General features: G+C 44.7%; 4 protein-coding genes and 1 long non-coding RNA gene across 16 annotated transcripts; 3 read left to right on the top strand and 2 right to left on the bottom strand.

Annotated features, from left to right (window-relative positions):
- Window positions 1–22,195: 22,195 nt before the first annotated feature.
- Window positions 22,196–58,033, bottom strand: ACAD10 (acyl-CoA dehydrogenase family member 10). Its single transcript, XM_004753246.3, is given in 15 exon segments — window positions 22,196–22,679; window positions 22,682–22,792; window positions 26,969–27,142; window positions 28,511–28,631; window positions 28,633–28,663; window positions 29,643–29,793; window positions 35,157–35,338; window positions 37,542–37,610; window positions 39,503–39,644; window positions 41,061–41,220; window positions 42,332–42,490; window positions 45,862–46,056; window positions 48,457–48,605; window positions 52,974–53,173; window positions 57,944–58,033. Coding segments are annotated over 14 exon segments (1,887 nt in total). The 5' UTR covers window positions 53,161–53,173; window positions 57,944–58,033; the 3' UTR covers window positions 22,196–22,623.
- An 8-nt stretch (window positions 58,034–58,041) lies between these two features.
- Window positions 58,042–85,254, top strand: LOC101672981 (BRCA1 associated protein). Of its 5 annotated transcripts, none has more exons than XM_045073547.1 (13): window positions 58,043–58,294; window positions 60,243–60,404; window positions 61,102–61,300; window positions 61,898–61,954; window positions 62,616–62,805; window positions 68,344–68,457; window positions 70,128–70,276; window positions 74,777–74,852; window positions 75,513–75,651; window positions 76,032–76,141; window positions 77,042–77,131; window positions 82,421–82,524; window positions 84,743–85,254. In XM_045073547.1, exons 1-13 carry the CDS (start codon window positions 58,213–58,215, stop codon window positions 85,104–85,106), a joined length of 1,836 nt encoding a protein of 611 aa, XP_044929482.1. In that variant the 5' UTR covers window positions 58,043–58,212; the 3' UTR covers window positions 85,107–85,254. The 5 variants fall into 5 exon arrangements, with proteins under 5 accessions (XP_044929486.1, XP_044929482.1, XP_004753305.1 ...); XM_045073549.1 differs by lacking the exon at window positions 58,043–58,294 and adding an exon at window positions 58,428–58,805; XM_045073550.1 differs by lacking the exon at window positions 58,043–58,294 and adding an exon at window positions 59,465–59,678.
- Window positions 85,255–116,915: 31,661 nt separating this feature from the next.
- ATXN2 (ataxin 2) lies at window positions 116,916–232,470 on the top strand. Of its 7 annotated transcripts, none has more exons than XM_045073555.1 (25): window positions 116,916–117,464; window positions 153,295–153,328; window positions 154,456–154,515; window positions 155,055–155,126; window positions 155,880–156,030; window positions 182,645–182,769; window positions 185,079–185,170; window positions 186,076–186,273; window positions 187,742–187,920; window positions 189,760–189,969; window positions 192,432–192,614; window positions 194,434–194,631; window positions 194,995–195,102; window positions 195,356–195,426; window positions 203,917–204,221; window positions 205,716–205,779; window positions 206,357–206,509; window positions 206,893–206,953; window positions 218,176–218,360; window positions 218,674–218,806; window positions 222,398–222,451; window positions 227,753–227,898; window positions 228,579–228,806; window positions 231,055–231,223; window positions 232,080–232,470. In XM_045073555.1, the coding sequence occupies exons 1-25, from the start codon at window positions 117,238–117,240 to the stop codon at window positions 232,106–232,108; spliced, it is 3,435 nt and encodes a 1,144-aa protein (XP_044929490.1). In that variant the 5' UTR covers window positions 116,916–117,237; the 3' UTR covers window positions 232,109–232,470. The 7 variants fall into 7 exon arrangements, with proteins under 7 accessions (XP_044929490.1, XP_044929489.1, XP_044929495.1 ...); XM_045073554.1 differs by having other exon boundaries at window positions 206,893–206,959; XM_045073560.1 differs by lacking the exon at window positions 189,760–189,969 and having other exon boundaries at window positions 206,893–206,959.
- An 814-nt stretch (window positions 232,471–233,284) lies between these two features.
- On the bottom strand, window positions 233,285–271,441 carry SH2B3 (SH2B adaptor protein 3). 2 transcript variants are annotated; one of them, XM_045073561.1, is made up of 8 exons: window positions 271,037–271,441; window positions 259,936–260,730; window positions 237,715–237,816; window positions 237,542–237,633; window positions 237,361–237,458; window positions 237,044–237,258; window positions 236,777–236,948; window positions 233,285–236,612 (listed from the first exon to the last, which is right to left on the bottom strand). In XM_045073561.1, the coding sequence occupies exons 2-8, from the start codon at window positions 260,701–260,703 to the stop codon at window positions 236,317–236,319; spliced, it is 1,743 nt and encodes a 580-aa protein (XP_044929496.1). In that variant the 5' UTR covers window positions 260,704–260,730; window positions 271,037–271,441; the 3' UTR covers window positions 233,285–236,316. The 2 variants fall into 2 exon arrangements, with proteins under 2 accessions (XP_044929496.1, XP_044929497.1); XM_045073562.1 differs by having other exon boundaries at window positions 237,361–237,455; window positions 271,037–271,440.
- Window positions 237,815–249,750, top strand: LOC123390140. Its single transcript, XR_006604761.1, has 2 exons — window positions 237,815–241,927; window positions 243,371–249,750. It is a non-coding gene; the product is annotated as an uncharacterized LOC123390140 (long non-coding RNA).
- Window positions 271,442–278,099: the final 6,658 nt, after the last annotated feature.

The raw sequence follows: 278,099 nt of genomic DNA, 5'->3' as shown, positions 1-278,099 counted from the left end.
GTGTCCTTCCTCTGCTACAAACTGTACCTTGCTCATTTTTGCATTGAGTTGTTGTTGGTTTCTTTAAAATTGATTTGTAGGTGCTTTACATATATCAATGCAATTAACATTTGGTCATTTCATGTATGGTGCACATATTTTCTGCCAATCATCACTGATCTTTTCACTTAGTTGATGCCTTTTCTGGTTTTGTTTTTGTCTTAAGGGTTTGGGGTTTTTTGTTGGTGGTGACTGTGGTGTTGTTTTGGGAGGGGGGTGCCCAGAGTTTTCTTTTCTCTAATTTATTTATATATTTAAGTAATCTCCACACCCATCACGGGGCTGGAACCCATGACACAAGATCGAAAGTCATGTGGTCTTCTGATTGAGCCAGCTAGGCACCCCTGTCCAGTGTTTCATGTAGCTGGCTTTTATGCTATGCCTAGAAAGCCTCTTCCACTCAGATTATTTTTTTTTCTGCCTTATATATATATATATATTTTTTTTTTTAAGATTTTATTTATTTATTTGACAGACAGAGATCACAAGTAGGCAGAAAGAGAGGAGGAAGCAGGCTCCCTGCTGAGCAGAGAGCCCTATTCAAGGCTCTATCCCAGGACCTGAGCCTAAGGCAGAGGCCTTAAGCCACAGAGCCACCCATGCACCCCAACTGCTTTATATTTTTTTAAAGTTTTATTATTTATTTGAGAGGGAGAGCAAGAGAACACAAGCTGGCAGAGGGGCAGAGGGAGAGGGAAAAGCAGGCTCTCTGCTGAGCAGGAAGCCTGACGTGGGGCTAGATGCCAGGACCCTGGGATCATGGCCTGGGCCGAAACGTCCTAACCAACTGAGCCACCCAGGTGCACCTCAGATTATTTTTTAAATGTCTCCTGGGGTTCCTGGGTGGCTCAGTCATTAAGCATCTGCCTTCGGCTCAAGTCATGATCCCAGAATCCTGGGATCGAGCCCCACATCAATCCCCACTTGGGCTTCCTGCTCTGCGGAAAGCGTGCTGCTCCCTCTTACACTCTCCCTGCTTGTGTTCCTTCTCTCGCTGTCTCTCTCTGTCAAATAAACAAAATCTTTAAAAATAAATAGGGATGCCTGGGTGGCTCAGTTGGTTAAGCCGCTGCCTTCAGCTCAGGTCATGATCCTGGGGTCCTGGGATCAAATCCCGTATCGGGCTCCTTGCTTGGCAGGGAGCCTGCTTCCTCCTCTCTCTCTCTCTGCCTGCCTCTCTGCCTGCTTGTGTGTATTCTCTCTCTCTGACAAATAAATAAAATCTTTAAAAAATAAAATAAAATAAAAATAAATAAATAAATGTCTCCTCTATTTTTTCTGTTATTTTTCAACTTTATGGAGATGGACTTGATATATAACACTATGTAAAGTTCACAGTTGGCTCCCCTTACGTATTGCAAAATGATGGCTGCCATTGCATTATCTGATTCCTCCATCATGTTACATAATCACCATTTCTCCTTGTGTGTGGTAAGAACATTTCAGATGTACTCTCTTAGCAACTTTCAGGTATATAAATATAAAATGTAGTACTGTAATCACCGTGCTGGACCAGTTCCCCAGAACATACTAATTTCACAAATAGAAGGTTGTACGCTTTGACCAACATCACCTAGCCCCAGGTAACATCGTTCTGTGAGTCTGGCTTTTTTAGATTCCAAATATAATAGAGATCATACAGCCTTTATCTTTCTATCTGACTTACTTCACTTAGCATAACACCCTTCATCCACATTGCTGGAAACGGTAGGGTTTCTTTCCTTCTCACAGCAAATCGTATTCCATTCTATGTATATGAATTTTCTTTATCCATTCATCGGTTGCTGGACGCTTGGGTTGTTTCTGTATCTCAGCTATTGAGAATAAAGCTACACTGAATATGGAAGTGTAGCAATCTCTTCAAAATCCTCTTTTCATTTCCTTTGGATATATATTCGGAAGTAGGATTCCTGGACCATATGGGAGTTCTTTCAAGAACTAGCTTACTTTTTTCCTTCCTTCCTCTCCCTTTCTTTCTCTTTCTCTTTCTTTTTTTCTTTTTTCCTTCCTTCCTTCCCTTCTTTCTTTCTTTTGATTTATTTATATATTTTAGAGAGAGAGGACCCTGGGATCATGACCTAAGCCAAAGGCATAGGTCATGATAACCGACTGAGCCACCCAGGCATCCCTGTAATATCATTTTTATCATTTCTCTTAACCAAGATATTTAAGCCTTGAAGTGACAAGTTTGCATGGGTGCTTTGAGGGATCCTCTGGAGACGACATAAAAAATTGGTTATATGGGACCCCTGGGTGGCTCAGTTGGTTAAGCCACTGCCTTCAGCTCAGGTCATGATCCCAGTGTCTTGGGATTGAGTCCCACATCTGGCTCCTTGCTCAGCGGGAGCCTGCTTCTCCATCTGCCTCTGCCTGCCACTCTGTCTGCCTGTGCTCACTCTGACAAATAAATAAATAAAATCTTAAAAAAAAAAAAATTGGTTGGAGAGAGGAGACAAGCCAGTGGCAGAGAGCTGACACGAGAGATGACAAGGGCCTCGTTAAAAGCAATGGGAATGGCTGCAGGAGGGAACAGGTAGAGGTAGAATTAATGGGTTGCCACTGTGAGATCAAAGTGTGGGAGAGGTGAAGGATGGTGCTGACGTTTCCACCCTGTGCTGTTCACCAAGAAGGGGAAGCCATAAATTTAGTTGCGGGGAAAGGGAGAAATTCGTTAGCTTACAGACATCCATATATGTTGACAGAGTGGAAAGTGACATGCTTGGGTCCCTGCCAGTGTGCATGGTTCTGGGTCTCGCTATAGCATATATATTGGTTCACAGATTTATTTAGTTTAGTTTGTTCATCTGTGCCGCTCACCAGCTCCCGTCAGCAGCTTTCCTGCCCCTGGTCTCATGTGCATCCTACCGTCTCTGCTTAAAGAAATCTTACCTATCAAGATTCTGGCCAGGGGCGCCTGGGTGGCTCAGTGGGTTAAAGCCTCTGCCTTTGGCTCAGGTCATGATCCCAGGGTCCTGGGATTGAGTCCTGCATCCGGCTCTCTGCTCAGCAGGGGGCCTGCTTCCCCCTGTCTCTCTACCTGCCTCTCTGCCTACTTGTGATGTAATAAATAAATAAATAAAATCTTAAAAAAAAAAATTCTGGCCAAATGCTATCCTCTGGGGAAGTCTTCCATAACAACAGCAGACTTCATCAGCTTCCTTCACACAATCTTCAATTCCAAGTCATCCAACCACTGCAGACCAGTTGACTGAAACCCTAATATACTTGCTGCTCCGTGCAGCTCAGTGTGACTAGAACATTAACTAGAATGTCACTCTCCCCCTAGGTTTCTCCTTGACAGCATGTGTTGGTCTTTTCTTTCTTTCTTTCAATTCATTTTCTTGCTCTAAAGTCTTTGTTCTGATTTAAAAAAAAATTTTTTTTTCTCATTTTCTCTGGATCCATCTTTCTCTCTTGCTCTCCATTCCCCTTTGTCTGTGAACTCCTTACCAGGAACTGAGCTGACAAAAGCAAAGAATCTTTAAAGGGCAGAAGAGTGAGGCAAGGAGAGGAAGGAAGGAAGCACAGTGACATTTCTTTTTAGCATGATGAGGCAGGGAAAGATGTGGACTCTTGGACCTGAATTAGTGTTGTCCTTCCGCTGAACTGAGATCGCTAGGAGAAGCAGCAGGTTGAGGAAAGCTCCCTTCACTTGCTCTGAGAAGACAGACACCCTCTGAACTTTGCAACACTCTGAAGTATTTCCTGTTAGAGCCCAATTGTATGTTTTCACGTTGAAAATAATCTAGTTCCATTCATTCTCTAAAACAGGTGGTAACTAAAGTGTCCTTTGGAGTCACTGGAGGGTGAGATTTTAGATATTTGGTTAGGGAGTGTCCATCCATTCTGGGACACTGACTCTATCTAAGGGAAGGTTCCCCCCCCCCCCCCACCAAACAATAGATGTGAGGTGGGCAATTCAAAGCAACATTTATTTATTTATTTATTTAGAGACAGAGCAGGGGAGAAGGAGGAGAGGCAGAGGGAGAGAAAGAATCCCAAGCAGACTCCCTGTTGAACGCGGAGCCCAACATGGGGATTGATCCTGCAACCCTGAGATTGTAACCTGGGCTGCAATCAAGAGTCAGAGGTTCATCCGACTGAGCCACCCAGGCGCCCCCAAAGCAACATTTAAACAGGAAGATATTCTGCCTCAAAAGCAGGAGGAAATGTGGTACAGCCCTGGGCCCCGGCTGCTATCCTTATCTGCATATACACAGAAACCTGTGACACGTGTGGTTTTTTTTTTTTTTTAAGATTGTATATATTTATTTGACAGACAGAGATCACAAGTAGGCAGAGAGGCAGGCAGAGAGAGAGAGAGGAGGAAGCAGGCTCGCTGCTGAGCAGAGAGCCTGAGGCGGGGCTCGATCCCAGGACCCTAGGATCATGACCTGAGCCGAAGGCAGAGGCTTTAACCTACCGAGCCCCCCAGGCAACCCCTGTGACACGTTTCATGCTAGCTCACTACCCCACGCATGCAGCCAGGTGCACAGAGCAGATCCCATCTGCTCCGTGCCCGCTGTCCTTGAAAGGTGGTGAGGAGGTAGTCCCAAGATTACCAGCTTTGACAGTAGAATCAATGGGAAAAATAGGTATACTTTCTTTATGGCAGGACATGCTACCCTTGACTCAATGGGGCTTCCTTTACTTCTTCCTCCTTTTCCAGGTGAGGCAGTCAGCACCTCTCAGGAAGCCCCACAGAGACCATAAAAATCCATGCCTCAGAGTGGAAAGAACTCTGCAGTCTCTGAATCTAGGTTCAAATTCATTGACCTTACACAAGTCTCTTTGAACCTCAGTCTCCTCACCTCCAAAATGGGCAGAGAAAAAGTAGTGACCAATTATTGTAAGGGTTCAAATAATATATAGATGGTTCTTGCACCTCGTGTACACTAAATACCCAGTAACTGTTATTCTAGTCACGTGGGGCAGCCTCACTCCCAGGGTGGGGGTCGACCCCGGAGCCCCCGCAAGCCTAAATCTCAGCTGAAGCACAGCCTGCTCTTTAACCCCCTGGGGAGCCCCCTTGGGACTCCGGCCACATACCAGCACGCATGCGCACTGCGTGCACTGCGGGCTTCTTACAAGCCATGCCTCATCTCATCTAATCCCCAGACAGTCCTAGAGGGGAAGTGCTGTTCTCCCCATTTCTCAGATGAGGAAACCAACTCAACCAGATGAAATATGGCTTCCCAACATTGGCCTGCTAGTCTGTCATGGAGGCAGGTTCAAACCCAGGGCCATTTGAATCCAGATCCGTAGCTGACAAAGATCCTCTCGGTCACCAAACTCCGCTCAGCTTCTCTAGGCTTTCTTCTTGAGTAGCCCTCAAACTAGGCCTGTTAAAAACTGCAGACTCTCAGCACAATAGATTTATGAATCTAGCCTCCACCCCCACATTACCACATCAAAAAAGATTTGAGCAAATAGCAGCGAAGTTTCTCACAACTCAAAGCTGCATCTCTACAGTGACCTCAGCCCAGGAAAGTGCTGCCTAAGACAATTCAAGACTGCCCAAAAGAAGGTATTCTGTTCCAGCCAACACTCCAAGGAAGGGCACTTGTCTCCCAGTCTCGGGTAGGCTCCGAGCCCAGCTTCAATAAGCGAGTGCCAGTCTGCAAACCCAGGTGGGTTTCACATGGACCAGCCCCCCACTTCCCGCTTTCTGTAGATCAGCAGGGAATTCCCTGTACAACCCTCTTCCCCCCTCCTTCCCTTGAAAATGCTCATTCTAAAAAATAGAGGTTGGGAGGGCCTGGGTGGCTCAGTGGGTTAAACTGCTGCCTTCGGCTCAGGTCATGATCTCAGGGTCCTGGGATCGAGTCCCGCATCGGGCTCTCTGCTCAGCAGGGAGCCTGCTTCCTCCTCTCTCTCTGCCTGCCTCTCTGCCTACTTGTGATCTATTTCTCTCTCTCTCAAATAAATAAATCCTTTAAAAAAATTAAAACTTGAAAAAATGGAGGTTGAGGGCAGTTTTTATGCTGCACCCTCTTCCCTATTGCAATAATACATTATTGATTAATGTCTCTCCTTCCCACTGTCATTAGCATCTGCCTTTCTCTTTGACAGCCCTTTGCCCTGTGTTACCTATCTAGTGCTGATATGATAACAGAATTCCCAGAAGCTGTTCCTCTACTCAGCCATCTTGGTTAGAACAAACAGCTCCGGGAGTCCTTGCCCAACAGATTGCCGATTTGGACCCCTGGTTGCTGGAGTCCGAGACGCCTCCATCCGTGTGCTCTGATGCTCGCACACATTAGCGAGGTTGACGGAGGGTACAAGTCTGTAGCCGTGTTCCAACATGGAGGACAGTATAAATACCAACTCTTATGTCTCAGAGATGTTCAAGCACTGTTTCAAACCTGGGCTGGCACAGGGTTTCACAATGACCCAGAGAGGCAAGCTGCAGCACGGCCTGGCCCGCCCACGTTACCCCTGGGGAGCTCTGCAGCCCTGGGTGCTGACAGGCAATGGGCATCTCCAGGCGGCCAGTGGAGACTTGGCGGGGGTGGGGAGCATGTGGTGGAGCATACGGAGCCTATGCTCTGAGATCATTTCCAGCTGCTGTCTTGGGGATGCCCCAGCCAGGCGAGGTGTCTGGGATTCAGTCTTTCTTCCAGCCTCTATAGGGTTGTTATGGAATTGTCTGATAGTATCTGAAATCAGGGCTTGCTGCAGGGAGAATGAGGAGCTGAGAAAACAGGAGGGGCTGAATGCCCCCCACCCCCACCCCAGAGTCCTTAGTCCTGATGGAACCCTGTGAATGTTTGACTGTCACAGGATCACTGGGGAGGGTTCAGCCCTGCAGAAATCCAGCCCCTAATGCTGGTCAGGAGAGGAATGGAGGAATGTGCGTTCAGTTACTTTGGGATAGAATATTGCTGTGACAAGGGAAAAATCTTTAGCATGTTGTGATCACATGCTGTTCCCTTTCCCCCGGCTAAAAAGAGGACAGGTCTAGCCACGTAAAGATGGTAGCAAGATGATTAATGTTTCACAAATAAAACTGGTCAGGCACAATCATTACCACACCAAGTTTGCTCACTTCCAAGTGTGCACCTGCAGCCACAACACACTTGCGTTCTAGAGAAGCACAATGCTGACATCATCATCCCATTTTTACCACATTTGGCTCATCAGAAACGGTAACTGTTGGAGGTGGGAAAGACCAGGTTAGGACCAGGTTAGATTCCTATGTCCTCTGGATCCTTTGCGCTCTATCTTCTTAAGGCCCTGCCCCCACTTCCTTTTCTCTCTCCCCCCCCCAACCTCTCTCTCTCTCTCTTTTTTTTTTTTTAACTTTCGCAGGTGATTCTTTTAGAGCCCTCTGCAGTGTTAGGGACCTTTAAGCCAGCTGTAATCCTCCTTTATTCCTTCTTCATTCGGTGAAGTTTGGAGAACAGAAAGATCTTGTCAAAACTCAAGTCATATCACACCACTTTCGAAATTCACCACTTTGTTATGCTTATTATTTTCTTAAGGTTTTACTTATTTATTTGACAGAGAGAGAGCGCACGTGCACACAAGCAGGGGGAGCAGCAGAGGGAGAGGGAGAAACAGGTTTCCCATGGAGCAGGGAACCCAACGTGGGGCTCGATCCTGGGACCCTGGGATCATGACCTGAGCCGAAGGCAGATGCTTAACCGATGACGCCACCCAAGTGCCCCTGTTGCCTTTAGAATCAGCACCAACTCCTGACCAAGGCCGCTGAGGCCCGGCATGACCTGGCATCTCTAGTCTCTGCTTTTCACCCCAACGTACTGAGTTGCTTACCAGGGCACCCTTGCCTGTTCTTGTCATGCACCAGTGGCTCAAAGGCATCTTCTGGAAAGAGTCCCCTAAGCTCCCAAGCGCCCAACCCTCCACCTGCCCAGCAGTGCCTGCCACATCTCCCACCATTGTCTGGGGATACTCTTCACCATCCTCTGGTGAGATATGAGATCCCGTTTTGTTTACCTGAACATTCTCCAGTGCCTAGACCGTGCCAGGACCACTTGACATTGAGAAGTAGGATTTTTAACAGAACTAGAATCGTTGAGGGAGGGGCTGCTGGAGGTTGCATCCCAGAGACTTCTGTGACTTATCGTTCTTGGCACAGCATTCAAGGGCCCAGAGCTTTTGCAGCCAAGGATCTGAGCGAGCAAGCGGTGAGGCTGTTCCCCAGCACAGTTTCTATTTTTATCCCTGCAGCTACCATTCTTAACAGGCAAGATTAGCCCCAGAGGCCATGAGAGCCAGTGGAGGGCCACCTGATGTGGCAGGCCACCACCCCAGGCACTTCCTTATTTTTAAAAGCCCGCCTACTCCTCCCTCCTGTGGCCAGAGGCAAGAACCGGGGCTGTACTCTGACCCTGCCAGAGTTTGCAGAAGACTTTGCCAGGGCGGCTGGTGTTGAAATAGACATTCATTTGGGGGCCCGAATCGAACTTGATCTTTCCAGAGCAGCCAGCAGTATAGCTGGGGAGGGCTTGCGTCCCCACACTGCTGGGGTGCGAATCTCTTGTGAGCCCTTTCCCAAGGCACCCAAGCCTCTCCTGTTCGCTGATGGCACAGCCCTGGCTGTGGCTGGTGGCCATTATCCTGGGTAAAGCTCTGCCCTTGAGGAGGGCGAGTCTGCAACACAGCAGATTTGAGCAGTCCCTGCCCATCTGGGCCAAGCCGGGAAGGGCAGCTAGCTTTTGGCCACATCCTCACAAATTATGAGATCAGCAGACTGGGTCCCTATAGCCAGTGGCTTCTCTTTGCGTGCCACCCAGGCCCATGGGTCACCTATTTCTCAAAGAACTCAGACCTCAAACAGTGAGCATTTCTGCCTTCCCCAGAGAGGGGAATATTGCTCTCTGAATTGTGATGCTGTATGGTCTACCATATCTTCTCCCCCCAAAAATGACTATGAAGCAGATAGAAGGGTGTGGAAGTCGTAGGGGCCCTCACACACAGCGAGCATGGTCCTATGGTAACACTTACGTAAGTGTCAGTGAGGCGCTGATTCAGGATGTACCAGGGCTCACAGCATCCGCACCCCCCACACGTATAGGCCAGTGCACTTTGTAAGATCCTCTGTAAACCCAAGGATCAGGAAGGAGCAGAGGCACTGAGACTGAGGGGCTCTAGTATGAACCTTTATTCTCAGTTCCTTTTGAGAACGTTCACTAAGTCTCTCTGGTGTGTTTTCTTACTCCTTTGTGTCCCCAAACGCCGTTTCCAAAATAATATCTTAATTAGCATTCTGGGCTATGGACCTTCCAATGAAGAACATCAGAAACCAGTGGCTTCATGATTTGGGCTCATTTCATTTTCCCAGGAGCATTCTGGCCCTGGGTCCTTAGGCTGTGGCCAGTCGTGGCTGTCCCTCTGCTGGCTGGGGAGGGCCCAAAGGAGTAGGAAGTCTGCGGGTTTGGGAGTAAGCACAGGGCTCCTAATCTGGGGCCACACTGCCACAGCCTTTACAGCCCACAGCCAGGAAGGAAGGGGCACAGCTTTGGAGATTGGAGACCGCTTTCCAGGCTCTGTACACAACCCATTCAGCTCTCGGCGCACCCCCTTCCTCCTTGCCCGAAACAGCAAACTCACAGAAACGCCTTCTGTGGGGACATAAGAAGGTTGAGCTGGCAATGACCATTCCAGGATAGAGAAGCCGGGCAGGGTGCAGAGCACATCACTTACCACTTGGGGCACTGCAGGCCCGGTGCGGACATTCCAGCTGCCGCCATCCTCCAGCTCTGTCTTGGCCACTGCTGCCCGGCGCATCTAGTCAAGGCTGCTGGCAAAATGCAGGCAGGGGCCCAGGCAAAGAACAGAGCCGAGAGGTAGTTGCTGCTCAGCCCTGTTGCTCTGAAGGCCTGGAAGACACAAGGTGGGAAGGAAGGAAGCCCTGGGTGAGCCCTGAGCCCCGAGGGCCCCAGGAACAGGTGCCTGACTCAGAGTGGCTCAAAACAGCTCTCTTCCTGGGGATGTACCCTGACAGCTGTGTGATAACGAAGGTTCTGGAAGACTTCAGGTGAGACCATACCTGCTGTCCACTCTGCTAAGTGAGTTCTGCCACCAGGGGATCTCTAGGTTAAGTTTTGGGAAGGAGGCATGACTGAATGGTTAAGAGGCCATGCGCTGGTGTATTAAGGACCTAGAATTCCTAAAACTCCAAGATCAGATAGGCTGAGTGACCTTAAACAAGTCACTTCACTTTTCTGGGCCCCTGTTTCCTCATACTTACAATGGGGTAGGACTGGGGACCCCTTATAGGGTTGATTCGAGGAGGAAACAGAAAATCACATCGTGGTAATCGGGCAACAACAGGCAGCTGCTGGAGTTTACAGGAGGTCGGGCAGCTGAAGGCAAAGGACCTTCGAACGAGCCAGCAATCCACAGTCTGTGCTCGCCGGATTAACACCATTGGTCGTCTGGGAGGCCACGGATGGGGCCACAGTTTTCATCATGTCAATATCTAAAGCTGCAGCCTGCAAGGACTAGGAGGAGACCTGGGTAGAAGGGCACACCCGAGAGCAGACTACTTGGAAGAATCATCAGTTTCACGAGGAGGAGTGGAAACAGCAGCTCAGAACAGAGACCCGAGGTCCGGCTGGACCACAAGCTCCGTAAGCAGCCCCTGTCTGGTGCGTGGGCTGTGCCCGGCAGCTAGTGAGACGGCGTGGAGGACTCGGTGGTGACTGCAAGGGTGACCCAGGACGTTGTGTGAGCAAGTACCGGGCCAAGGACAGACTCAGGAATGTGGGAACAGGGACATCTTCCCAGATGGCGGGGACCATCACCAGCACACACAGCACAGAACGGGGAGTGGCTTGTACTCCACTCAGGGTCACAGCCAGTCCTGTTTCCCAACGTAACAAGGGACCAAGGCCAGCCAGGACTCTGGGGAATCAAGCTGCAAGGATCTGCCCTGGGTCAGGCATTCGAGGGGGGGCCCCTGCAAGCCTCCCCTGTATCTGGCATTCGAGTGCCCATGAACCGGGACGTTGAGATTCTCAGCTGAGAGGTGGTGGCTACCCTGTGAAGAGTTGGAGAAGACAGGGGTCACTGTAGGCATCGTGCCTGCCCACGGGGGATACTCAGACAGAGCCGCTTAAGGAATCATGTCACACTTGAAAAATCAATCTCTTTTGTTTAGTTCTTTTTCTAACTCAGTTTGCCTGATACCCGCACCCCACTGGGCAGAGCTAAGGCCTGGCAACTGTGTGGCCCCCTGGCCCCGCTGCCTTAGAGACAGAAGTTCACCAGGCCAACAGACAGAACGTTCAGAACGCTTTTATCGTCCCCTTTTCATTTTGAAAAGCTGCCCAAATACATCCACGCAGAAGTAAAGCAAAGTTATTAATGTCGAGGAGCCAAGCTCTTTCTCCACGGTTAGCTGCATGGGGAAGGAAGTGTCAGTGTGTGTAGAAGCCCAGGCTGGATTCCCTCGCTTCGACCTCACAACCTATCATCCTTGGGGGCCTTCGGCCTTCCGTCTCGTTTCCTGCCACGTCCACACGGTGGGTAGCTTTCTGCACCAGCAGCCGGGACTGATCCATCTCCATGGCCACTGGGCGATGGATGTCTGCCAGGAGTTTCCCGAAGGCCCCACGGGACCTCACCTCTGGACACAGGAGACACAGCCAGAGGGGCGACGCTGGTGCCCTGCAGAGGGGGTGGGTGGGAGCACACATGGGAGGAGACAGGACAGGGAAGGGAGAAAAGCAGGAGCCTGTCAGCCCTGTAGCCACAGGCAATTTCCAGGGAGAAGAGCCAGACTTGCAGAAGGCAGTAACATGCTCTGCAGGAGCTAATCACCATGGTGACTGCACAAATTACTTCCAGGAATCCCTTTCCTCCCACAGTTCAGCCCCCTCTGGGCAGGGCTGGCTGCCCAACAGAGAGCTGAGCTGGCCACTGGCCCAGAGCTTCTGGAAATGAGGCAGTGACTGTGGGGTCCTCCCAGGCTGGCCCAGCTTCGCATCCTCTGGACGCCAGGGAGCCAGGTTGGAGAAAGGTGCCAGAGCCCCCTAGTGGGCAATGGTTATTGCAGTGGGGATTCTAAGCCTGAAACTCATTAGAGAAGGCTATAAGGGATTCTTTTATTTTTTCCATTTTTTAAAAACTAAAATATACAAAGAATGTATCTCATGGCAGAAAAGGTACACATTTTCACATTTAAAAAAGGGAGAACTTAGGGGTGCCTGGCTGGTTCATTTGGAAGAGCCTGTGACTCTTGATCTTGGGGAGGTGAGTTTGAGCCCCACAGGTGGATAAATATCACTTAAATGAATAAATAAATAAAAACTTTTGTTGTTGTTGTTTTTAAGGAAGATACGGACTCCTGCGTGTCTCCATATGTTGAGTGTCCGACTCTTGGTTTCAGCTCAGGTCATGATCTCAGGGTTGCGATTTGCGAGTCACCTAGAGATTCTCTCTTCTTCTGCCTCTGCTCCTACTCCCCCCTCCCAAATAAATAAATAAATCTAAAAAAAGAAAGAGTATATGGCGAACATCTATGTTAAGGAATAGATTTCTCCAGGGCGCCTAGGTGGTTCAGTTATTAGGTGTCTGCCTTTGGCTCAGATCGAGCCACGCATCGGGCTCCCTGCTGGGTGAGAAGCATACTTCTCCCTCTCCCGCTCCCTGTGCCTGTATTTCTGCTCTTGCTGTGTCTCTCTCTGTCAAATAAATAAAATCTTTAAAAAAAAAAAGTAATTTAAAAAAAATAGATTTCTCCAGCATCATTTTGGAATTTCACTGTAGCTCACACCTGGATTTATCTGACCAGGCTCCTTATAGGTTATCCTCACAAGTTGTTCCCAGCATTTTGGTGTTAAAATCAGTGTTGCAGTGAACCCCTAGGATCAAACCTTTTGTCAGCTCCTATTTACTCCCGTCCTACCAAGTTCCATGAGTGGAACTGCCACTTCGATGCTGTGTACCTTCTGAAGACTTTTGACCGTGATGGTCAAACAGCTCCCCAGGAGGGCTGGTCTGAGCTTCAGCACAGGATGGGGCTATCCTACCGTATCTGAACCCTTAAACAGGAGCACTTTCTTTTTGTTTTTTAATTTTATTAAGTTTCTAATTTTACTTACAGTGTAGTTAGCATACAGTGTTATGCTAGTTTCAGGTGTATTATATAGTGATTCAACACTTCCGTACATTACTCAGTGCTCATCATGATGTGTGTACTTTTTTTTTTTAAGTGGGCTCCATGTTTGCTTATTTATTTATTTATTTATTTAAGATTTTATTTATTTATTTGACAGAGAGAGATCACAAGTAGGCAGAGAGGCAAGCAGAGAGAGAGAGGGGAGGAAGCAGGCTCCCCGCCGAGCAGAGAGCCCGATGCGGGACTGGATCCCAGGACCCTGAGATCATGACCTGAGCCGAAGGCAGCGGCTTAACCCATTGAGCCACCCAAGCGCCCTATATATTTATTTATTTTTAAAGATTTTATTTATTTATTTGACAGAGAGAGAGATCACAAGTAGGCAGAGAGGCTGGCAGAGGCAGAGGGGGAAACAGGCTCTCCGATGAGCAGAGAGCCCGATGCAGAGCTCGATCCCAGGACCCTGAGACCATGACCCGAGCTGAAGGCAGAGGCCCAACCCACTGAGCCACCCAGGTGCCCCTGGGCTCCATGTTTTATGTGGAATTTGAACTCACGACCTCGAGGTTGAGAGTCTCATGCTCTACTGGCTGAGCCAACCAGATACCCCTTGAAATTGTACTCTTTTTTTTTTAAGATTTTATTTTTTGGGGGTGCCTCTGTGGCTCATTCACTGGGTGTCTGCCTTTGGCTCGGGTCATGATCCCAGCATCCTGGTATTGAGCCCCACATCGGGCTCCCTGCTTGGTGGGGAGCCTGCTTCTCCCTCTCCCGCTTCCCCTGCAAGTATTCACTCTCTCACTGTCTTTCTCTCTGTCAAATAAATAAATAAAATATTAAAAAGAAAATATTTTATTTTTTTATTTATTTGACAGAGAGAGGGAGATCACAAGTGGGCAGAGAGGCAGGCGGAGAGAGAAGGAAGCAGGCTCCCCACTGAGCAGAGAGCCTGATGCGGGGCTCGATCTCAGGACCCTGAGATCATGACCTGAGCTGAAGGCAGAGGATTAACCCACTGAGCCACTCAGGCACCCTGAAAGTGTACTCTTTAATCCCCATCACCTTGTTCACCCATCTGCCTAGTTGCCCCTCTGGTAACCATCAGTGTGTTCTCTACGTTTTAGAGTCTGTTTCCTGGTTTGCTTCTCTCTTTTTTTTTTTTTCCCTCTTTGGTCATTTGTTTTGTTTCTCAAATTCCACGTATGAGTGAAATCATATATTTGTCTTTCCCTGAATTATTTCACTCTAGCTCCATCCATGTCATTGCAAATGGCAAAATTTCATTTTTTTTTCTTTTATTTATTTTCAGCATAACAGTATTCATTATTTTTGCACCACACACAGTGCTCCTCTCTAATAATTTCATTCTTTTTTAGTGGCTGGATTATATTCCATTTTATATATATATATATCACATCATCTTTTTCCTTTCATCTCTCGATGTATATTTGGGTTGCTTCCATATCTTGGCTATTGTAAATAGTGCTGCAATAAACATAGGGGTGCGTGTATCCTTTAGAACACTAAGTTTTTGTATTCTTTGAGTAAATACCAGTAATGTGATTACTAGATCATAGGGTAGTTATATATATTTTTAAAGATTTTATTTATTTATTTGACAGAGATCACAAGTAGGCAGAGAGGCGGGCGTGCGGGGAGTGGGGGAAGCAGGGTCCCTGCTGAGCAGAGAGCCCGATGTGGGGCTCGATCCCAGAACCCTGAGATCATGACCTGAGCTGATGGCAGAGGCTTTAACCCGCTGAGCCACCCAGGTGCCCCTGGTAGTTCTATTTTTAACTTTTTGAAGAACCTCCATGCTGTTTTCCAGAGTGACTGCACCAGTTTGCATCCCCACCAACAGTGTAAGGGGGTTCCCTTTTCTCTGCATCCTCACCAGCACCTGCTGTTTCTTATGTTGTTGACTTTAGCCTTTCTGACAGGTATAAGGTTGTATCTCATTGTGCTTTTGATTTGCATTTCCCTGGTGCTGAGTGATGTTGAGGATGTTGAGCATCTTCGTGTGTCCGTTGGCCATCTGGATGTCTTCTTTGGAGAAACATCAGTTCATGTCTTCTGCCCATTTTTAATTGGATTATTTGTGAGTTTTTGGGTGTTGAATTGTGAGAAGCACTTTCTTTTAAAAGGAATAAGAACTAGTCAGTCTCAGTTCAAACGGGTGTGAATCGTAGAAGCTTTTCTCAGTAATCCAAACACACAGGACCACCTTTGTTCTATCTGTAGAGAGGTACTGTGAGACATTGTTTGGTCTCAAGGGTTGGCTTCATTTTTGTGAAATCGACACTACTGATTTGAATTACCGCTCCCAGGGATAGCTCTCTTTTGCACGGGCTTCCAAAGTTTGAGGGGATCAAGGAATAAAGTTTTCTGAGGACATGTTGGGGTACTGGGGTAGGATAGGGCTAGACACAAGAACCCCAGGGACAAAAGCCACCAATGTGGGCTCTCTCTGCTATCTGATGTTTAAAAATGAGCTAGTAGCAGAAGTGGTCCTCAGCAGCCCCATGACCTTTTGGACCTTGGAACTTTGCCCCCTTCTGCCATAGAGGCTGGCCTTTTCCTTCTGATCACCTTGACAGAGGGAGACTCATTCTGTTCTGAATTTCACAAAAGTAATAGATGCAAAGCAAAGACAGGGACACAGCTTCCTGGCAAGAACATCATCTTGCTTCACCTGCTAAGTGCTCTCAGAAAATGATTAGGATTTGAGGTCCAAAAGCAAAACAGACGGGTGGCTCCGGGTCAGATCTGGCATAAGGAGAAGCGCTCAGTGCGCATTCCCGAGCACTGGGACCCTCTGTGACGACCCAGTCTGCTGTATGTCTTGGTGGATCCTGCTGGGCTCCAGTCTGCTCTGGGTGATCTCGAAGCCTTGGTCAGGTCAGCTTGCCCACCTGTTCAAACAGGACTTCACCAGGGCCCCTGAAACACCCGGAAGATTTCCACCGAGCAGTCTATCTACCTGTTTCCCTTGGATGTGTTTATCCCTTGCAACAGTTCAGGTCACTGGCTGGCAATATTCCTGCCCTTTCCTCAGCCTCTAACTGGGACATGATTGATGGAGAAGGGAGGGCTGGAAGGAGCCTATTGAAAACGGAAAATAAATCACTGATTTGCAGTGTTAAATGAATGACTCTACCTTGAACTGAAACTCCTTGGTGGGATGCGACTCTAACAGTATAGTGATCCTTTGGAAACACTGAAAATAAAAATAAAAATGCTGTCAGTGGAGAGAAAGAGCCCCAGTGGGAGGGGCTCCAAGCCTGGAGGTTGGCTGAGTACTGCGATCTAGAAGAGAAAGTTTACAGTGCACGTCCTACCTACTGCTTCTGTCTTGTGTGCCCGCCTCATCTCACAGATTCTTGTCTTATCTTCCATGTTCAAAAGAGGAAAAAAAAAGTATAAAAATACCTGTCTGAAATTTGCCTTGAGGCCTACCAAATGTCATCATATTCTTGGAGGTTTTGTGTGCTGAGCTTGAGCAAGGGCTGCCCAGAGCCACACACAGAAGTGAGCTGCTCCTGGGATCCTAACCTGGACCTTCCTCACAGCCTGGATGGTTTCCGTCCCCGAGTATCCATGGGAAAGTGACTGCTGCCAGGGCTCGGGGCCTGTAGGTCTGTTTTTCCCCTAAACACACCAAGGTGGCAGCGAGGATCCGGGATGGAGAGGAAAAGAGAGAGCCAGACCCTCTCATCTGCCGCCGGAGCCACCAGCCCTCTTCTCGGATGCAGTCTGGCCCAGGAAAGCCGCAGCCAGCAAGCAGAGCGAGCTCAGGGAGACCTCACATCATCAGACTAGAAATGAGAGCTATTGGTTTTTGTCCCAGTGAGGAATGAATCCAACATCATAAGAGCAATTTAAAAAAAAAAAAAAATCAGCACATAGAGTTGAAAATATAATTTAGAGACAAGAGGCTGACAACTGCTATGTTATCACTATCACAGCAGGTTCTGTTGTTCCCACAGGTGCTGTCAACGTCATGGGCACAGGCTTCAGAATCAGGCCAACCCTGCACTCTCCGTTCCCTACATGGGGGGCAGGGGGCTAGTACCATAGGCAAGTGACTCAAGTCACTTCTCGGTCCTGATTTCCTCCTCTGTCCAATGAGAGTGATAATTCGTACCTTCTGCGGAGGTGAGGTCCACACAGCCCTTAGAGTGAAAGCATGATGAAGGGCGGGATGATCACAGGCCCCTGTGATGTTGCACACCTTGATCTATGCGGAGGGAGAAGCCCCTGACATCTCTGCCTTTCCAGTGGAGAGGCCGGGGGGCACACCAAAGACAGTGGGGGAGTGACGGGGTGGGGGGATTCCCGGCGCCTCACATGTGTGATGCCTCTGTTGACCCATGTGATCTGGTGACCATGTCAGCAAAGAGCTGGCCAGGCTCCCTGCCCAGCAGAGCTCAGAGGGGCCCCGCAGGGGTCTGGCCTGATGAGGAGGAGCCCCTGGGGCTGGGTCCTAGCAAAAGGGGAGCCAGCCTTTCCCTCTGGGGACAGAATCAGCCAGTGGACCTTTTGCTCCATATTCCCTGAATCTGGAACGGAACAGTTAAAGAACTAAAAAGGCGAGAAGGCGTTACAGTGACTCCCATGTCCATATTCAAAATTTCAAATCCCTGGAAGTGTGAGCCAGTGCTCCTTCCAAGTCATATTCTCCTCTGGCACCTTCATGAAGGTTATTCCGGAAGCCCAGCCATAAACCTCCTTTGATAGGGGCGCCTGGGTGGCTCAGAGGGTTAAGCCTCTACCTTCGGCTCAGGTCATGATCCCAGGGTCCTGGGATCAAGCCCCGCATCGGGCTCTCTGCTCGGCAAGGAGCCTGCTTCCTCCTCTCTCTCTGCCTGTCTCTCTGCCTACTTGTGATCTCTGTCTGTCAAATAAATAAATAAAATCTTAAAAAAAAAAAACTCCTTTGATGAAAGAAAACTGACTGGAACTGGGGAGTCGAAGACTCTAGAAGCAAGCCAGGCCCAAGCATTGCATGGCTCCCATCTTTTCTGGAAGACTCCCATCCTGAGTGGCTTTCTTGCTCTGCCTCCAACCAGCTGCTGGAAGCCATCCTCCCTTATGAGAAGTTTGAGTTCAGATCAGTGTTCCTGCACCCCATGAAGCCAGAGGGAAGCCCGCGACGCCGGAGGGGGACTGGCCTTCTTGTGGAAGACTAGAATATCCTTGCACGCTCAGGAAAATTGTAAAGGAGGAAACTCGGGAGCACACAGATGCCCAGGAGTTCACACCAATGTACGCACTCAACATCGGTCAGTCCTGCTCCATATTGTTTTCTCAGGATCCGTCTCCAAGGGTAGGAAAAGCTTCCAAAGTCTTTCGGCCTTGGCTTTCTCCTAGCCCAGGAAAAATAAGTCTGGGAACTACAGTGGATTTTGGCCTATGGAAAATCGTGAAAGGGATTGGAAGGAGGAAAGTAGACAGCCAGAAATGAAGTGTGTGCCAAAAATAATGATGTGAGTCAGCATCATTGGGCTGGAGAGAAAGCCTGCAGATTTGTGGGTGGGGTGACCACGAGGAGGCCTGGGGTGTGGGGTCCTAGCTGCGATGGTGGCTGTCCGTTCACTCCGTGCAGGCTCCATATCCAGACACCACACATACCCGCCCCTCCACTGTTGTTAGCTTTCCTAGGGTTATAATGAATCTTCCAGAACATGCTCTGAGAACACAGGACACTGAAGGATCTATTAGTGTGCCTGGTAGGAAGCAGGCCCAGTACCTGTGCCTGCGGCCTCCGCGGCTCTTATATGGTGCATAAGCAGACCCCCGAACCAGCTTCCTTGATGAGGGGCAGCTATGTTCCTTAGACAAGGAACCCCAGATTTCTAAATAGAGCTCCCGGCTAGGTAACTAGGAAGTCTAGTGTGAGGGGCAGGAACTCTGGCTTCAGTTAGATTACCTACTTTAGCACTACTCCTGCCAGGCGAGGTATTTGATCATTTTCTTCATCTGTGCAACAGGACATGGCAACCCGCCCATCAGTCAGGAATCAGTCAGGGCTACCGAGTTGTAGCAGTAGACACCAAATGTCACTAACTAAAGGGAAAAAAGGAACTGAATGGAAAGGTTCTTAGGAGCTCAGGTTACAGAAGGAGGCTCCGAAACAGACATCCTAGAGGATCACAGGGGACGAGGCGCTCAGCAGTCCTGCTGGGGAATGAGTGAGTGTGCCAGTGTTTCTTCTCAAAAATGCTGTTCAGTCTCCCAATTCCAGAGAGTCTGGCTGGCCTCACTTGGCTCATGTGCCCATTTCTTGGCCAGGGAGGGCTGGGCTGTCACCCTGAGAATGTGGCCACTGTGTCCAAAGGGGAAAAGGAGTGCCCCCAGATGAAACTAGGTGCTGCCATTGAGAAAGGGAACTGACCACTAGGCAGCTGAAACCCAAGCAGGGTCTAGAACGCTCACCGGACTGGGCTGCTGTAAGGGTACATGAGATGACACAGGGAATATAAAGTGTCCGGCCCAGAAGCCACAGGCTGCACTAAATGTTAGTGAAATATAATTGCCATCACTTCTTCTCATGGGGAGGGGACCAGCTGGCCTGACTTTTGCATTGATACTGGGCCTGTTCTGATGATGTACTTCCAAAATCAGTACATGCACTGGTCTCACTGTTGGTATTGAACTCATTAGCTCAGAGTGCAAGGAGCAAAAGGGAAGATTAACTGGAACAAATAGAGGAGGCTGGAGGCATATAGTAAGAAGCAAAGGAGTTCTAAATAGGCAGACTAAGGAAATGGATCTAACCATGTCCTTGTTATGTCTGGGGGACCCACAGAATTTGAACCTAGGAGCTCTGGACAGGAATCCAGACGCTAGTATTCCTAGCTGTGTCCCTGGACTAATCTGTTTCCTACCTTTAAATCAAGGTTAACACTGTGTACCTCACAGGATTTGTGAAATGCACAAAGGGCCAAAAGCATCCTCCTATTTTGGGGAATAAAGACACTTGGGAGGAATGCCATGAGCTACACTTTCACCTCTTTACCCACAAATCTTACCATCATGTTCCCATGCAGGTATAACTGGAAGTGGAATGATCCCTAATCTAGGTTTTGCCTCCGCATTCCTTTTAGAGTCCGGATGTGTTTGATGAATGTTTTCTTTCCAATATTTCCATGCCCTTGACGGGCTTACATCACATGCACGAGGATGAAGTGTGCTAGTGGGAAGCAGTGGAGGGAAGAGCAGTTCATGCATTAATGATGGGGGCATAAGTTAGTGAGCAGCTTCTTGATCAAAACTCGGTAATATTTGGGTGCCTGGCTGGCTCAGTGCGTGGAGCATTGTGACCCTTGATCTCAGGGTTGTGAGTTCGAGCCCCATGTTGAATTTAGGGATTACTTAAAATTTTTTAAATCTTTAAAACAACTTGGCAGTGTTTCTTAAAACACTAAATGGTCTCATTCTTGGACCAGTGTTGTTTTTTTTTTTTTAAAGATTTTATTTATTTATTTGACAGACAGAGATCACAAGTAGGCAGAGAGGCAGGCGGGGGTGGGGGGAGCGGGGGGCAGCAGGCTCCCTGCTGAGCAAAGAACCCGACGCGGGGCTCGATCCCAGAACCCTGGGATCATGGCCGGAGCTGAAGGCAGAGACTTTAGCCCACGGAACCACCCAGGTGCCCCTGGACCAGTATTTTCACTTCAAAGAATTTATCCTGTTGAAGAAACAGTAAATATACATAGAAGTGTGTAAGAGCGTTCCATGCACCTTGCTTGCAAAAGAGCCAAACCACCTTCTTCTTCTTCTCCTCTTTTTTTTTTTTTTAAGTAGGCTCCATACCCAGCATGGTGCCCAACTCAGGGCTTGAACTCATGACCCTGGGATCAAGACCTGGGCTGAGATCATGGGTGAGACACTTAACCGAAGGAGCCACTCAGCCACCCCAAATCACCTTCTTATCCTGGAGGACTCCCTCACTATATACAGTTTAATGGGATCAAGACAGAGTCTCCCACTGCAGAAGGTGACGGGGGCCAGACATGCTTTCCTTCTCCCTGCTTCAGGGCAATGAAGGCATGGCCTTGGGACCTACTCCCCGGATTTCCTGCCCTCTGAAAATCCCCATCTCAAACTCCAGAGTCCTGAGGAAGCTTAACGAAGAGACCTCCCCACCGGCAGCTCTTGTGACAACCTTGGCACGCTCTGTGGCCTGCCTTCCCTTGACTTCTAAAGCTGGGTCTCAGCTTCCCTGTCCATGTCAGCAGCTAGCTAGTGTCCTTTGCTGCTTAAGTGATCCAGAAATGACCCAGCCTGCCAAATGAGACCCTCACCGCGTCCCTCAGCCAAGGGGAGGGTAGACGAATTACGTACACCCGGACTACGAACACCTTGGACGGTCCACCTCCAGGCGCTGATGTGTCATTAAATTAAATAAGCAAATGGGACATTTGAGTGTATACAACAATCCCATACAACACAGGAATATGTTAGTTTGTGATAGAGAAAAGCAGCTGGGAGCCTTATACACCAAACTGTTGACAGTGATTATCTCAGACAGCAGAGAGTTTTAGAGAAGTATTTCTATGTCATGAACTCTTTTTTACTCTTCATATTTGAGCTTTGGTTATTTCGGTTTGTAACCAGAAAAAAAGTGATAATGCCATTTTCTTAAAAGCTAGATGATGGTTGGGGCACCTGGATGGCTCAGCGGGTTAAAGCCTCTGCCTTAGGCTCAGGTCATGAGTCTAGAGTCCTGGGATCGAGCCCCGCATCGGGCTCTCTGCTTAGCAGGGAGCCTGTTCCTCCCCCTCCCCTGCCTGCCTCTCTGCCTACTTGTTATCTGTCTGTCAAATAAATAAATAAAATCTTAAAAAAAAAAAAAAGTAGATGATGGCTGCATCATGGGCAAAATGTGTGCTCCTGAAGACTTCAAATAACTTAAAAACAAGCACAAGCTAAGACTCCTCCCGACAGAGAAGAGCAGGAAATTTCCATCATCAGCTAAAGGGGTATCCTTGTCTGTCAACAGTTTGCAGCAGACTCCAGCGCTCTGGCTTTGATGTTATGGGTTCTTCAAAGAAAGACTTAATAAACTCTTAATGAACGCATTTTATTTCACACGGCTTCACATTTATATCATACAAATATGCATAAAATAAGGAGCCCAGGAAGTGAGAGCTGAGTCATCTTGAGCTGGCTCTCCCCGATGACGATGCAAAGCCAAGATGAATTCACCTCGGCCCTCCTCTCTCTTCCCTGCTTCCAAGGGGAACAGACGTGTCCGGTCAGTGAGCTGAGGTCCTGCCCTGTTGACATCTTACTGGCTCACAACACGCTGCTCTCCGTCCAGCAGTGCCGGTGGTGGGGAGGCCGTGGCTCTGACTCCGCAGGGTGCCGTGATCACTGAGGCAGGTCCCTGAGAGGTGCGGAAAGACCCTCTGGACAGAGAACCAGAGCATCCTTTGAGGCCTGAGCTGGGGAGGAGTCTGTGAGCTGCTCGAGCGGGTCGGGGGGGTTGCTCAACAGAGGCCATGACCGGCCCGAGTGCGGCAGGACCTCAGTAGTGGTTTTGTGGTGGCATCTCTTTGAAAACCCGGAACCCTTCCTTGACTGCAAAATCCCAGGCCAGGTTAGACACATACTCAGTCAGCTTTTCATTTTGTTCGGCGGCTGCCAAGCCTGCTTGCCCTAAGCAGAAGCAAAGAAAAACAGTGATTACTCCCAAACGACCCTCCATAATAATGCTGTTAGCATCTCCTAGCATTTGCTGAGCATCTGCCACGTTCCAGACACGGTGCTAAGTGCTCTGCGTGTATGATTATAGCTCACTGAATTCCCAAAGCAACTGGTGATTTTATTCCCCACTTTATGGACAAGGATCTGGGTCTCAGAGAGAAGGCGTGCCCACGCTTACGTCAGTGGGTGGGAGCCAGGAGTCAGGCTCGGCGGGACTGCTCCCTGCTCCTCTGATCTAAAGAAAATAAATGAAATCAGGAAGATCCCCAATATTTCTGCTGTTGCCGCTGAGCTTAGATTTTCTGTCATCCCCACCCTCACTGCCCTGGGTTTTCCTGAAGTAAATCTATGAATACTTCATTGATGTCTAATAACAAAGACTTAAAAACACAGAATACCATCATCACGCTTAAAAAAGTTAGCTGTGCCTCCTTGATGTCATCAACTGTCCAGACGGTCCAGTGAGAATTCAAATTTCACTGACTATCCTGTTAATTTTTTATAGAGATCTAAAGATTCAAATGTTATAATGGCTGAGTGTCTTTTAAATCCCCTCCCCCGCCCCTTAAGAGATTTTATTTATTTATTTTACAGAGAGAGAGAGAGCGTGAGGGTGTGCCAGAAAGGAGGGAAGGAGGAGCAGAGGGGCAGGGACAGGGAGCGAGAGAATCTGAGGCAGACGCCTCACTGAGCGTGGAGCCCGGTGTGGTACTTGGTACTCGATCTTATGACCCTGAGATCAACCTGAGCTGAAACCAAGAGTTGGTGCTCAACCGACTGAGCCACCCAGGTGCCCCTTAAGTCCCTTGTGATCTTCAGGTTCCATTTTTATCCTTTCTATTTCCCCCTGACATTCATTTGTTGAGGAATTTGCGAAGTGTCCAGAATCTGGAGTTGGTGAACGGCTGTGCCCGGCGGGTCCCGTTTAACTTGCTCCTCGGAACCCTCTGTTTCCTGCGAGTTGGCAATTAGCCAACTATTAGTCGGATCCAGGTCTGACTTTCTGGGAGAAGCACCAGCCAGTACACAATGTCTGGCCGTCTCTCTCTTCCTGATGTTAGCCCCGTTGATGCTTATTTTCCAGATCCATTCATGTATTAGGGGTAGAAAATTGGTGATCTGTTAATTCTGCCATTCTGTCTGGGATGCTTTCCTAGAGAGAAACTTCCCCTCCTCAGTTACTTGGTTAGCCTGACCTAGAACTTGTACACGACAGGCAGGATAAATCCTTGATTTTCCCCCCTTTCTTTATCCATTTTTAGAATCACGGATTGCTTCCCTGGTGTCCTCCAAAGCCATCAATGAGATTTTGACTCTGTTTTAGCGTTGCTCTCTACTCTTGGATATAAATACACTTGATGAGTTCCCATCCATTTCAGCTTTGTCCTTGCTGGCACTCAATGTCACCTGTCGTTAGCCAGTGGGGGCCTATTCAGGCTGACTCCTGAGTGCTGTAGAGATGACCCCAGTTGTCCTCAATAGCTCCCTAGCTTATTGGTACAACAGGTGCTCCAGGTTCACTTGTAGACATCCTGCCCTCAACCTGAACACAACCACTTTTCTAAGAAGTCCCAGTTCTTTCTGGTGGGAATGGAATTTAGAGATTATGACATAGGGAAAACTGGGAGTACATAGTGCTACTGGGACTTTTCTAGAACTTTCTGGGACTTTCTAGGACTTTCTGGCAGGGTCTATGTGCTTTCTTTCTGCCTGTCTTCTGTTCCACAGAGGAAGCAAACTATAATCTGCCTAGAATTCTAGCTTCTTAACTAATTTAGGAGAGAGATGATTTCATTTGCTATCCTGTGAGATTTAGAATTAAAACAAATAAGATTGTGCTACATACTCTCATATACATGTGAACATTCTATAGGTGATATGTTCATGTATATATACATATCCGGTTCAACCGTCAACACTTAACTTTTCTTCCGAGGAGCTCAGATGCACAAGATATAATGCATAACTAACTCCCAGCTAGTTCAATAAAGCATTTCCCCATGTATGTAGACGCACCATGTAAGAAAACACAATCTTTTTTTCTCCTTCAGAAGTCATCTTACTGGACAATTTGGCAACATCTACAAAATTTTAAAATGCACATACTTTTAGGAATTCCAATTCTGGGGATTTATCCTTTAGGTATATTCACAAATGTCTGAAAAAGGATGTTCACCATCCATCATTTGTGATTGCAAAAATGTGCAAACCATCCAAGAATACGTTAAATGAATCACACTACATCCATACAATGGAATGTTCTAGAGAAATCCGAAAGAATGATGTATATCTGAACATACTCATGTGGAAAGGTCCCTCTCAATATTGTTGTTGTTGTTTTTTTAAGATTTTATTTATTCATTTGAAACAGACAGAGATCACAAGTAGGCAGAGAGGCAGGCAGAGAGACAGAGAGAGGAGGAAGCAGGCTCCCCGCCAAGCAGAGAGCCCGATGTAGGGCTCGATCCCAGGACCCTGGGATCATGACCTGAGCTGAAGGCAGAGGTTTTAACCCACTGAGCCACCCAGGTGCCCCCCTCTCAATATTGTTAAGTGCAAAAAACAAGCAGGGAATATATCTTACATTGTTGTGAAGTATATCTATGATAATCATATATATCCTATACATATACACATCATATCTTATATATGTACATACACAAATATTTCATAGGAACTGTTAAGCATAAAAATTTTTTTTTAATTTTTTTTTAAGATTTTTTAAATTTATTTATTTGACAGAGAGATAGAGTACAAGCAGGCAGAGAAGCAGGCAGAGAGAGAGGAGGGGAAGCAGGCTCCCCGATGAGCAGAGAGCCTGATGTGGGGCTCGATCCCAGGATTCTGGGATCATGACCTGAGCCGAAGGCAGAGGCTTTAACCCACTGAGCCACCCAGGTACCCCAGCATAAAAAAATTTTTAAAATCAAGGTACTAAAAATGCATGTAGGCTAGTCACATTTTTATAAAACTTAGAGGAGGGAAGCCTGGGTGGCTCAGTTGGTTAACCATTAGCCTTCGGCTCAGGTCATGATCCCAGGATCCTGAGATTGAGCCCCACATCAGGTTCCTTGCTCTGTGGGGAGTCTGTTTCTCCCTCTCCCTCTGCCACTCTCCCTGCTTGTGTACTCACTCTCTGTGTCAAGTAAACAAACAAATAAATAAATAAAATCTTTTAAAAACTTAGAAGACAGAGACACAAAAATAATTGGGGTCGGGCGTGGGTCTGGGTGGCTCAGATGGTTGGGCATCTGCCTTCAGGTGGGTCCTGATTTCCAGGTCCTGGGATTGAGCCCCGCCTCGGGCTCTGGGCTCAGCAGGGAGTCTGCTTCTTCCTCTCCTCCTGCCTCTCCCCCTGCTGCTGCTTGCTCACTCTCTCTCTCACTCTGTCTCAAGTAAATAAATAAAATCTTTAAAAAAATTGGGGGGCCCATTTATCTTTGAGAAATGATACTGAGAAGAAAGGAAAATAATTTTATATTCTTTTTTTTTTTAAGATTTTATTTATTTATTTGACAGAGAGAGAGAGATCACAAGTAGGCAGAGAGGCAGGCAGAGAAAGAGAGACGGAAGCAAAATGCGGGGCTTTATTCCAGTTCCCTGAGATCATGACCTGAGCCGAAGGCAGAAGCCCAACCTACTGAGCAACCCAAGCACCCTAATTTTGTATTCTTTATGATTTAATTCTTGCCATGTAGGTTTTTACTTTATTTTTTGTATGTTAATAATTTTTAAAAGTTTGGGGCACATGGGTGGTTCAGTTGGTTGAGCGTCCGACTCGTGATTTAGGTTCAGGTCATGATCTCAGGTGACGAGATTGAGCCCCCAGTCGGGCTCTGCTTGAGATTCTCTCTCTGCCTCTGCCCCTCCCTCCATGTGCACATGGTTGCTCTCACTCTCTCTCATAAATAATTAACTCTTAAAAAATAATTTTCAAAAGTTTAAATATTTTAAAGAATATACACATGCCATTAATGACAGATGGAGGAATTAACCGAATCTTATAGAATTCTGGCAAATTGGTCCTTCTGAAGCCTCTGTGGCCACAGTGGTGGCAGTGGTGGTGGGGGGGGCCTTCCTCCGGGGAGAAGCTGCGTGGCTGTCACTCAGACCCTAAGGCAGCATTACCTGGGAGCGAGCGCTTGTGGACTCCTTGCAGGATTATGGCCATTCGGAAAAAAGACAAAGCCATGTAGAAGTTCCAGTTCTCAGGGGGAGGGATCTCCGAGTGACGGCAGTACATTCTGAGATACTCCTCTGCCGTAGGGATTCCCAGCTGAGTGAGATCACAGTCACGCAAACCTGGGGCAACAGACAGAGCCATCTCTGTGCGGGCAGTCAGTGACCGCCCACTCCCCTGTGGCTGCAGGGATCTCAATTATGAAAATCACTTTCTCCCTTGGCAATGAGCTTCATAGCTAGTTCACAGCCTCAGCTCTGTATTTCAGCAGCTCTTCTGCCCTCACGATGCTGGGATCCCAGCACGAAGCTATTCACAAATCGGCCCTCAAAAGTTTCAGACTAAATTGGCAGTAAAGGTGGGGTGCCTGGGTGGCTCAGTCGGTTAAGCATCTGACTCTTGATCTCAGCTCAAGTCTTGATCTCAGGGCTGCGAGTTCAAGACCCACACTGGGCTACATGAGTGGGGGTGGAGCCTACTTTAAAAAAAAAAAAAAAGGTCCTGCCAAATTATGAAAAAAAAATTAACAACAAATAATGTTTTTTACTGACTTGCTTCATTTGTAATCTTTGCATGGCTTAGAAGCATGTAGCACATTTTGTTCCTAGGATTTTGTCCAGGAGTATACTTTATAATATAGGCAAGGTTATTCCTACAAAGATGTTCACTGCTTTTTGGTGAGGGCTCGGGGGAGGTAATAGAAAGAAATCAGAAATAAATTAAATATCTAAATAGGAATCAAACATCTTGATTAAGTTAATTCTATTCAATAAAATCCTATTCCATGATGCTGTAGAAGAAATACTTAATGGCATGAAAACATGTCCAAAACATGTTATTAAGTAAAAAAAAAAGCCAGGCCATAAAGTCGTTGAATCACATTTTCATTTAAACAAACGTATGGGGGCACCTGGGTGGCTCAGTGGGTTAAAGCCTCTGCCTTCAGCTCAGATCATGATCCCAGGGTCCTGGGATCGAGCCCCGCCCACATCGGGCTGTCCACTCCGCAGAGAGCCTGCTTCCTCCTCTCTCTCTCTCTCTCTCTCTCTGCCTACTCCTGATCTCTGTCTGTCAAATAAATAAAATCTTTAAAAAATAAAAAAATAAACAAACGTATGTATGCATGCAGAAAGATGAAAATGTTGACAATGGTCAGATCTGGGCCTATCCACGACTTTAACTTTTTCTTTCGTTGTCTGTTGGCTGCAACGTTTTAAAATAAATTTGTATTTTTAATTTAGAAAATTAAATAGAAATTAGTTGTGTAAAAACACAAGAGGGGTCTATGCACATACCCTTCTCACTTAAAATACACCCTATACCCATCTCCCCCTGCGGACAGAAATGCATTCCAAGTGCACTTTCCACCCAAACCACCAGCACCTCAATTTCCCTCACCCAGGCCATCAGCCATCACCGCTACTTTTGTGCCTCAGGTGCTTTGAGAATGGAGCTGCCTCTTCCCTCCTCCCGCCAACCCCAGTTCCTACCTCGCAGCAGGGGGCCGGGAAAACTGGACGGCAGGTAGTGAGCGAGGCAGCTGAAGGCCACGTCCGCAAGGGGGTCGCCTAAGGTAGAGAGCTCCCAGTCAAGGACAGCAAGCACCTCGGCCCTTCTCTGGGTGGAACAGCAGGTTGTCCAGCCTGAAGAAGGAATGTGGAGAGACAGCTCTAAGGAAACTGAGCACTGGGGTGTGTTCTGTGCCGAGGGTCTTCTATTTGGCCCTCCCGACCCGCTCAGCCCCTCGGTGCCCCTGTCCGCGAGCTCCCCTGCCCTCTGGCTCAGGTGGACCTAGCCAGTGAGGACACCAGCAGGAGACAGGACGGGGGGCAGGTGGCTGAGGGGCTCGGTATCCCTCTCCCAGAGCCCAGTTTGGGTCAGGTAACCCTCTCCACATGGCGATCCTCTCTGGGTTCTGGTAATTCCTCCTTCCCTGTGAAGGGTTCAAACACGTCTGGAGTTCTTGGACACGCCTTCCACAAAAGGAAGAGTCTAATTCTTTGCCGCTTGAAGCCTTTGGCTTCTAACAAATAGAACCGGCAAGTGAGACTACGCGAATGCAGAGCCTCAGAAAAGGGGATCAGCTTCCAAGCAGCCCGGCCTCTCTTGGAACACACACCTTTGCAGCCCCGAGCACCCCCAGGGTTGAAGGAGAAGCTTCGATGCTGGAGCAACCATGCGGGGACCACAAGCAGACAAGAGAGGCCCAGGGAGCCCAGCTGTTCAGTCTTCTCTGCCCCAGTGCCAGGCATGTGAGCGGCCCCCAGCCTGACCGCCACCCCAGCTGAAACAGACTTCGGATTCGTGAGCCAAACTACGGCTGTCTGTCTGCAGCCATGTGGTTTGGGAGATCTGTATGTAGTCGTAGTAACTGAAGCACGCGTGTGCACTTTCAAACCTGGGGGCAGTTAGGACAGCCCACCATCATTACCAATTATCTGGCCCCAAATGTCACGGGGTCAAGGTGGAGAAACCCCACCTTAGAAGGCCACCGACAGGGAGATCTTTTGTAAAGGGAATCACCCTCCACTGCACATCAGGCTCAGGCCAGCTGCTTCATTTCCCCTTCAAGTGTCCCGCCCACCATTTGTCACATCTAGACACTGGCTGCTCCTCACAGACCTGAAGTTCCCATGCACCACTGTCGTCTTCTGTTGCTTGGGAAGATGGCGGGGTAGCCACTGGATGAGCCTCTCCATCACCTGGATGGTGCCGGGTTCTGAGGCTCGATACTGCTTAATCCAGGTTTGCATCTGCTGTGGAATATAGTCCTCTGAGGGAAAGAGAATTCGAACATGGTAGGCCACTCTAACATCCTATCCTGCAAAGGTTCCAGAAAGTAACCAAAACACTGAAAGCGCTGGTAGTGCTCTCCTGATGACCGAGGCATTTCTCACAGGACGCTCCTGCCACCGTGGCTGGATCAGTGGGACGCAGGTGTTGCTCCCAGCCACAAGGCCTGTGAGCCTGATCCCTGGCCTCTCAGACATCCTACCAGCTTCCTAACAGCCTTCAAGAAATCCCTTTTTGGCTAAACAACAGTGGTTGGCTAAGCGCAGGGACTGGGGCCCGACTCCCTGGGCGTGATTCCCAGCTCTGCCATTCTCTGTCTTTGTGATCTCAGACACATCACTTGACCTCTCTGTACCTCAGTTTCTCTTCATCAGAGAGATGCTCCTTAGAGTTGCTGGGAGGATGAAGTATATAAAGCCCCTGGAAATGTTTCTGGCATGAAGTAAGTTCTACATGAGGATTTGCTATCATTACTCAGCTGTTTGCTAAGAAACCCAAGAGATTCTACCATTGAGGAACTTGTGAGTTCTGTCTGGGACTGGACCCTGGAAGGAATTCTGCAGTCAACTCGGCTCACAGTCAAGGTCTTCAATGGATGTAACTGCACCATCCTTCCTTGGTGGTTCTGTATGAATGTACGGACACTTCCATAGGACTATTTTTGTGAAGGCTAACCAAATTCCTTCCTAACGGGCCAAATACTGAGCTGCACAGAAGGCCACTCAATTTGTCCTGATTTATTGTCAACGGACAATTATTAATTGTCCCTATTAATATAATTAATAAAAGTGTCAGGACCCTGGCTCTAAGCCAAGCCCTCATTTATCAGCTGAGAGAAAAATGGTCCGCAGAGGCTGACGGGTTTGAAGACAAGGAAAGAAAGATCAGGTTCTTTCTGTGGAGTCCACTGCACAGCTGGACCATCTAGACACTTGCCCTTTGCAAGATCTTGCTGGACCATGGGAAGTGGAGATCAAAGTCCATAGGAATTTAATCCAAAACAAATCAAGCCTTTAGAATTATATAATTTACAGAAGACAGAAGTAAATAAAACCATAAGGAAATAATCACGATAAATATATAACACACTGACTTGGTCTGTTAAAAATTTCATTGAAAAAAAGAGATGGGAGGGACTGTTCTAGATTCTTTGATCAGATCCCAATTGAGGGGGGGGGAACTCAGTTTATAAAAGATTTAAGGGGAGGGGCGCCTGGATGGCTCAGTCGGTTAAGAATCCACCTCTTAATTATGGCTCAGGTCATGATCTCAGGATCCTGCAATCAAGCCCCACATCTGGCTCCACGCTCAGTGCAGACTCTGCTTGAGATTCTCTCTCTCTGTCTGCCCCCACCTTCTCTCTCTCTAAAATAAAAAAATCATTTTTAAAAAGATATAAGGGGGTAATTGATGAAATGTATCTGAATATGGAGTGGGTTTTAAATATTCAGGGAAAGTTATAAATTTTCTTTAATGTGAGAGTAGTACTGGGGATGGTCCTTATTTTTAGGAAATGCATACTGAAGTATTTAGGAGTCAAGTGCTAGGGTCTCTACAGCTTTGTTAAATATATATAATTATATACAGAGAGAGACAGAAACAGAAGGAGAGGGAGAGGGAAAGAGAGGCGAATATGGCAAAAGTTAACCCCTGTTAAAATTAGTAGTGGGAATATGTCGTTATATAATGTACATAGTACAATAGTACATATGTACTATTCACATTTCTGTAAATTTGTAAATTATAATCATAAGTTAAATACAAAGACCATAGGAACTGAGTTAGGCGCCTGGGTGGCTCAGGTGATTAAGTGTCTGACTCTTGGTTTTGACTCAGGTCATGATCTCAGGGCTGTGGGATCGAGCCTTGCCTCAAGATCCATGCTCAGGAGAGTCTGCTTAAGGATTCTCTCTCTCTGCAACGCCCCCCCCCAACTCACACACAACTATGCACACTCTCTCTCTGTTTCTGTCTAAATAAATCTTTAAAAAAGAAACACACACACAGGACCTGAGCCTTTGTGAAAGGAACCTTTCAGGAAAATCTCCTATACTGGGACGCCCGGGTGGCTCGGTCGGTTGAGCATTCGACTTTTGATTTAGGCCCAAGTCATGATCTCAGGGTTGTGAGATCAAGCCTCACAATGGACTGCTTAGTGCAGAGTCTGCTTATCCCTCTCCCTCTGATTCTCCCTCTGCTCTCTCTCCCTCTCTCTCTTTCTCAAATAAATAAATAAAATATTTTTTTTTTTTTAAAAGGAAAATCTCCTATACGGTTTTGGGAGCTCCCACCCCAAACACACCAACCAACGCTGCACACATTCTCTTCTCCTGGGAAACAGATGCAGCTGCCCCTGTCTCTGGCTCTGTTGGCCACTGGCCGCTATCAACCCTGCCAAGGCACTGAAACATTTTTCCTCAAGCAGACTGCCCCTCTGGGATAAGAAAAGAGGATTATGTGCTCTTTGTAGGTCACTGGTGATGGAAAGGTTCTTTGTGGTAACTGGACTGTATCTAAAGGATCTTTGTCAAAAGTGCCACCTTTTTTTTTTTTTTTTAAGATTTTATTTATTTATTTGTCAGAGATAGAGAGCATGAGCAAGCGGTGGTGGGGTGGGGGGTAATGCAGGCTCCCCACTGAACAAGGAGCCCGATTCGGAACTCGGTCCCTGGAGCCCAGGATCATGACCTGAGCCGAAGGCAGCGGCTTAACGGACTGAGCCACCCAGGAATCCCATCAAAAGTTCCTCTTAATTAGAAATCATGTTTGTGTGCAATCTCCCTCTCTCTTATTATTTTAACAAACGTTGGGCGCCTGGGTGGCTCAGTGGGTTAAGCTGCTGCCTTCAGCTCAGGTCATGATCTCAGAGTCCTGGGATCGAGTCCCGCATCGGGCTCTCTGCTCAGCAGAGAGTCTGCTTCCCTCTCTCTCTATCTGCCTGCCTCTCCATCTACTTGTGATTTCTCTCTGTCAAATAAATAAATAAAATCTTTAAAAAACAAAAAAACAAAAAAACAAACGTAAATGTGTGTGCTCTTGAATAGATAATACATACATGGCTTGGAATAAAGTGACAGAAGGGCACATGGTACTCTTTCTCGCACCCTCTGCCAGCCACTCCGCTCTTTTTCCCAAAGGCAACCCACGTGATGAGTTTCATGGAGATAATCACTTGCGCAAGCAACTATTTAAATATATTTGAATATGTAAATTTATTCAAATATGCCACCCTGTGCACAAATGGTGGTGTCTATTTATAGCCGATGCCCTGCCCAGCAGCTGGATTCCTGACATCACCAGAGAAATTGCAGGTTTCTTGAAAAGGGAGAGCTGATGCGTCCGAAGCATGATGAAGCCGCTTTATGCTATTAAGCTCAAAACACAGCTCATGGCCCAGGATGCCGGCCCTTGGCTCATGTGAAATCACATCAGATTTCTGCTCTGCCTCTTTGTGCTAAGAGGTCAGTGAAAAGAGCATCAAAACAGTCTCCTTTAAAAGTAAAAGGCAAAGGATCCACTCAGCACAGAAGCTGCTGTCTGTCCAGGGCAGGACGTCACACTGCCCATCACTGCACCTGCCTGAGGCTTTACCTTCATTCAAAGCACAGGGACAGCTACCACCTGTGAGGGAGGGAGTGCAGGACATTTTGTTTGTTTGTTCTTTAACCCAACTTTTACTACCTTACTATAGAGAAAACTCTAACAAAGTAAGGAGACTTGTCCAAGGTCCCTGACAAATTAGCATCCAGCTTCTGCTCCAATGGTCTTTCCATCTTGAAACATGGATCAATATGGACAACATGTGTTGTCTTTGCCTACTGGCCATTTTATTGGGGATGACGGCTGCCAGATCAAATATAGGATACCCAGTTAAATGTGAATTTCATATAAACAACAAATACATTTTTATTTCCAAATGAGGTGGAGGGAACTCACACTGAGTTGGTATCCCTAGTCAACAGGTTAGAATATGGGGGAGATGGGGGCACCTGGGTGGCTCAGTGGGTTAAGCCTCTGCCTTCGGCTCAGGTCGTGATCAGTCCTGGGATCGAGCGCCCGCATTGGGCTCTCTGCTCCGCGGGGAGCCTGCTTCCCCCACCCCTGCTTATTTGTGATCTCTCTCTCTCTCTCTCAAATAAATAAATAAAATCTTAAAAAAAAAAAAGAATATGGGGTGAATGGATCTGGCTGTCCTTGGAAGGGATGGGGAGTACCCCCCTCAATTTGGGCTGGGAAGTCAGCAAGCTTTCTCTTTTGTAGAAAAGTGTTTCAAACTGATCACTTGTGGGGACTCAGCTCATGTGCCTGTGGAGAGGTGGAACTTTAGGTGACTTGGCAGAAAGGGCAGGAGGTTGATGTATGCGGGAGATGTACATGGGAGACTACAGCTTCTGATGTGGTCCTATCGAAAACACATTTTGGCTAAAAGCAGAGAATGAAAATACAGCTTAGCTGGAAGGTTCTTTTTGACTAGAGCCAAGCATACATATTGATCAAGAGTCAGATACTCTTGAATTTTCCAGGGAAGAAAAAGTGAAATTCTTTGGCTCGTGCTAAAGTTGGTGCATGGAGACAGTGGTGATGGTGGTTTTAAAATTATGTGTGTTTGTCAAATATATAGAATGTTACACTTCAATACACCTGACTTCAAAAAAGAAAAAAAAAAAAAAAAGAAGAAAACTGACAATAACAGTGAGGACGAGGAACAACTGGAACTCTCAGACAGTAAAAGACAAGCAGAAACACACTCTACCAAGAAAATGCCTTGGCATAATGGTATTTTAAAAGTCTAACCCTGTTGAAAAGAGTATTTAGGGGAAAGAGTATAAAACAGTAGAAAGTATCTTTTTTAAAAAAGACTTTTATTTTTATTTATTTATTTGACAGAGAGAGAGAGAGAGAACAAGTGGGCAGAGGGGAAGGGAGAAGCAGGCTCCCCGAGGAGCAGAGACCCCGATGCAGGACTCGATCCCAGGACCCTGAGATCATGACCTGAGCCGAAGGCAGAGGCTTAACCTCCTGAGCCACCCAAGTGCCCCAGAAGAAATATCTTAAGTACTCTTGGCCAGTACCAGAAAAAATAAAGATTGAAATGGTCCAGCAAGATCAAAGTTGCACGGGAGAGAGATTCTATAGGCCAGGAAGGGACATAATGAGGCTAACGTATTAGGTAAATGACACCTCCATTAAAATGAAACTGGATGTCCACGGAGGGGGCGAAGGAGCCCCCCTCACAGTTAGCAAACACCAGATGTGTGAACACCCTGACATCTTGCAAATCCTGAGGGTAAAGGCACCAATGAGGAACCCGTCAGCACAAAAGACAAATGGCGGCCTGCTCACCGTGTTTCCCGTAGTCTTCTAGGCCGGCAGCCTTGAGGTCCACACTGTGAATTTTGCACAAGACTCTGTTTATGGCAGTGTATATGGCCCGCCTCTGGCTGGGGTCCAAGCCTGGCAGAGAGGGGTCTCTGTAGATGAGGCCTGGGCAGTACTCCATCAGATAGAAGGGCATGCCGATGACCCTGGGAGGGACACAGGTGGGGAGTTTCAGCCCAGCTTCAGGCTGTTAGGGCATTGCTCTTTTCTTTTTTTTTTAAGATTTTATTTATTTATTTGATAGATCACAAGTAGGCAGAGAGGCAAGCAGAGAGAGAAGGAAGCAGGCTCCCCGCTGAGCAGAGAGCCCGATGCGGGGCTCGATACCAGGACCCTGAGACCATGACCTGAGCCGAAGGCAGAGGCTTAACCCACGGAGCCACCCAGGCGCCCCTCTTTTTTTTTTTTTTTAAAGACTTTTATTTTAGAAAGTACGTGTGCATGAGAGAGAAGGGGGAGGGGCAGAGGGAGAGAAAGAACCCTCAAGCAGGCTCCCCACTGAATGTGGAGCCCAATGTGGGGCTCGATCCCACGCCCCTGAGATCATGACCTGAGCTGACAAAAGCCAGCCGCTTAATGGACTGAGCCATCCAGGCGTGCAGCACTGTTCTTTCTGTTTGCGCTAAGTGCTGGGGAACGAGTTCAGACCCAGAGTGCTGGACACTTCCTTTCCTTCGTACATAAGCACAGAGGGTTGGAAGTACCCCATCCCCAAACCACCACACATACAGCCCCGTCTATACGTTTTTGCCAGCATGTCTCTCTTGTGTTTGGTCTACTCATGCAAGCGACAGGAATGAAGTGTGATAATGGAGGAAAGCGCCATGTTGAGGCGGGTACTTTGGAGCCACACAGAACCAGGTCTGAATCCTGCCTCTGCCTTTTCCTAGCCGTGTGATTGTGAGAGATTTACTGACCCCCTCTGGGCTTTGTTGTTTTAATCTGGAAAACTTCAAAGGGTTGTTATAAGAATTAGGGGAGCAAATATACAAGGATTGCCTGGTTCCAATGAGGCTTCAATAACTATTCCATCTCATTGATGTTATTTCTGTCATTCTCTGCTGGTGTGAGTGGCACATACACTCCCCTGTGGTATTAAGGTGATATACCAAACTCTCATTAAACCATTTTTTAGTCATTATTAGAAATCAGTTTACAATTCTAAAAAGTTGTTTTGAAAAGGCTACCATTAAAACTGTTTATCCTGGGGCACCTGGGTGGCTCAATGGGTTAAGGCCTCTGTCTTCAGCTCAGGTCATGATCCTGGGGGTCCTGGGATCCAGCCCCGCATTGGGCTCTCTGCTCAGCGGGGAGCCTGCTTCTCCCTCTCTCTCTTCCTGCCTCTCTGCCTACCTGTGATCTCTGTCTGTCAAATAAATAAATAAAATCTTAAAAAAAAAAACAAAACTGTTTATCCTGTCTTAACCATGGGCTAGATATTAAATTTATTATTAAATTATTGTTAATTATCTTAAGTATAATAACACTGCTGTGGTTATGAAAGAAAATGTCTTTATTTTTAGGCGGTTTACGCTGTATGCAAAGCACTTCAAAAAATTCAGCCAATTGGGGCACCTGGGTGGCTCCATGGGTTAAGCCTCTGCCTTCAGCTCAGGTCATGGTCTCAGGGTCCTGGGATCGAGCCTCACATCAGGCTCTCTGCTCAGCGAGGAGCCTGCCTGCCCCCATCTGCCTCTCTGCCTACTTGTGATCTCTGTCAAATAAATAAACAAAATCTTTTTTAAAAAGATTCAGCCAAAAATAACTGATATAAAGTGAGAGAGAAAAGTTATTTATTTATAAAATGTGTAAAGTTATAAAATTATTAGATTGTATAATTATTGCTATTAAAGTTATTCACATAAAATACATCTATATACATACATCTATAAATATAAAAAGCAAATATGGCAAAATGTTAACAATGTTTTAATCTAGATGAAGGACTCTTTATACTATTTTTTTTCTTCTTTCAACTTTTCCGTATGTTTCAAAATTTTCTTAGATAAAAAGTTGGGACAAAAAGAGATAGATTCAAAAACCTTATTACAAAGCAGTTTAGAAGGACCATAATAAAAAAATTAGTAAAAATAAGCAATATGAAAGTAGATGGATATAAATTTTTAAATGATAAAGAATGTTTTCTACCAATTTTCACAAAAGCAGGCATTTCTTTCAGGACAACTTAAGGACCTGTGAACCTCCAGGGGAGGTTGCTATAAAGTCTCTTTTCTCTCCCACCCCAAATGTATTTGTCTTCACTCTAACAAACTGGTATTTGAGTTACTATATGGGCTTTTCTCTTCTGTAGTTTGAATATGTAATAAAAGAAATAAATCAGAACATTACCCTGAATCTTCACAGCGGTCAAGAACTTTGGGAACAGGCACTCCAGCATTGGCAAGTGCTTTCATTATCCTGCTGGAACAAAGAGAAATGAGTAGCAGTGCTGGCTCAATTGAGATTTTCTTGAAACTATTTTTCTGAATTAAAATCAGTACATCCAGGGGCGCCTGGGTGGCTCAGTGGGTTAAGGCCGCTGCCTTCGGCTCGGGTCATGATCTCAGGGTCCTGGGATCGAGTCCCACATCGGGCTCTCTGCTCAGCAGGGGGCCTGCTTCCCTTCCTCTCTCTGTGATCTCTTCCCTTCCTCTCACCTACTGTGATCTCTCTCTGTCAAATAAATAAAAAAATCTTTAAAAAAAAAAAAATAAATAAAAAAATAAAATAAAATAAAATCAGTACATCCAGAAATTAAAGCAGAATTCTAAAAAATATTCAATTGACCCCAAGATAGTCAAGAAGAACAAAAAACATGGGAAAAACAAGAAACAAATAGCAAAAATTATGGAACTAATTCAAACATCGATAGTTACATTACATTTATTAGACTAAACATTTGAGACAGAGATTGTATTACTGCCTAGAAAGGAAAGACTTAACGATATGCTGTCCACAGGAGACATTCTTTTCTTTTTTTTTTTTTCCTTCTTTCCTTTTTTTAAGATTTCATTTATTTGACAGAGAGAGAGAGAGCACAAGCAGGAGGAGTGGCAGGCAGAGGGAGAGGGAGAAGCAGGCTCCCCACAGAGCAGGGGACGCCCCATATGGGACTCAATCCCAGGACTCTGGGACCATGACCTGAGCCAAAGGCAATGGCCAAACCAACTGAGCCACCCAAGCGTCCCATTCTTTTTTTTTTTTTTTTTTTTTTTAAGATTTTATTTTTTTAATTTGAGAAAGCGTGCCTAAGAGAGAACAGGGAAAGGGGCAGAGGGAGAGAGAGAGAGAGAGAGAATCCCAAGCAGACTCCATACTGAACGTGGAGCCTGACTTGAAGCTCAATCTCATGACCCTGAGATCATGACCTGAGCTGAAATCAAAAGTCAGATGCTTAACTGACCGAGTCACCCTAGGCACCCCCAAGGAGGAAATTTTTAAATGTTTTAAACAGAAAAATAATTACTCGGTCTTATCACCAGTATTTGGCATTTTTAAGTGTTTTAAATAGAAAAATAATTACTCGGTCTTGTCACTAGTATTTGGCATTTTTAAGTGTTTTAAATAGAAAAATAATTACTCGTTCTTGTCACCAGTATTTGGCTCCTGCTTTTGCCTGCCTGGTGTCCTTTCCCTGCTTCATGTTCTGATATTAATATCTAGGGTTTCCTTTGGGAAACAGCTCTCTGTAGCTACTGTCAGTCCACAGAGTTTGGATGGGACTGACCCAGTGCTTGTTTCCAGGGATGGGCACAAGAGCCAGATTCGGCGAACCTGAACAATGCAGCCTCCTGACCCCAGATGATGGTTCACCATCTCCAGGAACTGAAAAGTCCCAAGGACAGAGAGTAAACAGTACGAACAAGAAGGGGCCAAGAGACATCACATTTCCTTTCCTACTCTGCAGCTCTCCTTCTGCAGAGCATCGAGGGCTGAAAGGAAGAAGGGAGCAGAACAGGAGAAAGGCTTCAGGAGAATAAGCCCCCAACCAACGGATCCCATCCAGAATTTTCTAGTTTGGAACTAGGTTTTTCAACCTACTATGTTTAATATTTCCGATTTCAGGAACACTCTTTTTCACCCAGAGGTTCCCCCCCCCCAAAAGTCTGGTTTTCTAGAGGTGTAGGTCTAGAAAAGCAAAAACACACTTCGGGATAAAATTAGGTGACATGTTCTTATTGGAAATAATTTTGGAAATTCACACTTGCACATGAAATGTGTCAGGGCTTTCTGATGGGGCGCTGGCTTGTTAGTTCGGGGCTGAGCTGCGGAGGCTGGGGGGTGAGGACACCCCGGCTCTGAGAAGTTACCTGAACTCCCTCTCTACTGCATGGGTGGATGGAACGAGTGTCCCCAGGGGTTTCCTTTTCAGAACCAGCTGGTGGTTACCGAGCCTGACATAGTAGGTTGGACTGGACTGCCCATGATCAAACCGAAGGAGTTCCAATGGACCTGCAAGTTTGAAAACCAAGAAAATGAAAGCGGTTCTGGAGGACAGAGCTGGGCATTCCTGCTTTCTAATGAATACCACATTTGGGGTGTGCAGAACATTCTGATTTGGGCTACACCTCCTCCTTGGGCACCAGAAATGACTGAGGGCCAGGGGTACCTGCCCCCCTGCCCCAGCTCAGGTCCACTACCATGTGGCAAAGGCCACTCCGTTCCTACCACCGTCCTTCTCACTTTGTACAGGTGTCCGATTTTGTCCCTCTGGCCCACTCCCGTTCTGCGAAGAAAAGCTTTTTTGATTCTGTTTATCAGCCACCAGCACAATCGTGACAGCCAATCAGGCGAAATGGGATGCTTTAAGCCTGAGGATGAGCCATGCCCTTGTGTGTCCCTCAGCCCATACCCGGCCAAACCATGCCTGACACTGCCATGACGGCTGAAAGCAGCTTCTGCAGAGGCCAACAGCTGAGCCAAAGTGCTTTCACGGGACGCGCTCTCCCACCCCAGTGGGCTGAACTCTGGGGCTCCCTCCCAGGAACATCCTGATGAACCCTCAGCTTCATCGTAAGACCGAACTCCGGACATAGACTCGTCTCACATGATCAGAAGAGGAGGCAATGGGAGTTTGCCTGAGTTCGTGGGTCTGCTCCGAAAGGGCCCCTTAGTAGTACAAGAGACCCTAAGCACAATCCAATTCCTGGAGAACAGAACTGTGAAGCACAACACAAAATGTCTTTTTCAAGGACTGAATGTATGGAAGCAAGGCTTTATTACCATGTGGGAATGTCTTCCTTCCCTGGGTGGCTCAGCCTTCAGCTCGGGTCATGATCGCAGGGTTCTGGGATCGACCCCTGCATCAGGCTCCCTGCTCTGTGGGAAGCCGGCTTCTCCCTCTCCCACTCTCCCTGCTTGTGTTCCCCCCTTGCTGTGTCTCTCTCCATAAAATAAATAAAATCTTAAAAAAAAAAAAAAAGAGCCCCTGAGGCAGCTAGCTGTCTCCCCCCACCCTCCCCACCCCCCCAGCCCAGACTGAAATTCAAAGAATAAAAGAAGGACCTTGTCCCATTGTCAACTCAGGGAACTTCTTAAGTCACCTTCACAAAACAGGCTGTTGCCTCAGAACAATTAGACACACTCCAGTGCTCCTGGGCACATACCACTGGCTCCAGGTCCCAGGGGACCCCCGTAAACCTCCCCCCAAACATACACACACTCAGGTGGAAGAGGGGGCACATGACCTTTTGGGGTTAATGCTTTTTCCCAAGCAAGACTGAAAACTGCTTTCGGCTCCACTGAGCCCAATAGCTGTTTACCTCATCACACCGCCTGTCTCCAGCATATTCCACAGGGATTTCAAAGGGAGAGCCAGACTGAAAGCTGAGCCTTAACAGAGTCAGCAAAATACAAACACGGAAATACCTGTGCTCTGGGTCCCCAGTAGGTCTTTGAGGTACTTCTCCAAGGACTCTCGTGGAATTTCCACTGTTTCTCTCACAGGGCCAGTATTTGGAATAACCATTCTCATCGTAAAGCCTAAAAGGGTTTCTAATTCCTTTATGGCAGTTTCTGGGTCATTAACCTGGTTTCAAAGAGAATACTGAACATGTATCACCAGTCAATCCTCACCTGGCCTCCTGCCTGTTCTCCAAAAGGGTAGTTTTGTGGGTTTTTTTTTTTTTAAAGATTTTATTTATTTGAGATAGAGACAATGTGAGTGAGAGAGAGAGAGAGCATGAGCAGTGGGGGGAAGGGGCAGAGGAAGAGGGAGAAGCAGATTTCCTCCTGAACAGGGAGGCTGATGTGGAGCTTGACCCCAGGACCCTGGGCATCCTAGGACACGAACACAGGTGCTTAGCGGACTAAGGCAACCAGGTGCCCTAAAAGGGTAGTTCTTTAGAGGGAAATAGCCAAGAAGTCAGGTCTTTGGGCAAGGGCCTTGAAGGCCAGGATAGTCAGCTAACGAGGAAGCTGTAGAATGAGCTTCCTCTTCCCATTTAATTCCTAACCACATTAATCATTCTTCTCCACTGGAAAGAGTGCCAGTGAAGAGTCCGTGATGCTCCCTCACACCAGGTGGCCAGCATACAGCAGCATCCAGCACCCAGAACCCAGACGTCACAAGCCAGTCAGAGACCTCCTCTTGTGGCTTCTCACCCTTCACAGCCATCACCTGGGCGGTCCGTGTGCCCTAACCCAGAACAGCATTACTAGGATAGCCTAACTGCCATCCCAAATGTCCTAAGCCTGCCAGCCACGTCCTTGTGTAATTCCTTTTTTTCCCCCTAAGATTTTCTTATTTTTTTGAGAGAGAGAGAGAGAGCATGCAAGGGGAGAGGGTCAGAGGGAGAAGTGGACTCCCCACTGAGCAGGGAGCCCAATACGTGGCTCGATCCTGGGACTCCGGGTTTATGACCTGAGCTGAAGGCAGTCACTTAACCAAATGAGCCACTCGGGTGCCCTTCCTTGTATAATTCTTTCCTCAAACTGACTTTCTGGTAAGTGTTTGTTCTCCCTCCCTTTGGAAATGTGAGTGGCTCGTCACATAGATTTCCTAATTAATAAGAAAAATAAGACTACAGCAGCATGGGGGGAAACCACTAAACACAACTATGATTGTGAACAGTCTGCACAGATATGCTGAGGCTAGTGCCTGTTGCACAGCCGGGGTTCCAAAAAATGGTGACCGTTACCTGAATGGTGCGAATGCCAAGGCTGGCAGCAGCTTTTAGATTTGGTCCAAGATCGTCAAGAAAAATGGACTCCGACGGCTGCAGGCCGAGCCGCTCCAAGCACAGCTTGTAGATCCTGGGGTCTGGCTTACAGATCCCTTCTAGGCAGGATTCCACGACCTGAGCAAGGGACAGGAGTGAGAGGTGAGTGTCTCTAAAAGGCGGTGCTCCCACATGCGTCCTGCTATAGTTTTTGAAGAGAAATAATACAAGGACAGTTGAGATTTGTTGTAACAAGTAACTTAGGAGTTTTATGATGTAAAATGATGTTGCTTTTTAAAGTTGGACATGGAAATCCTGGATTGCTACCTGGGAGCAAGCTTGGAAAACCAGAGTTCTGCTTCAGACACAGTGACCTTTGGCAAACAGTGAGGCCATGATGGGCCTCTGTGTCCTCATCAGTAACACGGGGATGTGAACAGCTATCTTACCTACAGTAGCAATCGTTGAGAACTTTATTTTTTTTTTATTATATTTTTTAAAGATTTCATTTGTTTATTTGACAGGGAGAGAGAGAGAGAGTACAAGCAGGGGGAGCAGCAGGGAAAGGGAAAAACAGGCTCCCCGCTGAGCAGAGAGTCAGACATGGAGCTCGATCCCAGGCCCCTGGGATCATGACCTGAGCCCGAAGGCAGAGGTTTTAACCCATTGAGCCACCCAGGCGCCCCTGATATGTGGGTTTTTACAATAAAAAACAATGTAAAAGCTTTTTAAAGATTTTTTTTTTTTTTTTAATTTATCAGAGAGAGAGAGGGGGAGAGAGCAAGCACAGGCAGACAGAATGGCAGGCAGAGGCAGAGGGAGAAGCAGGCTCCCCGCCGAGCAAGGAGCCCGATGTGGGACTCGATCCCAGGACGCTGGGATCATGACCCGAGCCGAAGGCAGCTGCCTAACCAACTGAGCCACCCAGGCGTCCCAAAAGCTTTTTAAATTAAAAAAAAAAAAATAGATGAAAAAAAATTCTTAAAGCCAAGACAGATTCCTACAATACTGAAGAGTTCAGTCTCTAATGCTGTTAGACATTTCAGGATTGCTTACACTATCTTTATTCCAAGAAATATGTGTGTGTGTGTGTGTGTGTGTGTGTGTGCGTGTGCCCATGGACGTGTGTGTGTGTGTGTGTGTATGTATGTATTTAGAGCCTTAGAGAACAAAAATCTAAATCGTTGCCCTTGAGGAAATATTTTTAAAACTCCAGGTCTCTTGCTGATCTAAAATATGAAAACCCACCAGAAAAGCTGCTGGAAAGCACATGCCAGAAAGCCTGTGAAGTCTAAATAAACAAGTCCATTTTTTTTTCAAGAAGCTCAATAGGTCTTTTAAATTGTAGCTTCCCTTGGAGGGCTCAGTGTGAACCTGACCAGCTTCAGTTGTCCAGAGGACGATATCATTCCTATAGCTGCCCTGGATGGAAGGAACCTCTGAAAATAACTGCCATGAGCCCGGACCATGCAGGGAGCTTTGCATGCATTATTCTGTGGGGGGCACACAGCTACCCTACAACTAGAAATTGCTATTCCTGAATTACAGATGAGAAAACTGAGGTTCAGGAGAGCAAGTTTGCAAGCTGCAGAAACAGGACGGAACCTGGCCGAGGTTCGGAGCGCTCACAGGGGAGGGAGCTTGGAAGAGGTCTGTATGTGTACTGCAGGGAAATTAACCATCTAAGCAGGTGGGGAGCCAGGCATGATGTCCAGGGAGGTGAGGACTTCATGTCTGATGGGCTTTCTACAAGAAGGAAGGGGGGTGTGGCAGGTGAAAACAGTATGGGCTGCGAAGCTAATTTCCAACCTTCGTGCTCTGAATTTCTGCCTGTCCATTCGACTAGATTTCATGTTCTGAACTAGCACTATCTGATAGAGCCTCCTGCAGTGATGGAAAGGCTGTCTGCACTGTCCGATATAGCAGCCACTAGCCACATGTGGTGAGTGAGCCCTTGAAATGCAGCAACTGGGTGCTCCAGCAGGCAAAGATCGTCCGTCACATGCGACACGGTATCCCTTCGTGCCTCGCCAACACCCTGCACAGAGTAACGGCTCAATGAGAATTTATTCTCTAACTGAAGTTTAAGCAGGTCATCTAAAAATAATTCGTTATCTATCCTAGGATAGTACTCTATTTTCTCTTGGGGAAATGGGGAATCCTTTATAGGTACAGTAACCTCCTAGCCCAGAAGACCATCTCTGCACTCAGTATGTCCTCAGTGTAGTTTGACAGTTTAGCACTGGGCTAGCCAATACAGTATTTGATTATTTACATTTTTTTAAAGATTTTATTTATTTATTTATTTATTTGACAAAGATCACAAGCAGGCAGAGAGGGGGAAGCAGGCTCCCTGCTGAGCAGAGAGCCCAATGCCAGGCTAGATCCCAGGACCCTGAGATCATGACCTGAGCCGAAGGCAGAGGCTTTAACCCACTGAGCCACCCAGGCGCCCTGATTATTAACATTTAAACTAATAAAAAATGAAATAAAATTCAGTTCTTCAGTGATGCTAGCCACATTTCAAGTGTTTAATAGCCATGTGTGGTAGTAGCAACCATATTGGACATTTCCATTACTGCAGTAAGTTTTGTTAGCACTAGTCTCAGGATTAATGCCACAGAAATAGAGAGCAACATCGCTGGTCCTTTTTTTTTTTTTTTTTTTTTTTTTTTTGAGGGGGAGGGCAAAGGGAGAAGGAAAGAAAGAATCATCTTAAGCAGGGGCTTGAGCTCACAACCCTGAGATCATAACTCTGAGACCATGACCTGAGCCAAAATCAAGTGTCAGACGCTTAGTCAACTGAGCCACCCAGGTGCTCCTTTTTCTTCTTTATTTAAAAAAAATATTTATTGCGATGCCTGGGTGGCTCAGTTGGTTAAGCAGCTGCCTTTGGCTCAGGTCATGATTCCAGTGTCCTGGGATCGAGTCCCACATCGGACTCCTTGCTCGGCAGGGAGCCTGCTTCTCCCTCTGCCTCTGCCTGCCATTCTGTATGCCTGTGCTCGCTCTCTCTCCCTCTCTCTCTCTCTGACAAATAAATAAAATCTTTTAAAAAAAATTTATTTATTTAAGTAATCTCTAGACCTAACACAGGGGCTCAAACTCATGACCCTGGGATCAATATTCACACACCCTCCCAACTGAGACAGTCAGGCACCCCAACAGGACTGGTCTTTAAAAAGGTCAGCAGGCCCTTTAAGACGTGAGGCCCAATGGAAGTTTGTGTGTTATATGACGAATAAGGTTCAAATTCAGAATGTGAAAGAGTCTCTAAAGCTGAGGTTTCAACCATTTGTCAAATCCCATAAATACTGGACTTTGCTGAGAGCTCAGTGACCTTTTAAATGTCCTCTTTTCGTCCTGTTATGTCTAAACCTAGTTTAGTCAAGTTAGTCTGGATAAGAAAACCCATTCACTCAAGATCAGCTAAAAGGCAGCACTTAATGATGACTCCTGAAGCAAGGACAGAGTCTCTGTTTTGATAGTTTGGGTCACTTCAAGCTTACCACATCAAACTGTTTCCGGTCCAGGGGCAAAAAGCTTTTCCCATTGGGAAGATAAAAATTATTGCTCAAGACTGCAGTCCGAAGGCCTTTTGCCCGAATTTGAGTTATGGCCTCAGTCATCACTGGGAACTGCTTTGCCACTTGGTCACTGGTCAGCAGAGAGAAAAAGGAGTCCACGGGTACAGAGGTCTTCACCTAAAAGCGGGGAAGGGAGAGGAGAACTGATAATAATTAAGAGTAGGAGGAAGAGCTTATCACCAACAGAGAAAAATATTGTTGCCTAGGGAATTCTCCTTTGGCTGTTGTGCAGAACCTTGCATACAAGGTTGTAAAAACTGACTTTCCATGCCAATGGTAGAGACTGGAGCCATCTATACCAATATTCCTGATAAGTGAATTCTCTATTTTACTCATGGATTGGCAATCTTCAGAAGTAACAACTGCAAAAGTATATGAGGCAGATCTGATTTAATCCTTAATGATCCAGAAGACATGTAATGATTTTCTTTTTTTTATATAATTTATTTATTTGATAGAGAGAAAGAGAGATCACAAGTAGGCAGAAAGGCAGGTAGTGGGAGAGGGGGAAGCAGGCTCCCCGCTGAGCAGAGAGTCCGATGCGGGACCCGTTCCCAGGACCCTGAGATCATGACCTAAGCCGGAGGCATATGTTTATTGCCTGAGCCACCCAGGAGCCCCTGATTCAAAGTTTTTTGTTTGTTTGTTTGTTTGTTTTTAAGATTTTTTATTTATTTATTTTGAGAGAGAGACAGTGAGAGAGAGCATGAGCGAGGAGAAGGTCAGAGGGAGAAGCAGACTCCCCATGGAGCTGGGAGCCCGATGTGGGACTCGATCCCGGGACTCCGGGATCATGACCTGAGCCAAAGGCAGTTGTCCAACCAACTAAGCCATCCAGGCATCCCTGATTCAAAGTTTTTAATATGTTCACAAGGTTGTGTGACCATCACCACAATCAATCTTAGAACATTTTCATCACTCTGAAAAGAAACCCCACATACACTGGCAATCATTCCCCATTCCACTTCCCATACCCCAATACTCTCAGCCCTAGAAAATTAGTAATTTACTTTCTTTTCCTATAGACTTCCCTATTCTGGGCATTTCATATAAACGGAATCATACAATATGCGGTCTTTTTTGATCAGCTTCTTTCTTTCGTTTAGCACGATGTTTTACATACATATTTGAAATTGTGGTAAAATATACCTAACACAACATTTACTATTTTAGCCACTTTAAGTGTCTAGCTGGGTGGCGTTAAGTACATTCATTATTGTGCAACCAATACAACCACTGATCCACAGAACTTTATTTACTATAATTTAAATCATTTTAGTAGGATTACTGTGAAGTCCACACTTGAGTTAATGTAAATAAAGAACTTAGAACCAGGGGCACCTGGGTGGCTCAGTCAGTGAAGTGGGTGCCTTCAGTTCAGGTCATGATCCTGGGGTCCTGGGATCGAGCCCCATGTCAGGCTCTTTGCCTGGCAGGGAGCCTGCTTCTCCCTCTCTTTCCCACTAATGCTTGCTCTCACTATCTCTGTCTCTCTCACTCAAATAAATTTTTAAAATCTTAAAAAAAAAAAAAAAAAAGAACTTAGAACAATGCCTAGTACAGAGAAAAGGGTCAATATTATTACTGCTTTTTAAAATTTTTTTAAAACTTTTTTTTTTTTTTAAGATTTAATTTATGTATTTGAGAGAGAAGAGAGACAACATGAGTAGGAAGGGCAGAGGCAGAAGGAGAGGGAGAATCTCGAGCAGACCCCATGTTGAGCACAGAGCCTGATGCAGGGCTCAATCCCAGGACCTGATCACCAGATCACAACCTGAGCCGAAACCAAGAGCTGGACAATTAACGGACTGTGGCACCCAGGCACCCCTTATTATTGCTTTAATTAAGCTTTCCAATCAAAGCTGTTATGCAGACAGCTCCTTTTACAGATGAACAAGAATTGATAGAGCTCAGTAAGGAATACTTTTACTTATTCATATCTATAGCTACAGTTGAGTTCCTGGGAATGGAAGAAATACATTAAAAACTTTTACTATAGGGGCACCTTGGTGGCTCAGTGGGTTAAGCCTCTGCCTTCAGCTCAGGTCATGATCTCAGGGTCCTGGGATCGAGCCCTACATCAGGCTCTCTGCTCAGCAAGGAGCCTGCTTCCCGCCCCCCCTGTCTGCCTCTCTGCCTACTTGTGATCTCTGTCTGTCAAATAAATAAATAAAATCTTAAAAAAAAAAACTTTTACTATAAATGGGGGATGGGTGTTAAGGAGGGCACTTGTGATGAACACTGGGTGTTGTATCCAAGTGATGTATCAACTACTCCTGAGACTAATATTACACTGTATGTTAACTAACTAAAATTTAAATAAAATTTTGAAAAAAATCAACCAAACAAAATAAATAAAAACTTGAAATATTGAAAAAAAAAACAAAGAAATGAAAAACTTAAAATAGATTATTAGGTTTTACCTCTTTATCTGCAGTTTAATCAATTTACCAGGTGAGTGGGGTGTCCCCTATCTGGCAAAAATAATATATAAATTCAAGTGTTTTTATCACTCACAATTTCAGAGCAAAGTCTCCCAAATTCTTGCAAGAAATCCTCTGTTGTTATCTCTCCCCTCATAAGTTTCATCCAGGGCCCATTCTCGCCACCTGAGATCCAGGCCTTCCGTATAGTTCCAGGAGGGATATCATTTTGTAGTTCCCATTCTATAGGAAGTAAAAGATGCAGTAAGTGAAGCACGTGGACCCATGGCCCGGCTTTGGGAAGCCTGGGGGAATTAGCATCCCCGACCCGAGGCACTGCCATGGTGCCAGGCGGATTCTGCTGGGAGTCTGAAGAAATTCAGGAAATGCAAAATCTCAGTGGGAGGCCTCCAAGGCGACAGTGATACTGAGTGAGGAGACACCGCTGCTAAGTGTCAGGTCTTTACCGGCTGCTTGACGGGACTCGACACTGCATTATGTCTTTTCTTCCCAGGTCTCTCATTAGCCGGCTCATTCACACGGGCTTGGCAGGTAGTAAGGGAATAACATGCATAATAAGCCGGACGCTGCCGGCACTCGTGAACAAGCCTGTCATTTTGTAAACTGTAGTAATCCCGTATGGCAGTGGGGCTGGTGGTACACGGAAATGTTTGCTTGGGGGATGCCGTCTTTGTGGACTAAAGAAGGAAATTTATTATTTTTTTTAAAGCGTTTATTTATTTATTTGACAGAGAGCCCAAGTAGGCAGAGAGGCAGGCAGAGAGTGAGAGGGAAGCAGGCTCCCCGCTGAGCAGAGAGCGGGTGCAGGGCTCGATCCCAGGACCCTGAGATCATGACCTGAGCCAAAGGCAAAGGCTTTAACCCACTGAGCCACCCAGGAGCCCCCAAGGAAGAAAATTTCTATCCACAAGATGCTCACACAGTGAACAGATCAGCATTTGTCTACACTGGGGACCTTTAGACAGGGGCTGCTTTTTCTTGTACAAGGTTGTTTTTTCTTTCTAAAATATAGCTTCTACGGGGCAAAAATACATGAAGCGGGGCGCCTAGGTGGCTCAGTTGATTAAGCAACTGCCTTTGGCACAAGTCATGATCCTGGAGTCCCGGGATCGAATCCCGCATCGGGTTCCCTGCTCAGTGGGGAGCCTGCTTCTCCCTCTACTCCCTGCCCCGGCCATCTCTCACTATCTCTGTCTCTCTCTCCAACAAATTAAAAAACAACAACAACAAAAAAAAAACCCTTAAAAAATATATAAAACTATTGTAATTATTTCTAAGACATAATATGCTTTACACATTTTTTTTTTTGTTTGGATAAAATAAGGCTTGTGCACTGAAAATATCTCACCATAGAAAGTATAAAATAAGAAAGTAAAATGATAATCTCATTCTTCAGAAATAATCAGTGTTACTGATCTGATCTATCCTTCGAGAACTGCAAGACTTTTTTTGAGAGAGAGCATGTAAGCAGGAGAGTGGGGAGGGGCTAAGGGGGAAAGGGAAAAAGAATCTTTTTTTTTTTTTTAAAGATTTTTATTTATTTATTTGGCAGACAGAGGTCACAAGTAGGCAGAGAGGCCGGCAGAGAGAGAGGAGGAGCAGGGCTCCTTGCTGAGCAGAGAGCCCCATGTGGGGCTCCATCCCAGAACCCTGGGATCATGACCTGAGCCGAAAGCAGAGGCTTTAATCCACTCAGCCTCCCAGGGGCCCTGGGAGAAAGAATCTTAAGCTGACTCGACCCTGAGCCTAAGAGTGGCTCAGTCCTACCACTGTGAGATCATGACCTAAGCCAAAACCAAGAGTCGATGCTTAACTGACTGAGCCTCCAAGGTGCCCCGAGAATAGCAAGGCGTTTAAAGCTCAATCCAAACAATCCTACTTGTTTAATCTGAGAACTAAAGTGTGTCACATTTTTTATGGTCTGAGAATTGGCAAGTACATAAGGGAGCTGGCACTCTCATATACTGTCGATGGGAGTGGGAACAAGCACAACCTCTATGGAAAGCAAAATTTTAAATGTATATCCAATGCAGTAATCCTACTTTCTAGGAATCTCTCCCACAGATAGATCTATAAAAGTCAGCAAAGGATATGTACAAGGCTGTGCAGAATTACTTGTAATAAAAAGAATCAGAGGGCGCCTAGGTGGCTCAGCTGGTTAAGCCTTTGGCTCAGGTCATGATGCTGGAGTCTCTCGGGATCAAGTCTTGGGATCAAGTCCCGAGTCTTCCTCTGCCCCTCCCCATACTTGTTTTCTCTCTCTCTCAAATAAAGAAATAAAATCTTTTTTTTAAAGATTTTTTTAAAAAAATTATTTGACAGGCAGACATCACAAGTAGGCAGAGAGGCAGGCAGAGAGAGAGGAGGAAGCAGGCTCCCTGATAAGCAGAGAGCCCAATGTGGGGCTTGATCTCAGGACCCTGAGATCATGACCTGGGCCAAAGGCAGAGGCTTAACCCTCTGAGCCACCCAGGCAACCCAAGAAATAAAATCTTAAGGGGGGGAAAAAAAGAGAGAAAGAACCAGAAACTTAAATGTATATTAATAAATGGCTTGTTAAATCACCTATGGTACATTCATATAACGGACTACCTCACAGATGTATAAACTAAAGCAAGGGTTTGCAAACTTCCAGTTTGAAGCAAGGATGGCCTGGGAACCAACTCTGTGTCCCATCTGTTTTTGTGAGTAAGGTTTTATTAGAATACAACCACACCCATTCATTTACTACTGTCACTGTTTTCTTGCCACAACAGCAAAACAGAACAGTTGTGGTATGGCTTGCAAAGCCTACTTAGCCCTTTATAGAAAAACCTTGCTAACCAAAACACACCTTGGTAGAGGTTACACTGACATGCTAGCCAGGGACATTCTACCCAGGGAGGAGGTCAGAGAAGGCTTCCCAGAAGCGAAGTCTTAAAATCAATACTAATAATCACCACAAGATGTAGTGAGTGTGCAAGACTCCAGGCACTGAGCCAGTAATACACTGCTTCACTTACCATCAAAAGTACCGGGAGGATTTGAACAGGTAGACAGGACGGGGAAGGGCAGCTGCCAGCAGAGGGGAGAGAACTTGCAAAGACACAAGAGTGTAAATGTGTTTGGCAAGTTTAAAGAACAAGTCAGTCCATCGCAGCTGAAATGTGGGCGATGCTGCAACACAAGGACAGGAGGGCTAATCTGCAAGAGGCCTTCGGATACCAAGTGAAAGCTTCTGGACTTCATCTAAGGGGCAAAGCACAGGCACTCAAGGATTTGAAGCAAGGAAGGGAGGGGATAAGATCTATATTTCAGAAAGGTAATTCTGGGGGCTGTGTGGAAGGTGGCACAAAACCCAGAGTGCTGCAGGTGGGGGGCGGGCAGAGACTGACAGCTTAGGAGGCTCACGTGATGGTGCAGGTGGGGGAAGATAGGGAGCTAACCCTGGGCCGAGGCACACGGAGAGGACAGAAGCGAATAGGTTCTCCAGATACTCCGGAGAAAGTTAAGAAAACTTTCAGTTCTGTCCAATGATCTTGGTCAAAAGGAGACTCGGCTGCCGGTCAAGGAGGCAGGTTTGTGGCGCGGGGAGTAGGATGGCTGTTGGGAAGGTGGGAACTGCCCGGTCGTAAATGCCAGTGGAATATGAGCAGAGGAATAGAGAAGCTGAGGGCCCAGCTGCCGCTGGAGGTCAAAAACTGCTGAGTCCGCTTGCTTATTAGCTGGGTCATGTGAGAAGGGAAACCTTCCTGAAATGAAGCCAGGCGGCCAGAAGGGGGAGTCCTCACGCCCTTCCGAGTCCTGTCAGTTACAGAACCCAAAAGAACAATCTTCAAAAGGAAAGGATCATCACTTCCCGGCCTCAGCAGGAGAAAGATGTGTGCTTAACTCACTACCCCAGCACCTCCGCTGATGAGAAATCATTGTCGCCCTGAACTCCTGCCTTTCTCCAGTGGACTTTTGTTCAAAACAAGCCCTCCCAGTTTCCTCCTCTTTCTCCACAAAATAATGTTCCTCTCCTTTGTGGGACTAGCCTGTGGTGTTGGCCATAGCTTGCTTGTCCCAAACTGCAATTCTCTTGCTATTCCCAAACAAACTCATTCTCTTTTTAAGATTTTATTTATTTGACAGAGACAGAGATCACAAGTAGGCAGAGAGGCAGGCAGAGAGAGAGAGGGGGAAGCAGGCTCCCTGCTGAGCAGAGCTGGATCCCAGGACCCTGGGATGATGACCTGAGCTGAAGGCAAAGGCTTTAACCCACTGAGCCACCTAGGCACCCCCAAACTCATTTTTGCTGGCAAAATAACTGCTTCATGTTTAAGGTCAATAGGAAATATTTACTCAGGGGCATGTAAAACCTGTACTTGGGTTCGCTTAGCATGGAAAACTGCCCAAGCAGCCACCACAGTAGGTCAGTTCTTCTGCCTTTTTTCCTTCCTGCTGGCTGGAATGAGAACGTGATGGCAGGAGGTGAAGCAGCGAAGACAGGCCATGAGGTGACATGGAAATGAAGAGCTGCCCAAACGTTCCTCTCAGCCTCCCCTTACACGCTTCATTCCCCCTGCGCCGACCCTAGTTTCCAAAAGTGAAACAGAATGAAGAGCTCACCTGCCGCCACTCTCCCTGGAGAAGGAATGAGAACTCCACTCATGTCAAAAATCACCGCTCTGTAGGTGCCACCTCCAGAATGTGTCCATCGCCTGGCTCGCTGAAGCCTCCTCTGGTTGTGTTTCGGGAAGGTTGCCCTCCAAGCCCACTGGAGATGTGAGGACCGGAAGAGCTGCCTCATGTACATGTTGAGGCCAAGGCTGCACGAGAAGAAGACACAGGGCACAGCTTGCTTTCTCTGCCTCCAATCCTGACCTCCATCCGGGGGCTTAGGCGTGCCAACTGGACATCTCCACTGATCTCCCGGAAACACTTCAAACAACCACTAGAATTGAGCCCTCCCAGACTACTCTGTTTTCTAGGCTCCTTAGCCCGGGAAAAGGTTCCACCATTCAGCTAGCTGCTCAAGCTACAAAACTGGGATTTGCCCCTGACTTCTCTCAGTCCCCCACTTGGCCACCTCAATTCCATGTGCTCTATGCTGTTGTCTTCCTTCTGAAAATCGCCATCTACCTCTCTCCACTTCCTATCCACAGATGGTCTTGCCTACAGAACGTTGCAACATGTTAGCCTCTTATTGGGTTCCCTTGCTTCTTCTCAAACTCTTCGTTCTTTCTCCACTCTTCAAGCAGAGTTGAGTGTGCCTTCAAAATTGCAAATTTGGCCACATCTTATTCCCATTTAGAACTTTCTTTTTTTTTTTTTTTAAGATTTTATTTATTTACTTATTTGACAGACAGAGATCACAAGTAGGCAGAGAGGCAGGCAGAGAGAGAGGGGGAAGCAGGCTCCCTGTTGAGCAGAAAGCCTGATGTGGGGCTCGATCCCAGGGCCCTGGGATCATGACCTGAGCTGAAGGCAAAGGCTTTAGCCCACTGAGCCACCCAAGTGCCCCCCATTTAGAACTTTCAATGTTTCCCCACTGCCCTCAAGATAAACTCTCGGTTTCTTAACCTGCCCCAAGAGGCCCTTTAAGATCTGTCCCCCTCCTTGGCAGCAACTCTCCCTCTTTTTTTCACTTTAATCTGGATGATGTGGACATGCAAATCTACATGCAGCTTCTTCAAACACATGATGTTCTCCTCCAGCTACCATGCCTTTTCTTGTGCTGTTTCCTTGCCCCGGACTTCTCCCTTCTACCTGTTACCTGGCTAATTCCGAAGTGTCCTTTAGGTTGTAGTTTACCTGTCACTTCCTTCATGAAACCCCCTCTGGCTACCAGAAAAGACCGATGAGAAGCCTTTCCTGTATACTCCCAGAATGCCTGGTACTGACCTCCTCCTAGTACTGACGGTGCCTCCCATCACATCAACAGGCTCCTAACTGTTCCCCATTTGTCTCTTTTCTAAACACACTTTCAAAAGGTAAAAAAAAAAAAAAAAAAAAAAAAAAAGCCTATACACACACAACACACACACACGTATATAGACACATATCTATATATGGGGGTAGAGATAAACCAAATGTGGCAGGATTTTTAGTCAATCTCGGTGAAGGGCATATGATTGAGAGTATATAAGAGATCATTCATTGTATGTTCTTTCAACTTTTCTCTATGTCTGAAATAAAAAGCTGGGGTGAAAAAAAAATGATGAAAGCAAATTCCATTTGCAGTCAGTTCCACATGAAAATCTTTGCTTTTCTATAGCTTCAAAGCTTACTAAAAATCAGGTTTGAACAAAATACTATGGGAAGACAGCCTGTAAGTTTACAGGAGTCACTTCCGTGAGGCCATCAGTGTTCAATAAAACATAGAAAACTCTAAGGAAAGGGTTCTCAAGCAGTAAATCTTCAAGATGATACTATGTTTTTCATGTAATTGGAAATTTGCAGAATGGGGGGGGGGTTTAGGTTTTGAAATGAAAAACTCAAAGGTTGATTTGCATGTTCAGTTTTACTTAGGTTCCCATGCCACGGCCAGAGTTTATGATGAAAGGAGTTTATTTATAGGCTCATAAAAGCGTCAAAAACTTTGTGTCAGGGCTTAATGGCGACGAAAGGCGTCTCTGGGGCCTGAAGGGCTGACTTGCATCTCCACGGAGGGTACTAATGGGTGAGTGGGCAATGCTCCCATGACCAGCCTGGTTATTCCTTCCAACTAGAGATGACGGTTCTGTTCTAGCCACTTCCCAGCACTCTCTTCAGAGAGGCCAAAACCCTGATCTCTCCCACCTCCAGGCTTTGGTACCTGCTGCGCACTGACCGTGACGGCTTTCCCTGCTTCATCTGCATATACATTTCCACTCGTTTTTATAACACAGCCTCAGCTTTATCTCCTCTGCAGAGGCTTTTTAAAATTAATTATTATTTTTAAAGATTTTATTTATTTGTTTGACACAGAGAGAGATCACAAGTAGGCAGAGAGGCAGGCAGAGAGAGAAGGGGAAGCAGGTTCCCCGCTGAGCAGAGAGCCCGATGCGGGGCTTGATCCCAGGACACTGAGATCATGACTTGAGCTGAAGGCAGAGGCTTAACCCACTGAGCCACCCAGGCGCCCCTAAAATTTATTATTTTTTTAAGTAGGCTCCACACCCAGCGTGGGGCTCAAACTCAAAGAGTCTCATGTTCTGCTGACTGAACCAGCCAGGCACCCTGAGGATTTTTCTTCCCAGGCAGCCTCTAGTACTACTTTTTTTTTTCTCCCCTTAAACTCCTATTGTTTCTTCTCCATACCTTCACTAGAGCATTTACTCCACGACACAGTAACTGTTTGCATGCTCATCTGCTCCTATCGTTGTAAGCTCCTTAAATCAAGGCCCATCTTGTTTTTTTCATCTTTGTATATATTTCATTTTTGTATATACCCATCCCCCTGGGGCCCAGCACTGTATCTAGACACACAGCAGGTGTTCAGTATAAATGAGCTGGAAGGATGAATTACACTGGATGAATGAGAAATGAGGGAAGGCAGCGGGACAGGTTTAGTTGTTGATCGCCACAAAGACCGGTAACAAGCCCAACTTGCCCGTCACTAGTCAACTATTCTCTGGAACTAGCGTCTTCCTTCTGTACCATTCTGACTTTCAGAATGAGATTAGTATGATAATGTAGCCTTACTACTTAACTCATGCTTTTATAAATATGCACACGTGTGTTGTCACATATTAAGAAGATATTTCAGTAAAGAGGTTGAATGTGGCTCTGGAATCAGACTGCCTGGGTTTGAATTCTAGCTTTGCCACTTACTGTGAGATCCTCAGCAAGTTTCCCCAAGATTCAGGTTCCTTCTCCCTCTCTAAATGGGAATTATTATACACCAGTCTCATAAAGTTGTTACTATTACATGAGATAAAGTATGTAAAGCACGTAAGTTAGTAGCTGGCACTCTATTAAATGTTAGTACTACTCGGGCTCCTGGTGGCTTAGCTGGTTTAGCATTTGATTCTTGGTTTCAGCTCAGGTCATGAGTTCAAGGTTGTGAAATCAAGCCCTGCGTGGGGCTCTGCTGCTGGTCATGGAGACTGCTTAAGATTCTATCTCTCTGTAAGACTCTTAATCTCACAAAACAGTGGGTTGGGGGGCGGGAGGGAGAGGGTGGTTGGGTTATGGACATTGGGGAAGGTATGTGCTATGGTGAGTGTTGTGAAGTGTGTAAACCTGGCGATTCACAGACCTGTACCCCTGGAGCAAATAATACATTATGTGTTAATAAAAAATAAAAAATTTTTTAAAAAATTAAAAAAAAAACACACTAAAAGAAAAAGATTGTCTCTCGCTCTCCCTCTTCTTCTCCCCACCCCCTTCCCTAAAGAAAAGAAAAGAAAAATGTTATCTATTACTGTGGTATACTCTAAAAGGTTCATGAGGTCTTGCACGTTATACTCACATACTATGTGACTATGGCATATGAATTTTCACAGCCATTCTCAACAAGGTGTGATTTTGGTCCCAAGGGGTCAATTGACAATGTCGCGGTCCATTTTTGGTTGTCACCATTTGGGGGGGTGCTACTGGTATCTAGTGGGCCAGACCAGGGAGGCCATTAAATATCCTATAAAGTATAGAACACACACCCCAAAGAATTATTGGGACCCAAAATGTTAATAGTGCAAAGATTGAGAAACCCTGATCTAAACAGTGTGTATTGATTGAAACCTATTTCGTAAGATGCAGTCACACATAGCATGGGTTAATGTTATATGTACATGTAGTCCATGGACCCACACGTGTCCAGGATGTGCTGTGACACATCTTAGAAATCCTTATAGCGTATGCTTGGAATAGCATCCTGTCTATGTCCGACGTTTAGGTATTGATTGTGGCTTCCAGTATCTATATGCTGAAGGCAGTCTGACATACCGGAAAGAAAGCTGAATTTAAGAAAAAGCGATACATGTAGAGCCACAGGCTCTATTTCATGCGCATGACTGTGTATTATCCAATTTTATGTCAAAACCTAGCTCAAGGTCATCCAACCGATCAAGGTCGACTCCATTTGAGCAGGAACTGTGTGCTTATCACGAAAATGGGACCACCCCAGCAGTGCTTAGGTTCTCAGTAAACATTTGTGTTATGGGGCGGGGAGCAAGACCCAGATCTTACTCCCAACACCGTGCGCTAAATCAGCCCACCGCCCTATCTCGTCAGAAACTCCGCAATCGAGTCCCTATTCCTCAAGGGCCTTCAGAGAGGCGGAGACCCCTCTCTGCACGTCTCTGAGCTTTGGTGTACCTATATGTAAAGTGTGGCTAACACAAAGCAACCCCTCCAGCGCTACAGCGAGGGGTCCGACACAACAAAAGGGCAAGAGCTCGCCACAGGTCACGGTTCCTCCCACAATTCGGGGACCTCGCGGACCCGGGGACCCCTCACCGTCGGGAGGCAGCCTGAGGGTAAGACCTCTCAAAGAGGTAAACTCGAGCCTGAGCGCAAACCGACGAATCCGCCTAACGATGCACCCAGCTCCTCAACCTTCTTAAGCCTCCTCCTCCCAAACCTCCTCAAGACCGGGTCGGGGAACGCAGACTCACCTCCGCGCCGTTACGCCAATCACGTGGCGGCCACCCTAGCCAATCAGAGCGAGCGCTGCTCCGCGCACGCGGGTCGGCGACGGCGGCCGGGAGGCGGAAGTGAGGGTTGTTGGGGCTCGGAGGGTAGCGCGCGGAACTGCTGCTACTGAGGCAGTGGCGGCGGCGCTGAGGCGGTGGCAGCGCTGCCGACCCTGGGCCGCTCGGCCTCTCAGCTCGCCTCCCAGCGTCGCCTGAGCCCGCCGGGGCCCGTGCCGGCCAGCGCCTGCCCTATGAGTGTGTCACTGGTTGTCATCCGACTGGAGCTTGCGGAACACTCGCCCGTCCCCGCCGGCTTCGGCTTCAGCGCCGCCGGTGAGTCCCGCGGCCTCGGCAGCCTTCCGTCTAGCCCCGCTCCTGGGCCCGAGAGGCTCGCCCTTCCAGAGTACCGGCCCGGGGAAAGGCGGCGGCGAGGGCCTTTGTGTCAGGAAGAAGCCCGGAGGTAGTTGAGATCCGTCTCATTCCATCCATCCAAAATAGGCCTCTCGGATGTCATCTCTGGGAAGCCCTCCCGGTCCCTCCCTCCCGGTGCCTTCCCACGGGCACTCTGTTTATACCTGGCGCGTCGCCCTCTCCACCCAGGGTTGGAGTCGAGTTGTGTAAGTCGCTCTCCTCCAGGCTTCGTGAAGGCAGCAGCTGGATCCCAGAGATGGTGACGGTTCGTGGTTTAATGAAATCGTTCCTCTTTGGGAGAATTTCTGTTTAGGCGCCCTGCAACTCCAGTAGTGACTGTAACTAAAGTGCGTACACTTGCTGTGTCGCAGCACTGGACCGAACACCTTGTGTGCATTGTCGTCTTTCATGATCTTCACACCAGCCCTGTTAGGTAAATGTACGTGCTTTTTACAGATTGAGAAACCGAAGCCCAGTGATTAAATGACTTGCCCATAATTGTGTGTAAGGGACGAAACTGGGCTTCTAACTCAGAGCCGGACTTGAGAGTCTGAGCTGTTCGTTACCAGCCCCGCAGCCCCCTTCCTGGGGAATGCAGCTGTGACTGTGTTCCTTGGACCTTAAGCAATTTCCTAACAATAACATTTATTCAAGAAGTAATTACCCAATGCTCACTCTCTGCTAGGACTTTAGTTGTTTGCAGAATCACACATGGTCCCTGCTTTAATGGCACCACCAGCTCAAATGAGGTAGACAGATGAATTAAATAATTACAGAATGAATGTGGAATTACATCCATGAAAAGCTGTGAAGGAAAAAAAAAAAAGTTTGGAAAGCTATCACAAGAGGATCTTTTTGGTTTGTGAGGTAGCCTGGGGCAGGTAGAGAGGGTGTCCTTAGAAACTCCCCCTGAGTGTGTGAATTTTGGAGCTGCAAATTAAAAATTGAAAATGTCTTAAAAAATTTTTTTTAATTTTATTTATTTGACAGAGATTACAGGCAGGCAGAGAGAGAGAGGAGGAAGCAGGCTCCCTGCTGAGCAGAGAGCACGATGCTATCCCAGGACCCTGGGATCATGACCTGAGCCGAAGGCAGAGGCTTTAACCGACTGAGCCACCCAGGTGCCCCTAAAAATTGAATATGACTTTAATGGGTTACAAGCATCTTTCAAGTACAAGTGATCCCTAAGTTGTGAAAGTCAGCTAAATTGACATTAGGCACGTATACACTTCTACACAGGCCAGTCGTTGATTCACTGATTCAGCAAAACTTCAAAGACCTTCCAGGGTGTGCTACGTGCTGTGGTGTAAGTGCTGGGGATAATACAGTGGTGGGCAAAACAGGCCTGGTTCCTGCTCTCTTGGAACTTATAGTAAGAGTATTTCAATCAAGTCTCCAAATTCCTTTTCCATTTTTACATGATCACAGATTTTCATGGTATGATTCATGGCTTGAGACTAATCCAGGGTTTTTAAGAAGACTGCTGCCAAAGGTTTTTCACATTTTTATTTAGGGATTTAAGACCTTCATTTGGTGCTCAACACAGTTTCACTTTACTAGAGATTACTTAAAATGTTGGTTCATTGTTGACATTACTGCTGAACCTTGAACCTTCTTTAAAGCTCTTATTTTCATTGATTTGCTTTAAAGTGCATGATTTCACGAAAACAACCCCGCATTTCTGAATTTATTGCACTGGGTGTTTATTACTGGGTACTGAGGAGCCCCAGAGGTGAGTGAGAGATGCAAAAGCCCCTTATTATCTTGGAGGAGGGCAGCAGAGGGAAAAGGGAAGCTTATTGATGGATACATTGAAAGTGTAGAAGAGCTTGTTTTATTATCAGATATTAATCATTCATGTGTTCCTTAGCCGGGGAAATGTCTGATGAGGAGATCAAAAAGAAGACACTAGCTTCAGCCGTAGCCTCTTTAGAAGGGAAGTCACCAGGGGAGAAAGCAGCAATCATACATCAGCATCTTGGCCGTCGAGAAATGACAGATATGATCATTGAGACCATGAAGTCCAATCCAGGTATGCTTTCTAAAACCCCAGACTTGTGTAACATAAGTCCCTGGTTGCCTGTCTTATACATGTTATTCCATGAATCCATGATTTTGACCTCTAGTGTACTTTTATCTTTCACTACCTGTGTGCCTTACATCAGATTGTGAGGCCACATTTCAGCATCTCCAGACATTTCTCCTAAATTAATACTAACTAGGTGGGTTGACAGCTTTATTCAGTGAGGAGAGCTTCTTGCCAACTAGGTTAGTGGCAGATAACCACTGAATCCAGATAAGCATGTTGTGTCTCTCCCCTCATCCTGTACACACACTGCCAGCTCACTCCAATCCAGAGACTGGCTGTGTACTGTATCTCCAGCGTGGAAGTGAACAGAGCAGGTAGATGTGTTTTTCCAAATTAATAGCCCTGAATATCCCATTTAGGAGCACATGATGGAAGACATCTGTTTTTATTATGATACTGCTAAATGTAAGAGCCACCCTTACGTTTCTGCGGGTATTAGTGAAATTTTTATGGGGCAAAGAGTGCTTTCAAGTTTAGATGCTCCTAAAAACTTGGCTGCTCTGTAAATATAGTTCTTAATGCAATACATTACAATTTCTCTGTTGAAGTATATTTTTCTGACTCAGAATTTTAACCTAATGAGAATCCTTCCACATATTTCCTATCAGTTTGTAATCTGCTAATTTTTGATTTATGAAAGATGAGCTGAATGCCACAGTGGAAGAAAGGAAGTCTTCAGAAGCATCTCCCACTGTACAGAGAAGTAAAAATCCAAGTGTAGAATGCATAAATGCTGCTCCCGATTCTCCATCCAAACAGCTTCCAGACCAGATTTCGTTCTTTAGTGGAAACCCATCAGTTGAAATAGTTCATGGTATTATGCATCTATACAAGACAAAGTAAGAAAAACCCTTTTCCTCTTGAATTGGTCTGGTGGGGTTTTTTTGGTTTGTTTTTTTGGGGTTTGGTTTTTTTTTTTTTTTTTGTTTTTTTTGGGGGGGTCTCAGGACAGTGAAGAATGTCTTGCCCTGCAGAGCAGTGGATATTTTAAGGTTCAGACAGAGAGTACCTTTCATATAATGTGTGTTAGAGAATTCTTAGATGTTTTACATTTGGTTAATCTTATAGATTGGGTCAAAGCTTCTTAGAAAAGAAACATGGGGATACACTTGAAAAAATATTCCCTGAGAAGGTAGGCATGCCAGATGACTGGAAAATTAAAAGGAAGGAAGATAAAAAGGATAAAAACATTAGAAATGATTCATAATATCATTGCAGTCTCATATCCCCTCATATGTTTCCTAAGAAGCTGTTAAGTCAGTTAATGGACTACATTTTCATTGTCTCTTTTACCCTTTTTTGTGGTCCACACAAAACTTAAAAGAAGCCAAAGGAAAAAAAGTGTTTGGCTGGGTAATCTATAAGCTGGGTCATCAGCCCCTTGGATAATTGGTAGCTGATCTCTTTAAAACCTGTCCTCCTAACATATTTGCTAGGTCCCCACTGGGAAACAGTGAATACTCAGGTCACCTTATGGGATCACACCTGTTGAAGTAAGTTTGCAGCATTTCAAAAGCAAATTGCATTGTGGGAGGTTTTTTCTATTTCCTATTCCAGCTATTCCAACCCAGCTACACTTTCTGTAATCTTCAGCGTCACATCTTCATGGTTCTGGATGCTCTTATATTTAGAACACTCCTGTTCTAGACCGCTTGAGAGAAGTACATAATTAGAGGTGCCCATGAACTTGTAGATTGATCTGTACTCTAGGTGTCTCTGCCTTTGTGGGAGTTTTCTTTAACTTCCAGAATAGTGATTTTAAAACTTAAGGAAAAAACATAGAGTTGTGCTTCTGAGTTACCAAATGAGAGATTTTTATTGAAAAGCTAATGAGAATAAAACACAAATTGCAGATTTATATTTGTAATAAGCTTTTAACTGAAGGTTAAGAATTTCAGTAAAGTTTCAGTGGTGGGTGTGATCCAGGCCACTGCACAGCTTGCGTTAAGCTCTGTTGTGGACAGTGTTGAAGGTATTCTACATTTACCCAGGTCGTGTGTGTTTTCAGGTATTGTAGCACTCTGTTTAAATCAATCTGTGAAGTATAAGGTTTATTTTTTTTCTATTTTCTTGGGCATAAAAGTTGTCTGATTAGTGTTGTCTGAACTAACCATACCTCATCCATTCAAGACAGTCTCATTGTTGTCTTATTAGTAAGATGACCTCCTTAAAAGAAGATGTGAGACGCAGTGCCATGCTGTGTATTCTCACAGTCCCTGCTACAATGACCAGTCATGACCTTATGAAGTTTGTCGCCCCCTTTAATGAAGTCATTGAACAAATGAAAATCATCAGAGATTCTACTCCAAATCAGTATATGGTGCTGATAAAGTTTAGTGCACAGGTAAAAGTTAAGATATTAAAAATCTCTTTGTCACAGAAACTGTGTTTTTGAAACTGTGTGATGCTATCTGTGCGTGATTTATATTTTGCTTTTAAGATTCTTGATATACCTATTCTTCTAGGGTATTGTTATTCTAGAAACCTTTCTAAATTCAGTAGCAGACACTCAATGCTAATTCGTACCCATAATGTTTTTATAAAGCAGATTGGGTATGAAATCTAGGGTTGTATGTGTTTGGTTATCCAGCAGTAAATACGCCAGTAGAGTAGTAGTCCCCAAACTTTTTGAAATTGATGCTATATTATTATCTGCCCTTATAACACTGTGCCCTGCTTCTTTCATTCTCTTTTTATTTTATTTTTATTTATTTTTTTTTTTAGAAATTTTTTTTTTTTTTTATTTGACAGAGAGAGATCACAAGTAGGCAGAGAGGCAGGCAGAGAGAGAGGAGGAAGCAGGCTCCCCGCTGAGCAGAGAGCCTGATGTGGGGCTCGATCCCAGGACCCTGGGATCATGACCTGAGCCGAAGGCAGAGGCTTTAACCCACTGAGCCACCCAGGCGCCCCTCATTCTCTTTTTAAAAGATATTCTCTGGCACATTTTAGAAAATAAAATGTTTTATACTTTTAATTTTGGTGATGAGGGATTTGGGGATATTCCTTGAAGTATTAAAGATGCTTTAAGAGTTCTGATTGGAAATCACTGCAACAGAGACACAGAAACAGTGAAAGGATGGTGATATTTTCAGTTTTGAAAAGTACTTGCGCGTGATTATAGATATTTTTGATGTAAGAAGATTTTGACATTGGCTTCATTTCACTCTTCACATTAAGCAACATTTTCCGTGTGCCTCAGTTCTAAAGATGTTAGGAAGACAGTCTCTTGGTTTTACTTATTCATTCTTTTTTTTTTTTAAAGATTTTATTTATTTATCAGAGAGAGAGGGGGAGAGAGCGAGCACAGGCAGACAGAATGGCAGGCAGAGGCAGAGGGAGAAGCAGGCTCCCTGCTGAGCAAGGAGCCCGATGTGGGACTCGATCCCAGGACGCTGGGATCATGACGTGAGCCGAAGGCAGCTGCTTAACCAACTGAGCCACCCAGGCGTCCCGGTTTTACTTATTCATTCTTAATAGTACATGTATTTCTGTATGAATTTAAGAGTGAGGTAAGCTTTAGCTGTTACCCCGGTTGTTAAAGAGACATCCTATCTGTAGGTTTTGGTTTGTTGTTGTTGCTGTTGTTGTTTTAATGACCTGTTTTATTTGTTCATTCATTAGGTTTTGAAATGCACCTTTGTCAAAAGTTACTTCTTTCTTATCTCCTTGGTAAACAGCCTTCCTGAATTTGGCCCAGATAAACAGTTCTTGCTTGCAGATTGGCAAAGAGTTGGTCTGCCTTTAGATTGTTTGCCACTGCCTCTGACCGGTTACCAAGATTTGTGGGTGAAAGGGAGTCCATGACACGAGGTCCATTTGTCATCTCCTTCCTCCGTGCAGAAATCCAGAGTTGACCGCAGTAGCAGCCATTCATTGGCCATGGGGAGGAAATTAAGAGAAGCGAGAATTGGATTATGTTTATGCCTATTCCACGGGGCACAGAAAGAGAACCCTTAGTGTAGCGCTCTATGTATGAGAGGGGACACAATTGGTATCTTTAACCTTTACAAAATATCCCCCCACCATTGAGGTGAGACGTTTAAAATAGGTTTGAACTTTCCTGCACACAGACTTAGACTTCACAAGTTGACAGTGAGAATGGAAAAGCACTTCAGCAGCTGTGTTCACTGACTGTCAAGAGACCTTCCAAGGTCATTGAGGAACTTTGCAAACAGTGGGCAAGTGGTATCTTTTAAATATGGTAGCACATGTAATAACAAGGATGATGATGATAATTTGCAGTCTTACTGCTTGTGCTATACCACTCTCTGCTAAGTGCTTAATGTGCATTATCTCATGTAGTCCTCACTACAGCCCTTTGAAGTAAGTAAGTACTGTTATTATCCTTGTTTTACAAATGAGGAAACTGACTGCGGAGAGGTTAGTGATTTGCCCTCAGTGACTGAGCTGGGATTTGAACCCTCACTTTTAATCCTAGAGCATACTCTTCTTTTACTAGGAGTGGTTAAAAGTGTGGGGAGGGGGAGATAATCACTTGGCAAGAGATTGTGTAATGCCAGTATTTTAGTTATAGCTTCTACTTGACAGGACAGTCAGCAAATGACACAGGAAAAGTCATTGAAACAGATCAGGGATAATGAATCATTGAATGTTACATCAAAAACTAATGATGTATTATAAGTTCGCTAATTGAATTTAAAAAAAAGATTGGGGGGGACACCTGGGTAGCTCAGTCGGTTAAGCCACTGCCTTCGGTTCAGATCATGATCCCAGGGTTCTGGGATCAAGTCCCGCATCTGGCTCCTTGTCCAGCAGGGATCCTGCGTCTCTCTGCCTCTGCCTGCCGCTCTGCCTGCTTGTGCTCTATGACAAATAAATAAATAAAATCTTCAAAAAAAAAAAATGGGGAAAAAGGTTTAAAAGCGTATTAGACTTTTTAAGTAGTCTAAAGTCTGCTAAACCCACAAACTGTAGCAAGGACCACCCTTTATAGTGTGCAGGTAATGCTGTGGAAATTTTCTGTTACTATTAATGGATTTTTCCGCAGTCTCTTCACCTCTGTCTTTTGACCAAGTGCATGTTGTACGAGCTTATGGATGTTAGAGGCTATGAAACATTGTACTAGCTCTTCCCCATGGGGTTAGAACCCTTGACCTACGTGAGTTGTCTTATTTATTGCTAATGCTACATCTCAGGGCCTGAGCTTATCCTATCAGCGATTTTCTAAGATCTAAAAATACCCTCCTAGTATAAGACTTTAAGTTGTTAAATTAATACTGGGCCCTAATGAAAAAAATTGGCTCAAATAGGTACCAGCTGTTGAGCACTTATTAGATGCCAGGCCTATTAAATGCTTTTCATGCATTGGCTCCTTGAGTCCTCTCAACAATGCCGTGAGGTAGGTGTTGTTACTTTCATCTTTATAGTTGAGGAAACAAGCATGGATAAGTCACTTGACCAAAGCCACACAGCTAATAAGTGTCTGAGTTAAATTTCAGAACCACGCAGCCTGACTCCATAGCCTAGGCAACTGACTATATTCTTTTTCGTTTCTTTTTTTCAGCAGAGAATTTTTATTGAAAGTAATCCCTTCTCTGTATCTCTTAAAAGCTCTGGAATTTCTGTTGGCCTCGGCTTTATGCTATAGTGTTCTAATGTGATAAGCTTACACAGTTGTACTGTGATGCTTAGGAAACTTAGTCTTTGGGTAAGGAATTTATAATTCATCAGGACACAGGAAGGCAGGAGGGGGTTCAGTTTTGTAGTTCTTGGGGACAAAAAAAGAGAACTTCTCAGTAGAGTGTGCAGGCTCACTTTCACTCGCGTGCTTAAGACAGCCCAGCAGACCTCTCTTTTGAGAAGTAAAAACATGATCTTAACACTGTAGTTGATCACTGTGACAGTAAAGGAACACGGATCATAATGGATTTTTTTTTTTCTGAGTTTATCCTGTGAAGAGGACAATTAGAACAAGACTCCGGGGGATAAAAAAACCACAACCAAAAACAAAACCAAAAGCAGGGTTTCTTAAAATGTTGGGCTCTGTACAATGCAAGCATTTTTAAATAAAAGAGCTGTTTCTTCTGTGTTTTTTGCAGTTAGCTTCAGGCTTTTGTTTTGTGCATTTCAGTGGTGGGTTGAAGTAGGAACCATGCGTATTTTGTTCTCTCCTCTGGTCCTAGCACATAGCACAGTGCCTGGCAGATGCTGGGTGCCCAGTAAATACTCAGACAAGCTACATTTCCAATACGAGATTTTAAACAAAGAGATCCATGTGTTCAAAAAATACATTTCTTTGTCATGGATAAACAACTCCCCCAAGAAAAGAGCCATTTATCTGGTAGTGAGTAGATTTTGACATCTGCTCAGTATCACAGACTTTGTCCCTTCCTCCAAGGAAGTGTGCTTGCTTAGCAAGCATTTACAGAGCCGGAGGTCTGGGGAGGGGTCTGCCTCTCCTCACTGGCACAGGTGTAGCCCGCTCCCGGTGGCCTTATTTCTGGGTAGTCACTTCCCTTGGTATGCAAACCTACTTGCTCACCGTACTGCTTACTCATCCAAAGCATTTCAAGAAAAAGACGTTGCTCTTGGAGAATGGGGGAAGCCAATTTAGGTTGCCTCATCTTAATATTAAAGACATTTATTAACTGCACTCCTCATATTTTGGAGCTAAAATGCACTGTAACCAAGACCGGTTGTTTCCTGAAAGGGAGGCTCCCTGCCCCACCCTCCAAAACGAAACAAAACTGTGTCCAGAATTGATTATCTTTCCTCAGCTGCTTAGCTCATCTGGTCATATTTAAAAAATATAAATAAATCAAGAATCCACACTTGAATTACATCATTGAAGTAAAATTAAAAGCTACAGAAAAGCTCACAAACTTTTGCCGTAAGGTTCAGAATCCCCTGAGGGTAGACAGGCAAGACTTTTTGCATGGTGCAGAGGTGAAACTCTTGCTAGAGGTTGACAGTGTGGCATTTCCTTTGGCAGAACACCCTTCTTCCCCCCAGGCAGCTTGTCTGCGTCGGTAGGGCCAAAGCACACGACTTGTTATGTTTGGGTTAATGCCCATGTGGGATTGAAACCTAGACAAACCTTGGCCTCCCACCTGCCTCTCAGAATTGCTGAGTTTAAAAACTGGCATCATGTCTTTGTTCCTTTCTACTAAGGCTATTCTAGAAGTTTGGGTTTACTTGTGCTCGTATTCACAGATGCACAGGTGCCTTTAGAGCTTTATCTGCAGGGGCCTGTTTCCCCTGACTATTTTCCACTCCAAGTATTTTAAAGGCTGGTTCATCTTGGGCCTCTTGATCTTGGCCAAGGGTTTTGCTTTTGATATTATGTACTAGGTTGTTTAAAACCTCCTTATTTGTGATGTATTATTATTATTATTTGGTTTATTGAAGAAAAGGAGTTGGCTTTTCACTCCATACCAGTCCCTCTGGTCCTTTATTCTCTCTAACATAGATCCTGATGTTTTTTAAAAAGAAATCTTTCCTAACAGTCGTCCATTATGATTGAGTTCTAAGCTTTGCAAAAACAACTGTTTGTTTTCAGCTGCTGAGAAAGTGCTGATTCGAGGAAAAAATACTGATATCAAGGGAAATGATGGCCATTGCTGGTTGAGTATTAAAGTCGAATTGGCTGTCAGCTTATTGCACTTCAGCAGCTTCTGCTGGTTTAAGCAAGACTGCGGTAGATCAGGAAACATTGTAGAAACGCAGGATATTGACTCGCAGAGTTTGACTCACCTAATGAGCCTGCTTCCTTAGATGGTGCTTTTGGTGGTTGCTTTCTCTCCACTAAGTATAAATTTTAAACGCTGTTGAAGAGAATAATTGAAGCTACGCATCTTGAATAAAAAGCACACTTGCAGGATGTTTATTTTAACTTTTTCCTTTTCTCCATTGGTATACCTAGGCTGATGCAGATAGTTTTTATATGGCGTGCAATGGCCGCCAGTTCAACTCAATAGAAGATGATGTTTGCCAGCTGGTGTATGTGGAAAGGGCTGAAGTACTGAAATCTGAAGATGTAAGTGTACATCTTTCTTGTGTTTTTGTGTGTGTGTATAGCACACACACATGTGAATGTCATAGGTTGAATGTTAGGGTACCTGTGGAAGTGTCTAGAGTATGCCGGTCCATAGAGACAGAGGCAGGTGAGTGGTTGCCAGGGCCGAGGGAAGAGAGAGATGAGGAGTGACTGCACTGAGTACGATATCTTTTGGAGATGAGAAGGATATTCTAGGATTAGTGGTGAGGGTTGCACACCCTTGTGACTATACTAAAACCTGCTGAATCGAACACTTAAACATGGCAGATTTTATATTAAGTGAATTTTATCTCAGTTTTTTTAAAGTATCCCAAAATGTTAAAATTATCTGTGTTATCAAAATTGACTGTTCATCTATTCAGATGGCCTGGATCCTAAAAGAAGCATTTTTACTTTAACTATCAACCCTTGGTCCCTGTGCTAATTTTTAATTCTGTTTGGATAACAATCTATAGTTGTTCTGGTTGGCCACCCTCCGTGGAACCTTTTCCTACAAAATGTGTTCACTTAAATCATTTTATAAAGTAAGTAGTAGGTTCAGCTCTATTATATTTTTAAGATTTTCTTTCTTTTAAGGTAGACCTGAAAGGTGTTTTTACTTTGAAATCGGCTTGATGGAAATAAGTTTTGGTTTGATTGTTCTATCATTAGATTAGGTAAAATAAAAATTGACAGATGATATAATCAGCCTTCGTTTGTGCCAGTTTTAGAGATTTTTTTCCCTCTAAATGAATGTGGCTTCTTGAGAGAGTTCCTGTGAAAAGCTGCTCTTCAGGGACCATAGAGAAATGTGATTTTTTTCAGCATGTCCTTCTGTGCATACCTCCCCATCTTTGGTTCAGTGATTCCTGCTCATTTTCACCTGGCGGGCTCATGTCAGTTACCTGTCTTGGGGGGGGAGCAGGGGTTGCCTACAGACCATTATGCCCCCTATTTCATACCCTACTATAGCTTCCTAACCTTTTTTCATAGCACTTATGACCACTGGTACTTGTAATTATAGCAGCATTATGATTATGATCACTGGTAATTTTAAAAATTTGATTTTTGTCTCTCTATAGCAGATTTTAAGCTCTTTGAGGACAGGCCTGACTTGGTTGGTTGGGACTGAGTGTGTCCGTTTTGCTCACCATTGTGCTACAGCTAGAACAGTGTTGGGCACACATAGCAAGGACTCAATAAGTGTGTATTAAATAAATGAACAAATCAGTGTTGTTGATACTATTATCACTTCATAGAAAGTGTTAAGTCTTAACTTACTCTGTGGAAAAATCATTGCTTTTATTCATGTGTGTTCTGTTCTAGTTACAGAGCCTTAGAAGTAGAGCCAAGGGTCTGGTAACACTTTAGATTCTCTTTCAAGTTTTTGGTGGTAGTCTCCCCTCCAGAGTACCAGCTCCGTGAGGGCAGGGATCTTTGTTGGCTTATTGGTCACCCTGTCCCCAGTGCCTTGCACAGCGCCGGGAAGATAGGTGCTCAGTCAGTATTTGTTGTGATGAAAATCTTACCAACGTAAGTTATTTGCACAGAGCAGAAGTGTTAGCAGCATCCTGCCAGGAGTCAAAAAGCAGCAGGAAAACTAGTGTTAAAACCATATATATTAGAACCACGGATGAAGAGTGAGGCTTACATGAGGTGTTTCCCTGTAGGGCGCCAGCCTCCCCGTGATGGATCTGACCGAGCTCCCCAAGTGCACGGTATGTCTGGAGCGCATGGACGAGTCCGTGAACGGCATCCTCACTACGTTATGTAACCACAGCTTCCACAGCCAGTGCCTGCAGCGCTGGGACGACACCACGTGAGTGTAGGAGCTAGTCCCCCACCTCTCAAAGCCCGTTATTCCCCTTTCCCAGAATTAAAAATAGCCACCACCAAAAGGGAACCATTCCAAGTGCTTGACTTTGTTCACGTGAGCACCACAGCAGTGAAGAGGTTACCCGGAAGGGCCTTCCATTTTACTTCCCTTGCCTCCGTTCATATGGTAAGCAGTCAGCATTCTTACAACACCTCCTCCTCAGTATGTTGATTCAGAATCTGTGTGGGATTGCCAAAAGCAGCATGAATTGTTTGCTTCCAAGAGCCTTTGAGGCTCTTCTACCTCAACGAAGTCTAGGTCTAAAATCTCCTTTATCACCTGATGTTGACTGTTTACTTTGGTTTTCTTACCATTCGGACTGTGGTCTAACATTTCAGATTTGTATGCTGGTGGCGGCACAGTGGCCAGTAGTAATAGCAGTCACTAAGTCTGAAGCACCCATACGCCACCCATACGTCCTGTTTCCCACTGTAGAAGGGGCCTTATTTGTAGGGTGGCATGGCGCAGGCAAAGAACTGAGGTGTAAACTATACCTTGGTTTTTGTTCTTTTAAATCAAGAGTTGTTCCTTTTATAAACTGTGCTGTAGGGCTTAGCTAGAAAAGTAAATCAGCTGCTGGCCTGGGTCTCCCACTACAGAGAGGAAGACAGAATCAAATAATCAAGCACACAGTTAGTGGCCGTAACGGGTTACGAAGGAACAGCATGCAGCATTATGACTGGAGAACTAGGGCCCTGAGATAGCCAGGGCCGCCTGAGACGTGCAGTCTCCAGGAAGCTGAAGAGGTGTCAGCCCGGGAAACGGGGGCACCTGAGAGAAGGCAGTGTGAGTGCGCGGGTGTGCATGGGAAGGGGAAGATCACATGTCAAGGCCCAGAAATGAGAAAGGCGAACATCCATAGGAATCTCTTTTCTACCCTGACGTGACCAAAAGAATGGCAGCTTTCACAGAGCAGGGACCTTGTCTGGCTTGCTCACTGCTGTGCCCTCACCCTTGGCAGGAAACCTGGCACATAGTAGGAGCTCAAAAAATACTCTTGAGCAGATAAACAAACCCAGGGTTTTCTCTAGCCTGTTTAGCTTGACATGAATCTTGCCCTAATTCTAAAGCTCCCTCTGGGGTTTCTTGTGGGGGCTCTTCAAAGAATTGTCCAGGTTTAAATTCGCCTTGAATAAAGCCACACTAAGATGTGTGCATTCCACAAAGTGTTCATCTGTATTTTGTGTCCGTCTGCTATACCATTTAAGTTTTGGACACTTCTTGGTCCCCTGCCCTCCAGTTTTACTCTCAGTGCATGTTAACTGCCCCAGAAGCATGGCATTTTAAAGTTTAAAGTTTAGAAGTTTGCTCAGGAACCATATTGTCCAGCCTCCTCGTTTTAGAGAGGAAGTAACAGATCCAGAAATGAAAAAACAGCATGTTGAAAGCGTTTTGCAGAGAAGACCAGACCGGGACTAGAATTCAAGCCTCTGGATAGACAGACCTGGCAGCTAGCCTCAAAAATACACAGTTCCTTCAGCAAATATGTTTTGAGCCTCAGCACATGCATTGTATACTGCTGGCCGCTGACCGGAGAGAATCAAACATAGATCGTCCTCGGGGAAGTTCAGTCAGCTAAGGGAGCTGATATAAGTGCGTACAATTCAAGGTAGAAATCAGAGGAAAATAGAGATGGCTTTCCCACGGGGGATATTCAAGAAGGGCTACATGGAGGAGGCAGCATTGGTATGCAGTCTTGAAGAGTAGTTTTTGAACACATGGCGATGTCAGAGAAGGACATTCTGGGAAGTTTTCCCCAAATATCTCCTCAGGAAAATAAGATGACAACTCAAGTTATTTTTAAGGAGAAGGAAGCATTTAGTAAACGTTAATGACCTTGTAATCAATGAGATGGTATGTTAACAGAATACAACATGTATAGTACAGATAAGGTGACTTTTGTAGTTTTTTCCCTTTTTTTCCTCAGGATCATACTTACACTTTAGAAAGATCATTCTGACATAATACAGGAAATAAGATTTCAAAATTCATGTTTTGTTTTTTATCCAACCACTACTGCAGCTGCCACACAGACCAAAGGAATGACACAGAGCTAGTCTGGACCTTAGACAAGACAGCTCGCTGCTCGTTACAGCTGCCATTTCATTGTTTCTTCACATTTGTCTTCCAGCTTCTCTCTTTTTGAAGTTTTTATTTAAATTCCAGTTAACATACTGTGTTACCTTCGTTTCAGGTGTGCAGTGTAGTGACTCAGCACTTCCATACATCACCTGTGCTCATCACAAGCGCCCTCCTTCATCCTGTCACCTAGTCCACCCGTCTCCCCTCCCCCCTTCCCCTCTGTTGCCATCAGTGTGTTGATCTCTGTGGTTAGGAGTCTGTCTCTTGTTTGTCTCTCCCTCTCTCTACCCTTTGCTTGTTGTTTTCTTAAATTTCACATATGAGTGAAATCATACGGTATTTGTCTTTCTCTGACCCATTTTGCTTAGCATTGTACTCACTAGCTCCATCCACATTGCTGCAAATGGCAAGAGTTCATTCTTTTTGATGACTGAGTAATATTCCATTGTATGTATATGACCCATCTTTTTTTTATCCGTTTATCTGTTAATGGACACTGCTTCCATAATTTGGCTATTGTTGATAATGCTGCTGTTAGCATCATGTCTGGGTGCATATCAGGCTTCTCTTTTGATACTAAACGTAGAGACTAGGTCATTTAGCATTTAGCTTTCTCTTAGGAAATATAGATCAAGCTTTGTTATATGTGATAAGAACCTCATGTTCTTCCTGCTAATTGTCTTTACTTGGTTTTGTTTACTCAGTTGGGTAACAAATGAATACTAGTTATATCTTAAGTATTCTTTCTTCTTAGAGCTAGTTCATAATTAGCTTCAATTATAACCTGCTTTCTATCATTTTTGCCCATCTGACAGAAATATTCATGACTGGTACTTAGTGTTACTTGTCTTGAGTATAATAGAAAGGCATTAATGGAATTTTTTTTAAGGTTTTATTTATTTTATTCGAGAGAGAGAGCATGAGAGGGAAGAAGGTCAGAGGCAGAAGCAGACTCCCCACGGAGCTGGGAGCCCGATGTGGGACTCCATCCAGGGATTCCAGGATCACTACCTGAGCCAAAGGCAGTGGCTTCACCACTGAGCCACCCAGGCACCCTATTAATGGATTTTTTAATGGCCATTCCCCCCAGCTTTACTGAAGTATAATTGATCACCAAAAAATTATATGTATTTAGGGGTGCCTGGCTGGTTCATTCTGTAGAGTGTGTGACTCTTGATCTTGGGGTCATGAGTTCGAGCCCCATGTTGGGGTTAGAGATTACTTAAAAATAAAATCTTAAAAACAACTGTATATTTAAAATGTACAACCTGGAGCGCCTGGGTGCCTCACTCAGTTAGGCATCTGCCTTCGGTTCAGGTCGTGATCCTGGGGTCCTGGAATCAAGCCCTGCATCGGGCTCCCTGCTCAGCGGGAAGTCTGTTTCTCCCCCTGCCTGCTGCTCCCCCTCCTTATTCTTTCAAATAAATAAATAAAATCTTTAAAAATAAATAAAATGTACAACCTGATGACTCAGTATACATACACTTTATGAAGTGTTCACAACCAAGCTAATAAACATATCTTACCTCACACCTTTACCATTTTCCTATTTTTCGTGTGTATGTGTGTGTGGTAAGAATACGCAAAGTCTATCTTCTTAGCAAATTTCAAAAACAATATAATATTGTCAGCTGCAGTCACACTGAGGAACAATTGTTCTCCAGAATTGATTCAGTCTGGCATAATTGAAACCTTGTAACCTTTGACCAACACCTCCCAATTTCCACCTCCCCCCAGACCCTGGTATCCCTCTACCTTTCTGCTCTCTGTTTCTGTGAGCTTGCCTTCAGTGCTATTTTAATTGACTTCTTGTAAATTGAAACTTGAGTACTTGGCACTACTGTCCTCTTCCACGTATTTATTGTATGCTAACATGCCATGTGTGTTCCAGTATTCACTTACTTTCAGTGAAATTTATTACAGATTTTAGTTTTAACTCTTGGGAGCAACCTAGAGAAGACAGAGTACCTTTTGAGTGATTTAGATCTTTGGGAAATAAGGTAGATGATTTGAAATAAAAATACCTTACAGATATCTGGACATAAAATTAACTTATCTAAAGTCCCTAATTCTAACCTGTACACATTTAATTCTTTGATCAAGCTTCAGATGGAAAAATGGAAGAAGGCATGAAGCAGATTAAGACTCATTCCTTTCATTCTTCTTTCATCAAGATTTTGTTTTGTTTTGTTTTTTCATTTCTTTGGAGAGTAACTTGCATTCTTGAGTGATACCATTAGTTATGATAAACATGTAGTATGTAAGAGACCAAAGATTTAAAATGCAGTTTTTGACTTTTGATTCTGTAACAGCCATCTCTTGTATTCCGTCTGTACCATTCTCGTTTGGTGTCCTGTCTAGGTGTCCCGTGTGCCGGTACTGCCAAACACCAGAGCCAGTGGAAGAGAATAAGTGTTTCGAGTGTGGTGTGCAGGAAGTAAGTATTGGCCGACTGCTGGGAAAGAAGTGAGCACGGCTTTCATGGTCTGGGGTTTGCTTCAATTCTTTTTCAGGCTGAGTCTTTTTTTTTTTTTTTTTTTTTGTCTATAGTCAGGCAAGATGTGTAAATAAATTATGTTATATTCCTAAGCAAAATACTCTCTGCTTTTTATTCTTTGGTTTTTGAAGAGGACTAGACTTTTGCTGATAAACTGTGAATATTTGTCTTGCTGTTTACTTAGAGTTCCTTAAAACCCAGAAGGAGAAAATGATTGGCCCGTAAAAGCATCCTTGCTTGCTTTTTGGGTTTTAAACATAGATTTAGGGGCGCCTGGGAGGTTCAGTCATTAGGTATCTGGCTTCTGCTCAGGTCATGATCCCATGATCCCATGGGTCTGGGATCAGGTCCCACATCAGGCTGCCCACTCTGCGAGAGGCCTGCTTCTCTCTTTCCCACTCCCCCTGCTTGTGTTTGTTGCCTCTCTCGTGTCTGTCTCTTTGTGTCAAGTAAATAAAAATTTTAAAATAAATAAAAATGTTTATTCAAAACTCCTGTAGAAACAGCTCAGCTTCATTCTCTGTCAGGCCCCTTCCCACTCTGAGTGAGCCAAGTCATGTGTTTTTGTATAACTAACGAAGGTCTTACCTTCTCTGACAGAACCTGTGGATTTGTTTAATATGTGGCCACATAGGATGTGGACGGTACGTGAGTCGACATGCTTATAAGCACTTTGAGGAAACGCAGCACACATATGCCATGCAGCTCACCAACCATCGAGTCTGGGACTATGCCGGAGGTGAACATGGTCTCATTTCCTAATTCGGAATCATTCTGCATGACCATCTCTCCCTCAGAACCTCTCCGCTTTCTCTTCCAGCTTGAAATCTTCCTGACAGCTGTGGCAAACTCAAATTCTCATGGTGCCCCATAGGGCACTATTTCCTATGAATGGCCCGAATTGCACATTATAAAAAGAGTTAACACTGCCACACTTGCCCTCTCACTCTTGCTTAAATTCAAATGATTTAGCCCACTTGTACAGCAGTATCACAATGCATTTAATTTAGAACACATAAAAACAAAAATTTGTCAAAGTTCAGAGTGTATGCAGACTGTTTTCATTGTGAAGAAAGAAGCCAAACCAGCCTTGATTGATGCATTCATTCTTTTCTTTAGATAACTATGTCCATCGACTGGTTGCAAGTAAAACAGATGGAAAAATCGTACAGTATGAATGTGAGGGTGATACCTGCCAGGAAGAGAAAATAGATGCCTTACAGTTAGAGGTAAGATACTTTATTAGTAATTACTAAGTATCTTTTTACTTCTTTTTACTGTCTTTCTGAAATGCAGATGTGGTGTTGCCACTCCCTGGCCCACATCTCTTGACGTAATACCCCAGAGCCTTCCATAAGGCTCCATCGGCTCCATCTGTCCATACCTTGCACCCTTGCCTCATTGATGTGACTGCTTCATCTTGAAGAGTTCCTGAATGTCTACAGCTCACACATGCGGCCAGTAGTTCTCTGGAATCAGCTCTCTGTCTTTACCTTCTCCTGTCTGTCGAAAGCCCTTCCAAATCTCCCCTTTTCTCAGAAGCCCTGCCAGACCCTACTGTCATAAGCCATCTATCTTTTCTCTGCTGTTAACACTGCACTGTTCATCCACCCATGCAGTCAGATGGCAAACGTTTCTTGACGTCCAGCATGTGCCAGGCACTGGGACTACAGAAATAAGCGTAGAACTCTCACTTTGAACAAGTTGATAGTCTTGTCAGGGAGACCTGGTGGTTAAGTGCTGTTAATGATAGGCACCGTACTAAGGGAACTGAGAGGACTGCTTAACCCAAGGCCGGGTGGGACAGGGACAGCTTCCTAGAGAGGGGTGAGCAGTTTTCACTTATACTTTGATTTAAAAACCTGTGGTTCTTTAAGTTAGCCTGAACAGAAATGTATTTGTTAACATGCATTTCTCTGCTTACTTGTCCAGACTGGATGGTAAGCCCCAGGACAGGAGTGTAATTGACATCTCTATATTCCCTGGTTTGTTGAGTAGAGTGTAACCAAGATGTAATAGACATTCTGATGGTTAAACCTACTCTTCCTTAGGTGATTAAATGTTGAGTTTTAATTGAATTGAAGAAACTTAGTGATTAATGTTTTGGTGTCTATTCTCTATGTTTCTAGTATTCGTATTTACTAACAAGCCAGCTGGAATCTCAGCGAATCTACTGGGAAAACAAGATAGTTCGGATAGAGAAGGACACAGCAGAGGAAGTAAGTTTCTGGTTTGGTGCTGCTGACGTGCCACATGGCAGGGCTATCTGATGTTGGGGTGGGAGAAGGCAGGGTACAAGAAAAGAGGAATGCTGGAATCTTCCTTACTCTGATACAGAGATAGAGAATTGTTTGGCTTCTAAAAAGAAACCTTTGTTATACTTTAGTTATATCTCAGTAAAGCTGGGGCACGGGGGAGGGGAGGATGCAGTGCGCCGAGAGAAGAAAGAAAGATTTGGAATCAGTTGTCTCACCCCAGTAATCTAACTTTAGATCAGAATTCCGAGAGAAGTGCTTGAAATGAATCATCATTATATTACAGACTTAGCCCCTAAAGGCAGTTTTAGGCAACAAGAAATTCTAGACCACAATAAGAAAGAAATTAGTCAAAAAGAGGAAAAGGAAGAGACGAAAATATGCTGTTGTAAATGCAGCCAGCTGAACATTATTTAAGAAGGGGAGGGAAGCCAACATGTATTCTTACCTAGGATCAGTAAATGAAGACGAATAGATTAGAATTGTATGCTGAGCTCAATATTACATTAAATATGAGGTGAGGAAGAAACGAAATACCTGTTATATATCCTAAAAAAGGAAAACTTGGGCTTAAAGACCTGAGTATTTTGGTATTTTTGAGTGGGGAAAGATTTGTTTAATTTCTGTCAGGTTTTCTAGTGCCTAGTGCAATTCCATTAAAAAAAAAAAAAAAAAAAAAAAACAGAAGTATGTACACGAGGGCTTGTAATTTGAGTCTGCCAGTTGGTTTGTCAGCTTGGGAACAGCTGCTTTGAGGAGCTGCGTGTGGGCTTCTGTGGCAGTACGATGGTGCCGAGCTCTTCGAAATCGCAGAGAAGAAAGGAAGACAGAGGTGCTAAAGCTTCTGTGGTTCCCATGGTTCCTTGTTTATCTAGGGCAGAGGTTTTTAGATGTTAACAAAATCCTTTAAAGAAATTGCCAGTTCACTGCTCCAGCAGGTGAAAGAGAAAAGTGGTATGATTTTGGTGGAAACCTAGACAGAGGGCACAGAGCTCCACTTGCTTTTTTCCCGTTGCCTCCAGCACATACAAGGAACCCTGCCAGTTCCAAAGAAGGGAGTTTGAAAACTAGTGAGCTCTTCAGGGGACTCCAAGAACCTTCCTCAGGTTCTAAGAACAGTGTCCATACAGGCTTTTAAATTATTTTTAATGATGATTTTAGTAATTTTGTGTGTCCCTAGCACTAACTAGACCTTCATATAGGGACTGCAGAGCCAGGCTTGGGTCCCATCTGTGTGGTGGCTAGGATTACCCTGGAATTAGGCAGGCAGGGCCAGGCTTACACATAGGCCAAGTCCTTTGGCCCCAGTTTCTGGATATGCCTACAAATGAGGAGAAATCGGGCTTCTAAAATTAAGGCTTAACACCAGCTTTGACATGATCTTTAGTTATAAGTTCTTGATATAGTTCCTACAAGAACCTTCCAAGTGATGAAAGTGCCTTTCCAGAGGCACTCAGGGTCACTTAATGGACTAGTTCTGAATAGGCCTTGATTGGAGCACATATGAGAAAGACATGCTTCCAGCAGCACTCAGGAAGCAGAGCACGGTCACTGCCACTTGGTGTCAAGTTATGAAGTCCCAGGGACTAACATTGGCAACTCTGCACAGCCTGAGTAATGGGTTTGTGCACAGGGGATATACCTGAAGTGCTTCACGTAGACCCTTGAGAGCTAAGCCTAGGGTCCTCTCCACCTTTTCAGATTCCTTAGGATTAACTGCATTCCCTAACAAATGCCCATGAAAAGCAGGTCAAGGGGCAGGAAAGCTAAACGCTGAAACTTGTGGGGTTTTTTTGTGTAGAGCTAAGATGGAGGCAAGGGCAGCCCTCCATAAAAGCTGGAAGGGCTTGAAAAGGATGTTTTGTTTTCTAGTAACAAATGTCGCTTATCCATAAGTCAACGGATGCTGCAGGCTTTTTGTTCTGCCAGGTCCTCCTTTTGACCAGTCCTCTGTCCACTGGCACCTCCAGCAGGAGAGTGTGTGCAGAGAGATCCAGTAGCAGACCGTGGGTTTCACTGGTGGAGATTCTTGTTCATGGGCCTCATTGGGGGCTTGTTACAGTGCTGTTCTGCCCCTACCACCAGCATCCTTCAGGGAGTACGATTACTATAGCGTGTGAGAGTCTGTTCTAGAAGCTCATGTCCACTCGAAGGTTCTTGTTTTAGTGGGGCCATGTAGGAAGAACACAGAGCAGGCAGACAGGACAGTGAATTCCCCTGAAGATCTGTCTTTTCTCATTGGACCTGGAGCTCCATGTAAATCAGTATTTTTCCAGCTGTGGATCATGAAATGAGTTTGATAGCTGGCATTTTTATTAAACAGGTAAGGTGGATATAAAATATTAGAGCACATTATCATATTTAATACTGTTTTGTGAAGCTCTTGGCGTCAGTTGTGTGTATACTGAGTATTTGTTACTGCGGGCTCATGGTCAGAAAGGTTTTAAAAAGCACTGATTTAAACCATTGTAACTTTTGTCTGTAACAATTTTAGAGAGCTTTTGGGGGCTACTTGGGTTTCATCTTGATTCAAGTGCATTTGGCCTAAGTATCTCCAGTTAACAAAACACAGTTTGGTTCCTTTTGATAGTCATATTTGTTCTCTTCAATTTCCCTAACTAACAGGAGTCAGTTTAGGAGAAGATGTATAAAGATTCTAATGGTCTTTTATTTTAAATCTTTTTTTTTTTTTTTTTAAGATTTTATTTATTTATTTGACAGAGAGAAATTACAAGTACACTGAGAGGCAGCCAGAGAGAGAGAGAGGAGGAAGCAGGCTCCCTGCTGAGCAGAGAGCCCGATGTGGGGCTTGATCCCAGGACTCTGAGATCATGACCTGAGCCGAAGGCAGCGGCTTAACCCACTGAGCCACCCAGGCGCCCAAATGGTCTTTTATTTTAAAACAATATTGGGGAGGAAATTAATACCAAATTAGAATTAGAGCAATTAAAAAAAATTTTTTTAAGATTTTACTTATTGGGGCACCTGGATGGCTTAGTGAGTTAAAGCCTCTGCCTTCGGCTCAGGTCATGATCCCAGGGTCCTGGGATCAAGCCCCACATCGGGCTCTCTGCTCAGCAGGGAGCCTGCTTCCTCCTCTCTCTCTCTCTGGCTGCCTCTCTACATACTTGTGATCTCTGCCTGTCAAATAAATAAATAAATCTTTTTAAAAAAATGATTTTACTTATTTATTGACAGTGAGAGAGAGAGAGAATGAGCGAGCACAAATGGGGGGAGGGGCAGAGGGAGAGGGAGAGGCATGTTCCACGCTGAGCAGGGAGCCCAGCATGGGGCTTGATCCCAGGAGTGTGGTATTATGACCTGAGCTCAAGGCAGATGCCCAACTGACTGAGCCACCCAGGCACCCCAAATTAGAGCAATTTTTTTTTTTAAGATTTTATTTATTTATTGACAGAGAGAGAGAGAGAGATCACAAGCAGGCAGAGAGACAGGCAGAGAGAGAGGGGAAGCAGGCCCACCACTGAGCAGAGAGCCCGATGCGGGACTCGATCCCAGAACCCTGAGACCATGACCCGAGCCGAAGGCAGAGGCCCGACCCACTGAGCCACCCAGGTGCCTCAATTAGAGCAATTTTTAAGCTATTTTTGTTTTCATGACATAGAGGAATCTTGCTTTAATTGTTCTTCCAACTTAACAGAAGTTGGCTATAAAGTTAATTTCTACAGGTATTTTCTTATTTAAAAAAAAACAGTGCTGTTAGAAATCTGTTAGACCATGTGGCGAGTTTTTAAAAGTATATTAAAAGCAGTGACCCTTTTCCTAACCTGATGGACAATTGCTGAGAGTTTGCCTCTGCCCAAGGGTCGTTTTTCCTTTGCTGTATGGCTGTGGCCTCCAGTGTAGTACAGAGAGGTCTAGAGCTTGGCTCTAGATTCAGACTTGGTGCCGAGTCCTGGACCCACCATGCTCTGGTTGGGTGACCTTAGGCAGATTGCCTCACCCTTCTATAAGCCTGTTTCTGTAAAGCTTCTTGAAAAATATAAAGGGATATTGCTTACAAAACACCTGGCTGGTATGTGGGCCATAGGATTTAAATTCTCAGTCCCTTTCAGTTCCTGTTATTATTGCCTCATGATCCACGCAGCCTTGCTATTTCTCCTTCCCATCTAATCTTCTCTCTGTGTCTGTCCGTATATCAGTAGAGCTGAAGCACTTCTCAGTTGTGTAGATCGTCACACCCAAGTGAATCCAGCATCTGCTTAGCTAGACTTCAAAAGTCTCTTGGTTTCCAACACAGAATACACCAGAATTTTTAAATTCTCTTCAGTTTCTTTCTTTCTTTTTAAGATTTTATTTATTTAGTTGACAGAGAGAAAGATCACAAGTAGGCAGAGAGTCAGGCAGAGAAAGGGGGGGGGGCAGGCTCCCTGATGAGCAGAGAGCCCGATGCGGGGCTTGATCCCAGCACCCTGGGATCATGACCTGAGCCAAAGGTAGAGGCTTAACCCACTGAGCCACCCAGGCACCCTCTCTTCAGTTTCTAAGACAATGTAGCATGAATTCATTCTCTCTATATTGCATTTGCAAATTAACTCAAAACAAGAACCACTTATGTTCCATGTCACTTTGTGTACCTGAGAAAATTAGTAAGGAGTTTGGGAAAGGGGGAGCCTGAACAGTTAAAATCAGTTATCACCATTTTCTTGGATTAGATTAGTTTGTTAGATTATTTGAATAGTAATTTTTGGAATGTGATCTCAGGAGGAAAAAAAATGACGAGTTAAGAGGAGGATGCTCTGGGGGCACCTGGGTGGCTCAGTTGGTTAAGCGACTGCCTTCAGCTCAGGTCATGATCCCGGAATCCTGGGATCGAGTTCCACATCAGGCTCCCAGCTCCATGGGGAATCTCTCCTTCTCCCTCCTCATGCTCTCTCACTCTGTCTCTCTCAAATAAATAAATAAAATTAAAAAAAAAAAAATAGAAGAGAATTCTGTGGTCTGGCCTCCGACAGACCATCTCCTGCTTGACTGCCCAAGTCTACTTTTGCATCTTCCGCTTGGCATTCCGCTGCTCCTGATTATCCTGGTATAGATAAACAGTAAGGGGGAAAAAGGATTTCTCAAAATGTTTATTTCAATTACAGGAATTCTTTCAAATGATTGTCTCACCTTTTTTTAGTTCGGTTTGTCAAAGTTATAGACAGGTAATTGAAGAAACAGTGGTGAAGTTAGCCCCAGAGACCAGGAGCTATGCCTCTGTGAAGTGAAACTGACCTTTGTTTGCTCTTCCAGATTAACAACATGAAGACCAAATTTAAAGAAACAATTGAGAAATGTGATAATCTGGAGCATAGACTAAATGATCTCCTAAAAGAAAAGCAGTCTGTGGAAAGAAAGTAGGTGTAATTGGCCTCTTTTAATTAGCTTTTTCATTGTAACAGGCTCATAAACAGGTAATCTCCTTCACTAACACTTTCCAAGTGTGTCTGTCAACTAGGTTTTCAGGGGTCTCTCTATATATGAAGCAAACTTACTGTGACTTTGCATTTATTAAAGACGACAGCGTTTCACACCAGGTGGATGCCGTGTGGAATGCAGTGCTCTCCTCTGATGTCTGTGCTTCTTGTATGTGCAGGTATCTTTCATTTTTGCCACGAGAAAGCAACAGCCTTGTACTCAGAGCCTCAGCTTCTCTGAGCCATATGGCTGAGAACTGGCACTTAAGAGAGCGACTGTCTAAGCCAGAGGTGGTGTGTACTCTGGGATTAGACAGGAATTAAAAGCCAAATTTGTAGACTATGGTGTGAAAAGCTCAAGAACAGGGTGGCAAGAACATACTCTACTATTATTGTATGGGAAGATCGTTGCTGCTGATTGAAATTACCTTTCTAGCTTAAGTATACTCACAAATATAATGGTTTTTTTTTTACCTCCAGACAAATGGATAAAGGTAAGTTTATCCAGTTTAAGGAGGATATAGCTTTAAAAGTTGTTTTTTATTTTGTTTTTGTTTTAAATAAACCTTTACTCTGGAAGAAATTCAGCTTTACAGAGGCTGCCAAGATTGTGCAAAAAGTTCCCATTTCCCCTTTACCTGTTTTCCCGCTATTCAAAAGTAGGGATTATTGTAATAGTTTTTTGTTTTTGTTTTTGTTTTTTTGTATTGTGGCAAAATCTACATAACATGAAATTTGTCAGTGACATTGAATGGCATTCACGACATCCTGCTCCTATTGCCATTATCTGTTTCAAAATTTTTTCATCAGCCACAATACTCTTCACCAAAGTTGTCTTGTTTTGTTTCTTTTAAACATTTTCTTTGTAAGCAGTCTCTGCACCCAACATGGGGGCTCAAACTTAACAACCCTGAGGTCAAGAGTTATGTGCTCTTGAGCCAGCAGGCGCTCAAAGGCTTTTGTGTGTGTGTGTGTGTGTGTGTGTGTGTTTTTTAAACTTCTGTAAAAACAACACTACGGCATTAAGAGAAATTAAAATACTGTCCTAAACTTTCAGCTCCCTAACAAACTACATGAAAGAATTAAAACTGGAAGGTTTTTTTCCAACCTATAGATCATGCTGTGTATCTAAAGGTTACCATTATTAATTAGTGGTACCAGTAACTATTGCCTCTTCCAAATCTTTTGCTGTATCTGTATAAACATCTCACATACACTATCTTTTCTCTTAAAAAAATAATATTAAGTATTCTGTTTGGTAAAATACTCCATTTTAGGGATTTTTTTTTTTTTCATATTGGCACATCTAGAGCTATCTTGATCTTCATAAAGGCGGCACAGTATTCCATTGTCTGGAGGTCCCATAATAATTGATGGACAACTTAAGTTGTCTCAAGTCATAGACTACTGTAAACTCTGTTGCAGTGAGCATTTTTCTCCATGTTTCTTTCAGTGTGGTCTGAAATAGTGCTGTGGGATATATTCTGTAGGATAAATTCCTGGAATAGGTGTGGCAGAGGGCACAGTGAAATTTTTATTTTTATGGGTATTGCCAAGGTGACTTCCAAAGAGTTTGTAGCAGTTCATGCTCCAGTGCCAATGTGTGCAAGTCCCTTTTTCCCCACATCTGAGCTCTCTGGTATTCTGATACATAAAAATGGTATCCCAGGTGGTATTTTAATTTGTAATTTTTTACTTATGAGTAAGATTGAACATCGAGAATAGGGCGCTCCTATCCTTGAAAACTCTCCTCCAGCAAGTGCAGTGAGATCAGAGCACTTGACTCTCGGAGAATGTCACTTTTCCTCATAACTTCTTTATCGTAGCTGTTATCTCTGAGACACCTATTTAACCACAGACTGCAAAACAGAGAAGCGGTATGAGTTTTATCATGAATCACAGAATTGTTTCTGCAATTGAAAAATATCCGATGCTTAGAAAAATTGTCCCGAAGCCACGCTGTTAACTTGAGCAAAATCCTTGCTTTGTAAAGCTGTTGCAGTGGCAGCAAACCAGTCCCCTTCCACCGCAGGAGGGAGGAGTCCAGTCCCTCAATGGATTCTGAGATCACAGCGCCTCTGTTCAATCCCAGAGCAGAAAGGGGACCGTGTCAGCAAATTAAAACCATGCTTTTGTCTTCCTTTGTCTTGCAAAAAAGGTGCACCCAACTAAACACGAAAGTGGCCAAACTTACCACAGAGCTCAAAGAGGAGCAGGAAATGAACAAGTGTTTGCGAGCCAACCAGGTCCTCCTGCAGAACAAACTCAAGGAGGAGGAGAGGGTGTTGAAGGAGACCTGCGACCAGAAGGATCTGCAGATCACGGAGATCCAGGAGCAGCTGCGTGACGTCATGTTCTACCTGGAGGCACAGCAGAAGATCAACCACCTGCCTGCCGAGACCCGGCAGGAAATCCAGGAGGGACAGATCAACATCGCCATGGCCTCGGCCTCCAGCCCCCCGTCTTCGGGGGGCAGTGGGAAGCTGCCTTCCAGGAAAGGCCGCAGCAAGAGGGGCAAGTGACCTCTGGGAAACAGACGTCCCTGAGACTGTTTTCCCTGGCGCGGCGGGGGTGCGCTGGGGCTCCAGTGTGAGGGTGGACCTTGAGCAAGTACAAGTGAGGACGGAGCCGCCGTTGTTTGGGTCTTTTCTTTGCGGGCACATGCTGCAGGGACTGCAGCCCGGCGGCCGGCGGAGCTGGCGAGACGGGCCGGGGCTTCAGAGCTGGCTGCCGTTGCCCACCATGATCGTTCACTAGCCTCAGGCGCTCTCATGGCCATTTTGCCTTCCTACTTGATAGAAGCCCCAGCTCTGCTGCGCATTTTTCCATTGTATTTATTGAGTTGGTGTATTTGACATTCACTTCTGGGGTCTGGTTCAAGATGACGATTTTTTTTTTTTTTCGGGGAACCTCAAAGGTCACATTACCTGAGGTCATAGCAGCTGCTTTAAAGAGAAGTTTGCACTGGCCACTGAGGATTTATGCAAATTCCCTAGCATTAGTCGCCTGTCACGGTCATCCCTCCCTGCATCTGGGCATTGAAGAATTGGTTAAAGGTCCCATGAGACGAGGCCGGGCCTGTAAACTGTTGGTCACTAGCCTGTCACCAGCGGCCACCTCTTGCTCCAGGGCTAGCCAGGAAAAACAAACATCCCCCGCAGGCCGAGCAGACCCAGGGTAGGAAAAATGGTGGCGCTTCTAGGTTTTGTTTTTGATGACTCCACACCACATTGTGAACTTCATGTAAGGAGGAGGCTGAAGGCTTGCTCTAAGACCCAACTCTGAGAGTGGATTTCCTAGCATCCAGCAAGAATCAGCAAGCAGATTAATCATCCGTGTGAAAATGCGGAGTGAGGCCTCTGACTAGCTGATTGTGTATTTTGCTGGGATCAGTGTTTTCTGAATGTTTACAGAAGATCGGGCTGCATGTTCAGGTTGCGGCTAGAGGGACCTTGGGCAGATTTTCAGTGATGCTTTCAAGATACAACCAAAGGCTGTTTCTAAATCCGAAGATTGGCATTTTAACAGAGCCCCTTTAAAGCAGTCATGCGGTACTTGTTGTGAGCCAACAGAGGGGCTGTGTACTTTCTCTAGAAACCTCAACCTCAAGTAATTAAGTATAATCAAGTAATTAATAATATACAGCGACTGAGCGAAATTAAAGTAAGACCCCTGTTGGAATTGAAGCTTCCAAAAGAGGTAGCTAGATAGGTTAACAAGACATGCTGTTAAATGACGGGGTTTGTTTTCTGCTTCAGAGTTAGCCAGAGTTTTCAGATGATCACATTTTCATTGTTTTTTAGCCTATGGTTAGGCCTCATCCCCTTTGACCTAAATGTCCTACATGTTACTTGATAGCACACAAACTGTATTGTTAATCACCATCCATTTTTGTGGGATGTGCTATAGCATTTCCCAAAAAACCTCACCTGTAACTTTGCAAAATGAATGTACCTCAGACATTCTCAATTTTTACTTAGGGTAGACCCACTCTACAAGTCCCCCTTGGATTTACATATACAGAGATCTTAAAGCAAGAGCGGGAATGTAAAGCATAACCTAATTCTCTTTCCTATAGAGATTCTATTTTATTTAAAATCTATTTTTACACTAGTTAGAATCCTGCTTTTTTGGCCAAGTATTTGTCTTGCATGTCTGACCTTGCAGAAGCTGGGGTGGATTGTAGCATACTAATTAAGAGAATTAGAAGTAGTTGACAAAGCTTGCTCGCTCCTCGTTTTCCCATGATCACCTCCATCACGCAGCCTTACCACCAGCTAGAAAAACAGAGATCTTCAGGACAGGTGAGCTAAGTGGTCTGAAAGGCTGTGCCCAGAGGAATGAGCAAATAGGCAAATGTTTCCAAACTACTTGAAGGTTTAAAAAATTTTTTCCAGAATAAAGAATCTTATCAAGATACATTAAGAAAATGTCTTTGATAAAGGTCAAAGAGTCATGTTTGAATTTGACAAAATTACAATAAGATAGAAACTGTTCATGTTTTCTTCAGGATGGAAATGAACCACTTAATATATCCATTCTACTTTGAACAATGAAATTCGATTAAAATAATCAAACTTTGAAATGGTTCTGCCCTGTGTGAAATTTGTGTCTCTCTGATTGACATTTTCTTGGGAGCTTCTATCTACATAACCTAAGAAGGTATCAGTGACCTGGATTTAAAAGAAGCATTAAAAATCATCGCCTCAGCACTAGAGTGAGCAGCTAGATCATTCATCTCTCCACCCCTTTGCTCCAACTTCCCAAACTCATAAAAAGTAGAATAAGGAGAATTATCTGAATTTGGAGGCTTGGGATAGGCTGAGACCCAGCACCCAACTCTTTGGCAAACGGAAAGCAATCAATATACGCACTGGAGACTTTTCCAGGCCCTATCGCAAACTGAGGCCGCTCTGTGTTTTGAAACTGCCCCAGGCGTGTCTGGTTAGGATACACTGGGTAAGGCAAAGCCCCAAAGCAACTCCCGGCTCCATGCTTGCCCAGGGAGCTTGTCCTCAGCAAGAGGGCTAGGAAACGAACCAGCCAGCCAGTAGTGTGGAGCGCTTGGCAAATCACAAATGAACAACCTTCTGTCATCACTTGGAAACCCCTCTCCTGGTACATTCTGGATACACAAGTTACAAATACTACCCTTGAGATTTGGCTGCTGTGCGCTCTGCCACGTTGCTTGGGCTGGTGGCAGACAGGCTCACGTGATGAAGTCAATGCGCTTATCTATAAAAGGAAAGTAGCTCTCACATTTGAGGAAAGTGATTTCGTCTTCTCCAGGATAAAGCTGAATTAACTGCCGCAGTGAATTCTGCTGCGTTAATTTCTTTCTTGGCAGCAGAAGGGAGATTTTTCAGGAGTCTCTCATGACCCAGCTCCTGCTCCTTCGTGGTGCTGGGGGATGCCTACACTGCTCAAAGACCTGGCTGTCACCTTAAGTGAGTTTAGGAAGACACCAAGTGCTCTCTGACAGGCTTCTCTGCCTTTGGCCAGCCCTTTTCATTCTTGCCTGTGAAGGTTCTTGAAGTGGGAGTCCGAGAATATCTCCATAGTGTCTACACCAACAGATGTACCTTTTATTTCTCTTTTTTAAAGATTTATTTGAGAGAGAGCATGCGTGTGGGGGTAGGTGAGGGATGGTGGGGGAGGGGGAGGGAGGAATCTTCAAGCTGATGGTGGGGGAGGGGGAGTGAAGGAATCTTCAAGCAGACTCCCTGCTGAGCACAGAGCCTGACGGGCTGGATCCAAAGACCCTGAGATCATGACCTGAGCCAAAACCAGGAGCCAGACACTCCACCTACTGAGCCACCCAGGCGCCCCCAGATCTATCTTTTAAAAGTTAAAAAATTTTTAGGGGTACCTGGGTAGCTCAGTCATTAAGCGTCTGCCTTCAAGAGCTCAGGTCGTGATCCCAGGGTCCTGGGATCTAGCCTTATGTCGGGCTCACTGCTCCGCAGGAAGCCTGCTTCTCTCTCTCCCACTCCCCCTGCTTCTGTTCCCTCTCTTACTATGTGTCTCTCTCTGTCAAATAAATAAATGGAATCTTTAAAAAAAAAAAAAAGTTAAAAATTTTTAAATAGCAGGCAAGAGTGAAGCAGTACTAGGGAGAAAAGCCTTTCCCTTCAGGAACCTCCCCACCCTGTTTTGCCCCAAAGCCAAAGCCAAGTGTCTCATCCTGTGCAGCGTGAAGTTCATTTCCACCCTGCACTGCCCTCAGCCTGGAGCAAACAAACATTTTGGCATTGGTGCATTAGGAGACCTCAGGGAAGTTATATAAAACTTCTTTTATTTTTTACCCTCTTTTGAAGAGGGATATGGGGAGGGCGTGTGGCCTCTTTATCCTGATTAATGTAGTAATCGACTCCTTTATGCCGCCTTTTCATCTTTTAAAGGTAATGGTAACCATTTACCACTTACTGGTAAGTGGGATTCCTGCCCTCCCCAGAATGCTCAGACACTTAACAGTATTAGATTCTGGGGGCGCCTGGGTGGCTCAGTGGGTTAAGCCTCTGCCTTCAGCTCGGGTCATGGTCTCAGGGTCCTGGGATTGAGCCCCACATCGGGCTCTCTGCTCAGCGGGGAGCCTGCTTCCTCCTCTCTCTTTCTGCCTGCCTCTCTGCCTACTTGTGATCTCTCTCTGTCAAATAAATAAAATATTAAAAAAAAAAAACAATATTGGATTCTGTTAGACATTCATTTTGAAAGCTGCACTCCCAGAAGCCAAAACTATCTCAGCATTATTTTAGCTAGTATACTTTTCATGCACATGGAACAGTCTCTTACTGTCATTCTGAAAGCTTAGGCGAGTGTGAAGGGGAATCTGCATTTGGTTCTTAATCTAGATTTTGCATTCTTGATGTACTAAAGAAAGCCAGGGAGAGATGAACAATCTGTTGTTTTATACAAGATGATTGTGGTCTTTGGGGCCCAATGTTGAATTGCTTCAGGTCAGAAACTTCTCACTGGAATCATCTGGAAAATGTGGTTTGGGTACTTGGCACGGGGCTATGCTGGTGCAGATAACATTTGTTACTCTGAGGCTAATTACCAAGCGCACTAAGTGAACTAAAGCAGCTTTGCTTTTTTTCAGGCTGGGTTCTAAATCCCCTGACCCAAAACTCCTTTCAAACCCAGCCTCGTAATAAATGCAGAGAGGCTAGTATCCTCGTATAATATGGCTGATGGTGAAATTCTTCTTGAAAGATAAAAGCAGGGGCGCCTGGGTGGCTCAGTGGGTTAAAGCCTCTGCTTTCGGCTCAGGTCATGATCCCAGGGTCCTGGGATCGAGTCCCGCATCGGGCTCTCTGCTCAGCAGGGAGCCTGCTTCCTCCTCTCTCTCTCTCTGCCTCTCTGCCTACTTGTGATCTCTGTCTGTCAAATAAATAAATCAATCTTTAAAAAAAGAAGAAAGAAAGATAAAAGCAGAGCTCTAGCACTGAGCATAAATGCTGAATGCAAGAAACACTACTGGCCTGGCCTCTGTGGAGATATCTTTCGCTATCTTTCATCTGGAAGGAGCAGAAGGTCCCAGATCAAATCTGCCCTTATGCCCATTTCCTTACTGAGACCCCTCTAGCCGAGTCGATTAGTGATTGCAGATTCTCAGTCCCTTGGGTATGGCCCAACGGGCCAAGAGTCCAGATTTTTCCCTAGAGGGCTGGGCACAGTTGAGTGCCATTAAAAGAATGATGAGTCTCCACCACTTGGAAAACCAGACGGTGTCACTTTATATCACTAACCTAACAGGCTCCAAAAGACCTCGGTGCTAACTGAAAAGAAGGAACACGAACTAATTTCGGGGGCAGCAGAACAAGATCACAGAAAAAGACCGAGAAGTGAAGGAGAGTCCATGGAAAATTTTAGGAGGAACAAGAGAGCCGCTCTCCTGGAAACCCTCCAGCAGAGAGCAAACAAATTGTGACTTATCACACACAGCCAGAGGGTCCTCCAGCAGCATTTTCCAGGAATTCTCTTTTGTGAAAGACTTAGCCTTAAGTTGTGGCCATGCCCCCTCACACATTCTAGCTTATACATTTGTGCTCACACAGAAACTATGAGCGCAAAAGCGTTTGCAGAAGAGACAGCAACAGAAGAGCCACGTCACAACGCGCCCCCCAATCCCAGCCCCACCTGTCCTTGGGGAAAAAAATGAAAATCCTCTTTTCAAAATGCATGCCTCAGGAAAACAGCTTCGTTGCATTTGTTTCCATGCTGCAGAAAATCAACACTCGCTGGCTTCCATCCCAAACAGGGCCAAATGCAGACCGCGGAGGTTCAGCCGCCAGGAACTCCGAGGCCGCCTCCATCCTCCCTCCCCGCAAGCACATTCGACTTCAATTATGTGGGAACATGCCTGGGCCGGGGGCTGCTGCCAGAACTCTCCTGGCCCCGATGGAGGAGGCCCCGTGCTGCGGCCCAGAAGCTTTCCTAAAAGTCCATACAGGATCTCTCGGCTGCTGCCAATCGTGCACTCTCCCTTTGGCCAGATTCCTAGCTCTGGCCAGAGAAGCGCCAACGCTCTCCCTTCTCACTTTCTTCCTATACTCGGTGCTCCTCTCCCCACGGCCCCCCTTCCCCTCGCTCTTGTAAATAAGAACGTTCCGCTGCTTTTTAGAACCAGAATAATCCTGAGAAAAGGAGCCTACATCTAGCCCCGCCTCTCTCCTCTCTGAGCCCTCCTCAGGAGAGTGCTTTTTGGTGAACCCTTAAAAACAGTTTTCTTTTCACCTGCTGAGATAACATTCTTGTGAGAAGGGAGGTAATTGACGCTAAGAACTCATTGAGTTACTGTAGGCCCGTGTGAACCCATGCTGACTTGGAACAACCTAGAAGAACATCCCCAGGAGAGACCTCTTTTCCAGCACCAGTAACTCCCAAGTAGGCGAGCCAGAGGGGCAGACCCGGAACCTCTGGTTTCTTTGGTAGGACCCAAAGCCGGGAGAGAATGAGAAGCGCAGAATTAAGAGGATTCTCCTCCACTCGCTGAGCGATAGAGACCGGGAGCATGCTCTGCCCTGATGTGATGCACCTGATTCCAGGGGCTAGCACACGTTTGTTGAATTCCTGCTGACCGGACCACAGTTCCTGTGCATGGTCCCGTTCAGTCGCGCACGCCAGCCTGTGAGGTAGGTAGAGCTACCCCGCTGTACCAACCGGGAAACCGAGGTCCAGCCGGAGGCATCTCAGAACTGGCTGAGCTCGCATCGGGGATCCCTGATTTAGGGCCGTGCTCAATCCCAGCATTGCCTGAGTCCAGACTCTGGGCTCCTCGCCACCCCACTCGACTGGCCCCTCTAAGCTTGGGACGTGGGGACAGAAAGGACACAGCTCCCAAGTCCCCATTTTGTGGTTGCCTTGGGAAAGGAGCCGAGTAGGAGTTGAGGCCACTTTGGCGTGAGTAAAATGGTCTCATACCCCTGCCTTGTGCAAGCCTCCCCCTCCCCACAGAACTTTCTAACTTTTGTCTCTTCTCCCATTTCAATGGGGCCTGAGCCAGAGCTGATAAAGGAGGAGAAAGAAAACCACACCAGTGGTTTTCCCCCAATCCACCCAAGGGCCAGCTTGGGGAAATCACTACTTTATTCCAACTAGCCCCGGAGAGGCTTGGGCCTAGTTCATACTAACCATTTAAGCTGACATCTCAGCTCTGTTCTATAGAGCTTCATGGAAGCCGGGGTGCTTCCCGGCTGGAAAAGTTGCTTCTGGAACAAAACTGTCTAGACCCTAAGGAGTCCTTTCTTTGAGAGTGTAGACTCAGTTACTGCCCCCAGAGGCACGAGCAGGAATAAATAGGCTAACTGGAAACTAGATTCTGAAGGGATCAGTTTAGCTTGTGGCTTCAGTTTATTACAGAATCAGTGGAAAGGGAAAGCCTGGAACACATTTTTTATGAACTCCCGGCGGGGGGGGGGGGTGTTACAAAGCGGTGTTAACTTGGCAGGTATAGACTGGTCTGTGTGTGTCCGTGTGTAAAGGTCATCCAAAACCTTTTTCTTCTTTTTTTTTTTTTTTTGATATTGTAACAAGTGAAATTTAATTTAGAATACAGATGCAATACCTGTTATCCTGCTTATATATTTTAAATGCTGTAAGATAATGGCAAGAGCATTGTATTTTGAGATATACACGTGTATTATTTGTATATTACTTGTATGGTTTTTTTAAATTTTTGAGATATAATTAGCATATAACAGAATGCAGGTCTGAAGCCTTCAGTTGGATGAGTTTTGACAGTTGTCCCCGTCCGCGTAATCACCACCCAAATCAAGATACAGAGCATTTCCATCTCCCCCCAAAAATAGGATGTTTTATTTTTATTTTTATTTTTATTTTTATTTTTTTAAAGATTTTATTTATTTATTTGACAGAGAGAAATCACAAGTAGATGGAGAGGCAGGCAGAGAGAGAGAGAGAGAGAAGCAGGCTCCCTGCTGAGCAGAGAGCCCGATGCGGGACTCGATCCCAGGACCCTGAGATCATGACCTGAGCTGAAGGCAGCGGCCCAACCCACTGAGCCACCCAGGCGCCCTAGGATGTTTTATTTTTAAAGCAGGAAAATATAGAGAGGAAAAGTAAAAGCAGTCTCATTTCTTTCTTTTTTTTCTTTTTTTTTTTTTTAGAGAGAGAGAGAGAGAGCGTGTGCGCGCAAGCACAGGCAGAGTGGCAGGCTAGAGGCAGAGGGAGAAGCAGGCTCCCTGCCCAGCATGGAGCCCGATTTGGGACTTGATCCCAGGATGCTGGGATCATGACCTGAGCCGAAGGCAGCCGCTTAACCCACTGAGCCACCCAGGCGTCCCAAGCAGTCTCATTTCAATAGAGGAAACCATTAACACGTTGGGGGTGTTTCTTCTAGTATTTTCTAGGCATATAGTTTCTATATGGTTGATTTGTTCCCTCAGTAATTACTTGAGGGCCTACCTACTAAGTGGCAGACCCCGTCAGGATTCTGGGGCTCCAGCAGCGGATACAACTGTCCCCGTCATTGCTGCCCTACAAACAAATGAAATTGTTTGAAATTTTAGAAAATGTAAATGCTAGGATGCAATAGTGTCAGGGGGCAGGAAGGAAGAGCTGCTTCAAGGAGGGTAAGGCACAGATGCCTCCGTGGTTGACTGCATACAAAAGAGGCTTGCTTTGGACTTCTGGCCTCCAGAACTGTAAGAGAATCAACTTCTATTTGTCCTAAGCCCCCTAGTTCGCGGTACTTTGTTATTCTGGGACACTGACCCGTGGGTCTTTGCTTCCATTCCCTCTGACAGCTTGGCAGCTGCTCCCTTCCCCGGCCATTTCGTATTCTTGCAGTCCACCTAGGCACTGTGTCCTCCTGCGGGAGGGAGTCTCCGGGATAAGCCTGGCCTCCCCAGGCTGCGGTTTCTCTCCACACCAGCAGTCATGATTCATTCCTGGTCATCTCCACCAGCTCTCAGAAAGAGAGGGGTTTCTCAGCGAAGGGCCCTGCCTCCGTCTTCCTTATCCTCTCTCAGTGAGCTCACCAGGTCCTGTGGTTTGAAAGACCATCTTGATGCCCTGAAATCCCATTCCCAAATTTCTACCTGCGGCCTCGACCCTGCCCTGAGCTCCAGTTGCCGAGGCTTCCTTGCTGGTCTTTCCACCGTGACTCCTACCCCCTTCCAAATCATTCTCAACACCCCCACTTACGGCAGTTATAAAGCCCATCCGTGATTTTCTGGATCTCAGAGTAAAATCCAAAGTCTTGCCTGGGCCTACGGGTCTTGCGTGATCTGGCCCTGACCTGCCTTTCCAGTCTCGCCTCCCAGTTCCCTCCACCCCCTCCCTACCTCCCAGCTCCCTTGAGACCTTCACTGGTGTGTTCGCCTGCTAGCACACAGCCAGCAGAGTGCCACAAACCGAACTGCTTCAGCAACAGAAATGCATCGTCTTGTGGTCTAGAGGCAGAAAAGCCCAAGATCCAGGTGGCAGGAGGACTGGTTCCGTCTGCGGCCGTGCAGGAAGGGTGGGCTTAGGGCCTCTCTCTTTGCAAATGGAGATCTGGCCAGTCTGCCTCCGAGCTGGACAGGCAGAGCATTTAGAGGTTTGTGCCCAGGGGGCCTGGGTTCAAATCCCAGCTCTGCTACTACCTGGTTGAGTGATTTAGGGAAAGTTACGTGACATCTCAGAGCAGTGATTTCATCTCCAAAATGGCAATAGTAGTAAGAGCTGCTCCTCAGGAGATCTGTGGGAGGATTAAAGGAACCGGTGCTTAGCTTAGCTCGGTGGGCACAAATAGTGGTCTCCATGTCAGCATTTCTCACCCCAACCTGTTTTAGTGGCCGCTGTGCTTATCTCTGTCACTGTCCCCTGGCTAGATGAAGGTGGGGACCATTTTCCCTCAGCCGCACAAGGTCTGGCCCAGAGAAGCCCCTCAACAGGGGATTGTTGGACGGAATGAAGGAAGGAGGGAATGGAAAAGGGCCAGGCAGAGTAAAACCAACACGCTCTGCATGATAGAGGGCACGCAAGGGGCAGCCTCGCCTGGACAATGTGGGCACCCAGCCCCTCCCCTAGAATCTGCAGGACTTTAATAGAGTGAATGGGGACAGGCAACAGGAAGAAGGAACAAAATGTCTGAGGGGTTCAGGAGAGGTCAGGGTGATTGTGACCAAGCTTGCCAGGAACAGGCTGTAGGGACAAGGTGGCAACTGAGATGGACCTTGGAAGGACAGAGTGGGCTGGCCTGCCCTGTGGCCTCTGTCTTTGGAGCAGGAAACCAAGTCTGGAGAAAACTGCCTGGACCAAATGCTGCTGGGTAGAGGAATGAGTCTGTGAGATGCCTTCAGGTACAAGTAACAGAATCCCAACTGAACAGGATGGGGGATTTATCTCACGAGGTAAGAATGGAGGTAGGTCCAGTTCTGGATTGATTAGATGAGCGGCTCAACAGCTTCACCAAAGATCCAGTCCAGAAGCCCTCCAAGAGACTTTCCCTCACTTTCTATGAGGCCAACCATGGTTCATCTGGGGTGGCCTCGCCACCCCAGAAACTCAAAGAGGTTGACTTTTGAGACAGTCGTGCAGCTCTCTTAGCAAATAGATGAAATCATAATTGGTTGTAGCCAGTCATAGGATTGGTATGGACAGGGATGGTCATATGGTGAGATTATGGCCGATGAGATGGAGAGTGAAGTCTGCTGGGGGTTTCTGGAAATGATTTTACCCCCTGAGATTAAAAAAGGTGAAAGTGAGAAAGTTCCTTTTGTTCCTGGCTCCTGCCTTCCTTCTTTCCTTCCTTCTCAGAATGCTGCTGTTGTGAGGCTGTGATGCTTGGTGTCACAGCAGCCATTCTGTGACTCAGAGGGACAATGTTGCAGACATGCTAAGGATGGCAGAGCAGAAAGTAAGAAAGAACCAGGTTCTTGATGACGTAGTTGAATCACCAAACCAACACTGAAATTGCTTACCTCCATACAGCTAATTCATGCAGTAAATAAACCTTTATCACTTAAGTCCCATTAGTAGGTTATTCTATTACTTACAGACTAACGCATTCCTAATTGATAGAGTCCCTTACTTTCCGCAATACATTTCACATTCCTTCTTTGCTGGTAATAAATTTGGAGCTGGTGGCCATCTTTTCTGCCATGTGGAAAGAGAGCACTTGAGAATAAAATCAATACAGCAAAAAGGAGTGGGGAGAAATGGAGAGGGACTGGATCCAGCTATGCCAGAAATGAGCCCTATTCCTGGCCTTTGTAGCTACATAAGCCAATAAGTTCTATTCTTCCTCTCCCCCCACTCTTTTTTTTTTCCTTAATCCAGGTTCTTTTGATTTTCTGTCACTGAAAGTCTTGACTAATATACTGTGTCCCCAAGTGCCATTTCAGGGTGTTCCCCCAGGTCACAGATCATCACAAAGTATTTGTCAAGGAAATGAATTCACCACTTTACCTTCTCTTTCCTGTATCCCAGACATTGGGAAGATACCCAGCCCAACTACAGTCCTATTGCTGGGTGTCTACAGTGGACAGCATGTTAGGCCATGATATCTTACAAACTTAAGGCCTGTATTAGTCGGGATCATTTGGGCACAAGTCAGAAATCCAACCCCAACTGATAAAAGCAAAAAAGAGGATTTGCTTAGCTCTCATTAAGAGACGCTTAGGGGTAGGGGTGGCCTTAGGGACCGTGGTCCTACAGCTGGCCAGCTCATTAACCACCCGGAGCTCCGTTTTCCTTCAGATTGATCTCACTTTCCCATCCACACGCAGGCTTCCTCCAGGTGGAGGCCGATGAGGAGGGCGGGGCCCCGCATGGCTCTGGGTACTGCTCACACTGGCTCACCAGCATCCGTTCTCTCCATCCTCCATGTAGAATCCCATGACTTCATTTCCTTTAGCCCAGTCTGGGGCACATGCCCCTATCTGGGATAACCACCCTGACTCTGACTGGCCGTACCTGGGCCATCTGTCACAGTGCTGTGTCCTTTAGGGCAATGGGACTATGACCACCTTGTGTGGGGAAGAGAATGCTCCCCAGAGAAAGGAAGGGTGCTATTGTGCAAATGCAGGGTCAGGAAGGTAGGGCCTGGTGGATGGAAATGCTGACATCTGTCATAAAGCCATCCCATTACAAACTGGGACTTCAAAAAATCTTGATGGATTTCACGAACTGCTTTTGGACTCACTAAATACTTCCTTTGCACCTGTTAAGGGCCACGAGCTACGTGTTAGGAGCTGGAGAAATAAAGATGATCAAGCAGAAGTCCCTACGCCTGCAGACTTCACAATCGAGTAAGTGACCAGATGTGTAAACCGGTATATCATGGTTCGCTGTCATAAACTGTTTGGCTCTGGGAAAGTGAGAGAGGGTGTGCTTCATTCTCCCCGGTTGTCCCCACGGTGGGGGAGCTTAAGGAAAGCTACAAAAGAGAAGTGTCATTTTGAGCTAAGCCTTGAAATCCAAGCATGGAGATTGGCAGGTAGAAGGGGGTGGGCCGGTCCTTCAGCAGAGGAAACAGCAGGAGCCAAGGAACAGAGGGAAGGAAGTGCCTAGTGGATCCCGAGAGCTCGCAGGGAGGCCCAGCTGGTTGGAGGGGGCCGTTGTGTGTTTGGTACCATCGTGGCCAACCATGGCCACACCCTCATCGCCTGAACCTGTGCATATGGCCTTATATGGCAAAGTGGCCTCTGCAGATGTGATTAAGTTGATGATCTTCAGATGGGGAGAATTGTCCAGGTGAGACCTAAATGCAGTCACAAAGGTTCTTTTCAGAGGGAGGTGGGAGACCAGAGCTGTAGGAGGTGGTGTGGGACCAAAAGCAGAGGGAGCAAAGGCCATGTAGGGCCAAAAGCCAAGGCATGGGAATGGCAAGCAGAAGAAGAAAAGGTAAGGAACAGATTCTCCCTAAGAGCCTCCAGAAGAAACGAGGCACTTGGAGTTAGCCCCATAAGACTCACTGTGGACTTCTCACTCCCATAACTCTAAGATGTTGTATGTGGTTTTTATCCACCAAACTTGTGGCAACATGTTACAGAAGCAACAGGAAACTAATACAGGCAGAGGAAAGAGAATAGGATCAGGGCCAGTGGAAAGAGAATAGGATCAGGTTACGAGGACCTTGTCTATATGACTCCAAGAAATTTGGCCTGGCCAGTCCACAGGTTCTAACCCCCTGGCCACAGAAATAGGTTAATAAAAGAACATGGGACCCAGTTCTGCCCGATAAGCATTGGCTCTAGGAATTTTGTGGTGATCCTGTCTTCGGGGATTGCCAAGCCGGTCAGAATGGAAGCTTGGAGCTGTAAGGGGCCATCTTTGCTATGATGTAAGGAGGACTTGTCTGGGGATGTAGTTAACACAGAGGATAGCAGAGCTAAGAGATGGAGAGGAACTGGGTCCCCAAGTCTAATACATTCTTCAGCCAATTTGTATAATTAAGCCTTTGGTGCCACTTGAAATGGAGACTCATGGGGAGGAGTGGGGATGATTTTTTTTATTTTTTAAAGTTGGCTCCACACCCAGTATGGGGCTTGAACTCAGGACCCTGAGACCAAGAGTCACATGCTCTTCCAACAGAGCCAGTCAGGCGCCCTGGCTGGGTGTGATTTTTATTGGACGGGGATGATACCTGTTCTTCTCAAGCTCATTCAGGAGCTCCCACTGGCTGGTGTCAGTTCCTCCCTGGCTGTGGCAGGAGGCTTTGGTTCTCGCTACGTGGGCGTCTCCATAAATGGCCGGAGTGTCCTTCTGACATGACAGCTGGCTTCTGCCAGAGTGAACTGTCTGAGGAAGAGAAAGTGAGAGCGCCTGACCAAGATGAAAGCCGAAGACTTCTTAGTAACCAAATCTTGGAAGTGACCAACCACCATTTCTGCCATGTTCCATATGTTTGAAGCTAGTCACGAAGTCCAACCCAGTCACAGGGGGACTAGAGTTAAGCTTCACTTTTTTTTTTTTTTTAAAGTAAACTCTACGCCACACATGGGGCTTGAACTCATGACCCGGAGATCAAGAGTGGCATGTTCTACCTACTGAGCCAGCCAGGCACCCCCAGCTTCAGCTTCTCAAAAGGGAGACCTATCAGAGGATGTGTAGGGCATCATTTTTAAACCAGCAGACCACCAAACTTCCTGATATCTCATTCGTGAGATTTGGGTCACATGGTTGTACCTGAGCCAGTCACTGGTAAGGGGAATGGATTCTCCCAAGACTAGACATTTCTGAGGGCTGGGCTCAGTTTCCTTGGGGCTCAATGCCGCGTGGGGGAGGGGAAGTGCCTGAACAAAACCAGTATTCTGGGAGACAGGAAAGAATGGGTGCCAGTGTGGGACCGGCGGGAGTGTGCCATAGGCAGTACGTGGGCTGGGGTAACTGGGAAAGGCTAGGGGGACGTGTCAATGGAAGAGGAGCTAAATTTAATACTTAATTAAGTCTCGGGTTCTTTAGCGGTATATATTTACCAGAAGAAGAAGGAGAATAAGATGAATGGTGTTTCCTTCCTGAGTTGGAACCCTGTTTTGTCCCCTCTGCCCTAGAAATTTTCTAATTTGTGTTCTCTATGGAGACACAATAATCCTTTTTATCACTGAGTCTTTGCAAAAATGCTAACTATTTCATCATGAAAGTCAAGGTTGTGCTAATTAAAAGATCCAACGTGAAGCCCAAACAGTTTTTTTTTTTAATTGAAGTGAAATTCACATAACACAAAATTAACTATTTGAAAGTGAACCTTCGGTGCCGATTTGTACATTCACAGTGCTGTGCAAACACCACCTCTGTCGAGTTCCAAAATGCTCGCACACTTCTCCACCCCCAGAGCAACCCCGGACCTATTAGCAGTCACTCCCCGTTCTCTCTTCCCCCAGCCCCTGGCAACCGCCAATCTGCCTTCTGTCTCTATGGGTTCGCCTGCTCTGGGCGTTTCATATAAATGGAATCATACACTCTGTGGCCTTTTGCGTCTGGCTTCTGTCACTTACCATCCTGTGTTTGAGGCTCATTCATGATAGTGTGTGTCAGAATCTCACTCTTTTTTATGACTGAATGATATTCCATTGTCCAAATACACATTTTGTTTATCTGTTCACCCACTTAGGGGCATTTGGGATGTTTCCATTTTTTGGCTACTGCGACTAGTGCTGTTATGAACATGTATGTACATATATTATTTTTGAGTTCCTGTTTTCAATTTTTTGGGGGGGGGTGTACACCTAGGAATGAAATTGCTGGGTCGTATGGTACTTCTGTGTTTAGCTCCTGATGAGCCGGCAAACTGTTTCCTTTTTTTTTTTTTTTAAAGATTTTATTTATTTACTTGTCAGAGAGAGAGAGAAAGCACACAAGCAGGGGGAGTGACAGGCGGAAGGAGAAATAGGCTCCCTGCCGAGCAGAGGCTTGTGACCTGAGCCAAAGGCAGATGCTTGACTTGACTGAGCCACCCAGGAGCCCCTGCTTATGATTTTCTTAATAACACTTTTTTCCCTCTAGCTTAGTCTATTGTTTTTTTTTTTTAAGTTTTATTTATTTATCTGACAGAGATAGAAGAGAGCACAAGCTCGGGGAGCAGCAGGCGGAGGGAGAGAGAGAAGCAGGCTTCCTGCTCAATGGGGAGCCCAATGCAGGGGCTCGATTCCAGGACCCTAGGATCATGACTTGAGGCAAAGGCAGACGTTTAACACTGAGCCACCAGGTGCCCCTAGTTTACTCTAGCGTAAGAATACAGTGTATAATACATATAACCTATGAAATATGTGTTCCCTATGTTACCAGTAGGCTTCCAGTCGACAATAGGATATTGCGGGGGTTCACGCCCCCACCCCTGCATTGTTCAAGGGTCAACTGTATATTGCTTTTACCTTCTCATTCATTTCCCTGGTTCTCTAGGAGTGTGTTAAAATAATTTTTTTTTTTTAGTAATCTCTACGCCCAACATAGGGCTGGAACTCAAGACCCTGAGATCAAGAGTCACATGCTTTTCAGACGGAGCCAGCCAGAAGCCCCCAGGAGTGGATTTTTTTTTTTTAAAAGATTTTATTTATTTATTTGACAGAGAGAGATTACAAGTAGGCAGAGAGGCAGGCAGAGAGAGAGAGGAGGAAGCAGGCTCCCTGCTGAGCAGAGAGCCCGATGCGGGACTCGATCCCAGGACCCTGAGATCATGACCTGAGCCGAAGGCAGAGGCTTAACCCACTGAGCCACCCAGGCGCCCCCCGGGAGTGGATTTAAAAAACACAACACATCGGGGCACCTGGTGGCTCAGTCAGTTAGGCATCCAATCTTGGTTTCTGCTGGGGTCACGATCTCAGGTTCTTGAGATCAAGCCCCATGTAGGGCTCCATGCCCAGCGTGGAGTCGGCTCCATATTCTCTCTCCCTCTCCCTCTGCCATTCCGTCTGCCAACCCGGCTCCAAATACATAAATAATACATAAATACATAAATAAGCATAAATAATACATAAATAAGCAAGATCTTTTTTTTAAATAAATAAGCAAAATCTTAAAACAAAATAGAACAATACATACACATACCACACGTGTAACTCCACTTAAAATCTGTTAATTAGGGGTGCCTGGGTGGTGTAGTCGTTTGGGCATCTGCCTTCTGCTCAGGTCATGATCCAGGGTCCTGGGATCAAGTCCCACATTGGGCTCCCTTCTCTGTGGGGAGCCTGCTTTTCCTTCTTCCTGTCACCACCCCCCTTCCCGCTCAGGCTCTCTCTTTCTCAAATAAATAAAACCTTTTTAAAAATAAAATAAAATCTGTTAAATATCTCTTAATTCATTTAAAATATCAAGCAGGGTGCCTGGTTGGGTCAGTCGGTTAAGCAACTGACTCATGATCTCAGCTCAGGCCTTGATCTCAGGGTCATGTGTTCAAGCCCCACACTGGGCTCCATGCTGGGCATGGGGCCTACTTAAAAACAAAAACCAAACAAACAAAAAACCAAGCATCTATTAAGGGTCAGGCAGTGTTCTAGCCTTTATAACTGCAAACAATAAAGTTCCTGCCTTTGTTGGGCTTACTTCTAGTGGAAGGAAACAAGTAATAAAGAAACCACCAAATATATATCTAGTAGTGATAAGTGGTATGAGGAAAGATAATGCAGATTATGGGGGTAAGTGTGAGGAAGTAGGGTGCTGTTATATACAACAGGGTGCTCAGGGAAGCCTTCTCCACTAAGAAGGATAAAAAATGAGCCCGAAGATCCAAATAAGGTAAAGGACTGAGCCACGTGTATGCCTGGGGGAAGGGCATCCCAAGCAGAGGGAGGCACAAGTGCAAAGGCCCTGAGGCAGGTGGGGGGGGGTGTGCTTGACAGGTTGGAAGACTGTCAAGGAGGCCAGCGTGTGGAGGCTGGAATAAAGCACAAGAGTGGAAGGAGACGACCGAGGAGGTAGTGAAGGTCCAGATGTTTAAGACCTTATAAGTCAAGGTAACCATGTGGCACTTATTATTAAGACGTGAGAACTATGGGAGTATTTTTTAGCATGGGAGCCATAGACTATGACCTGTGTGTGTGTCTTTTTTTTTTTTTTTTTTTAGATGTTGTTTGAGAACCATACCCAGGGGGGAAGATTGTAAGCAGACAGAGGACAAGCAAGTGCAGGGCAGGCCTGGGGGAGAGAATGGGGAAAGAATGCAGCTGAGATCAGGAGGGTGTGAGTCCCTTCAGGGGAGAAAAGCGAGGTGGGGAAGGTAAGCGGGGCTCACGGGGGAGTTCAGGGCTGAGAGCCAGGTGGCAGGAATGTCTCTGGAGGGAGGAAGTGAGGAAGTCTGCTGCTAAGGCCAGGAAGGCGGGCTTCTGCAATGGGGCCGCCACAGCAGACATCGAGGAAAGTGTTTCTTTGAAGGGGTGGGGCTCAGGAGAGAAGGCGCCTGGCGGAAAGGGAGGTGCGGGCAGGCACTCTGCTCGGTGGCAGGCAGGGCGGCGGGCAGGGCCGGAAGGCAGAGGTGGCCCAAGGGGGGTGAGCACCAGTGGAGGGTTACTTTTGTAAAGATGAGAGGTACTTGTAGTGCTTACTTAAAAACAATACATTTTTAAAACATTTAGAGTTAAATTTTAAAAGAAAAAAAAAATATTTAGGGGCCCCTGGCTGGCTCAGTTACTATATATAGCATGTGACTCCTGATCTCCAGGTGGTCAGTTCAAGCTCCATATTGGGTGTCGAGTTTATTTAAAAAAAATAAAAAAGAATGACTTGGGTGGCTCAGTCAGTTAAGCGTCTGCCTTCAGCTCAGGGCATGATCCCAGGATTCCAGGATCGAGACTCCTTGCTCAGCGGGGAGCCTGCTTCTCCCTCTCCCTCTGCCTGCTGCTCTCTCTGCCAAGTAAAATAATAATAATAATAATAATAATAATAATAATAATAAATTAATAATTAAGAGTTTTTTTTAAAAATGAGAGCTGTTATAGCATGTTGGTTTGCTGGAGAGAATGAGCCAGAAGAGAGCTGAGCTGAGCACTGGGGCTGTCCCTCAGTAGGAGAGAGATAGTAGGATTTAGATCGAACAGTGGACCCTTCTACAAGCACAAATAATGTTTCTATGGGTGAGCCTGCTACTGAACTTTGAATTTGAACTCCTTAGGGTTTATCTAATAACCTAAGAACATCACCCGTGTTCTCTTAGCTCCAAAGCCATCTGGCAGTAGTTTGTTTCTTAGTACTATTTTTTTTTATTATGGCAAAATATACATAAAATTTACCATTTTAATCATTTTTTAAAAAAGATTTATTTATTTGGGGGAGAGAGAGCTTGTGAGCAGAAGGGAGGGGCAGAGGGAGAGAGAATCTCAAGCAGATTCCCTGCTGAGCGGGGAGCTTGATGAGGGGCTTGATCCCATGACCTTGAGATCATGACCTGAACCAAAATCAAGAATCAGGTGCCTAACTGACCGAGCCACCCAAGTGCCCCCATTTTAGCCATTCTTTTTTTCTTTTTCTTTTCTTTTTTTTCTTTTTGAGAGGGAAAACAAGCTGGGGAGCAGCAGAGGGAAAGGGAGAAGCAGACTCCCTGCTGCGCAGGGAGGCCCACATAGGACTCCATCCCAGGATCCTGGGATCATGACCTGAGCTGAAGACAGACACTTAACTGACTGAGCCACCCAGGTGCCCCCATTTTAACCCTCCTTAAGTATACAGATCATTGGCATTAATTACCGTGTTCTGCATCCATCACGACTATTTTTTTTAAGATTTTATTTATTTATTTGACAGACAGAGATCACAAGTAGGCAGAGAGGCAGGCAGAGAGAGAGGGGGAAGCAGGCTCCCGCTGAGCAGAGAGCCCGATGCAGGGCTCAATCCCAGGATCCTGAGATCATGACCTGAGCCGAAGGCAGAAGCTTAACCGACTGAGCCACCCAGGCGCCCTCAAACACTGGACTTTACCTAGGGGTTGAGAATTTAGGAATCTACCTCCTCAGTTCCCCACTACCTAGGCTTTCCCAAGAGGCCAAGTTGTCACCAGCCCAGCCTCGTTTTTGTCATTGTAGGCGAGCCTCTCGTCTCTGCCCCTTCGGTCTATCTGCAGAAAGTAGCACAAAACACTCAGGGCTCCAAATGCCAGGACACCCACCACCTCTTTAGGCGGGAGGTGAATAAGGCCAGAAGGGGAAGGGTCTGTGGGAGACACATGGGCACAGGCCCCGCATACCCATCATGACTCCCTTCAACACAGCCTCTTGCCTTGCTTTCCCTCTTGGCCAATACAGAAGGGTAAGCTTCCATTTGGAAGGGGAGGGAGATGAGTGGGAATGGGTCCATTACTCGATTACTAGAGGTCAGTCCACAAAAAACAACTTCCAAAGCTTGGCATGAAATAGCCTATGTGTAAATGCAGTCTGTTCATTCAGTCGAAACCTACTGAAAAGGGAAGGAAATTCTATAATATGCTACAACGGGGATGAATCTTGAAGACATTATGGTGAGTGAAGGTAGCCAGACGCAAAAGGTCAAATATTGTATGATTCCACTTCTTTTTTTCTTTTATTTGTTCATTTGAGAGAGAGAGAGCGAGCGAGCACAAGCAGGGGGGAGAGGGAGAAGCAGACTCCCCGCTTAGCTGGGAGCCTGATGTGGGGCTTGATCCCACGACCTGAAGATCATGACCCAAGCCAAAGGCAGACATTCAACCATCTGAGCCACCCAGAAGCCCCATCTGATTCTGCTTCTATAAGGTACTTCAAGTAGTCAAGTTCCTAGAGACAGAAAGTAGAAGGGTGCTCACTGAGGGCTGGGGGCTGAGGAGGGTAGGGAGGAAACAGGTAATTAGTGTTTAATGGAGACTGAGTTTCCTTTCGGAAGAGGAATGGTGGTGTTGCCTGCCCAACCATGGGAAGGTATCTGATGTCACTAAGTTGCAAACTTAAAAATGGTTACAATGGTAAATTTTCTGTTATGTATATTTTGCCACAAGAAAAAGAAATAGCCCAAGGGGCAGAAAGTAGATTAGTGGTTGCCAGGGGCTGAGGAAGGGGGAACAGGCATTGCTTGCCAATGGTTATGGGATTTCCTTTCGGGATGATGGAATGTTCTAAAATTATACTGTGGTGACGGTTGCACAACTCTGCAAATACACTAAAAACCACTGAACTGCACACACATTTGAATGGGTGACTTACAGAGGACGGGAATTAGATCTCAACAAAGCTGTTAAAAGAATAGTCCAAGTTGGACATCTTAGGAAAAGTGCTAAATTAACAGATTCTTTTCCTTCATTTGCTTTCGCTCTCCCTCTCCTTCCTGCTTTCTTGGCCTTCATGTGTTTGGACAATTTTAAGAAACTGCTGTCTGCCTTTCTCCTTTTTACGTCTAGCATTGTTGAGTATTCTGCTGACTTTTAATGCCCTTTAAGGCCTGGGGGAAAGGAAAGTCTGTTAAGGTCAGGCTGGAATAAATGGGTATTTGTAAAGTGGTATAATAATATTGCCCAATAAAAATGAGATCAAAGGGTTTAACAAGGCTTATGAGGAGGAAAAGTTGAAAATCATAGTCTTACAAGACCATACCAAAAATCTGGGTGAAAGCTGAAAGTTCCAGCCCCAAGTCTATCTTCTCTCTACAAGCAGGGGTTGGGCCATTCAGCACGTGGCCTGTCTTTCATTTTCCTGCAACTTTCCTCTGAAAGTTCCCTTCCTGGTGCCTGGATGGCTTAGTCTGTGAAGCATACGACTCTGTGGGTTCGAGTCCCACACTGCATGTAGAGATTACATAAAAATAAAAGTCTTAAAAAAAAAAAAGTTCTGGGGCACCTGGGTGGCTCAGTGGGTTAAAGCCTCTTTTCTGCCTTCGGCTCAGGTCATGATCCCAGGGTCCTGGGATCAAGTCCCGCATCGGGCTCTCTGCTCAGCAGGGAGCCTGCTTCCCTTCCTCTCTCTGCCTGCCTCTCTGCCTACTTGTGATCTCTGTCTGTCAAATAAATAAATGAAATCTTTAAAAAAAAAAAAATAAAGTTCTCGGGGCACCTGGGTGGCTCAGTGGGTTAAGCCTCTGCCTTCGGCTCAGGTCATGATCTCAGAGTCCTGGGATCGAGCCCACATCGGGCTCTCTGCTCAGCGGGGAGCCTGCTTCCTCCTCTCTCTCTGCCTGCGTCTCTGCCTACTTGTGATCTTTGTCTGTCAAATAAATAAATAAAATCTTAAAAAAAAAAAGTTCTCGTGCAACTTGAGAACATCTAGTGCCTCCCTCATCATCCATAGGGACAATGAGGATGACTTTCCCAAGGTCATATGATGACATTTCTGGAGTATCAGTATGTTACTCAGAGTCCCCCAGAGAAACGGATAGATAGATATTTATCTATCTGTCTCCTTTTGGTAATGTTTCTCTGGGGGACCCTGAGTAATATGCTGATACTCCAGAAATTCATTATATAATTATAATTATAACTATATATATATATATATATATATATATATATCTCCATAAATAGATTTATTATAAGAAATTGGCTTGTGTATTTGTAGAGGCTTAGAAGTCCCACAATCTGACATCTAAAAGCCAGAGACCCAGGAAAGCTGATGGGGTAGTCTAATTCTAAGTCCAAATGCCTGAGAACAAGGAACATTAATGATATTAGATCCCAGTCTGAGGGCAGAAGACCAGTGACCCAACTCAAGTGGTCAGGGAGAGGACTCTTCCTTCTTCTGCATTTTTGTTCTAGTAAGGTCCTCAATGAATTGGGTGGTACCCACACACAACTGGAGAGGGCAATCTGCTTTACTCAATCTACCAACTCAAGTGGTAATCTTTTCTGGAAACTCCCTCACAGACACACCCAGAAATAATGTTTCACCAGATATATCTGGGTATCCCATGGCCCAGTCAAGTTTATAAATAACATTAACCATCACAACAAGCTTTGCAGAAAACTCATGTGGTGCTATTTTCATCGGGATGCTTCTAGCAATCCTGAGTGAGATGACCAAGAATCTGGAGGTTTGATAGTCATCAAAGGGTTAAAGGTAGGCTTCTCAGCTTTCTTCCAAATACTGGGCGTCCTCTTGTTAAAAAAAGATTTAAATAGATTTTTCTAATTACCCATCCCTGATTGTGATAGATTCCAAAAAAAGGAAAAAAAAAAGCTACATCTTTCCTCCCTGCATGCTTATCCTTTGCAAAGTCATTTTGCAGCTTGTTGCCTCGAGAGATGGAGTCTCTGTCCCCACCTCTCAAATCTAGGCTTGGCTTTGACAAATGTGACATTAGAAAATGTGACGCAAGAAGAGACATGAAAAGTGCCATGGGTTGAGGCTTGCCCAGTACATGCTGCTCTGGGGCCCGTGGTGACCACTGCCACGTGAATGAGGCCAGGCCAGCTGCAGGATGATTCGAGTTATGTGGCCAAGTTGTGCTTCCCATCCCCAGCTGATCCAGAGCCAATGGCCAGACATGTCAGTGAGGCCATTCTAGACCATCCACGCCAGACCAATCACGCCAGCCCAGAAGAGAAGAATCATTCAGCCAACCTAAGAATTTTAAGGGGAAAAAAAAAAGCTTGTTGTTTTCAGCCACCATGTTGGGGGGCAGTTTGTTGCAGGGAAAATGCTAACCAATACACAAATATTTAGGATGTTCTTAAACACTGAACAACAACTTTTTAAAAAATGTGTTGAGATTATTAGAAACAGGGGACCCTGAGTGGCTGAATCGCTTAGGTGGTCGGCTCTTGGTTTTGGCTTGGGTCATGGTGTCAGGGTCATGGGATGGTGCCCTGGACCACGCTCAGTGGGGAGTCTGCTTGGGTTTCTCTCCCTCCCTACTGGCCCAACTCACAGGCACATGTGCACACACACTCTTTCTCAAATAAATAGATTCTTTAACAAAAAAAAAAAAAAGGAAAGGAATTGCAGTAACAGGATTCCTGGGTCATTTTCAGGATACCAGAAGCCTATCTGTTGCTTATGTGACGGATGAACACTTATCCGGTATTGACACGCTGAGGACAGAAATGAGCCATGTGCGTGGTGGAAGAGAGCGGGGTCCCGATCACAGGAGGGTGAATCCAGCACTCCCAGCACCCCAGCAGTCCCCTCTGCAAGCCCCGCTGAAGTCTGGTGACTAAGAGTAGTTTCCCAGGAGGCCCCTTGTGGTTTTCTGGCTTCAGCGTCTCTGATGAACTAGGCTGGCACTTTTCCGAATGCCCGTATCACAAGCTATTAACTGGAAGAGAAGTAAGCTTTATCCATGAGGGAATGTGAACTGCGCCCAAATCACATGCGATGGAAACGCGTGGGTAAAGCAGGCTCGTTGTCCAGCCGTCCTCTCCCTGCCTGGAAATGCTTGGGTCATTAGGGGGTGGCCTTGGATGTGGGCCCCACCATTCTGGCCTGGGGCTGGTAGTCATTAGCAGGTTTAAATAGGAAGCATATGCTGTTCCAGGCCCAAATAAGCAAATGTGTATAAACCGAGAGCGAGTCTCTATCAGATTGAGTGAGCTCAGGTTTATTAAGTGCCTACTGAAACTGGCCTTTTCTCTTTTTATGGGAATCAGGATTTTCCGCTAGAGTTTGTGAATGACAATTTGTGGTGGAATAAAACAAAAGTTAGTGGTGGGGGCAGTGATTGATCTTTGGGAAACAGGGAAAGGAGGTAGGTGAGGGAGTCAGTGGTGGGTGACCTTGGGTGGCTCAGGCCACCTCTCTAATCCAGGGTCACTGTCTCTGCAAAGGTGTGAACACCAAAGGAAATCCTACAAATAAAAGTGCTTTGTAAATCATGAAGCGTTATATAAACAGTAGTTACTCTTACTGATGCCCTAACAGTCTATTATTTTTTTTAATAAAAGGTAATATATGCACATGGTAAAATAAATTTCCTTTTTTTTTTTTTAAGATTTTATTTATTTGTTTGTTAGAGAGAGAGGGAGAGAGAGATAGAGAGCAAGCATAAGCAGGCGGAACGGCAGAGGCAGAGGGAGAAGCAGGCTCATCACTGAGCAGGGGACCCAGTGCGGTACTCCATCCCCGGACCCCGAGATCGTGACTTGCTAGCTGTAACAATGAACGTGACTTTAGGCAAAGTGACTTAACCTTGTTGTGCCTCAGTCTCCCTACCTGTCACATGGGAATAATAATCCTGTCTACTTCACAGTGTTATGCAGGTTTTCCCAGCCAACCTTGGCACTGCTGATATTTGGGGCTGGGTAATTCTTTGTGGTGGTGGTTTGGGGGAGGGGCGCAGTCCTGTGCGCTGTAGGTGTTCAGTAGCCTCCCTGACCTCACTCACAAGATGCCAGTAGCATTTCCTCTTCATTTGTGACAACCAACAATATCTCTAGACATTTCCAAATGTTCCCTGCCGGGGGAGGGGGCAGCGCAAAATTCTCCCCTTCCATTGAGAACCAGTGGATATTGTGAGGATTAAATGAGTGAGTTATTATGTAGAAAGCACTTAGAACAGAGCTGGCCCATAGAACACTGTGAGGTAAGGGCTTGCAATTATTCTCATTCTCTTGTCCTGGCCTACCTTAGGGAAAATGGATAGTTTTGATAAAATAGGGTCTTGAGCAAGACAATGAGTATTGTTAAGCCCCTATCTGATTTCACTCTGAAACAAACAGCCAAGTCCTCCTTCTAAGATGATAGGTCAGCGACGCCAGTATTAATTATAGTCTGATCCCTCTGGGGGTTCCACTGTGGGGTTCCCCATCTCTTGTAGCAAACTTAACACCATCCCGTGCTAACAGCACTTGAGCCATCTCCAGTGCGGAGCACATCAATTTCAAATTCTCTCCTGTATTCGTCACATGGTGCGTGCTTCAAATCTCGGGTTTTCCATAAATCCATGGCCCCTGGAACAACAGGCTGCCCCCCAAATCCACCGAAAATAGGGGGCGAGTGAAAACAGAAAGAGAGAATGAGGAAAAACAAAAGGCTGCGTTTCTTTAAATTTCTGGCTCTGCGCAGCACAAGCATTTCCAATGAAAAATAAAGAATTCTTTCTTCTGTGTCCATTTCAGCTGGCATCCAGCTTTTGCTTCGTGAATAATGTCGCCGCATCATTATTCTGTCCCACAAGGTAAAACAAAATGAGCAACTTAACAACCAGAAGGGTGCTTGTGTGGAGGAAAGGCTCATTTAAAAGCTTTTCAGATAATGTGGTGGTTGTTCCCCTACAACTTTGCCACACCCCCCCGAAATTTTTTTTTTCAAACCTATGGGAAAGTTGTTACTTTGCACACAAGGTGTATAAATTATGCCCTCCTGGAAGGCCTCCGCACCATACATGTTTTCTTTTTTTACTGCTTTTAGTCTTTTGGGATTCCTGGAGTGTCTACAAATAGATTAGCCTCTAAGAATTCTGAGTAACCATGGTTAGAAAAAAACACTGGTTTAATTAGCCATGGTCCTATTTTTGAAATTACATCTGCTCTTTTTTTTTTTTTTTTAAATGAGGATTGATCTATGCGCAAACTTGAGGATGGATGGGGGGGGCGCATGTTACTTTTGATTTGAATTAATTTTCATGCTTTTGAAAGTGAAATCAAGAGTATTGAGTGAATAATGTATCATCATACATTAAACATGCTCAAATGAAGAGAGTTGAAAAGAAATGATTGGAGGAAAATGAATGGCTGAAAATACTGGATCACCTGATGTGTGCTGCCTTACTGAGAGGTAGCAAATCACCCTCCGCATTTCGGCTTTGTGGGGCTGCCTCCGTTTTTTCAGCCCCATATCCTCAGACTTGATTAATCATTGAAGTGATAAAAATTAAAGGGCCATACGGCTCGCTGAAGGGTCATTGAAAATCAGAAAGCAAGTGCGGAATTCACAGGACTAGGTTCCCAAGTTTGAAAGTCTTTCTGCTTCCTCATTTGACACATTCTTCGTTTCTGAAATCGTGTTTGAAATGTCCACAACTACTTTTGAAATTTAAATTTTAGCAACATTTCTCAATGTCAGAACTCTTTCAGAACAATGTTCTTCATCGCCCTTGATGACAACTCACCAGCAACACTTGTGGATTTGGTTTAAGTGGCTGCCGGAAGATCATTTAGGAAGCATTCAGAAATTTAAATTCTATTGGATATAACATTTCTGATTTCAGCATTTGTCTTTAAAGAATTCTCTTTTTGCGGGGCAGGGGCTGGGTGGCTCAGTTGTTAAGCTTCTGCCTTTGGCTCAGGTCATGATCCCAGGGTCCTGCTCAGCGGGGAGCCTGCTACTCCTCCCACTCACCCTGCTTGTGTTCCCTCTCTCACTCTCTCTCTCTGTGTCAAATAAATAGATACAATCTTAAAAAAATTCTTTTTTAATTTTAAAGATTTTATCTTTTTTTAAAAAAAGATTTTATTTATTTGAGTGAGAGAATGAGAGAGCACAAGTGGGGGGAGGGGCAGAGAAGTGGGGGGAAGCAGATTCCCCACTGAGCAGGGAGCTGGCCACAGGATTCCCCAGGGATCATGACCTGAGCAGAAGGCAGATGCTTAACTCACTGAGCCACCCAGGCACCCCTTAAAGATTTAATTTCTTTTTAAATTGCTTTATTTTTAATTTTTATTTTTAATTTTTTAAAAGATTTTATTTATGTATTTGCCAGAGAGAGAGAGAGCGAGCGAGCGAGCACAGGCAGGCCGAGTGGCAGCAGAGGCAGAGGGAGAAGCAGGCTCCCCGCCGAGCAATGAGCCCGATGTGGGACTCAATCCCAGGACGCTGGGATCACGACCTGAGCCGAAGGCAGCTGCTTAACCAACTGAGCCACCCAGGCGTCCATGCCTTTTTTTTTTTTTTTTTTAATATTTTATTTATTTGAGAGAGAGAGACCGTGGGAGAGAGCATGAGAGGGGAGAAGGTCAGAGGGAGAAGCAGACTCCCCATGGAGCTGGGAGCCAGATGCAGGACTTGATCCCGGGGCTCTAGGATCATGACCTGAGCCGAAGACAGTTGCCCAACCAACTGAGCCACCCAGGCGCCTTTAGTAATGTCTATACCCAATGTGGGGCTCAAACTCACAAACCTAAGATCAAGAGTCACATGCTTCACCAACCAAGCCAGCCAGGCGCCCCTTTAAAGAATTCTGAACGCACGTGGAAATCATAGGAAATGCACTTTTTGCTTCATCTGTATTGGCTGTCTTTTGCTGCATGAAACATTATCCCAGAACTTATTGATTGAAACAACAAAAAGGCTAAGTGGAGGGTCTTTAGCTCAGGGTCTCTAACAAAGCCTATTAATGTGCTTTGATCAGGACTGCAGCCACTTCAAACCTTGGCTGGGGGATGAGTCATTTCCAAGCTCACCCACATGGCTGTTGACAGCCATCAGGTCCTACTGCAGTGCTTGTGGACAGCAATTCCTTGCCATGGAGATCTCTCCATAGGGTAGCTCGCCACATGGCGCTAGCTTCTTTCAAACAAGTGAGAGAAGGCAGTCCAAAATAAAAGCCACAGTCTTTTTATAACTCAATATTGGAAGTGGAAACCTATAGTTTTTTCAAATTTTTTGTTGGAAGGAAGCCACTAAGGTCCACCTCATATTCAGTTGGTAGAAATTTCACTGGGTCTGGCCACCAGGTGAGCAGGATCACATGGGGGTGGTCTTTTTTTTTTTTTTTTTAAGATTTTATTTATTTATCTGAGAGAGAGAGTGACAGACTGCAAGCCAGAGTGGGGAAGGGGGAAAGCAGAAGGAGAGGGAGAAGCAGGCTTTCCGCTGAGCAATGAGCACGAAGCAGGCAGGGCTTGATCTCAGGACACCAAGATCATGACCTGAGCTAAAGGCAGAGGCTAAACCGACTGAGCCGCCCAGGTGCCCCCACATGGGTGGTCTTACTGGGTGCCTACCACACCTTTTTTTTTTTTTTTTAAGATTTTATTTATTTATTTGACAGAGACAGACACAGAGGAAGGGAACACAAGCAGGGGGAGTGGGAGAGGGAGAAGCAGGCTTCCCCACGGAGCAGGGAGCCCGATGCTGGGCTGGATCCCAGGACCCTGGGATCATGACCTAAGCCCAAGGCAGATGCTTAACCACTGAGCCACCCAGTTGCCCCAGATTTATTTATTTTAAAGGAAAAGAGAGAGAGCTCGAAAACACGTGTGTTTGAGTTGGAGAGAGGGGCAGAGGGAGATAGAGAATCTCGAGCAACTCCCCCCACTGAGCACAGAACCTGATGCAGGGCTCAATCCCAGGACCCTGAGATCATGACCTGAGCTGAAATCAAGAGCTGGGTGCTTAACCGACTGAGCCACCCAGGCATCCCACAAACCATTTTGTCTTAAGGTATATTATCCTGACATTTACTGAAAGCTAGAACATGCTGATGTCACAGTTGCTGTTACATAGCTACATTTTCAGATGTCTGGAATGGAGGTGAAGGGTTTGCAATAAAACATATTTCTTGGTTTTGGGTGGCGATCTTCCTTGGACAAAGAAATAAAAGGGTGTGTGTACAGAATGGACTCCATTATGTAGAGGTGCTTTCGGTTTCCATTTTAATATAAAAGCAGAAATTTTAATGAGAAACTCTCAAACATTCCAGGTGTAGATGTAAAATGGCAGTCAGTCACTTTAGAAAAAAGTATCTTCTTTTAAAAAAAAAATTTATTTATTCACGTGAGAGAGAGCACAAGCAGCAGGAGAGGCAGAGGGAGTGGGAGAAGCAGGCTTCCCCCTGAGCTGGGAGCACTTCATGGGGCTCTATCCCAGGACCTGGCGATCATGACCTGAGCCAAGGGCAGACGCTTAACCATCTGAGCCATGCAGGTGCCCTGATAGTATCTTTTAAAAAGTTAAATATAAATTCACCATACCAGCCCAACATTCCATTACTAGGCCTCTGCTCAAGAGAAATATATCCACATGAAGACATACATGTACAAAAATGTTCATAGCAGCATTATCCATAATAGCCTTGAACTTGAAACAATCTAAAAGCCCACCAACTGATGAGTAGATACACAAAATGTGATACATCCATACAATGGTATACTACTCCATGATAATAAGTAATACTACTCCATGATAATAAGTAATGATACATGCTAGGACATAGATAAACCTCCAAAACATTAACATATGCTAAGTGAAAAAAGGCAAACATTGCCTATTGTTAGATTCCATTTATATGAAATGTCTACAATAGATAAATCCATGGAAAATATATTAGTGTTTGCTGGGGCTGAGAATGGGAACCAGGAGTAACTACTAATGGGTATAAGGATCTTTTTGGGGTGATCGAAATGTCCTGAAATTAATGGCGATTGTTCCATAATTATGCATTTACTGAGAATCATTAATTGTATACAGAATTGATAAATTTTATAATATGTAAATTATACTTCAATAAATTAAATATATATATATTTTAAAGATTTTATTTATTTATTTGACAGGAAGACTGTGAAAGAGGGAATACAAGCAGGAAGAGTGGGAGAAGGAGAAGCAGGCTTTCTGCTGAGCAGGGAGTCTGATGTGGGGCTCCATCCCAGCACCGGGATCATGACCCAAGCTGAAGGCACACGCTTAATGACTGAGCCACCCAGGTGCCCCTAATTATTAAATATATTTTAAATGATAGTGAGTAAAAACTTTCTCATCCTAAATGAAATTAAGTTCAGCTGTCAGCTTCAGGTTTTCTTACTCAACTTCTCTTTTATCTCCCACCTGTCTGCAGTTTGGTCCTAAGATTGAATTCTGGGATCATGTTTCCAGATATGGTTAACGATCAAATCATTAAACCAGAGGAAGTTGATGTATTTTTATTATGGTCCTTTAAAACATTTTAAAAAAAAAAAGATTTTATTTATTTGAGAGGGAGAGAATGAGAGGGCAGAGGGGCAGGTGTAGAAGGAAAGCGTTCTCACTCCTGGCTGAGCCGGAAGCCCCTTGTGGGGCTGAGTCCCACCACCCTGAGATCAGGACCTGAGCTGAACGCAGAGGCTTAATCGACTGAACCACCCAGGCACCCCTCTCTTCTGGTTTTTTAATCTGTTTCCTTTGGGTTAATTTTTAGAGGATTTTGCAACTGTTGGTTTAAAATGATACTTTTTTTTTCTTCTCAACTTTTTTTACCTTTTTTATTATCCAGTTGGGAGTTAAAGCTGACTTCCTATTTTTCAAGTATTTGCAGAATTAATGTTAATTTTTGCCTGGACTATCTAGGAGATTAATTTCAATTTGGCTCCTGGAGACTTGTGGTTTAATCATTCTCCAAGGTTTTTTTTTTTTTTTTTAAATAAAGTCTGTATCTGACAATTCTGGTCAGACTCCTTAACTAATTTTACTTAAAAAACAAAATAAAAAAACCCAAAAACCTCAATTCTTAACTCAACAAAAAAAAATCTATTAGCTTCCAGTTTAATTGCCACACATTTAAAAAACGGACTACTGTGCTGGCTAGCAATCTAAGTTAAAGTAAAACTTCTAAAGGGGCCAAGGTCTAAAGTTCACACATTCTTGTGAGGTCTGTTCTGTCTCCACCAAGGGAGACCCCATTATCCATAGCTCTACCAATCACGTACATTTCCTTTTGAGTCTCATGAATGAGGAAAAAAGAAGTTCAAGTGAGGGAAAATGGGTTCAAATGAAGGTCAGATACCCAAAAGAGTTTTCTGGCTCCTGTGTGCTGCTGGGGTGGAAAAAAGTGGGGAAAAGGTAACCAGATGTAGGTGGCCCGGAGAGGTTGCTCGACTCCAACCTCGTTGTTAGTCTTGGCAAGGGAAAAAAGGGTCTGCCTTTTAGACATTCAGTGACGCGGTGAGAACCTACTGTGTGCCAGGTGCCGGGGATACAAAGACAACTATGGGATGCCTGTGTTCTAGATGCTTCTTACGTAGCAAGACAGAGTCTCCGCCCTGAAGGGACTCGCAGTCCACGTTCGAGGTTGCATCAGGTGGGGGTAAACACCGACTCTCCCAGTACTCTGAGGACGCCGGAGGATTACTGGGGGGCGGGGAAGAAACGCTTCCCTCCCGTCCTCTAGACTAGGCCGGCCCTGAGGGCGAAGACAGACACGCCCTCCCGAAGGGCAGACCCGCCTCGAGGAGGGCGGATCCGGGCAGGGCCGCCAGCCGGGCCCTCACCCGACCCCCGCGAACGCAGCCCAGCGCGGCGCCCGCTCCTCACGTGTCCCTCCCGGCCCCGGGGTCGTCTCACGTTCTGCTTCCGTCCGACCCTTCCGACTTCCGGTAAAGAGTCCCCGTTCCGCACCACCGCGCCCACCCAGCATCGCCACGAGGCGCCTCTGTGTGCCCGACCCCCGATGCGCTCGGCGGCCGCAGCTCCTCGGGGCCCCGCAGCGGCCATCGAGCCACGCCGCTTCGCCGCGGCCAGGTGGCCCGGGCGGCGCTCGCTTCCGCGGCCGGCGCGGCGGGGCGGGCGGGGCGGCGGCGGCGGCGCGGCTCCGGGCCCGTATCCCTCCGCCGCCCCTCCCCCGCCCGGCCCCGGCCCCCCTCCCTCCGGGCAGCGCTCGCCTCCCTCCGCCTCAGACTGTTTTGGTAGCAACGGCAACGGTGGCGGCGCGTCCCTGCCCGGCTCCCGGCGGCTCCTCGGTTTCGGCGGGCCTCCCCGCCCCTTCGTCGTCCTCCTTCTCCCCATAGCCGGCCCGGGCGCCCCCCCGGCCGCGCCATCCCGCGCCTCCCCGCTCGGCGCCCGTGCGTCCCCACCGCGCTCCGGCGTCTCCTCGGCGCGCCCGGCTCCCGGCTGTCCCCGCCCGGCGTGCGGGCCGGTGTATGGGCCCCTCACCATGTCGCTGAAGCCCCAGCAACAGCAGCAGCAGCAGCAGCAGCAGCAACAACAGCAGCAGCAGCCGCCGCCCGCGGCCGCCAATGCCCGTAAGCCCGGCGGCAGCGGCGGCCTTCTCACGTCGCCTGCCGCCGCGCCGTCGCCGTCCTCAGTCTCGTCGTCCTCGGCGGTGGCTTCCTCCTCCTCGGCGGCGGCGAGCGCAGGCGGCGGGCGGCCCGGCCTGGGCAGGTGGGTGTCGCGCCCCAGCCCCCTCCGTTCCGGGCCTGGACGAGCTCAGGCCTCCTGTCCCCTCCCCCGCGGCCCACACCGTCGTCCCCGCCCTGTGACCGGCCAGGCTTGGTGGGGTGGGCTGGGGGCCCGCAGTGGGGGTGGGGCTCCCTCTCCCCCTTGGAGCCCCGGGGTTTGGATGGGGGGGAGCACTGCGGGGTCCCTCCGGGAATGTCAGGTTGTGTCCAGCCTCCTGCAACATCCCCACCCCCTCCCCCAAACGGTCAAGATGGAAGGACTGGGCAGCCTCCCCTTCTCCATTTAAGTGTTCGGGAGGGATTTACAGGTCTCACTAATTGTCAGCCCCTGTTCCTCTTTTAGCCCCAACGTGGAGGGGATGCTTGGGCAGTGCCCGCGCCCTCCCCCCCGCGTTTAAATATTAACGTGGAATGGTCTTTAGGTTTTGGTTCAGTCTCCCGAAACTTGCCAACTCCCCCTTTGGGGAATAACAAGGGAGGGGGAAAGTTAGGGCAGCGTCCCCCCCTGTCCGTTAAAGGGGCAGCCACGGGGCTCATCTGGAATCGTTAGGGTCTGTCTGGTGTGCGTAACCACCCCACTCCCCTGCCTTGGGAAAGCTCGAAGAACCGGATTGAGGTGGGTGGGTAGTGGTCCCCGCTCCCCTCCCCATTTAAATCTGAGGTAGCGGCGGGGGCTCCAGAACTCCAGGAATCGTGGGGCTCTGTGCATTCTCCTGCAGCGTTCCTCCCTCCCCCACCTGAGGAAGGGGTGGGGAGTGCCCGGCCCCCTCCCGGCCTCCCTCCTTCCCCCGCAAGGCCTCTCCGCCGCGGGTGGTGGCCGATCCGCAATGCTGTCGAGGCCGAGAAGGCGCCTTTGAATAGTGGTGGGCGAGGGCCGGACCCAGGCGTGCGTCAGAAGTCCAGGCCAGATCGGGGACAGAGGGGGATGGTGGTGGCAAGGAGCGGGCACGCTGCGCATTTTCCCCAACCCCCGCCCCAATTCATAGAATTTCGAGGGGAGAGGGATTGCAGCAGGAGACCTGGTGGGCTTCCTGAAAGCAGAAATGCGGGTGTTTACTTGCGTCGTCTCCTCCTCTTTCCCCATAAACCTAGGCTTGTGGTAGGGACTGGGGGCTGTGTGCTGTCTCTCTAACCGGGTCTGACTTTGGAGGGTGTGTTTGTGCGGGAAGGCCTGTTGGGGAGGGTGTGTGTGTGGGGGGTGGTTGACAGTTCGTATTTCACGAACTAAGAAAATGCTTAGTGTTCAAACGGGGCAGCAAATGTCAATAGACTCCATTCCATTGTGGCCAGTGTCCTTAACTTGGGAAGTGCCGCCAGAGCTCACCAAGGGCACGCAAGTCTATTTCCCCTGTGCCCCGAGCCCATCCGTGTTCGGCACTGCCTTGCCTCCCTTAGACCTAGGCGGGGTTGGTAGTCAGTGACGAGGGTCCTCCGGAAATAGACATCCTGGGCTTGAGAAGGTGGGATAGGTCTTTTTTTTTTTTTTTTCCCCCCACGCACTGAGTTTTCTTTTTGAAAACAGGTTTTCAGCGATCCATTTTCAAAGAATTTTCATTTATGGCCCCAGAAGTTACCCTTCAGGATGAATCCGGGCTGATTTTTAAGGAATCCTGCTTTCAAGGGGGGAAGGACGAACATTGTGTTTTTGTTTTTGTTTTTGTTTTACTTCTACCCTACCTCCCCTTCACAGTTGTCCTTTCTCTGAACCACCCTCAAACGTTAACCTTACCCTAACTAGTTCAGATAAAGTGCTTATTTTCCCAGCTCTTTCCACTTAGGATTCTGTAACTTCAGTTTCCCTTTTTCAGTGGCATCCACAGTGAAAAATGGACAAATTTTGTACCTAATTTTTTACAGAAAAGGATCCACGGTATTTTTCTTCTTAGGTATCATAGAGATTTGGCAGATGTATTTTACTTGTTCATATAATTAGAAATTAAAATTTAGGCTTTTAGGTTGCGACCGCTCTCCTTAGGCTTAAAAATTATAATCTGTTGCAGAGTGGCTTGAATGATCAAAAATATTTGGAATGTTTTAGTACCAAAGAGCCTTTTCTGTTCTTTGAGGCTTTACATTTAAGATTAATTTAAATTCTTCTTTGCTTTAAGTTCTTTCATTTGAGACATGAATTCTTGCCCTTGTTCTTTTTGATAGATAGGTGAAGTTCTCTTCATTGGATTCATGTAATGTGTACTTTTATTACATAGATCTCACATAGAGTTCCTTTGGATTTTGAACCACTGCTGCTGGGTTCTTTGTAAACTGGTTACAGATTTTAAGGTCTCCTTACATATGTTTGTGTTTGTCAGCAGTTAAAATATGTCCCTGAGGGCAGGGGTAAAGAAAGAAAATGCAGCATTGGGTTTGATGTGTTTAGAGATAGTAGAATATTCTTGAAAGTCAAGAAATTCACATGTCTTCTTTAACATTTCATTATGTTTGACGTTTTAAAAAATAGTGTTTTTTTATGGCTTTCAAAAATTTATTCTGCCTTAAATTATCATATATGTTTTAGAAGGTTACTGTTTTCTCTTAGAACGACATACCCATAATATTAAAGTCTGTTAATCAAAATCTTGTTTTTGGTTTTTACCTTTTCATTTTTATGTAGTTTTAATGATTGTGCAGGTTATTTTGTGGTTTTTTTTTTAATGGGTTTTTTTTTGTTTAGCATTGTAATATAAATTTTCTTTAGGTTTTTGGTTAACCACTCAACTGTTGGGATTTGGGTGTCTACATCTTTGTTATTATAGTTAGTGGTACACTAAACATCTTTATACTAATAGCTTTTGACTTTAGTCTAATTATTGCCTTAGAGAAAGTTCCCAGGAGTGGTTTTACTGGGTCAAAGGGCTTCAAGGTTTTTATGGCTCTTGCTAGCTGTGCCATATTACTCTTGAGAAGACTTGTGTTAGTTTCCATTGCCAGGAAGGTGGCTCTTCTATAGAATGGTTTCTTTGTCAGACACTGTGGGGGATTTTCAAGGGAAAAGTTGCATTTACTGTCAAGTGAATACATTATTAAGTACTTTTGTTAGCTACCTGATTATTTATACTTGAGTTTGAATTTGGTTTCGCTGAGGACTTAATGAAATAATATAAGGGAAGATGCTTTGAAAACAGTAACTGTTAACACTAATGAGGATACATGGTTTAACTATTGTGCTCATACTTCTCTAAGTAGAGGAGTGAAAGTCCTGAGAAACTTGTTCTGAAGCTTTTGTTGTTGTTAATCTCCCTCATTCATCTAAAAGTATTTTTTATTAGCTGTTAGCCTGTGACCAAGTCACTTTTGTTGACTTTTATATAATTTCATGGCACTGTTGGGAATTATTTCTGGCTAACCTATATCTCTTCCTCTCCTACATTCCCTTTCCTGTTTAAAAAAATAATGGGATTACCCATTCTGTTACCCATTCCTAAACCTAAATAATACAACATTAGAATGTCTTTGGATACAGGATTAAATGTGAGTAAAAACTTATTTTAGTCATTTTCAGCTTAGTACTTTCGTAACTGCTTCTTTCTTTCAAGGCATTGCAACTTCGAAAATACGCTGCAATTTAGTGTAAGTTTTCATTTAAGAATCTGCGAGACATTTGTCTCTTTAAATATAGTCTAGAAGGGGCGCCTGGGTGGCTCAGTGGGTTAAGATGATCTCAGGGTCCTAAAAGCAGGGAGCCTGTTTCCTCCTCTCTCTCTCTCTGCCTGCCTCTCTGCCTACTTGTGATCTCTCTCTGTCAAATAAATAAATAAAAAAAAAAAAAAAAAAAAAAAAAAAAAAAAAAAAAAAAAAAAAAAATAAATATAGTCTATCGACACCATTGAACATAGAAATTTATTGAAAATCCATGTACAGGCAGTTACAGGTGTTTGGGATATACCAATGAATAAAACAAAAAGATAACTGCTCTCCATTCTAACTGTTTCCATTCTAACATGATGAGTCAGACATTAATTGAGACATTAAATTAGCAAACTATGTATAATATTAGGTAAGAGCTATAGGATTGGGGAGAGCAGATTAAGGATATAATATGAGAGTGTGAGGGAAGGGAGTGGGTTTCACTTTTAAGTGGATTGGGGAGGCTTTTTTGAGGAGGTAACATTAGAGCAGAGTTTTGAGGTAGTTAGCCATTTGCTTTAACTGTACACTGGTCAGTCATATGGTCCTATTTGTAGCTTAGAAGGTTTAAACTGTATCATTCCTTTGTTAACTTATTATTTTAAGTGGGTATTGATAAAACCACATTTGCAGTTGGACCAGAAAAGTTAATTGACAATCGAAGTCATCAGAGGTAAGCTGTAGATGGCTATTAAAAGCTGTACATTTTTGTTTTTCTAATGGACTTATGTATTTTAACCTAATTGACTTAATTTTCATCCTAAGTACCTAGAGAAAATAGACTTTTTTTGATTGGGCAAAAACCTATATCAGGGAGCGCCTGGGTGGCTGAGTGGGTTAAAGCCTCGGCCTTCGGCTCAAGTCATGATCTCAGGGTCCTGGGATGGAGCCCCAAGTCGGGCTCTCTGCTCCGCAGGGAGCCTGCTTCCTCCCCTCTCTCTCTCTGCTTGCCTCTCTGCCTACTTGTGATTTCTCTGTGTCAAATAAATAAAATCTTAAAAAGAAAACAAAAAAACCCCCAACAAACCTATATCAGATCTTTGTTAGAAAAAGTAAGCCTATGGTTGCTTAAAGATTTTGCATTTTGAAAAGTCAAAACATTAATGGTGTCAGTTATGGTGTTCCTTTTTTGGTTAAATGTTAAGTTTGTATTTTCCGTGTCTAATTAGACTTATAATTTTGCAGATTTTACACAAGGGATGTTAACTCATATCATAGCTATTTAATAGCCATATGTTTCGACTTAAAGGAGGATTTAATTTTTTTATTGTTGTTTTGTGTAGCTACAGCTGTTTTAGAATTTATTTTCACTGTGGCAAAGTGTGTTCTTTTTTTAATTTATTTATTTTTTTTATTTGACAGAGATCACAGGTAGGCAGAGAGGCAGGCAGAGAGAGAGGAGGAAGCAGGCTCCCTGCGGAGCAGAGAGCCCGATGTGGGGCTCGATCCCAGGACCCTGGGATCACGACCTGAGCCAAAGGCAGAGGCTTTAACCCACTGAGCCACCCAGGCGCCCCCAAAGTGTGTTCTTATACCTTGAAAGGGATTTTAAGTCTCTATAAGATTTTTTTCCTGGAGTTGGAGTTTTCCATTTTGGATAGATAGTGATAGCGTTTTGATATGTAAAGAGTTGAGGCTGAACAAAACCCTGTTTTTGTAGCTATTTGAAATCATTGTAGTAACTTCAGCTGCAGTTTAGTTGATTAACAGGCCTGGCTGCTACTGTATCTTTTTAAGTGAAAGTACTTGTTTTTTTGTTTTTGAAGCACATCTGGGTCATTTATGACTGTTACCATACCGTGATTTTAAGAGGTCTGTACAGTGGTCTTTTTCATGTTTTAGCAAGAATGTTACTAAAATAAAAGTAGGGTGCTCTTTCCTCTTGAGTCTTTTTTGCCTGCTTAGATGTTAGACTTCAAAAATAGGGATGTTTTTATCAGAAGATTGACTTATCAGTGACTGTGAAGCTGGTATCAAGCCTTTGAAAGGTTGTAGCATCCAAATCTCGAATCTGTAATGTAGGCACCTTTGAATGTGTGACCTTTACTAGCATTACTTAGGATAGGTTGAGCTGCATTTTAATGTGTTTTTTGATATCCTTAAAGTATCTTTTTCTACTCAAAAAGAATTTCTTCTGCTTTTGAAGATAAATGTTCTATGTAGAATAGTAGTAGTCTCCATTGAGGTGCTTGCCAAACAAAGCAGATTTGCAGTTTTGTAGGAGTGGTGTCATAAACCGCTTTTCTGTTATTTAAAACACCAATTAATTCAAGAGATTTTTATGTCATATATATATATGCATATATATATACGCATATATATATAAGATTTCAGGCTTTGTGACTTGAAGATATGTATAGAATATGGTTGTGGATCTTCAGCAGATCTTAACCTGCCTGTAGTATAATGGAGAGAAGAAATGTACTTGAACCGGTGTCCAGAACAGATTTCTTCTCTCTCTCTCTCTCTTTTTTTTTTTTTTTTTTTTTAAAGATTTTATTTATTTATTTTATAGACAGGGATCACAGTACGCAGAGAGGCAGGCAGAGAGAGAGAGAGAGGAGGAAGCAGGCTCCCTGCTGAGCAGAGAGCCCGATGTGGGGCTCGATCCCAGGACCCTGGGATCATGATCTGAGCTGAAGGCAGAGGCTTTAACCCACTGAGCCACCCAGGCGCCCCTCTCTTTTTTTTTTTTTAAATTTTTATTTATTTATTTGACAGACAGATTACAAGTAGGCAGAGAGGCAGGCAGATAGAGAGAGAAGAAGAAGCAGGCTCCCTGCCGAGCAGGAAGCCCGATGCGGGGCTCGATCCCAGGACCCTGGGACCATGACCTGAGCCGAAGGCAGCGGCTTTAACCCACTGAGCCACCCAGGTGCCCCGATCTTCTTATTTTTTTTTGAGTATAGTTGACACATATAATGTTACATTAGTTTGAGGTGTAGAACTTGGTGATTGGATAAATCTATGTATTATGCCATGTTTACCACAAGTACAGTTATCATCTGTCCCATTACATCACTATTAAAATATCATTGACTGTATTCCTTACGCTCTTTTTACTCCAGTGACTGACTGTATCTCCTCCTCCCCTTCACCCATTTTGCTCCCCCACCCTCTGCATATAGTTCTTATTCTGCTCTTTGTTTATTCTTTTTTTTTTTTTTTTTTAAGATTTCATGTAAGGGGTGGAATCATATGGTATTTGTCTTTCTGGGCCTGACTTATTTTCACTTAGCATAATACCTTCTAAGTCCATCCATGTTGACTCAACAGAACAGATTTATTCTTGAAACTAATAGAGAGTGCCTGGGTGGTTTAGTCAGTTAAGTGTCTGCCTTCATCCCGGGATGGAGCCCAAGCCCCCAATGTCAGGCTCCCTGCTCAGCGGGCAGTCTGCTTCTCCCTCTGCCCCTCCCCGCTGCTTGTGCACCTGTACTCTCTCTTGTGCATGTGCAAAAATAAATCTTTTTTAAAATAAAAAAATTTTTAATAGTCTTTGTACAGGTACTGCCTTATCTATATATGAAAGTTTTGTCTCATAATTTGAAAAACAGTAAGATTTAAATACTCATTGTAGAAAAGAGTACAGAGAATCAGAAAAACAAAGCCAAAACTCCTTTAAAATCACCCACAATCTTTCCTTTGACATACTATTGTTGGAAGTTTGGAGCTCATCTTTTCAGACTCTTTGTGAACATATATAGAATAAACAATGGAATCATATGGTACATAACTGTTGCAGCTTCAAGAGTATATATTGTCTGTCTTTTAAAATATTTTCCTCCTAAAACTAGAATTTTAGAGCAGGAAGAAATAACAGAAAATCTTAGAAGGGAAGAACCCCTAAGCTTTGAGAAGTTGGGGGACTTGACCAAAACAACTTATTTGTAGAATTTTATTATATTCTTCTCTTTAAATAAATGCAGACATAGACCTAAATAAAGTTATGGTATGTATTTTAATTTTATTTATTTATTTGTTTGTTTATTTGAGAGAGAGAATGAGAGAGAGACCGAAGGGAGAAACAGACTCCCTGCCGAGCAGGGGATCTCTGTCTGTCAAATAAGTAAAACCTTAAAAAAAAAAAACAAAAAAAAAATTATTTATTTATTTATTTATTTGACAGAGATCACAAGTAGGCAGAAAGGCAGGCAGAGGGGGGGGGGTAAGCAGGCTCCCCGCTGAGCAGAGAGCGGGACTCCGGGCTCAGCTCAATCCCAGGACCCTGAGATCATGACCTGAGCCGAAGGCAGGGGCTTTAAACCACTGAGCCACCCAGGCGCCCCTATCCTGTGTATTTTAAAGAATACGACAATCACAGACGGTCGACCTTCAGGGTATCTTTTTGTAACCTTGAAGTTTGGCTCAGTGAAATAGGAGATCTAGTTTTTTATCTTTTTGGAAGACACATGCAATTTTGTACATATGTGGCATGAAATCTACTTAAATGTTAAGTCCTTGGTTTCATTATTATTATTATTATTATTATTATTATTATTATTTAAAGATTTTGTTTATTTATTTGACAGGAAGAGAGAGCACAAGCAGGCGGAGAGGCAGGTAGACAGAGAGGGGGAAGCAGGCTTCCTGCTGAGCAGAGAGCCCGATGTGGGGCTCAATCCCAGGACCCTGAGATCATGACCTGAGTGGAAGGCAGAGGCTTTAACCCACTGAGCCACCCAGGCGCCCCCCTTGGTTTTACTATTTTTAATAGTTTAGTATTGTTATGAATCTGTGGTTGCTTATGAAAATTTGCCACAAGTTGGCACCTGGGTGGCTCAGCTGGTTAAGTGACTACCTTCGGTTTAGGTCACGTCATGATCCTGTGGTCCCGGGATCCAGTCCCACATCAGCCTGTCCTTGCTCTGCAGGGAGCCTGCTTCTCTCTCTGCCTGCTACTCCCCCTTGTGCTTACTCTGTCAGATAGATGAATGGAATCTTTAAAAAGAGAAAAAAGAAGTGAAAATTTGCCACAACTATTGGCCTTAGATTTTATTTGCTGAAAATTGTTTGCAGTTGTCATGTGAAAATTGGAAATTCCTTTTAATTTAAAAATACTCTGATGTAGATTGCGTATATTATGAGCCTTGAAGTATCTATAAAATAGCAATTTCATGCCATGATTAATACGTAACTGCATTTTGGAAACTGGATAAAATGGCATTCTATAGTGGCTTTGTAAATCCTTTCACTTTGTGGCATGAAACTTGTCTGTCATGTAATTATAAATGAATGTAGCCGATTTTTAGTAAGCATATAAGAACTGTAGAGTGTCGTACTTGACAGTTTTGTCAGTAGTCAAATATTTTTGATTGCCACTTTATGTTCTTACTGGTTTTATGAATTATTAAATTATATTATCAATAGTAATCTTGTAAATAGGCAAAATTAATCCTGATTATAGTTTTAGTTTAAAAAGAAGGGAAAGGTTAGTTTTGAATCAAATTGCGCGTTTTTCCTTTGGGGCTCAAAATCATTTTTTCCCCAAAAATCCTTTTTGTGGACAGTGTGTAGTTACCTATTTTCATTCCTGAAACACTTGAAATTAGGTAAAGACCTATGGTTTTTACATTGAAGATTGTATAGATTACAGAAAGGGGAGCTCTTCAGGGCCTCTTTCAGAGTTTTATTTGCTTTTACTTTACACATGATTGTACATAGCTTACATTTTTGATTTACAGATTGCCAGCAATAGAGAAATAAAACTTATTTACTTATGTTTTTTTTTTTTTTAAAGATTTTATTTATTTATTTGACAGAGAGAAATCACAAGTAGGCAGAGAGGCAGGCAGAGAGAGAGAGGGAAGCAGGCTCCCTGCTGAGCAGAGAGCCCGATGCGGGACTCGATCCCAGGACCCTGAGATCATGACCTGAGCCGAAGGCAGCGGCTTAACCCACTGAGCCACCCAGGCGCCCTATTTACTTATGTTTTAAAGAGTTTATTTGTTTGAGAGATGGGGGAGGGACAAACAGATTCTGTGAGTGGGGAACCTGACACAAGGCTTATTCTCACGACCTTGAGATCGTGACCTGAGCTGAAATCAAGTCAGATACTTAACTAACTGAGCCACCCAGGTGCCCCAGAAAGGTGTACATTTAGAGGCAAACATATTGACAGCAATAAGAAATACTAATTGTGTGACAAAAAGTAAAGAGATTGGAAAACTAGAAAAAACACAAAGAACACCATTTGACTCTAAGTTATAGCTGTATGCCTTCTATGGCATTCAGCCTGAGGCATTACTATTTTATAGCACAATATAGTTAGTTGATGGGCTTATAATAGTGACTCAACACAAAGGTAAATTGTTTTTCATATTTTTCAAGGAAGTATTTTTCGAGCTGTACATCAGGACCCCCTAATAAATTGTAAAAATCACTTTAGTGAGTTGTGACAAGCATTTTTAGAAAAATGAAAAAGAATAGAAGATACTAGAATGCATTGTATTCTTAGAGGTAAGAATGATTTTAAAGAACTGTTTGACTTAATGTATATGTACTGTGTTGTGATATAAACTGTAATATTTTAGAGCACTGAGATGTAGTAAAAGGACTGAGGAAGGGTTTTATAGTTAAGTCTCTGCTAGGGTTGCCAGATTTAGCAAGTAAAATATAGGATGCCCAGCTGAACTTGAATTTCTGATCAACAGTGACTGATAACTAAAGTATAAATGTGTCCCAAACTGCATGGAACAAAACTATTCATTTATATGAAATTCAGATTTAATGGGGCATCCTTTATTTTATCTGGTAACCCCAGTCTAGGCTAGAATCAAGGTTCACCCCTTGGTAACTAAAATTTAAGAGCAGTGAGGGCAGAAACAGTTTCTCGGTTGAAACAGTCATTGGCCCTTAGAAGTGGTGAACTATTTGAATAATTGTGGCAGGTCACTCATTCTTAGTCTCAGTTTTTTTTATTAAAAACTTTTTATTTGTGACACCTATTAAAAGGAGAGGAGGCACCTGTGCCTCATTTGGTTGGGTATTCAGCTCTTGGTTTGAGCTCAGATTATGATCTCAGGGTTTTGGGATCAAGTCCCAGGTCCCCCTGCTACCCGTATAGACACTGGGGGCTCCGTGCTCAGCCTGCTTGAGATTGTCTCTCTCTGCTGAGCAGGGAGCCAGATGCAGGGCTCAATCCCAGGGTCCAGGGATCATGACCCGAGCTGAAGGCAGCCACTTAACCGGCTGAACCACCTAGGTGCCCCAATTAAATCTTTCCAAAAAAGGAGGAAAAAAAATACCTACCTTAAAAATTGAGATACTGTTTTTTTGTTTTTGCTTTTTTAAAAGATTTTATTTATTTATTTGACAGAGATCACAAGTAGGCAGAGAGGCAGGCAGAGAGAGAGGAGGAAGCAGGCTCCCTGCGGAGCAGAGAGCCCGATGCGGGGCTCGATCCCAGGACCCTGAGATCATGACCTGAGCCGAAGGCAGAGGCTTTAACCCACTGAGCCACCCAGGTGCCCCGATACTGGGTTTTTATTACATTTCATTCTTGGTACATGGAAAGCACTCAGTATTTTAGGATCATACAGATTTGGAGCTGGAAACTGGCTCAGGTGGATTTTTAGTACTTATTTTTCTTTACGGGTGAGGAAACGAAGGCCACAGAGCTTATTTGCCAGGAGTCTTGTTCCCTTTTCTTTCTAGGATAACATTTTAAAAAATTTATTTAACGTCCAGTTAGTTAACCTACAGTGTAATATTAGTTTTAGGTGTATGATATAGTGATACGAATATACAGTTTTTAAAAAATATTTTATTTATTAGAGCGAGAGAGCGAGCACATGCTCATGGAGTGGGGAAGCAGCGGAAGAGGGAGAAGCAGGTTTCCCACTGCCGATCAGGGAGCCTGATGCAGGGCTCCATCCCAGGATCCCAGAATCAGGACCTGAGCTGAAGACAGACAGTTCATCAACTGGGCACCCAGATGCCCCTAATATAACCTTTTTCTTAAGACTTATTTTTAAAATTTGGTGTTTATTCAGTAATCTAAGAAAAGATTCACCTATCCTCCCCAAAAAACAAACACAAACAAACAAAAAACAAAACCCATAAAACATTTCTGAAGTTTTCCGAGTTAGCAAAGGCTCTACTTTTGCTCTTGTTTTGTCATGTTTCAAGTGAAAGTGTGTCTCCTTTTAAAAAAAATTTGAGAAGGAGCGCTTGAGAGGGGGAAGGAGGAGAGGGAGAGAGAGAACCCCAAGCGCAGGTTCTGTGCAGAGCCTTACCTGACTTGGGCTTGATCCCAGGACCCCAAAAGCATGAACTGAGCTGAAACCAAGAGTTGGATGCTTAAGTGACTGAGCCAGCCATGTGCACTCTTTAGTTCTCAGTAAATGAATTTCCTCTATTGTTTCTGCCAGGGATTCTTTTCCTTCCTTCTGTGACTATCCATTTCTCATACTCATTCTGTCTACATGGCAAGTTGGTTTTACCTGATACACCAATTCTGGTTGGAATGTTATGTAGAGGATTTGTCTTTTTTTTTTTTTTTTTTTAATGCTTTATTTATTAGAGAGTGATTAAGAGAATGAGTAGGAGGAGGGGTACAGACTCCTGCTTGAGCAGGAAGGACTTGATCCCAGGACCCTGGGATTTTGACTTGAGCTTCTGCCTTTAGCTCATGTCAGCCACCCCGGGGCCCTGTGCAGAGGATTCTGAGATTTCTTTTGGCCTTAGGGAAGAAAAGTGGATAGAAGTGGTGAGGGGAGTCTTTATATCATGGGCACCAGACATTATCTGTTGCCTGGAGCCTAGCAGGCTTCCCAGTTGGTCTCTTCATGTCCAGATACTTCTTCCATACTCCATAGCCATAAGAATCTTCCCCAAACATCTTTCACTTACCCACTTACTACTGAGAAACTTTCAGCGGCTCTCATTACTAGCTGAATCGAATCCAGATTCTTTGGCCTGCCAAGTCCCTCTGCAGACTGCACACTGTATTTATTCTCCAGCATAAATCAAATCATGCCAGTGTAGTCCTCTCATCCTCTTCAGCATAGGTCTTTAATGGCTTAGCCCAGATCTTCTCTCGTTGTGTCTTACCATATGTACCTTTGGAAAATGTGGTTTCTCCTGTGCTGCTAAAGCTTTTGGCAGGTATCATTCCCGTGGTATTGAATGCATAGTGCCTTATATTTAAGTGCAGTAGCTTCTCCCCTTACAAACTCTCTTTCGAATGAAATCAGATGGTAGCATAGCTACTGCCCAGAACAAAAGTGGGTTAAGTCTACCAACGGATGGGTGGTATTTTTTTGGGAGGGGGAGGTTATTTATGACTGTGGTCATTTCATAGTCCGCCATCCCTGATGTTTATACTTACCATTCTTAAAGCTGTCATGTTCAACAAGTGCAGCAGCAGTATTGACAGTGCCAGTCAGAATAAAACATTTAATTATGGTAGAAATGAGATATTGGGGCACCTGGGCTGGCTCAGTCAACAGAGCATGTGACTCTTGATGTCAGTGTGGTTCAAGCCCTGCATTGGGTGTAGAAATTACTTAAATAAGTAAACTTACGGTAATGAGAGATTTTTAAAAAATTAGTAGGAAATGATTGCTGGGGACAGGAGGAATTATTCTGAAGGACAGAGAACGAAAAGTACCATGGTTTAGTCAGTAATGATCAGCCAAAAATAAAGATAATTAATGGATGAAATGGGAAAACTTGGAAGTTTGCGGCTAACCATGCTGATTTGGGAGAAGGCTAAAGTAAAGTGCTGCTGAAACTGGTGTCAGGACTTGCAGATAGTGCTCCAGGTTCACGGTCATTGAGTACATGGTCTCAGGTGACACTAAGAAGGTTTCTTAAAAAAGGCTGGGGCGCCTGGGTGGCTCAGTGGGTTAAGCCGCTGCCTCCGGCTCTGGTCGTGATCTCAGGGGGCTGGGGTCAAGCCCCACATAGGGCTCTCTGCTCAGCAGGGAGCCTGCTTACAGGCTCCCCCCGCCCCCCCCGCCTCTGCCTACTTGTGATCTCTTTCTCTCTGTGTGTCAAATAAATAAATACATCAATCAATCAATCAATCAATCAGTCAATCTTTGGAAAAAGAAAATATTGTCTTCTGGGAAAAGACGCCCAATAGAAGTTCATATACTGGGTCTGTAAGCTTCAAAACCTCCTCCTGTCCAACCAAACATGTGGATGATACACAAGAGATTTTAAAAAATGTGTTGCTCAGATACTATGGTTTAGCTCAGGTCGGTAGACAGTTATTCCTTATTGTGGTAGGTTGCATTTTAATTAGCTATATTAAAACGTGATCTACGTAAAGTTCACCCTTTTTAGTGTATAGCTCTTGAGTTTTCACAAACAGAGCTGTGGAGCCACCACCACAATTAGAATGTCACTTGAAAGTTTCCTTGTGCCTCTTACCCATCAGTCCCCATTGTCTAATCCTGGCAATTATGGTCCTTTTCCTGTTGTCATAGTTTTGTCTTTTCTGGAATGTCATTTAAATGGAATCGTACAGTATACAGCCTTTGTGATTAGCTTCTCTCATGTAGAATAATGGGTTGAAATTCATTTGTGTCACTGCATGTAATAGTAGTTTCTTCCCCACAGTTTGTTCATCACTCGATGATGGACAGTCGTTAGCAGTTTTGGCTATTATGAATGAAGCCGCTATAAGTATTTGTGTATAGGTTTTGTGCGGTCATTACAATTTCATTTCTCTTGTGTAAGTACGTAGAAATGGAATTGCTGAGTTGTATGACAAGTGTTTAGTTTTAAAAGTAATTGCCAAACTGTTAAAGTCCTGTCCTATTTTGTATTCCCCTCAGCAGGGTATGAGATTTTTTAATTGCTCTAATTCCTTGGGAACACTTGGGATGTTAATCTTTAATTTCAGCCAGTCTAGTGGCATTTCATTGTGGTTTGAATTTACATTTCTTTATTGCCTAATGTTATTGAACTTCCTTTCACATGCTTGTTTGCCATTTATATGTCATCTTTGGTGAAAAGGAACTATTTGGGCTCTAACTTGTTTGGAAGTAAAAGAGCTTCTGAATTTGTATTGCCTACTAGGTTTAGAGCATCTTTATTTATTTATTTTTTTAAAGATTTTATTAATTTATTTGACAGATCACAAGTAGGCAGAGAGGCAGGCAGAGAGAGGGGGGGAGGCAGGCTCCCTGCTGAGCAGAGAGCTCCACGCGGGGCTCGATTCCATGACCTGAGCTGAAGGCAGAGGCTTAATCCACTGAGCCACCCAGGCGCCCCTAGGTTTAGAGCATCTTGAGGACAGGGACAAGTGCGTTGTACAACTTAGCATACTCAATAAGTGGTAAATTCCTTATTGAGTGTATGAGCCTGGGTTTCATTGTTTTTTTTTTTTTTTTTTTTTAAAGATTTTATTTATTTATTTGACAGAGAGAAATCACAAGTAGATGGAGAGGCAGGCAGAGAGAGAGAGGGAAGCAGGCTCTCTGCTGAGCAGAGAGCCCGATGCGGGACTCGATCCCAGGACTCTGAGATCATGACCTGAGCCGAAGGCAGCGGCTTAACCCACTGAGCCACCCAGGCGCCCCCTGGGTTTCATTGTTAAGCAGATGAATTTACTCTGTCAAGGAATAGCTGTCATCTCAAAAAGGAACATGCTATTTATTTTATAGGCATACCTTAGTTAAAACTATTCTTTAAAATTTCTCGTTTTCTAGACCCTGGGGATACTGTAGTAATCAATCCAGATGAGGTCTCTTCCTTCCTGGAGCTTACCTTCTAACTGGGGGGAGATAAGGCAGAAAGTTCTAACTGCCTCCTCATGATATGTTTGAGTTGCTAATGCTTGCCTCTTGGAAGGAAGTCTCTTAGATAAGGGGAAGAAAACATGCTGCTTTCATCAGAATATAGGCCCTCTTATGAGTAGTCTAGTATTTTTTTAATAGCTAATATTTTTTAATTTAAATTTTATTTTTTTAAAGGTTTCATTTATTTATTTGAGTGAGTGCAAGGGCATGAGTTTGGTGAGGGGCAGAGGGAGAGAAACAGACTCACTGAGCGCACCCAGCCACTCAGGCGCCCCTAATATATATATATATATATATATATTCTTTTAATTAAGTAAGCTCTGTATCCACTGTGGGGCTTGAACTCAAAACCCTGAGATCAAGAGTCCAGGCTCTGTGGACTGAGCCAGCCAGGGGCCCTGAGTAGTCTAGTATGTTGCTAATGTTTTACTCCTAATGCTTTAGGGGCAGCCACTGGCTAATCACAGTAATCAGTAGGTTTGAGAATCCTTGTGGTCTAAGCTTGTGAAAGCTGAGTAAGGTTATAATTGAAAGGGAGGGGGGAAAATTACTGAGTGGAACCCACCTTGAGATTTTTCTGCTTGGGCATATACACTTAATGTAAATATATACGTGTATACATACATATATTTTTTTTCTTAATTGGTTATCACACAATGCTATTAGATAACCTGTTGCACTGTCCCATTTTACCTGTGAGGAAGGTGAGGCCCACTTAGCTTCTCGCTAAGTGCCTGTTTAAATTTACTCTGCTAGAAAGTGGCAAAACTGGAATGACTTCATATTGTTGTCGTAGGATCTCTGAAAAGGTCTGCAAGTGAGGTGAGAAGAAAACTGGTGATGGATTTTTTTTTGTTTAATATATTTTTTTAAATTTATTTGACAGAGACAGACATAGAGGGGGAGCACAAACAGTGGGAATGGGAGAGGGAGAAGCAGGCTTCCTGCTGAGCAGGGAGCCTGATGATCCCAATACCCTGACTTGAGCGGAAGGCAGACGCTTAAAGACTGAGCCACCCAGGCACCCTGGATTTTTTTTTTCTTTTTTTTTAAGATTTTATTTACTTAACAGAGAGTGAGCACAAGCAGGGGGAGTAGTAGGGAGAGAGAGAAGCAGGCTCTCTGCTGATCAGGGATCCCCACGTGGAGCTCCATACCAGGACCCTGGGATCATGACCTGAGGTGAAGTCAGATGCCTAACAGACACCCAGAAGGCCCTGATTATGGATTTAAGGGAAATTACAATTAGCTTCTTATTTTAATTGAATTTGCTTCACCTGGTGAAGAAATGTACTTCAGAGGCTCCTTAGGATGAACAATGGAGAGGAAAGTGATGAATTTGCATTTGTGATGGATACAGAATTTAGTTGTTTATAGTCTGCAAATGTTATAGGAATTATTTTTAACATATTTTTAACCCAGTCTGAAAGGTTAGAGAATAAGAACCTCTGTTGACAAAAACTTTTTTCCTATATAAAACATGTTAGGAAAAAGCTAGCATTTCTGAGTTGTGTGGTAGTAGTAGTACTAGTAGCAGCCATTTTTATGAAAAAAGTTTAGGTATCTGTGATGTGAAAACAGTTAATGGAGAACTTTGTTTATATAATGATAGTTATCATTTATTGTGGACCTTTTAGGTTTCAGGAACCGTGCCAGGTGCATTACTTCTTTTTTTTTTTTTTTTAAAAAGATTGTATTTATTTATTTGAAAGAGAGAATGAGAGAGAGAGAGAGACAGCAGGTGCCTGTCTATATCCTTTACTCCTTAGAACAGATCAGCCTGTCAGGTTGATGGTGCCATATCCATTTTACAGATGAGGAAGTGGTAGTTCAGGGAAATTAAGGAACTTGCCCAAGGTCGAAGAGCTAGGAAGAGATGAAGCTGAGAGTCTAAGCCTGTGAGACTTAAGCACTTCTGCATTTATTTATTTATTTATTTATTTTAATAGGAAAACCAAATTTAATTTTGTAGGTACAGAAGCCCCACAAAAATCTGAGACTCAGAGGCAGTCAGGCAGTGGAGGCTCACACGCCATTCTGAGCTGAGGAAAGAGACGGGGCTGGGGCTTCAAAGGGAAGGAGGGCAATTTGCAGGAAGATGAAAAGAGCAGATGTTTCCTAGGCAGATGTTGGCCCTGCCATGTGGGTAAGTCTTTCAGATTAAAAAAAAAAAAACAAAAACACCTCTGGTAATAACTTTTTCTGGACCAGGCTCCCCATCTAAAATTTCTTTTAGGCAGTTTCTTTTAGCCATCATCAGTCAGTTTTTCTTGAGTCTACTGAGACTTGATTGAGACTTGATTGCCTTCAAGTTAAAATAATTTACATGCCAAAGTGGCATATTCTGTTCCCTTCAGTCTCATCTTTGAAACTTTCCAGTTTGTAAGTTGAGTTGGTAAATCGCCCTATCTCACTGGACAAGTCTCTTAGTCCAGAGAATAGGCCAGTTCAGTTAAACACTTGTGACTCAATTTAGGAGGCAGAAATGCAGGTTTGTTTCCAAAGTTAGGTCTGTGGTGCAAGCAATTAGATATTTAATAAGAAGCATTTCTATGGAAACAAAAGGAAAACAACAGTTAATGCCTGGAGAAGATTATACTCCTGGTTTCTGAGTTCTGAAGGCAGCCAGTCGAGAAGACTTTTAGATATGTGACTCCAAACCTCTTCAGAAGGAGTGAGAAAGGACAGTAGCAACCTGACAGATTTTTCTAGTTGGCAGTTCGAATGTCTCTGGTGACCCTTCTGTGGCGCAGAGGCATTAGGATTGTCCGTACATGAGCTATTGTGATTTCTTTGAAGTTTATATCAAGTTGTCCAGCTCTAGCTTGTTTGCCTGGCTTCTGCGGTGTTCTCAGCTGCAGCTGCCCTGGAGGAAGCTGTGTCCAGCCAGCGAAGGTCCCTTTGCAGGTCACCAAACTGTCACGGGGTGCGGGGTGGGGGGGGGGAGAAATTTTCCTTCTTTCTTTCTAGGTTCTTTGGTTTCTCTAATATGCTGTGGTCATTTGCTCAGGGTCAGGCATCCTTGGTGAACTCTTGGCTCCATGCACGTGGGGATGGGTGGTTTTGTCCGCCATTGTACCTCCTGCCACCAGCACTGTTCTGTGTCAGTATTCTCACTCCTTCCCCAAACCCACAATTGGAGGTAGCAAGTTACAAACTACCGTCGTAATTTGCGGAGCTGTCTTTTCATTTTCTTTCTTTCTTTTTTTTTTTTTTAAGATTAATTTATTTATTTGACAGAGATCACAAGTAGGCAGAGAGGCAGGCAGAGAGAGGGGGGAAAGCAGGCTCCCTGCTGAGCAGAGAGGCCAATGGGGGGGCTCGATCCCAGGACCCTGAGATCATGACCTGAGGTAGAGGCTTAACCCACTGAGCCACCCCCTGTTTTTTCTTTTTCTCTATTGCATCCCAAAACTTTGTAAAGAGCTACTTGGTCAGCTCCTGGGCTGAGGCGTATAGACCGAGGAAACAATTTGTGGAGAGAAGGCCTCGGGCTTTCCTGGTGGCCACTCGCTCCCACCGCACCCAGCCCCACCGTCGGGGCTTGCGAGGGAAAGTGGAGGCGCCCCGCCCTCCCTGCAGAGGCCGCGAGCGCGCTTCCGCTTTTAATAACTGCTCCGCTGCTTCTAGTGTAGCTGTCTGACAGGGCTGATAAAAATCCACGGAAACAATTCAGTCATTATTGTTAGCCATAAAATGGCTTCAGTTATCCATGCCTTAGTCCTAGCAGTTACGTTTATTTATAAAGGAATCTGGATCTAAAAGTTCATGACTTTTATTTTAAAATCTGTAAACAGTATTATAAATGGTGGTTAGTTTTCTACACCTGCCTATTTTGTCAGATTGTCAGTTGTAACCCATAATTAATTTGAACTAAGTATTGTATATATCATGGGTTGAGAAGGTGTTTGTGGTTTGAACTAAGAACCCAAACACCACTTAACGATGTTTCTATAGGAAAATTAGCGTAGAACCCACTTCTCCACTCGCCCTGTCTTAGTCAAGTTAGAGGCTGCATAGCCCTGGGGCTAGGACACACTAAAGAAGACTTAGCACACATTAGTCTTCCAGAGAGAAAGGATTAATAGTTGAGGAAATGATTGCTGACTTCAGGGAAATTACTGCTGCAGTTATGTGTATGGGTCAGACCATCATTTTAGGTGATCATACATTTTATTCTTCATTACTGCAACACATTAATTTTGTCCACCAGATTAACCTAGCCTACCTTTTGCTGTTAGACTTAAACTCTTTTGTTCAGAAATCACCCTGTTCCCAAGCCCAAGGTCCTCTTCACCTTTCCATGATCTAACCTAGGGATTGGCAGGCTTTTTTAGTGATGAGCCAGATGACTTGGGCTTTGCATGCCACATACAGTCTTTTTTGTGTATATATTAAACCCTGGGACATATACAAACAGAGCATTTGCTGACCCTTAATAAAACCCCATTTTATGTTTTTGGTCCTATTTTTCATCAGCTCTTCAAGCATGACCCATTTAAATCACTAAGGTCTCCTTTCTCATCACCTCTGCAGGTACCAGGCTCAGCCTTCATTCCCTTCTTGCTCTTTCCTCATTGTTCTGTGTTTCCATGTCCTTATATTTATCCTCATTCTCATCCTTAGATCCTTTAGATCTAGCCTAAGTCTTCCATTGAAACAAATTCTCATTTTTCTTTTTATTAACTCCTGTAGAACTTAGCTTGTCCCATATGTTAGTGTTTGAGAACATTTCCATATTTCTCTATAGTAGTTTGCTATGAAATACTAGAATAAAGATTGACATTTTCCCTCAAACTATTTTATGGAGAATGCCTAAAATTACTTTTCTTTTCACAGATCAGTGTTCCTTCTATTTGGCATCCTATTCCCTTCCCACAAATCTGAATTTTAAAATTGGAAGCTTGCGTTTCAGATCATCATGACTCATCTTCTTTATTTTACACAGGAGCAGGCACTTTAAATGACTTGTCCAAAGTCATACAACAATTCGTTTAGCACCCTAGCTCCTTTCTTTGTGACGTAAGGTCAGCTGTTTCATTTGTGCTTGGGTTTCTTCGTCTGTGAAATGGGGAGTATGAAATGAATTATGCATGTAAAGTGTTTAAATCAATGCCCGGTATGTAGTAAGTGCTCAGTAACTTTTAGCTGTTAATTAGCATTTTTGGAAATTGGTAGAAACTACGTGAGCAAGTTAAGGCTGGGAAGTGCTTATTGGTAGGTTTCGGGTAGTACTGGATGAGTGTATGCAGTTAAGCATTTTGTTGAGCTTGTATGTATACTGTTCATTAATTCAGTAAAAGTTTTTTTTTTTTTTTCTTTTAAAGATTTATTTGACACAGGGAGAGAGAGAGGCAGCAATAGGTAACACAAGGGGGGGGGGTAGAGGGAGGAGCAGGGAGCCCGATGCGATGCGGAGCTCCATCCCAGGACCCTGGGATCATACTTGAGCCAAAGGCAGATGCTTAAGGACTGAGCCACCCGGGCACCCCTTTTTGGTAAAAGTTTGAAGATGTGTCTGGGAGAATGATTCTTGAATCACTATACTGTATGCCTGAAACTAACTCTGTTAACTAACCGGAATCACATTAAAACCTTAAAAGATGGGGCGCCTGGGTGGCTCAGTGGGTTAAGCCGCTGCCTTCGGCTCAGGTCATGATCTCAGGGTCCTGGGATCGAGTTATGCATCGGGCTCTCTGCTCATCAGGGAGCCTGCTTCCTTCTCTCTCTCTCTCTGCCTGCCTCTCAGTGTACTTGTAATTTCTCTCTGTCAAATAAATAAATCTTTAAAAAAAAAAAACAAACCTTAAAAGATGAATGAAACATCTCTGCTTCCAGGTTTCTCAGTGTAGTAGGGAAGGCAGGCATTCAGATAGTGTAAGCTGGTAGCACTGAGGAGGGAGTGAGTGACTGCTGTGGGTGGGCGGTTAGGAAAAAAAACCTTGAAGAAAGCAGGAGGGTTGAGATGGATCTTGAGGAATGATGAGCACTTTTCAGTGAGGCCGTGGAAGAGAAGAGAAAGTTCCTGGCAAGGAAGTTTCTGCTAAAGCAGAAGATGCTATCAACATGGCATGTGTAGAAAGATGTGGTTCACAGTGTGGCAGAAGAAATGTAAGGGAGGCACTTACTGAAAGCGGGGGGCCAGATTTGGAAGTGCCTATAGTTAGAGAAGGAATGAAGTGAGTTTGGAAATAAATACCAATGAGAATTTTTTTAGTAGAAAATTTCAGCATATGTAAAAGTAGAAGAGTTTAATGAGCCCTGTTTAGCTACCACTCAGCTTTAGCAGTGATGGCTCTTTTTTTTTCACCTGTACTCCCCTCTTCCTCATTATCACTTGTTGTCTTTTGAAGGGGATTAAAGTTGTTTTGAGTCCCCAGGAAAGATTAATGACCAATGGGTAAAACCACTGGGACAGAGATTGAGTTTACCATATGGAAGCACTTCTGGTCAGAGGGGATGATGACTGCTTTGGAAGGTGGATAGGGCCTTGTGTGGAGGAAGTAAGCTCAGGGAGAGGACTGAAACTGTATGTCCAGTATGGTGGCTGTTATCCGCATATGGCTATTTAAATTTACAATTAAGTTAATTAAAATTAAAATTCAGTCCTCAGTCACACTAGCCATATTTCAATTCCTTACCCATCGTGTGTGCCCCTGGGCTATCATATTGGGCAGTACAGGTATAGAACTTTTTTTTTTTTTTTTTTAAGATTTTATATATTTATGAAAGAGGCAGTGAGAGAGGTAACACAAGCACAGGGGAGCTGGAGAGGGAGAAGCACTAAGCAGGGAGCCTGAATGGGGCTCAATCCCAGGACACTGGGATCATGATCTGAGTCAAAGGCAGACGCTTAACGACGGAGCCACCCAGACACACACACCCTTTTTAATCATTATAGAAAGTTCTGTTGGACAGCACTGACCTTGAGCCCTGAAACTCCTTTTTATCTGAGTCTTGTGGAACTTTTGGTATGTGTCTAGGTTGTATCTAATTGTGTATGGCTTCATGTTATGGTCAAGCCCCTTATCCCTTCCTCTAAGTAAAACTTCATTTGAAGAGATAACTTCTTTTTTTTTTTTTTTTTTTTTAAAGATTTTATTTATTTACTTGACAGAGAGAAATCACAAGTAGATGGAGAGGCAGGCAGAGAGAGAGAGGGAAGCAGGCTCCCTGCTGAGCAGAGAGCCCGATGCGGGCCTCGATCCCAGGACCCTGAGATCATGACCTGAGCCGAAGGCAGCGGTTTAACCCACTGAGCCACCCAGGCGCCCGAGATAACTTCTTTTTAAAGATTTTATTTATTTGAGAGAGAGAACAGGCACGTGAGCAGTGGAGGGAGAGGAGGAAGCAGGGAGCCCAATGTGGGGCTTGATGTGGGGCTTGATCCAAGGACCCTGGGATCATGACCTGAGCTGAAGGTAGACACTTAACCTGCTGAGCCACCCAGGTGCCCTAAAGAGATATATTTTTACAGCTTTAGTTTGTTCTGTAATATGAGGAAAATAATTGTATTAAGCCAACAATTAAGCATTCATTTAACGTACCAGGCGTTATTCATAAGCTAGGCTGTCCATATGAATATCTTTTAATTTTTTATAACCTTATTGCAGATACTGGTTTTTGGTTTTGTTCTTTTTCAGAAGGTACTGTATTTATCACCATTTTACAGATCGTAGATTGAGACACAAACAGCTGAAGTTACGAGGTTAAGGTCACAGAGCTAGAAGTGATAGTAGGGTCAGATTTTTTTTTTTTTTTAAAGATTTTATTTATTTATTTGACAGACAGAGATCACAAGTAGGCAGAGAGGCAGGCAGAGAGAGGAGGAAGCAGGCTCCCCACTGAGCAGAGAGCCCGATGTGGGGCTCGATCCCAGGACCCTGGGATCATGACCTGAGCCGAAGGCAGAGGCTTTAACCCACTGAGCCACCCAGGCGCCCCAGTAGGGTCAGATTTTTAATCCCAGCTGTTCGCATAGAAGTTGTATTAGTTCTTATGGGGATGGTAGTTTTTTTTTGAACTGTTGATTCTAGATGATTATGTAACTGGATTAATCTGACAGTTGTTTTGTGTGAATTTAGAGTTGCCACTTCACATTAGTTTGCTAAATAGAAAAAAAAACCTAGTTTTACTCATCTTTTCAGTGAGGAAATAGTTGTTCAGTAAGTACTAGTTACAGAATTTCCCTTTCTAATAAAAAAACTGAAACGGGAGGAACAAAATGACTCACCTAAGTGAGTTAACTGTAAGAGCTGGAGTTAGATTTCCAGGTTTTAGTTGTCCTTTCTCTTGACAACTGTAGTTACTCTGTACTATAAAAAGAAATTGAACTAGTTGATACTTGTCATAATTCACATAAACTGTTCTGTATACTTAATTTAATTAACAATTTAGAGTACTTACTGTGTACCAGGCTCTGTTTAGCTGTGGGCACACAGTGGTGAAGGAGACAAAAGTATTTGTCCCTATGGAGTTTATATTCTGGGAATGGGAGGTAGACAAAGAAATTAAATAGATGAACACATAATAGAATTTCAGATATTAAGTTCTATGATGCACTAAAGATTAGTTACTAATAAGTACTAAAACGGTGTTATACTGTTGGGGGAGCTACTTTTGATAAGATGGTCAGGGCAGGCCTTTCTGAGGAGGGGACATTTAAATTGAGGTCTAAATAACAAGCAGGTGGTCATGTGAAAACCTGAGGAGAAAGAAGAGCATTATTACAGCTTCTACTGGAAAGGGGTTGGAGGTATGTAGTATTATTTCTAAGTGTGTCAGAGAATATTAGTTACATCCAGACAACAGTTTCTCGTTCTAGAAATCTGGGTCAGTGAAATATTTTGATTGCATTTACTCAGGCCTGTTGAAATAGTTGTAGAAACTAGCAAATGACATGTATAGCTACAGTGTTGAAAGATGGTAATGAAGGAGCAGAATGGTAAAAAGTGAAGAAATAAAAAGTTCCTTAATTACATTGTAGATGGCAGTTCCAATGGAGATTGTGTATTTCCTGGACCCCCAGAATTTTGAAATGATAAGGGAAGGAATTTTATTCGTAGCTAGATTTTTAAATGTGTTTCAGTTACCAGGAGTGTTCTTGGGGGTCATCTGGCTGGCCCAGTCAGAGTATGCAACTCTTGATCTCAGGGTCATGTGTTCGAGCCCCATGTTGAGCCTACTTTAAAAAAAAAAAAAAAGAAGGAGTGCTCTTGGGTTGTTTTTATGTTTTTATTTATTCAAGTGGTGAAGGAAACAGATAAAATATGCATATGAAAAGACACATTCTAAACTTTCTGTCCTAGACATAACCTCTGAAGTGTAAGCTGCCTGAAGACAAGGCTGTATTCATCTTGCTGTTTCAATAAATATTTGTCAAATATAAAGTTAAAAAACAAACTAGTTTTTGAGTGTTTCCTGTGTGCCAGACTTTATTTTACACCTTTAATGAAGTTTAATTGACATAAAATAAGCTTATAACTCTGGTCCAAATGAGAGTGTGTATGTGTACACATATGTTTATGTATGTACATTTTGAGAATTATTTGATCCTCAACAACCCTTTTTTTTTTTTTTTAAAGATTTATTTGAGAGAGAGAGAGTACATGTGAATGGGGGGGGAGGGGGGTAGAGGGAAAGAGAGAAATTTGTTTTTTTTAAAGGATTGATTTTATTTGACAGAGAACAAGTGTAAGCAGGGGGACAGACAGAGGGGGAGAGAGAAGCAGGCTCCCTAGCAAGCATGGAACCTGATGCAGGGCTTCATCCTCTCACCCTGAGATACGACCTGAGCTGATGCCAAGAGTCGGATGCTCAACCAGCCGAGCTACCTAGGCACCCCCAACCTTATGACTTTTCTTATTAGCGTTTTACAGATAAGAAAATTGGGGACCAGAGTGGTTAAATAACCATTCTGGGGTTCCTGTAAGTGGCTGGCCTAGGATTTGAAACTGAACTGTCTAAAAGGCAGTAGAGTAGAATTTTGGGTGTTGATATGGTTGCCCTCTGTTTTTAAGGAGTGCACTCTGGAGTCCTGTGCTTTTGGTTTCCTGTGTTAGGGGATATCTGAGATCTCTTCCATAATTTATTCATAGTCCTTCATATTTCTGGTTTTTCTTTTTCATGTTTTTGGTTTTGGAGTTTTTTGGCTATTGTTTTATCGATGTCTTTTGCAGCAAAAAATTATTTATTTATTTTTTCAATAAGTAAGCTCTATGCCCAGTGTGGGGCTTGAACTCTTGAGATCAAGAGTTGCATGCTCTACTGACTGAGCCAGCCAGGCACCCCACATTTCTGATTTTGATCGAGTTCCATGTAAAATATATATCCATGGTTTGTGCTTTTAGAGTCTTATCTAAGAATCCATTGCTAAGGGCACCTGGGTGGCTCAGTTGGTTACTCACTGCCTTCAGCTCAGGTCATAATCCCAGGGTCTTGCGAGCCCCACGTAAGGCCAGGGGAGCTTCTTCCCCTGTCTCTGCTCAGGTGCGTATTTAGGCTGTCCCCTTCAAATAAATACATTAAAAAAAAAAAAATACCAACCAAACAAAAAGAATCCATTTCCAAATCCAAGGTCTTGAAGATTTAACCCTATTTTTTTTTTTCTCCTAAGAGTTTTTATAGTCTTTACATTTAGGTATTTGATCTGTTTTGAATTTTTATATGTGGTATGAGGTAGAGGTCCAACTACTTCTTTTGCATATGGATAGGTAATTATGCCAGCGCTGTTTGTTGAAAAGATTATTATTTCCCCAATAAGTTGTTTTGGCTCTTCCTAAAAGTCATTGATCATAACTATAAGAATTTTGGGGGGGGGTGGTGCTTGGGTGGCTCACTTGTAAAGCATCTGCCTTCGACTCAGGTCATGATCCCAGGGTCCTGGGATCAAGCCCCACATCCGGCTCCCTGCTTGGTGGGAAGCCTGCTTCTCCCTGTCCCACTCCCCTTGCTTGTGTTCCTCTCTCACTGTCTCTCTCTATCAAATAAATAAAATCTTTAAAAAAAATTTTTTTTTTTCTTTTTGGACTTTGCTGTTTCATAGCTCTTTTATTTGTCCTTATGTCGACATCATATTATCTTGGTTAATGTAGTTCCCATATTATTTTAAAGCAATATTTCAGTAGATATCTCTCTAAGAGAATGAAAGTTTTAAAAACAACACATGTATGGGCACATGGGTGGCTCAGTCGCTAAGTGGCTGCCTTTGCCTCAGGTCTTAATGCCCAGATTCTGGGATCAAGCCCCGTGTTGGGCTCCCTGCTCAGATGAGATGCCTCTCCCTCTCCCACTCCCCCTGCCTGTGCTCCCTCTCTTGCTATGTCTGTCACGGTCAAATAAATAAAATCTTTAAAAACAGAACAACACATGTAGTGACACCTGGCTGGCTTACTCAGTAGAGCCTGTGACTCTTGACCTCAGGGTCATGAGTTCAAGCCCCTTGAACATTGAGGGTAGAGATTACTTAAAAACATCACAGGTAAAAAATTAAAATTCTCAAGTATTATTTAATGTCTGGTCAGTTCAAATTTTCCCAATAGTGTGTCTCTTAAAAAGTAAATCAGCTTTACTACTGAAGTATAATTATATAATTATATATAATTATATACAGTAAAATTCACTAAATTTATGTTTGCAATATAATCAGTTTTTTAAAAGTTTTTTTTTATTCATTTGAGAGAGAGCACAAGCAGGGGGAGAGGCAGAGAGAGAGGGAGAAGCAGACTCCCCACTGAGCTGGGAGCCCCACATGGGGCTCCAACCCAGGATCCTGGGATCATGACCCAAGCCGAGGGCAGACACTTTACCATCTGAGCTACCAGGTATTCCAGTATGAGTGTTTAACATCAGATTAATTTTGTTACAAAATTCAACCTTTTTTTAGGTATATGTGTTAGGAGTTTCTTTTTTCTTTGGATCTGCCTTTAGTTTGGGGAGTGGCAGGGTTTTGAGGTATAGTTTATATGCAGTAAACTCATCCTGTTCAGTGTAAAGTTCTTTGAGTTTTAACAAATGTGTATAGTCATGCAATCACTATCACAATTGAGATACCACCGTTGGGCGCCTGGGTGGCTCAGTGGGTTGAGCCTCTGCCTTCAGCTCGGGTCATGATCTCAGGGGCTTGGGATCGAATCCCAAGTCAGGCTCTCTGCTTGGTGGGGAGCCTGCTTCCTCCTCACCCTGCCTGCCTCTCTGCCTACTTGTGATCTCTCTGTCAAATAAATAGATAAAATCTTAAAAAAAAAAAAAGATAACACCCCTTAAAGTTCCCACTGTACTTTTATAATAAATATCCTTTCTTCTCCCTTAGCCCAGGGTAGTCATTGATCTGATTCTGTATCTATAGATTTGCCTTTCCAGAATGTCATATAAATGGGATCATTTGTGTCTAGTTTCTTTCCTTTAGCACAGTGCTTTTGAAATTCATCCAAGTTGTGTGTAGCGTGTATCAGTAATTTGTAACTTTATTACTGAGCAGTATTCCTCTATTAAGGATGTACTATCACAGTATGTTTATTTATTCATCAGGTAATAGACATTTGAACTGTTTCCAGCATTTGGCTATGTGAATAAACCAGCTCTGAACATTCACATTCATTTGGTCTTGAATAATTGCCTGGGAGTGGGATTGCTAGGTTGTATTAGTATGTTTAACTTTATTTAAGTATTTTTATTTATTTTTTTAAAGATTACTTATTTATTTATTTGACAGAGGGACAGACAGCAAAAGAGGGAACACAAACAGGGGGAGTGGTAGGGGAGAGGCAGGCTTCCCGCCAAGCAGGGAGCCCGATGCGATGATGCAGGTTCATCTCAGGACCCTGAGATCATGACCTGAGCTGACGGCAGATGCTTAATGACCGAGTCACCCAGGAGCCCCTAAAGTAGTTTTATTTATTTATTTGTTTGTTTGTTTATTAAAGATTTAATTATTTATTTGACAGAGAGAGAGAGATCACAAGTAGGCAGAGAGGTTGGCAGAGAGAAAGGGGGAAGCAGGCTCCCTGCTGAGCAGAGAGCCTGATGGGGGGCTCAGTCCCAGGACCCTGAGACCATGACCTGAGCCAAAGGTAGAGGCTTAACCCCCTGAGCCACCTGGGCGCCCCATTTTTATTTATTTTTTGAGAGAGTGAGAAAACGAACTGACAGGGAGGGGAAGAGAGAGAAGCAGACTCCCCAGTGAGCCAGGACCCTTGGATCGTGACCTGGGCCAAAGGCAGATGCTTCACCAACTGAGCCACCCAGGCATCCTAGTATGTTTAACTTTATAAGAAAATGTCAGATTCTTTTCCAGGAAAAGAAATCTGCATTTCCTTTTCCAGCAGTGGTGTGTGAGAGTTTCAGTTGGTTGGCATCCTTCCTCGTGGTTAGTATTATCAGGCTTTGATTTTATGAAGTCTTACTTGGTTAAACAACTGTGTAAGTCTTCTGCCCACTTATGGGCTATTTATCTTCTCTTACTAAGTTGTAGGAGTTCTTTGTATATTCTTGGTGTAAATCTATTATTAGACATTTTGCAAGTATTTCCTTGTTTGGATTGACTTGATTTTCTTAACAGTCTTTCAAAGGACAGAATACTAAAAACTTTGATGAAGTCTCATTTGTTAGTTTTTGCTTTTATGGTTTGCATTTTTTGTCCTGTCTGAAGTTTTCATCTAACCAAAGGTTATAAAGATTCCCCCCCTATTTTCTTTTAAAAGTTTCATTTAACCCTTTTATGATTAGGTCACTGGTCTGTTTGGAGTTAGCTTTGCTAAGCTCTTATTTCTTGTAGTTTTTTTGAAGATTCTCTTAGGATTTTCTGCATAAATGATCATGCTGTCTTTATTACTAAAGACATTTTCCTTTTTTCTGTCCAATCATGGAGCCTTTTCTTCCTTCCTTCCTTAAGGTTTTATTTTTTTTTTTTTTGACAGAAAAAGGGAGAGAGGGAACACAAGCAGGGGGAGTAGGAGAGGGAGAACAGGCTTCTCGAAGAGCAGGGATCATGACCTGAGGCAAAGGCAATTGCTTAAGGACTGAGCCACACAGGCAACCCTTATTTCTTTTTCTTACCTTGATATAGCCCAGGCTAGAACCTCCAGTTCAGATGTCTCATCAAATTTTTTTTTTTTTTTTTTAATAATTCTAGTCAAGATTCTTAGGAGATTCGGGGCACCTTGGGTGGCTCAGTGGGTTAAAGCCTCTGCCTTCGGCTCAGGTCATGATCCCAGGGTCCTGGGATAGAGCACTGCTTCTGGCTTCATGCTCAGTGGGGAGCCTGCTTCCTCCTCTCTCTCTGCCTGCCTCTCTGCCTACCTCTCTATTTGTGATCTCTTTCAAATAAAATCTTAAAAAAAAAAAAAAGATTCTTATGAGATTCACAAGGTGATATGTCAAGTTTGTCGTATAATCTACCATTTACTGTTTCATCAGTTTGTGCTACGTGCTTTTGATTCAGCAATTGATACAAAGTCCCTGGCTTCGTGAAACTTGCTTGTATTGACATCAGATGTTAGTAAAATATGTTGATTTTTTTCAAAATTTGGATCATCCTCAATTCCATTGTGAAGCTTAAAGATAAGAACAAGAGCACTTTGACATTTTTTCAATTATGTTTGCATTAAACTTCCATGATAAAAGTATTTAATAAGGTATCAGATTTGTTTTAGAAGTAGTGGTATAAAATAGCAGTAAACTTTTATTTTTATTTATTTATTTTTTTAATAAAGGTTTTTTTTTTAATTTGTTTGACAGATAGAGATCATAAGTAGGCAGAGAGGCAGAGAGGCAGAGAGAGAGAGAGAGAGGAGGAAGCAGGCTCCCTGCTGAGCAGAGAGCCCCATGTGGGGTTCGATCCCAGGACCCTGGGCCCATGACCTGAGCTGAAGGCAGAGGCTTTAACCCACTGAGCCACCCAGGCGCCCAAACTTTTATTTTTTAAATTGCAGTTGTTGACATCGCAGCCACTTTTTCAGTGCAGAGGTCAGCAGATTTTTCTTGAAATGACGCAGAGAGGTAGTAGTTTAGGTGTTATAAGCCACACAACTTCTCTGTCGCATATTCTGTGCTTCTTGGCTTGTCCCTTCCCTCCTCCCTCCCTCCCCATCTTCCTCACTCCCTGAAAGCATCCCGGGCTCAGAATCTCAACAAAATCAGGTTGTGGGCTATATTTTGCTGACTGTTGATTTGTGTGGTGATTACTTTGAAATATTTCTCCATCTTTTTCTTTCTTTTTGGCTGGGCTCATTAATTCATTATTTATTAATTATATGTCATATGTGAGCTATGGTTCTTCTGTGCTGATTTTGGTAGATGTTACTAAGATGTGTAAGATACTGTCTGCCAGGCTTGGTTTAGGTTTTATTTCATCCAGGAGCTTTTGGTCAAGGACATGAATGCATGTTCAAATCCAGGAGTTTTGGGGGCACAAAAAGTGCCTTTGGGGCTACCTCCATTTCTGGTACCTCTTCTGATTTTCACAAAAGCACTGGCTGCTGATCACACTCTTTTCTCTAGTGTGGGGTTTGACTCCCTGGAGGAGGCATCATTTTCTGATTTGGTCAGTTGATGGCCCTGAGTAGTCGGCATATGATAGGTCACCAGTAACTATAATACAAATCTGGTTATGTCAGAGTCCAGTCTGGAGAGTTGAAGAGAGCACTGTGTGTTTGATTCAGAATGGTGTAGTCCAAGGAAGGCTTCGTGAAAAGGTGGCGTTTGAATTTTAAGGCTGTGTAGAATTGAGGTTTTTTTTTTGTTTAATTTAAGAAATTAAAGACGTCCTGGACATAAAGTAGATAGAAGTTAATAAATCACAGTTCTTTTTTGTTTTGTTTTAAGATTTTATTCATTTGAGAGAGAGCAGCAAATGAGAGAGAAAGCACAAACGGGGTGGGGGGTGCAGAGGCAGAGGGAGAAGCAGACTGCCCACGCAGCAAGGAGCCCAATGTAGGGCTAGATCCCAAGACCCCGGGATCATGACCTGAACTGCAGTCAGACATTGAACTGATTGAGCCATCTAATCATCCCCAGAACCCTGCTTTCGGTTATTTTGGGTATATATTCTGATGTGGTAATTGCTGGATCATATGGTAATTCTGTTGAATTTTTTGAGGAACTGCCATCCTATCTTCCATAGTAGCTATACCATTTTACATTCTCACAGGTAGTGCAGAAGGGTTTTGCCAGTTTTTTGCCAACACCTGTGATTTTTTGTCTTTTTGATAATAGCTACAGTAGTGGGAGTAAAATGGTAGCTCATTGTGGTTTTGATTTGCATTTTTCCTGGTGACTAGTGATGTTGAGCATCTTTTCACATGCTAATTTTATGACTTCTTTCGAGGAGTGCTATTCAGGTCTTTGGCCCATTTTTTGAACTAGGTTGTAGTACTTTTCTTACCAGGTTATAGTTTATGTATTCTGGAATGAACCCTTTATCATATCAGATACGTGGAATGCACATATCTTCTCTCATTCTGAAAAGTATTGTCTTTTCATTCTGATAACTGTGACAATCCTTTGCACAAAAGCTTTTAATTTTGATGAAGACCTTTTTACTGTTATTTTTTTTATGTTGTCTATTCACTTTGGTGTCATAGTTGAGAAATCATTGCCAAATTCAGAGTCATGAAGACTTGTCCCCTCTTTTTTCTTCAAGAGTTTCGTAGTTTTAACTCTTAAGTTTGCATCTTTGACCCATCATTCTAAGTTAGTTTTTGTGTATGTTATAAGGTGTAAGGGTTTAGCATATTTGTGAGGGCTTATTTCTGGACTCTCTCTTCCATTGGATTTTATGTCTGTCCTTATGCCAGTATCACACTATTTTGATCACTAGTTTTGTAGTAAGTTTTGAAATTGAGAAGCCACACTTTGCTTTTGATTTACGTGTATCCTTAAATTTATAATTTTCTCTCCCTCTGCACTGTTTTTCTTTTTTTTTCTTTTTTTGTTCTTCTCCTGTTTATTTATTGAGGATGCTGTAGTTTTTCCGGCGAGATAAACACAACACCAGGCAAAGTGGGTGCAAGGCAAGATTTATTAAAAACACTCTCTGGCGAAGTTTCAGGGCTCAGGAGAAGGGGAGCCGGGCAAGTTGCACCGGGAGGAGGTGGGCACCCTCGGGCGAGGTTCCTCGACTCTGGAAAGCAGAGTGGTGGAAGTCGCTCCCAAGGCAGGGAGGAGGGGGCTTTTAAGGGGTTTTGGGGAAAGCTCAGGGGTCTTTTGGCAAGTTTCCCTTATTCAGATATCCCGCCTGCTCGTCGGGATCCCATTGGTCCACAGGAGCCCAGGGCGGGGTGGGGGGGGTCTCAGATTCCTGCGTGGGCCTTTGTTCTCCTGTCCGAGCTCAGGTCTTGTGGTGGGAACTTTTCGCCATCTTTAGTAGCCCTTCCTGCCAGCCCAACAGAAACTCAGGTCTTGTGGTGGGAACTTTTCGCCATCTTTAGTAGCCCTTCCTGCCAGCCCAACAGAAACTGTTACTTGTTATGTCATATTTACTACAGTCTTGGTTTAACTGATCATAAACTCATGGTAGCAGTTAACATATTCTCCCACACCATGTTTCCTGTAAACTAATAGATCTTGATTAAATCTGGACTCTGATTGCATCATATCAGAAGGTACTTTTTTTCTTTTTTTTTTTAAACTTAAGGAAATTGTAAAAAGCAGGCAGAATGATATATTGAACCCCTACACACCTGGCACCTAGTATTAATGGTTAGCCACTCATGCCAGTCTTACTTCAGTATAATCCCTGCTATTTCCTCCCTCTGTGTTATCTTGAAGCAATACAAACTGTTATTTTAAAAATTTCTTTATATAAATTTGGCATCTTGAATGACACCTTAAATTCATACTCAGTAACAATCCTGAATATGGTTATTTTGTTAAATCTGATCCACCTAATCATAAGTATATTTAGGAGTAGAGTATGATCTTGGCTTTTTTTCCCCCTTTTAAGATTTTATTTGAGAGAGAGAACACCCAAGTAGAGGGAGTGGGAGAGGGAGAAGCAGGCTCCCTGCCTGCTGGGCCTGATCCCAGGATCATGACTTGAGCTGAAGGCAGACACTTAATTGATTGGCTTCTTTGAAATTCTGTTTTTGTTTCTATAAGAAACATTAAGATGCTTTATTCCAAAATGTTAAAGAAGAAAATGAAAAGTGAAGCATAATCTAAGTGGATCCTAAAAGGGGGGGGGGAGAATAAATTTGGATTTGTAGCACAAGCTTCAGAAGATGCTATTATGGTATGCTAACATTCCCCTTGGTTATTTGATTTCCTGGTTTGGTCAGTGGAAATCTGTTTCTACACTCTGTACCTCTTTATACTGCTGTGGGTCTTCTGTTATTTTCTTTGTTGCATGATTTGTTCTAATTAGTAAACTGGATTGTCAAAACAGTTCTTTGTTAGTCAAAGATGTAATTATATAATCAATAAAAAATAGTGTGATTTCTATAGAGGGTCTGTAAATTCTTTTAAATAGCTTTATGGGGATGTCACATGAATTTAAAGGTACTTAATTGGGGGGCGCCTGGGTGGCTCAGTGGGTTAAGGCGCTGCCTTCAGCTCAGGTCATGATCTCGGGGTCCTGGGATTGAGTCCCACATTCGGCTCTCTGCTCAGCAGGGAGCCTGCTTCCCTCTCTCTCTCTGCCTGCCTCTCTGCCTACTTGTGATCTCTCTTTGTCAAATAAATAAATAAAATCTTTAAAAAAAAAAAAGGTACTTAATTGGTGGCATTTCTTTAAGTCTTAACCGTTGCATCTCAGCAACCACCAAGATAAGATAACCCACACAGGATTTTTAGCTATTTGGTAGCCTTTGGTTTTAGACTACCGATAATTAGAAAAACCCAGTAAATTCAAATGATGTTTTAAAAAAATAAAAAATTTGGTTAGGTTTAATTGTGAAATTAGTTTATTCCTTGTAATGCAATTTCAGAGAGGCGGAATATAACCTAGAAATGAAAAGCCTAGACTTTGGTCACCTGGTTAAAATACCAGTTCTACTGCTCATTAGCCAGATGGTTTTGGTCAAGATAGTTAACTAAGGTCCAGTTTCTTCACCTGTAAAGTTGGGGTGAGAGTTTGACATAGTGCTTACCATAGTATATGGTTTGTAGTATTATAAGTGGTATTATTAGTCCTATTCCATGGACTACAGGAATTTTTCTGTGCTTTGTGTGAGGCAAAGAGTTACAGAATCAGAATGTTAGAAATGGAAGGACTTTCAGAGGTGCTTTGGTCTAAGATGTTATTTTCTAGTTGAGAGAGGGTTACTGAGTTGGAAAGCAAACCAGCCCTGTCCTTGGCATTCTAAGATCAGTGCCATTTTACTGGGAATTGGCACATTCATACTATTAGACTGTTTAGACCTGAATTGTGCTTCTCTTTGAATCTGTGACTTAATTGAGTATCTTGATTATTTTGTTAAAATAAGATTCTAGGGTTTCCTGGCTGGCTCAGTCAGTTGAGCATCTGCCTTCGGCTCAGGTCATGATTTCAGGGTCATGAGATTGAGCCCTTTGTCCAGCTCCACGGGGAGTGTGGAGCCCACTTAAGATTCTCTCCCTCTACCCCTCCCTAATCAAACTTTCTCTGTCTCTCTTACAAGAGAGAGAGAGAGAGTCTAGCTCTATTATTCCAGTTTTATTATTATTCCTTTATTCTGTTATTTATGAGGAATATAGCATTTTATGTTAATGTTTTTATCATTTCATAAGGGGCCTAATCTTTTCCAGTGGAATAAGCCTCAGCTTGTATTATGCTCTATAACTAAATTCACTTGAGTCCACCTTACTGGAAATAACTTGACAGCTGACTGGTATACTGCATTGTTTCAGAGGTAGGGGATTGGCAGAGAAAGGTACTTGTTACATAGATCCTGATGGAGGTACTTAGAAGTGAAAGTGCTTTGAATGATTTAACTTATTTTCGGATGTTTTTCTGCAGTTGTAAACATGGTGCCTATTTTTAGAGGCAAGAGAAAAACACAGGAGGTGACTTTGATGTCAGTCAATAATATGTCAGTTAAATCAGGAGTGGAATTTATATTTTATTCCTAAGTAGCTTTCTGTAACAGAACAGTAGGTTACTATGGGACTAAAGATTATTACGTTTGGTATTGGTTATTTTTGCAGTAGGCTGTTTTTATTTTTACTTCATTTATTTTATTTTGATCATGTTCACATTCTTCCTCCTTTTTCCCTCCCATGATACACACCTGTTCTGGGTCTCTGAGCCAGTGATGCCATAGGGAACCATTCTTAGGTCGCCTTTATACTTGGTATTAGATGAGCCTTCCGCACAGGTTGCTTGTGCTATATTTGAATGGAATTATAAGATGATTAAATTTGAAAATATTTGAATTTGAAAATATTTATGAAACTTAAATTTGAAAAAAATTTTTAAGCTTGTTTCTCCTGTTGAACTTAATAAACGTTTTATTTTTTCAGAGGTCGAAACAGCAAAGGACTGCCTCAATCCACGGTGAGTAATTTTAATGTCACTTGTTTGGAAGAATTGGTAACTAAAATGTTATTTCTGCACCATAGACGAAAGCCAAGATGAAAAGAAATCTTGGGTTTTATACCTCATACAACTTTTGTACCTCAGTACTGTTTGGTATAAAATTATTAGCTATATGTGTTTTTGGACATGATTCTTCATACAAAATGTAAAATTGTTTGTAAATAGTATTTTTCATGCAAAGTAATAAGTCATTTGTTATTTTATAAATGGCTAAAGGCAAATCTAAATGATTAATACTCCAAAAGATAAGTGGAACAGGACTGGAGTTTGCAGAGTTCTTTGGGGTTTTGATTTTGAATTAATGCTATCTTTTAAGTCCTTTCATTTTTCTCCCTTGGAAAGGGCCATCTTATTTTAAATTTTAGAACTCTATCAATAAAATTAAACTGGGAATGAAGGGAAGTTCCATGTGATGGAAAAATAAATGAGAAACTGTCATTTATCTTTCAGATTTTGGCATTACTGGACAGATATTCTTATTTCAAATCAGAAGGACGCATGCTTTCGTAGTATGTAGTAGAGTGGTGTGACTGATGAGACCTGAGAGCACTAGCGTTGATTCATATGTACTAAGAGAAGATAGTCAAGGGTCTTTGACAAAGGTGCACACTCCTGCACTTGTTTATTTATGTATATATGCTTAACCCTGTTTAGTGTACAGGTCTTTGAGTTTTGATGCGTACAGCTATGTAACCACCATCACAGTCAAGATGATAGGACCTTCTCTCACCTTGAAAAATCACTCATGCTATTTAGTAGTGATCCCTCCTCCCTCTGCTCCCCAGTCTTTGCTCTGTCCTGTTTCTGTGGTTTTGTTATTCCTCATATATGAAAGTTCACTTTTGCTTTTTTTGTATCACATGTAGTCAGAAACATTGTTAGATGGTATGACTGTTTTCACTGTTGAAAACTTAAGCTTCTGTTCTCTAAGGAAACAAAGATCGCAGTAAACCCAAGTCTTTCTTTAATGCGTGTAAGGCATTGCAGACCTAACTAAACATTTTTTAAGAAAATAAATGTTAATTTTAATATATATACAAGGATAAATACTAATTGCTAATAGTGTTTTTTTCTTAATATTCCAGATTTCTTTTGATGGAATCTATGCAAATATGAGGATGGTTCATATACTTACATCAGTTGTTGTAAGTTACCAGATTATTGGGGAGAAGCTGCCTTGGGAGTGTAAAGTAATTTCGTGATGCTAAAATGTAGACGAATGATTTTCAAAATAACATTTCTTAGGTCACATTTAATCGGATTATTTAGGGAAAAAAAAAAAAAGCTTAGAACTCCATCCAAACTATTGAGACACACTATAAAAGTATTCTTCTTAACCCTGGTATGTATAAAATAATAGTAGTAGTTGATTAGTGCATTATTTTGTCACCTAATAAAGCCAGAATCAGAAATACTTAACTTTAGTATTTATCTATCTATCTCTCTATTTATTTATTTAAACTTCAGTGTTTAAATTCATACTGCAATCTCTGAGCAGTGCCTCCTGAGGAATTTTGAGAATTCAATGTATTGTTAATATTTTAGAATTTATTGTTCTGTCAGTGAATACCTGATATGCTGAATGAAGCTTGGTGAGCTATATAAAAAAAGTAAAATGAAAACAATTATCCCTCTTGACTGGATAGGACACTGTTTTTTTGATAAATTAATTGTATGTTTTTAGGGATCCAAATGTGAAGTACAAGTGAAAAACGGAGGTATATATGAAGGAGTTTTTAAAACATACAGTCCTAAGGTAATTTTTACTCTTTTCCTTTTTGTTAAATGTAAAAGCCCGTGAATCATCAACTGCTGTATGTTTGTATGCCATCCTGACACTGTGTGTTAGTTCCTGATTTAGCAGTTTGTAATCGTTTCTGATATTTTCATGTTCTTTAAAGCACTTTTAAAAATTTACACTTTGGGGATGCCTGGGTGGCTCAGTAAGTTAAGCCTCTGCCTTCAGCTCAGGTCATGATCCCAGGATCTTGAGATCAAGTCCCGCATCGGGCTTCTTGTCACCAGGGAGCCTGCTTCTATCTCTCTGCTTCTGCCTGCCACTCTGCTTGTGTGCTCTCTCTCTCTCTGAGATAAATAAATAAAAAATCTTAAAATTCACACTTTGGTTTTGCTCTTTAGTTTGAAATACTGATTATTTTGTAGACTGGTTCATATAATTAAACTTGCTCTGTGTGCTTATTAAAATATCTTGACCTTTGCAAGCATTGGAGGTTAGAAGACATATTGAGTGGTTCATTATTTTCTTCATCATCACCATTAATGTACTTAAAACAGACTATGGTAGCAAGGACCAACTTCCAGATAAGAGGATTTTGAATGATGGAATAAATAATTGGTCATATTTTTGAGAAAAACTTATGATTATAAGGTTCTTTTGAGATAGAATATTTTTGTCAAAGACATAAATAGTACCTTGATGTGCTGAAGAATCCCTGTCATATTTTATTTTATAAGTAATTTGAATATTTACTCATGCTTTTCATTTTAGTGTGATTTGGTACTTGATGCTGCACATGAAAAAAGTATGGAATCCAGTTCGGGGCCAAAACGTGAAGAAATAATGGAGAGTATTTTGTTCAAGTGTTCAGACTTTGTTGTGGTACAGTTTAAAGATATGGACTCCAGTTATGCAAGAAGAGGTAAATTTTGATTTCCTAAATATGCTTCATGGTTTATAAGATATATTTAACCAAGGACTCTATACATCAATTATACAGACTTTTTTTTAAAGAATTTTTTTTTTTTTTAAAGAATAACCAGATTAAAATTAAAGAATAATCTGTTTAATGACAGATGGGAATTTTAATGCATTTTTGTTGAAAAATACTTAAAACTTCAGAGAAACAGTCCTTAGTAATTTTGGTAGGGTAGATAATAAGAGTTCTATTAAAGTTTGTAAAGGATTTTCTAGTTTCATGGTCAAGAATGCTATAGATCATATTCAGCTGAAATTTCTTATCCTTTTTGGCTTACAGTTCTTTAGTTTATAAATTTTTAGTTTTAAAATGGTTATAAATCATGCTTATTTAGTTTTATTATGATTTTAGTTCTATAAATGTTTTAGTTTTGTGACCTGGAAATAGAGCACAAGTCTCAGGGAGAAAGCCAAAGAGCTGTAGATGGAGAAACAATTGTCCAATGAAGATGAAAAAGGTAAAGAAGTAGAACATGCATATAAAAAAAAAAAAAATTCAGAGTATGGGAGTATGTTTTGACGATATAAAAGGGGTGATATAGTTATATTAAAATTTAATCTGGGGACGCCTGGGTGGCTCAGTTGGTTAAGCAGCTGCCTTCGGCTCAGGTCATGATCCCAGCGTCCTGGGATCGAGTCCCACATCGGGCTCCTTGCTTGGCAGGGAGCCTGCTTCTGCCTCTGCCTGCCTCTCTGTCTGCCTGTGCTTGCTCGCTCTCTCTCCATCACTGACAAATAAATAAATAAATAATCTTAAAAAAAAAAAAAAAAAAAATTTAATCTGTTTCAGGGGCGCCTGGGTGGCTCATGGGTTAAAGCCTCTGCCTTCAGCTCAGGTCATGATCTCAGGGCCCTGGAATTGACCCCCGCATGGGTGGGGGGCTCTGCTCAATGGGGAGCCTGCTTCCTCCTCTTTCCCTGCCTGCCTCTCTGACAATTTGTAATCTCTGTTGATCAAATAAATAAAATCTTAAAAAAAAATTAAAAAATATTTAATCTTTTTCAGATGTCCACTGAGGAGGGAAATATGGGAATGCTGTTACTTGTTTGGAGAGCATTCTTTGCAGTGTTGAGTGTTCATAACATGTTGAAAGGCTCTTCTGGGCAGTTTTGAACTTGGTTCTAAAATTCTTAAATTGATTTTCTTTTTCCTGGTCAAATTCTGTAGTCCATTCTCTTGAGTTTTAACTCACCACAATTTTTGATTTTCATTATTCAGTCTATACCAACAGCTGTTTTTGTCGTATTCATTTTTTTACACTGTTATTTAGAAATACAAGCCCCTAGAAAGTTAAAGCCTTTCTCTTGTACCCTTAACAAGGCTCTCACATATAGTTAGATTGTTCTTTTCAGAGACTAGGTACCTTTAACCGCTTTGCCGTGCTGCAGAAAGCACTGTGTTCTGTTTTTTGTACCTTGTACTCAGATGTCTGTGTTTCTGATTCACAACTCTGTCTAAGAGTCCTTCAATGGCCCATACAAGGAAACAAGTCTTTTTTTTTTTTTAGTTTCTGCCTTTGGAGTTGATCTTGTTTATGCCTGGGACCACAAAAATACAGTTACAGTTGAATGTAGTACATAGTACTCTAAAAAAAAGTATGGGCCACAACAACAAAATACTTCTTACTCTGTTGGGTACGAGGCTGTTTAGCTAACAGCCATTCACAATAGACTTTGGTTTTTTTTTTTTTTAATTAAAGATTTTTATTTATTTACCCAACAGAGATCACAAGTAGGCAGAGAAGCAGGCAGAGAGAGAGAGAGGAGGAAGCAGGCTCCCCGCTGAGCAGAAAGCCCTATGCCGGGCTCAATCCCAGGACCCCGGGATTATGACCCGAGTCGAAGGCAGAGGCTTTAACCCACTGAGCCACCCAGGTGCCCCTTGTTTTTTGTTCTTTTTTTTTTTTTTTTTTAAGATTTTTAAATTTATTTATTTGACAGACAGATCACAAGTAGGCAGAGAGGCAGGCAGAGAGAGAGGAGGAAGCAGGCTCTCCGCAGAGCAGAGAGCCCGAGGCGGGGTTCGATCCCAGGACCCTGGGATCATGACCTGAGCCGAAGGCAGAGGCTTTAACCCACTGAGCCACTCAGGTGCCCCCCCTCAGGTGAATTGGCATTTCCCAAATTTGGAAGGATAAATATTACTTGGAAGTATCTATGGTATCCTATTTTTTGATCCTCTTCAAAATAATGTCTTTAAATTTTTTATTTTTTTATTTTGTTATGTCTTTATTTCTCAGAAAATTTGTGTTCATTGTAGAAAGCCAAGAACATACAGATCAGAGTGACAGCTTTGACAGTGTTCAATACACTCATAACGGGCTGGATGTATTTTGCTATATACATAAAAATACAGTTTTTTTGATGAGGACATCCCATAGTGGAGTAATTTAAAGTGTTTTATATAAAGACTGTAGTGGTTTAGTGAATTACAAAGTTGTGTCTAGGGCATAGTATCCTGAATAAGTCATGTGTTTAGGATTTCAGATCTCTTTTTTTTGTTTGTTTTTTATTTTTATTTTTAGTTATTTATTTTTAAATTTTTTAATTATTTTAGATTTCAGGTCTCTTAAGCCAGGTTTTTAATACTGTCTGGCAGAAGTTGCCCTCTATAAGTATTATTTTGGAGATAGTAATTAGTATAAAGAAAAATTTTTAGAGTTATTAATTGGCATAGTTCATTAATTACAGAAATTAAGACACAATTCAGTAACTTGGTAAAGTGATGACACAAACCTAGCACTCAGTTCGTGATCCTGTGGTCCTGGTATCAAGTACGACCTTGGGCTCCTTGCTCAGCAAGGAGCTTGCTTTTCCCTCTGCCTCTGCCAGTCCCCCTGCTTATGTTCTTCTCTCTCTCTATGACAAATAAAATCTTTAAAAATTTATTTATTTATTTATTTGACAGAGACCGTGAAAGAGTAAACACAAGCAAGGGGGAGTGGGAGAGGGAGAGGCAGGCTTCCCTCTGAGCAGGGAGCCCAGTACAGGACTTAGTCTCAGGATCCTGGGATCATGACCCAAACCGAGGGAAGGCACTTAATGACTGAACCCCCCCAGGTGCCCCCCAAATCATGTTCTTAAACATTGTACTACTCTGACATAAATTATGTGGCCTCATTTGTTGTTTAGCTGTGTCAGAATAAATAAAAATAAATGTATTTACCTTAAAGGATTTCCCCACAAATAACGCCAAAGGTTAAAAAAAAAATTCTTGTTCAATATAAATATGCAAATTATTATATTATTTAAGATTCTTTTTTAAATCTTTGACTTTGTTTTTAATTTTTTTTTTTTTTTTTAAGATTTTATTTATTTATTTGACAGAGAGAGATTACAAGTAGGCAGAGAGGCAGGCAGAGAGAGAGAGAGGAGGAAGCAGGTTCCCTGCTGAGCAGAGAGCCCGATGCGGGACTCGATCCCAGGACCCTGAGATCATGACCTGAGCCGAAGGCAGTGGCTTAACCCACTGAGCCACCCAGGCGCCCAATCTTTGACTTTGTTTTTGGGGAGACTTTTAAAAGTTAGGTTATTATGACTTTTAACTTCTTAATGCTGACTATTGATTTTATAAGTTTGTTTTTTTATTTTAATACATTTATAAGGTTGTCCTGTTCATACATATATGCAAGTGAATAAGAGGCCTAGAAATAATTTTTTTTTATGATATGGTGGATAAGTTTAGTTTGATCTCGTGAATGAATACGTTACCAGATTGATTTGCAGACAAAATGAAAAGTAACTACGATTTTGTAAGCTTTGGGTTCCTTTTGCACATCCATAGTTAGACCATTAGATTATCACTGGAAAATTAGTGTGTGTTTTATACTTTATCTGAATTCCATTGCAGACAGAGCTGGGATGCTCTCAAATTACCCACTTCATTTTGCTACCTATTTTTTAGGGCATTCAGTTGCTTTGGTGTCTGCATTTTTCTACCTTGGAGTTGGTGTATTAGATCTACTCACTTTTTACTTGGTTTCTTTTCTCTTTCTAGTGTTTCTCTGTCTGCTTTTCTCCTTCACTCTGTTTCTGCTTTTTCTTTTGCTCCTTTTCATATTTTGCTTTTTTTTTAAATTTTTTTTTCTTTCTTTCTTTTCTTTCCTTTTTTAAAATATTTATTTATTTATTTATTTATTTATTTATTTATTTATTTATTTGACAGACCGAGATCACAAGTAGGCATAGAGGCAGGCAGGGTGAGAGAGGAAGAAGCAGGCTTTCCACGGAGCAGAGAGCCCAATGTGGGGCTTGATCCCAGGACCCTGGGATCATGACCTGAACCGAAAGCTGATACTTTAACCCACTGAGCCACCCAGGCACCCCTCATATTTTGCTTTTGATTTAATACCCCAACTCAACTACATTTTAGTTCTGTGGTCTCTTCCTTCTTTCCTTCCTTCCTTAGATATTATTTATTTATTTGACGGAGAGAGGGAGAGAGCACAAGAAGGGGGAGCAGCAGGGAGAGGAAGAAACAGGCTCCCAGCTGAACAGGGGCTCTATCCCAGGACCGAGGATCAAGATCCCAGCCAAAGGCAGATGCTTAACTGACTGAACCATCTAGACGACCCCTGTGTCTACTTTCTTTCTTTTTTTTTTTTAAAGATTTTATTTATTTATTTGACAGAGAGAGATCACAAGTAGTCAGAGAGGCAGGCAGAGAGAGAGAGGGGAGGAAGCAGGCTCCCTGCTGAGCAGAGAGCCAGATGCAGGACTCGATCCCAGGACCCTGAGATCATGACCTGAGCCGAAAGCAGCGGCTTAACCCACTGAGCCACCCAGGCGCCCCCAGTGTCTACTTTCTTATTTCATTCTCCTAACTTACGCTATTTTCTACCGGCTCATTTCCTTTGCTGTGTTCTCAGTCTAAAGAACGGGTCAACAAACTTAAGGCCTGTGGGCCAGATCCATTCATTGCTAAATAAAGTTTTATTTTAACAGGGTATGCCTGTTTATTCATGTATTGTCTGTAGCTACTTTGATGCTACAGTGATAACATTGAGTAGTTGTAATAGAGACTATATGGCTTGCAAAGTCAAACCAAATTTTCTGGTTCTTTACAGAAAAATATTGCCAACTTCCGTCCTGGATCTTTTTTCCTGCTGTGTTTGGGTTGTTAGGGCTGATCAAAAATATATACTGTACTCTTTGGTGAAATCATTTAGAACATACTTTGTCTCTAACTTATGCTTTGGCTCTAATACTGTGTAATTTCATCTATTCCTTATTTGTGACCATTGAAATTGGATTTAGTTTGAAGAGTCAGTTTTCTTACCAGCTTTTTGTCACAATAACTGAAAAAATCACAAATGAGGAAAGTAGTTATTGGGAAAGCCCTCCATCATCAACCAGCTGCTCCCTCCCCCACCTTCAACTTTATCTTCCCCTTGCTATCATTGCTCTCTTGCCTTTGGTTTTAATAAATGGGATGTTTCACTTCCTGCTGAATCCCAACTTCTCTGGTCATACCCTTGATACTATTTTACCATTCCTGGGTTCTTGCTCTTTTATGTCACCTCTGTTTTCAAGACTCTTCAGTCTTTTCCTCTCCAGTTAGTCTTTCCCGTTAGCCAAAACACCTGTACAAGTCCCTCCCTTCCTGAAAAGGATTCCCTTTTATCCTGAACTCCTACTTACTATCCTTTCTTCCTTTCTAATCCAAATTTTCTTTTTTCAAAGATTTTACTTATTTATTTGAGAGAGAGCATGGGGGGAGGGGCAGAGGCAGATTGTGGGACTTGATCCCAGGACCCCCAAGATCATGACCTGAGCCGAAGGCAGACTCTTAACTGACTGTGCCACCCAGGCACTCCATTACCTAAGCATCTTAACTCTTAATAGTTTCTTTTGACTCCTGCAACATAATCTGACTTTTATGTTCACCACTGGGGAACTACCTGGAATTAACCTCTCATTGCTCAGTCCTTTGTAGTCTTGCAGACTTCTATGGTTTTTTGACACTGTTGGTTTTATCCTCCCTCAGAAGCTGCTCTTCTGTTTTTCGTGTGTGTGTGTGTGTGTGTGTGTTTTAAGATTTTTAAAATTTATTTGACAGAGAGACAGTGAGAGAGGGACTATAGCAGGGGGAGTGGGAAAGGGAGAAACAGGCTTCCTGCTGAGGAGGGAGCCCAGTGTGGGGCTCAATCCCAGGACCTGAATCATGACATCATGACCTGAGCTGAAGGCAGATGCTTAACAACTGAGCCTCCCAGGCGCCTCTGTTTTTCATGTGTTTTATTCATCATTTCTTCCCTGACCATTTTTAGGCTTCATTTCTGTTAAAGTGGTCTTCATTGTGTCTGTATTTCCAGTGTTTGTTTCTTTGCTCACTGATCTTAACTGCCTGTCAGTTGTTTAATACTCTTCTAATGTCAGCAGCCACACATATGCCCAGCATCTTTTGTATTGCCTTTATGCCATGTTGTTTTATGTAATTAGATGTTTCTCTCTCCCCTGTTATACTTTGAGCTCCTTGCGCATGAATACTGTTTTGTCTTATTTTTGTTTTTTTGAGTTTTTACTTATTTATTTGACAGAGATCACAAGCAGGCAGAGAGGCAGGCAGAGAGAGAGGGGGAAGCAGGCTCCCTGACAAGCAGAGAGCCTGACTCTCGGGGCTGAATCCCAGGACCCTGAGATAATGAGCTGAGCTGAAGCCAGAGGCCTAACCCACTGAGCCACCCAGGTGCCCCTGTTTCATTTTTTTTTAATCCTTGTTGCCTCGCTTAGTATCTTCCCACATAGGACAGGCACAGTGTAAATGTTTCTTGAATGAATGAAATTAGGACCTTCCTGTATTTTTAAAAAACTATTTTATGCAAAGAGTGAGAAAACTAGAAGTGGTCTTATGTATACAGCCAGCCAGCAAACACTTACTGGGCCCTGGAATGTGTTCATTGCTCTACTTGTTTCTATGGACAGTACAGAGAAATTCAAGACTTAATCTATTTTGGGTCCCTTTTGAGAACTTCATGAAACTGTATACCCTAATCCTAGAAAAAACACGCACACAGACTTTTATATTTAATTCTGTAGTGTTCACAGTTCCTTAGGGAGTTCATGTACTCCATGTTAAGAAGCTCTGCTTCAGGCATTTTCACAGTTGGAAATACCAAGGCACATGAAGGAATTCAAGAAAAATGGAATGTTAAAATTGGTGGCATTGAATTCCAAATAGAGTTCAGAGACAAGTAGAATTGTAGTAGTTGGAGGAATTCGGGGTGTGAATGTGTGATTAGAGGTAGAGTGAAGTAAAGTAATACGTGATACTATTGTCGTTCTCATGTGGTTGTTCTGTAGCTCTGATAGGGCATGGTCCTAGGAGTAACAGAGAATGATCTCTTCTTCTTCTTCTTCTTTTTTTTTTTCCTTAAGATTTTATTTCTTTATTTGAGTGAGAGAGAGTACAAGCAGGATGAAGGGTAGACAGAGAGGGAGAGGCAGACTTCTTGCTGAGCAGGGAGCCCAACTAGGGGCCGATCCTAGAACCCTGAGATCACAGGCCGAGCTGAAGGCAGATGCTTAGCTGACTGAGCCGGCCAGGAGCCCTGGGAATGATCTTTTCTGAAAGGCATGACATTAGGAAGGCCGTATCAGTCATATCTAAGGAAGAGACAAATCTCTGCAGGCTGTGACTTGGAAAACCTTGAATTCTGAGGAGTCTGAATGTGTTCTAAATTCTTTCATGGGTGGTCTTATAGTAGGGTGATGAGGCCACAAGCCTTGCAGCTGAAGAGGCACATTCTTGGAGCTAGGAGTGCAGTCAGTAGGCTCTGTAGATGGGCAAGCCATGCTAATGTTGGACAGGCAAGCAGCTGTAATGCTGGACAAGTACTAATGATCAGTCTGCCTTTTGGCAGGAGGGAGGGTAGGCCCTCTGGTGAGTAGGCAGATGGGGTGATGGATAAGCAGGTGGTCTTGGCTGGGGGATATCCAGGGAGTGGTGCAGGAAAGCCCAGTAAAGAGATTGGCTTCGGCCTGTGGGCTTGTGGACTAGTTTTAATGTTGAGCCAGCTGAGTCATTTTGTGCTCTTAATGGTCTTCTGTTAAAACTTGAACCATCAGAAAGTTGACTTCCTCTGCTGTGGGCTAGTAAGAGAAGGTTGTGTGTCCATGCTGGGGGGAAGTGGTTGAATGGAAACTAACATTTACTGAGGCCAGTATGGAGGTGACACAGAGATTATTTTATTGAGATTTAAAAAAATAAACACATATAGTAGAACAGATAATGAAACATTAAACAGTAGTTGGAGGTATGCAATAGGGAAGTATTGCATGTTTATTAAAATATCTCTGATACGTTAAAATTTCATTTCCTCATATGTTTTTAGAGCATATAAAAATTCTCTGCTGTATTCTTCATGTGTATGCAAAGATCAAAACAGTAATTCTTCATTTAAAAAACAAAAGAAAATAAAAAGCAAATGAAAACCTAGAATAAAATAGAATTTTGTTTATATAAAATAGAAATATTTAGAACTAATAAGAGTAAGGTGGACTGATTGAAGATATATGAAAACTGTTGCTAACTATTGGACAGCATTCATCAGCTAGATATTTTATTTATTTATTTTTTTTTCAGCTAGATGTTTTAAAAGGAAAACGTCTTCACAATGGAACAAGACTTAAAGTGTAGAAATAAGCATAGTTTATGTGAATAGGCTGAAGACTTCATAAAAACACTACTGAAGAAAATAAAAGTAGATTAGACTAAATGGAGAAATGTGCCATACTTGCAATGGAAATATGTAACACTGTAAAATTGTCCTTTTTCCTCAAAATAATCACTAAAGATAGTATCTCTGTTTTTGTAGAAAGTGATAAAATGATCCTAACATTTTATTTATTTTTTTTAAAGATTTATTTATTTATTTATTTATTAGAGAGAGAGAGAGAGATTACAAGTAGGCAGGTAGAGAGAGAGGGAGAAACAGGCTCCCTGCCAAGCGGAGAGCCCAACACGGGGCTTGATCCCAGGACCCTGAGACCATGACCTGAGCCGAAGTAGCATTTTTGAGCTCTTCTGGCAGGTAATTCAGATGAGTCCAGGAAGACCATTTACTTGGCAGTAGTATGTAATGCTAGTATACCCAGTTACTGTCTGGTTTTAGTTTTATTTTTTCTGTTGCTCTGCACACAGTGAAGTCTTATGAATAGCACATATATTAAAAGTAGTAATAAAGCAGGGCAGTGAGGGGATGTGGATAAATTGTCTGCATTTTCTTTTCCATTTGACTGCTTTTTTACCCAGATCAGTCCTGGCAGAGAGTGTTAAGGGAGCATGTGCACTTGAACAGTAGTTCTTCTAATTTACATAAGAAAAGAACGGTCTGATTTGTATTTTATATATTTTGCAAAGAAACAGAAAGGTGTTTGTACAGCTGTAAAAATTGGAATTAATTCTATTCACTAGCTTTTTCTTAACCTTGGTCTCAACATTTTGCTATAGAATCGAGAGTAAATTGCAAAAAGAATACTCTATTGGCTAATGGTATTGGCAGTTAGTTCCCAAATTCTTTTTTTGCTTCCTAAACATTTCTGAATTTACTCCCCTCCCCCCTAAATTTTCAACAAAATCACTTTCTTTCCATTTTTCCTTCTCTCCCTTTAACTTTTTTTAAAAGATTTTATTTATTTATTTGACAGACAAAGATTACAAGTAGGCAGAGAGGCAGGCAGAGAGAGAGAAGGGGAGAAGCAGGCTCCCCGCTGAGCAGAAAGCCTGATGGAGGGCTCGATCCCAGGACCCTGAGATCATGACCGGAGCCGAAGGCAGAGGCTTTAACCCACTGAGCCACCGAGGCGCCCCTTTCTCTTTAACTTTTGAGATAAGAACAGTTACCTTTTATTAAAAAATTGCTCTAGCAGTGATTAGACAGATTTCATTTTTTTCTGATGGTATAGACTAAAGATTCCCCCTGCCCCTTCAAAATGGGTTCTGAACCAGGAGTCTAATGGAGAGGCTGAAAACAGAATGTCACCTCCTGATACCCCACAAAGTATCTTTCTGTTGGCATCTTTGTTAGAATTTCTTCTGATTTCTTTTGGAGATAATATAGAAAACAGAAGTCTAACATTTTCTGTAATCTGTCACCTTGGGATTTTTTGTTTGTTTAAGATTTTTACTTATTCGAGAGAAGAGAGAGGAAACAAGCAGGGTGGAGGGGACTAGGGAGAGAGAGAAGCAGGCTCCCTGCTCTTCAGGGAGGCTCCTGTGGGGCTTGATCCTGGGACCTTGGAATCATGATCTGAGCTGAAGGCAGATGCTTAACTAACTGAACCACCCAGATGCCTCTATCTTTTTTTTTTTTTTTTAATAATAATAAAGCAAGCCTCACAACGTGGGTTTCCATTTTTCTCTTGTTCTGTTACATTACTCTGGCTCTGGTGTACATTTGATTCTGTGGAGTCTTGGCTATTGATCTTCATTTAGATCTTTTCACAGAAGTCTATGGTTTGTGGGTTTAAGAGTTTTTGTTTTTTTTTTTTAAAGATTTTATTTATTTATTTGACAAAGAGAGATCACAAGTAGGCAGAGAGGCAGGCAGAGAGAGAGGAGGAAGCAGACTCCCTGCTGAGCAGAGAGCCTGATGCGGGACTCGATCCCAGGACCCTGAGATCATGACCTGAGCCTAAGGCAGCGGCTTAACCCACTGAGCCACCCAGGCGTCCCTAAGAGGTTTTTTTATTTGTTTTGTTTAAAGATTTTATTTATTTGAGAGAGAAAGTGAGTTGCGGAGGGGTGGAGGGGGAGGGACAAGTAGACTCCATGTTGAGTGAAGAGCCTGTCACGGGACTTGATTCCATGACTCTGAGATCATGACCTGAGCTGAAATTAGGAGTTGGATGTTCAACTGACTGAGCCACTTAGGTGCTCCTGTTGGTTTAAGTTTTTACCCCCAATACTAGGTTGATTTTTAAGTCTTGTACAGCACTATATTAAATGGTAAAGTTTCTTTTAAAAAAGTAGGATTTCTGAAAAATTTGGGGCGCTTGGATGGCTCAGTCATTAAGCGTCTGCTTTTATCTCAGGTCGTGAACCCAGGATGGTCCTAGGATTGAGCTCCACATCAGGCTCCCTGCCCAGCAGGAGGCCTGCTGCTCCCTCTCCCACTCCCACTTCTACTCCTTGTATTCCCTCTTGCGCTGTGTTTCTGTCAAATAAATAAAATCTTTAAAAAAAATTTTTTTTCTGAAAATTTTAGCTCAACTTCTAATTTTGCTAATTAAGATTTTTAAAAAATTGCTTCTCAAATGTTATATTCAGTGTTTTCATGTTATATAGCAGGTTAGTAAAAAGATAAAATAGTTTGTCTAAAAATATTTTGCCTTAAGTTTAAATTAGAGAATCCAATATGTACACTTTTCAGAGTTTATTGGTAAGGAAAATAACTGCTTTTTCATATTTAAGTTGGGTATATTTTTGGATATATTTTTCTTCAAGGGATTTTAGTAATATTCATAGTTCTGTAAAATATTTTATATAAGAAGAATATAAGACTTCTTCATTATTATTTTTTTTTAAATATTTAATTTATTTATTTGACAGACAGATGTCACAAGTAGTCAGAGAGGCAGGCAGAGAGAGAGGAAGGGAAGCAGGCTCCCTGTCAAGCAGAGAGCCCGACGCGGGGCTCGATCCCAGGACCCTGGGATCATGACCCGAGCCGAAGGCAGAGGCCTTAACCCACTGAGCCACCCAGGCGCCCCAAGACTATTTCTTTATTAATACACTTTGACATAATTTGGTGCTGGCCAAGTAGAGCTACTGACTAAGCAATTTATTTAAAGTTTTGGTCAAATACTGTAACATGAAAAGCATTTATAGGGCTGTTTATTTTGAAAGGCCTATATTGTGTGCCCTTTCAAAGTGGTGCATTGATTCACGTTACCCGGTTTCCTGCTTGGAGTCTAGGCTTACCTGTTGGGCTCCATAAGAGTGACAGAGACACAAATTGAATTTAACAAGAACAGTATCTGGGCTTTGCTTTTCCACATCTGTTGATTCTTTCCACACTTTAGTCAAAAGGGTGCCTAGTCCAGATGTCAGAAAAGAACAAAAGAAAACGATTTTGGTGGTTTGATTTGATGCTGACTTAGAAAACCATAAAGTCTGTTTTTTAGTATTTGGTTTATGTACTTTTAACACAGTAGGTGATGCGTGGACTAAAACTGAAGTCTCCCAACATGATACACTCTCCTTGTCCTTGGAGCAGCATTTTGCTCAGGAAAGAATTTTTTCAAGGGGCTCAGCCATGTTTTAAAAAGCCCGTTACTGGTGCTCTCCCTGCGCTGTATGCGCGGTTTGGAGCTGCCGTCCTCTAGGTCCTTGCCTACCGCAGCTGGTCAGATCACCTCCGTCTCCGTTTTCTTGCTAAGGATTTGTCATTCTTCCTTGGGTGGTAGTAAATTTACTTTGAGTTCTAGACCTCAGAAGTTTTTATGGAAATCACAGTTAAAAAGTAAGCACTGTTTTAGGCTATATTATTTTGTTGTCAGAGAACAGGACATAATGACATTTTTTTTATAGCAGCATATAACTTGTCAGGAAGAAAAGATCCCCCTCCCAGGTCTTTTTTTTTTTTCTCTTCTTAAAAGCTGCATCTTGAAATTGTGTAAGCTTCAGAAAAAGTATGTTGCTATGCTTTTAAATGGGTGACATCCCTTTTTTATTCTTTCCAAGGTGGCTCTTAAACAGTGTAGTCTTTATTTCCAAATGACTAAATGATGTCAGATCCCAAGAGTTACATCCATCCACAATAAAATCTGATAAAATACAATTTTTCTCCTAAAGGGATTTAGGAATTTGGGGCTTTGTAGCCTCGAAGCTTTTATGATTTTGCCTCTTGTTTGTCATTTCAAAAGAGATACCGCTGCGGCGCCTGGGTGGTTCAGTGGTTAAGCCGCTGCCTTCGGCTCAGGTCATGATCTCAGGGTCCTGGGATGGAGAGCCTGCTCCCCCTGCCCCCCGCCTCTGCCTACTTGTGATCTCTTTCTCTCTCTTTCTCAAATAATTGATAAGCACTGTGTCTAAGAAAGTCTGTTTTTTATTACCAGCTTTAAACAGGCAATGTGCAAAGACATTATTTAGCTTTATTTCAGGTTAAGATAAAGCAGATGATTTGGGTTATATGATCACTGGTTTGATAAACTATCAGTCAAATATGCATTTGAATGCAGAGCAGTATGCCTGATGGAAGGAGCAGTCGACAGTTTTGTGACCAGTGTTATTTGAAAGTTGTCAAAATGAGTCCAGTTCAACTAAGGTTAGACAAAAAACTTTTTGTTAAGAATCTATTTATTTATTTATTTATTTGACAGAGCACAGGTGGGGGAGTGGCAGAGAGAAGGAAAAGCTGGCCCCCTGTGGAGTAGGGAGCCCAATGTGGGGCTCGATCCCAGCACCCTGGGATCATGACCTGAGCCAAAGGCAGATGCTTAACTGACTGAGCCACCCAGGTGCCCCTAAACTTTATTCCTGTGGATAGTTGTATTATTTTGAGTCATCAGTATAACAGGCATCAAGCTCCAAATCCTGAAAACCGGAATGCTGCTGTTCATATATGCTGGTCTCTTGAATTGCATGCCTTTGATGCAAGACAGTGTAGGGATTCTGGCTAGGGTGAAGTTTCCCAGAAAATACAGCTTTCGCCTCCTTATGCCGTATACGTTGCAAAGAAGTAAAGATTTTATCTGTTGTAATACTGGCATTTTTCTTTGTTGCTGACTTATGAGACAGCATTGTAGAGATAATAGATTTCAAGCCCTGAAGTACCTCCAGCTTTTGAGTTGCCTTTCAGTGAGGTAATTGGGGGGGCTGGGGGCAAGGGGACCACTGTCACATATTCCTTCTCTTTTGGACTATTAAGAGCAAAATTAGATTTTTCATAAAAACAGTTTTATTGATATATAATTTCACATACATTATAGTTTTTCATTTATATTATACAATTCAGTTTTTAGTATATTCATAGAATCGTTCACTATAGTGAATTTTAGAATATCTTCAGCCTAAAAAGAAGCCTCGCACTCTTTAGTGTCATTCTGTACTTCCTTCCAACCTACCCAGCCTTGGACAACTACTAATCTTCTCTTTGTCTCTGTAGGTTGCCTTTTGTGGTTATTGCATATAGAATCACACAGTATGTGGCCTTTTGAGACAGGCTTGTTTTACTTAGTGTGTATATAATGTGTTCATCCATCCATCTATCAATGCTTCTTCCTTTTCACTGCCAAGTGATATTCCATTGTAGGGCTAGACTACATTTGTTGTAGACTAAATAACAGACATATATATATATTTAGATTTTATTTATTTATTTGACAGATCACAAGTAGGCGGGGAGGCAGGCAAAGAGAGAGGAGAAAGCAGGCTCCCCGCTGAGCAGACAGCCCAATGTGGGGCTGGATCCCAGGACCTTAAGAACATGACCTGAGCTGAAGGCAGAGGCTTTAACCCACTGAGCCACCCAGGCGTCCCTTAATCCCGTTTATCTATTACGCAACCCCCGCCCCCCCCTCACCTCCCCTTAGGCAACCACCAGTTTGTTCTGTTTAGCATGGGGTTTTGTTTTGTTTTGTTTTTTCTTTTCTCCCCCCACCCCTTCACTTAGCATAATGTCCTTTTCATCCATTCTGGGTATACATTTTATTTATCCATTTATCAGTTGGACATTTCAGTTTCTGCTTTTTATGTTGAGAATATGCTGCTAAGATCATTCATGTGCTGATTTTTGTGTGGACATTATGTTTTCATTTCTGTTGGGCATGTACCTAGGAGTGGAATTGCTGGATCATATGGGATGGTTTGAGGAAACTGCTGGGATGGTTTTTCAGAGTGGCTATATCATTTGACCGTCCATCAGCAGTGTGTGAGAGCTCCAGTTTCTCCATATCTTCATCAGCAGTTGTCTCTTGGATAATAGCTATCCTAGTGTGTGGTTGTGAGGTAGCATCTCATGTGGTTTTGATTTTCATTTCTGTAGTGATTAATGATGTGAACCTCTTCATGTGCTTACTGTACTTTTCTTGTGTTTTTTGAGATTTGCACATTTCTCTTGGAGAAATGTTCTTTGCCTACATTTTTAAATTAGTATGTCTTATTATTGAGTTGTAAGAATTCTTTAATTCTTTAAATATTCTGGATACCATTTATCCCTTAGCAGAAACGGTTTGCAAATATTTTTTCCCCATTGTGTGGGTTATCTTTTCACTCTTGCTGGTGTCCTTCAAAACACAAAAGATTTCGGGGCACCTGGGTGGTTCAGTAGTTAAGTGTCTGCCTTTGGCTCAGGTCCTGATCCCAGGGTCCTGGGATCGAGCCCTGCATCGGGCTCCCTGCTCAGCGGGGAGTCTGCTTCTCCCTCTCCCACTCCCCCTGCTAGTGTTCCCTCTCTTGCTGTCTCTGTCAAATAAAAACAGAAAATATTAAAAAACAACAACAACACAAAAGATTTCAAGTTGGATGAAGTCCAGATTATCTGTGTTTGTATTTTTTCTTTTTGTGTCGTATTTTTAAAAAGTTGCTTACTCTGAGTTTATAAAGATTTGTTCCTCTGCTTTCTTTCAAGATTTTTATAGTTTAAGGTCTGATAGTTAGGTGTTTGGTCCATTTTTCATTTGAATTTTATATGATGTGTGAGGTAGAGCCCCAATTTAATGGTGTTACATGTGGATATCTACTAGTCCAAGTACAGTCTGTTGAAAAGACTCTTCTTTTCCCATGTAAGTATCTTAGAACCTTTGTTGAAGTTCAGTTGACCATAAATGTAAAGATATATTTCTGTACTCTGTTATATCCTATAGATTATATGTCTCTCCTTATGTCAGTATTATTCTATTTTGATTATTGTACCTTTTTTTGTTTTGTTTTTTAAAGACTTTGTTTATTTTAGAGAGAGTGTGCAGGGGTGGGGGAGAAGAGGAGAGCAGCAAAAGGGGGAGGAAGAGGGAGAGGATCATGAGTAGACTCTGCGCTGGGTGCAGAGCCTGATGCGGGGCTCAATATGAGATCATGACCTGAGCTGAAGCCAAGATTTGGACGTCTAACTGACCGAGCCACCCATGTGCCCCTTTATTATTGTACCTTTGTAGTACAATTCAATTCACTTTGAATTCAAGTGTTAGTGGTTTTTTTTGTTTTTTTTCTGCCGAAGATTGTCTGTTCTGGGTCCCTTGCATTTCCATGTGAATTTTAGGATCATCTTGTCAATATCTGTAAATGATAGCTGGGATTTTGATAGAGATTGCATTGAATATGGAGATCATTTTGGGGAATGTTACCATATTAACGATGTTAAATCTTCTAGTTCAAGCACATGGTATATCTTTCCATTTATTTAGGTCATCTTTAAATTTATTCAAAAATGTTTTGTAGTTATCAGGGTGTAAGTTTTATACTTCTGTTGGTAGCTTTATTCCTCGGTATTTTTATTTTGGTTAAAAATGTTATCCAAAATGGAGTTTACTATTGTAAATATACTTTATTTATTTGTAGAGATTTTTATTTAGTTATTTGAGTGTGAGAGAGAGCGTGGGCGGGGGAGGGTCAGAGGAAAAAGTAGACTCCCCACTGAATATTGGGGAGCCTCACATGAGCTCAATCCTAGGACCCCAGGATCATGACCTGAGCCAAAGGGAAACACGTAACCAATTGAGCCACCTAGGCACCCCATTGCAAATGTATTTAAAAATTTTTTTTTTCATTTTTAGATTAGAGCAGTATTGTTTTATAGTCTTTATCTAATATAAATCTTTGACTCATTAGTAGGATAGGTACTAAGCTTTGAGCTTGTCTGCTCTGCTACCTTTTCTGATTTACTAATTTTCCACTGATAGTAGCATTTATGCATGTCTACTTTATAAAATTCGTTTTCTGTAATAATCAGAACAACTTTGTAATTGGTATTTTGGCAAGGTCAGATTTTTACCATGTTTCAAAGTAACAATGTTTTATGAAACAACTTCTTTCTTTCCTCTGAAGCAAATGATAGAATGGTAATTCATTCTACTGCAAGAGTGGACACATAAAATACCTATTATATAGATTGAGTCTTAGAGGCTATGTAACCTGAGCTGGACTTATTCTTTTAGCTTATAATACACTTCCAAACAAGAGTCACATCTTTTTTTTTTATCCATCCTGTTCTTCAGCTGCTTGTAGGGAAATAACAGATACAAGGATTATTTTGGCTTCTGTTGGGGAGAAAGTTGTATTCTTCCTTTTACCTTGCTTTGTAAAGTTTTCCTTGGTTGTCACATCAGCATTCTTTTCTTCCTCACTGTTTCTTTTCCTGTGATAGTTTGTAACCAGACAGTACTGGAATCGCCTAGTTAACTTCTTCCATATCCCATCACTTTCAGCTAGTCCTGGACATTAGTACAAAGAATTTTTTTTTTTTTTTTTTTTAAATTAAGAGAGAGGTGAGGCGGCAGAGGAGAGGGAGAGAGAGAATCTCAAATAGTCTCCATGCCCAGAGGGGCCTGATGCAGGGTTCAATCTTAACCCCTAAGATCATGACCTGAGCTGAAATCAAGAATAGCACACTTAACTGACTAAGCCACCCAGGCACCCCAGCACAAAGAAATGCCTAAGCATTGTTTTTTTTTTTTTTAATTAAAGATTTTATTTATTTATTTGACGGATAAAAATTACAAGTAGGTGGAGAGGCAGGCAGAGAGGGGAGGAAGCAGGTTCCCTGTGGAGCAGAGAGCCCGATGTGGGGCTCAAACCCAGGACCCCGGGATCATGACCTGAGCTGAAGGCAGAGACTTTAACTCACTGAGCCACCCAGGTGCCCCTGCTTTTATTACATCATCTCATTTCTTGTTCAAAAATCTATTATTTATTCAAAAATAAGGCAAAGCCTAAGCCTCTGCCTTATGCTCCGGTCATGATCTCAGGGTCCTGGGATCAGCCCCGCATCAAGCTTTCTGCTCAGCAGGGGGCCTGCTTCCTCCTCTCTCTGCTTGCCTCTCTGCCTACTTGTGATCTCTCTCTCTTTCTCTCTGTGTCAAATAAATAAATAAAATCTTTAAAAAAAAAATCTTCAGTAGCCTTTGTAGCTTACCGAATAAAGTTGGGATGCCATACCTGGGCATTCAGGACCCTTCCCTTCCCTTCTCTTTTTCAACCTAAAATTTCATTATTCCTCAATATTAATCCACTTCTTACCCAAGGAGGCATTTTCTGTATGCTACACATTCCTGTGTCGACACCTTTGAGCTTGCTTAACTAACTGCTGGGTTTACTCTGCCTTAAATAACTTCCTTCCTTTGTAGATTTTTTTTTTTTAAGATTTTATTTATTTGACAGATCACAAGTAGGCAGAGAGTCAGGCAGAGAGAGAGGGGGAAGCAGGCTCCCTGCTGAGCAGAGAGCCTGATGCGGGGCTGGATCCCAGGACTCTGAGACCATGACCTGAGCGGAAGGCAGAGGTTTAACCAATACAGAGCCACCCAGGTGCCCCTTTCGTAGATTTTTAAATACTTTTCTAAAACCAAGTCAAACCTCCTTTCTTCTTTATAGTGTTCCTTGACCTTCCCTGCTCACTATGGTCTGATACTACACCAATGGCTACTAAAATTTACTACATTTTATTTTTAGCACAGAATGGTTTGTTTCCCCCTACACCCCATGAATCTCATGCTGAATTCCAGTTACTACAACAAGGTAGTGGTGAGGGAGGAAAGTTGGGAGGAGGGTGTCCTAGAGCCTTAACTTACTCAGCTTTCCATTTGTCTGCTGAGGTACCCCCTAAGAAATCATAGGGTTACATGGAGCATAGTGGGAAAGCCAGTTGTCTACCTCATGTCCTGAATGCTCAGCATTACAAAGCAGTGTGTGACATTTTTTTCTCCTAATGCATTATAATTTTCTGCAGATTAGAAACATGTTTATAGAACTAGGTAGGGATGTGTATTCCCTGCGCTGTCTAGCATAATGTCTCACAGAGAGTAGGTACCCAGCATATATTTATTTTTCAATTAATATTTTTTAAATATTATGTTTTTAAATTCACTACATTCAGATCAGGGGCCAGCTTTTTTTTTTTTTCTTACATGGACATATTGCCATAGATGATTAGAAACTGTAAGTACCACTCATTTTCAGGATACTAAAGAAAGCAGTTATTCCTAGTCAAATCAAAGAGCAGCTTTCCTACAACATGACATATTCAGCATGTGTTTTTCTTATAGGAGGTTGCTACTAGGAGGCGTTTTAATAATCCTTTTAAAGTATTAGAGAAAACAAAATCCCAAGTATTTAAAAATAAGGTCCAAATGGTGCGTATACAAGCGAGAAAAGTCAGAAACACAAATAAGGGATTTAAGTATAAATGCATACCTACATATAGGCTATTTGAAATTCTCTTAAAATAATTAACTTGCCTTAGGTATTGTGTGTGTTGGAAATGCATGCATTTTGGGGTTTATATCCATGTATGCAATATATATTCATTTGTGAAGATTTGTATCAAATCAGCGTTATCTGAGTTCAGATTGAAACCCTAAGAGGAAAAGATACATACTTTAGAGATTAATGCATTTCATTTTGGTGCTAACCAGGGTAAAAACAACCCCCTTTCTGCTTGTGGGTCACAAAACCCATTTTCCTTGTTCAGTGCTCAGGAGGCAAATACAGGATTAATTGGTTCTTCTCTGAAAAAAATGACATCCTTTTCTATTAAGGTAGGAGTTTTTTAAAAAAAAAGATTTATTTAAATACCCCCTATGCTTGTGGGGTCCATGGATGAAAGAAGAAAGGTTAAGAATTTGTAATCTAGATAGAGGCTCCTCCTTGTGCCCCATTTCCTTGCTTTTCTCTCCTTATTATTTTATTATTATTATTATTTAAGTAAGCTTTGCACCACTGTGGGGCTTGAATGAGCCCATAATCCCACGATCAAGAATCACATGCACCATTGACAGCCAGCCAGGCCTCCCCTTCCCCATTTCTCTCTTACTCCTTTTTCTCCCTCTTGCCTGAGAAGAATGCCTCCACTTATCCCTTTGTTACTATTGCTCCTTTCCACACACCTCTGCCCTTACAGTGTTATCCCCATCTTTTTCCTTTTTTTTTTCTTTCTAGCCCGTTTTAATAGTTTAGAAATATATGTAGATAAAAACTTTATAAAAAACCTTATAAAACATAACACCTTAATCTGTAGCATGTGCAATCTTTGTATAATATACTGTTATTTGAAGATTTAGCATTTTCAGGGAACACGTCAGTTGCTTCTTGTGTGTGTGTGTGTGGTGTATTCCAGTATGGTTAATATACAGTGTTAGATTAGTGTTAGATTCAGGTGTACTATGTAGTGATTCAGCAGTTCCCTACATTGCTCAGTGCTCATCATGATACGTGTACTCTAACCCTTTCACTTTTCACCCATCCTCCTGCCGCTTCCTGGTAACCATCTGTTTGTTCTCTAGAGTTGAGTCTGTTTCTTGGTTTGTATTTGTCTCTTCCCCCACTCCCTTTGTTAGTTTGTTTCTTAAATTCTGAGTGAAGCCATATAGTATTTGTCTTTCTCTGACTTATTTCACTTAAAATTAAACTTTCTAGATCTATCCACGTCCTTGCAAATGCCAAGATTTCATTCTTTTTTATGGCTGAATGATATTCCACTATACATATATATCACATCTTCTTTATCCACTCATAGTCAGTAGACATGTGGGCTGCTAATATGGCTATTGTAAATAATGCTGCAATAAATAAAAAGTGCATGTGTCTTTTTGCATTAGTCTTTTCATATTCTTTGGGTAAATACACAGTGGAATTACTGGATTGTATGGAAATTCTATTTTTAATTTTTGGGGGAACCTCCATACTGTTTTCTGCAGTGGCTGTACCAGTTTATGTTCCCACCAACAGTGCATGAGGGTTAAAAAAAAAAAAGGAGGGGCGGGGAGAAAAAAATTTTTTTAAATGGGGGTGGGGTCCGTGGGTGGCTCAGACAGTAGAACATGCGACTTTTGATTTCAGGGTCATGAGTTCAAGCCCCATATTGGGTGTAGAGATTACTTAAAAAAACAACAATAAAAAACAGTGCACAAGGGTTCTTCTTCATTTGTTTCTTATGGTTTTGATTTTTAGCCATCCTGACAGGTGTGAAATGATATTTCACTGTGGTTTTCATTTGTATTTCCCTGATGGTGAGTGATATTGAGCATCTTTCCATGTATCTGTTGGTCATCTGTGTGTCGTCTTTGGAGAAATGACAGTTTGTGTTTTCTGCCCATTTTATAATTGGACTGGGTTTTTTTTTGGGGGGGGGTGTTTAAGTTCTTCATTATTTTATTTATTTTTTTATTTTTATTTTTTTATTTATTTGACAGACAAAGATCACAAGTAGGCAGAGAGGCAGGCAGAGAGAGAGGAGAGAGAGGAGGAAGCAGGCTCCCGGCTGAGCAGAGAGTCCGATGTGGGGCTCGATCCCAGGACCTTGGGATCATGACCTGAGCTGAAGGCAGAGGCTTTAACCCACTGAGCCACCCAGGCGCCCCTCTTCATTATTTTAAATGCTAACCTTTTATCAGATATGTTATTTGATATCTTTCCCCATTCAGTAGATTGTCTTTTAGTTTTGTCATTGGGTTGTTTTTTTTTTTTTTTTTTTTTTTGCTATACAGAAGATTTATTTTTATGTAGTTCCAATAGCTTATTTTTGCTTTTGTTTCTCTTTCCTTAGGAGACATATGTAGAAGAATGTTCTTGCAGCCAGTGTCAGGAATTACTGCCTGTGCTCTCTTCTAGGATTTTAGGGTATCAGGTCTCATATTTATTTTTTGAGTTTATTTTTGTGTATGGTGTAAGAAAGAGATCCAGTTTCATTCCCCATTTTGTTTCTTTATGCTATTCTTTAATCTTATTTTTTAATAAATATTTATTTTAGAGAAAGGGAATATGAACAGGAGGGGGAGAGGGAGAGAGAATCTCAAGCAGACTCCAAGCGGATCGCAGTGCCCAACATGGGGCTTAATCTCATGACCCTGAGATCATGACTTGAATGGAAACAATGAACCAACTATACCATCCTGGTACCTTGAGAAAATATTTGTTTAGTTTTTGAGAAAATTCACATTATTAATTCATCAAAACAGAAGAACAACACATAAGTTTTTAAAAATTGATCTAGAATTTCAGTGTTTGAGAAAACATGATCCCAGGGTCCTGGGACCTAGCCCTGTGTCAGGGTCCCTGCTCAGTGGGGAGTCTTCTCTACCTGTTGCTTGCTCTCTCTCTCTCTCTCTCATATTAATATAATCTTTAAGAGAAAAAAAAAGATTTAATTGAGAGAGGAAATAGGTAGAGGATTCTGGTGCAGACTTTTCTGGAAGTGCATTTGAGGGCTTCTGATGTCAAGTCTGATACAGATTTTTAAATTTTCATTTATAACATTTAAAAAATTTTTTTTCAAGATTTTATTAATTTATTTGACAGAGATCTCAAGTAGGCAGAGAGACAGGCAAAGAGAGAGGAGGAAGCAGGCTCCCTGCTAAGCAGAGAGCCCGATGTGGGGCTTGATCCCAGGATCCTGAGAACATGACCTGAGCTGAAGGTAGAGGCTTTAACCCACTGAGCCACCCAGGTGCCCCTAACATTTAAAAATTTTTGATGATTTTTAAGTTTCATCTAGTTTTATGTCATTTTGTGGTTTGAATAAATTTAAATTTGTATTTACTAATTTATAGCATGCCACTAGCATTTTATTTCACCACTATTCTAATCCTTCAAAAAGTTCTCAGACAACTTTGAGGGATTTTTTGGAGTCGTAGATGAGCATAATTGAGAGGTAAAAGAGGAAAAGCTAGGAGCAGAACATGCATCTTGTTTCCTGGGTGTGGGCCCTGGGCTACCCACAAGAGGTGGTGCTTTGGCTGAAACACTTCTTTCTGATTACCACCAGGTGTCGCCACTGACCCAGGGTGACGAGACCTCTGCCTAGAATCAGAAGGTTTTGAGAGCCCATCTTCTGTTGGGGGTGGTGACATTGAGGGGTTTGCAGATGTGTGGGTAGGGGGATACTTGTGTATTCTTTCCCCTCAGTCTAGAGATTTTGGTAAACTGAATGTTTATAAGGCAGGGAATGAAGCACATGAATTTAAATATTTATTATCTTTATAATTTTTATTGTTTCTATTTTCTATACCTGTTACTGCTTCAAAAACAGGTAACATTTTCCTAGCATCCTTTTTATATTCTTGCATCTTGCTTTTATTATGCTTTTGTTTCTTGCATAGAGGATAATGGAAAATTAATATACTCTCACATGGCAATGGAAAAATCTGCATGCAAATTCCTACAATGGTAATTAGATTATGGCCAGTTGATTTCTCGAACTTTGCAGAAACTTGGCTACAAACTGTATTATTTAATACCAGCATTGTTTTTTTAAAAATCCGAACATGGAATTTTCAGAATTTACAGCATTAGATATTGGTTACAGTGTAGAATGAAATATCCAGGTCTTGCTTCCTTCTAGCTAATAATAAAACACAGGGTTGACCTGAAATACAGTATTTGTGGCCAGAGTTTCCCTTAGCATCCTGACTGTATAGCCTCATTTTTGTGCTCCCTCTCTACCTCCGCTCATTTCTTTTTCTTTTCCCCCACATCTTTCTTTTTTTTTTTTAAAGAATTTATTTATTTGACAGAGAAAGATCACAAGTAGGCAGAGAGGCAGGCAGAGAGAGAGAGAGAGAGAGGAGGAAGCAGGCTCTTTGCCGAGCAGAGAGCCCGATGCAGGACTTGATCCCATGACCCTGAGATCATGACCTGAGCAGAAGGCAGATGCTCAACCCACTGAGCCACCCAGGCGCCCCTTCACTCATCTTTAAAAAAGAGACTTTCTTTGGAGGAGGTCTGAGACTTTCTTTGGAGGAGGTCTTAAAATCGAGGAATATCATTCTTAATTAAGGGAAACACACCTTTTGTCTTTTCTCCCTCCCCCCCATTACTGCCTCAAAAGAAAACTATCATGCTAAGTAACAACATGTGAGTAGTTAATTCCTTTTATAATATTGATACTGTAAACAGAAACTTATGATAAAAATATAATGAAAAAAATAGGTAACTTAATAATGTCTTGTTAAATTTGAGAGACAGGGCCGGGGGTTGTGGGGGTAGGGAAAGGAAAAATGAAACAAGATGAGATCGGGAGGGAGACAAACCATATAAGAGAATCTTAATCTCACATAACAAACTGAGCGTTGCTGGGGGGTGGAGGGGAGGGATAGGGTGGCTAGGTGATGGACGTTGGGGAGGGTATGTGCTGTGAAATGTGTAAGCCTGATGGTTCACAGACCTGTGCCCCTGGGACAGGGGTTTTTCCACACTGACTTCCATTCAGGGATCCTTTTTGAGTTTATTTAGAATAACTGATAAAAATATATTTATCAATTTGAGGACAGCTTGGTTCAGCCCGTCTTTCCTAAATATTTTCACACACACATGCACTCACATGTACATACACATGCTTAGTGAGAAAAAGGCAATTTATTTCATTGTGTAAAAATATCTCTTGCTGCTTTGAGCTTTAATTTCTTGGATAAAGAGTATCATCTTTAGTGCTGGGATTCCATGTAAGTAAATATTTACTGAAGTAGATGCCTTTCCAAGAACTAATGTGTTTACAACATAGGATCAGCAGTATAATAGTAATCCTATTGCTTTTTCTTAGAAGATGACATGACTGGTTGGGAATTTTCCTGTAGTGTAGTTTTCTGGAGAAAATAGGGAATTTCAGCATCCTAATGTAAGTTATTATTGATGTTTTCTTGAAGCATTTCATGGTTTTAAAAATAAACTTGGCAGAAATAATTTTTACCAAGAATTTGTCCAATTACAAGGTGGTAGAGAGTATTGCTTAACTTAGGTGAATGTCACAGAAAGCCAAGTTTCTAGGGCCCTTAGTGGCTTCCAGCTGAAAGTGGCATTATGAAGACAACACCAGTCTATTAGAAGCTCTTAGAGAGCTTTACCAAAGTACAGTAACCTTTCAGTGGATGCTCCATCCTCCTTTAAGCTGAGGCCTGCTGTTCTTGGGGATTCTCCTTGGTACGCTCTTCGCTTTTATAATTGCTAGCAGCAGAAGCCATGCTGTTGGTAGAGCTAGTGACTAAGCCCACAGGTGCAGTTATGCTTTTATTTCTTGGTTTGCATGTACACGCCCATCTACCCCTACTTTAGGATGAGAGGAGGCAAGAGCTAGTTAGGTTTGTAGTACCAAGCTGGCTTAAGTTTGCTGGCTCAAATTTTTTATTTTGGTTATCACGTTGCCCACTAGGGAACCAGTGACTGTTAACAGAAGTCATACCAAATAAAAGATCCCTCTGGAATTGTCTCTATTAAAAGAGCCACAGTTTTTGATTCTTCCCTTCTTCCTACTCCTTGGTGGCCACTTATAGTATGGTGAGGGCACTATGACTGGGAACTAGTATCCTTTGACAGAGCCAGATCAGCAGAAGTATTATCCCCTGGCCCTGTGCTTGGTGATACCTTATGGGCCCAGCCATTTAAATGCAAGCCTGTATCTCCAAAGCATTTTCTAATACTGTTGTTAGCCAAGTAGATCTTTACTTAGCTGGTCCTAACACCCACCTAGAGAAAAATTTTCTTTGTTGGATAGCAGCTATGAGATATTTCCTGTCAGCTATACATATTGATGCTCTCACAAGCTACTGCTTCTCGGTAACATTAGAGAGGAAGAGAGGACACAATAATTATAAGTAAGTGTTGGTGGGAAGTTCAGGTAGATAGGCCTGCCTCCTGAACCTTTTGGGGACAGGTGACACTGTAGCGCCTAAACTGTGTAACAAAGTGGCTATAGGGAAAAATGGGTTTTCTGAAGGATTTGTTCATTTAGAATGGCTTCCGTTACTAATGGCAAGATTATGTTAGGATACTGACCCCTGCATATAGACATGGCTTTGGAAAGTTAAAATATCTGCACATGTTTAGATATAGGAGCTCTGAGCTTTTATTTAATTACTGGATCTGTTAAACCAAAAACATCCCATTTTATTTATTTATTTATTTTTAAAGATTTTATTTATTTATTTGACAGAGAGAAATCACAGTAGGCAGAGAGGTGGACAGAGAGAGAGAGGAGGAAGCAGGCTCCCTGCTGAGCAGAGCCCAATGCGGGGCTCGATCCTAGGACCCCGGGATCATGACCTGAGCCGAAGGCAGAGGCTTAACCCACTGAGCCACCCAGGCACCCCAACATCCTATTTTAGATGGGTTGATAGTTTCTGGGTCACTTCTGAAATATAAAGTAATTATTTTTAATATAATTTAGTGACCTGTGTGAATACATTAAAACATTTCATGTGGCTTAAAATTATATGGGAAGAACATACCTTACTCAAAGTGTTATGAAGATTATTGTATTAGAGGCATTATACATCTGAAAGCATACCATTAGTGAATGTTACACCTTCTATATCATAATTATTTTTAGCATATCTCTGTTGATAATTTATGTGTGTATATTAGAGTCACCCATTGTCTGGCTATATGATCTTTCAGCTAAGTCCATCCTTTGCAGATGCTTTTACTGACTCTGCTATCAGTGCTAAAGTGAATGGTGAACACAAAGAGAAGGACCTGGAGCCCTGGGATGCAGGTGAACTCACAACTACTGAGGAACTGGAGGCTTTGGAAAATGATGTAGTAAGTAAAGTGTTTTTGCTGAGTATCAGACTGTGGTCATGTGATGTGGTGTGATATCATTTGGTTTTAATTTAAGTATGTTGTCATCATTCCGGTGGGTACATTTAAATCAGCAGTTTTTATTGTCTATATTATAGAGACCTCCCCCAGGCAGTAAATTTAGACAAATCTTTCTTTGGGATGCTTATAAATGATTTCCATGTTTTTAAATAGATCATAATCAACTTACAAATTTAAGTTGGGAAACATGGGAAAGTGGAAAAACTGGCATGTTTTGTTTTGAATGCTTTATAGAATGAGGCAGCCTAAGGAAATTAGTGTCTTAATTGACTCTTGACCTTTCCTAGAGGTAAGACTCTTGGACTTCTTATATGAGGAAGACGTACTCACTATTAAGATATATTGTTAAGTTGCATTAGAAATAAAGCAGTAATTAGATTTCTTAGTCTTAAAATTAGGACCATTCTCCACAAAAATTACTTTTTTTTAAAAGATTTTATTTATTTAACAGAGATCGCAAGTAGGCAGAGAGGCAGGCAGAGAGAGAGGGGAAGCAGGCTCCTTGCTGAGCAGAGTGCCCTGGTGCAGGACTCTATCCCAGGACCCTGAGATCATGACCTGAGCCGAAGGCAGAGACTTTTTTTTTTTTTTTTAAGATTTTATTTATTTATTTGACAGACCGAGATCATGAGTAGGCAGAGAGGCAGGTGGAGAGAGAGGAGGAAGCAGGCTCTCAGCTGAGCAGAGAGCCCGATGCAGGGCTCGATCCCAGGACCCTGAGATCATGACCTGAGCTGAAGGCAGAGGCTCTAACCCACTGAGCCACCCAGGTGCCCCCGAAGGCAGAGACTTAACCCCACTGAGCCAGCCCGGTGCCCCAAAAATCTGCTGTTTGTTTGTTTGTTTGTTTCTTTCTTTCTTTCTTTTTTAAAGATTTTATTTATTTATTTGACAGAGAGATCACAAGTAGGCAGAGAGGCAAGCAGAGAGAGAGGGGGGAAGCAAGCTCCCCGCTGAGCAGAGAGCCTTATGTGGGACTCGATCCCGGGACCCCGAGACCATGACCTGAGCCGAAGGCAGTGGCTCAACTCACTGACCCACCCAGGCACCCAAAATCTGCTATTTCTAAAAGCTTTTTAATGTGTATTATTTTTACTTTTCTGTTAACACATCATATATAAAACAATGCTTAGTAGTAAAGACTATCATTAGGATTCTATAAATTATGTGAAACATAATTAGAATAAGGTAAAGAGATAGAAAGCAAAGTCTTTTGCCAAATATGAATGTTTAGGTACCAAAATTTGAATCGGATGAAGAATCTTCCATTGACTGTTGTGGAGAAGTCTTTATAACAAATCTGTTTTTAGGGGCGCCTGGGTGGCTCAGTGGGTTAAGCCGCTGCCTTCGGCTCAGGTCATGATCTCGGGGTCCTGGGATTGAGTCCCACATCGGGCTCTCTGCTCGGCAGGGAGCCTGCTTCCTCCTCTCTCTCTGCCTGCCTCTCTGCCTACTTGTGATCTCTGTCTGTCAAATAAATAAATAAAATCTTACAAAAACAAAAACAAAAAAACAAATCTGTTTTTAATGTTTAAGTCCAGCTATGAAACTGAAAATATATAGGCAGAACATCATTATTCATTTTCAGACTTTTATTAAAGAATTCAATATAACCTAATAGAGAGGTTCTCAGGTCTATGCACCACGTCACCTACGTAGGATACAAATCAGGTACTCCTTTTTTACTGATAGTAAGGTGGATAAACTGTTAAGTTGCCAGAGAGCATTCTGACAATATTTATAAAAGTTTAAAACACACCTATAGTTTGTCTCACCTCTGAGAATTTACTTTTGTCTTGGTATATCCATAGGACTTGGAAATAATGATGTGTAAGGATTTTTTTGCAGCATTATCTCTGATAATGAAAAATTAGAAACATCCTGTCCATCAGGAGGACATGAGTTAGATTTATTGTACTTCCATTCAGTTGAAACACTGTGGTTCCACTATAAAGAATGGCATTCTGGTATGGAAAGGTACTTAAGACTTATTGAAAGACCAAGCAAGTTATAGAATAAGAAGATCCTATTTGAATTAAAAAGGAACTTTATCTAACTGATCATGTTCTTAATGAATGCATAGAGTGCATCTGGAATTATGCCCAAGAAGTTAGTAGTGGTTAACTGTTGTGGATAGATTTTGCTATTACAGATGATATTATTAATGTTAGATACTGATTGTGCTTGAGTTAAAGCAATTTCCATGACAAATACTTTGTCATTTTGAAAAATGCTTTATTTTCTTCTAGTCTAATGGATGGGATCCCAATGATATGTTTCGATATAATGAAGAAAATTACGGTGTAGTGTCTACATATGATAGCAGTTTATCTTCATATACGTAAGTTTAAAAACCTGGCTTTTATTTTAGTACATTTGTCTTTGACTTTCATCAACTTATATTAGGATGTTGAATAAATTTTTCTGTTGGATTTTTTTTTTTTTTTTAAGATTTTATTTATTTATTTGACAGACAGAGATCACAAGTAATAGGAAGAGAGGCAGACAGAGAGAGGAGGAAGCAGACTCCCCTTGGAGCAGAGAGCCCGATGTGGGGCTTGATCCCAGGACCCTGGGATCATGACCTGAGCCGAAGGCAGAGGCTTTAACCCACTGAGCCACCCAGGCACCCCTGGATTTTTTTTTTAATGTATTTTATTTAAGAGAGGGGGAGAGGGGCGGGGCCAGAGGAAGAGGGAGAGAGCGAATCTTAAGCGGGTTCCATACCCAGTGTGGAGTGTGACATGGTGCTTGATCTCACAACCTTGAGTGGATGATCTGAACTGAAAACAGGAGTTGTATGCTTAACCGACTGAGCCACTTAGGCGCTCCTCTGTTAGATTTTAAGTTAAACAGTTATGTGAAAGAATTAATCCTGTTACTGCTTAAGCTGATAAATTCTCTTTAAAACAGGGCATAAATATAGTTTAGTTTACCTGTATTCTAATTTTATGCTCTAGATAAATTTTGTTCTTGTTTTAAGTTGTAAAAATTCTTAAGTTTGCAAGTGTACATGTTATGGGAGAATAGTTTATTTAACCAGTTTTGGAAATTTATATTCTTCTAGGGAAAAGTGAAACTTTTAAAAAAAATTTCTAATTTTGATTTATACATGAGTAGATCACTCTAAGTGTTTTATATTTTTATCAGTCTTTCAAACTCTAAACTCTTAATAGTTGATTAGGACAGATATATAAACTGTGCCTTCAAAATACTCACTTTGCTCCCCCCCTCCTCTTGTTTCAGGGTACCCTTAGAAAGGGATAACTCAGAAGAATTTTTAAAACGAGAAGCAAGGGCAAACCAATTAGCAGAAGAAATTGAATCAAGTGCCCAGTACAAAGCCCGGGTGGCCCTGGAAAATGATGATAGGAGTGAAGAAGAAAAATACACAGCCGTTCAGAGAAATTCCAGTGAACGTGAGGGCCACAGCATAAACACTAGGTATTTAAAGGAAATCATGATGCAGTATTTTGGATACACAACTCAAGGTCTGTGTGAGAAGGTGTATTATTATTATTTCATCTTCCTTTAATGTAGCTTAGGTAGAGAATGCAAGGGGAATTGGTTTAAGATTCTTTTAGAGATAAGATTGTAGTAATTTTAGAAAATATTTTTTGAGCATCAGCTCTGTGAAGCCAGGTGTTAGAGGTACAGTGATGAGCAAGCCAAGCTGTGAAGGAGCTGCTTACAGAAAAGCAATCAGGTGGGGGGATGCTGCACAGAACATGATAGCAGTTCAGTAGGATTTGCTGGATTAGAGGTGTATTCAGAGTGAGAAAGAACTAGCATGTATCCAGTGGGTTCAGAGAAAGCCTCACAGAAGAGAAATTTTGTGATACGATAGTAGCATTGTCTGCTGCCCATCGAGAAGCAAGAGAGAGGCATTCCTTGTATGATGAAAACACATGTGAAAGAACCTGGCCAACTGAGGATAAGGCTGGTTGTTTCATCTGTCTGGCATATGGGTGATGTGGAGGGTGCAGTGGTGGCAGCTGGTGATAGGAACTGAGGTCCTGAAGGGTTTGTGTCCTGTTAAAAAGCACCCTGTAGGGAGCGGATGGTGTGAACGAACTCTGGGACATTTGAGAATTGGCTGAAACATGGAGACCAGTTAGTGTATTGAAATTGTTCAAGTGTGAAAACTTGGTAACCATCTAGACCAGGGCTGGTGAGAGAAAGTTAGAAAAATCATGGGTGAGCCTGAGGTTTATTTGATAAGTTGATTGGTAATTGTACTGGAGATAGAATGGAGATAGAAATGGAGATAGAATGGAGATAGAAAACAGAGCAAATTTGAGGGGAGATAGGATGAGCCCTTTGTTAAATTTATTGCATTTGAGGGGCTTGCAGGTCTTTAATTTATTTGTAAACGTGTTGAGAAACAAGTACTACATACCTGGTGGAGTAAGATACAGATTCTTTCTTGAAGATGCAGCTTAGAGTGATGGTTTGAATGAAAGTGTTCAGTTGGAGATGTTGAGATTGTGGGACTGGAGTGCGGATTTAGGACTTGTCAGCATTGCTGATAATTGAATGAAAAAACCAATGAATAGGTATAAAAAGAAGAGTTCCAAGAGAAAACAAAGCAGAGAAGGCCAAGGACAAAGAAAGTCTTAAGAAGATGGACCATATTTGATAGACTCAGCCATTTAGAGGTGAAGTAGGATGAGAATGAACACAAATCTGTTAACCTTTTTGCTTAGGAGGAGAATCTGAGAGAAAGGAAAGGCCAGAGGCTAGACTTCAGGGTAACATGGAAGAATTAGGGGTGTTAGGGAGTGAGATATTTTGGTTTAGTGTTTAACCTTTTTATAACAAGCATTCACTTCTGCCTAAATTATTTTTAGATTTGTTTCATTGGCCTGATATCTGTTAGGATAAAATAATTTAGAGAATCTCTCATTTTCAGGGAAAATAAATATATTCCTCCCGGACAAAGAAATAGAGAAGTCATATCCTGGGGAAGTGGGAGACAGAATTCACCGCGTATGGGCCAGCCTGGATCGGGCTCCATGCCGTCAAGATCCACCTCTCACACTTCAGATTTCAACCCGAATTCTGGTTCAGACCAAAGAGTAGTTAATGGAGGCAAGTATTTTGACCAAATTTGTCAATGTCCTCAATCAAATATACAGTTTTCTGAATATTTAAGTTTAACATAATTGGTAAAAGCATGCACATCTTCAGTGTTTTCTGTGGAGTAGTTTTTACTTCAAAACTATTTAAAATTTGCCTTTGTGGATATCAAATTAGTAGAATTAGTATAAATCATTGGCATATATAGTATTCAGTGTGATGAAATACTCACGTGTTAAGATAAAGTGCTAAATTTAACCAAAGATAATTCACTTGGCCAGAAAACACTCCACATACAAAGAAATTGGAAACTTTGGATAGGTTCTCAATTTAAAAACCCTGTATGATAAAATTACTTGAACGTAGTTTATATGGGAAATCCTAGTTTGTGTGAAATGCTCAGTAGTTAACACAGATTAAATTCCTTAACTGTTTGCACGTTTATACTCTGCTTATTTCAAGAAACAATTTGAGGTAATTTGCTATACAAGACATGACCAAGAGTCATATGAAGAAGATGAAGAAAGAAAAGTGCTTAAAAAACAATAAAAACGACCGGTTTTTGCAATTAATCATAAGTACAGTGAAAGAGACTTGCATCTTCAGGAGGAAGATATTTTTCTGCTCTACCTCTAAATCTAAGATTGAATATAGCTCATAGGTCATGGATCTTTCATGTGAGTCAGGGATACTGGACGGAAGTGCTATAGGCAGTACGGAAATACCGTAGCAGAACTATGTTTATAACCTAGGGAACAAAGTGGACATTCAGTTTAAGATACTTAGGTTCAGAAAGTTAGAAAAGTAGAGAACACTTAAGTTTCCAATTTCAGTTGTTTCTGTTGAGTCTCCAGAATTCCTCTCCAAATAAACACTCTTGAGTATTTTCTGTACTTAGTATTGGGGGTGAAATTTCTTTGCTCTCTGAGTAAAGAATTTTAGCTCATGAACAGAATTTTCAAGGAAAAAACATGAAGGGGGCTAGGAAATGTGTAATACTCAAGTGTGTGGAACCCTGTGGAGAGGAGACCTGGACTGTTTTCCTAAGATTAAGGTAAGTGATATGTAATGTTACACATTAGCTGTATCTTGACCTGTGCATATCCATCAGTGTCAGCTTATGTGGTGATGACTGCTTTCTAGTTGCATTGCTTATTAAGCAGTCACTTAAGTAAGTGTTAACTGCATAAATTAGCAGGTCTCCCCTTTTTTTCTAATTTGGTAAGGTTAAAATGATTTTTGAAAAGGCAATGAATAGTAACCTTTTTTATGATGCTAAAAAATAGAAGTAATGTTATATTTCTACTAAATGGGCTTGCTTAATGAGATTTAAAACTAAATTTTACCTTCAAATACAAATTAGATGAGAATCACAAATGGTTATATAAAAAACAGCATTTTTAACAGGATATAATAGCTCCTGCTTATTTTCCTGTTTCAGAAGCTAAAATTAGTAAGTAATCTTATTCCTGAGTTTTGTCATTTATTGTGTGAAATTATCTAGTTTATGTTAATACTCCTTTTAATAATTGGTTATTGAGAAACAGTTACAGAAGCAGGATTAATAGGCAAAGTCTTAACTGTCTTCTTCAATAGTATGTGTAGATCCTAATTAACCCTTTGGGAACGTATGTTCATTTAAACAGACTTAATTTTAAGGAGGTTAAAGTAAAATGTGAATTTATGTCAGTTAAGTTATGCTAAAACTTATCACAAATCAAATGACTGTCCTCAAAGGGTTAAAATGTACAAGAAATCATTTTTGTCATTTTACTTTTTTTTCTGTTTACTTTTTTCCCTCATTTTTTTCTTTAGTTTTTATACTTTCCTTCATATCATTTGTTCTGTCAGGTGTTCCCTGGCCATCGCCTTGCCCATCTCCTTCCTCTCGCCCACCTTCTCGCTACCAGTCAGGTCCCAACTCTCTTCCACCTCGGGCAGCCACCCCTACACGGCCGCCCTCCAGGCCCCCCTCGCGGCCATCCAGACCCCCGTCTCACCCCTCTGCTCATGGTTCTCCAGCTCCTGTCTCTACTATGCCTAAACGCATGTCTTCAGAAGGTACAATACCACAATTTGTTCATGTTTTTGTTTGTCTTTGTTTAACTCCTATGTGAGTTTATAATTACAAAATAGTTTCCTCTTCATTATTTAGTAGCCTATAATTTCCGTGTTTTAACTTTAGTTTATTAAAACTATTTCTATTAACCTTTTGTTCATTGGAGAGAAATTTGATAAATGCTCTGTGAAGCTATGAACTATCCTGGATTATAAGAATGGGGGCTTATCTCTGCCTGGTAAAAATGATGTTCCTTTACAGCCCCAGAAGGTCTGCCCCAGGTTTTTGTCCCTCTCAATATACAGTATAAATAGTGGTTAATGATAAATGATGAACTTTCTTCACCAGTTTTGGACTTACTGTAGAACCTTCATTTTATAGCTCTTTGGCCAATGTACTCGTGAACCTACCTGTTGGCCATAGGCAGTAATGGTCCTTTTTGAAAAGAACATTCCATGCAGCTGCCTTTGTGTGACTACTCTTAGATTATAATACAGAGATTCGTTTTATGTTTGGGGAATTTAAGAAAATTAGCTTTGTAATATTTTCTAGTGAAAGTCTAACCTGGCAGTCTTTGATCTAAAATAAAACATTGTTGTTAAAAACCATTTGCCCTTGTCAAAAAAAAAAATCCTGTAATTCTCATGCAGTGTTTGATGCTAAGTCTACCGTTACTACATATCAAATCATGGAGGTATTGTAGACAAATGAGACTTTTAATATAAATGCAGTGAATATGGTAAAAACCTATTGTCTGAATATGTATTTTTGATATTATTTCAGGGTATATATGTTTACATTTTAGTCCCGATTTATTCATTAAAATCATAGTTGATAGAACTTATGCTGAGATTAATACAGTTTTCTGGCATAAAGTTCTTCCCTGCAGAAAACCCACGTTGGCCGCTTTTTAATAAATTGTTGCCATCCAGGCAGGAGGGAGGTCATGTGATCCTGACTAAAGTGGCTGACCTTGAACAGCATGTTGCACTGATTTTCAAGGTGACTTCCTTGCTAGAAAGTGCTTGTGATGGTGGCCACTAAGTGAAAAGTTAAAATCTGTTGTGGTATTTGTTGTGGTTCATGTTTGAGTAAAGCAGGACTCAGTGAGTATGAACGTCTTCACTATAGTAAATTGTACACTGCTTGTAAGAGGGACCGTTCACGTAGAAAATAGACCTTCTGGGTATTCAGAGCTGCTACATTATCCAGTTTTTCTTTTTAACTGATCTGAATTAAAATGTCTTCCAGTCATGTAGCTAGGTGAACTTTAAACGTAGAACTATGAAATTCAGTGGTTTTCTGTGTTTAATATGGGAGAGTATTTTGTATTTTATGTATTACCAAAAAGAATGAAATTTCTTTTAAGTTAGAGTTTGATTTCATTGAGCTATGCCAACTGGCTTTCTTACTCTTTTTCTCTACGTGGGTATAAAAAATTTATGATATGCATATACCTAATTCTTTAATTTTTTTTATATAAATCACCTCTCCAGTTGAAAACTATAATATATAACATTAATATTTCTTTTTAGGATTGTGTCCATGATTAAATTCCTACTGAGGGTACAAATTTATTTGACATTCTTAAGATTTTGGCAGGAAGGTAAGGGTGAGAACCCTTGGCTAGGACCTTAAGGATGAGTTTTGCTGAGTATTAGCACCGTCTGGCTTTTCTACTGAGAGCCATTCTGTCTACTGATTTCACTTGATTGATTGTTTGAATGCAGAGTAGACTTCTTTAGAAATAGAAGGCACTAATGGGGTGACAATTAATGATCTAGAATTTTTGATGATTCATGTAGTGCACATTTCTTCTCCAAATGCCAGTTATTTTAGTCTTTCAGGTCATGCCTTAACAGTAGAATTTTCAGCTTATAGCCTGTTCAGCCTGAGAAACTGCTTACAGGTGAAGACTGTTTTAAGGCATGGGTTGTAAAATTTATTGCCATATTTCAATAATATAAAAGTACATAGGGATTAAGAGTCTGTTTCAGAATCTTCTTCTAACTTTAGAAATAATAAAGTTTGAGGGGGAAAAGCAAAAAGTATGTGGTAAAATAAGACTGATCCTATCATGTAGCGTAACTTCTGTTAACATTTTATAATATATTTATTTTTATATGCCCACAAGTAATGAATATAGATGAAACAAATGAATAAAAATTTTTGAAGAGTTACAACATCTGTTTGATTTCCTGACACCAACTTCATCCCTCCCTTTCTTTAAAAAGCAGGGAAATAATATAAAATTTATTTATAAAACCTTTTGTGGCATTCCACAGAATAATTCTGAAGGAATATGGCCAAGAATACGTTTTTCTGTTTTTGTTCTTTCTTTTATAACCAAGGAGAAGCTAGAGAGTGTGTGTGTGTATGCGTGAATTGGGTCTGTGTAGTTAGCAGAAAAGTTGTACTGATGGACGTTGAAGCATTTATGTGATGTTCACTGTTCCTTTCTTAGGGCCTCCAAGGATGTCCCCAAAGGCCCAGCGACACCCTCGAAATCACAGAGTTTCTGCTGGGAGGGGTTCCATTTCCAGTGGCCTAGAATTTGTATCCCATACCCCACCAAGTGAAGCAGCTGCTCCTCCAGCAGCAAGAACTAGTCCTGCGGGGGGCACATGGTCATCAGTGGTCAGCGGGGGTAGGTAACACTTGGCTCGGGGCATAATGACAGTGGACATTTTGTAACTCTGCTGCATGTAAGAAGGGCTGAGTTCAGTGTATATATTAAAATTATTGGAATAACCAGGAATTGGGAAACCTATATTTTTATTCTGGTTTCCACCGCATATTCACCATATGTTAAAGCAAACCATATGATCGTTCTGAATTTCAGTTTTCTCAATGAATTAGAGTAATTTTTGCCTGTTCTACTTTATGGACTTGTGATAAGATTCATATGAGGTTCATAAGTTCAGGAATATACATCATAGTTCTATAGAGTACCACCCAAATATAAAACAAATGAAGTATGTAACATAATATGAACAGACTGTATTTCCTGTCTTCTTAGCCACAGACACTTACTTTGGGCTTACAGTGCTGTGTATTCCTGTAGCATCTGTATATGGTACTAATTCCTGATTTTATTTCCCTAATAAGGAATATCAATACATGATGGGCCCAAGTTTTACCTGTGATAAGCCTGAAGAATGTGCTGACAGCAGCTATAAAAGTATAAAAGATAAATAAAAAGACTAACTGTAAGCTCAGTCCCAAACTGCTTTTGCTACCTAATGTTTTGCTTCCATGATAACTGTGGAGAGTTAGAACATGCAGTGATTGTGATTTTTAGTCATAGTCTGTCTTAATCAGCAGATAGGATTTTTAAAAGAAAAGATCTTCAGGCTTAAACAAAAACATACCTAACTCTCTAAACTTCATCGATACACATTGCTCAGCATCATGTATGCATAATTTTATGGTCAGTTACTTTGTATATTCTGTTTTCTTCTTTGGTCTTCAAGGAAGACCAAAAGAAGTTAGGTATTAGAAATTAGATATTTTATTAACATAATCTAATTAGAAATTAGGTGTTAATTATTAGAAGGAAATAATTCACTTAACAAGAAAATAGAATTTCTAAAAATCTTTATTTCTTCAGTTGTACCATTCATCATTTGACATTGCTTAGAGAATTTGGAAGTGAATTTTGAGAGTAACAACATAATAATAGAAGTGAAAACAATAACTGTTATTAGGAATACATGCAGGGTGGTGTTGCAGTTTTTTTTAATACTAATTAGAAAAATGACAGTTGTTGGATAGTTTCCTTCCATGATCCTATGACTTAAGAAAGTAAAGAACTACTAAATTGTAATTAGAACCATTTTCTTTAAACCGTTGAATCTGAGTTCTACAAATGGGTTTTTAATGGATTAAGAAACCTAACAGTTGTTTACTTGAGGTCAGGTGGAACAGGAACCCTGGTGAATTATCTTCGGCTTTTGGCTAAATTGGTTCCTTGATTTTCTTAGTTCTTCTAAAGTGCCTCTTGAGGTGGCTGGAAAGAGCATACAGGATTGGCTGCACGCTGCCAAAAGGTGTTTGAGTTTATTATTTGAAGGAGAAACAAGTAAGCCTTTTTCTTTGGGATCTGCCACCCCATTGTTAAAGAAACACCTCACTTCTTAGTGGAGAATGTTGCTGTCTTCATCTTAAAAAATGGGGTTTATCCTGTCTTAAAATCCAGTTTCTAATTTCATTTAAAGTACTGCCTTTTGGAATTAATCTGATCTATTTAGTTATAAGAAAGAACTGCAGCTGTACTTAGGTGTTAGTAATTGCTGTCATTCTTCAGCTATTTGTGTTTTCAGTTACCACCACTGTGGGTGATGGGATAAAGAGTAATAGGGATGGTGGTTGACCAGGAGTATTTTACCTAAATATTCTAAGAAGCCTCTTTGAAGAAGTGACATTTGAGCTAAGAATGTAATGGATCAATTTTCTCTTTCTTGTAGTTCCAAGATTATCCCCTAAAACTCATAGACCCAGGTCTCCCAGACAGAACAGTATTGGAAATACTCCTGGTGGGCCAGTTCTTGCTTCTCCTCAAGCTGGTATTATTCCAGCCGAAGCTGTTGCTATGCCTGTTCCAGCCGCTTCTCCTACACCTGCCAGTCCTGCATCCAACAGAGCTGTCACCCCGTCTATTGAGGGTATGTAAGAAGGGGCTTCCGGCTCCATGTCATTTGTGAAGTTGAGTGTTAAAAGTGTTACACTAATATGAAAAATGCTGTATTTATTCATAGGTATGTATTTGAGTGTAAATTTAAAATTTGTGTAAATGAAGTATAATACAGTTTTATATTTATTCTTGAAGGTCTGTTGTTACAAGGGTTAACATTCTTAGGTAGCGAATATCAATATAAATAAAGTTGTTGGTGTTTCATTTGTCTGCCAAGGGAAAAGCTTCTGGTTAAATGGAAAATTTTTTTTCCACAAACCATAGGAAATAAAAATTGTTGAATATCTCCCCATTTTACTTTACTATTATTTTTTTTAAATACGTATTTTTTTAGCTAAGGATTCCAGGCTTCAAGATCAGAGGCAAAATTCTCCTGCAGGGAATAAAGAAAATGTGAAGCCCAATGAGACATCACCTAGCTTCTCAAAGACTGAAAATAAAGGTTAGAGCTTTAAAAAGTCTTTCAGTATAATTACAGAAATAGGAAGGAGATGTCTAAGCTCATGCTTAGTACAGATTGGTTTTGGTCAACACTTTTTCTTAGGATTATGCACATTTTAAATGCATAATTTGACAAATATCAAAATCTATAAATAATATATTGAATAAAAGCTTATTTTTATTTCCAGTATCTCATCCTAAAGAATTTTAAAGATTTGCAGTGAATTTATATTTAACAGTTTGTAATTTTATAGGTATATCACCAATTGTTTCTGAACACAGAAAGCAGATTGATGACTTAAAGAAGTTTAAGAATGATTTTAGGGTAAGTGTTGTTATTGATTAATGAATTAGAACTTTAAAAATGAATAGTAAACATGATTACAAATTTTTAGATCCTTCATTTGCAAAAATGCTTTATATGCATACTCGGAAACAGTGAATCATGTCTGTAGAAAGCTAAACGTTCTTAAAGTTGTCTTTGTGCTTTAAAATTATTTATTGTGTTTACTTACTTTTAGAGAGAGAGAGACCTTGCGGGTGGGGGGAGGAATAAAGGGAGAGGGGGAAGAGAGAATCTTGAGCAGACTCTCAGCTGAGCAGCGCAGAGCCTGACTCAGGGCTTGGTCTCATGACCCTGAGATAATGACCTGAGCCAAATCAAGAGTCAGTTGCTTAATGGACTGAGCCACCCAGGTGTTTCTGCTTGTGCTTTTGAGTAGGTAACTAAATCAGCACCTCGAGAACTATACAGATACCAAATGAAAGAGAATATAATTTTGACATTTAAAGTCAGCCATAACATAAGTTATTATTGGATCCCCATTTGATTACTTTATTCAGTGAAGAGTAGAGCAAAGCCAGGGTATTAATTATCTGGTAGGGCTAGTGGGAGATGTAATGGACCCTGGTGTTCTGGATAGTTGCAGATGTACACTTTGTACACAAATGTATTGTGGTAGAAATCGGTCTTTATTTATTTATTTATTTTTAAAGATTTTATTTATTTATTTGACAGAGATCACAAGCAGGCAGAGAGGCAGGCAGAGAGAGAGGAGGAAGCAGGTTCCCTGCTGAGCAGAGAGCCCGACGAGGGGCTCGATCCCAGGACCCTGGGACCACGACCTGAGCCGAAGGCAGAGGCTTTAACCCATTGAGCCACCCAGGCGCCCCAGAAATTGGTCTTTAGTACCAGTTATCTGTCTTAGGACTCCGAACATTCTCCCATCTCTTCTGGATGAACACTGTGTTCTTTTGTACACGTTTATTATAATACACTTTGTATATCAAGTCATTTTGGGACCAATGCAAGAAGTTCTCCTGAAACTTAGCTTCTTAGAGGAAAAGATCTGATTATCAGCCTTTGGAAAATATGGTTGACTTAAGAGATGAATCAGTCAAAGGGCAGCTTTGTTATAGTCTGTGTTAGCTTCCTAAAAATTAATGATTTTTTGGTGATAGCTTCATATTTATTGGCACCATTCAAAATATTACATACCACATTTTTTCACAATTTATCTATTCAGCTTTAATGCTGTTAGTGATTATGAACTTAAATTTTAATTTTTTAAGCCATAGATAATCCATGGACATGATATGGAGAATTACAACCAAATGCCCAGATAGCCAGTTTAATATGTCATGTATTCCCAACACAATTAAAGCTCTTTTATGTACTTGGTCTCCTCAGCTGCATGCTTCTGCCAGAGGGGAGGGTTTCGTTTCTGTGCAGTTCTTTACACTGCATCTGAATAGATTCCTAAAGAATAGATGATACTATTTTGCATAATCTTCCATTTGACGTAAATGAGCTCGTTATAGGTATTGCCTATTCCCTTTTATTTTCTCACATTACTTTTTAGACTCAAGCATTCAGTCCTTTCTTATGTTGAATTTATCATGTTATGAAGGAAAGAAAATTTTTACTCTGAAACATATGGGTTAGTAGTATCAGTCTTACTGAGATAAAATTTACGTGTCGTACATTTTAGCCATACAAAGTGTACAATTCAGTGGCTTTTTATATATTCACAGATTTAAACGACCATTACCACAGTCAGTTTTAGAACATTTTCTTCACCCCCAGAAGAAACCCCATACCCCTTAGCAGTCATTCCTCTTTTGCTTTTAAACATCTCTCCCACACCCCTTTCCTTAGGTCCTAGACAGTCTGCTTGCTTTCTCTCTGCAGTTAGTTGCCTCTTTTGGACATTTCATATGAATGGAATCTCATGATATGAGGCCTTTTGAGTCTGGCTTCTTTACTTAGCATAATATTTTCAAAGGTCATCCATGTTGGAGCATCTGTCATTGCTTTTTTTTTTTTTTTAAGATTTATTAGAGCACATGAGAGCGTGCGAGCAGTGGGAGGGGCAGAGGGTGAGGGAGAGAGAATCTCAAGCAATCTGTCTGCTGAGCAGGAAACCCAACATAGGGCTTGATCCCACAACCCTGAAATCAGGACCTGAGCTGAAACCAAGAATTGGTCTCCTAACCAACTACACCACCCAGGCACCCCAGTACTTCATTGCTTTTTAATAATACTCCATTGTATGAATAGACCACATTTTATTTATCCATCATTTAATGTCTCTTCAAGTTTTTCCCATATGTTGACTGTTACGAATAATGCTGCTATGAATATTAGTATAGTTTTTGTTGTGGACATATATATTCATTTCTTTCGGGTGTATATACATAAGAGTAGAATTTCTGGGTCCTATGGTAACTCTGTCTTAAACCATTTGAGGAAAATTTCCAGACTGTTGCCAAAGCAACTGGAGTATTGTGGTTTCCATCACCAGCATATAAGGATTTCTGTTTCTCCACATCCTTGCCAGCATTTGTTATTGTCTCTTCTGTTGTAGACATCCTGTGGTATCTCATTGTGGTTTGATATTGGCTAACAATGTTGAGCATCTTTTTATGTGTTCCTTGGCCACTTATAAATCTCTTTTAGAGAAATGTCTATTCAGATCCTTTGCCCATTTTAAAATCTGAGTTGTCTTATTATTGAGTTCTTTATTCTGTGTACAAGTCTCACATGAGATACATGGTTTGCAATTTTTTTCTACTGTTCTGTCAGTTGTCTTTTCACTTTCTAGATGTTGACCCTTATCCCAAAATTTTTTATTTTACTGAAGTCCACTTTATCTCTTTTTTGTTGTTGTTGTTGCTTGTGCTTTTGGTGTCATATCTCAGAAGCCATGGCTTAATCCATAGTCATAAAGATTTACTCTTATTTTTTTTCTAAGAGTCTAATTTAGGGCTGTGATCCATTTTGAGTAATTGTTATATATAGTGTGAGGTAGGCTTCCAGATTTACTCTTGTGCTTGTTGCTCTTACTTGTCCCAGCACCTTCTCTTTTAAAAGATACTGAATTGGGGGTGCCTCCTGGTGGCTGAGTTGATTGGTTGTCAGGTTCTTAGTTTCAGTTTGGGTCATGATCTCAGGGGTCATAGGATCAGTCAAGCCCCATGTTGGGGGGGTGTGGAGTCTGCTTGGGATTCTCTCTTTGCCCATCCCCCTGCTTGTGCTTGCTTTCTCTCTCTCTTTAAAACAAACAAAATCTTAAAAAAAAGAAAAGATACTGAATTGAATAATCTTTGCATTCTTGTGGAAACTCTCATTACTGGGTTCTGAATTCTCTTCCATACATCTCTCTGTCTTTACTTATGTCAGCAACACACTGTCTCAGAATTAGTGTTTTTGTTTTGTTTTGTTTTGTTTAAGGTGGGGAGGGAAAAGGGGAGAGGGGGAGGGAGAGAGTCTTAAGTAGGTTCTATGCACAGTGCTCCATCTCACAACGTAGGGCTCTATCTCACAACCCTGAAACCATAACCTGAACTAAAATCAAGAGTCGGGTACTTAACCAACTCAGCCACCCAGGCACCAATAGAGTTAGAGTGGTTTTTTTGTTTTTTTTTTTTAAGATTTTTAAAAATTTATTTGACAGACAGAGATCACAAGCAGGCAGAGAGGCAGGCGGGGGGTGGGGTGGGTGGGGAGCAGGCACCCTGCCAAGCAGAGAGCCCGATGCGGGGCTCGATCCCAGGACCCTGAGATCATGACCTGAGCCGAAGGCAGAGGCTTTAACCCACTGAGCCACACAGGCGCCCCTAGCGATAGTGTATTTTTAATAAGCTTGTAACTTCATTTAGTAGAAAACATTTTGTTTCTCATGTTATCAGTTCACAGTTTTCTGTAAATCTTCTTTAATGCTTGACTCTTAAAGTCCAGGTGGTTGTAGGATTAGAACACTACCTTTTTAGGAATTCTAATATATTACTATTGGGAGCCTGAAAAATTTAATGTAACATTAAGTCTTGTATAAGTAACTTTTTTGTCCATAAAGGAGTTCTGAAAAGCAAGGAGATGGTATTAAAAAATGTCTGAGAGTGAACTTTATACTTCAATTAGGGTAAAATAACATTAGTAGTTTACACATTGAATATTACCTATGTATCCTATGCTGTCTTAAATGCTTATGTGATCAATCTTTTATTGTCCTATCATCCCTTTGAAGCAGCCTCTATTATTATTTCCAGTGTGTATATTAGGAAACTGAGGTAAAGACAAATTAAATAATTTGCCAAGAATCACATGGTTAGTAAAAGATAGGCCCAGCCATTTGTGTGTTTAAGTTTCTAGTAGTGCTTTGGATAGTACCTAACACATAGGCTGTACTCTGCTATTCAGTGAGTGAATTATCAGAGCCGTCCTCATAGTATACACGTGGCCTCAAACTATGTGATTCACGGAAATCTCTAGTCTTTCTTTGAGACAGAGGTTAAGAGTACTCTGTGGTTTTCTTTTTTCTTTTCGTTTTACTTGACAGCCATCTGCAGGATCTAATATAGCTATGTGCACGATGCTGATAACTTTATTTGTGTACGAATTCCTAGTAATTTGATCTGTACAGATTAACAGTATGGGGTTTGGAGGTAAGTAAACGTGTCTGATTTGAATCATTCCTTTACAAATACCCTGTGAAACACTACCAAGCTGAAATGGGATTATTGTAGAACCAATTTCATTGTTCTCATGAGAATTAAATGAGATACTAATGTGAAGTGTTTAATATAGTACATGACACATCCAGTATGTATTCAGTGAATATTAATTCTTATTAGCAAAAAAAACAAGACAAAACAAAACCCCAGTGTTTTACTGGCAATCACTTGTCTTGTTTGTTAAATCACATAAGAATTTCAGTTTTCCCATTAAATGTCCATACTACCCAAAGCAACCTAGAGATTCAGTGCAGTCTCTATCAAAATTGCAATGGCATTTTTCACAGAAAATGAACCAATAATCCTAAAAATTGTGTTACTGTAGTATATTTCAGACAGCCAAAGCAGTCTTGAGAAAGAAGAGGAAAGCTGGAGGCATTATGCTCCCTGATTTCAAACTATATAATAAAGCTGCAGTAATAAAAGTATGTTCTTGGCATAAAACAGATACACAGGTCAGTTACACAAAAAATAGAGAGCCCAGAACTAAAGCTATGCACATATGGTTAATTAATTTATGACAAAAGAGCCAAGAATATAGACTGAGAATATAGACTGAGAGGCGCCTGGGAGGCTCAGTTGATTAAGCATCTGACTGTTGATTTCGACTCAGGTTGTGATCGCGGGGTCCTGGGATTGAGCCCCATGTTGGGCTCCATACTCAGCAGGGAGTCTGCTTCTCCTTCTGCTCCTCTCCCTGCTCTCTCTCTCTCAAATAAAGAAAATTAAAAAAAAAAAAAAAAAGCATAAGGAAGGGCCAGTATCATCATTAAATGGTGTTGGGAAAACTGGACAACCACATTTAAAAGAATAATACTAGGGCATCTGGGTGGCTCAGTTGGTTGAGCATCTGATTCTTGATTCCAGCTCAGGTCATGATCTCAGGGTCAGGAGATTGAGCCCTGCATCAGCTCCCCGCTCAACGCAGTCTGCTTGGGATTCTTTCTCTATCCCTCCGCTCCTTCCCCTGCTCACAGGTGTGCTGTCTCCTTCTCTCTCAAATAAGTAAAATTTTAAAAAGAATAAAACTGGACTGTCTTACACTCTACATAAATATTAACTCAAAATGGATTAAAGACTTGAACAGAAACTCCTAGAAGGAAACCTAGGCAGTGAGCTCCTTGATGTTGGCAGTGATTGGCAGTGATTTTTTTATTTAAAATCAAAAGCAGAAGTAACAAGAGCTAAAATAATGCACAGTGAAGGAAACCAAAATGAAAAGGAACCTACTACATGGTGGAAATATTTGCAAATCACATAGCTGATAAGGATTTAATATCCAACATACAAAACTCCTGTAACTGAGTAGCACACACCCCCTCCCCAAAAAACTGATCTAAAAATGGCAGAGGATGTAAATAAACACTTTTCCAAGAAGACATACAGATGGCCAATAAGTCCACGAACAGGTGCTTACCACTAATCACCAGGGAAATGCAAATCAAAACCACAATGAGATATCACCCATACTTTTGGAATGTCTGTTACCAAAAAATTTTAAGAAAATAACAAGTGTTGGCTAAGATGTACAATTTTGGTAGAAACATAAATTGCTGTAGGTGCTAAGAGGTTCCTCAAAAATAAAAAAATTAAAAATAGAACTACCATATGATCTAGCAGTTCCATTTCTGGGTATTTATACAAAGGGAATGAAAATACCAACTCAGAAATATAGCTGGATCCCCATTGCATCATTGCAATCATTGTATCATTATTTACAGTGGCCAAGACATGAAAGCAACCTAGGTGCCCATTGATGGGTGAATGGATAAAGAAAATGGGGTGTGTATATATATGTATATACAAATACATATACATATTTATGTATATGTAATATAGATACAGGAATATTGAGGCATAAAAGGGAGATCCTGTCATTTGTGACAACGTGGATGGACTTTGTGGTCACCATGCTAAGTAAAATAAATCAAAGACAAATAATTGCATAATCTCGCTTATGTGTGAGATCTTAAAAAAAAGAAAAAAAGGCCCTTCAGGTACAGATTGGTTATCACAGGCAGGGGACAGTGAAATGTGTGAATGGGGTCAAAAGATAAAAACTTCTATTTATAAAATAAGTCATGGGGGTGTAATGTTCAGCATGGTGACTCTAGTCAGTCATACTGTGCTGTAATATTTGAAACTTCCTAAAAGAATTGATCTTAAAAGTTGTCAAAAGAAAAATTTTTAACTGCAGTTATGGCTGTTAACTAGACATTGATTATTTTGCAGCATATACGTATATTGAATGTGGTGTATGCCTGAAACCAATACATTTATATATTATGTTTTATTGGAAAAAAGTGGTAAGGGGAAGGAAAAAATCTCAGTTTTCACTTAGGCTTCTTTAGTGTACTGCAGTTGGAAATACAGCTGAATGCTGAAAAGCATGAATTGTGCCTTAGTTTATCAATTTATGAGGTGGTGGTAAGTGTCTACATCACATAGGTCTGTTGTAGCAATTAAAGGAATGAGTTAAATCATTTAGAACAGTGTCCACACCATAGTGAGTACTTTAGGTATGTTTTCCATTATATATGAGTAACATAAAAAAAAGTCTCATTTTTGTCTCACTCAAAAGACTTCTGGAAATACTCAAGAGATCTCTGCAGTATGCAGTTGGTCTCTTAATGTAGGTAGCTGCTACTAAAAATTACCTGAACAAATGCTGGCTTAAACATTAAATGCCTGTTGTAACTTGAGTTGCCACTGGGTTCAAATAAATGATCCTATCATCACCTTTCGGCATGAGCTGCTTGTGGATTCTGTGACTGTCTAGGTGATGTGGTGAAGCTGGAGATGCTCTCAAGAAGCCAGCCTGCCAAGGGCCTGAGCAGTGAGACCTTGACATTTGTTTGCCCATCCTGAGGCTGGGGAGAGACCCTTTTTTTCTGTCCAGCTCGTGCAGTCCCTTCTTGATGCCTGGGGCTGCTGCTCTATTCACATTGCCACTTCGGCGGCTTTTCCTTGGTGTCTTTTTCCTTCTCTTTTTCTTGTCATTTCCTTCAGCTGCTTCTCTTACCTTTCTAGAGAGTATGGCATCTTAAATCAATCATCTTCAGACAGTAGTAGCATTGATTTCTTCTAGCCTGTAAACTTAAAAACCCCAGCACCTACTTCACTAACATCTTAGCCTTCTACTCGTCTTGGTACTTGTGTTTTGCACTTTCCTTCTTCGATAAGGTTAGATCTAATTGACCAACCTTCTGTCCCTCTGAATCCACCTGCTTCGGACTTGCCAACCCACCACTTCTGCAGTCCAGGCCCAGGTCCTAGTCCACTAGTGCTTTTCTGTTTCTCCCTTTCCCTTGGGTTTTTAAGCATGTTGTTTCTTTAGCTTAGATAATTCCATTTTCCAGGTTACTCTCACCCCCAAACTTTTATACCTTAGACTACATGGCACTTCCACTGAGAAACCTTTTTCTATAAATTGCTTTTCCTTTAGGATCCCATTTCATTTACCACATTTTTGTTAGGTATCTGATCTCACCCAGGTGGTAAGGGTGAGGATAGGAACTATTCGTATTTTCCATACTCAGAGGGTACAATTTCTGACACATGGTAGGCAGTTAGTAGATACTTAACTTTTGAGGTTAGGATATTTGAGTGCCTAGATGACTATGGGTGTGTTGTATATATGTTCTGTTATTATTGCTTTATAGTAAGTACATTACTCTTAAAATGTAAAAAGCCTTATTTGGTATATCATGCTTATAAATAGTATTAGTTTGCTTACGCTCATGGAGAAAATTGATTATGGAGTTATTTAAAATATTTAAATATAATTGTTTTCTTTATTCAGTTACAGCCAAGTTCTACTTCTGAATCTATGGATCAACTGCTAAACAAAAATAGAGAGGGAGAAAAATCAAGAGATTTGATCAAAGACAAAATTGAACCAAATGCTAAGGATTCATTCATTGAAAATAGCAGCAGCAATTGCACCAGTAGCAGCAGCAAACCGAACAGTCCCAGCATTTCCCCTTCAATCCTCAGTAACACGGAGCATAAGAGGGGACCTGAGGTCACATCACAAGGGGTTCAGACTTCCAGTCCAGGATGTAAACAAGAGAAGGATGATAAAGAAGAGAAGAAAGATGCAGCTGAGTGAGTAAACTTTGAATTGAGCACATCCTGTTACTTACTTTTTTTTAGAGTGTACAGGGGCTTTCAGCTTAGGAATCTATCTGGACTTTTGGACTGCTTTCTGAGTACCCCCCCAGGTTACAAACAACTGTAAACAGATGACTTCTTAAGTAAATTAAGTCTTTGTACTCTGTACTCTGTTTCCTTCCTTCCCCAGTTTTGTTCCCCATAGCCAAAATCAAGACTAAATTTAGAAGAACTTTTTTTTTGTAAATATACAGGGAGTTTTGGGAAGTATATCCCCTGAATGCTGGTCAGTACCCCCTCCTAGCCCTGCTGCTAGAACCAAGAACTGCTGCTGCCAGAAAGAGATGACAAGTTATTATTGACAAGTTGGCAGATTATTATAATAAATTAATTGGCAAATTTAACTTTCTACCTTTTGAAACGTGGAAATTTATTTTCTAAAACTTTTTTTCATTAAAAGGCACTAAAAGCAAATAGAGCTTAGAAAGATGAGAAAGATCAGTTTTCAGATTGAAATAACAGTGTCTGGCTCCTACTTGGAATTCAGCATGTTTTCCGTCAGAAAACGTTTTATTAGTTGTTAGGATTGTTATTAATTGTTAGATTTCTTAAGATAAACTTAATCCTCCACATTTGATATGTCATTTCAGCCTAACCACTGTTAATTTATCTATTCTGGGTTCCATACAATCCATTTACAGCCGAACTTTTGGAATGCAGCCTATTCATCTGTCAGAGAGTGCTTATTCTTAATATGAGGCAAAAATTTTTATTTCCCAATAGTGGTATGTGGGTGGTATGTAGGAAAACACTTGGTTGCATTAGAAAATACTGCATGCAAGGGGGCACCCAGCTGGTTCAGTCTGCAGAGCATGCACCTTGATCTCAGTGTGTGGGTTCCACCCCATGTTGGGTGTAGAGAGTACTTAAAAGTAAAATCTTAAAAAAGAGAGAGAGAAGGAAAGAAAATACTGCATTCTAGAGAATTGGTATATTAGGGATTGCCTTTAGCGATATTTTATTATCTCAGTTGATTTGTTGATTGCCTTTGAGAGAAGATATATTAACACTTTTTTTTAGGATTTATTTATTTATTTGCTGTACACATGCATATATATGCATGGTTCGGGGATGGGGAGAGGGCGAGAAAGAATCCTCAGGCAGACACCCACTGAATGCAGACCTCCAGGTGGAGCTTGATCCCAGGACCCTGAGATCATAACCTGAGCCAAAATCAAGAATCGGATGCTTAAATAACTGAGCCAACCAGGTGCCCCCACTTTTTAAAAAATTGCCTTTTTTGGGCATGCCTTAATCTGATTAAGGTGTGGGAAATACATGTATGCATTTTAATGAAGAGAATTCATGATCTAGTAAGAATTGTTTAATGTATGTTTAGCAGTTTTTTAAAAAAAGTGTAGAAGACTTGAGAGAAACACAAGTTCCATGCAAATTTTATTGGCCCCTTTTAATTTTCCCCTGGTTTAGGCAAGTGAGAAAATCAACTTTGAATCCTAATGCAAAAGAGTTCAACCCTCGTTCCTTTTCTCAGGTAAGTTTATTTCTCTCTTTGAAGTAATCATTTTCTCTAAAAAAATTAATTTATTATTGGTAATAGTATTTCCCACATACCTGCCATCTAAACTCACAGGATGTCGAAACAACTTGTAGTTTAAGTTCCTTTTTCTTATATGGTCATTTATGAATATTTTTGAGTCACTGAAAAGATTTTTGTTTTGTTTTGTTATCAGTTAAATGTGGTCTGGGGTAAATCTTTGACTCTGACTGGCTGACAAGCTAGGCTCTCAGGTTTATAGATAAACTATTTTTATTCTACTGAATTTATAATACACTTAGTAAATTTTAAAAATACTTTAGTTCATTAAAAATCACAACTGTTTTAAAGTATTATTGACAAGTTGGCAGATTATTATAATAAATTAATTGGCAAATTTAACTTTCTACCCAAGTGCTTTTCCTTTTGAAACGTGGAAATTTATTTTCTAAAACTTTTTTTCATTAAAAGGCACTAAAAGCAAATAGAGCTTAGAAAGATGGGAAAGATCAGTTTTCCGATTGAAATAACAGTTGGCCTTTCACCTTTAGATGGTTGATTTTTATTTTTGTAGCCAAAGCCTTCTACAACCCCAACTTCACCTCGTCCTCAAGCACAGCCCAGCCCATCCATGGTGGGCCACCAACAGCCAGCTCCAGTTTACACGCAGCCTGTTTGTTTTGCACCAAATATGATGTATCCAGTCCCAGTGAGCCCAGGCGTGCAAGTAAGTCCTAGATTTTGATGTTCGTTTTCCCTCCTTAGTTATTTGTATTCACACCAAGCACTCTGTCAGTGTGTGGTGACTTAAGGCAGTAGTGGCAAAACAAAAGTACTTGAAAGGGGGAGGCATGCAATAGCATGGTGTGTTGTTAGTATAAAAACCCAAATCTGAGAATGTTTTCTGGTGAGAAAGAAAGACAGTTCAGGTTTACTGCAGTTTGGGGTTTGTCCTTTTAGGTATGGGGTGATTTTATTTTTTTAATAATTCCTGGAGAATGAGGAAACCTCAGTGCTAGCTCTCTAGCAATATACAACTAAGCGAAAATAGTAAAATATATTCTTACTATCTGAAAAGTTTAATCTTTTTTTTTTTTTAATTCCCTCAAGCCTTTATACCCTATACCTATGACGCCCATGCCAGTGAATCAAGCCAAGACATATAGAGCAGGTAAAGGTGAGAATAATCCTGCCTGTGTTTGCTTGTAGTCAGCATGCTGCATGAATTCGGGAACTGATTTATAATGAATGAATATTTGTCGTTGAGCTTTCATTTTTGGTCAGCCTGTGCATTGATTTGTGATACCCAATACTAGGTAAGGTATTTGATGCACTTCCCCCACCAAGATTGATTTATTAGAGAGAGAGAAAGGGGAGGGGGCAGAGGGAGAGAGAAACTCAAGCAGACTTGTCACTGAGAGCAGAGCCAATCTCGCAACCTTGAGACCATAGCCTGAGCCAAAACCAAGAGTTGGATGCTCAACAAACGGTACCACCTGTGTGCCCCTCAGATGCATTTTAATAAACAAGACTAGGGGAGGAGAAAATGTTCGTCAGTTGTGATTGTTTAAGATCCTTTTCAGAAAGAATAAGTGATTTTGAAGTTTTCATTACTAAATTTGAAAAGTGTTTGCTAAATTAGTTTACCAGGTTGTTGACCTTTTGTTTCATAATAACATACAACCCCCCCCCCTGCCCAATCTGGAATTTCTTTTTGAGCTGAGGGCAGCTCATTTCAGAAACCGTCAAAATCTTCATAGTAGAGGGATATTTCCTCATCTTCAAAATGAGAATATTGTGGGGAGCCTGGGTGGCACAGTCGGTTAAGCATCCAACTCTTGGTTTTGGCTCAGGTTGTGATCTCAGCCCTGCGTTGGGCTCCCTGTAGAGTATGCTTGGGATTCTCTCTCCCTCTGCCCCTCCCCACCCTCAAATAAATAAATCTTTAAAAAATAATAAAATGAGAATGTTGTGTAATCTAATATTCTAGACTTGTGGTTAAACAGCCTTTGTGGGAAGAAAACACATACTGATCTTAAAAGGAGATCGTTTAATGTGGGCAAATGTTAAAAGGTGTCCTTTTTTGCCATCCAGGTAGTTGAGAGCTAGTTGATAAGTTACTCAGTGCCTAGCAATATTCTCCTGACCTAAAACTTCCAATTCTTAAATTAATAAACTTTCCTAAGTATTTGAAGTAATCATTTTTGGATGTTGATTAAAATTCTTACTTTTTTCTTTTTAAACAAGTATGGTATTCTTTGCCTTGGAACACTGGAACATGCCGAAAGAACTGTAGCTTAGATAATTCAAAGTTCTCTAGTTTTAGGATTAATCTTATTCTGTGGATCTAAAAAAGTTCATGTGGAGGAAAGGTTCTTCTAGTGCCATTTTGAGTGAGGTTAATATTAAGATATGTCTTCCTCTCAAACTGTTGGTGGGAATGCAGGCTGGTGGAGCCACTCTGGAAAACAGTGTGGAGGTTCCTCAAAAAGTTGAAAGTAGAGCTGCCCTATGACCCAGCAATCACATTGCTATGCTTTACTGCAAAGATACAAATATGGTGATCTGAAAGGGGTACCTGCACCCCAGTGTTTATGGCAGCAGTGTCCATAATAGCCAAACTGTGGAAAGAGCCCAGATGTCTATCAGCAGAAGAATGGATAAAGGAGATGTGGTGTATATATATATACAGTGGAGTATTACTCAGCCATCAAAAGAAAAATGAAAGGGCGCCTAGTTGGGTCAGTCGGTTAGGCATCTGCGTTTGGCTTGGGTCATGGTCCTGGGGTTCTGGAATCAGGTCCTGCATCAGGCTCCCCGCTCAGCGGGGAGTCTGCTTCTCTCTCTGCCTCTCCCCGTGCTTGTGTTCTCCCTCTCTCAAATAAATAAATAAAAATTTTTTAAAAGCGTAGGTGGTTCAGTCATTAAGTGTCTGCCTTTGACTCAGGTCATGATTCCAGGGTCCTGGGATTAAGCCTGCATCGGGCTCCCTGCTCTGTGGGAAGCCTGCTTTCCCTCTCCCATTCCCCCTAATGTGTTCTTTCTCTCGCTGTGTCTCTCTCTCCCAAATACATAAATGAAATCTTTAAAAAAAAGAAAAATGAGATATCTTGCCATTTGCAAGTATGTGGATGGAACTAGAGGGTTTTGTGCTAAATGAGAGAAGTCAGAGAACAACAAATACCATTATCTCGCTTGTATGTAGTATTTAATTAACAAAACAGAAGATCATAGGGGAAGAGAGGGAAAAAATAAGATGAAATCAGAGAGGTAGACAAACCATAAGAGACTCTTAATCATGGGAAACAAACAGGGCTGCTGGAGGGGAGGGGGGTGGGGGCCATGGAGCAACTGGGTGGTGGACATTAAGGAGGGCACTGGGTATTGTATAAGACTGATGAATCACTGACCTCTGTCTCTGAAACCAATAAGATATGTTAATTTAAATAAAAACAATATTAAGGTTTTCGTATATTACTACCTGGTTATGGGATATTTTAACGATTACTTAAGACAGTACAGTGGTGTGTTTTTATGTTAAAACAAAAAAGATGATTACAATGAAAGCAAAACTATTGTAGGCTCTGATGTGAGGGCGGCACTTTAACTTCAGGCAGCAGTATCATTTCCCAAAGATAGAAGTTACACGCCCTGAGAGACCCTCAGCCAGTGTTGTAGAGCCATTTCTAGGAAGGTGGAACAGGCACACTGCAAATAGCAGCTGTAAACATAGTCTGTGCTATGAAGGTGGAAAGTGACAACATAATTGCTTTGTCCATAGTTCAGATTTGGTGATTATCAAGATTTTGTCATCTTTATTTGAGGGGTGCTTTGTTTCTTTGCTGCAGTATTTAAAGTATCATGCCATTGATATCATGCCATTTTATTTCTATATACTTAGTGTTTATCCTTTTGAATATGGACATTTTTCTTAGCCAGAGTGCTAATTACCACACTTTATAAAAATAGTAATTCCAGAGCACCTGGGTGGCTCAGTCTGTTAGGTGTCTCCCTTTGGCTCAGGTCATGATCCCTGGGTTCTGGGATCAAGTCCTGCATCGGGCTGCCTGCTCATCAGAGAGTGTGCTTCTCCTACTACCTGCTGCTCTGCCTACTTATGCTCTCTTTCTCTCTAATAAATACATAAAATCTTTTTTAAAAAATTGTAATTCCTTTTTATCTAATAATCACCACAATCGCATTATCTTGATATTTTTTTACAGCTGGTTTGTTTTGAATATGGATCAAAGTAATAAGATCCATACAGTATGTTTATTACATGTCTTTCTAATTCCTCTTCTTTTTTTTTCCTGCCATTGTTTTGAGATAGAAACCAGTTGTTACATAGGAATGTCCTGTATTCTAGATGGTCTCTTCACTTCTTGTGATGTCACCAGTTATATTAGGTTTAATTTAATTTTCTTGTGGCAGAGAGGTAAGAATATTTAACAGATGATTGTGAGATATTTAACAGAAGATGGTAAAGAAAAAAAAAAAAGATGGTAAAGAATCTTTAACAGATGATGTTGGATCGTTCAGGAGATGCTCATTATCTGGTCCTACTTTGATAATTGGTAAAATTAAGGGCTCAGGTGGTGATAGCCCAGTCCTCCCCTCCCCAGATATAAAGTTTTCTGAAATTTGTTAGGACTCTGGTTCTCAAATTTTAGTGTGTATTAGAATCACTTGATGAATTTGTTAAAACACAGATTGCTTGGCCCCAGCCCCAGAATTTCCAATTTAGTAGATTTGGGGTATAGCCTGAGAATTTAAATTTCTAGTACAGCTTATAAAACCAGCTCCCTAGTGATACTGAAGGTCCGTGATCATATTTTGAAAATCATTGGTTAGGAGTTTGGAAACAGTAATTTCTGAACTCCTAGCATTTCTTTTCTATGTATTAGCTAGAATCATCCTGTAAGGGGCTGTTCTTTTCAACTAGGGTTGGATATGATTATACTCAAATAGTTGGTACAGGAAAGTAAGAATAAATGCTTAAATTTAAGGGCTTAAAATTGCCTTAAGTGCCAACTTTCAGTGAGGAGTTTTTGCCCTTGACACTTTTCAGTAGTATCTAATGAAGTTGCTTTGTTTTGAAAGATGTGACTGTCCCCCCCCCTTTCTTTTATTATTTTTAAAAATATCAGGAATGCATGGATTTTCATATACTTTTGTATATTCATATGTTTCAGGTTTTTGCTGCTCCTATTGCCCCATCTTTTTTTTTTTTTTTAAGGTTTTATTTATTTATTTGATAGAGAGGCAGGCAGAGAGAGAAGAAGGGAAGCAGCTCCCTGCTGAGCAGAGAGCCCGATGTGATGTGGGGCTGGATCTCAGGACCCTGGGATCATGACCTGAGCCGAAGGCAGAGGCTTAACCCACTGAGCCACCCAGGTGCCCCTGCCCCATCTTCTAATCAATGCCACTCCCTTCAAGTTGGCTCCTGTGTCCTTTTAGTACTATTCCTTTGTCTTTGTTTTTGTTGTTGTTGTTGTTTAAGATTTAATTTGTTTATTTGAGAGAAAGCACAGAAGAGCAGGGAAGAGATGCAGAGGGAGAAGCAGACTCCTGCTGAGCAGGGATTCCCGACATGGAACTCAATCTCAGGACCCTGAGATCATGACCTGAGCCAAAGGCCGACACTTAATTGACTGAGCCACCCAGGCTCCCCTATTCATTTGTCTTTGATAGCTTTCTTAGTTTCTGCTGTAAATAAGATATGTCAGGCTAATCTGTGTCTAAACCCCGACCTGGATCCATATTCCTTCAAGGAATCCTAATTCTTTTTGCAGAAAAAGTATTTATAAACCATTTTCTGGTCTTTGAGTTATTGTGTTTTGGCCTTTTCAGTGGACAAAATTGGGAAATTTATAATGATACATCTAATTCAACTTAACATTGCAAGATTTTTACAGTGACTTTTTGCTTGCATCTTTTTCTTTTCCATTGAAAACCTTGTAAAAATAGTGACTGTATTATCCCTTTTTTGGAAAAAAAAAAAAAGAAAGATAGAAAGAAAAGATTTTATTTATTAGAAAGGGGAGAAGGAGAGAATCTCAAGCTGACTCCCTGCTGAGTGTGGAGCCTCCTGCAGGGCTCAGTCTGATGACCCTGAGACCATGACCTGAGCTGCAACCAAGAGACACTTAACTGACAAGCCACCCAGGTGCCCCTGTATTACCCATCTTTTAACAAATTACCACAGAGCTTAGCTGCCTAAAACAACAAACATAAATTATTTCACACAGTTTCTCAGGGTTAGAAAATCAGGTGTAACCTAACTGGGTGGTTCTGTCTCAGTGTCTAATGAAGTTGCAGTCAGGATATTGGTTAAAACTGTAGGGTCTGAAGGGGCACCTGAGTGGCTCAGTGGGTTAAAGCCTCTGCCTTCAGCTCAGGTCATGATCCCAGGGTCCTGAGATCCAGCCCTGCATTGGGCTCTCTGCTCAGCAGGGAGCCTGCTTGCCTTTCTGCTTACTTGCGATCTCTGCCTGCCAAATAAAATAAAATCTTAAAAAAAAAAAAGAAAGAAAGAAAGAAAAAGAACTATGGGGTCTGAAGGGTTAAATGGGGCTGCAGGATCTGCTTCCAGTTCAGAGATATCGACAGGATAAAGCTGGTCATAACATGGCAGCTGGCTTCTCCCAAAATGAGTATTCAGAAAGAGAAATTGATGTAAATGGAACCTAGAGTGTGTTTTACAATCTAGCCTTGGCAATGTGGTATGTACGCTGTAGATCACACAAAGCAGACCTGGTACAGTGGGAGGGGACTTGACCAGAGTGTGAGTACTAGGAGGCGGGACCAGAGGGGCCCATCTTAGAGGTGGGCTTATTTACATTTTGATAAAATGTGTATAATAGATTTTAAAAACATTTGTTGTCTGATTGTTAACAATAAAATTTAACATTTCTATGCAGTATTAATTTCCTTAGTATCTAGTTCATTTAGAAATCTTTAACAGTTTTGAGTGAGAAGTTGTTGGTATTTTATATTTTTATGCTGCTCTTTCAGTGTTTTAAAATTTTTAAACATTGTTTACCAAGTATATAGAGATACACTTGATTTCTTAATACTGACTTTGTGTCTTGCCACTTCACTAAATACATTTATTGTTTTTAGTAGCTTCTTTTAGACTTAGAATTTTCTGTGTACATAATTATAGGCCAATCACTGTATATTTTTCTTGCTTTATTGCACTGGCTAAGTCTTCTAAGTGACATGACCCTTGCATTGCTCCTGTTCTTAGGGTGGAGCCTTGTCTTACAGTGTTAGGTCCAGGCGTACTTCTTCAGTTACACTCTACAGGTACTGCTTTTTTCCAGAGCGACAGTTTGTGGCAACCCTGTTTTAGGCAAGTCTGTTGGCACCATTTTTCTTTTTATTCTTTTTTTAAATTTACTTATTTGTCAGAAAGAGCGTAAGCAGGCAGAGGCAGAGGCAGAAGCAGGCTCCCTGCTGAGCAAGGAGCCCAGTGTGGGACTCGATCCCAGGACCCTGGAATCATGACATGAGCTTGAAGGCAGCCACTTAACCGACTGAGCCACCCAGGTGTCCATGGCACCATTTTTCTAACAGCATTTGTTCAGCATTTGTCTCTGTCACATTTGGTAATTTGGTAATTCTCTTTGTTTGAAGCTTTTACATTATTGTTTTATACATATATAAAATATGTGATCAGTGGTTACCACTCACTGAAAGCTTACTGTCATCCAAAATCCACCTTTTTGATTTATGTATCTCTCTTAATGATAAGTCTCTCTTAAAGTTTTCCCTTTAGTTTTGGGGTTTTTTCCCCTTTACATTTTACTTAAATCTAGCTGCTTTGTTCTATATATATATATTTTTTTTTACAATTTGAATTTCAGGAATTGCATCTCTTTCGTGGTGTTTAAAGTGGCCGTCTGTTCTCTATAACGCTCGCAGACTGAGAGTAAATGTCTAGGGAGGCTTGATAAGATCAGGTTGTAGTTTTTTAAATTTAATCTAGAATGTTGCATAGGTGAAATGTATACTGTCATGAGGAGTCATATGATGTCACCTTTTTGTGATAATAGAATAGCTGTATCTATTCAGAATAACATTTCCTACCAGCCCTTGTCTTTTTAGCAGCCACTGACAATCATTGTCTAGCCCTAGAGCCATCATTTCATTAAGGGGTTGCAAAATGGTGACATTCTCTATTATCCCTTACTCAATTATTAGTTGGAATATTTCTATAAAGAAAATCTTTAGGGACGCCTGGGTGGCTCAGGTCATGATCCCAGGGTCCTGGAATCAAGTCTGCATCAGACTCCCGGCTCATCAGGGAGCTTGCTTCTCCCTCTGCCTGCTGCTCCCCCTGCTTGTGCTCTCTTCTTCTGTCTCTCTGACAGAATCTTAGAAAAAGAAAAACTGGTTACTGTGAGGTATAGTTTGTGTAATTAAAATGTTATCATTTCAAGAAAGTTCCCAAAATAATGAGTTGATTTCATACTATCCTCTAAAGGTTGACCAGTGATGGTTTTTGTTGTTCTTTTAGTACAAACTCATTGTTTTTAACATTCAGTTCTCCAGTTGGCATTTTTATTGGAATGATACTAAATTTATAAATTAGGGGTGAATTACTGTCTTTTTATTTAGTCTTCTTATGCAAGAACAATTACGCCTTTCTCCTTTAAATCTGCTTTTGTATCTTTAGTGTTTTTTTTTAAAGTTTCTCTTAGAAGATAGTGTGTATTTTTTCAGTTTATACTTAGGTATTTTCTTTTTTTATTGTTATAAAACCAGTGTGTTTTCCACTGCAGTTTAAGTAGTTACTTATGAAGTAAGTTTATGAAGTACTATATATGCAGGCTATTTCTGTCTTTATGTTAATTTTGTATCATGCTCTTTCATTTGTCAAGAATTTGCTTCCAAAACACAGTCATGGATTGTATAAGGCATATCATTCCTGCATGATAGTAAAGCCTTTGCACAAAACCACTTTGTCTTCTTGGTACAAATGTAATGGTTTTCTTTTGCAATTTGTGAGAAAAACTTTGTTGTTTTTAAAAATATGCCAAAGTCAAGAACTTGATTAATGTAGACATTATTATTATTATTATTATTAATGTAGAACAGAATTTCTTAGCCTTGGTTCTGTTGACATTTTGGGACAGATATTTTTGGTTTATTAGCATACCTGGCCTTTACCCATTTTTAAAAACTTTTTTTTTTAAGACTTTATTTATTTGAGGGAGAATGCGAGTGGGAGAGAGAGAAGAGAGAGAGCATGAGCAGGGGCGAGGGGTAGAGGGAGAGGGAGAAGCAGGCTCCCTGCTGAGCAGGGAACCCCCACCCAAACCCCCCACTCCGTGTGGGACCAGATCCCAGAACCCTGGGATCATGGCCTGAGCTGAAGGCAGATGCTTAACTGACTGAGCCACCCAAGTACCTGGGCCTTTACCCATTTGATGCTAGTAGTACTCCCCTTCTCCCATTTGTGGCAACCAAAATGTTTCCAGAATTGCCACATGTCCCTTGAAAGACAAATTGCTCTCAGTTGAAAACCGTTGGACATATGGAAATCATTAAACTATGGTCCATCTAAGTTATAGTTTAATATTAAGATAGATTCAATTTGAGGAAGAAAATATGCCATAAACCCAAGTATATGTCTGTATAAATACATAGGCACATGTGCTAATGCATAGGAGATAATGTAGAAGGCCACACACAGTTGCTGTTAGTGGGAAAAAATGTATGTAAATAATGGGATGGAGGATTTTATGTTGTATTGTAGAATTTTTTTATGTTTTAAAATTATATTCAAGCGGGGCACCTGGGTGGCTCAGTGGGTTAAAGCCTCTGCCTTCAGCTCAGGTCATGATCTCAGGGTCCTGGGATCGAGCCCCGCATAGGGCTCTTTGCTGAGCAAAGAGCCTGCTTCCTCCCTCTCTCTCTGCCTGCCTCTCTGCCTACTTGTGATCTCTGCCTGTCAAATAAATAAATCTTTAAAAAAAATTATATTCAAGCATTTTCTGTGTGTATAACTAGAATTTTAATTTTTTTTAAGACTTTATGTATTTTATAGAGATTGCATGTGCACAAGCAGGGGAAGCTGCAGAGAGAGAGGGAGAAGCAGGATCCCCATTGAGCAGGGAGCCCGCTGTGGGGCTTAATCCCAGGACTCTGGGATCATGATGAGAGCTGAAGGCAGATGCTTAACTGACTGAGCCAACCAGGAGTTCCTAGAATTTTAATTTTAAAAAAGATGGTACACTTGACTGGCTTTTTAACTTAAATTAATTATTTTAATATATGAGGGTTATAATCAAGTATCAAATAGTAAAAAGGGTTATAATCAAGTGTCAAAAGAAATCGTAAACTTTCATTTGTTAAAAATGTTATAGGAGTTTGAGGGGTGCCTGGGTGGCTCAGTGGGTTAAGCCTCTGCCTTCGGCTCAGGTCATGATCCCAGGGTCCTGGGATTGAGTCCCGCATCGGGCTCTCTGCTTGACAGGGAGCCTGCTTCCTCCTCTTTCTCTCTCTCTCTCTCTCTCTGCCTGCTTGTGATCTCTCACTGTCAAATAAATAAATAAAATCTTAAAAAAAAATGTTATAGGAGTTTGGGGCAGCTTTACTGAAAGGAATTGCTTTTTCAATATATGGACTCTCAAGATCAAGTTCAGAAAAATATTACTGTATACACATTTCTTCTATTTCCACATTTCCTTCTCTAAATAAATAAAACTCTGTATTACCAGCTCTCTTAAATTTCAGCAAGTCATTAAATTTTTAGCAAGAAAATTCAAATATTTAAACAAATTCTGTCTCTAAATTAGTAATTACTTGTGTAATTAGTTCTGATGATTTTATGAACATGCCAGGTTACACATTCTTTGTGCCTTCTGCCGTGTTGTAAGCAGTGGTTCATGATTCCTCCCCTCAAGTGGCTTTGTTGACATCATACCACCCACCCATTACAGACGACAGTCAGTACAGGGCTCTAATAGACGAGTGAGGAGAAGGTACACAGAGCATGCAGCTCGTCGTTTTGGGGGAACTGGAAAAGATGTTACAGAGGAGGTCACAGCTGATTTTTTTTTTTTTTAAGATTTTATTTATTTGAGAGGGAGAGAAAGTGATAGATAGCATGAACAGGAGGGAGAGGGAGAAGCAGGCTCCCCGTGAGCAGGGAGCCGGGTGCCGGGGCTCCATCCCAGGACCCTGGGATCGTGACCTGAGTCAAAGGCAGATGCTTAACAGACTGAGCCACCCAGGTGCCCCTGAATTTCTTTCTTTCTTTCTTTCTTTCTTTTTTTTTTTTTTTAATTTTATTTATTTATTTGACAGAGAGAGATCACAAGTAGGCAGAGAGGCAGGCAGAGAGTGAGGGGGAAGCAGGCTCCCCGCTGAGCAGAGAGCCCGATGCGAGGCTCGATCCCAGGACCCTGAGATCATGACCTGAGCCGAAGGCAGAGGCCTAACCCACTGAGCCACCCAGGCGCCCCCCTGAATTTCTTTTAAGTAATCTCTATACCCAGTGTGGGGCTTAAATTCACACCCCAAGAATAAGAACTATATCCTCTACTGACTGAGCCAGCCAGGCGCCCCAGTTGAGCTGAATTCTTTTTTTTTTTTTTTTTTTTTTTTAGCTGAATTTTTAATTAATTTTTAGAATTTTAACACTGGGAGAACCATGAGGCAAAAATCTGTATGGAATAATAAAATACATACAGTAGGGCTGCCTGGGTGGTTCAGCTAGTTGGGCATCTGCCTCCACTCAGGTCATGATCTCGGGGTCCCGGGATTGAGAGCCCCATCTGGGGCTCTCTGCTCAGCGGGACGTCTGCTTCTCCCCATCCCTCTCCCTGCTCATGCTCATGAGCTCACTCGCTCCCTCTCTCTCTGTCAAATAAATAAAATCTTAAAAGTAATAAAAGACTTAACAGGAATTTTTAAAAACAACTATTAGAAACCTGCTGCATGGTACTATGTGTTGTTGTGTTTTGAGAAAGAGCAGAAATTGTAGAAGAATTCAGTGATGGGAAAAGAGTAAAGCTTAGTGTTGGGTTTTGGCTTTTTTCTTGTACTGTTGTTTTTCTTTAAATAATAGCCTTCTGTAGCAAGTGGCATAATTTGGTGTGTCAGACAGGGATTATCTCAGAAAGTAGTATGTAGGAAACTTTTCATAGTGCTGTAAGTGTCAATGTACAGGGACTCAGTCAGATCTGGGGGTCATTGGAGAGAGTCTCTGTGGAGGTTGCTTTCAAGCTGACTCTTGAAGGATGAGTCAGAGTTGTGCTGAGGGTTGGGCATTGGTGTTTGAGGTTACATGAGACACGTGTAAGAGCATGTGTCCGATGCTATGTGCATGTGTCTGATTCTGAGGAGAGGGTATTTTCTAATACTCAGTCATCTTTTCTTCAGTACCAAATATGCCCCAGCAGCGGCAGGACCAGCATCATCAGAGCACCATGATGCACCCAGCGTCTGCGGCGGGCCCGCCGATTGTGGCTACCCCACCAGCTTATTCCACACAATATGTTGCCTATAGTCCTCAGCAGTTTCCAAATCAGCCTCTCGTTCAGCATGTGCCACATTATCAGTCTCAGGTAAGGCTGCCGTGACCTCTTAATTTTTGTTCCATTTAAATAGCTTTCAGTTTTAACCTTTAATAGAGTAAAGGGCTCTTCCTTTATATTTTGTGTTCTGTGTCATGGTAAGGTAGATAGCTAAGGATTTGGGGGCCTTTAGAAGGTTGCTGATCAGCGTAAGTATTTCAAAGGAAATAGCCAAAAACAGTTTTAGGATTTTCAGAGTTGTTTCTCTAAACCTGGAAAGTGTGGAGTTAAGACGTCTGACTGAAATTTGCCTGATTCTGTTAGATACTTTAATGTGTTTTCTTTATATTTTGTTTGAACACAGCATCCTCATGTCTATAGTCCTGTGATACAGGGTAATGCTAGAATGATGGCACCGCCGGCACATGCCCAGCCTGGTTTAGTGTCTTCTTCAGCAACTCAGTACGGGGCTCATGAGCAGACGCATGCGATGTATGGTAGGAAGCATTTTGTTTGTCTCTTTCAGTGTGAGTGACTATTAATTGTTTTAAAGCTCTGAAAAGAAACTTTAAGAATAACTTAGCCTTTTGTACCAATGAGGGTCAAGAATCTAAAGAAAAGATTAACCCATTTCTTTAAGTCTTGTCAAATCATTTCAACTTCTGTTGCTGAAATTTGTGTTCAAACGTCTTTCCTTATTTTAAGTGAAATTGAATGACTTGTATAACGGAAAGTATCATTTGTGGAGAAAGGCATCTTCCTCCTCTTCCTCATCAGTATTACAGCAGTTTGGTATGGCCTGCCTAAGGCATCCAAGAAAGTTGTGACACAATGAAAGCTCTCTCTGACAAGAAAACATTCTGCTCCACTCCTTCCTCGGGCAGTCATTGGCGTTACATATTTTTATTGCTGTTTGTTAAAATGAATGCTACTGTGTGTCTGCCTCATGCTGATTTTTTAAGAGGTCAAAATAGTATGATACTGGGTCTCCTTTAGACATGAGTCACACTTTAAATATAATCATATAAACAGTGGTAAAATGAGAAGTATCCTATGTAAAATAATTAAAACAATATATAAAGGAATAATAGACAAAAATCTCCATCTTAGTTTTGTGGCTGGAGAGTTTTGTGCAGGTCACCTTTGCATCCATCTAAAGTACTAAAATAATGTGGTTTTTCAATGTTGAGAATTTAAAATGACATTTCCACTCATATCTTAAAGTAATAGAGTCTGTGAGTGGACCCATATTTTTCAAAAAAACTTTAATTCGTTCTAGTTTCATTAAGATGTAAGTTTTGTTTTGAACCTTCCTGAGCACTCCTGTACTGTCATTTAGGTTTTCCCATTGGCATTTCAGTTTTTTGGAGTGGGAGGAGAGAAATTTAAATTTATTCATACAAATGGAAAATACACCACTCTGAGAAAGAAAGTACCATTACATGGACATTGCATTTTTTTAAACCTTTTAAAACTTTTAAAATGACTACGGCTATATGATACTCTGTAGGTTCATAGGAATAGGCCTCAGGCAGCAGCAGTCAAGTTTCTTGTCATCCATGACCTGCTGCTCGCGCTTTCTTCCCGGAGGCGCGCTCCCACTGCCCACGCACCGTGACAGGCATGTTAAATGATTAAAGGCATTGTTTTTGTAAAGTTCCTAAACCCAATCTTTATACCTTACCACTTAAAACCTTCTGCTGTGGATTATGCCCTTTAAGTTAAAATGATGTAATTGCCACGTTTGGGGAAACTTTCTTACAAAAAACTCATTCATAATTTAATTGAAAAAATACCGATAGACTGATTTTGGCTTATGATTTTGGTTATAATTGTTTTTCATTGGCTTGTCTTAACCAGGACTAAGTATATATGAAATTGCATAAAAGTGTATTCATCATACATGCTTCTACACAGTTTGTATACATTTTAACAGTTTTTTGCTAAAGGCTTATTATGTGAAAAAGTTTATTATGATTCTTTATATATTTCTGATAAATACATCATGATTTTAAAAATAGAAAAAACACTTCTTCCTTCCCGTTTTCTGGCATACTCCCCTTGGAATAAGGTCTAAAACTTTTGAGTTAAAATTTCCATTACTTTTTAGAGAATAGCTGTTTGTGTACCCATGCTTCTGAGACATTGTAGTAATACTGTGATGTTGAGAAGAATCTTTCTCCTCCATGTGTTCACTAACTGCCAGCATTTGGTTTTGTCTTTTGGATGGATGTTCATTGGTTTGAAATAGCCTGTATCGTAAATACTGTGTTTGATACACTAATGGTTTTATAATTGCTTTCCCAAAACATTTCCATTTGAAAAGTAGCTGTCCTTGGACCCTGAAGTCTATTCAAATGTGCGTAAATAAGAAATACTGCAGATAAAACACTAGATCTAATGTCCAGTAAAATCTGGAATGATTTGTCATTAGGACTAGTTCTTTATTGGTGGGAGAAAGTTGCTCAGCCAGATTTGAAACTCCTCTCCTACAGTTTACACATGTTGTATCTAATTGACATCTCTTGATAAGGGTAGGCTGAGGTGAGGCTATGGACTTGATATGGTTGTTGCTATGATATGGTTGTTGATACGGTTGTTTACTCAGGGTGTCGTTTTGATATTTCATACTCTAAAAAGAACACTAGAAAATGAAATATTTTATTCTTTGCCATCATAAACCATAATTTAATCTAGTAAAGCAAGGTCATTAATTCTTCAGTAATTTACTTCAGTTATTTTAGATCTTCCAAGACTTAATTATGCCAGATATAGACACTTTGTCTTAGTTTAAAATAATGTACTTTTAAATCTGTTGCATAGAAATGCTAATTTTATACTTACTTCCCTTGAACAGTTTCTATTTCATATTCCCAAAGGAACCAAGTATTTTGAGTATGAATTATGTCTATTTTTAAGCTTCATTCTATCTAAATATTTTCAACTTTTTATGCAAATAAAAGAATATGCACCCAGATGTTGGCGACAGTTCTAGGTCACCCTTTTGTCATTCATTCGTTGTTAACAGCCACAGCAAAAGGCTTTAAGAATAGAAAGGACACTAATGACTACAAAATAAAAGTGATTATTTTCTTTAAATGGTTGGTGTATTTAATATAAATATGCTGACAGATTATTGAACAGCTAAATTACTAGAGATACTAAACATTCTAAATAGTTATTGACCTTGTTCTCTTTCTAGCGGTTATAGAAAGGAGTTTGATCACCAACTTCATCTCTGACCTTAATCTAACTTAAATCATTGCCTTTGCCCCTTCCCTCCTAAGAAGTTACTTTTTGTTTCCTTGTCTTCTGGTTCACCTCATTTTGTTCTATGGCAGTGGTATTTTCACTTTCAGAAATACTAGTGATGAAACTTTCTTTACTAACCGAAGCCGTCAGGAAGAATTAGATCTAGAATCCTCTTTGAGTTTATTTGAGTTTGTTTTTGGTAGTTTAATGCAAGCAAATGAGAAAATACATGAGGCAAAAAGATTTAAAATAGACCTATTATCCCCAACACCTGACAACCACCAGTTAACATTTTGGTGCATATCCTTCCAAATGTCCTTACAGACACACAGATTTATGTAGACATTTTAATAAGAAATGATACTATACCCATGTTTAATATTACCATTATTATGTTTCTAAATTTGGGGGTTCACTTCCAGATGCCTAATAAATATCTTACAGAATAATGATGTTTCTCTTCATGATTTACAAAACTGTTTGAGTCTTTTGAATTAAACTTGGTAAATATTCTCTTATTTTGGTGCATTATTTGTATTCAGGTTGTTCAATGGAATGCCATACTGCTCTTTGATTACATAATGATTTTGTACCTTTTATTTAAGCAAGTCAGAATGTGGAACTCGACACATTAAGTACAGAAGAAAGTGTCTTTTGGTTCAGTCCTTTGTATAATTTTGTAGCAATGTTTAAAGTGCTTGTCATCTCTTGTAAAATAAGAAAAATGATTTATGCATGAATACAAAAAGAAATTACTAAATATGTCAACCTTTCCAGAAAATTAGGAAAATGCACACCTCAGAAGGCTAATTTACCTTTCTATTTCCCAAATTCAGCATGTCCCAAATTACCATACAACAAGGAGACAAGCCCTTCTTTCTACTTTGCCAGTGAGTTGGGTTTTTTATACTAATTTTAATTGAACAGTAAAACACTTTTTAAAGAATACATGTTAAGGGAGTAGACTTGTTGAGCAATATTTTCCTTGTGCCAGCCAAAATTGTTGAATATATGTATATTTGTAAACAATTCAGAGTTTAAAAAAAAAATACAACCCAGCTTAAGAAAGCTGGAGTTAATTTAAAAACTGAATGGCGTCAGAAATTAATTTTTGCATACCAAGCAAACATGTGACGACTGTTTTGGAAGTGCCTAATATTTTCCTTGTTCAAAGAAACTTCTGCTGAACTGCCTTTTTTTTTTTTTTTTTTTTTTTTTAAATCCAAGCCACAAATTTAGTATAGAAGGCTTAAAATAGCAGGCTTTTTCAGTATCCTGGTAAGAAGAAATTCATCCTTACAAGGATTTTTTAATTGAATAGGGTTGAAATTCTAGGGAAGAAACATTTCTGTCTTTTCAGTCTTTGCATGACTGAAGAAGGTTTAAGATATTCGGGTGTAGACACCCCAGGATGTTTTGAGCTTCACCAGGAAAGCGCAGCTTTGCTGCTGGATTATGTTTGGCAGCACCGGCCTCTCTCACCAGCAGTGAAAAGGTAAATAAACAGTGGCTCCTAAATGGAGAAAGTCTGGGCAGGGCTCTGTTTTAGAAATGAATGTGTAAGGTGTGTCTTCTTTATTTTCTAGGGCAGTTTTTGAATAAGGCTAGTCGCAGACTTTCTCGGTATTTGGAATAGAGAGGTACTAACTTGCACAACAAGTCCTTCAGAAATGTATGTCAATAATGAGTCACTTTATGTGCGATACTATATTTTAAGGGATGTTAAGGATTAAGATTTTAAATACTAAATTTTGGATTATTTTAGACAGACTTAATGTCTGAATTTACTAAATGCCAGATTTTAAAAAGTTGAGAAAACATTTTGACTTAAGTTTTCATTGACTGTGTCATGACTTGGTATCCAAAAATAAGTGTGTACTTGTTACTCATTTGGTGCTAGGAATTGTTAACAAATTTAATCCTTTAATAGATGCTCTTTAAAAAGGAGTCTTGCTGTATATCTATACTATTAAAGGGAAACTTTGTATGTGATACAGTTTGTAAAAGACAGTGTCAGTAATTAATTTTATTATGTACTCAATTTGAGGTCTCAAATGTAGTTATCCTCACCATCTTACTGTCTCTGATAGTAAATTTGGAGTCAGTTTCCTGGTAAGTAGCTAAAAGGTCCTTAATCATCAAACCTAAATATTAACTGCCTTAGTACAACTCCCCCTGAAAGGAATTAATAGTTTTTAAAAGAAACTAACAGTGGGGCTGCTGTTTGTAATTTAATTTGCTGCTTTGTACCACCCCCTCCCAAGAAGCCATTTTGTCCTGGTTTGATCTAGTTGCCTGTTACTCCCCTTTAAGAGTTCAGTTTTCTTCACTTGCTTTTTTCTGAATTTAATAGCAAATTGGAAGATTTTGTTTTCATTTTTAGTTTTGCAGTGCTGGTGATCTCTCATGACTTGTGCATCCAAGGTCAAAATGATAAAACCTAGTTAAAAATTAAACACACAGCCTTGTGGACTGAATTGGCTTCAGTAGGATCATGGCTTAGGAAACAGTTTTTATAATGTAGTTATTAGTGTTAGGAGGATTTGACAAGTCATACATTTAGAGTTTTAAACATTTGTATCAGGGAATACAGTGAATGGGAGACTTCTGGACCAGGTAAAACCCAGAAAAGCAATGCTTCTTTGCTTAGCCTGAATTCATCCAGGTTTCATGAAGGCAACTTAATTTTTATAAATCGAAGTTTAACCGATGAATAGCTAAATCAGAATTTTGAAGAAAACTTATTTTTAGTCTTTGGAATCGTTGGCTAAATGAATGAACTAATTGGACTCAGTACCGCCTAGCTTTTAACTGTCTTCCACTCTCCCCTTCTCCCTTTCCCTGAGTCTAGTAAATTTTCCTCATTTATTCTATCTTGGTTCCTTCCTCTTGGCTCTCTTTTCTTCCAACCTTTATGCCCCTCAACCTTTGGATATCTCTCCTACCCCACCTTTGTCCCATTCTTAACTGGCCTTTCAAGGAACCAGACTGAATTTTTTTGGTTATATAAGTATTGAATTAAAATGTGTCAGTTTCACGTTTTTTCCCAATTAGCTGCCCAGTTTTCGTATTTGAGTGGGGGTAAGAGTTCCTGGATGAGGCCCTTGCTTAGCAGATATCTTTTAAGCAAGAAGATAAAGGAAGTTATTTCTAATTACACCTTTCAAAGTTTAATTTGCAGTTAATGATGCATGTTTACAGGTGCTTGATTTTTCTTAGAATGCATTGTAGTTTGCTGTTACTTATGTAGGGAAAGGATTTTTTTTGTTGTTTTTAAATAACATAAGGTATTACTTGTTTCAGGGTACAGGTTTTTTGTTTTTTTGTTTTTAAACAAAAGCCTGTGTAGATGCGCACAGTTTGGGTTACTTGAAGTATTTGTGCTGTGGATGCAAATGAGATATAAATTAGAATATAGCCTTTTGATACCTTTTATTTTTTTATTTTTTATAAACATATAATATATTTTTATCCCCAGAGGTACAGGTCTGTGAATCACCAGGTTTACACAGTTCACAGCACTCACCAAAGCACATACCCTCCCCAATGTCCATAACCCCACCCCCCTTCTCCCAACCCCCCTCTCCCAGCAACCCTCAGTTTGTTTTGTGAGATTAAGAGTCACTTATGGTTTGTCTCCCTCCCAGTCCCATCTTGTTTCATTTATTCTGCCTTTTGATACCTTTTAAAAGTGCATGGTAAAATATATTTCATCTTTAATTTTTTTCCAAATAATTTCAAGATTTTAACCTTTTTAAATGGATGAATTACTTCATTATGAGACATCATGGATGTAATTATTCTCCTTGTTGGAGGTAATGTTATTTTGTCAGAAAATTAATAATATAGCACCCAGCTAGAGTTTATTTTATTGTTTTTTAAAACTTCACTTAGAAGGTTAAAGTACAAACCTCTCTTGAATAAAGTTTAAAAAATAGAAATTCTGAGATTCTGTACTAGGTCTTGGTATTCAGGAATAGCTTTCCCCTAGATATATTTAGTATTGTTGCAAATGAAACATTTAAGAAGCTTGGGACAGGGAGGATTTTGATGCTAATAGTGTGAAAATAAGGAGCGTGAGGGGCGCCTGGCTGGCGGAGCGGTGGAGCACGTGACTCGATCTCAGGGTCAGCATCGTCAACTCCACACTGCGGCTGAAGTTGTCTTTTTTTTAAAAAGGCCTGTGAGTGACTCTAGACAACATTCTCCAGTAGAACTTCAGTGATGATAAGTGTGCTGTAAATTGTGCTGTGTAATCAGAAGCCACTAGCTACATGTGGCTATTGTAGTTATTTAAAAATAAATTTGAAGAATGAGTATAACATTTTTATAAGAGCAGAGTTGGGTTCGAAATTTACATTAGGTCTTTTCGACCAAGTCAGTGCCTAGACAGTTTAGGGGGATCTGCAAGTTAACGAAGTGAAGATGATGGTGAAGAATGGCTGCTTAATAAGCAGATGAGTTCATAGAAAGACACTGACACGTGGGGACCAGGGAGTTCAGGGAAAGCAGTTAGCACATTATTCTTCCTAGCTCCCAGAAAACAGGCATGGACCCTTCCTAAAAACACACAGAGACTATCTTGCCACAATCTTCCTTGTTAATATGTTCCAGTGTGTATTAACTCTTAGGGAAACTTTTTCACTGTATAAATGAAAGTGTTTTGTTTAATCTGGGTATTAACAAATATTAATGCCTGCTGTGACATTGGCAGTGGATGCACAGGTGATCCTAGCACTGGCTTTTTGCCTCACCCTTGCCTCGTTTAAAAGATACGTGTATGGGGTGCCTGGCTAGCTCAGATAGTAGAGTGTGCAGCTCTCAAACTCAGGATTGTGAGTTCAAGCCACATGCTGGGCAGAGAGTCTACTTTAAAAAATACATACAGTTGGGGAGATAACCACTTAGGCTGGAATATTGGTGGCCTTTGGTCCTACAATGTCAGGCATAACAGAATTGCTTCATGTGCCTAACCCTCTGCATAACATTTCTTTGGGACGTGCCGGGTGTCACCTATGCTGGTGACTCTTGGCCGTCTTGCCTCTTAGACTGTTGGAGTTAGAGTGCCCGTTCTCATAGCAGCGCTTGTTTCTTCCTGTCAGTCCCCTGTATGTCTGTATTTGCTCACGTGTCATAGGAGGAACATGAGGAGCTATTTTGGATTGTTTCTGTGTACGAACTTAGCTTCTCTGGAATTTTAGGATGAATTTGAGAGAATGCTGAAGTCCTGTGTTGCTAGGGATGTGTCTTAAGAACACTGTGCTCAGCTCATTGCCACATCGTGGTTAGATTTGTATCCGTGCTGCCAGGAGTTACTAGAAGCAGTGAACTCACTGTGATTTTGATTCTCAGATTGCTGTTTTGGGAATACATGAACAAACGAATTTATATGTAATCTCCTGTTTGGTATCAAGGTATGGTCTTGCTGAGATCCATAAAGAATTGGCATTAGGTTCTCAGGTCTGATGAACACATTTTTACTTAGAATGGCCCATCATACTTCCTTTGAAGTTATTCTAGCTAGTAAAAATCTTCCTGAAGTCTGGGATGCTTTGAAGGGAGTTCATTTTTCTACACAGTTTAGGTAATTCCATTTAGTAGATTTTTTAAAGCAAAGGTGAGGCAGATCCTTGAGTAGGGCGGATCCAGGGTATGAACTGAATGGCAGAGGGACTTCTCTGATCCGCTGAGACTGATTATGGTCATTTTGCTGTGAAGATAGAACCCTGACCTTGCCCTCGCTCCCAGCCCCATTGCAGTCCGTGCCCACGGGACACTGTGTCTGCTCCAGGGCAGTAGCATGGTGAGGTTAGCCAGATGATGGCCTTGAGCTAAAGAGAGAGAGAGAGAGAGTGTGTGTGTGTGTGTGTGTGTGTGTGTGTGGATTGTTTTTGCTTATCTGTTTAAGTTGCTTTTTCAGGAAAATATGGTGACTGTTTATAAGAATAAATTTAATTTGATTTTAATGTGTACAGCTGTGTTATAGAATTAAAATGCTAGTGTAATTGGTAAGTGATAACGTCACACTTAGATTTTCAAGAAAATGGACGGTTTAAGTGGAGTCGAAAACAGATTGGTGAAAGCCTAAGTTAGGCGTGGAGTATCACGAAAGCTCAGCTGATGAGGCACAGAGGAGCACTTGAGACGGTCCTACATGTCGATTGTACGCACACCTTTCTCTTTCACTTCAGTTTCCACTGGCTCCCTTGCTCAGCAGTATGCGCACCCTAATGCTACCCTGCACCCACATACTCCACATCCTCAGCCTTCAGCTACCCCCACCGGACAGCAGCAGAGCCAGCATGGTGGCAGTCATCCTGCACCCAGTCCTGTTCAGGTAAGGAGATACCCAGGTCCTTGTAGAAGTGCGTCGTTCTGTTCACTGGGCGTTTCCACTGCTGAGGAGCGCGTTGGGTATCGCTTGATCAAAACCCCTCAGAGCGTTGCTTCGCGGCGCCAGCAGACCGCTAACTCTGCCCGCTGTGGCCCTGGCGTTTGGTTTTTGTTGTTACTGTTTTTAAGGCATATTAAGATACATCTTGAGAATGAAGTGATTTGGGTAAGTTCTAGAAATAATTGATTGAAAAATCTAACATTGTGTAGGAGATTTGCTTGGGATTTTTTTTTTTTTTTTTTTTTTTTTTTGACAGTTAACACAATGAGGTTTTTTCCATGTTAGTTTCTGTAGTCCTATTTGTTAACAGGGCACTCGAGGATCTCTTTGACATCTTTCAGTTCCCTGGGGCAGTGGACTTGTTTTACCTCTGCTTGGTTGGGGTCTTGCTACCGCCAGGCTGAGAATTGGGCTTGTGCCCAGAAGGGAGTGTCTCTGAATGGGGGGTGCCCCCCAGCCCTGCCCTTCCCTCCCTGTACATTCTCTGGTACTTGCCACTGGCCTTCATCTTCAGTGGGCCCAGTGGAGCCTACGCTCATGTATGGAGTTCAGCTTTGTGTGTGACCTTATCTGCTTTTCATTGAAGAAATGGTTTTCTCAGTTCTTTCTTGTCGCTTTTGCAGCACCATCAGCACCAGGCCGCCCAGGCGCTCCATCTGGCCAGTCCACAGCAGCAGTCAGCCATTTACCACGCGGGGCTCGCACCAACCCCACCTTCCATGACCCCTGCCTCCAATACGCAGTCGCCACAGAATAGTTTCCCAACAGCACAACAGACCGTCTTTACAATCCATCCTTCTCACGTTCAGCCGGCATACACCAATCCTCCCCACATGGCCCACGTACCTCAGGTAAACCAGCTTTAGCCAACTTTCTGTGGAGATCAAGTAGAATAAGAAAGTTATTGGAGAAGCAGTGAAGAGCCAGGTGGTCTGCAGGCTAGGAAACCCTGTGTGTGATGCCATCTGCCTGTCTCCCTTCCCCACTCAAATACATGTGATCTGGCCCTAACTGAATGTTGGTGTGGTTTTGTAATGGGGTCAGTGAAGTTGTTGATGGGTCAGTCCTTCAGTGTTTCCCATCTGAGACCTTATAAATCTCTCTGATTTTGGGATGCAACCCAGTCCTTTCCTTCCTGTGTCTGCTTTGCTATGTTTGATACAGCTTCACTGCTATATGTGTATACATAGTCACACATTCTTTCTCCTCTTCTCCCTTCCCTCTCTCTCTATCCCTACCGATTCTCCCTCCCTCACTCCCCCCCCCCCACACACACACAAACACACACAGAGAGAGAGAGAGAGAGAAAGACTGGCAGGGAGGTTGGGCCTTCACAAATTCTCAGCTCTCTGAGGTGACTGCCCTGAGCCTGTCCGCTTGACTCTTAGTTACACGAGTTCCAGAGAAATCTCTCCCCTTGTTTTCCTTGCCTGTCAGTACATCCGCTTTGACCATATGTTGTACTTCTTGAAAGGGCTTGGCCTTATACATTGGTGAGTGTAACTAGAAGTTGGAAGCACTCAGGCATTCCCATTTTTCTTAGCATCCTGGCTCTCTGGAGCTCTCCTCCAGCGTGAGCCTCTGATGGTTGAAAGGTGTGGTTGCCATCTCCGTGGTTGCCGGCTGCATCAGCTGCTGACTAAAGTCCCTGCAATCCAGGGCCAAGTTAGATGATCTTAATAAGGAGCTGCACTGACATTGGGCTCTAACACTGTTCTTGAGGCCCTCCCTGGAGCTGGTAAGGGTGAATCGGCTGTATATGATGGCTCTTTTTGCTGCTTTCATAACAGAACTGTCTGAGGCAGGTGTAGGCTAGCCTGCTCACTGAACTCCATTTCCTGTTAAACGGTGTGCCCCCGAGGCGCTGGCGTGCTGGGGGCTGGAGCTCCCTCTCAGAAGGCGACATTGTGACTAGAGTGCTGCAGCTCTGGGGAGTTTGGGCGTCCTCCCCTGCACAAGTGAGGAAGGTCCTGTGGTGTGGCGCACTGCAGCGGATGGTTGGTTTTGACAGTGGGGAGGGGGCCGGTCTGGTCAGGTGTGGGCCAGCGTGGTTTGGCTGAATCAGGAGCTTCATGAGAGCTGGGTCCTTGAGGTGGTTAGCAGAGGCTGGTGGCTAAGTAGATACGTGAATTTACCTTAAGTTAGAGTTCCCAAAACCTCACTTTTGTGTTTTTGTGCTGAACGAGAAAAAGGTTAACACTTCCAGGGAAGTCCAGATACGCCATGGGCCCACTGGAATATGGAAGACAGTAAAAGCAGCATTTCATGCAAGGCTTATTGTGGTCGAGGACAGTGCACAGGGAGGCAGGAAAGGAGGGCTCTTCTGGGCCTGCCGTGTCTCCCCAGGGCTGGGATCCAGCAGGTGGGCTGGCTAACCCTTTTCCAGCTGGACAGACCAGGTTGCACTCACTGTCACTTGGTTTAGGGACACGGGGCTGGCCCAGATAATTTCACATCACTCCTCCCCCACTTCATTGAGCCATTTACTGCAGCCTCCTGCTCCTGCTCAGTCAGCACGTCTCTTAGAATAAAGGGGCCCGACTGTCTCTTCTCTCGCTGCCCAGACTCATTCTTCACAGAGATGTGCCGGTGAGCAGACAAGCAGAGGGGAGGGGCAGACAACAAGAGGGCGAAGGAATCCATAGATGACGGCCATCGCCCGCTTTCCTAATTAAAAGGGAGGCTACCTTTAAAACTGCTTCAGGCCCCACTCAGACGCCAGATCCTGAAGCATCATTGCATCTCTTCCTAGTAAGTTGAGAAAGCTTCCCTCGGATCAGATAGCTAGCTTTGTGACGGTCTTGCCTGACATACACAGAATCCCGCAGTCAGAAACGTTGAAGGCTAGGATGTTGCAGCCCTTACTTTTACCCAGGCTTGCTGGGCGCCTGCACCCTCAGCCTTGCAGGACCTGCTCACGGGTGACGCGTGTCTGTGGGTCAGTGGATGATCCACTAGGGAGTGTCCACAGGGGAAAGAAAGGGCCCTGAGGGCCCCCCTGTTGGCCTTTCCTGCCCCAGCCCAGCTAAAGGAACACAGTTGACATGTTGTTTAAGCTGGAGATGTTGCCTGTATGCGTAAAAGAGCTCTCTGTTTCAGGCTCATGTACAGTCAGGAATGGTTCCTTCTCATCCAACTGCCCATGCGCCAATGATGCTAATGACGACACAGCCACCCGGCGGTCCCCAGGCCGCCCTCGCTCAAAGTGCACTACAGCCCATTCCAGTCTCGACAACAGCGCATTTCCCCTATATGACGCACCCTTCAGGTGAGGCGTGTGTGTGCAGGGGCCGCCGGGCACCCCAAAGCATTCTGCTCGCACAGATCGAATGGCAGGCAGGGCCAGCGCTTCAAGCCCCGCATTTGAGAACTAGGCAGACCCGTCAGAGTGTGCACAGTAGGGACTGTGACAATCAGTTCAGTGTCAGGGCCTGAGGCTTCCAGGAGCCGAGTCTGTGTGTGTTCTGATGGTATACAGGATTTGGCTTGATGAGAAGCAGCAGCAGCATTCTGTGTGGCTGACGCATGCTTAGGACTCAGTTGGCCTTCCTTGTTACAATAGGCTGGACAGGGCAGCGCTCGCCTTCCTTAGTGCTCCCCTGCCCCCCACCCCCAGTCTGACGGGGGTGGTTACCACCATGGCAGAGTGTGATTGTAGCTCTGGAGAAGACTACTGATGAGAAAGTGTGCTGTGTGTGGATTGGTTTTGAGTGTAGCCTTAGCTCCAGCCTATGCCCTGACAGGGAGAGAAGGCCCCGTGATTGTGCGCTAACACTTGATGGCTGCCATGGCGATACTTCAGTCTAACCTGTTACTCTGAAATCAATACTGGTGCGTGGCTAGTATCTGGGGAGGGGGTATGTTAAGGCCTTTTTCTCTACCCCATGAGCAACAAATCTTCTGGGAGTTTTACCTGAAGTGGTTTTACATCTGACTGGTTTGTTTTCTACCCACCCACCTACCCCTCCCCTTTTTGGTGCAGATGGGAGGGGGCAGAGTGAATTGAATTTCGAGTCTTGTTCAGCTAGCACAAGGATAGTTTACAGGTGTGTGCTGCAGAGACACTAGGCTGATGTACGGTGTTGCCAGTTTTCTGTTTAAATATCCACTTTTCTTTCTTACAGTACAAGCCCACCACCAACAGCAGTTGTAAGGCTGCCCTGGAGGAACCGAAAGGCCAAATTCCCTCCTCCCTTCTACTGCTTCTACCAACTGGAAGCACAGAAAACTAGAATTTCATTTATTTTGTTTTTAAAAAATATATGTTGATTTCTTGTAACATCCAATAGGAATGCTAACAGTTCACTTGCAGTGGAAGATATTTGGACCGAGTAGAGGCATTTAGGAACTTGTGGGCTGTTCCATAATTCCATATGCTATTTCAGAGTCCCGCAAGTACCCCAGCTCTGCTTGCTGAAACTGGAAGTTATTTATTTTTTAATGACCCTCGAAAGTCATGAACACATCAGCTAGCAAAAGAAGTAACAAGAGTGATTCTTGCTGCTATTACTGCTATAAAAAAAAAAAATCAAGACTTGGAACGCCCTTTTACTAAACTTGACAAAGGTTCAGTAAATTCTTACCGTCAAAATGACGGGTTATTATTTATAAATCAAGTTTGATGGAGTGATCACTGTCTACAGTGGTTCAACTTTTAAGTTAAGGGAAAAACTTTTACTTTGTAGATAATATAAAATAAAAACTTAAAAAAAATTAAAAAATAAAAAAAGTTTTAAAAACTGATATCAAGTTAGTGTGTGTTTGTATAAGCTTAAGATATTTCTATTATAGGATACTTCGTATCAAGGCAGGAGGGCTGAGTGTGCTTTCTTAAATAATCCTGGAAGGTTAGTTGTCAAATGACTTTTCTTCTTCACCTTTAGTTCTGGTTCAAGGTATCTCTAGAAAGAGACAAGACTGAGACATTCTCTTTGGTGGATAAAGGTCCGCTCCAGGAGGAGGAAGGCTGGCCAGAGCTGGGCAGCACTGAGATACCACATCCTCAGCCTGATGCTGGTTCTGTAAGCTTCCTTTTTAATATCTCCTGAACGCAGATGAGTGTTGTTAGTCAGAAGTCGTCCTGATTCACACACCTATTTTACCAGAAGGGGGCAGGAGACACTTTTTAAAAAGAAACTGATAAATCCAGAAGACTGAAAAGCTAAAACAGCACAGCGCTGTACAGAGTCGCATACTGCTGTAGACTCACAGCCGTGCTCACGCTGCCGTGGGAGGGGGCAGAGGGAGGAGCGAGCAGTGGAGCGGGGCACGGGTTTTGCAGAGACCACAGTCCTGTAATGATAGAGCCTTTAAAGATTGTGGCAACGAGTCAGTTCTGAAAACTTTTAATTCATGTGTAGCAATTTGTACATTATAGCAAAATTTGCATTATTCAAGAATAAGTTACTTGTACAGTACATAAACAATACATAAAAATTTGCCAAATTATCTTCTGCCTATAATGATACAGAATGGATCCATTTACGCCGTTGTCATTATAATGTGCTGCTTATTCCAGCCAAACACTGGGTGTCAGATGTGTCCTTGTTAATGGTGGATAATATACTATCAAGTTCCTCAAGCCTGTGGGAGATGTTAGAGCTCACGTGACATTTGCAATAAGAGATGTAGCCCTGAATTAAAAGCATGAAGGAATCTCAGGCAACACTTAGGGAAGAGTTCAAGGCCTTGATTTTAGGTTAAGAAACTGTTATGTAAAAATAGTGTTTTCTGGCCTAAGATTTTAATGATTGCTATTCCTTTTTCCTACACGGTCCAGAAATGATCAAAGGCAGAAGATTTATACCAGATAAAGCCATATGGATTGCTGGTCTAAAATTCAAGGCAGGTTAGTTGACTTAATTCTTTGGTGCTGGTGACTGTTAGTATGTAAAAGTTCATTCAAGACAGAAGGAGGAAGTGATGGTGCTGGGAGCAGTCGAGCTATCCTTGTTGTCTGGTCCTTAGAGCTAACTGGAGGGATCATGGTGCTTACTGTCCCTGTGGCACTCAGAGCCCGGGCTCTCGGTGGAGGCTGCTGGCTTGGCTTCTTGCTGCCAGTCACCCTGGGGCCAGGAGGGTGGTGGGGTGTGCTGTGACCATGCTGGGCTGACTGTAGCCAGCAGGGTCACTGCCTGTGAAGGAGGCATCTAGCCCAGGGGACCCACGGCTCCTTTTCTCCATCTCGACCTGCTCTAGCAGAAAGAAAAGGCGGTGGCTCAGTGTCATTTCTTCTCAGGCCCTGAGGGGGCTTTCTGGGGGGCCGTATTTGAGCTGTCCTGGGAACTTGGACATGTTTTTAAAGGAAGTGTTTTTCTTGAGCGTATTAACTGAAGCAGTCTGGAGGTGGGTGACTTCCAGTTTTCTGTCGCTGAGTCTGGACTTGTCCTTCATAGCCAGTGGGTCAGAGCTGCTAGTTTGCTGTGCCTGGCTTGCCTTTTCGTATTACCTGAGAATTGTATGGTGAGCAGCTAAGCAGTGAGGGTCCCTGGCTTAACGATGTCACATTCCAGGTGTTTTGATTCCATCCCTTCTGGCTAGAGGGACCGGACTCACGTGGGTTGTGCCTAATTGGCCCCTTTCCTGTGCAGCCAAGGGGACAATCTGTACCAGTGCCTTCTCAGCACTTTCTTTGATGAGTTTTCTCTAGGAGAAATTCAGAACATAGAAAAAAACCACAAATCTGGATTGGATCTGCTTTATAATCTACTGAAAACACCCAGGAGTGTTGGTTTCTAAAGTGGTGAAGAGGTGACTGCTTGGCCCCCTCGACACCCCGCCCCCCCAAAAAAAGAATGATTCTAAATTCTAGAATCAAAAGTCTGACTTCTGGGAATACAGAGAATGGCTTGAGGGAGCAAACCGAACTGTCCCCCCAGATAAGGCAAGCAGTAATTTTAGGCCCGGGTTTAAATTTAGCCTCTGACTGATGTATCTGTAAAGGTTAAGCTGTGCTGGACTCCCAGTTTCCTAGAAGCCACATGGGTGAGCCTGCTGCTGGCACCCGGGAGCAGCTGGCTCCACTCTGTCACTGCCCCCTTGTTTTAGAGCCTCTGCGTGAAAGTCCTGGGGGGAGCCAGCTCCCCTGTGAATTGTATTACTGGTGAAAGGCAAGTATAGAGGGAGGCTCGACCGCAGGCCCCCGGCCGGCGGAGACGCTGCGTGCCCGCGAGTGTGCCCGCGAGTGCGCGCACACATTCCTCATCAAGAGAAGCAGTGAGCGGCTGGCACAGAACGCTGATTGTGGCTGTTAAAGGAGTTTCTCATTAGCTGTGGCACCAGATTCCCAGCTCCTCTTTTGGCTCAAGAACGAGCCTAAAACCTTGTGGGATAGTTTATAAGCCATTAGATGTCTGGGGTTTCCTGAGCCAGCCCCGTTGGTGAAGGATGGCCCAGGAGCCCCCTCCTCCCCTTTTGCTTGTCCCTTCCCTTACCCCTTGGTTAAACTAGTTTAACTCTCCCCATAAAACTGCTATTAACCAGAATCCAGTATTTTATTCATAAGGCACCAGGGTAGAATTATTCCTTGCCACCCTCCTATTTCAGTAATCGCCTGAATTTCCCTGAAAGGGTGACGGATTTCACTTCTCTTCATTAGTAAGGACAGTGGCTACTCAGCAGCAGGTGACTGTCCTGAGGATGAAAGACGTGGAAGCCAGGCGTGCTGGCTCAGACTGGGAACTAGTCAGGTAGGGTTTGCATAGCTGTCTCTGAACTACAAAATCGCATGGGTATTAGTTTAAAGAGTGCAATGACATAGCAATAAATGAGTTTGGAAACCTGAATTCTTTGAAAAATTAATCTGAGGTAAAATGTTTAAAAAATTTTTTTAACCTTGAGCTTTGTCCTAAAGCTGAGAGCCAGAGCAGGAGTGGTGTGTTCACCTATGACGTGGGTGACGGCAGACCTGCCACGTGGACTGAGGCAACAACAGGCAAACCATAGGAGAATCCAGGGCTTGTTAGTGTTTTGGGCTTCCTGACAACCCCCCCCCCCCGCCCCGTAAGTCTGCCATCAGCTGTGACAGTGTCAGTGAAAAAGAGAGCCCAGATTCTGCCGCCAGCTCTGGCCCTCACCCACCACCTCCCGTAAGAGGATGGGACTGGTCCTGGGGACTCAGGGCAGGAACTGGTGGCATCTGCGAACAAGAACTACATCTGTAAACAGGTGGTGGACGATGAAACTTACAGGAGGCCCTTTAACAGGCCGAATAGAAGGGTCACATCGAAACTGGAGCAGTTAACAGTGTCCCTTAACTCTCTCTCTGGAAGGAAGGAAAGAAAATTACATTCACAAGTTCACATCTCTGCTTGCTTGTGCTCCTCAGGGCCATGTGTGAGGCCCGGGATTCCTCACCGCCGGTCAGAGAGGTGTGTACTGATTGTCTATGGCCCGTAGATGGCTCCGGGAGGAGGAGTCCATTTCGTAGTCTGAGTCCCGGGCTCGACTGGCAGCTTCAGGCTCCAGGTGCCGCAGGCTGTTTTCCAGCTCCTCGGGCGAAGGCAGCAGGTGGAATATCTGCTCTGGGGGGGAGGGCCGGCTGGGGGGACCCTCCAGGCCATGCCCTCGCGGACAGCCAGAAGAGCTAAGGTGGGGAAGGCCCAGCTCCGAATCCCAGTGAGCAAGGGAGAAAGGGAACAGGACGGTGTTGGAGGAACCTGGGGGACAAGTGACCAAGAGAGAGAGACCAGCGCAGTCAGTCTTAATGTGATGGGGCAGATGTTGGAAGAACACAAAAACAGATCTCTGTGCCCCTGGGTTTGCAGCAAGCTTTTACCCTCTGGTTCCCTGTGCCACCCACCCCCTTTATCAAGGGTCACACCTGGTGGCTGGGAGACGACGACCACATAGCTGGACAAGCGGACGTCACAGGCAGCCCCGCACTCGAGTGGGATGGGAGAGCGCTGGAAGTGGTGGAGCATGTCCACGACGGAGGGGAAGTGGAGGTGCTGCACTCGGCACTGGCCTCGCTCGGTCAGCGACAGGCGCAGGTGCTGGAGAGGAGAGGAGAGCAGGCTCAGCCACTGGCCATGGAGGGCTTCGAACTTGGGGGTGGCGGAGGTGCAGCGCCACCTACTATGTCCCGTACCTTGGCTATGCCTTGGAAGTTGAACGTGAGCACATACTCCCCTCGCCGTGTCTCGCTCTGCCGTACCAGGAACACTCCGTGAGCATCGGGACCCTGCAGCTGAACCAGCTGGGCTGCCTTCACCCGGGAGATGGGGCCATGGAACCAGGGATAGCAGGACAGGAAGTGATCTGTTTTCTGACAGGCTGGGTCCGGCATCCCCCCAGGAGAAGCACCTGGTAGACAGGACAGGTGATGGTCACCCCCGGTGGGTACCTCACATCCGAGGCTGAAGCTGGTTCCGACTTACCCGGAAAACGGAGGCCTGACCCACTCACCTTGGTTCAGGGAATCTGTGCTTCCCCGTGGGGAGTTGGATGTGCCAGACTCGGGGGCTGAGGGAGTGTGCGTCTCTGGGTCTGTGTTCTCCAGCCTGCTGAAGAGGCTGAGGTTAGGATCTGGATAGACCAGGGCAGTAGGGAAAGGTCAGGAGTAGGGCCCTATGGTCTGGGGCCTCACCCTTGGCCTGTGCATTCCCGGAGCTCGGCCATCCAGGAATTCAGCTGCTGCTCGTCCCCCACCTCAAAGATGATGTCTGTCCGGTCCTTCACCTGGCAAGGAGGAAGGGAGTGGCTGTGTGGGTGCCTTGGGTGTGTAGGTGTGACCCCCGGATGGGAAAAGCCATTACTTACCTTCAGGACAAAGGTATAGAGGTTGTCCGGCATCTCGAGGCGTGTGCACCGTCGAACCTCCTGGATACTGGAGCAGGCTGCTTGTAGCTTGGGCTTTGAACTCTAGGAGACCAAGAGAGGGCACTCGAGGCTTGTTCCTGATGGCCCTTCGTCCACCCAGGCCTCTCCTTTCCTGCAGTCTCCCCAAGGGCTTAGTTGGGTGAGTGAGTGCTCGTGGTGCTGCCAGGCGGGCACCCCAAGCCTGGACCAAGATCTAGCATCGTGGCTTGCTGGAGCCTTGCCGAAGCCCTTCTCCTATAGCCTCTGAGCACTCTTCCCGTGCCCCAGTGTACCTGAACCTGTCTCTGACAGGTGTGCCTGCTGACCTCTGTCCCTCCTCCACCGGTGGAACAAAGAGCGCCCCCCACCCCACAACCCAGCCAGGTCACAACGGCTGCTGACCTCATCAAAAGAAGCGCCGAGAGTGGACATGAGGGCATCCCACCCAAGTCACATTTCCCTCCGTGGCACTGCCTGTGCCGGGGGCTCAGCCCTTTCTCCTGCCTTTAGTTTATCCCCATGCCGTCAGTTCATCAGTGCAGGCCTCTCCGGGCCTTGTAGGAAACATGCTCTCATCACATCATAAAGAGAAGCAGCTCAAATCTTGGAGGTGAAGTCTTTTGCCTGAGGGAGGGTAGATCAGGTTTTCACCTCCGTCCACAGCGAACAGCCTAGAAGTTCACACTGCCACGCCCAGCTAGTCTGTCTACAAGGCTGAAGATGCGGGGTCGGATCTGGCTGCAGGGTGGGGGTTGGCAGAGCGGCTTAGCCACAGGTTCTTGGGGCTCCTGCCAGCATCCCTAAAGGAACAAAGCTTGGTATGGCTCGTCCCAGGTAGAACCAGCTGGAAACCTACACAAAACCTTGGACCCAGGAGTCTCCCGTGACATCCAGCATACACGGGGTTCAGAGTGCATGGGAAGTGGTCCCCTACCCCTTTGCAAGCAAGGGCTCCTCTCCCAGGTCCTGAATGAACCTGACTAAAGCAGGGGCTGAGCTTGCAGATGCCTGTTCCCAGGGAGCAGGAAGCCCTGGGGCCCTAGAGCACAGAAGCCAGCATCTCTAGGGCAGCAGCTTCTCAGAATGCAGGTCTCCCCTCTACTGCCCCCCCATCTCCTCCTCTTCCTCTTGTGATCAGGGTAATAAGATTATTTCTCGTGAGGTCATGAGATGATGGATGGCTGCTTCCAGTAGGGGCCAGAAGCAGGTAAGAACAGCGGAAGGAGCCAAAGATGATGGAGGAATGGACAGGGAGCCTAGTTGGGCCCCGTCTCTCCAGTACCTCTTTCTTCTCAAGGACCGGGAGACCGCCAGGCCCACCTAGGACCAGCCCGACCAAGCCAACACAGGGCAGGGGCAGAGGAATGGAAACAAGGCAGGCCCAAAGGCTTGTTCCTGGCACTGTGACTTTGGGGGAATCTGACCTCTGCATCTCGAGCAGAAGCTGCCTTTTCAAGAAGTGGTACAGGAGCGCATCCCCAAAGCCACGTGTGTGACTGCTCGAGACACACAGGCACCAGGCATCTCTGATAGAAGGATGGTGACCCTAGGGCCAGGCCACCTGCCTTCAGCTACTCCTACCTGCAGGAGGGCTGGTGAACAGTGAGGGATGCAGCCGTCTGGCAGGAGAGGTTTGGACAAACGGGGCAACCCCTGCCCCCAGCAGTCCGGAGGAAAGAACAACTCTAGGAGCCCCGGACGTTGGCCGTGGCGGACTGCCTCATCTCACTAACGTGACAGCAGGCACAGAGATGTGGCCAGCCAGTCCCAGCCCTAAGTGACCACCAGCCAGGGTTTTTTTTTTAATCTTTCCAGTTTCTCTTACTTCTCCCCCATACCCGTTTCTCAGCCTGGGAGCCCGTGAGATGTGGGGAGCACAGGAATCCCATGCGGTACGGACACGGGCCCTGGCCGTGCTGGAGTGCGCACGGCTCCACCTCTCAGAGCCGGTGTTTCCTTTCTGCACAACGGGTACGGTCCAAGTGCTGTTCCTTCCTTCTGCTGTTGCAGTCGGCTCTGCCTGGCCCGCAAGCCTCCCCACTGGCTCCAGGCCCTCAGGATCACTGGGAGGAAGTAGGCCAGGCCAAGAAGGAACAGAACTAGTCTCCCTTTCAGTTCCGCTCTGGGCCTGGCCCCAGGGTGAATGCTGAGATTAACCAACAGAGCCACTGGTTTCACTCTGAATGTGGGGCCTCCATGCCAGCTCTGTCCCCAGCAGCTGCGGAACTGCTGACCTGGCAGGCAGTGGTGAAGAGGAGTGCCCTCCTTCCTCACAGCCGGCCCTGCTGCACAGATGCTGGCCCCCAGTTGCCCACAGGCTGAAATACAGGTTCTTCCCGACTCCTGTCAGGCACCTTGGGGGACAGCTGTCCCAGCCAGCCCAGTCGTCTCCCCTGTTGCCACACAGCTGGGGGCACAGTCAGGATCTGAACCCCAGAGTTGGTGTGTCCAGGTACCGTGCTGTCTGATGGTAGAGAGAGGCCAGAGGCTCTGCTCAGACTGGAGTGGTGAGCGAGCACTTGGTGCGGCATAAACCCTGCCTGTGGCCACAGCCCTAGCTGGATGGTCCAGGGCAGGACTCGAGAGCACTGGTCACACGTGGAAGGACCAATGGGTGCCTTCCTGGTTCAGAACAGCTGGGATGGGAAGCCGAGCCCAAACCCTGGGGCTGGATCAGCAGCTATAGGAACACGTTCCCCACTCTAGCATGCGCTTTGTCCCACCTGAGTGACTAGAACGGCCAAAGCACTCCAGACGACGTCGTGTAAGCAGTATCATGTCACTCACTACATCCCCTCCTGGGAAGCAAGTTGCGCCTCCCAGCATCCACAAAGCTAGCTTCTTTCCTATGGCCCCTCAGGCTCTGGGGGAATAACCATTTCTTTCTTTGCCCTGGCTGCCAGGGAGCTCAGAGGCAAAGAAGCAGATAAGCTCTGACACTGTCCCCACAGTAGGGCTCGCATTTCTATACCTGACTTTATCTAGGCTCTACACTTTCTTCTCTCTCTAGATGGTAGTGTTCAGTCTTGATTGTGCTACTTCTGTAGCTCTGGCCAAGTGGCTCAGCTCAGCCCTCTGTCGGTGTTGTCATTTATAAAGCAGAGAGATTTAAGAGTCACTCTCTCCTTGCACAGCTGCTATGGTGACTGGGCAAGCTACTGCAAGTGGGAAAAATAATGGCCTGACAAACAGCTGTGAAATTTCCAGGCTGGGGCCAGCCAAGGTGGGTAAAGCCCGGGGTCCCCTGTGGTTCCAGTACGACAGCTTCCCCTCCATGTGACCCAGGGACCAGACACACATGCCTTCCTTCGGCCCATCCTGTGGTGAAATCCACGTGTCCCCTAGCTTGCCTCTGTAAGTGCCCTAGTGAAGGTAAGGGAAAAACAGCAGGGTGCAGTTTATATGAAGATGTGCTTCAGGGGCGCCTGGGTGGCCCAGTCAGTTAAGCGGCTGCCTTCGGCTCAGGTCCCTCTCCTCCCTGCCCTGCTTGTGCTCAGTCTCTCCAATTTTTTTTTTTAATGTATTTCAATGTGACTATCCAGACAACACAATGAACCACTTAGGTGCTTCGAGTTTGTTTTAAAATGAACCTGAGAGCAGGGTAAGCCCTAAGAGAACAGTTAGTCTATTCAGTGGACATAAAAACTGGGCAGAAAGTTCCATGTGCTTCTGTAAGACTGTACTTCTCGGGCTCTAGGTTTGTCATCTCTTACCCTTTTAGAGGGTGGCATGAACATCTCTGCCTCAACCTGTGGGTTTACCTGGTCCTTCCTGACCCTCACTGACCCATGGGCCCGCCTGCCTCTGCCTTCAGAGGCTTCAGAGCTGCCTGGGGCACGGAGATGGACAACTGGAACCAGACTTCCTTTCCCCTCGAAGCTGTCCCATGACCTGTTGCTGTTGCCCATGTGCTAAGTTAGGGCAGGGGTGGCCCAGAGCTCCAAGGCTACATGCTATATCCCACTCTGCCATGTCCTCGCAAGCACCGCGAATGGGGCCTATCACCATTTGTTCTTTCAAGACCCCAGCGCAGGGACCGGCCAAGCCCTCACTGAACACTGAACTCCGGGTGCAGTACCGCAGTGGAAACAATACCCAGCCCCTGACTCACAGCTTACATTTTAACAAGGGAGACAGATGCCCAGCGAGAAGGAGACAGGAAGGACCCAGACAGGTAGGTGGGGGAAGCCGTGAAGGGCCACAGAAACATGACGGGCTCCCTTCAGCTCTGAGGAGAGCTCAGCTGAGGTTCCCAGGCACCAGGATGGCCCTTGCAAAGGCCCTGAGGTGGGGAAGCGCATGAGCACCTGAGGAGGCCGATGGGACTCCTGTGCACAGTGAGGTGGTTAGAGGAGGGTGCCCGAGTCCCTGTGCGGTGTGCAGGCTTTGAGGGTCAGTTGGGGCTTGTCTAAGTCAGAGATGGGGAAATGGCAGCTGGATGTACACTTCAGAGGCTCCGGGGAGCTCCTGCCCGACAGCAGCACCCCTGCTAGTCGGGCCGGACCGGCTCTTCCCTCCTGCTCCCTGGGAAGCTGAAAAGGAAGGCACCACTTCACCCAGGTAGCAAAGGGCCTGGCCCGGAGGGTCCAGAGGTGTGGGGAGGGCAGGCCCTCACACGTTCCATCCGTGGCATCCCCCTGGCCACTGGAGAAGCCCTTATCCAGCGACAGCCTAGGGGAAGGCGTCTCACCAGCGGGAGTCCCCTCAGACCATCGCGTGCCCCTGGCAGACTTCTCTCTCCCAGGGCTTGGGGCCCTCCCTCCTCTCCTACGAGGAACAGCAGTGGCACAGGAAGGAGGAGACCGTGTACAGTTGGGAGGTCTAGGTCCGAGGCCCGTTTCCACCCCAGCACCCCTGCCCTCGCTGCAGCCTCTCAGCGGCCTGGAGCCCTGCTCGAGGGGGTTAGACGAGTCCTAACTCCACCACTTGGTTCCTCTGGGATCTTGGGCATGGCACTAACTGCAGCCTCAGTTTCCTCTTGGTGACCTGGGGACAGTAAAGATCTTGCTGACCTCCCAGGAATAGAGGGAGGTTGGGAGGTGGTCTTAGAGGACGGCTTGAAAACTTAAAAGGCTCAGAGCAAATTGCAGATCTAGTCCTGGGTGAATGAATGAATGAAGAAAGGATGAAGCATCCCCATGGAGAGTGCTCAGTCTAGTGCTCAGTCTAGTGCTCAGTCAAGTGCCCAGTCAAGTGCTCAGTCTAGTCTTACTGGCGGTGTCGAAACAGCAGCCCACGCACAAGGTAAAGAGAATACCCTGGCTTATTTCCCCCCCTATGCCTCCAAAGAAGATTTTAGGATCTCTCAGTGGGAGGGAGACAGCTGCTAGAACATAGAGGAGAGTTCTACTTGCCACTTAACTGTCGCTGAGGCACCTGGCAGCCCGTGCAAAAGAAGGACTCTTCCCAAGAGAGGGCAGCCTCCTGTGCCCGGGAATCCTACGCACAGTCCACGGAAGGCTCTGGCCGTGCTGGAGCCGGGAAACCTGGGGGACGCGTGTGTTCCCGTGACCTGGTGTCCCACTCAGACACCTCTCTGGGGCCTGCGTAACAGCCACACGGCAACCTTCCCATCCTGGGCCTTGGGTCTCAGCTCTGCCTCGTCCTCTGTGCACAGGTGACACCTGTCCGGCTTGTCTTCCCTCTCGTAAGACCCGACAGTGCCACACCCTCCCACGAGAAGCTGGGGACGGAGTGTGCACGGTGGGTACGGGAAGGCCCCGGAGGGCGGACGCAGACCTTCGGAACAGTCCGTCTGCGCGGCAGCAAAGGCTCCTCTCTGCGAAGCTTTCCTCCTGTTACTCGCCACCCCCCTTCTCACTGCAGTCGGCCCACGTGCCTGTCTCCCCACTTTATGCCTAAGCTCTGGAAGACTTCGCTCTCTCCAGCTTTGCCTTCAGCCAGGCGCAGAGTCAGCGGCTCTAAGTGTTTGCAGAGCACCCCTGAGTGGCAGAAGTGGAAGGAAAGGCGCTGGAGGCTAAGAGCACAGCAAGAGCCCCTGCTCAGAGGCCAGAAGGTACGGCCAGACCCAGAAGATGGCAGGGGAGTTGCCTGGGGCAGCAAATGCTGGCGGACCCCCTTTGGAAGCACCCCCGTGTCAGGCACTGCGGCCGGGGCTGTCCCATCAATGGCTTTGGGACTATTGACTTCATAAGCCACCACCATTTAAAACTTTTCTCCAGTTTCACAGGAAAAGAGCACCATATTGAAGAGATGCCAGGACCAAGGAAATAGGAAGGTCACTGTCCCAGTGTAAGGGACAGCCCTCATTAAGTGTGGAGGGAAGACCTTCATGCCCTGCTCTGGGCTGTCTGTCTGCTGGAGGAGCAGTGGTGGGGGCCTTCCGTGCCCCTCCAGCCGCCCGGGGGCCGGTGCTTTATCCCCACTTCACAAGGGCGGCGCCAAGGCTCAGGAAACCTCCGGGGGTTACTAATCACAACCCAAGTCTGGCCTGTAACCCGTGCAAGTGAGCCTGATGACTGTGTTTTAACCTGAGCCCTGGGTGGCTCTGAAACTCACTGGCACCTGCGGGGAGTCCTGGGCCCCGCCTCCTCCTCGCCCCCTCCCCAGGCTCCTCCCACAGACGCAGGCCGAGGGGTGCTGGGGGCCCTGGAATCTGGAGGAGGGCAGCTGCTGAGGGCAGAGTAGGTGCTCCGGGGAACCCCTGCTACAGAGTGAGAGCCGAGAAAACAGGGTGACCTCCCAAGCCCCCAGGAGGTGGGCGGCGCTGAAACAGAGCTGCCACCCACCAGTCCTTCCTGGGCTACTCCGGGTGGGTCCAGAGGCCAGCTGCTCCCCGCCCTGTCCTCCGCTCAGCACTCTGCGGGCCTCACCTCGCCCCAGGAGGAGCGCCAGTCCTCACCGCGGCCCGCAGGACCCCGCGGCGCCTAGTCCCTAGGACCTCCCGGAGCTGGCCGGCTCCCACTCTGAGCACAGCCCTGGCCTCCGCCTTCGGGAAGTGGACCAAGCGCACCCCCGCCTCAGGCCGCTGCACCTGCCGCCCCTCGGGGAGGCGATCCCCCTCGGCTTCACAAATCTAGCTCTTCGCAGATTTGGGTCTCAACCCATGTGCCACCACAGGAAGGCCCTCCCTGATCCCAGTGACTAAATACACAGTCACAGTCCCCGTCCCAGAAACCCCCGTACTTCCTTCCCCGCATTTATCATCCTGTGAAACAGGCTCCGCTGGGGCCTTGGTCTAGTCACGCAGCAGCCCTGGCACCGAGTCGGCCCTGAGTGCCGGGGCCTGGGGGACACAGGCCGCGGTCCCTCCTCCACTGCGGAGCCCCACCCAAGGGAACGCTCTGGAGGAGGGACAGGGTACTTCGAGGCGCTCTGTGGTCCGGGGAGGGCCGGGAGTCAGGACGTGAGCTGGGCCTCTCCGGGCTGCAGCTGGCTGGGGGAGGGGGGCGCTGGCCGCAAGCGAGCAAGACTCGGGGCGCTGCACCCGGGCACCGGTAACCCGCCCCGGTACAGATGGAGCGCGGGAGGGCCCGACGGGCGGAATCTGCTTGCCCGGGGCCACACAGAGGAGCTGCCACCCAGAGGAGCTGCTGCGGAGAGCCAGGGCTCGGACCGCCGAGGTGCCTGATCCAGAGTGCGGCCTCCGCAGAGGGAGCCTCCCCTCCTCCAGGGAGCCTTCTCTGCTCGCTCGGTTGTGGTTAGTGCGATTCCCGTGCCTCTCCCTCCTCGTGGGTCTTATCAGGCCGGGCCATAATTTCCTGATGAGGCAGCTGCCCCCACCGTCCGACTGGGAGTTCCTCTGGGGGTGGGGACAGGGCACCAAGACCTTGTTCGGAGGTGGGGCCCAGCAACGGGGCGGGCCCGAGGACATGCTTGGGCTGGGTGCCCGGGTTCCCAGTCGGTAGATGTGGGGGAGCAGAAGCAGATATGGGGTGTGGCGAGTTATCACTCCCCCTCCCCGGTTCCCCAGCGCCTTTGGGGGCAAAGTGAAGGCAATGAGCCTGTTCCGGGGCTGAAGGCTGAAGAAGTGTTAGAACTACAGACCACAGGTCCTTCCTGGGGCCCCAAACCCCACTCCACAGGCCCTTCAAAGGCCTGCTTCAGCCACTTCTCTCTGTGGTGACCCGGAATAAATCACTTCGCTTTCCTGTGCTTTTGGTTCCTGCTCTGTAAAACGGGAATGACCATGGAACCCGCAGCCTAGGGCTTCGGAAAGCAGACCTGCCTGTGACCTGACTACACAGGAGTCCCCCAGACACACCAGTTCACTATGAGCCAGATCTCCCCCTTGGTCTGGCGCCTTTGCCTTAAGCCCCTCTCAGAGGAACAGGAAAGGGATGGGAGACACTTCTGGAAAACCCACATGGGTCAAGTCAGCTTCCCCCCTTCCCTGGCAAGCAAGAGTCCCCAGAGCCCCCGAAGGGCAAGCACAGACACAGTGACACCCCCCCCCCCAAGTGAAACAGTTCTGCTAGAGACACAGTTCTCCCCTTCGCCCACTCTTGGACCCTAAGAAGCCCCAAGGAGCCCCTATAGTGTAGGTGATTAGCCAGAGATGCTGAGACAGGGCCTGGGGGCCTATCTAAAGCCCCACCTGCAATGAGCTCCCCTTCATGCCCGTCAGGGTCCCCCCACATGCCAGACTCACAGTGACCCAGTCACAAAGCCCCCTCTCGAGATGACCCCCACCCCGCCGAGAATCACAGGAACAGGGACACAGAGCTCCAAGATGCTAGAGCAACCTCCCCCTGACAAACACCTGGAGATAGAGACCCCCCCCATAGGGAGACAGCCCCCCAACAAACAACTGGCCTGGGATCTCCCTGACAGTCACTCGACTCGCTTCCGAGATGCAGGAGTCCTGGTTGACACAGAGTGCCCGAGTGTGGAGGAACCATCTGTGAGGACAAGCGTGAACTCCACTCCAAGGCCTGCCCATGGAGGGGCCACACCCAAGACTAGGGGGGCTGTGGCTTAAGAGGGGCCACCCCCGCAGGTTCCACACCTGCCGTACCCACTCGTAGGCATGACAGGACAGATGAGCCAAGGAGCCAGTCAGTCCGTCGGCACCTTTGTCAGCTGATCTCGCCCAACAGGGTGACAAAAGTGACCACACCTGGCACCACCCAGGACAGAGCCTTACAGGGCAGGAATGGAGGAAACCAGTGCCCCCCACCCGCACTGGCCAACACCTCCTCCACATCTGTATTCAAGCTGCGCCCCCCACGCAGGGCACCGTTCCTGGCCCAAACCTGGGCTCTCAGGGTGGCAGGTTAGGATCAACAACTCTCCAGACCCTGGAACTGAGCAAAGACCCTGAGGACCTCACGGGCTGGTCACCCACCACCACCTTCAGTCAGTCTATGGCTGGCCTGGAACATTTTTGAGGACGGTCATGGCCTCTTAGTCTGGGAGTGCTCAGCAGGCAGCCAGCAGGCCCAGAGATGGTCCTGAGTGGGGTCGGGACCCAGCCAGAAACCCCCTCTACCCCGCCCTCCCCATCACCCGCTGCAAATCAGCTGCCACCAGCCCACACCTTGAGCGACCACATCCTGCTCCGGGAGACCCCGCCAGGAATCGCCCCTGCCCCCACATGACCGCAGAGCCCCAAGACCAATGCACCCCATCCCCATCCACCCTTGCCCCAGGCCATGCCCTCCCATCACAGTGCCACTGCTCCTGGCCACCTCCGTCCTGGGGACACCCCAAGCCATGAGTGCGGGGCTGCGGTGAAGACAGAGCCATGGCTCCAAGAGTCCAGGCCATGTGTCCAGCTGTGCCCAAGCGTCAAAGCTGGCACTGCCCACCTGGGCCTTCCGGCCGCACGGTAGGGTGCACCTGCGGACTTGGACACTCCTGCCCCCAAACACGGATGGGCCACTGGAGTCTGCAGGTGATCACCATGGGTGTCACCAGGCCGAGGGGTCCCGGGCCCCAAGGCCTTGGACGAGGTGCCCACCAAGGGCCCTGCTGTGAAGCCAGAGCAGCGGGGGGAAGCCCCTCACCTCAGCAACTCAGGCTTCAGCTGCAGCCCCAGGGCCCGGTGGCTGCCGAGCCGGCTGAGGGTGGAAAAAGCTGTGGTTGAGAACTAACAGCCTCTGTCGGCGGCCTGGGGTGGGGGAGCACCCGGGGCGGAGGGGGCACGTCACCCACCTCCTGCCTTCGAAGAATGGTGATTCCGAAGAGGCGGGAACGATGGCCTCTGGGGCGGGGCGGGGGGGGGGGCGCCCGGCAGGGGTGCCAGGAAGGCTCGGAGCCCCCGAACGGATGGAAACGCAGGCGAGAGCAAGGAGCTGGCTGGGTCGCAGCCGCAGCCGCAGCCGGCACAGCAGCCGGCACGGCACCCCGGCACGGCACCCGGCACGGCACCCCGGCACGGCACCCGGCACGGCACCCCGGCACGGCACCCGGCACGGCAGCCGGCGGGCCCCCACGCCTCTGAGCGCGTCCGACGGACTTGCCACCCTTACCTTGAGCCTGTTCACCGAGCGCTCCCCAGACCATGTGCCTGCACACACAGCATCTCACGGACATCAGAAAACAACAGGAAATCACAGCAGCCAGAAAGAAGAGAAACCGGATGGGTTAAATAATTAGAAGTGAAAAATAAAGCGCGAGACAAAACTGGAATAGAACCCAAGTAATGATCCGATCCAGGGTGGGAGGGGCCTGAGGCAGGAAAAGCGAAGGACAGAACCCCGAGGGAAAAGGTCACGTATTTTATTGCCCGGCCTTAAAAACCTCCAGAGATGAAGAACCTCAGGATAGAAATTGAAAAGCCAAATGGCGAATAGGGGAATATTATTAGCAGCATGTGACAGCTTATGCTCATGTAAAGAGCTCTTGCAAATCAACAAGAAAAAAGGCAGACAGTGTTGTAAAAGGCCTGTAAGTCACAAAAATCTGTATGACCAAGAAACGGAAGAGAAACGGTCCAAATCCACAGGGACAGAAAGTAGACTAGTGGCTGCCAGGGGTTGGGGAGGGTGGGCACGGAAAGTGGACTGAAGCTAACAGGTACAGGGTTTCTTTCTGGGGCGGCGGAAATGTTCTGGAATTAGCAGTGGTGATTGTGCACACAGCGAATATAGTAAAAACCAATGCACTGCACTCTCCTGTGGTGAAATATTATGTGAATTCAATATTTTTATTGGTTTTGGAGAAATGGTCTGTTCCACTGCAGTCAGAAAGAGCAAGATAACCACTTCACCTAGAAGTTGGCAGAAGTCTCAAATACCCAGTACTGGGCCTGCTGGTGGTGAGAAGGTGAGCGGCCCCAGCCCTTCTGCAAGGCTATCTGCAAAGGATCTAGCAGAAGCATAGAAATGGCCAGGTCAGCACGTGAAAAAAATGCTCAGCATCAGTCACCATCAGGGAAATGCAAATCAAAACCCCATGAGAGAGCTCTTCACACCCACCAGGACGATTACAATCAAAAAAAGACCAATAACAAGAGTTGGCGAGGATGTGGAGAAGCTGGAGCCCTCACCCCCTGCCGGTGGGAACAAAACGGGGCAGCCGCTGCGGACAACAGTCTGGCAGTAAAATGTGAAACCGAGAATTACCATGCAACCCGGCGGCCCCACTCCTAGACAGACACCCAAGGGAGATGAACCCACGACGTCTGCACAGAAGGTTACACACGAATGTTCACGGCAGCCCAGCCCCGTCCGCCCAGGAGCCACGCCACGTGCCAGAATGGGGGAGCGACACAACGTCCGTTCACTGATGGACAGACGGAACGTCGTGTGTCCACACGGTGGAATAGGACTCAGCCATAAAAGGAGTGGGGCGCTGACACCTGCCACAACATGGGTGAACCTTGAAGACGTGACACCAAGTACAAGATGCTGGTCCCAAAAGACCGGCAAATTCTCGGATTCTACTTCTATGAAAACAACCTAATGGGCAAATGCAGAGAGACCGAGAGCAGACCAGTGGCGGAGGGAGGGGACAGTGGGGAGTGCCTGCTGATGGGTGCAAGGTCTCTTTCTGAGATGACGAAAGTGTTCTAATAAAATCAGATCACGGTGATCATTGCGCAAGTCCATAAATACACCCAAAGCTGCTGCTGTACGCTCGAAATAAGTTCATTTTCCGTGCTTGTGAACTGCATCTCGGTAAAGCTCAGAGGGCGCCTGGTGGCTCAGTTGGTTAAGGGCCCCCCCTCAACTCAGGTCATGATCTCAGGGTCCACATGGGGCTCTGCTGGGGGGGGGGGCTGCTTCTCCCTCTGCCCCTCCCCCTGCTCGCGCTCTCTCCCTCCCTTGCTCTCAAATCAATAAATAAATAATTTTAAGAAAAAGCAAACAGCTCAGCGAGCGTGCTGTAGAAGCTGTCATAAAGCCTTCAACTCAGCACTTCCCTTTCTAGGAAGTTAACTAAGGAAGTAATGAGAGCTGGGCACGAAGATTTATGGACGAGTGTATGTCGCGCAGTTCACTCTCCAAGCAGAAAAGTGAGAAATGGCTGAATCAGGAGTCTGGATGATATTAAATACATCACAGCCTCTCTGTGTAAATGAAATATTGCGTAGTCAGTATAAAAAAAGACATTTTTGGAAGATAATTCAGAAAAATGTCCAAGCTCTGTTAAGTGGGGAAAAAAAAAAAAAAAAAAAAGCAGGTCACAAAGCAGAACGAGGCGTGTGCGTCCCCCGGGGCTGGGGTTTTTGTCCTAAGGTGTGTGCCCGCGCCCCGGCACCTGGCGCACACAGCGGGCTCCAGAGAGAAGCTCAGAAAGAAGAAGGAGCAAATGCTCGAAGAACTGCAGTTGGGGGAAAGTTAGGAAATGCAAGAAGAAAGGTCACCAAGCCTTCTGCCAAGATGGAAAATGCTGGTTCTCTCCAGGTGCGGGGCTCGGAGGCGGTTTTCAGGGAATGTTCTACAGTCTCTGCCGTGAGCTCTATGAGCAGAAAACGCAAAACCAAAACCCGGAGGAGCTCAACCGTGGAGGCTCTCGGCAAATGAGAGTTTCCTAGATTACGTGACGGTTCAGATGAGACAGAGCAGGGGCCCTCGGTGCAGCACGATTCCCTGGAGACGGGTTTCTCGGTCCGCGGCTGTTCCTGCAGGCTCGCAGCACCCCCGCCTCGGCCAGCGCTGGGACCCCCCGCTTCAGCCCCCAGTGACGGAGGCTCCCGAGGCCTGGTGGCGGGCGCCGCTTCGGTCGTCCCCGTGGACCGTGTCACCCGCTGGTGTCAGACCCCGAGACGTCAGCGGAGTCCAAGGCCGGAGGACACTGGCCTCGTCCCCAGCACAGAGGGGAGATAGGAAAAAGGGGTGTGGGGCCCCCAAAAGGAAGCTGAGGCGGCCCCTCCTGCCTTGGGGAAGGAAGCGCCCACCCCCCCATCACCACCGAAGGCCGGCGGCTCAGAGCACGGAGATCTCTCGCGCATTTTGGTTTCCTTTTCCATTCACAAAGACGTGGGTGGGGGATTTCCAGCAGCGGCCTGCCTGGCTCGCTGGGGCTGCCAGCTGGTGCCCAGGACGGCCACCGTGGGGGCCAGCCGGGCTGTGGCCCAGCCCCAGGACAGCAGCCAGGGACCCTCCTCCGGGATGCGGCGCCCCCTCGGGTGGGAGCATGCTGTGCCATGGCTGAGCCTGCTTCTGACTCAGTCACCCCCGAAATGCCACATACTGACATTCCGCTTTGCAGAATGGGAAACTGAGACTCAGAAAGGTCAAGCTCTCAGCCCAAAGTCACATATCAAGGACATGAGAGCCAAGATCTGAGCCTAAACCCGTCCCCCTGCTGCCCTTCTTCCCCGCGGCCACGCTCACAGCCCAGACTACTGCGATGGTCTTGTCCCAGGCCCCTGTTCCCCGAACGAACGAAAACCGAACGCGCACTTCCAGGAAGCTGGCGAAGGGCCCTGGGGAGCAGGTGAAGCACCCCCAGAGGCGCTGGGGTCAGAGGGTGAGGATAAACCAACGTGGTCCGCCGCCCTCCCCTGCTGGAGTCAGGAGCACTTTCTAGCGTGTGGATTCACAGAATTTGAGCTGAAAAGAAACACCGATTCCATCTGCCCGCGGCGTCAGCATGGTCAGGGGTTTCTTGTGAGCGGCAAACTACTCTTCAGAAAGGATCGGACGCGGAGCCCCAGTAAGGGGCCGCTGTGTGTGCCTCCGGGGCCCCACCCCTTCCTTCCTACCCCCACCAGTCCCGGAAGGCCCAGACCAAGCCCCTTTGTTGCCCATTTCACAGCTCAGAGAGGGGTGGGGACCCGCCGGGGCCCAAAGCAGCCCAGAGCGTTGCAAGGACAGGAACCCCATTCTCACTGGGGGAGCCCTCGCCTCCGGTCATCCTGGGAGAGGGTGGGACTGGGGTGCCACTGGCCTCTGGCACTCCCCATCTGTCCCCACGGGAACACGGGGTCTCTGCCTGGCCCACGAAGATCTACAGGGCTGGCCATAAGGGGTAGGTGACTTCTCCACCTGTTGGGGGACCGAAACGCAAACCCCTGGCCTTGGCAGGCCTATAGCAGATGCTGTTCCTGGCTCTTCCGCCTCCCAGCTGTGTGGCCTTGGGCAATCGTTCTACCTCTCTGTGCCTGGTTCCTCACTGGTGAGATGGCTTCATCGCCAGCCCCGGCCCCCACGGTGTGTCAGATCGACAACCAATGTTGGTAATGACACAACCACAGCTCAGCTCTGCTGGCGGCACAGGGCACCCTCAGGTGCTTCTCGGACAGCAGCTCGGCCGCCCCTCTCAGCTCCCCACAGGTGAGGGCCGTCGCACCACTAGTTTTAGGAAATATTTGAGGAAACTGAGGCACAGTGAGAGAGGGCTGAGTGCTTTTCCCAAGGTCACACAGCTCGGGGGGGGGGGGCGAGGCAGGACTCAAACGGAGGTCTGTCTGAGCCAAGGGAGGGTGCCCCCTCCCGCCGGGCCGCTTCCTGCCCGGCCCTCCTCCTCTTCCTCCTCTTCCTCCTGCCTCCGAGAGGAAACCGCCAGGCCTCCGGCGGACATCCCTTTCTCTCTGCTTCCTCTTTCCCACACTCAGGGGCACGAGCTCCAGGCTCAGGCCCCCGGCATCCACCCTGTGGCTCCCTCTGCCTCTCCCAGCCTCAGTTTCCCTACCTGGAAGGCAGGTGCAATGCCAGTGCCAACCTGATCAGACAGTGAGCAGCTACAGGCTCCTACAGTGGCGCCCTCAGCCGCAGCGCGCCCCCCGGGGGTGGGGGGCCCCCGGCCAGCACCCAGGCGGCCAGAGCCCCTGCAGCTGCACAGGCTCCGAGAACCACCAGACCTGCAACTCCGCCTCCTCCCGGACACACAGTGGGCGCGGCTGAGGAGCCGAGGGGGCTCGAGGCCTGGGGGCCTCTTGTCACAAACTGGGTCCCCCAGACTGTCCCCCCCCCCCCCCCGCTGGACAATGGGCTCTGTGACGGCGGGGCCGGAGGGGCTTCCAGGCACCCTAGGGAGGTCTGCTGCCTGGATGTAGGGGCCTGAGGCCGACCCCCAGCCACCCAGTCCGTGCACGCTGCATCCGTGGCCTCTGCCACATGAGCAGCCCCACAGGCAGGTGCTGTGACCGTCCCCATTTCACAGATGGGGAAACCGAAGCCCGGAAAAGCTGAGTCGCTTGCCCCAGGCCGCCCAGCTCAGAAAGAGCAGAGTGGGAACGGCTCTGAACCACAGTGTCCGACTGGCCCACCCCAGCCGCCCCAGGAGCGGCAGCACAGCTACTCCCAACCAGACCACTTCCTCCTGGGGCTAGTTGAGGCTTCTAGTGTATATGGGGGTGCGCAGGGCTATTGGCTGAGCTGTCCCCCACCTCCTTCCTCTACCTTTCTCCAGGCCAGGCAGCAGAGGCCACGGGCAGAGCATGTGGGGGGAGGAGACACTGGCCGGCCCCCTCTAGGGGGGCAGCACTGGACAAAGTGATCACAGGGAGCCTTTCCCGGGCTGCGAGCTCCGAACAGCGCCCCCCCCCCAACCCCGATGGGGCCACTAGTGATAGTAAGTCCTGCTGAAGGCCCACTCGGCACCCGGGGCAGCCTGTTTCCCCGGGTTCCTGTCCCAATCCGGCCACTCACGAGCTGTGTGACCTCAGCCAAGTTCTCATCTGTGAGATGGAGGCAGCCCCGGAGCTCTCACGGGGCCGCTGTAAGGGTTCAGCAAGCCGGGTCAGTGAAGTCCCGCGTATATAACAAGCGCCAAATAAATGTCGGCGAACAGGTTACTTTCCGACTACAGCTAGAACTCCACCATCACCCCCTTGTGCGGAGGAGAGAAACTGAGGCTCAGCCCCCAGACCTGACGGGGCTTTGAGACCATTTCAGCCAACTAAGGCCTGGATACATGGGGAAACTGAGGCCCCAAAGAGCAGAGAGCCGGCCCAAATGCTATGGCCGGCCTGGTTGTGCTCGATCTGAAAACGCACCCTGAGCTCCAGGGGAAGGCCTGGCCCGGTGGCTGCTTCGGTCCCTTCTCCCCTCCCCGCCCCGTCCGCCCACCGCCTCCTGCCAGGCTCTCCCTCCACAGCCCATAGGCTGGGTCCACGCCCTGTGATGCCGGCCTGGCTCTGCGGGACCCACTGACAGGTTTGGGTTTTTTCTTTCAAGATTATTTATTTGTTGGGGGGGGAGGGGAAGGAGAGGGAGAGAGGGAGCAAGAATCTCAAGCAGAGGCCCCGCCAGCAGGGAGCCCAATGTGAGGCTTGAGCCCGTGACCCTGAGGCCACGACCTGAGCAGAAATCAAGAGTCAGACACTCAACCGACTGAGTCACCCAGGTCCCTGCTTATCCACTGACTTTATAAGAGAAGCCAGAAATCTATGGGGCGCCTGGGTGGCTCAGTGGGTTAGAACCTGTCTTGAGCTTAGGTCATGATCCCAGGGTCCTTGGATCGAGCCCCACATCACGCTCTCTGCTCAGCAGGGAGCCTATTCCCACCCGCCCTGCCTGCCTCTCTGTCTGCTTGTGATCTGTCAAATAAATAAAATCTTTAAAAAATTTTTAAAAGAGAAACCAGAAATCTGGATTCTTCTGTGAAATCTCTACATTTTATGTTTTTAAATATTGGTAACCAATCCAACTTTGTTTTTTCTTTTAACTGCTGATTACAATGGCATGTCCCAGGCCTGGCCTGGCGGGGGGCTGACACTCCACGGGCTCGGGCTCCAGGGAGCAATTGAAGACCGTGGCCAGGGGCTTGGAGGTGGGAGCCCCTTGTGATCAGGGTTCCTGTCTCCTCAGGTGCATGGCCCTGAGCGAGTCCCTTTGCCTCTCCCAGAACTTAGTTTCTCCCCTGTCAAATGGGTCAGTGGCCTTGACCTCAGGGGTAGGGACTTCGGGTCAAGTGTTTAGGGCAATGGTCAGCACAAGCAGGTGCCCAGGCAAGATAGTAAATATGCTGCGCCCCCCCCCCACTCAATTCTAGCCCAACCCTGGGACTCAGATGTCTGAGGAGGGGGAGTTGCCATAGGATGAGTGGGGATGGAGACCAGAGGGTCTTGTAAGAGAAGAATCACGCCCCTGCTGATAGTGTGAGACCCCCAAGTCCTCCCTCTGGCCACATGGCCCCCACCTAACCCAGCCCCAGCACCTTTCCAATCTTTTCTGTGCTTGTTCCCTCCATTGCAGCCCCCGCCACTTGTTCATCCCTCGAAGTCTCCTGGTTCGTCGCCGCCCCAGGGCCTTTGCACTTGCTCTTTCATTGACCTGGGACTCCTACACCCAGATCTTTCAGAAATGGCACCTTTCCTCATCTCAGACATCACCTCCTTCCAGGGGCAGGACTACTTTGAGGACCACCCCCCAATGTGGTAAAACACACATTGTGCTTCTCCTGAAGGTGAGCACCCAGAAGGGAGGCCCATCTCCCGCCCACCCACAGGGTTGCCACTGAAACCAGAGATGGCCATAACCACCCATCTTTGGACACTGGAAATAGCCACAAATGTCTCCTCCAACCACCCTCCAGCCACACCCCCCCACCCCCGCCAGCAGCCCGACTCCGGCCTCCACTTACACCCCCATTAGCAAGGAGCTCCCCTTGAGAGCCTCATCATGACCCTGAGGGGCTTTTACCCCTGCTTAGAGGTGAAGGAGGCTAAGTGGGGACGAGGTCAACCAGGGTAACACAGCTGGTCAGAAGCAGAGGTGAATCTTGAGGACCCATGAGTCCTTGGTTCCCTGGCCTCAGATTCTGGGTGGCATGTGCTTGGCTGAGGCCCAAGGAACATGCCTCTGGGCAGCTGCCCTGTCTCAGCTCGTGTCCTCCAAACCTTTGCCTGCTCTAGGCAGCGGGATCTTCTCCAAGCTGGGGCTCAGCACCGTGCAAGGGCCATGGTGTGGGCGTGAGCCCAGGGCCCAGGCCCTTAACCACCACCCACTGGCTGTCAAAGCTGCAGCCTTCTTTTGCCTTCTGTTCAAAGCTGCTCCTCTGAACAACTCCAGGCTCAGAGGTCAAGACTGCCCACCTGGCAGGCACACTCCGTCAAGACTTAGAGTCTAAGAATCCTCAGCCTGGAGCCTGGACACTCCAAGTCATTCCAGGAAACATTCAGGAACAGCCCCTAGATTGTTCCAAACACAGTGGGAGGCTGCTAGAAGCTGCTGGAGCTGGGCTGCTCCATCAAGCCAGATACTTGGTGCAGGGGCTGGGAGAGGCCCTAACAGGGCAGCTCACTTTGTGGGGGACACCCCAGGTCTTGGACCAACCACCGAGCCTGCGACACAGCCTTAGGGCCCCAGCTGCCCTCCCCCAGGCCTCAACTTCACCAGGGCCAGAACACGACACACAACATTTGTGCCTCCCAGTTGGGCAGTGAGGACCCAGCCCAGCACTGGGAATAAAACTGTTCTCAGTCCCAAAGTCATTACCATGACCACCACCACGACAAGAAGAAGCACTCACACTGAGTGCTCCCTGGGCCAGTTCACGCAACAACTCCACAAGACGAAACTGTGAGTACAGTTGTACTGTGAGCCCCCGTTGTACAGAGGCGGCCACTGAGGCTCGGAGAGGGGCTATCACTTGCCTATGGCCCCAGAGCTGGGAAAAGGTTAAGTCATGATTTAAACTCACTCAGGTCCACTTGACTCCTGATACCTGGTTTTCCAAGATGGTTTGTTTTAAGCAGAAGTTGTTTTTTAAATTTATTTTTTACTTGTATTTTTGAAAGTATTTATTTAGTGTTCTCTACCCCCAACATGGGGCTCAAACTCATGACCCCGAGGATCAAGTGTCGCTCACTCCTCCGGCTGAGCCAGCCAGGCACCCCAGAAGCTGTTTTGAAAGTGAAGTTTTATAGGGACCCCGTGCTGTCACACAGATAAGACCACGTGTTTGCCTTTCACGGTGTCATAACCTCAAGACTTTAAAAATGATGAGAAAACAGTTTTTATCTGCACTTGCATTTTCCAACAGCTTCCCGTTGTGTTTGGAATAAAACGCTAACTCTTCACGGGACCCTCTAACCACACATACGCCCCATGCCCCATCTTCCCTCTCTGTGCTCCCACCCCCCAGGCCTCTTCTGTTATATTCTTCAAAACACACAGAATGGGGACGCCTGGGTGGCTCAGTTGGTTAAGCAGCTGCCTTCGGCTCAGGTCATGATCCCAGCATCCTGGGATCGAGTCCCACATCGGGCTCCTTGCTCAGCGGGGAGCCTGCTTCTCCCTCTGCCTCTGCCTGCCATTCTGTCTGCCTGTGCTCACTCTCTCCCCCTCTCTCTCTGATAAATAAATAAAAATCTTTAAAAAAAAAAAAAAAACAAAAAAAAAAAACACACAGAATGCCTACCCACCTCAGGGCCTTTGTCTGTGCTGCTCCCTCTGCCTGAAACACTGAGAGTTTTTTTTTATTTTAAAGATGTAATTTTTAAGTCCTCTCTGCACCCAAACTGGGGCTCGAACTCATAACCCCGAGATCAAGAGTCACATGCTCTACTGATGGAGCCAGCGAGGTGCCCTGACACTGAGAAATTCTTCACTCAGGATTAAGACTGGTCCAGAAGTCACCAGCTCAATGCTCACTAGGACACTTTGGTAATTAGGACAGGGTAGTGTTGGCCTAAGGACAGACACATGGGCCAGTGGAACAGAAGGGAGAGTCTTCTAGAAGCACACCAATGGACACTGGATTTAGGATAAAAGCAGCACTGCAATCCAATAGAGAAAAGATGGTCACATCAGCAAATCGTGCTGGAACAACTGGAAGAATCATGACCCCTACCTCACGCTGTACATCAAAACTAATTCCAGATGGATTTGGGTCCATAATGTGAAGGCCCAAACAATAAAGTTTCCAGAAGAAAAGATAGGAGATCTTCATCACCCCGGGGGCGGATAAAATGTTCTTAAACAGGACATAAAAAGCGATAACTGTAAGGAAAGCAGCTGATAAGACGGACTTAAAGAACTTGTGTTCATGGAAAGATTCCATTAACGAAGAAAATAGAGAACCCACAGAGTTGGAGATAATATTTACAAAACAAGGAAATATATCCAGCATATATGAAAAGTCCTATGAGAAGAGACAACTCAATAAAAACAATAAGCAAACATAAAAGAGTTAATTCCAGGGGCCAATAAACATATGAAAAGGTGTTTAACCTCATGAGTCATCAGGGAAATGCACATTAAAGCTGCAGTGAGTACCCGGTATACACAGCCACCGGGAGGGGGGATGGAAAAACACTCTCATACACGGCTGGTGGGACAGAAGATCTTGCAGCCACTTTGAAAAAAATACAGACGTTTCTGATGAACATGCACTTGCCACATGACCTAACAAGGCCTCTAGGAATCTCCCTGAGAGAAATGGATGCACATGTCCACACAGGGATCTATTTGCGAATTTCATAGCTTTTATGAATTTTATTCCTAAAAGTCCCAAAGTAGAAACGATCCAAATACCACCGACAGGTGGGTGTAAGCTCCCTGCCGTACCGAGATAGGAAGGGGCTCCTGACGCACAGGAGAGCACGAACAAGCCTCTATAACATTCTGCTGAGCCAAAGGAGCAGACGCAAAAGGCAACCTGCTGCGTGATTCCATTTGTATCAAGTTCAGGAACAGAGAAATGTAATCCGTGGAACAGGAGTCTGTGGGAGGAGGGGGGGGCCTGGGTTACTGACAGGCAGCGGGAGGGAGCCCTGTGGGTGTTGGGTGACTTGGGCGTGTGCGAACATGGCCACCACCGTGGGGCTTCCCATTCGCTCACCCTCTGTCCTGGATGTCCGAGACACAGCGTCGAAGGTTATGTCACACAAGGGGATTCTTTGGCAACACCCAATCCCAACCACCAAATCGGGACCCCTCAGAGATACTCCCAGAGGCCCCACTCCTCCTCCTTTATAACATTGTGCAGAATTTATGACTCCCTATTCGATTGTATGTTTCTTGCCCAGTAGCTCCCACTAAGATGCCAGGACCCCAGCATCGGCATCTGTGTACACGGTCCATGCTCAATAAACATCTGTTAAATGAATAAGTCTCCTCCATTCAGACCGGGACCCTCCGGGGGCTAGGATCACATGTGCCTTGCTCACTTTCCAGCAGCATGACAGAAAGAGAAAGGAATCAAATGAAAGCCACGTGGTTGCATCAATTTGATACAGCTGAGTCCAAGATAGAGCTTGTCAGGTGTTTGGAACCCCTTAAGCCTCCAGCCTCACCTGCAGAGCTGAATTAAGTCGTGGAAAAACACAGAATTTTTAACACTTTAAATAAGACATCCACCAATCATGAGACATGCAAAGGAATCAAAAGGACGGTTTTCAACCCCCTAGAGAACCTCCTCCTCTTGGTCATGGTCCACCTGGGTCAGGGGTGTCAAGGACCAGAGGGACCTGTCACAGTCCACGTGATGCCCATCTACAGTGTCTCTGCACTTTCTACAAAATCCTTGACCACTACTCCTCAAAACCCTCAAAACCGTCATCAGAAACAAGGAAAGCCTGAGAACTTGTCAAAGCCGTGAGGGCCCTAAAGAGACACCACGACAACCGAATCGAATATGGAATATGCTGGAACAGAAAAACCGACGCGAGCCGCGTGCGGTCTCGGTTAGGCACATGCCGCAGTAACGCGGGCCGCTAAGGTCAGGCACGGCTGCGTGGGGCGTCCGAGGGAACCCCGGGCCATCTCTGCACCGTCTCCGCAAATCCAAAACTGCCTGAAAGAAACGCCTCACTTTTTCCAAGGCATGCTTTCCCTTGGGCCGCATGTGGCCGCCTGCGGGGCTGTCACGCGGGGAGCTTACCTTGGGCGGGTCGAAGAGCTCCAGCACGCGGTCCGCACCGCCGTCGGGGCCCCGGGCGCGCCGCAGCGCCAGCCGCCCCCGCTGCCAGCGCGCCCCGCTGTCCATGGACGCCTCGTCTGCCAGGCTGTAGCGCAGCGCCGCCTCCTTGAGGGCCTCGGGCGGCGGCTCGCGGGCCAGGCTCCAGGGCAGGAGCTTCCTGGCCAGGCCGGAGCGGGCCGGGCCCTCCCCCGCCTCCCCCGCGGCCCCAGTGGCGGCCGGCAGCTCCCAGGCCGAGCCGCGGCGCAGGATGTGGCGCAGGCTGTGGCGCAGGTGCTGGAAGGTGCAGGCGGCGGACGGTCGCGGCGGGGCCAGCTCCTCCGAGCTACGGGCCTTGGGCAGCGCAGGGGCGGCGGGACCCGGGCCCGACTCGGCCGGGGCTGCCTCGGCCTTGGACGGGGGCCCGCGGCCCGTGTCCCGGTAGTCGCGCGCGGGCGGCGCGGCCCGGGTCCCCGGTGGCCCTGGTGTCCAGCCCTCGCGCACCTCGCGGCAGAAGTAGCGCTGGAAGAGGTCGGTGAACTGCAGCGACACGAGCTCGGCGCGCAGGGGCGCGTGGTGCGGGTGCTCGCGCGCGAAGAGCCAGTACTGCCGCGCCAGCTCCCGGGCCGCGGCCACCGCGTGCAGCTCGCAGAACTCGCTCCAGCCCCGCGGGGACGGCGACGACGCGGCGGCCGACGAGGAGGGCGAGGACGCGGAGGAGGCCGAGGAGGGCTGCAGGGTGGGCCCATTCATGGCGGAGACCGAGGTGGGGCGGCCAGGCTGAAAGACACAGAGGGGTGGGCAACAAAGGAGTGAGCAACTGAGCAAAAGACTACTTAAACCCGCGAGACAGGTTATTCACCAGGCACAACGTCAGAAATCGGAAGTCACCGATAATACCCGGTGCTGGTGAAGGTGCAGCGAAATGGTCACTCCCCTACAGTGCTGCTAGTGCTCGGAGTGATACAGCCTTTTTGGAGGGCAGTTTGGCAGGGTGCATTTCAGACCCAGGAACTCCACTTTCAAGTATTCGAGAGAATGCTTGCTGCATGTGCAGAGAGGTAGGTACAAGACAATCCCCGGATGTGACCGACCGGTGTTTATACAACTTAAATGCCCATCAGAGACTGGTACAGCAAACGGCGCTGCATCTGCAGGCTGTGGTATTCTGCAGCAGTGGACGAGGTAGGGGAAGGTCTGCACTGCCACCCCAGGGAGATCCCCAAGGCAAACCATGAAACAATGCAGACTCTGTGGTCCCATATACGTGAACACACACAAAACCGAACTACCAATTTTGATGTCCATGTAAATGTGTTTAAGTGGCGGGCAAGAAAGGTGTGGCTGGCACAAAGCTGCTGAAAACAGTGGTGACTTCTGGGGGAAGAACCGGATTTGGGATTCAAGTAACGAAGGAACACTGCTGCTACATGTCTCTCTGGTTGAGAACACTGAGCCTGGGTTCAAACGCCAGCACCACCACTGACTCGTTACCTGCCTTTAGGTGAGTTACTGACTTCTCTCTTGTTTCCCCATCTGTAAAATGGGGAACACGCTTGTACCTGCCTTATAGGAGTGTTATGAGGATTCACTGAGTTAATAAATATAAAGGTGTTAGAACTTGGGAAAAGCCTACCAAAGGCTGGCTGTTACTATTTAAATATTACAATGAGAGTGTATCACTGGTGTCAATAAAAATAAATATAAAACGACAAATAAAAAGGAATTAACAAGACTCACAAAGGAGTGCAAAGGTTATTTCCTGCTCCGATGAGGGGGGGGATATCAGGACAGGCAGACTCTTGCCTACGCATCCCTCCTGGGGCTCCCTTCTCCTCCTACCCCTATGGCTCCTTCTTCGGCACCACACAATCAAAACGGTAGAAGCCCCCCACCCTCTGCTGTCCAAGGTGCTGAACCCTGGACCTCTCTAGTCACAATCAATGCTGTCCTTCCAACTAAGCCTGGCTGGGCCTGGGCTCCTTTGGGGACGACATAATGACAGCTGCTCATTCTGCCACCATGCCCCCTCCCCAATAAAAAACTATTACTGAGGGTCTACTCTGTGCCAGGCACCAAGCTATACTATACACATATGTGGAGGCTGTGTGTGACCTCTGACACCTGACTGGATCTCTCTGAACCCCACTTCCCTCATCTGTCCAATGCGGAGCACATGGTACCCACTTCATTAAATGGTTATAAGGAGTCCTTGAGAGGCACTCAAGGTGGAGACCAGAACCTGGAGACCAAGGTTCCTTCTACCACACCCCACAGCACACATACCTTCTATCTAGGCAGGGGGCGGGGGGGCAGGCCTGCAGGGAAGCTACAGGACAGTGAGGGCTGCGCTGCCCTGCCCTCCCTGGGCCATACTGGGGACCCTGCAGTGACTGCAGTGGGGCGCCCCAGGCAGTGTAGAGCAAGTGTCTGCATCAGTGAGGAAGGCGGAGACCTCGTCCGCTTTGCACACAGTAGTCAACAAAGGCTGCCAGGCAGAAGGGAAGGGAGGGGAGGAACATGTGCCCTTGGCCCCCACACTGCCCAGAAAGCCGCCCTGCTGCTGAGGGCCTGTGTGTGATTTGTCCTTAGTTAACCCCATGGCCACCCCCATGCAGTCGCACAGGCGAGGCAAGCACTGTTCTCGCAGGTTAGGGGGCCCAGAAAGCTCTAGGATTCCAGACCCAAGCTCCTGCTCCTCTAGGAGACCCTGTGTGATCTGCAGCATCACGTGCTGGCTGCAGCCTCTGGGCCTTGCCTTCAGTGTCCCCTCAGCCCTGCCTGCTCTGAGCTGGCTTCCAACTTCACACGCGAGAACCTTCTATGAGCCCACAAAGTCCTGAACTTGACCTTCAGCACACCCGTCACATGTTAGCATTCAACAGCAGGCGCGGCTCAGTCAGCGAAGCGTCCCACTCTTGATTTCAGCTCAGGTCATAACCTCGGGGTTGTGAGCTCCAGTCCCCCCAATCGAGTCTGCTTGAGATTCTCTCCCTCTGCCTCCCACCAAGTGCGTTCACTCCCTCCTCTAAAATAAATAAATCTTTTTTTTTTTTAAGATTTTATTCATTTATTTTTTTTTTAAGATTTTTTTTATTTATTTGAAAGAGAGAGATCACAAGTAGGCATAGAGGCAGGCAGAGAGAGAGAGAGGAGGAAGCAGGCTCCCTGCTGAGCAGAGAGCCCGATGCGGGACTCGATCCCAGGACCCTGAGATCATGACCTGAGCCGAAGGCAGCGGCTTAACCCACTGAGCCACCCAGGTGCCCCTTATTCATTTATTTGACACAGAGAGAGAGAGATCACAAGTAGGCAGAGAGGCAGGCAGAGAGAGAGCCGCTGAGCAGAGAGCCTGATGCGGGGCTCAATCCCAGGACCCTGAGATCATGACCTGGGCTGAAGGCAGAGGCTTAACCCACTGAGCCACCCAGGTGCCCCTAAATCTTTTTTTTTTTTTTAATAGCTGTTATTTTTTAAATTAGTGGCTATTTCCACACCAGACTATGAGCTTCCCAATCTGGTCCCTGCTCCAGCCCCAGTTCCTAGCATGCAGCGGGAGCTCAGTAAATGCCCACTGAATGAATGAATGTACGAATGCAAGCGATCAGCTGTATTTGCAACCCATAGTCCCGCAAGAGATGCATTGGGGCCAGTCCCCCCTCAACAACCACCTCTCACCAGGCCAACCCACCTCCCAGGCACCCCCGAGTCCCGAAGCCCAAGGGCAGGGCCCAACCTCGGCCGGAGGCTTCCTGGAACAGTGTGCCAGCTCCAGGCTTCCCCACTGCCTGGGGAATGGCTGGCAGCCCTCCTAACCACACCTCCTACAGTTCCCCCAACAGAAGAGCAGTGTGGACCAAGTACTTGCTAGACATCAGGCCTCGGTTCTGCTTTTGCAAAGCATTAACTCTCCTAGGCTTCATGGAAGCCCTAAGAAGTTGGGCCTATAATTGCTCCCATTTTACAGACAGAGAAACTGAAGCATGGGAGGTCCCATTGCTGGCAATAGAAACCCCCACAGAAGCCCTCCCAAAATGCCTGGTCAGTGCCAGAATGCACACCGTTAGGAAGACTCACTTTCCCAGCGAATGTATATTGAACGAAGGAAACCCAGGGGAGGGACATAAACTTCTCATTCAGCCCCTGCGGAAGTCAGGGGGCATCAGCTCCTCTGCCCAGGTCCCAAAGCCACCAGGGGGTCAGGAAAGCAACCACAGGGTACAAGTTTAAAAAGAATGATTGACATTTGTATACATTGTAAAATGATCACAGGAAATCTAGTTATTATGTTGTATCCTTGAAACTAATGTTTGTTGATCATATCTCAATTTTATTTCTTAAGATTTTATTTATTTGACAGGGAAAAAGAGAATACAAGCAGGGCGAGCGGCTGGGGCTCCATCCCAGGACCCTGGGATCATGACCTGAGCTGAAGGCAGACATTTAACCGACTGAGCCACCAGGCACCCCAATCGTATCTCAATTTTAGAAATACAATTTTAAAAACAAAAATAAGAATAAATGACACTATTTCTGGCTTTTTAGATGCCCTGCCGTGTGCTAAACACTTTGCATTTATACTCACTAGTTTCATCTACACTGGAGGGTAGAGGGGAGACCTATCAATACATCCAGTTTATAGATAAAAAAGCCAAGACATGGGAAGATTAGCTTGCCCAGAGCCCTACGGCCAGTGAGGTATAGAGCTGGGATTAGAACCGCTCTCTGTCCTGTGCGCTCAACCAGGGCTGTTTGCCCCTGGAAGGTGCAGAGGCCATCTCGCTCGGGTCACCCCCACGGCCAGGTCAGAGTAGATGCTCCCGAAATAGCACCTGTATGAGTTAATGAACTCCTGGGATTGGGGCGGGCTGCGGTTTGGTAGTCCTGCTCTTGGAGTCGTACTCCTGACCGACAGGGACAAACAGAAGGGCTGCAGGGCTCTGAGAAACACACCGAGATCCACCACCCCTCCCAGCCCAGACAAGCACTTGTGGGGCTACCAGCCAAACTTGGGGCCGCCTCCTGCCTCTGCAACTTCTTCGCTGTGCGGTACAGAAAAGGGGGCTCGTCTCTCTGAGCCCGTGCCCCATCTGTAAAATGGGCCAGTGTTCAGCTCTCGGCAGTCACTAGGAACATTCTGAGAATGGAGGTCTGCGAGGCGCTGGGCACTGGGCTCAGCAAACAAGTGGTTGTTGCTATTTTATTACTCTTACTGCTAGCAGAGAAGAGCACCAGCTCCAGAGAATTTCAGGCCTTTGATCATAGAAGCCAGAGAGGGAGCCTGCCTTGTGGGCTGGGCCAGCAGGGAGCATCAAGGGAGCCTGAACAAAAGGCCTTCTCAGGGGAGAGGTGGCTCCAGGCAGGAGCTCCGGGCAGGAAGTCACCAGTCAGAGCACTGAGTGCTCAGCTAGGGCCCACGTCTGGGAGAGGTCTGGGGCGGGGGGGGGGCGTGCCTCGGAGGTTTCCTGGCTGGGCCGGCAGCCAGGCGGCAGGAAGATGGTCCTCTCCTTGGGCCCGAGCCCCGGTGGCAGCCATTTATTGAACACTTACTATATGCTAAGTAATTGATCAGATCACACCCACTGTGGGATTAAAGCCTGAAAACCTCTTAGCAGAAAGCATTTATTAATCACCTGAGGAATTCCCAGGAATCTCCAGGCTTAGGGTGGGGGGTATAAGTAGGAGGGTGTTTGGGTCCCTTCCACTGGCCCCTCCTCCCCCCTTCCCCCACCTACCAGAGCACAGGGATGAACGCACTCACACAGACAGGCCTGCAAATCCGCAGAGTCCCTCCCACCTGATGCACTTGGGCTTCTGGGGCGGGGAGTTCCCAGCTATGTGTGTGGAGGTGGGGCGCCCCGGCATTTCCCAAATCCCATGGTGGGGTGAGGGATAAGACGGATGTTATGCGGAGCAGGAAGGTCGAATCCTGGCACCCCCTTCCCCCCAAGTCCCCACAGCAAACACATGAAAATCACGGTCCCCCTGCCCATCCTAGGGCCCTGGGCTGGGCTGGGGGTGGATCTGCCTCTCAGGACCCCATATTCAAGACAATTATGTCCACCCGAGTGCCTGTGGGCCTTAAAGCCCTAGCCCGAGCTTGGTGTCCCCCGCTGAAGCAGATCCAGCCTAAGCAACCCTCAAGCCCCTACCAAGTTGGAGAGAAATGAGGCGCTGAACAGCTGGGAATCCTGGCTCTAGGCAGGGAATCTGAACTGTGGGGCCCGCTCTAGCCCGTGACCCCAGAGACTGGGGCTCCTCAGCCCCTCTTCTATCTGATCACCCTGGGTAACAACATAATCTGGGGAAACTAACATTTCCCACTTAATTATGAGGCCCAGGTGCAGACAAGACCGTTACCCACCTGTGGGAATTTCACCTGCCAAGGCTTGGGGAGAATAGTTTAAATTGTGGTAAATGAAGTTAAAATGAGCCAGTCCAGAGCTTCCATCCTCCCCCAGGTCCACAGCTTCCCCTGCCCCCAGCTCACAGATGTTTGAGCAGGAAGTCCCATATTTTTGGAGGGAGACACCTCCTCCAGGGAGGCCTCCAGGTTGACTATAGGCCACAGCAAGCATTTTGTCCTTTCCCACCTATAGCACCAACTTCTCCAGCAGCCCAGACCCTCTGCCCAAGGAAGCCCAGAGAGTTGGGGGGGGGGCGGGACTCCAACACACACGTCTGGGAGTCAGGCCACTGCCCTCTCACACCATTCAGGCTGTCCAGACTGTGGAGAAGCCCCTGGGATGTAGGGAATAAAGGTTCTGAGGTCCTGGGGAGGCTGAGAGGTGGGTTCTGCCCTATATCACTGAGCAGTCCGTGGAGTCCTGAGGCACCCTCTCTGGGGTCACCTAGTGCCCAGGGACATTCAAGTCCTCTGTGCCCACACCCAGCCTGACACCCCAACTACCTACCCAGCTAGGCTTCAGGAGAAAGCCAGGGACTATCCCCCCAAGAAAGGGCAGTACCCCCCAGCCCCAGCACCACCCCTCCATACCAGCGTGTGACTTCTGCTCACTGCCCCGGAGTTGAGAAGGCTGAGACTCTACCCAGGGGACACCCCCGCGGTGTCCTGCACCCTGCAATGGTGTCAGGAGAGGTGAACCTCTCCCCACACTCACCTTCTCTGGCCTGTCCCGTGAGAGGCCGGCTCTCAGAGGGCGTATTCATGCCCAAGGCCCTCTTTTGTGACCGCCTCCCCCAGTCACATTTCTAGTCCTCCAGCTCCCCAAGGCCGGCACCTCCATCAGGCACCCTGTGAGTCAGCTCCCGGTGAGCAGGGCAGACTTCCTCCCTCCCAGGCCTCCCTGGGGACACAAGGGGCAGTGGCAGCCTGCCCTCGCTCACCGCCCCCCCCACCAACGGGGGTGGGGGCCCACATCCGGAAAGGCCCCCAGAGGCTCAGGGCCTGGCTCACGAGGAAGCCTGCAGCCTGGCCCCCCTCCCCGACCCCTGACAGGGTGGCGTGGGAGGACAAATCTTCCAGCCATCTGCTCAGCTGCTGGGCTTCCGGTCGAGGCGGGGCCGGGGGACACCAGGAGGACTTGCTCTCCTGGGGAAGTGCCCCTTGCCCTTGCTGGGAAGAAGAATACCAGGTTGCGAAGCCTAGGGGTGGTCCATGGGACCTCAGAGCCCCGGCTGAGGAATGGTGGTTCCCCAGGGGACAGGACCCAAGTGAGCTGTGTCCAGCTGTGGCCTTTGGACCTGCCCAGTTTCCAAGGGACTACAGGCCCCCGGAAGCCAGGGAGCTGGGGTGCAGGGCTCCTGGGTCCAATTAAGCCTGACTCAGCGAGTGACCCCAGCTGAGTCACTTCCCCTGGGCAGACTGCCCGCCTCAGTTTCCTCAGGGAGGGAGGGTAGCTGGGAGCAGGGTCTGGCTGGGAACAAGAAACTTGTATTACACCTCTGGACTCTGAGGCAGGCTTCTCCCATCTGCCAGATGGAAGCAGCTTCCTGCCCCGCCCAGCCAAAGATGCTGAACACCCGGGGCGGGGGGGCGGGGGGTGGTACGGGTGGCCCTTGGGACCATTTTCCCAGGAAACCCAGCAATGAAGTATTAGCCCCCTCTAGGGCACTCACAGTAGCAGCTCACACTTATTGAGCACCGACTGCATGCCAGGCATTGTGCATGCCTCTTTTCAATATAATCCAGGCATTAGTACTCCCATGTCACAGAGGAGGACAGCAGAGCTCAGAGAGGTTAAGGGACAAGCCCAGGGGCACAGAGCCATAGCAATTACAGCCAACGCCTTTCAAGTCCCTACATTGCGCCGGGCTCACACACTCCATATATTACCTTACGCACAGGTTCATATACCCCTGAAAGGCTAAGACTCTTGGTCCCTGTTGGGCAGATGAGGTCCAGAGAGGTCCGATAATTTGCCCTAGGCCTCACAGCTAGAACCTGGCAGATCCTGGATTTGGCTCCAAAATCCATGTCGCTACCAAGGAGAAGTGGGAATTTAACAGGAGAGGCAACTCATTTAATAATACTACTAATAATATCCTTACCTATTATCGTCAGGGGAGGCCCAGCTCTGACTGCTTCATGTGCATCTCCATACCCCCAACCCCCAAAGTGGGCTGCACTGGGAGGTCTTCCAAGTGCCTCCAGCCCTGCCCTCTTTGTCCTTGGAGAGGTTCCATCCAGGAGGTGGAGGGTGTCCTGGGGTAACACGGCTGGACCAAGATATCCAAGGGCCCCCAAAGGCTGACCTGCTTCAGTGTCTGCTGGGCCCAGGCTCCCCCCATATCTGGAGTGGTTCTACAGAATCTGATTTGTACTAGAAAGTTCTATCTAGCAGGAAGGATTAAGTCCAGGATTTACAGGAACGGCAGGGGAGGGGGAGGGAAAACAGAGGATCAGGAAGGGAAACAATCAGAGCTGACACCCACAACAAACAGTAACAGTCTCATCACTATTGCTATTATCACTCCTGATCAAAATGTTCTAAACGCTTTGCAAATTCGCTCATATGGTTGCAATGACCCTAAGAATTAGGTACTCTGATCACACCCATTTGACAGACGAGGAAACTGAGGCTGGGATAGTAAAGCAAGGCTTTGTAGCCAGGAAGCACCACCCCCTCATCCTGCCTGCATCTTTCCAATTCTTCTCCTAAAAACTCAGGACCACGCCCCCCCTCAGAACCACCCACGTGCTGGAAATGCTCGAGGGATGCTGATGGACAAACATTCCACGGCCAGAAAAATCAAGATATTGATGGTAATGATAATAATAAAATAACCACCACCATCTGTAATTGAACCTTTTCTCTGCCAGGCAGCAGGTGCTTCTCACACAATGACTCATTAAATCCCTACCATAAACCTGTTATTATCCCATTTCACATGGGGGGGGGGGACTGAGGTTCACAGGTGTCACTTGGCCATGCCCTCAGCTGGACTGAAGCAGTGGGAGCATGGAACCTCCGCCTCCAGGACCCTCCTCTCCCACTGCTAAACCCCGGAAGGTCCTCAGACCCCAGCAGCTGGTACTTCAGTCCAGCTCCTTCCCAGCTGGCTGCCTCTGTGGTCCACAGGGGCTCGCACAAGTTCTAGGAATGTTCACCCTTTGGCTCAGAAGGATTTTCCCTCCCAGAGGAGGGTTGTGGGAAAAAGCTCAGAAAAAGTGTATTAAAAACCCTTCCAACTTCCCAAGCGGGCCCTGGCCTCTCATCGGCTGACCCCAGCCTGCCCGGGAGGCCTCTGCCTGCTCTCCCCCCATTAGGGCTGGGTCTCCAGCCCCCGCAGCCCCAGGGAGCCCTCAGAGCTGTTTCCGCTCTGGCAGCCAGGTCAGTGATGAGAAAGCCAGACATGACTCGCGCCCCTAGCCCTGGAGACCCATGTGCCCATCGCCTGGCAGGGGCCTTGCAGCTGGACTGTAAAAGGGAAGGCAGGATGGGCTGGCTGCCCTAGCTGAGCCTGGCAGCTGGTGGGGGTCAGGGGATGCTCCCCTCCCAGGAGGGGTGCATGGGGGTCAGATCTCAGCCCCTCCTGCCCCCAAAGCTGGACGTTGGCCCTGCAGACATTGCTTTGCCAGGCCCTCTGCTCCAAAGCCCCCACCGCAGCCCAATTTCACTTCCTCCCGCTCAGTCAGGCCTGGCCATGCCCCTCCCTGGAGGCCTCCAGCTGCAGGCAGTGACCTCCTCACCTACATCATCGTGGCCGGGAATGGGGAAGAGAAACAGGAGAATGAGGAAATTAAAGAAAAAAAAAAAAAACAACGCAGGACAGGCAGGAAGGCCCCCCTCCCCAGTTCCTCAAATGCAATCCCCATCATCCCAAAAGCCCCCATGGGCAGAGGGAGGGAACGGAGGGGATTTCTGCACCAAGCATTAAAGGCCTCTGAAATGACCCTCCCAGCCGTGCTGACCTAAAAGGCAAATCACCCCCATCCCGCCCACTTTTTTTTTTTTTTTTTTTCTTAGATAGGAGGATTCACCTGAGCTCCAGGTCTGGGGTGTGAGGGCACCAACTCAAAGAGAACTGAGCGCCAGGACTCTTGAACCCTTGGGAAGCCCCAAACTCAGCGGCTTGGGGGCACCTGGCCTGGCCCACCTCTGAGGTATGGTGACTGGGGAGAGGGGCTTCTAGAATCCAGAGACACCCTCCTAGCCACATGGTCTGGGCTGGGAGAATGGGGAGGGACAGGTGGCCCCACTCCCAGAGGGCTCTCCCATCCTCACAGCCCCGTCTGACTGCTTTCACTTTCAAGGTACCAAGGCTTGACCCTGGACCCCTCCTCACCACACACAAGTTGAGGGGGACTGCTGCCCTCGACTGACTGGGCTACTTTAAGGGGTAGACTGGGGGTATTAACCATACCCTCTCAGCGCCTTCCCCACTGCCTCCCCTATTACATCGCCAACACGTGTGTGGGTGGGGGTGTCGGCTGGGAGGGTGTCGCAGGAGCTGCAGAAGGGCCGCCCCTCCCTGAACACCCCATCCGGGTCAGGGGCAGGACAGTATTTCAGGCTGTTGTGGGAGTGCGCAGACACCGGGCAGAACCGGACAGGGGGCCTCCTCTTCCCCCATCAGAGCCCTCCCAACCCGGTGGAGGGAGCGCCGGGAAAGGCGGGCTTACCTGAGAGAGAGGGGGTACGGGCCCGGCCGGCCCATGGCGTCGCGCGCCCCCGGCCCCCCGAAATCCCGAGGGGGCGGGCGGGCCCCCGCCCCGGGCGCGTTCTCTCCCGCGCGCCGGCTCCTGGCTCGCGGCTCGCTCGAGCGGGGCTCAGGCAGGAAACCCGGGCTCGGAAAATGGCCAGCGCCTCATCATTTCCGCCGCCAGCGCTTGACAGTTGCGGGGGGATGCGCCCCCGGGCCGCCGCCGGGGAAACTTTGCTGCTGCCGTCGCCGTCGCCACCACGGGCCGCGACAGTCCGGGCGGGCGGCCGGGCGGAGGCGGTGGCCCGAGCCCATGCCGCCTCGCGCCGTTATGTAAAGAGGAACCGGCTGTGCTAGCGGAGCCCAGCGGGGGAGGGCGGCCACGGCAGAGGCGGGGCCAGGGTGGGGCGGGACCGGGATAGACCACGCCCCGGTCCTTCCCCGAGCCAGACTCGGCCGGAGGGGGGCGGATCCCAGGGGCGGGGTCGGACCTGGTCCCGCCCATTAATCCGGATCCGCCACGGCTGACTGGGTCCTGGGGTCTCAGAGGAGAGCTCGGAGAGAGGCGAGCCCCATCAAGCCACGCCCACACCTCGCCCACCCGAGGTCGCATCGCGAGGGCTAAAGAAGGGAATGAACGACCGAGGGGCGGGGCAACCTTGGCCCCACCCACCTAGCCCCTGCAGACCCCCAGGTGCCTCAGCGCCGCGGGGGCGGGGCCAGATGGAGGAGAGGCGGGGCCTGGGGCGGGGCGGGGTCCAGCCTCTTGGCCTCGAGGGGGCGCGCCCCTGCGACTCCCTCCTGCAAGGCCTTATCTGCACGCTCCGGGCGGGTCCGTGCAATAGCGACCACAGCTTTCGTCACCCCCTGGGGAAGGATCCCAACCCCGCCGGGTCTCGACTATTCCGCGACTCTGCTGAACCGACCCCCCACGGCCGTAGCCCCGCCCCATTCGGGTTCTGTCCTCACCCTCGGTTCTGCTCTTGCCGTTGCTGGTGCCTGGGTAGGCCGAGCTCCCCTGGGCCACTACTATCGGGGCCACACCTCAGGAATACATCTTTCTCCAGGAAGCCCTCCCGGACCGCGGACACCCATGCTTCTGGGCCTCCCTCTCTGCTCTCCCCCGTGCTTTCATTTTCTCTGCAGGCCTTACGTGGGGTGAGGTTGACGGTGGGGTGCCCCCCAGTCTGAGGTGGAGCATACAGTCAGCGGGCCCTTCCCCCAACACGGGGCTGCGAGGTGAGAGAGGAATGTCTACTCTTCTCTCCCTCCCACAACAGGAAACTAGTCGATTAGGCCCCAAGCTTGCAGGAACCTCATCACCCCTTCCCAGACAACACACTGTCCGGTCTGCTGCCTCCTCCTCTTACTAACCTTGGGCAAATGACTTGACTTCTCCATACCTCAATTTCCTCATCTGTGAAATGGAAATAGTAAGAGTACCCACTCCACTGGATTACCGTGAGGATTAAATGAGTCAGTGCATTAAAGCACTTAGCGTTGGGCTTTGCCCAAGGGAAAGCACTACTACCTGCGTGTTTGTTAATCAGGCTTGAGTTCTGCCCCTGGAGATGCAGAAAGGGGTTCCCCAGAAGATGGGGATTTCCAGACTCCACCCAGACGGGGATTAGGGCTGGTCTGCTGTAGAATCCTTGAAATCACATAACCTTGAAGGACCTCTAGCAATGAACATGTGCTTTCCCACAAATACTTGTTAAATGCCTCCAATGCGCCAGGCACTGTTGTAGGTGCTGGAGACACAGACGTGAACAAGACAGACAAATAGGCTGCCCTTGTGGAGCTGACATTCTGGCGAGGGGACGCACAGCATAAGTACTTGAATAAATGTGATAATGGATTGAGAGGAAGATAAAACAGTTAAAGATAGACAGTAGGAAGGGGCTGTCTTAGACTAGAGGCTTGGGGAGGACCGCTCTGAGGAACTAGCATTTGAGGTGAGACCACACTTTCCCCATCCTGTAGCAAGAAGCATCTGGGCATGATAAAGTCTGAGGGAAGGGCATTCCTGGCCAAAGGAACAGTGAGTGCAAAGGTCCTGAGGTGGGAATAAGCTTGGTGCATTTGAGGAAAGTCCAGAAGGTAGTGTGATACCCAGGCTTACAGATGGGAAGAGATGAAGTTGGAAAGGTAGGACTGTCACATGGAAACTTGAAGGTCCTGGCGTCAAGTTTGGCAATTATCTTGAGAGCAATAGGGAGCCACGGGGAATTTTTGAAGGACCTGTTGAGTTTGGATTTGAGCTGCAAAGTCTGGAGTTGGCAACCCATTAGAAGGTGCGCCAGTAACATTCACACAGCATCTGAGGATGTGGGACAAGGGGTGGGGGGTGAGGTATTAGGGAAGCCTAAACCGATCACTCCATATTATTATCTCTATATGGCATCTGGGGAGACTGAGGCCTAGAGAGAGCAGTTACCTGCCTGCAGTCACACAGCTGCCAGGTGGTGCCAACAGAGCAGCAGGTACACAGCAGTTGTCAAATGGTTGCTGAAAGCTGCCAGCCACAAGCACTTTCCCTCTCACTGCCCAGACAGCAGTTTTGTTGACTTAAATGGAGACTTGTGGTTCTTCCCCTTTTTAATCACAGTGCAAGCCTTCTCTCGTGCCAGATTTCTCTGAGGCCCAAAGTGGTTTCCCTTCTCGCTTAATTTCTTCTTGCCAGGCGTCCCCTCGAGTCCAAGTTGGTTGTTTCAATGCTCTCTCCGCGAAAGACTTCTCACTCTGTTCATGCTTTTCCTTCTAAAAGCAACGGGTTTACAACAAACACCTCTTCTGTCGCCTTGCCCTAGATTTGAGAGCACCCCCGCTCTGAACTGCGATTTTCCTCTTCTTGCCGTGGCTCCTCCCACTTCATAGGTCCCTGGGGCCCAGAGTGAGGAGGTTTATCCGAATTGCCCTGAAGCAAGGGAGGTAGCCTCAGCCAGCAGGTGCCACCGCCCTTGCTCTCAAACTGTCGGGGAGAACGCCTATTGCCTGCCAACGAGGGGCTGGAGACTCTCAGGATTAATAACAGTAATGAAACAGCAGCCGATGACATTAGTAAATGCTTATTAATACCATTAACATGATATTAACAACTGGTACTGATAACAACACAAAAGTTAACCAGTATGGAATTAATAAAAGAATCAATAACAATAGAATAATAACGTAACAACTGTTAATAGATCTTGTTAAAAATAATAAGTTACTGGGGCACCTGGGTGGTTCAATGGGTTAAAGCCTCTGCCTTCAGCTCAGGTCATGATCCCAGGGTCCTGGGATCGAGCCCCACATCGGGCTCTCTGCTCAGTGGGGAGCCTGCTTCCTCCTCTCTCTTTACCTGCCTCTCCGCCTACTTGTGATCTCTGTCAAATAAATAAATAAATAAAATCTTTAAAAAATAATAATAAGTTACTGTTAGTTATTACAGAATTAATAGTAAATATAAAATAACAGTAAGATATTAGTAGCAAAAATAAATATAATAACAGGTCTAGGATTCATAGTTACCATAATAGCAAACGGTACTGGGATTAATAATAATAAATAAAAACTAAAGTAGAAGAGTAATAAGATTAATAATAAGTGTAACATGGGGCATCTGGCTGGCTTAGTGGAAAGAACATGTGACTCCTGACCCCGAGGTCGTGAATTCAAGCCCCACCCCACACCGGGTGTAGGGATGACTAAAAAAATAAACTTAAATAATAATAATAATAACAAACGTAATATAATAATAATAATATAATCATAGTTAACAGCCCCAGGACTAATAATAGCCCTTAATAGTTACAGGATTTAAAATAATAAATAGGGGCACCTGGGTGGCTCAGTCAGTTAAGCGGCTGCCTTGGGCTCAGGTCGTGACCCCGGGGTCCTGAGATCAAGCTCCGTGTGGGGCTCCCTGTTCAGCGGACGGATCTGCTTCTCCCTCTCCGTCTTCCCCTCCCTCCTTCCGGTGCTCTCACTTGCACTCTCTCAAATTAATAAAAACATTTAAAAAAATAATAAAGTAACAATAGGCTAGAAAGAGGACTAACAGTAATAGAATAATAGTGTAATCATAAGAGCTAAGGATCTAGGATTAATAACAATAGGATTACCAGTTGTGGAGGCTCGCGTGCGTCTGGTCGGGCATTGCTCCACGTCAGGGCTGGCAGAGGAAACTTCCTGTGATGATGGAGAGGAGCTGTCTGCACTTGTCCACAATGTCACCACGAGCCACCTGAGGCTATTGAGCATTTGAACTCTGGAACTAAATTTTAATTTTCTGTAGTGTTAATGAATTAAAATTTAAATAGCCTCATGTGGTCAGTGATCTCTGTCCTCGACAGCGTGGCTCTGGACATTTTCCATCAGTTAACTCATTTCGTTCTCATGACAGCCGTGGGCTAGGTACTCTTACTGTTGTTATTATCCCCATTTTATTTTATTCTTTAAAAGATTTTATTTATTTATTTGACAGACAGAGATCACAAGTAGGCAGAGAGGCAGGTAGAGAGAGAAGAGGAAGCAGGCTCCCCACTCAGCAGACAGCCCGATGTGGGGCTCGATCCCAGGACCCTGGAATCATGACCTGAGCCGAAGGCAGAGGCTTTAACCCACTGAGCCACCCAGGTGCCCCGTTATCCCCATTTTATTATGAGGAAACTGAGTCATTGAAAAGTAAAGTCATTAGGCCCGATCAGAATCTCCCCACTTCAAAGAACAGCATTGTCTGAGGGGACCCCAGTTAAGAATGAAGGCTCTGGGGTCACCCCGACAGGTTTAGAATTCTGTGTTCGGCATCCTCTTAGCTGGGTGATCACTTGGACTCCCTAGACCTCAATTTTTTTGTCTGTAAAACGGAGACCGTCACAGGGCTGGCTTGGTTGGGCTGTGCGGGAGAATTTGATGAGAAAACTTACAGTGATGGCTGGGAGTTTGGATAGCGCTTCTGTATGAACAGTACGTGTCCAACAGTGTTGATTATAATGTGTAATTGGATGTGAGTCATAGGTCCCTCAGGGAGTAGTTGCGAAGAATGGTGGCCAGAGATATCAGCTTTGTGGGCATGTCTCACACCCATTCTACAGATGAGGACACTGAGGTTTGACAGTAAAGACTGTTGCCTGAGGTCACCCAGCTAGTGAGCAGAGACCTTGGTGTTCACATCTATAAAATGTGCTTCTGCAGACCTATCCTTTCCCTATGGGAAACAAAGTCTGGGTCACAGGATGAGGCCTGAGCGCTTGGTCTGCCCCCTATGGACTGAATGTTTAGATCCTCCAAAGACTCATGTTGAAATCCCAACCTCCTAGGGGATGGTGCTAAGAGGTGAGGTCTTTGGGAGGCAAATGGGCCATGAGATCAGAGACTTCATAATCTATATAAAAGATTATAAAAGAGACCCCAAAGAGAGCCCCCTCTGTTTCTGCCAGGAGAGGTTACAGCCAGAAGCCACAATCTCTGAGCTGGAAAGGGAGCTTTCACAAGACGCTGAATCTGCCAGGGCCTTGATCGAGGGCTTCCCACTCCGGAGTTGTAAGGAATACATTTCCGTTGTTTCTGAATGGCCTAAGATAGAACGTCCATACTGAGAAGTGGAAGCTGCTGTAGCAAATACCTAAAAATATAGAAGCAGCGTTGGCTCTGGGTGATGTGGGTAGAGGCTGGAAGAGTTCAGGGTGCCACGAACAGACCCTTAAGGGTGATTCCACTGGAGACCCAGAAGAAAAAGAGGAGAGCGGCACAAGGTCCAAGATGTTAGAAGAATGACCCCAGAGGCCCTTCAGAGGTCATCAAGGACCTGGGTGGCCCGAGGATTTCAAGGGAGGGGCCGCCGTTCCGGGCTCCCCCACCCCCACCCCCATCATCGGCGGCCCCAGCTGTGGCTCCAGCTGGTCTCCAGCGTGCTGGGCCCTGCACAGCTGAGAGGGTATGGCTGCCTCCACCCAGATTTCAGAGGAGCTGCACATGCACAACCCAGGCAGAGGGCCACGTTGAGCACGGGGCCACCGCAGAGAGCCCCCCCCAAGTCAATGCCCAGCCGATTCACAGGAGCACGGTGCCCGCCGTCCACCCCAAGGGTCCCCAGCCCGTCCTTGGGGAGCTACGAGTTGTCTCCTCTTCCCCCAGAGAATCTGGTTTCGGAGGGGAAGTGACTCAGTGGCCTAAGGCCCAGTAGATAATTATTCACTTCCAATCCCGGTAATTAAAGGCCCTAATGGCTCCCCACAGGACGTACAACCTGCCACTTCCGCAGTCCTACCCCTGCCCCTGGATCCGCGCGCCGCGCGCGAGCTTCCCTGGCGCGAGCTTTGCCGCCGTCCCAGGCTGCGGGTCAGCGGCGGCGGCCGAATTGCGCGCGGCTCTGGCGCCCTCTGGTGGCAGCCTTGGGGTGGCGGCCTGGGAAGCGGCGTCCTGAGCAGGATTGTAGTGAAAATTAACTTAATTCATGTAAAAGTCCCTGCTACAAGTGGTAAGTGCTCAATAAATGTTATTGTTAATTTCCAAAGCACAAATTTGGTTATGTGCGACCTCTCTCCCCCTCTCTAAACCCTCCAAGGTTCTTATTACCTTCTGAATAAAAGCCTCACCCTGACAGGCCAGGCTCCTTCACAGTCTCATCTTCAGCGACCTCCTCTTGCCACATATCCACCAAACACCCTGTGCTATGGCCACACCAGACTTCTTTCTGACCCCGCTTCCCGCTTCCAGACCTTTGCCCACACTATTCTCACTGCCTGACATTCCCTTTTCCTTTCCTCTGCTTGTCAAACTCTTATGCATCCTTCAAAACCCCCTGAAACATGATCTGTGCTCAAAGTCTACTCCGGTTCCCTAGGGACATTGCCTCCTCTGGCCTCCTTTGGCTCCCTCTGTCACAAGCTTCTGAGGGAGAGCGGGCTTGTCTCTTATGGTGCAATTACTCATGCATCTGTCTGCATACCCCCCCCCCCCAGACTCTGAGCTCTTGGAGGGGGAGGCAATGTTTTTGCTCACCTTTGAACAGCTGGGATGGAGCAGGATTCGGGCACACATCAGGTGCTTCAAAACCT

This window comes from Mustela putorius, unplaced genomic scaffold, assembly GCF_011764305.1.
Source record: "Mustela putorius furo isolate JIRA1106 unplaced genomic scaffold, ASM1176430v1.1 tig00537248_pilon_pilon_pilon, whole genome shotgun sequence".
Taxonomy (NCBI): domain Eukaryota; kingdom Metazoa; phylum Chordata; class Mammalia; order Carnivora; family Mustelidae; genus Mustela; species Mustela putorius.
This window is presented reverse-complemented; position numbering and strand designations above follow the sequence as displayed.

Bases quoted from the DNA above. Each gene is read 5' to 3' on its own strand.
- LOC101672981 (XM_045073547.1), top strand. From the start codon at position 58,213: ATGAGTGTGTCACTGGTTGTCATCCGACTGGAGCTTGCGGAACACTCG. The intron at 58,295-60,242 runs GTGAGTCCCGCG...TGTGTTCCTTAG, and splicing joins CTTCGGCTTCAGCGCCGCCG to CCGGGGAAATGTCTGATGAG. The intron at 61,301-61,897 runs GTAAGAAAAACC...CATATTTGCTAG, and splicing joins ATGCATCTATACAAGACAAA to GTCCCCACTGGGAAACAGTG.
- ATXN2 (XM_045073554.1), top strand. From the start codon at position 117,238: ATGTCGCTGAAGCCCCAGCAACAGCAGCAGCAGCAGCAGCAGCAGCAA. The intron at 206,960-218,175 runs GTGAGAATAATC...TCTTTTCTTCAG, and splicing joins GACATATAGAGCAGGTAAAG to TACCAAATATGCCCCAGCAG. The intron at 231,224-232,079 runs GTGAGGCGTGTG...TCTTTCTTACAG, and splicing joins CTATATGACGCACCCTTCAG to TACAAGCCCACCACCAACAG.
- SH2B3 (XM_045073561.1), bottom strand. From the start codon at position 260,703: ATGAATGGGCCCACCCTGCAGCCCTCCTCGGCCTCCTCCGCGTCCTCG. The intron at 237,817-259,935 runs GTAAGCTCCCCG...TTGGTCTCCTAG, and splicing joins AGCTCTTCGACCCGCCCAAG to AGTTCAAAGCCCAAGCTACA. The intron at 236,949-237,043 runs GTACGGGACATA...TCTCCTCTCCAG, and splicing joins ACTTCCAAGGCATAGCCAAG to CACCTGCGCCTGTCGCTGAC.